The sequence below is a fragment of the Muscardinus avellanarius genome, assembly GCF_963383645.1.
Source record: "Muscardinus avellanarius genome assembly, chromosome: 2".
NCBI classification, from domain to species: Eukaryota; Metazoa; Chordata; class Mammalia; order Rodentia; family Gliridae; genus Muscardinus; species Muscardinus avellanarius.
This window is the reverse complement of record NC_137787.1, coordinates 96,280,055-96,568,412: the sequence shown is the minus strand read 5'-3', so window position 1 is coordinate 96,568,412 and position 288,358 is coordinate 96,280,055. Positions and strand designations below refer to the sequence as shown.

Below are 288,358 nucleotides of genomic sequence, written 5' to 3'. Positions count from 1 at the left end.
CAGAAAAAAGTCTTCCATAAGACTTTGGAAGAGCTCACACATCACTCCTATACTCTGAGCTTGAGATCCAACCTACATTTTTATTTCTGTATAATCTACATTCCTCACGTAGTCTTCCAAATATTTTGTAATGATTTGTCTCTAAAGTCTCCCTGCCCTTTACTCAGCCACCAGGGAAATATCTTCAGAGACCCATGTGGTAGCATTTTGTGTGTAACTTATCTCTGCTTCTAGTATACTCAGTGTACATCTGTACCTGCATTTTATTCTATTTTTACTAGGGATAAAACCCAGGACTTTACATAAGCTAAGCAAGCACTCTGCCACTGATATATACCCCAGCTCTTTTTTGTTGTTATTTAATGAGTATAAGATTTTATTTTTATGGAAGTGAACATATATGTTTATCCATCTTTTTTTCAATGGCTTTTGGACTCTGAGTCATGGATAGAAAGTTCTTAATCAAAGGTCATAAATATATATTTTGCTTAGGTTTTACTTCTAATGCCTTTATATATTTTTTAAAATATTCAATTATAGCCAGGCATGGTGGCACATGCTTGTAATCCCAGCATTTGGGAGGCTGAGACAGGAGAATCGCGGTTCGAGGACAGCCTCGGATACTTAGTGAGCCTTTTGCAACTCAGTGACACTCTGTTTTCAAATAAAGAATAAAAAAGTAGGGTTGAGGGTTTAGCTTGATGTAGAATGCTCCAGGATTCCATGCTCAGTATTGCAAAAAAAAAAAAATCAGTTATTTGACATGTATGAAACTTTTCTTATGATAATGATATAGTTTGGGATGTACTCTGGGTCCTTTTCTCAGCTCAGTATAGAATAAAAAGCCAGAAAACCTGATTGTGCTGCTAAAGTAGGATGTCTTAGAGTGACAGGAGAGCACCTCATACACAGAGAAGAATGAGGTGGATAGTGTGCGCAGAAGCAAGGCACTGCCACCCCTTGGCTCCCAGTCTTATATTTAGTCGGGCTTCCTTATCTTCACAAAAACAGGACAATCTGGTCTGACATCACCAAACAGATTATCATAAATAGGATATAGCTTAGTCAGCTGAGGGGATACATGATGTTTCCAAATTCCCCTTTAAATCCTCATGCCTGTGACTTTCTAGATCTCAGTGTGTCCATCTATCTTATTTTTGTTGCTATGCCAGTAGCCTGCCTATCCTGCAGTAGCAAGCACAGGAATCATCTACCTTCTCAATAGGATGTGAGGTTTGGTTCATCATTGTTTCTTTAGGTGGACATCGGGCTTTTCCTGCATCACTTCCTGAACCTTCAGCTTATCAGCCCGGTCAGGTGCTATTTCAGGTGCCACTTTTATACAGGTCTCTCTTTGTTGTTGTTGTTTTTGTTTTTATATTGGCCATTCTCCCTACTTTTGCACCCATACCACACTGTTTATTATGGAGAACTTATCACCAGTTTTATTTTATTTTTTTTTAGTGGTACTGGGGATGGAACCCTTCTACCTCTGGGCTACACTCCCAGACCTATTTTATATTTTATTTGGAAACAGGGTCTCTTAAGCCAGCACGGCTGGCTTTGAACCTTGCGATTCTCCGTCTCTGCCTCCCAAGCTCGGGGATTACAAGCGTGGGCCACCACGCCTGGCTTCACCTGTTTTATTTATTTATTTATTTATTTGCGGGTTTGGGGATGGGACCCAGGGACATTCGACCTCTGAGCTATACCCCCTGCCCTATTTTTTATTCTTTATTTTGAAACCAGGTCTCACTGAGTTGCAGAGGGCCTCACTAAGTAGCTGAGGCTGTCCGAGAACCGCGATCCTCCAGTCTCAGCCTCCCGTGAATGCTGGGATTACAAGCGTGCGCCACCATGCCCAGCTTCACCTGTTTTAATATCTGGCCCAAGACCTTTTTCTCCTCCACTTCCAAAACAATTTTGCATCTTATTGGTGCACTGTAATTACACCTCATAGTGAGAGTCAAAGTGTTAACATATGTACGTGACCTCACTTGCTGTGTTTCCCTCCCTGCCCCACCACTGCCCTCTGTCCTTCCTCCCTGTACATGCTAGTGAAAGTGTTACTGAAACCTCCATGATACCTTTCTCAATGAATGTTTCTAATTTTTAGTTTGCCAAGCTCCTTCTCATGTTATTTTTTCCATGTATGTGCTCATGTACTGGGGCCCATGACAACTGTCCCCCGCTAGGCCTCATTTCTTAAAGGCTCCATCACCCCAATACTGCCATACTGGGGAACAAGCTTCCAGCAAAGAAAGCTCTGGGGAACAAATAACATCGAAACCATAACATTGATTTTTTAAAAAGAATACCTGGGCCAAGCATGGTGGCGCACGCTTGCAATCCCCACTCTTGGGAGGCAGAGACAGGAGGATCGCACAGGTTCAAAGCCAGCTGTGCTGGCTTAAGAGACCCTGTTTCCAAATAAAAAAAAAAAAATTATAAAATAGGTCTGGGAGTGTAGCCCGGAAGTAGAAGGGTTTCCAGGAACCCCAGTAGAGAGAGCGAACACCTAGTTGGTATTTGGAAGATTATCTTACTAAATTAATTTAAGGAAAACTGATATCTTCGTGACACTGAATTTTCCACTCAAGAATATCTTCTTATTTGCCAGGCGTGTTGACGCATGCTTTTAATCCCCGTGCTTGGGAGGTGGAGACAGGAGGATCCCGCAGGTTCGAAACCAGCCGCACAGGCTTAAGAGACCCTGTTTCCAAATAAAAAATATAAAAAATAGGTCTGGGAGTGTAGCCCGGAGGTAGAAGGGTTTCCAGGAACCCCAGTACCACCAAAAAAAAAAAAAAAAAGAATATCTTATTTGATAGCTTCTCTTGTGTCATAAAATGTTTGTTTCATATAAGAATTACACAATTATTATCCCCGACAATTATACCTTTTTTACTGCAATTATAAGTACCTTTTGCTTTTTCTCATTACGTTTCCTGACTTGTTTCTGGTATACAATAAATTTATTTATTTCTGTACATTAATTTTCTACTCTGTTACCTTTTTGAATTCTTTTACTACTTGTAGTGGATTTCTAGTTGCTTTTTTATTTTTTAAGAATAACATATCTGTAAATAGTGACAATTTTAGCTCCTTTCTGTGTTATATAAGCAATATATGATGTACGATTATTATATAAAAAGGCTATATAATGCAGAATTATTTTGAATCGCAAACAGCAATCTTTCCTAATTTCTCAATCAAATATATTTTCCAAATGTAACTCTATTTATCTAAAGCTTTCTCTGCATATTTCCATAGGGATGTATATAAAACAATACATAGTTTTCTATTTTCATATTTGTGATATACTTTACATACTATTTTTATATAACCATCTTTTCAGATATATTTTGAAATAACCACAAACCTACAGAGAAGCTGCAAGTACAAAACAAAGAACTTACTTTCCTGAACCTTTCAAGATTATATTACTAATCTGACACTAGAAAACCTTGAACACTTTAGTGTAGATTTTCTACAGGCGAAGATATTATTCAATAGAATAATCCAAATTAGGCAATCTCAATCTACATCATTAAAGCCATCTATATTATTGAAGTCAGAGAAACAAGATTAATAGAATAAATGCATATATACAGAGATTTATTATAAAGTACTGGCTACTTTATCATACACCACACCAATGTGGAAGCTGAGACCCATGATCTGTGAAGCCAGTGATGTCCTTAGATGTAGTTTGAGGACCTGAGAGCCAAGAGCTGCTGGTGTGGATTCCAGCCTGAGTCTGAAGGCTTGAGAACCAGGACCACCCAGGGCAAAAGATCAAGGTCCCAGTTCAAGCAGATGCTGCGCAGTGAATTTAACTCCTTTCTGTCTCTGATTCCATATAGGGCCTCAACAGATTGATGAGGCCCACTTACCTGGGAAAGAGCCATCTGCTTTGCTCTATTTGTGAATTCAAATGCATATCTTTCAGGACCATGCTCACAAACACATGTGTATTAGCCAGTTTTTCATTATTATAACAAAACACTGAGGCATGTAGCCACAGCACCCAGACAAGAGGGGTTAATTTAGCTCACAGTTTTGGAGGTTGGAGGGCAGGGCATGGCGCTTCTTTTGGCTAAGTTCTGCAAAGGGCCCTCTGGACTATGTATGTCTCATCATGGCAGATGGCCACAGTTAGAGTACTTATGGGAGCTAGTGATCAGATGACCACATAGAAAACAAGAGTGGGTATGGCCAGGATCAGGCTTATTTGACAATCATCTTATGAGAACTAACCAGGGACCAGGAGACATACCTGAATCCCTTTTGCAGGCATGCCGCCAATTGACCTCAGCACTTCCACTAGGCCATTTTAGTCTTAAAGTTTCCATCCCTTCCCAGTACTGACACTCTGGTACCTAAGCCCCCACCACAAGAAACTCTGTAGGGAAAAACAAAATCCAAACCACACCAAGAAATAGTGTGTAATATATCTGGTCAACCCATGGCCCTGTCAAGTTTATACATAAAATTGACCATGACGTCATCTAACTTGAGACCCTGTTCACATTTCAACAATATCTCAATATTCTTTATGGCAAAAGGGTCCAGTTCAGTATCACCTGTTGCATTTAGTTATAATCTCTTTAGTGTCCCTTGACTTTTTCATGACCTTGGCACTTTAGAAGATTACTGGCAACTGGGTGTGGTGGTACACTTCTGTAACCCCAGTACTTGGAAGGCTGAGTCAGGAGGATCACAGATTTAAAACCACCTCAGCAATTTAGCAAGGCCCTATTTCAAAATAAAAAAATAAAATCAGACTGCGAGTATAGCTCAGAGGTAGAATGGGGGAAAAAAAGGACTACTGGCCAATTATTTTGTAGAATGTTTCTTAATGTGGGTTGTAGTTTTTTTTTTTTTTTTTTTTTTTTGTGTGTGTGTGTGTGTGGTACTGGGGATGGAACCCTTCTACCTCCAGGCTACACTCCCACATCTATTTTATATTTTATTTGGAAAGAGGGTCTCTTAAGTCAGCGTGGCTGGCTTCGAACTTTCACAATCCTCCTGTCTCTGCCTCCCAAGCACGGGATTACAAGCGTGTGCCAGCATGCCTGGTGGGTTGTAGTTTTTTTTACCTCATGACTAAATTCAAGATACACAAAGAACGAGCTCACAGGCAGGAATATCACACACAGGCAGGTCTGTGTTCTTAGTGCATCTTCTCTGGTGGCACATATCTGCCATTTGTCCCATCACTAATATACTTTTGACTGTTTTATTAAGGTTATAGTGTTCTAAGCTGAGTGTAGTGTTCAGTGGACAAACATGTCAAACTGGTCTAGTGCTTAGAAATTTAATATATATATAATGTATATATATTATATGCCTATAATATATATAAATATATATTCTGTCTTATTTTTATGCTTGTACACTTAATTGTTTAATACCTGATATAGTTTATTTGACATACTACCTTTTTCATATCAGTGATTACTTTTGAATTTTGTTATTTCTTGTAAGTCAGTTATATTACGTATTGGGAAACTGTCCCCAGGGATCTTTGTTAGACCCCTGGAAATAATTTACCGAAAACTCCCCAAAGAAACAAAAAAAACCCAGAAAAACAGAAGAACACAGAAAAACAGAAAAAGAGGAAAAGATAAAAATACAGAAAATAGAAATACAGAAAATAGTTACATCCCCATGCCAGAATGGCATGGGGGAGAGGGTGGTCCGGGCCAATTCACCACCCCCAAGATACGGCATGTGAACTGGACTTTTAATACCCATGACCTCCATCTTGTTTATGTAATTCTGACGTAGTGAACTTCCCTGTAAGGTACCTCCCCCAGCAAGGTGTGGAAAGGTGTCTCCTTTCAGGAAGGTCAAGCCCTCCTCCTGTCCTTCCTAGCTAGCTTATCTAATCCTGTAGATCTGTCTTTAGATAGAGAAAGGCCTAGTTCTCCTCTCCTATTGACTTGCTAATTACATGTAGCTAAGTCAATCTAAGTTTCAGTAGCTGTTTGCTTCCGGACCAAAGCCAAGCCTTTCTCTCTCCAGGTCTGCCGGTATTTTAACACAATTATTTTTGAAATATATTAATGATCAGAGCTTTCTCAAATCTTCCTAGGCCATTCCCAATCCTGGTACAGGTTACATAATTACCTAATATAAGAACTGATATAAACAGTCATTCCCAACAATAATTTACTCGAAAGGTATTTTATACTATTATACTTCCTCTTTGTTTCCCTACAATCCTAGTGAGGAGATAGAAAGGAAATAGGCAGATAGGGAAAAGGCCTCCGGTAGAAAAAAAACATTAATTTCCTGAGGGACAACGAATACTAATTAACTTCTTAGGCTCCTAAAAGAGATCAGCTCTTCCAAGGTTCAGAGATAAGAAGGACCAAAGCTTCACAAAACCATCTGTTTACTAATCAACAAACCCAGGAGACATCACTGGAGCAAGTCTGATACTCCTACTGAAAGGAGACTCTTCAAAGGACATGAAAATACCCTATGCATATTCTGAGAGCTGCTTCCCAGAAACCCCAGAATCCCAAACTCCAACCAACAGAGGACATGCTGACATATATAAACCCCTAGTGCAGCCACCAAGACGGTTTTAACCACTCTGGGAACCCCTCCCCTTTGGGGAGCTTTTCTCTCTCTCTCGCAGGGTCGCATTAGCTTTGAGAGAAGGTGGAGTGCAACTGAAAACACGTGGCCTGGGCTACACTTGGGTAGTGACCTGAAGGCCTCTGCTGGACATCAAGACCGACCAGGGCCCCTAGGGGTGACCCGCACTTCCTTTCTGGCAGATCGTGTGGACTCTGGGAGAAAGCAGCTTGCAACTGAAGGCATTTGGCTTGGGCTACCCTCAAGTATTGTCCTGAAGGCAGCTGCTGGACTTTAGAGTTTCGACAGCCCCTTTGGGGTGTTTGGCCACTTTTCCCTATTCCCTGCTGTTTCCAATAAACCTTTTACTCCCCTTCCTGCGGTCTGCGGGTGTCATTCTTTGCTCACTGTAGACAAGAATCCGGTAAGGAAACACTGAGTTTCTTCTCAAGAAACCCCCTGTTTCACTAGCTTATTTAAATGCACACCCACATATGTATATATTCTACTTTATATATATTCTAATTATAAAATGTTTAGAGATGTTGAGGACAATGCTCATATCTTTCCACAGTAACATGACTATGTAATAAATTATTTGGAGATGTGTCAGGAATGGTATATTTTTAGAAAAACCACAATATACTCAATAACTGTTCAACCTACAACAAGTACTTTGAATTGACTTGAACTACTGACATTTTTTCATAACTTCTGAAAATAATACTGTTCTGAGAGCTAAATCTTTCTGTGATGAAACAGTTAATGACATTGCTAATGTGCTTTCTGGGAAGAACTTGCTCTTTTGAACTCAGTACACCCCTTTGAGGTGGCAGTGAGTAGAAAGCTCTGTTCCCATGAGGAGGTGGCATGAGTAGTTGGTATCCATTGTTCAGGAAAGACATGGGCATGTGGTGGTGGCTGAAAAGTACTTTCTCTGGCCTTTAACTCTTTTCCTGAGCCACCTTGGGTAGAATTAGAATGCTTAGATCATCATCTCTCTTAAGATGTTGATTGCACCTTAGTATATACTATTATTCAAAGATAAAATCTCTACTTTGTCTACTAAAACTTCCTCTTGGGGACAGAAACCATCTTTGTTTTTGTAGATGCCAGTGTGCCTGGTCCTCTGAGTTAGCACTTGGGAGGTATCCTGACAAGGCCTTCAGAAGACAGGGAGAGAGAAAATGCTAGAGATGAGGACCCATGTGATTCTCCACTTCTGGAGAAAGGTATGGCTTTTTTTTTTTTTTTTTCTGTTATGGGTATTGAACTCAGGAGTGTTCTACCTCCAAGCTATAACCCTACCATTATTTTATTATTTATTTATTTTTGTAGGTCTGGGGGTGGAACCCAGGGGCATTCTACCTTCCAGCTATACCCCCTGCCCTATTTTTTTTATTCCTTATTTTGAAACCAGATCTCACTGAATTGCAGAGGGCCTCACTAAGTAGCTGAAGCTGTCCGCGAACCACGATCCTCCGGTCTCAGCCTACTGAATGCTGGGATTACAAGCATGCGCCACCATGCCCAGCTTTTAATTTTATAGGACCTCACTAAGTTGCTAAGGCTGGGTGTGAACCCAGGACCTTCCTGTCTCAGCCTCCTGAGTACTGGAATTACTAGCATGTGCCATCACACCCAGCTGTGTGTGGCCTGTTGGATGATGCATTTGGCTCCAGAGAATGCCCAGTCTGAATCTTTTTTTTTTTTTTTTTTTTTGCAGGTCTGGGGATGGAACCCAGAGGCATTTGACCTCCGAGCTACAAGCCCTGCCCTATTTTTTATTCTTTATTTTGAAACAGGGTCTCACTGAGTTGTGGAGGGCCTCATTAAGTAGATGAGGCTTCCTACGAACCGTGATCCTCCGGTCTCAGCCTCCCGAATGCTGGGATTACAAGCATGCACCACCACGCCCGGCTTCTGAATCCTTTTAAACAAACAGTGTGGTTGTCAAAGGAAGTTCTTGTGGGCTGGCAATGGAAGTGCCACGTTCAAAAAGCAGTCGAGAGGCAAGTATTCCAATTCTCTCTGCTCAGGAGCCCCAACCTGGCCAGGGGGTGTCAGGAGTAGCTCTGTGCCACCTGTGAGTCAAATCTGGGGGGAGAAGCTCTCCAAGACTGGCTCCATCTGCTTCACTCCAGATTGCTGCCTGGCTTCCTTTAAATTCAGGCTCCTCAGCTAAATAAATGATGAATTCCAGGTTTATGCATATGGTCTTTCCCCACTAAGCTCTAATCTCCATGAAATGCCTGAAGAAAAATTTAAAGCACTGAATTAGAGGGAGGAAAAAGAATGACGTGTCCCAAATGGATCTTCATAAAAACCAGTTGGATGCCCAGGCAGATTATATATTTTCTCCACCCATCCTACTGAATGAATTTAATTTGTAAATTAGGGGGAATAGGTGAACCAAATAGCAATTTTTTATTTAGCATGCAGGTGGCAGGTGAAATATATGCTCAAAAAAATCTTCAGTTCTAAGAACCAGATGATCAACCCACAAGGCAAGTTTCGTCTGTGAATGAAGTATCCATGTGTGTCCAAAGCTGTGTGCAAACAGCAGAACACACCCATCTGTGGCTGTGATGGTGCTGTATTTTTAGCTATTAAGACTTTTCATGATGGCATTAATAAACACATTTCTGGGTAGGCAACTTAAGCTATTAAGCACTTTGTTTTTCTATTCTACCCAAAGATTCCTTCCTTCCTTCCTTCCTTCCTTCCTTCCTTCCTTCCTTCCTTCCTTCCTTCCTTCCTTCCTTCCTTCTTTCCTCCTTCTTTCTGTCTCCCTCTCCCTCCCTCCCTTCCTCCTTCCCTTTCACCATTTCTTCCTTCTGTATAGCCCAGTGCAGATCTATGGGAAGACTATGAGGAGAAAAACACAAGAGTTCCTACTCCTGAGGACACATTTCAGCCTGGGAAAGTTCAGTTTCTAAGGACATACATAGCCAAATCCAATAAAAATTTATCAGATTCTTTTCATATCTAAACATTCTATGGCTTCATAGAGGAAATGAAATTTATGAAAATTTATAAACTGAATTTTATGAAAAATTAAAAGCATTACACCAGCAACTTTATTATCACCATTCCTAAACCTGAAAGAACTGAAAATCAAGTTGAATTTGGAAATGATTCATGGTCCTGGTCTTTAGAAAGAAAAAGTTACAGTGTGTTACAGTATAGATTTTTAGAGAGGCACTTCTCACTTATGAAAAATTACTTATTGCTCATTATCTATATATACCTGGATTCCTTAAGTAGATTTGTATACATTTTTGGTACCATTTGGATATAGTTAGTGGTGATTTGGCTATGGCCTTCCCAAAATGCTCCCTTGAATAAAACTATGACAGAAAAAGTCATGAATGCCGGACTTGGTGGCACACCCTTGTAATCCTAGTACTTGGGAGGCTGAGGCTGAAGCAGGAAGACTATGTTCAAGGACATCTTCAGGAAGCAGTGAGACTCTCATCAACCTAGCAAGACCCTGTTTTCAAATAAGAAATAAAATCAGTCTGGCCGGGCGTGGTGGTGCACACTTGTAATCCCCGTGCTTGTGAGGCTGAGACAGGAGGATCGCTCAGGTTTGAAGCCAGCTGTGCTGGCTTAAGAGACCCTGTTTCCAAAAATAAAAATGTATAAAATAGATCTGGGAGTGTAATCTGGAGGTAGAAGGGCTTCCAGGAACCCCAATACCACACACAAAAAAATCAGTCTGAATGTGTATCTTGGAGGTAGAATGCTTCTTTTTTAAAAAATTTTTTATTGGCGCATTATATTCATACATCATATTGGGATAAAAAAACTTGTGTGGACATACATGTCCACATCACCCATTTATCTCCTACCCAATTCCCACCCCATTCCCTCCCCATCCCTCCTTCCCTTGCTTGACTTAGTGGTTGACTTCGATATGTTCAAGTACATTGTGTGTTTTAGAGAATTTCCTTCTTCCTCTCTTCCATCCCCTCATTTAAGTTGTCTTGTTTGCTCCTCTATAGGATTTCCTTTTTCATCTAGAGTCCCTCCTATGACCCATTTCTCCTTAGCTTTCAAATATTAGGGAAAGCATCCGATTTCTTATTTTTTGTGATTGACTAATCTCACTTAGCATAATGTCCTCCAGTTCCATTTATTTCCCTAAAAAATGATGTAATTGAGGTTTTTTTTTTTAATAGCTGTGTACATATCCCACAGTTTTGAGATCCATTTATCTGTTGATGGACATCTTGGCTGGTTCCATAGTTTGGCTATGGTGAATTGTACAGCATTAGTTTGGTAGTTTGGCATGAAAAAATGCTCAACATCACTGGCAATCAGAGAGATGCAAATCAAAACTACCCTGAGATTTCACCTAACTCCAACTAGAATGACAATCATTCAAAACAGAAGCAACAACAAATGCTGGCAAGGGTGCGGAGAAGTGGGAACTCTAAAACATTGTTGGTGGAATTGCAAATTAGTACAACCACTTTAGAAAACAGTATGGCGAATCCTCAGAAGAATGGGAAGAAATCTACCATTTGATTCAGCAATACCACTTCTGAGTATCTACCTAAAAGAAGGTAGAATGCTTCTTGGTTCAATTCCCAGTATCACAAAAAAAAAAAAAAAGAAAAGAAAAGAAAAGAAAAAGTCACAAATGATTTTGATATAAATATAAACTAATAAGTCTGGAAGGCAGTTTGGCAATTGCCATTAAGATATTAAAAAGTGATTTTGTTTGTAACCTACCAATTCAAATACTTTTTATCAGTTCTTTATAATCAATGTACACACCAAGATAAATTTATAAGGTTATTTCATCTAGCATTTTATACTAGCAACAAATATAAATGAGCTAAATTCCAGTGAGTAGGGGAATAGATAAAATGCTGGATCCTTGAAAATTCTAAGGCAGATCTAGAATTTTAGATGTAAAAATATCTCAAGACACATTGCTTAGTTTTTTTTTTTTAAAAAAAAAAAAAAAAAAAAAGCAAGGTAAGGCCAGGCATGGTGGCGCATGCTTGTAATACCAGCGCTTGGGAGGTGGAGACAGGAGGATCACGCAGGTTAGAAGCCAGCCTCCCTGGCTTAAGAGACCCTGTTTCCAAATAAAAAATATATTTAAAAAAATAGGTCTGGGAGTGTAGCCTAGAGGTAGAAGGGTTTCCAGGAACCCCAGTACCACACACATACACACACACACACACACACACACACACACACACACACACACAAAAGCAAGTTAAAGAATAATACATAATCTTAACTTAGTTTATAGGAAGGAAAAATACACATTTTTATGTCCATGAAGCTCCATCTAGCACTTCCCTGGGAAAGAAATAAGGTCCTGGTGGAAGGCAAAAAAGATCTTAGCTTTTTGTTTATATAGTTTTGTGTGTCTTGTTTTCTTTTATTACTCTTGTCTCTATTTCTATTTTAAGAACTAAATTATAGGAAATGGAATAATAATTGCTGTTATCTTGCTCCATTAAATTAAATGCCAGGCAACACAATGGTTAAGAACATGAACTTTCCTGTCAGAGCAGTCTGTGATCTGGATCTAATTCTAACATTTGCCAGCGTTGTGATTTTGTATAGAGTAACTTCCCTGAGTCTTCACTTTTGCATCTGTATAATGAGTATAATAGCATCTAAGAGATAACATGAATAAGGTGTGTGGCACAATGTTTAGTGCATGGGATTCTTGAACAAGTAATAGCTGACTTTCTTCCTTTATATTTTTATTTACATTGCCATCATCGATTTTATAAAATGATTTAAATTGAGGTATATGCATAGACTTTTAAAAAAAATCACAGTCTGCTATGTATATTTTTTGTGTATGTACATGCATTGTTTAGAGGTTTTAGTTTATGTGTATCATCAAAATGGTCACTTCTGTCTAGCAAATTCCTACGATGCAGATCCTGTGATCCAGTCAGCTATACTGAAGAGAGTCCCAGGGTGTTTGACTATTTGCAGTATCCTCCTAAGCTGTGGTCAAGATGGACTTTTGCTCTGTGCTCTGTACGATAGAGGGTCCTCATACTAAGTCCCCAAGATGGCAACTTCATACCCTCTATCCTTGTTGTAATAGTTGACTATGAGGATTTGGGGGTTGAATCCATGCCAGCCTTGAAATCAGGCACTAATTTGGAGTTGGAGGAGGATTTGGATAGCAATAGTACTTAGAAAAGAGAAAGAATAAATTAACTAATTTATCCAATCTTTTGTCTCTGATATGAATATACTAGATTATTGCCTAACAAAGTATCTTTTTGTAGTAGCAACTATTTTCTTATTTCTCCTTTGTTCCAAGTTGTGATTCAGGAATGACCTATGAATTAGTGCTACATTCACTACAGTGCACATGGTGACCAAGGAATATTCTGTAATATAAAATAATCCAAATAAATATATATGTGTATTTGTAAACACACACCCACACATATGCACACACACATGCACATATGGGTCATGTCAAAAACTTGACATGGTGACACACACCTGTAATCCCAGTACTTGGGAGGCTGAGACAGGAGAATGGCTGGTTCAAGGATGGCCACAGTAATGTAGCAAGATTCTAGGCAACCCAGTGAGATCTTATTTCAAAGTAAAAAGTAAAAAGAGCTGGGAGTGTAGCTCCAAGGTAGGATGCTCAATCCACATACATATAAACAAAAAGAAATTGATGTCTTCTTTACATTGGCAACCATAAAGACATTGAAAACTAGAATTGTTAAGTTTTAATTCTATGAAACATCTAAAATTAATAAAGTAAAAATTAAAATAGCTTTTTGAAATAAAGATTTTCAGCAATAAACCAATGACAGCAATGTTAAAAAGATATGCAATGAAAAGGGTATGCAAGCCAGAGTTTGTCCCAAATCCATCCTTTTTACCTGCCATGCTTTTGTGAAATTCTTTTGTACCTGATATTAGGAGGCGTGGCCCTCAGCCCTTAGCAATGACATTTTTAGGTACAATACATAGGTTATATATAATATTTTTGGTTTTGTCAAAATATGAAGCATTCGGTGAAATCTCCTAGCCACTCTTAGATACATAAAAGAATATGAGATGCACTAGGAGAATTAAACAAAAGACCTCAAAAAGATCATTGTATTCATCACAGAAAGCCAAACTAATTTATAGTTTGTCAGTTATTTGGTGTAAGCTGATAAATGCTATTAATAATGCCATCAAAAATTAAAAGTTGAGAAAAAAGAAGCAATAATAAATAGAAATAATCCTGAAACCCATTTTCTGGCTAGTTTAGATTAAGATATTTTTCTGATTAAAGAAAAATTTAAAATATTTTACAGCATTGCTATTTTCAGTTTTCTTTATAGTCATCCCAATATTGACATATTTGAAATAAAAACTTAATAATGACTCTAGATGCTACTTTAAAAAATGGGAAAGCCTGGCATGGTGTAACACACCTGTAATCTCAGTACTTGGGAGAGTGAGACAGTAGCATTCCAAGTTCTATACTAGCCTCAGCTATAGTAAGACTCTCAGCAATCTATCAAGACCCTGTTCCAAAATAAAATTAAAAACAGGCTGGTAGTGTAGTTTGTATGTAGAAAGTCCCTGGGTTCAATCCCCAGTATAAAAAAAAAAGAAAAAGAAAGAACTATGATATGTGACAATAATTTTTATGATGAAATAAAATATAACTTTTTCTGTGCCAGTGATAATTGGTATAAACAAATTATAATGTTTGAACATGATATACAATATTAATGGTTTATATCTGAATCTAGGTATTGCTTAATTACCAATTATTCTTCCCACTGCAAAAAAAGTTTTTCAGGATTAAAATTCATAAAAACTACCTACCAACAATAATCACTCAAGAAGTTTGGTCTAATTCAGCAATATTGTTAATAAAACATAAATTATGTAAAGAGCTTGATAACAACATAATTACTACATTTTAAAAAATTAAGTCAAGAAAACTAAGTACTATAGAAAAATATATGATAATTTATGAATTATGTATGTCCCATTTTACTGCTCATCCTAACATCACCACTCCTCCAACAAAACACCCAGGCAGATCACCTTAAATGTTTTTTGCCAACTTTTAGTAAAATCAAAACCATAGCTTTTCAATTTAAAATTTTTTTGTGGTAATGAAGTGAACTTGTCAAAACAGAATAAGAGAGCTGGGTGTGGTGGCATTTGGGAGGCTGAGACAGGAGGATCATGGTCCATGGCCAGCCTCAGCTACTTAGTGAGGCCCTTTGCAACTCAGTGAGACCCTGTTTCAAAATAAAGAATAAAAAAATAGGGCTGGGAGTGTAGCCCAGAGGTAGAATACCCCTGAGTTCCATCCCCAGTATTATAGAGAGGGGGGGAGGAGAAGGGGGAGGGAGAGGGGGAGGGGGAGAGGGAGAGGGAGAGGGAGAAAGAGAGTACACATATTTTACTTAACATCTTGTAGCATTAAATAAAACCTTGGAGCCAGGTGTGGTGGCACATGTTTGTAGTTCTGCGCTTGAGAGGCAGAGACAGGAGGATCGCACAGGTTCGATGCCAGCCTCATATACTTAGCAAGGCTCTTAGCAACTTAGTGAGACCCTGTTTCCAAATAAAACATAAAATAGGTCTGGGAGTACAGCCTGGAGGTAGAAAGCCTCTGGGTTCCACCCACAGTAACACACACACACACACACACACACACACACACACACACACATACACACAATTAAATAAATAAAATGAAAAAAATAAAACCTTGGAATAATTAGGCAAATGCTATGTGCATCTCCATTTGTCTTATCCTGAGCCCTGTAAATACGAGGCTGGTGTGTTGTGATGATGTTGGTGACCTCCTGTGCACGTACACTTACCAGATGACTCCAAGTGTCATAAGTTTTTATGACAGTTGAATTAAGGTACCCTACAGAGGAAGTGAGAAGGTTGAGAATACAGACAGTATTTCAAGTCTTTGGTCTTGACTCATGACAGTCTAAGAATTAAAAAAACAAACAAACACCCTTTTCTTTATATTCACTTGTATGTTTCCTACTTGTTTCTTTCTTTCTTTTTTATTTGGTGGTACTAGGGGTAGAACCCAGAGGCTTTCTACCTCCGGGCTATACTCCCAGACCCATTTTATATTTTATTTGGAAACAGGGTCTCACTAAGTTGCTGAGAGCCTCACTCAGTACCTACTTAGTACCTCCCAGGTAGATGATGTTGCTACTATTCCTGGCCTTGCACTTCGGAAGAATCATGCACAGGATTAGAGCCGCAGCGACACTTCCTGACATGTTCCTGGTACCGCCCTGTCTTAATTAATTAGACTGGAGTGGACATGGTTGACTCCTGGTTCCTTCCAACTCCACCCTTGTGCAAGACAGCAGCGACCTTGGGCAGCAGCTGCTCTTGGTCGCAGAAAGACGGCTACCTTGGCACTCAGTCATCACTGGAGAGAACAGGCTGTTGGCCCAGTGTCTATTTTCACCAGATGCAATGGTTTGGCTTCTCTGTGAACTCCGGAGTCTGAAATCTCGATGGCTATCTACCTGGCATTTATGTTGGGAGCTTCATTTATAAAAGGATTCTGATGTCAGCAGCTGCTCGTGTGAGTAACACTAGGTGTAATCATCCACTTATGCTCTCAGATTAAGAGTTGATTAGGCCAATTGTATCCAGATCATTTTCCTCCTATGAACAATGGCAGCTGCAGAGCATGTTTTTCAAAAATTTAGTCTAAATACTAGAAGAAGCTACTGTTTTCTTTTTCTTGGAAATAGGAATAAAGATTTGGGATCAGCTCCTGAATTATAATTTCTCTCTGAGATGCAAGCCTAATGTAGCAGTGTGCAGAGAAAATATTAACCTGAAGGGAAAGAGTTTGTCCTCATAACAAATTGACATTTGCTCCTTTGTAAAACACTTGAGCTTGGATATGCAAATGTGATCTCCTAGTAGGAATTATCATTAGTCATTCTTTCACAAAGAAATAATTGATGAACATTGTGGTATATGACAGACAGCATTAAGATTCATCAAGTTCCAATTCTTTGGCTTTCTCAGCTTACCCAAAAACAGATGTCTGATTTTGTGGCCCTGCTGGTAAATGTTGGACTCTTTCTCTCAGTGCACAGTTTAGTCACCTCCTATAATTTACTTTGAAATCAACAAAATCTGACATGGTATAGCTTCTTTTTAGAGGGTAATATTGCAAACAAGATGAAAAGAAATGATAAAACGGTGGTTTTTGCAAATTAAACTTGGCAAGATACTACTACAAGCAGCTAATATACTTACTAGATACATTATGGGACTGATTTTAAATTTAGGAATGGCAAAGTTTTCTTTGCAAACCTTAGTAAATGGATGAGAGTTTGTCATTGAAAGAGTTGCAATTACAAAGATTCTAGGACAAATTCCAAGAAGATGGTGCTATTCACTGTTAGATGCACAATGGAACAAGATCATTATTTAGCATAGCTTTTACTGTTAACTGATCTTTGGGATGAAGTTACCAAGAGTTAGGAAATCTACAAATTTAAAAAGTTTTATTGTATATTGTTGTTATAGTCCATCTGGGGTTCTATAACAAAAAACACAATGGATTGGGTGTCTTTAGAAACAAATATTTATTTTTTCACTGTTTTAAAGTCTGGGAAGTCCAAGATCCAGATATCCAAGATCAGAAAGGAGCCATTTCCTGATTCCTAGATGACTGTCCTTTCACTGTGTCCTCAAAATGGTGGGACGGGCAAGCAAACTCTCTGGGCTTCTTTTATTTATTCTCCACCTCCCAAGGGCTGGGATTACAAGCTTGCGCCACCACGCCTGGCTCTGGGCTTCTTTTATAAGAACACTGATTCCATGCACAAGTATTCCACCATCATGACCTAGTCACTTTCAAAAAGGCTCACCTCCAAATACCCTTATGTTGAATATTGAGTTTAAATGTGGGGGTACCAAAAACATTCTGTGTATAGCAACCACTAATATCAACACTAGCAGCTATCATTTATTGAATAGTAACTATATGGCAGTGATTATATTTGGGACTTTCCATTTAATTTTCATTGTGATATAAGGAGATGAATAATTTTATTTTCAGTTTTGAGGAAATAATGTGAGAAGTGTGTGTGTGTGTGTGTGTGTGTGTGTGTGTGTGTGTGTGTGTGATACTGAGGATTGAACCCAGGGGCATTCTACCTTTGAGCTATATTTCCAGCCCCCCTTTTTTATTTTTTATTTTTGTTTAGAAACAGGGTCTCACAGGTTGCTGAGAGTCTTAGTAAGAACTGAGGCTAGTCTTGCACCTGTAATCCTCTTGTTTTAGCCTCCTAAGTACTGGGATTACAGGTGTGCGCCACAACACCTAGCTATGTGAGGGTTCTACATATTAACTGGCCCAAGATCAACAGAAAAGAACAGAGTCTGAATTCAACATCCACGTGACTCTGGAGTTTGCACTTTTAATCACCTACCAAGATATCTTAGTGCCCAAAGAAGCGTTTTGTGTTGGGAACTTCATTTACAAAGCACATAGAGGCCGAGCACATAGGGGCTGGCATGGTGTCAACACTTGTAATCCCAGTGCTTGAGAGGCTGAGGCAGGAGGATCACAGTTCGCAGACAGCCTCAGCTACTTAAGTGAGGCTCTCCTCAACTTAGTGAGACCTTGATTCAGAATAAAAAGCAGGGCTGGGAGAGTAACTCAGAGGTAGAATGCCCCTGGGTTCCATCTTCTGTATGATCCCCCCCCCAAAAAAAAAAAGCACATAGGTGCCACTAGATTCCCTTGGACCAGCAACTTTGATGAAAGAAAGCCACAGCCCCTGGGGAGAGCCACAGAGCACACTTGGCTCTCCTCTCTGGTTTCTGTTTTCTCTAAGCAAATATAAGTTTGGTGCCTCCGGGAGCACTGTGTCTAAAGAAGGTGTATTGTTTCATGTGATTTTAAGCTGAAGCTTTCTATTGGCAGATAAACTCAGTGACACTCCCCAAAATATTCCCAACTTTCCTCTTCTTCCCACCTCCTGACCTTCACATACTGAGACTTTCCAGGCTTCCTTGAGCTTAGTGTGGCCCTGTGATGCACTATGTGAGAAGTACAAGTTTGTAGGAGTGTGATCTGAGAAAGGTTTTGCTATAAATCAGGCATGGTGGTGCAGGCTTGTAATCCCAGTATTTGGGAGGCTGAGACAGGAGGGTCACAGTTCATGGACAGCCTCAGCTACTTAGTGTGGCCCTTTGCAACTCAGTGAGACCCTGTATCAAAATAAGGAATAAAAAGTATGGCTGGGGGTATAGATTGGTGGTAGTATACTCCTGGGTTCCAGCCCCATTATGAAAAAGAAAGAAAGAAAGAAAGAACTATGTTCTGCTTTTATTGAAAAGAAAGGTCTTGATCTCCTCATGAAGGGGAAAGAGAAACTGTTGATTCACTGATCCAAATCCACTTTAAGTGTGCTCTGTGAGGAAAATGAACCCAATTCCTAGTTACTGCAAGTTGATTAGTTGCTTCTATTTCTTTTATTATTTATTTATTTTATGGTACTGGGGATGGAACCCAGGGGCATTCTACTTTTGAGCTACACCCCCAGCCCTATATTTTTAGTCTGTTTTTAATTTTTTTTGAAACAGGATCTCACTGAGTTGCAGAGGGCCTTGCTTAAGTAGCTGAGGTTGTCTGTGAACCGAAATCCTCCCATCTCTGCCTTCCAAATGCGGGGATTACAAGTGTGCACCACCGTGCCCAGACACCCAAGCACATTTCTAACAGCTACAGCTTTGAATACTTAACTATACCTAAACATTATCTTATTTAACTTAATGAGGTCAGCAGTCAAATGCAGGGAGTGGAAGTAATGCATGTAAGAGAGAATTCTTCAAACGTAAAGAGGAATGGAGGAATGTGAATATAATTTTCTATTATGTTATCTAATAAGCTAAGAAATTAGCACAAGGAAAAGGGAACAAGAACTTCCTAAAGGTTACTATATTCTGCTTTTGAGCTGGGCTTGGTGGCGCACACTTGTATTTCCAGCATTTGGGAGGCTGAGACAGGAGGATCTCAGTTCATGGACAGCCTCAGCTACTTAAGCAAGGCCCTTTGCAACTCAGTGAGAGCCTGTTTAAAAAAAAAAAAAAAAGAATAGAATATAAAGCCAGTACTGGGATCCATCCCCAGTACTAAAAAACAAAAACAAAACAAAACAAAAAAAACTTTATTCTGCTTTTATTGAATTTAAGAGTTTTTTTTTGGGGGGGGTTACTGGGGATTGAATCCAGTGAAGTTCTGCTTCTGAGCTATATCTCTAGCATATTTTACTTTTTATTTTGAAGTAGGGTCTTTCTGAGTTGCTCAAGGTCTTGCTAAGTTGCTGAGGGTATCATTCATCCAACCCTAGATTCTCCTGTCTCAGCCTCCCAAGTACTGGAATTACAGGTGTGCATTACCATACTTGGCTGTAAAGAGAGCTTTAATTAAGGAATAAAACCTGGGGAATGCAGAGAGAGAGAGAGAGAGAGAGAGAGAGAGAGAGAGAGAGAGAGAGAAGAAGAAGAAGAAGAAGAAGAAGAAGAAGAAGAAGAAGAAGAAGAAGAGAAGAGAAGAGAAGAGAAGAGAAGAGAAGAGAAGAGAAGAGAAGAGAAGAGAAGAGAAGAGAAAGGAAGGTAAGATAAGAGATAGCTTTAAGCTGGAGCAACTGTGTGAATTCTTTACTTGGAGTGTCCTAGCAGGAGGTCAGAGGAGTTTCTGTCTCTAAGAAGGGGAGAAAGGCCCTCAACTCTAGATGCAAGAATTTAAAGATGCATCGATTAGAGCCACAGACAGATATTTATTTAGGAAAGCAGAGACATTCCAGGGAGAATATAGGCTATGTTGAAAGTGAGAAAATTTGGAGGGGGAGGTCAGGCTCTTCTTCCAAAGGCAACTTGGTGAGAGTGAGCATGGGAAGGTATACAGGGATGAGGCAAGTCTGGTAATCCTAGGATGATTTATAGTGGTCAGGCAGTTCTCAGGAGCCTTAGGCTGACTTGGCCTCCTTTATCTGATCTGAAGTTAACAACAGAAAGTAGACTATATTATAGGTTGTTTATCTCCCTTTGCTCAATCTATTCTAAAAAGACACATATTGCTGTGCCAATTAGTAGTGCATAGAGAAATTCTCGTAAGTGGGTAAGTTTCCAGTAACTTTAAGATTGTAAGTAAAAACTTCCCAGAAATTTGAGAGTGACCTGACAAGGAGAGAATACTGGCTCAGTGAGTGAAGGTCTGAGGAAGCTGAGCACAAAACTTTTAGACTGAAGTTACATTCTCCTTGTCCTTCCATTTGTGCCCATCCTACCTATTTCTTAAATTTATTTTCTCTGTTTCCTCAGAAGGCATCATGAATCAACATTCATCACATAAGTATTCACCTTTTCTTTCTTTTAGTAAAAAACTAAACAGAGCCTTCAGAAGGACTCTGTTTCCAGTCCTCCTGCTGGCCTTTGGAGAAAGGTGAGCGACTGACCTTGGTGATTGCAAGCAGTCACCTGTGTGATGCAAATGGGCTTCCTTTGGTAAGGACATCAATCAACTCTAGATAACCTGATATTCTGGCTGACTCTGGTCCAAGGCATTGAAGGCTCTATTTAAAAAGCAAATGGCAGAGCCTACTCAGTGGTGCACACCTATAATCCCAGTATTTGGGAGGATAAGACTGGAGGATAACAGGTTCATGACCACCCTCAGCTACATCGTGAGGCCCTCTGCAACTGAGGGTATAGATTGTGTTAGGTTGAAAAGAGAGTTAGGGGGATTAGGAGAGAGGCAAAAACACCAACCGGGTTATCAGAGACTGCTGTTTTATTAGGCCCCAGCCCTAGTACCCTCAGAGAGTCAGACGGCCCAGGGGGAAAGGGACCGATGGGCCATGCGTTTGGAGTTGCGCATAGTCCTGATTGGCCAGCCGAGTCACGTGGCAGATTGGAGGCACCGCTGTTTTATAGGCATGCCAATTCTCGAGACATCTGTAGCATCGTGATGTTTGGAACCTCGAGGCACCTGGAGTCTCACGATACCTCCACTTCTAGCTTCTGCTTCCTGTTTTTTTGTGAGATCACGTGGAGGAGGGACCCAACTTATCAGATTGGAGGCAGAATAACCCTGGGTTAAATCCCCAGTAACACACACACACACACACACACACACACACACACACTACCACACACACAAAATAATAATAAAGTAAAATAGGAAATAGGACTGGAGTAGCCAGGTGTGGTAGCGAACGCTTGTAATCCCCAAGCTTGGGAGGCGGAGACAGGAGGATGGTGCAGGTTCGAAGCCAGCAGTGCTGGCTTATGAGACCCTGTTTCCAAATAAAAAATATAAAATACGTCTGGGAGTGTAGCCCGGAGGAGGTAGAAGGGCTTCCAGGAACCCCAGTACAACCAAAAAAAAAAACCCACAAAAAACCCCCACAAAAAACCCCCCAAAAACAACAACAAAAAATACAACAAAACAAAACAAAAAAATAGGACTGGAGGTATAGCTCAGAGTCAGAATGCCCTTGGGTTCAATTTCTTGGCACAAAAAGGAAGGAGGCTGGATCTGTGCATGCTTGTAGTCTTAGTTATTTGGGAGGCCAAAGCCAGAGGATCATGAATTTGAGGCCAACTTGGGCAACATAGCAAGACCCCATTTCAAAACAAAAACAAAAATACAACAAACAAAACAAACCCAAACAATAGGAGGGGATTGGTGGGCATGGTGATCCATGCTTCTGTTTGTATGCAAATTTAGCTAGAAATGAGAGACTCAACAGTCCAAGGGAATGTGCCAATTGAAGCTTTTATTAGGGGCCAGTGGCGATACCCTCAGCCTAGAAATCTGACTGGAAGGGTGAGATGAAACCAGGCAATAGTAACCTTTTATAATAACAGAGAACCAATCAGATTATCCCAATCACCACACAAGCTATTGCAAACAAGCCAAGTACAGAAGCCAATTAGCCGTTAATAGGAGGCTAGGGCAGGAACACACAGCTGTGAGCCATATATGGTGATTACTGAGGCCGACTAGAATGTTGCTGTTAGCTAGATAACAAGAACCATGTGTCCCAATCCTCGCACAATCAACTCCACAGCTACAAAATGGCAGAGAAAACACAATTGAGTTACTCAGGTTTTACACTTCTAATCCCAGTACTTATGAAGCTGAAACTGAAGGAACACAGGTTCAAGGCCAGTCAGTATGCTGTGATTTAGCAAAACCTTGTTTAAAAAAAAAAAAAAATGGGCGTGATGGCACACACTTGTAATCCCAGCATTTGGGAGGCTGAGAGAGGAGGATTGCCGTTCTTGGCCGGCCTCAGCTACTTAGTGAGGCCCTCGGCAACTCTGTGAGACCCTGTTTCAAAATAAAGAATAAAATATAGGGCTGGGGGAGTAGCTCAGAAGTAGAATGCCCATGGGTTCCATACTCAGTACTGAAAAAAAAATTTAAAAAGAAGAGGTCTGGAGTTCTGGGTATAGCTTAGTGGTAGAACTCTCCTGGGTTTAATTCCCAGTACCACAAAAAATGGAGGTTGGGTGGGGGTAAAAAATGAAGGGTTTGAGTGTGAAGGCAGTGATATAAGTTTGAAGCTTGAGAAGGGTAAGATTAACAAGCTTGGTTAGTGCCATGATGAGACAGGGCAGGGGGGAGTAAAGTTATTTAAGTGAGATGCAGATTCTACATGACAGAGGAATGATCAAAGAAAATTTAGTCCAGCCTTAGCTGAGTGAGTGGATGCCTCCAAGCATTCTAAAATGAATGTAATCCCTGAGAGGCATCCTCTGTACCCTGGCTAGAGTGCCATCTCCATGGTAACAATTCACAAATGTCTGGCCCTTCCAGCTATAGTCCTTTGTTTCCGCTGCCTAACAAACAATTCCAAAAGTGCAGTGCTTTACAATACTCAGAGGTCTGTGGATCAGCAAGGTGGTGCTCAGCTAAGCCAGGCTAGACCCAGGCTTGTGTTCATGTCCGCACCACACGCCTTCATTCTCAAGCCTTGGTAGGAGGCCAGTGGCCATCTCACATGCTCTTCTCATGGAAGATCCCGAGAGCGCGAGACAATCACGGAAGTGTGAGCAAAGTCTGATGGCATCTTGTCTACCAAGATTCTAATAAACAAAGCAAGTTGTATGGCTGAGTCCAAGACCAATGGGGTGGATAAGTTATATGGCCAAGTCCAAGACCAATGTTTCTACTCCTAATAAGATGATAAGAAGCATCAAAAAGTTCCATGGTAAGGGATATGAGTATAAAACCCTATCACAGACAAATGACAAATTGGGAATAATAATACAACTTGCCACAGAGCCACAGCCCCATCTTTCTAGGTGCCTACTAGGGAGAAATGTGTTTGGACACCTCCAATTCACTATAAATTCAATATGGGCAAAACCATCCTTATGATTCATCTCCTCCTGCCTGCCACACATGCACACAGACCCATTCCTCCTCCAGTGTTTTCTGTCCTAATGCATGGCACCACCATCCATCCACCCACCTGTGAAAGCCAATCCCAGAAGTCATCTCTGAAACTCCCTTCTTCATCATTTCTCCCAACTAATCAATTGCCAAGTCCTTGATTTATCTCTTGAATCCATCCACTTTTCTCCATTTTTAATGCGGCTATTCTTTGCTCAAATTACACCTCTTTTTGGCTCTGTTATTGCAGTACAACTGAGTAGTCTATTTAAATTCATTCTTTATTACACTCTTTGCACTATGAGTGATCATTTAAAAATGTATGTGTCATTATTACTTTTTTATTTTTAAAAATATCCTCAGTTGCTTTCTGCTATCCTCATGATGGCTACTGTTGTCTTAAACATGGCCTATAGGGCTTGTCTGACCCAGTGTGTTCCAGCTGCCTCAGTCCACAACACAGTCTCTCTTTGCCTCAAACATTCTGGTAACAATACCCTTATTTCAATTTCTTGACAAATCTGAGCTCCTTTGATTTGGGGCCTTTGTCCACATGTTCTTTCTTCTAAAAGCCCCACATCATTTGGGGGAGGATACTGGGGATTGTATCCAGAGGCATTCTACCTCGGAAATACACGCTAAGATCTATTTATTTATTTATTTATTTTTGAAGCAGGATCTTGCTATGTTTCTGAGAGTCTTGCTACTTTGCTGAGGCTATCCTTGTTCCTGCAATCCTCTTGTCTTAGCCTTCCAAGTACTTGGATTATGGACCTGTGCCACCATGCCCAGCTCTAGAAACCTTTGTAAGCACATTCTGTGCCTCTTTAACTTTGATTCATCCTTCCTAGCTGAGCACTAATGTCCTTCCTCAGAGAAGCTGCTATTGACCATAAAGACTATGCCAGAGGCCTCATTATGCTCTCTCAACATAATATACTCTTCTTTCTTTTTGGTCCTTATTACAGTTTTTATGATTATTCAGTTTCCAAAATAAAAAATAAAAAAAACCTGTATCAGAGGGAACTTAGTAATAATAATTGGGCCAGTAGAAGACAACTGTTGAAAGCTTCGCCACCACTGGGATGAAAGGATGAAGAAGTGAGATAGAGTTACCACGGGCCAAGGGCTAGGGAATGCCTGGTGGGCACTGGCAACTTGAGGAAGAGGCCACAAAGTGGGACCTGGGGTCACGGCTGGGGCTGCCCAGAGAGGTAGTGATGGGGAAATGTCTCATGGCTTTTCTTCTCCTCCCATCTTTCAATCTCTTGCCAGCACCTTCTGCTAATGAAAACTGTCAGAAGTCAGAGGGAGATGCAACAGAGTAGAGAAAGCAAGAAAGAGCTTAGTGAACAGCCAGGCAGAGACCCATGACCAGCAAGTTTTACATTTGTTTACGTGTTATTTGTTTACCCTTTTGCTCCCATACTAGACTGAGTCACTTAAACAAGGATCATGTTAGTTTACTGAATGTTGATTCCTAGGTGTTATTTATAGAAAGTAACACTGGCCCTTAATATTTGTTAAGTGAATGAATGAATGAAGGAATGAATGAGAGACAACCAAGAATGCCTAAAAATGGGGAAAATTGATCTTTTAAATTTTTGGCAAATACAATTTCAAGAATTAACATACTTTCTCCCTTCCCCCTTTCCCTTCCCCCAATCTTTTTTTTCCAGAGTTTTCCAAGTGGGGCTCACCTCCCATACTTTTGTCATTGGAGAAATTAATAGACATAAAGATTAGGATGGTAATTGTCCACACTCTCAAACACACACACACACACACACACACACACACACACACACACACATTTCCTTCTCTCTCCTCAGCCATAAAAACAGGGCCCTGAGGAGAGTCTTCTGTGGTTTGCAGAACTTGTTCCTGCCGTACCTGTCACAGCATAATCTATGGACACTGGGCACTGATGCTAAGCTCTTGTTCTTCAAGGTGAATGTTAAGTAATGGCTATCCACTCCTTCTCTGAATCTGAGCAATATGGGAACAAAACAAAAGTCAAAGTGTTCACTGTTATAGCCATGTTACCAAATGATTGAACCAATGATTGGAAAGTGCATTTTTGGTTCTGTTTCCAGAAGTTTCCCTTAAAGGCTTGCCCACTGCTTTGTGGGAACATTCATATTTTGGGGAAACAGTCTGTATCGTTTGGATTCAGAATTTCCCCCAGACCTCATGTGATAGACAAGGCGGCCATGTTGGCGGTGGGACGTGGTTGCTCGGGAAGGGTCCTTGGGGCTGTGGACTTGAGGACTCTATCTATGGCTCCCTTCCCTCCCCCATGGTCTCTTGCCTCTCCACCATCATGTCCCGAGATCATATTAGTCCGGCTCCTGCTTGGCAGCTGGCCTAAGTAGACTAAGGCTAATCTTAACCCTCTCTTCCACTAAACTGTGTGTGTGTGTCAGATACTGGATCACAGCAGTGAGAATTCTGACTGAAACCCAGCCTTTTGGAAACTACAACTTCAAGGGGAAATTATTTTAACCAAATCCAGACAGAATCTGGGGAGAGTGAAAAAGCTTCCAGTGCCCTTTCCAATTAATTCTCCCCACTCTGCACACTTGTAGAAAAACTTATACAACGTTGCATAAGATTCTTCCAGAATCTCCTCCCTTGTTATTGGTAGAATATGGCAAGCCAAGACCCGGCTGTGGGCCCATGCACGGCCTCTTGCTTTCTGTGTTCTTTCCTTGCTGGGTCACACATGGGAGAATGTTGCTCCAGAGGGTTATTTGGACTCATAGCAAACAGTATGAGCAAGAAAGAAGCCTCTATTGTGTGTGGATACTGAGATTTTGAGATACTTATGACTGCAACATAAGCTAACCTATTCTGACCAATAATGTATGGATACAATAAAAAGAGGAAGACATCTAAAACTTATATCTGGTTGTATTGCTTTGCCTTTTCTTCTCTCTTTTTCCTTTGATAATGCAAGGAAAGCATATTGGGTTGAAAAATAACAGAGTTTAAAAATTGAGTTAATTTGGCCGGGCGTGGTGGCGCACGCTTGTAATCCCCACGCTTGGGAGGCAGAGACAGGAGGATCGTGCAGGTTCGAAGCCAGCCGCGCGCGCTGGTTTAGGAGACCCTGTTTCCAAAATGAAAATGTAAAAAATAGGTCTGGGAGTGTAGCCCGGAGGTAGAAGGGCTTCCAGGAACCCCAGTACCACCAAAAAAAAAAAAAAATTGAGTTAATTTGGAATTTAATTGTGATGGGTTTTACTCCAAGTATATTGAATTCAAGTTTAATAATAAAAGAAAGAACTCCAAGCCAGGCACGGCAATATTCCTGTAATCCTAGTACTTGAGAGGCTGAGACAGAAGAATTGCAGGTTGGAGGCCAGCCTCAGCAACTTGGCAAGCTTCTCAACAACCTAGCCAGACCCTACTTCAAAATAAAAAATAAAATAGCTCAGAGGTAGAATGTTCCTGGGTTCTATTCCTTAGTACAACAACAACAATAAAAACAATAGCAACAAAAAAAGAAAAGCAAGCAAGCAAGCAAGCAATCAAACTCTGGTTAAATGCACAAGCTGAATTCCTCTTTCAAAGTCATTGAACTTTTATATAGACCTCCATCTATGGATCTTTCTTGGTTTGAGTTTCCAGCCATCATGTGCTGTGCAAACGGGTGTTGAAAGGAAGCTTCTAATACCTCAAATGACATCCCGTCATTCCTCAAGAAAATATATCTGCTGGACTGAAACTTTGTGTCCTATCAACGTTTAATATTTGAATGAGCACTAAAGAAGACACTGAGAAATCTGAGGTAAGAGAACTCTTCAGTGCTCCTGGGGCACCATTTAAGGCCTGGCGGCCTCACCTTCCTCTGCAGCTTGGGCAAGCGGCACTAAATAGGCCCAGCAGCTACTGCAGCAATTCAGTCTGCATTCATACCTGTGCTAATTGATAGTACTCAGCCTAACCTGAGTTTTCCTGTTGGAAGAGTTGGGACTGGCTTAGACTATTCAGGAAGATAGCATAGAGTATAGGGGATTTAACACAAACCTAAGAGCAAAACTTTACCCAGCGAGAAATGGAAACAGAGAAGTATCTTTTCTTCCTATATTCCCCAGAGAGTGGACCCAACAGAGTGCTGGTCATTCGTCAGGCCTCTGAGAAGAGTGCTTTCTGAGGTCCAGCAAGTGGCGTCCGGCTTGGTGGCTGTGCCTTCCCCGCCTCACTCCTGCTTTCTTGAGACTCTTCTTCAACAAAGATTAGCACATATGTTTGGCCTTGGGCTTTACCTCCCAGGAACCCAGCATAAGACACTATCTAAACATTTTCTCCCAGAAATCATGATAAACATCAAAAGAAAAATATGACTTGAAAGTTAAATATTTATTGTGCACATTTTTATGTTTGCAGTAAATAATATAAAGAAAGGTCAACACCTTTCATGACTCTGTGAAGGTTCAGTCGAAATGAAGTCCAAATTGCTGCCACTGGACGTGTTTGCACCGATTGTAGTAAATAGATGAAGAGACCAGTGTGCTTGGTGAGCAAGTGCTCTCCAGTGTCATTATATTTTCTACTTTTGTAATCATAGAACTTTTACCAAAAAAAAAAAAAAAAAAGGACATTAAAAGTGCAAGGTTTAAGCTGGGCATCATGGCACATGCTTGTAATTTCAGTACTTGGGAGGCTGAGACAGGAGGATCTGGGTTCGTGGCCAGCCTCAGCTACTTAGTGAGGCCTTCTGCAAGTTAGTTAGACCTTGTTTCAAAATAAATAATAAAAAAAATAGGGCTAGGTGCATAGCTTGAAGGTAGAATGCCCCTGGGTTCAATGCCTAGTAACACACACACACACACACACACACACACACACACACACACACAGAGTGAGAGGTTTAACTGCATGTTCAAAATCAAACAATAAGAAGGCATCCCTATGTGATAGAAAGCAGCTCAGGTGTCCAATTTCAGCCAGAGTTTCTTCCATTATGCTTCCTTATTTGCTTCTCCAGATCTAACTCCATCTAAAAAGCACGCAGACAGGTGTGCATGACGACTCGTAAGCACATTGGCTACCATGGGTAAAAAACTTCAAATGATTTTTGATTTAATAATTTTTTTTGGTGGTACTGGGGATGGAACCCTTTTCTGGGCTATACTCCCAGACCTATTTTTTATTTTTTTTTTTAATTTGGAAACAGGGTCTCTTAAGCCAGGGAGGCTGTCTTCGAACCAGCGCGATCCTCCTGTCTCGGCCTCCCAAGCGTGGGGATTACAAGCGTGCACCACCACGCCTGGCATTGATTTAATAATTTTAAGTTAGTTAAACCTCAAATTTCAAATATGATGCTGTTACCTCGAAGATAACTTAAATGTTCCATTTGAGCTGCTTCTCTTCTGGATACTTTGTCCAATGACACTATCTTAACATCCTGGCTGGAAATGTATGCGTATAACAAAATGATCTAGGTACTAAATTAGCATACCTGAAGTATAAGAACCAAGGAAAAGAAAAAAATACGGTGCCAATTTAAATGAAAATACAATACTATAACTAGTAAAGAAAGCCCAAATTATTCATCTAAAATGTTCAAAAGATGACATTTCCAGGTATACCCCGTTCTGTGACTGTTTGGCTGTCTTTCACTCTGAAAGGGAGGGAGTGCTTTTGGAATCACTGGATTAGTAATGGATGGGCTGGGCTGGAGGAGACCTCCTGAGGAACCAAATATATGAGCCTCAAGTCCTTTTGCATCCTAAGATAGAAAGGACAGATTGGGCCAGGTGTGTGTACATGGCTAATATCCCAGTACTTAGGAGGCTGAAACAAGATGACTGTAGGTTTGAAGCCAGTCTCAGAAAATCAGTGAAACCCTGTTTCAGGATAAAAATAAAATGGGGCTGGAGGTGTAGCTTAGTGATAGAATGTCACGGGTAAAATCCCCACCACAAAAACAAACAAAAAAACAAAAAAAAAAGAAAGAAGGACAAGGTGGATGCGGCATAAAGATTTATTTATTGTTTTCCTGATATGAAACAGAAGGGTCACAGTGGCTTTCATGGGGCAAAAATAGGGAAAGACATTTCCTCCAGTAATGGTCCACACTACTGTGAGCCTTTGTTTAAAATTATAAAGAGGTACAATCCTTTCCCATGGGCCTCTGTTGCTCCTACCCTTCTGCAATGGCTTCTCTAAAGGACATAGCTCTTCTAAGTCAAAGACCATTGCTGAAATCCCCCTAGTCTAGGAAAATAGACAATACTCTTGGTACCTGTCCCAGCGTAACTGAGACACACAAGTATCTGACGTCTAAATAGACCTGCTTATAAATATGAGGAGAACAGAAATATAACAGAGACCGAAACTTCCAAATGCTACTTGAAGTTCTACTTGGCTTATAAAAATCTAGTCTAATTGCAGTGTTCTTTGAGAGGGTCCTTATCAGCTAGGTCTTAATTTGCAGCCATGTAGCAGAGACCACTCAAAGTTCCCCCACCGCAAGGCTGTGCCCCAACCACTTTGCTGCTTTGAAAATACAATCTAAGGGAGAGAAAGGACTCCTCTCACCTAGCTCATGCCAAGGAATTAGCAACTGAAAGGATGCATCTTCATGGGTTGGTCTAGTCCTCTTAGCGTAGGTAGAGGTCTCACATGATTCTCAGAATGGAATCTTTCTATTCCTTTTCCAGTTTTGTTAATTCAGCTGTGCAGGGGCACACACGCAGACCAGGAATCTGCCCTAGTATTAGGGTGCGAGTACAGCTCTGTCATCTCCACTGTCTTTCCTTCAGCATCATAGAGCAGGTCCTTCATCCCCCAAGAGAGCAGGTGCTCATCCTGTATGAATAATTGTTAAGCTGAAAATTCACTTTTATCTTTCAATAGCATACCACAGTTTTCAAGCACAGGACATCCTAATCCTCTTTTAGGGTGAAACATTTATAACACTTCAGGGAGACACATTGCTAATACATCCAATATACATTACTATGTAGTTTCCTTGATATATTAGTCTTAAGTATTTATATTAGCTATATTGAAGGCTTTCCTAATAGCAATATTTGGGTCCTTTCTTTATATTTGCCGGACTGAGAAAAAAAAAAAAACAATCTTTTTCAGAGCAAAGAGAAGAGAGATAACAATGACAAGTTAAGGTTTCTGGAGCAGAATGCCAAACACTGCACAAAATTGCAACATAGCACATTTCCAATTTAATAAAAAATGAACCCTTGGTCTTCTTTAGTGCAACTCACATTTGTCTGAATGAGGGTACTGGAGAGAGCCGCCATCAGGGGATTATTGCCTTTCTGTCCTGTCCAGCCCTCATTTTAGCTCTGTATTTGATGATTGTTTTTGGGGTTCACCCGGGTCAATATTTCACACTTTGATGCATTCAAATATTTACTTCCTTGTAGCAGGGCTGATATTCTACACACAATAAATTTCTAATTCTGACACTGAATTCAGTGTATGGGTTAGTTCTTTATGTCTCCCTATTTATTTCTGCTTCTCTGAGCTATAATAAAGATCCATGCAATTATGGAACATAAAGAGGTTAACTTTTCCCTAATATATACTCTGCAAAATGTCTAATTCAGCTGCCTGATACTGAATGATTTTTGACAAGAAGAGAGTAATTTTTACACTGAGCATCATTTGAATGTCCCCACCCACCCAAGACCTGGCACCAGGTGATTCCCTGATTGATACAGCTGGACACCTCCCTCTGGCTGTAGCACTCTAGAATTGGCTCAGTGACCATTTTAAGCTTATCTCTACATGGGATGCAATCTCTGCTACTTCATAACAACCAAAAGGATACAAATCCCTGGTTTTGTATATCTTTATTCCTCTTTCTTTTCCTGAGTTCTAAACTAGTTTTCCAAAATTTATATGGGTGCTTATTTTATTATTTATTTATTAATGTATGTATGTATGTATGTATGTATGTATGTATGTATTTTACAGTACTGGGGATAGAACCCAGGGGCATTCTACTTCTGAGCTACACCCCCAGTCCTGTTTTCTATTTTTTATTTTGAAACAGGGTCTCACTGAGTTGCAAAGGAACTCGCTAAGTAGCTGAGGCTGGTTGTTAACTAAGATCCTCCTGTCTCAGCCTCCTGAATGCTGGGATTACAGGTATGCACCACCATGCCTGGTTTATATGGTGCTTTAAGATATACCAACCCCAAATGTTCAAAGCCATGCTAACCATCTTCTTTCATAAACAGGCAGTCTCTGAATCACTTATGTTAGCTAAAGTTTATTTAAACTAGTCATTCATTTGCCAAGTTCCCTAACTCATAATGGATGCCTCTTTTTCTCTCATTGCTCATACTGACTCTATAATCAAGACCCGGTATTGCTCCTTGCTAACTACCTCTTGACACGCTTTCTCCAGATTCCATCCCTCTGTTCTTCATTATGCTCCTGAAGACGTTTTTGGCTGCTTTAACACAAATTTCAGCTCACGAAGCTTGGGAGTCATAGTGCCTGTGTTCTGATTTGGTCTGCCATGTTCTCTCTGGCCTCGATCAAGTCATTTTATCTTTCTATAAACTAAAGATAATATTAGCATGAAGATTAAATGGGAAAATGCACATCAAGATGTTTATAATTGTGTATATCAAATAATAAGCATTAGCTTAAAAGCTCCATGAAGCCAACACCTAGTCTGTCTCATCCATCTCTCTCTCTCTGGTTCGGGGCATAACAGAATGAATGGACTATAACAAGTGCTCAGGTCCATGGAATGAATGAGACTTCATCATGATTGCGATCTCTCCAGTTTGTTCTCCACAAGACTTTCAGAATGGGGCAAATTGCATTATTATTCAAGAATGTTCCTTCCATCCCTTTGGAGGGATTATTCTTCTGTTCCATGGTGTCAGGCTTGAGTACGTGAGTTACTTTTATCCATGATATGGGAAGGGGAAATATCCTGAGATATATCTACATAAAAGATAAAAGGGCCTGCAGGGGGCTTTCTAACTTTTCTTTTCCCTTTGTTGCAAAAGCAGTGATATTCCTGGTAGAGGTTGCTTTATCAATGGATCCTAGGGTAAAGTCAATTAGAACTAAGCCACTGTCTAATACTATCAGATATATAAAATAATTGAGAAATAAACCTTGGCTGTTGTAAGCCCCTAAGCCTCTGGGTTTGGTCGTCTTCTAGCTTTTGTTGGCTGATTGTTCACACATACGCATATGCTGCTCTCTATTAGCTACAAACTGAGGGAGTGATATTCTTGGCCTTACATGAGATCCTTTATAATTTGCCTACAAATAATCTCTACCTAATTCCCTGCAAGTCACCACCATCACCACTACTATTACTTTTCCTCTCCTCCTCCTCTTCTCCTTCATTTTTTTTTATATTGGTTCACTGTATTCATACATTATAGTGGGATACAAGCTTTTGTAGACATACATGCACACATCGCCCCGTCAGCCCCCACCCGATCCCCACCCCATTCTCTCCCCATCCTTCCCTCCCATGCTTGGCTTAGTGGTTGACATCTAGTATTATAGCAATTTATCCAAAATTAAAAATGATAATCTCACATAACAGTTTCATTTGTCTGATACCAAGCTTTTGATGACTTAAACATAACATTTCAATATTTCTTTTTGCTTTCTTTCTTACCAGAGAATATTTTTTTTTCCTATTTTTTTAGGTGAAACTATCATATATTTATATATTTATTTTTCAGAAAAAAATCTATCCTAATATGGAATATGGATTCTAGATACCCAAAACGATCTTGAAAAAGAACAAAGCTAGAAGATATATATTTTCTGATTTCAAACCATATAAAGCTACAATAATTGAAACAGTGTAGTACTGTTCTAAAGGCAGATATATAAACCATTGGAGTTAAATACAAGCCTAGAGCTAAATTCTTCCCTATATTGTCAAGTTATTTTTGACAAGGTTTCCACGAACATTTGGTGGTGGAAATAATAATCTTTTAACTAAATATTGTTGAAAAATAATAATTACATGGCATTTGTCTGATACCACTTTTGATGACTTAAAGATAACATTTCAGTATTTCTTTTTGCTTTCTTTCTTACCAGAGAATATTTTTTTCTATTTTTTTTAGGTGAAACTATCATATATTTATATATTTATTTTGCAGAAAAAAAAATCTATCCTAATATGGAATCTGGACTCTAGATACCCAAAACGATCTTGAAAAAGAACAAAGCTAGAAGATATATATTTTCTGATTTCAAACCATATAAAGCTACAATAATTGAAACAGTGTAGTACTGTTCTAAAAGCAGATATATAAACCATTGGAGTTAAATAAAAGCCTAGAGCTAAATTCTTCCTTATATTGTCAAGTTATTTTTGACAAGGTTTCCACGAACATTTGGTGGTGGAAATAATAATCTTTAACTAAATATTGTTGAAAAATAATAATTACATGGAAAAGAATAAAATTGGACCCTTACCTAATCCCATATACAAATATTAACTCAAAATAGATAAAAGACCTAAATATAAATCTTAAGACTATAAACTTTTAGAAGAAAATCTGGGTCATAAAACCTCACAACATTGAAATTGGCAGTGATTTCTTGGATATGATTTCAATGGCACAGGCAACAGAAGAGTATACAAACTCCCTAAAAAATTAAAAAAAAATTGTATATCCAAAGACAATGTAAACAGAGTTAAAAGTTACTAATAGAATTGGATAAAATATTTCCAAATGCTATATCTGAAAGTATATTAATATTCCAACTAGACATCCTAAAAATTAACAACAATAAAGGCAAACAATACAATTTAGAGATAGGTAAAAGACTAACATAAATAATGAATCTCCACAGATAACCAATCTTAGTTGTCTGTTGGATGGAAAATCTTGTTTCTCTGGTTCTGGAGTGTGTTACCTATTTCTTCTTTGTAGTTAATCTCTTTGAGTATTTTCTCTAGCGCTGGTTTTGAAGACATAAATTCCTTCAGTTTCTGTTTGTCATGGAAGCTTCTTATTTTTCCATCTAATTTGATAGAAAGTTTTGCTGGGTAGGAAATTTTTGGCTGGAAGTTGTTTTCTTTCAGAGTTTGGAATATGTTACTCCAAGCCCTTCTGGCTCTCATGACTTGGTTTGGGAAGTCTGGAGTGATTCTAATTGGTTTGCCTCTGAATGTCACTTGGTCCTTTGTTTTTGTTGCCTTTAAGATTCTCTGCTTGGCTTCCACATTGGTCATTTTGACAATTATGTGGCGTGGGGATCCTCTTCTCCGATCCTGTCTAAAGGGAGTTCTATAAGTTTCCTGGACCTGTGTATCAACCTCTTGCTCTATGTTTAGAAAATTTTCGGCTATTACTTCCTTGAAGAGATTGTTGATCCCTTTGGTTTCACTTTCTTTTCCCTCCTCTATTCCAATTTGGGGATTGAGCCTAGGGGCATTCTACCTCTGAGCTACACTCCCAACTCTATATTTTATTTTTTTGAAACAGGGTATCACTAAATTGTGGAGGCCTCACTAAGTAGCTGAGGTTGGCTGAAAATTTGTGATCATCCTCTTTCAGCCTCCCAAGTTCTAGGATTACAAATATGTGCTACCACGCCCAGCACCTGCCAGTCAGTTCTGTGACACTGTATTTTATCTACAAAGAATCCTTCTTAAGCATTAGTTCAAAGATCTGTTTCCAACTCTGTCTGAGATGTCTCTCCTTTATGCCTACACTTAAGAAAAATATAGAAATATCTTTCTACTCCAATTAATTGAAAGCAAACTTTATAGTAGAAGATTAGTTTACAGAATAATTTGGAGGACCAAAGGAAAAGTAGAGATTGGGCTTCTAAGAATGGTTTCAGAGCCACTCCAGAAGCAGGCTGACAAGGAAGCTGCTACTTTATCACCGACCCTACCTGCCTTTTGGGTTTCAGGGCTGCCTTCCAGCTGTCAGCTGCCGAATGGGGCCACTTCTGTTATAGTCCATGCCAGAAAAATCAGGACTCTTCACCTAGTACCACGCTATACTCGAATCTTTTATAAATGCATATGGTTGCCAAAGTCCAAATCATACCCACACCACCTGTTGCAAGGCTGTTCAAGAAAAGTTGTTTTTAACTGGGGTGGGAATTGAAGAAAGGCTAAGTGAGTGATGTGTGCGTGTAAGCCCTACCATCTTGTACCCCATTAAATGTTTGACAACAATGCACCAATTAAAAAAAAAAAACAAATGCAAACTCTAGCTCCATGGTACATAAAAGCAGATGCTCTGGTTTGTGTGTGACTTCTCACCTCCAAAACACATGCTAAATTAAAAAAAATTATAGCGAGGCTCATAGTGATAGAATCACACCTGTGCCCAGCACTTGGTGTGTGTTTCTCTCCAAGACCCACCTTGCTCTTTCTCCTTTCCCATACATAAAACTAACACAGTTATAGGTAACTTCAGATATGAACAAAGGATTATTTGAATTGTTTCCATTATAAGACATCCCCTTTCACTGCCCCCCTCTCTCCCCAAATCCTCTTTTGCTATACTACTAGCATCTCTCTTCATTTTTGTGAAGTCCTTTTCCTTTCCCCCTTTCTCTCTGGCTTTCCCATATGAGTGAAAACAATGTTCCTTCAATTCCTGTTGCCTGGCTAATCTCCCTTAGCATAAGATTCTCAAGTTCCATCCATTACACCTGCTGAAATTGAATGGCCATTTTGAGACATTTAGAAGCAGAACCAGAGCTGGTTGTGGTGGCATACCTGTAATCTCAGCACTTGGGAAGCTGAGACAGGAGGATCAAAGTTTAGAGGTCAGCCTTGGCAATTTAGTGAGACTCTCAGAAACTTAGTGAGACCCTGTATTAGAATCAAAAAGTTTTAAAAAGACTGGGTCTCTAGCTTGGCGATGGAATGTCCCAGGATTCAACCCCTAGTATAAATGAATAAATAAAAATAAAGGCACCAGTTGGGACCTTTAAAAGACAATAAGTGTTCTGCCCTCAAACATAGGTTACTCTATTCACTCAATTAATGGATTAGTGAAATACTGGGCTAATGGGTTGTCTCCAGAGTGGTTCTCCTCTAAAAAGCCAGTTTGGGAGGTCTTGCTCATGTCCCGCCTCTTGCCATGTGAAGCCCTGTACCACCTCAGGACTCTGACAGCAAGAAGTCCATCAGCAGAGGCTGCCCCAGCTTAGACCGGAACTGGGAGCCAAATAAACAATTTTCTTGATAGCGTATCCAGCATGTGGTATTATGTTTTTTTTTGCAAAAGGACAAACTAGACAGCATCCAAGAAAGAGGTTGAAATAAATGCTGAGCAGATATTTCTGGACTCTCCAACCCATAATTTACTCATTTTTTATGGTGGTCCATTAAGAACCTTTATGAACAAGGATCCTTCTTCCCATCTCAATATGAAAATCTGAGACTTTGGAAGTTATATACTGAAACCAAGACTGGAACTTGGTGTTCCTAAATCTTAGTGTGGTGACATTTCCATTATGCTTAGGAATCTATATTTTTGAAGCAGTATCTCCTAGACTGATGAGATTCTCTCTACTTACTGAGGCTGTCTTTGAACCCGCAATTCTTCTGTGTCAGCCTCCCCAAGTATTGGGAGTCAAATTAAAAATAAAATAGGGGCTATGGATGTAGCTCAGAGGTAGAATTCCCCTGAGTTGTATCCCCAGTCACACACACACAAAGACACACACACACACACACACACACACACACACACACACACACACACCACAATCTATATGTTTGTTGTTGCTATTGTTTCTGGGCATTGAACTCAGTGGCGTTCTACCCGAGCCGCACCTCTAACTCTTTTTTATTTTGAAACAGGGTCTTACTAAGTTTCCCCTTGCTGACTTCAAACCTGTGATCCTCTTGTCTCAGCCTTCCATATACTAAGATTACAGGTGTGTGCGGGCCATCATGCCTTGTATGAATATAAATTTTATTAGTCCTTGGCTTTGAGTATTTGAAAATTTAGTGATAACCTCTTCTGCTGTTTTAAAGCATAAGAGGACATTATCATCCATGAGGGAGAGCTCCCTGGAGGAAAAGCCTACACTCCAAAAGGGTGGGGAACAGCCACTCCAGGGAAAATAATTAATTCTGCAGTCCTCTGATTCCTATTAGGATAGTGTCTTTCTCATTTGTTATCTTTAAATGAAGTGAAGTGGGCGCTATCAGAAAAGTGGTGCTTCCTCCTCCACTTGTGATGAAGTTGGTGGGAGGGGCAAAACTATTTTCCACATTTTGATTTTCAATAGAAATCTCTGCCAGAAGATATAAGTCTTTGTGGGTCATTCAGATGCTCCTAACTGGTCTTTGCTGTTGTAAAAAATCTGAGTAGAAAAGAGAAGTATTGATTTCCTTGGGAAATAATAAAATCATTAATGCATGTATGCCCACATACATGAATACTCATGGTAGGGTATTATTGTCTAAGTTATACATTTCTAGCAAGTGATTCAGTTCCAGATAAAAGAAGAAATAAATTTTAAAAATCAAGGGTCTAAGCCGGGTGTGGTAGTGCATGCTTGCAGTCCCAGCATTCGGAAGGCTGAGACTGGAGGATCATGGTTCGTGGACAGCCTCAGCTACTACTTAGTGAGGCCCTCTGCAACTTAGTGAGACCCTGTTTCAAAATAAAGAATAAAAAATAGGGCAGGGGTGTAGCTCGGAGGTCGAAGGTCCCTGGGTTCCATCCCCAGACCCACAAACAAAACAAAACAAAACAACAAAAAAACAAAAACAAAAATCAAGGGTCTAAATATTAATCTCATATCTTCTAAATTGAGAAATTAAGCCCTAAATTTTTTGAGCTGGAAGAAATTTCAGAAGTGATCATTCTAATAGACTTGAGCCAAATATAGAGGAAGAAAACCTTTGTTTCAAACACATGTTATTTATATAACATGTGCACTGGGCGTGGTGGCGCATGCTTGTAATCCCAGCACTTAGGAACCCGAGACAGGAGGATTGCACGGGTTCGAAGCCGGCCTCAGCTACTTAGTGAGATTCTCAGCAAATTGGAGACCCTGTTTCCAAATAAAGTATAAAAAAAGCTCTGGGAATATAGCCTGGAGGTAGAAAGCCTCTGGGTTCCACCTCAAGTACCACACACGCACACACACGCGCGCACACACACACACACACACACACACACACACAAAACCCCCACAAAAAACCCATGTTATAAACTGGGTGTGATGGTGTACACTTGTAATCCCTGTACTTGGGAGGCTGAGAAAGGAGGATCACAGGTTCAAAGCCAGCCTCAGCAACTTGGTGAGACTCTCAGATACCTAGTGAGAATCTGTTTCCAAATAAGACATAATAAAATCAGGCTGTGGGTATAGCTTGGAGGTAGAATACCTCTGGGTTCATCCCAAGTGCCACAAACAAGCAAAAGAAACACATGTGATAGAGAAACTGCAACCTGAAGGGATAGGGAACGTTCTGAATGACGATGGACAAGAGGGGCCAGCTGGGTGCATGAGGCCACTCTCTCTCACTGCTCCCAACCTTCCTCACCACACAATCGCACTTTCAAAAGCCACAGTGCAAAAGCCAAATGGTAGTTGAAACAAAGGCCTCTTTTGAAGTTCTCCTTTACCTCATCACATGTGAGCTTCAGGGTCACCGGGGGTTGTTCTGTTCCCGTGGATCTTGTCTCAGGCCCAGCCACCTTGCCAGGCATTTGGGATGCACTGATGACATCCCTGACCTTAAGGGGAGCTGAGTGTCCTGGGTTATCACGTGGGGAAAAATCAAGACAGCCAGAGAAATAGAAATGGAAGAATCAACTTAGCGAGACCTTCAGCAACTATAAAAGGGGTGCGGTTATAGCTTGGAAGCAGAATGCCTCTGGGTTCAATCTAGTATGAGAGAGAGGAGAAAGAGAGGGGGTGGCTATGAGGGAGGATGGAGAGAGAGAGAGAGAGAGAGAGAGAGACAGACAGACGACAGACAGACAGACAGACAGACAGACAGACAGACAGACAGACATGGATTTTAAAGCAAATTCTGAAATTCTAATTAATCTCGAGTAACTTCTGTGCTGTGCCTTCTTGCTGTTTTTCAGGGCTAGACCTTTAAAGGGATGGAGCCAGGATGAGCTGTCCTTTGTCTTCTGTACTCAGGCATTGCTTGCAATCTTTTGAAGGAATGGTTTCAAACTAGGTTTTAGGTTAAATTGTGATAGTGGCATGCATTTGCATAAAATTAATTCAAAGTATTTTGCAAAATCAAACTTGATCTCCTGTAATAGTTTTTAACCTTTGGTATCTATTACTGCTTGTCTATCACTGAGAGCTAACAGATGGAGAGATTAATGAACATAGTAGTAGAGTATTTATTCAGAACTTAGAAGCAATTGATCCTACTCAGTGTATTCGCTTATCTCTTTGTGGATTCATGGACTCACAGCTTCTGCCACACCCAGACAGTATAAAATGCCATGTATTTGGTGTAGCTAATCATTAATAATTCACTTGCTAATGACTTTTATGTTTTTATATGCTTAGACTGTCTCTGCATCATTGACAAGAGACTGGTAATAATGTTAGTGTCTGGAAAGGGGCAATGTCTTGGGGTAAGGGTAGAAGGGAGACTCACTTTTCATTGTAGCGACTTGTTTTTATGTTGAAACTTTACCATGTGGCTGGGCCTGGTAGCACACACCTGTAATCTCAGTACTTGGGGGGACTGAGACAGGAGGATTGCAGGTTTGGGGATAGCCTCCTTGGCAATGTAGCAAGACTCTCAGCAACCTAGGTAGACTCTGTTTCAAGAAAGTCTGGGATAGAGCTTGGATGTAGAATGCCCCTGGTTCAATCCCCAGTAGCACAAAATAAAATTATATGCTTCAAATATACTGATCCTGGGATCTTACCATACAGACTCTGATTTAATTTATCTGGGACTATGAGGTAAATATCAGAGTTCTGAAAGAACTTTTTGGAGAATTATAATGTGTAGCCAAGTTTGAGAAGTGTTGCTCTAAGCTATTATCAGAAACTCTCTCACTAGTGTTGATTGATAATTGTATAGGACTTAATGCAAGAATTCCTAGCTTTTTTGAATGGGGCAGGGCATCTTCAATTTAAAAAACTTTCAGTTCTTCACACCATACATGACATATTTTAGTGTGTGCATATTGAAAAAATATAAAATGTCAGAAATTACTATGAATTGACCTGAAAAACATGCATTTGAAGAAAAGTATGTATAAAATATGCATTGGTAGCAATATCAATGCTTTATACAGAAAATTATACTTTACTTGTATATACCTTTTATATAGGATTTGTAAATCTATAAGTATAAAAGCCTTTTGGGAATCCCTGATTCCATAGGAGCCCACCACCTACAAAGGGAGACATTGTGTATGTGTGTGTGTGTGTGGGGGGGGGATTCTTGGGCTTTCTACCTATGAGCTACACGTCAGCCCTTTTTAATTATATATACTTGTATAAATATTTCAAATATTTAAAACAGGGTCTTGCTAAGTTATCCCACCTGGTCTGAAACCTGGCTCCTTCTGTTTTAGCTTCCCAAGTGCTTGGATTACAGATGTGCAACATTGTATGTACCCTTATGTAGGGAGATTAAAAAACAGCAAGCCCGGTGTGGTGGCCCACGCTCGTAATCGTGGTGGCCCACGCTTGTAATCCCCGCGATCGGGAGGTGGAGACAAGAGGATTGTACAGGTTCGAAGCCAGCCACTCTGGCCTAAGAGACCCTGTTTCCAAGTAAAAAAGTATAAAAATAGATCTGGGAGTGTAGTCCGGAGGTATAAGGGTTTCCAGGAACCCCAGAACCACCAAAACAAAACAAAACAAAAACAAAAAACCCCAGCAAATCTTCACAGTCCCGACTTGAGTTCCAGGTTATGTTGTTGTTGTAATTGCTTTGTTTAAATTTCCACTTATGTCTCAATATTCTCCAGAACACAAGACCTTCCACTTGCCAACCTTATTACAACCATTGCCTAAGTGTGCACCTGCCTTTTCTCTCTGGATGACTTCGCTGGAGTCTTTGGATAGAATGAGAAGATGAGCCCCTTTTTCTGTACTGTGCCTCCTGTATCATGGCGGTGTCCCTGCTCACTATGTTCTCTGTCAGTGAACATCTTCTTTGCGCCTTTTGTTAACACTGTGAGGCAACTCGCCCTTTAGCTATTTGAGTCTAGTCTGATTTTTCTCTTTCAAGATGAAGATCAAGAAGAGTTCTCTTGAATCTCTGTGTTGGAGGCCCAAAAAAGTTGGAGAGAGACTGTGAGCATCTTTCAGGGTTACTGGTCACTGCAGGGAGCCCTTTAATCTCTTCTGTCCACTGGCTGTATGAATATGGGTCTTTGTCAGAAGCTCATTCAATTGCCAATTCTGAATGCTCTGTACTATGCTCCCCCCTTTAATTGTGGTCATATATTGCACTTATTCATCTTCACCTTTAATCAATGAGCAAGTTTTCTTCAACAAAAATTAATATATTCTAGTTTAAGGAGAATTACCCAATATACTGGATTTTCTTAGATATATTACCATAACATGGTACTTGGCATGATTGCTACAAAGCCTTACACATTTTTTTTTTGTCAGTTCTGAAAACTATAGATTTTTTCCCCCTGTGAGTAACCAACTCTAAAGTTAAAAATCATTAAGAAAACAGAAAAGCATTTCACCCTTGGTTGTTAAGAAATACATAGTTCAGGTTTTACACATTTTGCAAGTAAGGAAGATCTCAACCATCAACCAACCTGGAGTAATTTTTATTTAATTGTAATTTTAAAGCCTATGAGGTGAAAGCAGTAGCTGAAAAAATGCCTGTCTCACCTATATAGCCACATCTTAGCTCACTAATAATGTCAAAAGATTTGCCAGAATTTGCTTCTAAGTCTTTAAGAAGAATGACTTCTTGTATGGATTTCCTTTTTGACCATTCCTCAGTCATCCTTGTGAAATTCTCTTTATTTTAACAAGATTTTCATGCTTTATTATTTTTATTTTTATATGATAATAAAAAAGTAATATATGTTTATTATAAACATTTTTGGAAGAAAAATGTATATTTTAAGAATTCTCAACACTGTCTATACTTATACGAATGTTTTATTAGGAATCTATCATATCAAATTAAAATGCACCAATTTAGTAAAAAAAACACTAATTATAGATCACCACTTTTAATACTTGATTGAATATTCTTTTCCCTTCTCTTTGTAAATGGGTATGCTTATACATATATAAACAAATTTATAAGCAAAATGGGAACCTACTGAGGACATATGCATTCTGAGTTCTGTTTATCTTTTTTATGGTACTGGGGATGGAACCCAGGGGCATTCTACCTCCGGGCTATACCCCCAGCCCTATTTTTCATTCTTTATTTTTTATTTTTTTATTTTTTATTTTTTTGCGGGTCTGGAGATGGAACCCAGGGGCATTCAACCTCCGAGCTACACCCCCTGCCCTATTTTTTATTATTTATTTTGAAACAGGGTCTCACTGAGTTGCACAGGGCCTCACTAAGTAGCTGAGGCTGTCTGTGAACCGCGATCCTCCTGTCTCAGCCTCCCAAATGCTGGGATTACAAGTGTGCACCACCACGCCTGGCCTGGTGTTTTCCCCCTAAAGTCTGTTACTAGCATTAGTTTTTTTCCTGCCCACACCCTGTCTTTACTCTCTCACATTCACTGCCCAGTTCCAGCTCTTACTTCCTCTCTTCTGGTTTATTATAGTAGCCACCCTACTGTAGTGCTCACCTCACCTGTCTACTCCCTAATCTAGCCCCCATGCTGCCATCAGTAGCATTTCTTTTATGTTACAGATTGGGAGAATATGGTTTGAGAAAACTGTTCCCCGGGAACCCCTGCTAGGGTCCCGGACACACTTTCCTGAACCCATAACAAAACCAAAAACGACCAAAAACAGAAAAAGACCGTGGATTCTTGTCCTCAGCTAAGAATAAATATGCATAGCTTGGACAGTTGCTGAAGATTTAAAGACATTTATTAAAAGATAGAAATACAGAGATAGTTACAGCCCTGTGCCGGAAAGCGGCCCAGGGGGGCATTTTGAATGAAAATACCATCGAACTCCAGTTTACTAAGTGTTTTTATCCCGCCCAAGTCCACGGCAGGTCCTTTGATCTGTAGCTATGCTAGCCCTATCTCTAGCCCAGTCTCTGCTGTCTCCAGGCGGATTTGCCCCAGAAGTGTGGGGGGGGGGGCGGCTGTCCTGCCTCCAAACACAGCCCTCTACACCTCTTGTTCCATCCCCCAAGATGTGTGAAATTGTTTCTCTGGGATCTGGGATTTCTTCAGATTTCCCTTAGGCCATTTGTTTCTCTTTTAGAAATGTAAAGAAACCTCTTTCCTGGCTCAGGCTTTCCTTCCCTTTAGAAATGTAACTCACAAGTCCCTCCTTTCTGCTAGCCCTGGCTTTCTAGTACAAACGATATATTTTTAAAATTGGAAATCTTTCCCGATACTGATACATTAATAGATTTCAAAACCTCTTTCCAATACTTGCACATTTTATGCCTTGATAATAATTACATCACACATAACTTCGACACATTGCCCCTGCCCACAGAGTAAGTCCAAGTTTCCTCAAGTTTCCATGTGAGCTTCGCCTCCTTGTTTAGGCCTTTCAGTAACATCCATGTGTCCTCTCTCTTTCTCCTTCTCTCTACATATTCTATGCTATTATTGCATTTCCCAAAGTGTGGGCCACAGACTACCTGTTTCAGAATCACAGGGGAATTACTTTTGAACAATGCAAAGCCAAATTGTAGGAATCCTGAATCAAAAATTTTATGTGCGGGCCCTAGGAATGTGTGTGTGTGTATGTGTGTGTGTGTGTGTGTGTGTGTGTGTGTGTGTGTGTGTTTGTGTGGTACTGGGGATTGAACTCAGGGGCATTCTACCTCTGAGCTACATTCCCAGCTCCATTTTTTATTCTTTATTTTTTATTTATTTATTTTTTGTGATTTTGGGGATGGAACCCAGGGGCATTCGACCTCCGAGCTACACCCCCTGCCCTATTTTTTATTCTTTATTTTGAAGCTGGGTCTCAATGCGTTGCAGAGGGCCTCACTAAGTAGCTGAGGCTGTCCGTGAACTGCGATCCTCTGGTCTCAGCCTCCCGAATGCTGGGATTACAAGCGTGTACCACCATGCCCGGCTTATTCTTTATTTTGAAAAAAGGTCTCACTAAGTTGCTGAGGGCCTCCATAAGTTGCTGATGCTAGCTGTGAAGCTGTAATTCTCCCTTCTCTTGTAATCCCAAATACTGGGATTACAAGCAAGCACCACCATGTCCAGAAGGACTCCATATTTTAATAAGCCTTCCAAGTCATTTTTAAATACTCAAAAACTTGCAATAGTAAAAATTAAAATAAACTTGTTTAAGGGCATTCTCTGTCAATTATATACCTCATTAGGACCCTCACTGCAGGGCACTGAAGTCAGTTTTTTTTATTCCACTCTTTATACAAATGAGGAAACATATCTATGGTCAAAAGATATAAAGAGACCCACAAAATTATCTGGAGATAAGATGAAGTTTACTCTTCACAAATTCAAATTCCACGAGCTTACTCTAAAATCCCAGCTTTCCACTTCTCTCAGTAAAGAGAGTATTAGGTACCCTTGATAAATGTCTGATCATTCTTTAAGGTAGAGACGGTAGGTGCTACTACCCGACACTCATTTGTTCAGTGCATATGATCAGTTAGCACCTAACTGTAAATGCCCAAGAGTGCTCTAGAGCTCTTTTATCATTGTAATTGTTAGATACCCTGGAAAGATATGATTAGCTCTCCTTAGGTTCTATTTCTAGCCCTTCAACCAACATCTGTCAAGGACATGAAATACCATGATTTGCTAGTCTATAATTTAGGAAAGATGCCATGATTGACAGTCTTGCTAGAACCCCATGGGGTGCAGATGTAATAGTTTTTTTAAAACTGAAAAAAATTCATATGCCCGCTATATGAAACCTTCCAGGTTACTTTCCTCATCTGTCTTCCCATATAATTTTATACATTTTTAATTTTTATGAACATTACTGTGTATTATATTTAGTTGTTTATTCATTTCCCTGCATTGATAGGCCTTAAGTTCCTCAAGGGTAAGACTTGATAGAATGTGCAAAGTGTACTAAATATGATAAAGCTGGCAAGGTGTTTAGCTGAACACTTGATATGTAATACATTTGGAATAAGATGGCCATCATTATTATTTTTTTCTTCTTCATTTCTTGGGCATTATCTGTTGAATACATACATTATTGTAATACAATATGTTTTTAATCTGTGAAAGTATAAGTCCTAAGCCTAAAATACTTTTTTAAAATAAGAAGGTGCTCCTTGTTCATGTCTGGCTCAACAGAACCAGCCATACTCCTCCAGTGAAAAGATCTCTGTAATGGTTGGATTCTACTTTGAGCTTGGCTACTCTCGAATGTAGTTAGTAGCTCAGTCCTCTGTTGATAGGGCTGCTATATCCTACCTGTAAGATTCTTGCTCTTAAAGTTTCTTCCAGGAGTCTTCAGGCATGCTCAATATAAGTGAATTAGTAAACATGGAGCTAGGATCCTTTGCTATCAGGTTGGGGGTTGAACGTCTTCCTATAGAGCTGGTAATCTCAATAAAACAATTTCAGCCCAAGTGTGCTCCTCCTGAGTTGTAGACTTCTCTATATGAAGGCCAGGATTACTACCTGGTCATGCCACACCTCTAGACTGAACTATCCATTTCCTTCTTTCCTTTTGAATGCTCTGCATTTACCACGGGACTCCTCAGAATACTCAGTCTTAGACAAATTAACAAAGATAATGACTAATACAGTTTCATTAAGTTCATTTTCTTAATAGAATTAGGCTTGACTTTTCCATGGGGTTTCTTCCTACATAAGCAAGGCCACAAGGAAGACACGGCCTTTTGGGGCACAGAGAGTAGACTGAGGCGCTCCAAGCAAGTCTTGCTAAACAAAGAAGATATCTTCTTTCTCAAAGAAGATAATTTCTGGCATTGGTCATTCTAAATAACTATCTTTAGTTGTCTTAGATATTCAGCAAGGTATTTCTGTATATAGCAACCAAAAATCAGGACTTGAATTTAAAAACATGATACAGTAACATGGGAAAATGTAAAATTTTTAGAAATAACTTCAACAGCCAATATGTGAGAGCAGTGTATTGACATCTAAACATGGCTGTGAGAAAATAAAGATGACCTAAATTTATGAAGTGGATGAATTTAGAAATCAGAAGACTCTTGTTGATAGTCTATTCTCCCCAAATTGGTCTATAGATTCACCATGATTTCTTTCAAAGTACCAGCAGAAGAAATTAAAAATTTGTAAAAATCAAAAAGCAGATTCTAGAGTTCACAATGAAATACAAAATGCCTAGAATGGCCAAAGGGATTTTGATGAAAAAGAACAAAATTAAACATCTTAAACTTTGTGACTGTAATTGTTATTATAAAGACACAATATTCATGAAAGTGTATGGTATTGGCATTGCTAATTAATTAGAACAAAATACAGTAATAAAAAAATCCATTCGTATATGGCCAACTGAGTTTCAATAAATGTCAAAGATAATTCAATGACAAAAGGTATCCTATTCAGCAAATGATACTGAACAATTAGATATCTATGTGAAAATAACAAAATATGAGACTATGCATGCCTCAGCTTATATAAAATAAGTAAAACTGATCACTGGACAAAATGTAGAACTTAAAGCTTTGAAATTTCTAGAACAAATATTGTAGGTGATAATCCTTGAGACCTTAAGTAAAAAAAGATTTCTTAGATATATCACTAAAAGAGCAATCCATGAAGTAAAACAAAAGATGGTAAGTTGGACTTAATGGAATAGAAAGCTTAAAAGAAGCCGGGCTTGGTGGTGCATACTTATAATTCCAGCATTCAGGAGGCTGAGACTGGAGGATCACGGTTCGCGGACAGCCTCAGCTACTTTGTGAGGCCCTCTGCCACTCAGTGAGAGCTGGTTTCAAAATAAAGAATAAAAAATAGGGCAGGGGGTGTAGCTTGGAGGGCGAATGCCCCTGGGTTCCATCCCCAGACCTGCAAAAATAAATAAATAAATAAATAAATAAATAAAAAAGAAAAGAAAAAAAAAAGAAAGCTTAAAAGAAAACAACAAATTTTACAGCCAACAATTTATTGCCAGCTTGTCTTTGACAAAGGTGCTAAGAATACACATTGGGGAAAAGACAGTCTCTTTAATAAATGATGCTGGGAAAATTGGATATCCACATGTCACAGAATGAAACACCACACACACACACACACACACACACACACACACACCTAAAAAGCTGCCACATAGCAAACAATCAACAAAATAAAGAGATAACTTGTGCAATGAAAAAAAATTTTTGCAAACTATGTATCTGGAAGGATTAATAACCGCAATATATAAGAAATTCAAGCAATTTAACAACCAAAAACAAACAATGGAATTATAAAATAGACAATAGATCTAATCTGATGTTTCTCAAAAGAAGGCATATTAATGTGACAATACAGTGTACCAATGGGAGTGTATGTGTGTGCGGATGTATATGTACAGATAGATAACTAGATAGATGGATACATAACCAGAAGGATAGATAGAAGCCAACAGGCATATGAAAAAATTCTCAATATCCATAGTCTTCAGGGAAAAGCAAATCAAAACCACAGTAAGATGTCATCTCACCCCAGTTAGAATGGTAAGAATTAAAAAAGACAAAAGATAAGGGCAGAAAAAGCTGGGAAGTAAAGGGAAAACTTATATATCATTGGTGAGAATGTAAATGAATACAGCCGGTATGGAGGTTTCTAAAAAATTGAAAATAGGGCGCGGGGCACGCCAGCCGGGGCCCGGGTCGTGGGACTCTGGGTCCTGGGCCGGACCACGCATAGCACGCCAGACCCCTGGAGAAACCGGGCCCAGTAAGACCCTGGGTCCCGGGCAGGGGTTGGGCAGGACACGCCGGACCCCAGAACAGCCGGGGCCCTGGTCACAGGACTCTGGGCCCCAGGCGGAGTAGTGCGGACCATGCCGACCCATGGGGAAACCGGGCTGGGTCACAGTGCTACTGAGTGCCAGATCCCACTACCTCCTCAAACCACACAAACTGTCTTCTCTTATTGTAAAAAAAAAAAAAAAAAAAAAAGGAAAAGAAAAAAGAAAAATATCGGAGCGGGGTTAAGAAGGCTGTGGTGGATGCCAGGATACTGGAGATGCAGACAAAACTTATCCAAATGAACTGCAACTTATGAAAAAATTCCCCATGAAGGAGGACTTCTGTTTCTCTATATTGTTTAGAGTCTTGGACATCACCTGTAAGGAGAGAGTTTAGCGGAGACCAAGGAGAAAGGCAGTGTTGAAAGCGGTCTCCACGATGGTGGTGGAGAATTGTATTCAGGAGAAACAGAAATCTGATCCTACCAACCTTATTGTTTTGGAGAAATTACACGAAATGTTGGATGCTACTATCACGCATGCTTAGGAACACTGGACAACATTCAGAGTGGAAAAAGAGCTTGGGAAAGATTTGAAATGGTGGAGGCAGTGGCAGTGGCAGTGGCCAGTACTCAGGGGAGGCAGAGATCTGATGCATTACACCTGGAACCTTTGAAATAATAACCCCAGAGGCAGAATGCTACCACCACGCACCCTTGAAAACATGGGACAATTGGTTGGGCGAAGAGAGTGCTCAGATTGGAGCCTGCCAAGGGGTGAGGCCAGCAACAGACACAGCAAAAATGGGACTAAAGCCTGCCGTGAAGCAAGGACAGTGCTGGAGTCTCCGAGGCTGGGATCGGAACATGCCAATGGGTTAGGCTGGTGCTGGGGCTAATGGCCAACATTAGAGCCTGACGTGAGGCAAGGCCACTACTGGGGCCTCCAAGGCCGAGATCGGAGCCTGCCGAGGGGTTAGGCCAGTGCTGGGTCCAGCGAGGCTGAGATCGGAGCCTGCCATGAGGCAAGGCCGGTGCTGGGCCTTCGAGGCCAGGATCAGAGCCTGCGGAGGGGTTAGGCCAGTGCTGGGGCCAGCAAGGCCGGGATCGGAGTCTGTCGTGAGGCAAGGCCGGTGCTGGGGCCTTCGAGGCAGTGAACGGAGCCTGCCGAGGGGTTAGGCCGGTGCCGGGGCCAATGGCTGACATCAGAGCCTGCCGTGAGGCAAGGCCGATGTTGTGGCCTTCAAGGCCGGGATAAGAGCCTGCCAAGGGATTAGGCTGATGCCGGGGCCAGCGGCCAGCATCGAAGCCTGCCGTGAGGCAAGGCCGGTGCTGGGTCCTCTGAGGCCAGGATAAGAGCCTGCCAAGGGGTTAGGCTGGTGCTGGGGCCAGTGGCCAGTATCGGAGCCTGCCATGAGGCAAGGCCGGTGCTGGGGCCTCTGAGGCCAGGATAAGAGCCTGCTGAGGGGTTAGGCCAGGGCCGGGGCCAATGGCTGGCATCAGAGCCTTCTGTGAGGCAAGGCCGCTACTGAGGCCTTTGAGGTCGGGATCATAGCCTGTCGAGGGGTTAAACTGGTGCTGGGGCCAGCAAGGCTGGCATCAGAGTCTGTCTTGAGGCAAGGCCGGTGCTGGGGCCTCCGAGGCCAGGATCGGAGCCTGCCGAGGGGTTAGACCGATGGTAGGGCCAGTGAGGCCAGGATCGGAGACTGCCGTGAGGTAAGGCTGGTGCTGGGGACTTCAAGGCCGGGATTGGAGCCTGCCGAGAGGTTAGGCTGGTGCTGGGGCCAGTGAGGCTGGGATTAGAGCCTGCCATGAGGCAAGGCCAGTGCTGGGGCCTCCGAGGCTGGGATCAGAGCCTGCGAAGGGGTTAGGCCGGTGCCGGGGCCAGCAGCTGGCATCGGAGCCTTTCGTGAGGGAAGGCCGCTACTGAGGCCTCTGAGGCCGGATTGGAGCCTGCCAAGGGGTTAGACTGGTGCTGGGGCCAGCGAGGCCATCATTGGAGCCTGCCATGAGACAAGGCTGGTGCTGGGGCCTCCGAGGCCAGGATCGGAGCCTGCCAAGTGGTTAGGCTGATGCCAGGGCCTGTGTGGCCAGGATCGGTGACTGCTGTGAGGCAAGGCCAGTGCTGGGGCCTCCAAGGCTGGGATCGGAGCCTGCCGTGAGACTAGGCTGGTGCTGAGGCCTCCGAGGCCAGGATCGGAGCCTGCTGAGGTGTTAGGCTGGTGCTGGGGCCAATGGCTGGCATCGGAGCCTGCCCTGAGTCAAGGCCGCTATTGGGGCCTCTGGGGCCGGGATCGGAGCCAGCTGAGGGGTTAGGCTGGTGTCGGGGTCAGCGAGACCAGAATCGGGGCCTCCCATGAGGTAAGGCCGCTGCTTGAGCCAGCGAGGTCTGGATCAGTCCACTGGGTAGCCAGGCCACTACTGGGGCCATCAAGAGTGGAATCGGTACTTGCAATGTGGCATGCACAGAGAAATATCGCAGAAAATAAAAATCAGATGCTTCCCCTAATCAGCAAAAAATAGGAGGAAAGGGGCAACAGGAAGAGGTCGAGCTATAGAAAGGGCCCTATAGTGAAGCAACTAAGGTGACCAATCAGAGGGTATGGAATAGGGGAGGATGGAGCCTCTTTAAAATGCAGGAGGTATATAAACAAATGTATCAAAGTTAATCACCATACAAGCATGGGATCAAGGGAGGGGGATGAAATGGGATGGGGGCTGGATGAGGGCTAATTGGATGATGTGTGCTTGTATATCCTCTCAAGTCTTGTATTCCAAAGTCATATGTGATTACAATGCATCAATAAAAAAATAAAAAATAAGAAATAAAAAATAAAAAAATAAAAAATAAAAAATTGAAAATAGAATTACCATTTGATTTAGTAATCCTACTACAGGGTATACATCTAAAGAAAGTTAAGTCAGTGTGTCAAAGAGACGTCTGCACTTCCATGTTCACTGTGGCACTATTCACAACAGCCATGAAATGGAAACAACATGAATGTCCATCAACTGATGAACGGATAAAGACAGTGCTGTATGCATATAAGCTAGTATACTATTCAGCCAATTTAAAGTCTATAATTTGAGGCATCATAGAGATAAATGGAGATCATTATGTTAAGTGAAGTAAGCCAGGCCCAGAAAGACAAATACCACATAATCTCATTTGCGTGTAGAATATAAAAAGTTGATCTTAGCTGTCATGCTTGTAATCCCAGCTTTTGGGAGGCTGGGACAGGAGGATTGCAGTTCATGGACAGCCTAAGATACTACTTAATTAGGCCCTCTGTAACTCAATGAGACCCTATTTCAAAATTAAGAATAAAAAACAAGGCTGGGGGTGTAGCTCAGAGGTAGAATGCCCCTGGGTTCCATCCCCAGTACCGCAATTAAAAAAAAATTATATATATATATACAGCCAGACGTGGTGATGCATGCTTGTAATCCCAGCATATGGGAGGCTGAGACAGGATGATCTGGTTCATGGGCAGCCTCAGTTACCTAGTGAGGCCCTGTGCAGCTCAGTGAGACCCTGTTTCACAATAAAGAATAAAAAATAGGGCTGGAGGTGTAGCTAGAGGTAGAATGCCCCTGATTTCCATCCCTAGTACTGCAAACAAACAAACAAACAAACAAAAAAGATAAAGGTTTAAAGATGCAGTTACATTTGCCCTGATTTGAACCTTACAGGTTGGATACATGTATCAGAGCATCACATGAGCCAGGGGAGGTGGTGCTCGCTTGTAATCCCTACACTTGGGAGTCAGAGACAGGAAGATCGTACAGGTTCGAAGCCAGAAGTGCTGGCTTAAGAGATCCTGTTCCCAAATTAAAAAGTATAAATAAAATAGGTCTGGGAGTATAGCCTGGAGGTAGAAGGGTTTCCAGGAACTCCAGTATCACCAAAAAATAAATAAATAAAAATAAGAGCCCAAAGAAAACAAAAATCAAAAGCATCACATGATACCCTTATGTTTTTTATGTATCAGTTAAAAAATAATAATAAAAAAAAAGACAAGGACTATCTCACAGCAGGGATGTACCACCTTTGCAACCCTAGTGTCTACACACTGCCTGGTATAAATAAATATGCTTGCAGCTGCCTCCTCAAGGCTCAGTGTGCCTGGCTTTGCTCACCCTCCAGTCGACTTTCAAAGTCCCCACTTCTGAGAGCCCTTCAAGGAACACTCTAGTGAAATAGCCCATGATTCTTCATTGCTTTCTGTTACTGGGTTTATTTTCCTCACATTTCTCATCATCACTACCTTAAATTACCTTTCCCTTTCTTGTTTACTTATTTATGAATTTTTCCTTTCCCACCAGACTAGAAGGATCATGAACTCAGGAAACTTGTCTGTGTTTTTCTTTGCTGTATCATCAAATCAGTGCCCAGAAAAGCACAGGAACTTGTTAGTTTCTCTTCATTTTTAGATTGTATTTTAAGAAAATATTAGCTTGATCTCAGTGCTTGGGCAGTGGAGACAGAGGATTGCAGTTCCAAGGTCAGTGTGTAGTAATTTACAAGATCCTGTTAAAAAAAAATAGGAGGGCTGAAGGTGTAGCTCAGAGGTAGAATCCTCCTGGGCTCAATCCCAATAAAACTATATATATATATATATATATATATATATATATATATATATATATATATAATTACATATATAATTTAAATATACATAAAGTTTTATATATATATATATAATTTTTCACTTTTCACTAATTGTAAGTAAAAAAAGTAAATCACAAAATTAGTCATTCAACACAGAGCGAGAGATGTTCTTTATGGGGCTGCTTTTGTTGTTGTTGTTGTTGTTGATACTGAAGATAGAAACCAGCGTCATTCTACCTCTGAGTTAGATCCTTACCTCTATATTTCATTTTCTATTTTGGAACAGGATCTTGCTTAGTTGCTGAGTGTCTCACCAAGTTGCTGAAGCTGTCCCAGAACCTGCATTTCTCCTGTCTCAGTATTCCAAGTACAGAGATAACCAGCGTGCTCCACCACACCCAATTCTATGGGGCTTCTTTACCATTTCCACAAGAGAATAAACTGAGCAACAGGTAAATTCAGTGACCTGCCTGAAGGCTGACAATTGTTTTTTAATCATATGGTCCATATAGGTCTGTAGATTCCTAGTCCTTTTCCTCCTGCAGCTAAATTTCTTGCTTTTAGCAGGATCATACTTTGTGTTTCTTAGACTGCATAGGTGTGTGAGTGTTAAACTCTGATCTCAGCTGGTCAGCAATGTGCCTCTTATTCTGAATTCTTCTGATACAAGTGTAATAGCTGACATTCCACAAATTTGTGCTGAGACAGTGGCTGTTTTATTCCTGACTCTCTTGAGTAAGGCCAGGATTTTCATTAGTACTGGATTTTGCCTTGCTAAGTAAATGTGCTTATTTGGTTTTAATATATTAGGCTTCGCCATTCTGAAGTAGATTAAATTGTCAATCATTTCCCCCCATATTTCATATTGTTTCCTCTGGGCAGGGGCATGTGTGATGTTACACATGTCTTGCCAATAAAACAGCCCTCTGGATTGAAAGCTGTTCAGGATGTATAGCAAGATGTCAAATTAATTGTACCGAAATAATGAGTTAGCACCAAATGCTAATTAAATATTGATGAAAGTCATACTTTCAATTATCTTCATTATGGTACCATGTTTTATGTTGGCATTAAATGCTTGCAGTACGGGTGCGTCTGGTAATTAGTTGTGCACTATGGAAAAATAAAGTTATTTCCCTCTATATTAAAAGTGCTTAGAAACCCCTTGGAAAATGGAAACTCTGAAAAGAAGCAGCGTTTCAATTTTTTTGGGGGGAGGAGAAATGTTTGAAATTCTAAGAATTTAGTATTTTCTGTTTGTAGCGTCTATTTTTTTTTCTTTTTAAGTAAGTGGATAAGAAGTTAGAAAGCTACTGACGCTCATGGCGAGCTCTGTAATCCACGTCTTTCCCTGCTCAGGTTAACTTTTGACATCTTCTTAAACACTTGCACTGTTTTTTACCCTTTTCCTGCCCATAGGCCCAATGCCTGCCCCTGGCACTTATGCTCTTCACTACTATCATAGAGTTATGACTGAGATGAATCTGAGCACAGCCCCTGTACCACGAGCATTAGGGTCACCTGTGTTACTTAACCTGCAGATTTCGTGGTCCCTCATCAGGTGAGCCAGAGAGAGAGAAGAAGAAGAAGAAGAAGAAGAAGAAGAAGAAGAAGAAGAGGAGGAGGAGGAGGAGGAGGAGGAGGAGGAGGAGGAGGAGGAGGAGGAGGAGGAGGAGGAGGAGGAGGAGGAGGAGAGAGGGGAGGGGAGGGGAGGGGAGGAGAGGAGAGGCGAGGAGAGGAGAGGAGAGGAGAGGAGAGAAGGAATATTTTTAATCCTGGTTGCAAGTTACAATTGACCTGTTTTTTTTTTTTAAAGAAAAATAAGCTGATGTAATTAATCTTAAGTGGAGTCAGAGCACAAATGTGTACAGACATATTGTGTGCACGTATATTATACACTCATAGATGACTTTAACCTGCAGCTGGGGTGGGGAATTACAACATTAATAGGTCTTTTAACAGTATGTGCAGAAATAGTATTCAGTCCTGTTATCGTTTGAATACAGGGTGCTCCCTCCCCTGAGAAAAGCCCACCTGACCATGCTATCTAAAATTACTGCACCCTCTACCCAACTCTGGTGGGTTCTGTCTCTCCTAGGCTTTACATTTATTCATAACAATTATGACCAGCTTAACTCTGTCTAAAATAGTTCATTACATAATAAGGACTCAATTGCCAATATTGTTGGCAATGCAACAATATTCAGAGGTGAAATAATTTAATCAGGTCTCTAATCTCATCAGCATATAGATCCATTAATACTTTAATAATTTGAATAGATTTACTGGGTAGTAACTGTAGGCAAACTGTAGGGTGTGGGTGAAAGAGATAGATCACTGAGGACTTGGGCTGGGGACTCTATCTTTCCCTGGATCCCTCGCAACTCTCTGCTTACGACCACCGTGCATTGAGGAACTTGCCTCCACTATGCCCTGCCCTGTTGTTATGATGTTTCTGCCTTGGAGTCAGCACACCATGGACTCAACTCCTGAAACCATGAACCCAAACAAATATTTCCTCTTCTAAATTGTTCTCATCAGCTGTTTTGGTCACAGTGAAGAAAAAGTAATAGGAGCCTAAAAAAGCATGGGAATTTGACATATCCTGCAACACAGATGAAAATCGAGAACATTATGCTAAGTAAAATATGCCAGTCACAAAAAAGAAATACCGAATGATTCCACTTATATCCCAGTTTTCGAGGCAGAAAGTAGAATGGTGTTTGCCAGGCACTAGTGGGCCTGGGAGGGAGTAAGGAGATAATTGTTTAAAGTTTATAAAATTTTAGTTTTACAAATAAAAGAGTTATGGATATGACAGTGGTGGTGATTGTGCAATATTATGAACATAGTTAATACTAGTACACTTTGCAATTAAGGATGATTAAGATGGTAATTTTTATGTATATTGTACCAAAATAAAGAATTGAGGGAAAACAAAAGCAGTATATGCACTCTGCTATTTTTTTCTGCTTGGCAGGTTCTTTCCTTCAGAGAGCCACATGACCTACCCCCCCGCCCCCAACACTTCAGATCTTGACTTGATTGTCGCCTTCTTAGTCATCTTCCTGTAGGTTGTTCATCAAGTTTGCTTTGTGGCTGAAAGCAGGGAATGAACTAGATATTTCTCAAGAAAGTGTTGAGTCCTCTGAGGAGCCAGGACTCCATCCACTGAGCTTGCATGTAAACTCAAATGAACTTCTGGCTGTGAGTCGATTCCCTTGCACGCTGAAGGAATAACTCTTGCTTTTCTGTTCTAAGTTTCCCTGATTCCTGGAAAGTTGTGTCAAGGTGCACCACAAATGAATTTGGATGCAGAAAACTAGCTTATTAAGGATTTTTCCAAATTAGCCTCCCAGAGAAGGACTGTGACCATTACTTCTGCTGCAGAAAAGGTTGTTTCAGGTCAATTCAAAGTCCAGGGGTAGGGCCAGGCTTTCTTCAGAAAAAGCAGGCCTGTAGCCAAGAAGTTTTTGCAATTCAGGTTTTAGAAATTTTCTTCCACTCACATGATTCAAGGCCAGATATTTTACTGGGTATTTATTCTTTTAGGGTAAGTATTGCTCTCAAAATCTGTTTTTTTTTTTTAAATAAGATTTTCAAAATCTTATTTATTTGTGTTTTTTCACTTTGCAATTTCAACATTTATTTCTGAATACCAAAACTTGACAGCACACAAGGAAAAAAAAGCCATAGACAGAAAACAGCAAATAAATTTATCTTGCATGCCACTTTTAATCAACAGGATATGGCTCTCTAGATAGCTGTGTTTAGAAGGAATCCGAGGCTTCGGCCTCACTCAGGGAAAGACTTGCAGCTGATGAGCAGTATCGGACATCTCACTTGACCCAGAAGAAACCAATGGCACCTAAGTTGGCGGTGAAGTTGGCACTGCCTGTACCACCAGGGCCAATGATGGGGCCAGTGAAGGTCTGAGGAAATCGGGAGCGAGCGTTCTGGTGGTATCTGGCCCAGAAGGTAAACGGGATTCTGGACCATGGATCTCCGAAATCTCCTTCCTCATCCCAGGTCAGCAGCTCAAACTCGATGTCATCCCAACTCCAGGGACCAGATACGGCCTCATCTCCGATCCCCATGCGGTTCTTGCTTCAGCTCGGGCCTCAGCCTCAGCAGCAGCAGCAGCAGCATCCAAAGCATCCAATGTCTCATCTGCAGCCTCCGTGAACTGGGCAGTCCAGTCACGAGGGGCTCTCTTCTGAATCTCGGCAATGAATCTCAACACTTTCATCTTGCTAGTCTCATAGTAGGGATGGAGGCCCCAGAGAAACTCGTACTCAGGAGGGTTGCTGTTGGGCACTCGTCTGTAGTCCAGGTATTTCTGCTTAACAAATTCATAAGAAGTTTTCTCAGATCTCCAAGGAGGGGATGTCTCACCCCAGAACGCAGTCCCATCTTGCATAGTGCCTCCCAGAGGACAGCCTCGCTGGTGCGGTTGCCGTTCATGAAGATGATGCCCAGAATCACCAAGAGGAGACCCAGCTTGGGTGTGTCTTTGGCTGTTCTCAGTATGCCAGCCAGGGACTCGGGAGTGCTGATGAGGATGTACAGATGTTCTTCTTTGTCAATTTCTTTCAGTTGAATCCCAAATTTCTTTTCCAGGACAAAGCAAGCACGTTCAAAGATTTCTGGGTAAACATCAGTGTATTCTTGGATGATATCTCTTAGCATTTCTGAACGCTTGATGGGCACCTTTGTGTAGTCTTTCAGCATCAGGTACTTGACCAACTTATTTGCTCTTTCCTGAAGAAGGGCCACATCTCGGGGCTGAGGGGCACCCTGGTTCTGTGAGGCACGCGAGTTGGAGGAGGATTGCAGATTAGGCGAAGGGTACAGGTTCTGCCAGTTGGGTGGAACTGGCCAGTCGGCTGGGATCCAGTCGGGTAGAATTGGCCAGTCGGTGGGAAAGGACCAGTCAGGTGGCAGTGGCCAGTTGGGTGGTAGAGGCCAATCGGGAGGACCTTGCCAGTCTGGAGGGCCGTGCCAACCAGGTGGGGACTGCCATCCAGGTGAATTCTGCCAGTCCATTGGGTTTGGCCTACAACAGGACCAGGCCAAACAATGGGGTTGGGCCAGATCACTGGGTTCTGCCAGGCGACTGGATTCTGCCAGGCTGGTGGGGTCTGCCTAGCTGGGGGGCTCTGCCGCATTGGTGGAGTCTGCCTGGCTGTCTGGTTCTGCCAGCCAGATGGGTTTTGCCATGCCAATGGGGTTTGCCAGAGCACATTAGGGGGTGCGCCAGGTGGGTTCTGAGTGGTCACTGGAACTGGTGCAGATCTCCAGGTCTCTGTAGCTGGTGAGGCCCGTCTCTGATCCCCACTGCTGTTCTCTTCGACATTCAAGTTATTGATCTTGCAGGTCCTCTTGCCCCGAATTATAGTCCGAGACTCCAGATTCTGAGCCTGGGAACCATCTGCTGGTGTGTGCCCAGCTGCACTGTCAGGTTCAGAGACACCTGAATTAGTCTCTAAGTCAGGCTGGGAGGCGGCCATTTTGGCCTGGTTTATATTCTGGGGCTTTTTACCAGCTGTAGAAGCCTTAGTGGTATTATTCCAGGCCTTGAAGTCTGTTTTAGGCCAGTTGCTGGCCATTTCCTTGACATTTGAAGACAGGGAGAAATTGTAGGGGGTACTTGCGCCCACCTTAGCAGTGGCATTCTGGGCCTTAAAGGCCATTTCAGACTTGTTAGTAGCTAATTTGCCTGTGCTTGCTGCCTAAGAAAAATCATAGGTGGCTCTTGGACCTTTCTGGGTAGCATTATGGGACTTAAAGGCTGCTTTAGGCTTGACACTGGGGATCTCCTTAGCATTATGTGCCTGAGAGAAACCATAGACACCATTTGGGGTCCTTTGTGGTGGCATTCTGGGCTTTAGAGGCTGTCTTAGGCCTAGCTGCAGCTGCTGAGACCTGAATGTCAGCCATCTCATTGGCAGTTGGGGGCTGTGAACTCTGGGGACTCACATTCACTCACTCGCTGGCAGCTGCTGTGGCCTGGCTGGTAGGTGGAGCCTCTGAGATCTGGATTGCCTCCATCAAGGTCTGCATAAGCAAGGTGCTGTCTTCAACAGAGGCATCCGCCTGGAAGCCGGGGAGGCCCGCGCCGCAGTCCGCTTTCTGAGCCATGGCTCCGGTCTCTCTGGCAAGAACAAAGCCTTGCCTCAGGCCCAAACCCCAACTCAGAGGATCAGGATGGCAGTGCTCGGCTCTCCGCAGCCGCACTCTCTCCTTGTCCAGAAGAAAATGCCAGCTTGGCAGCCAAAATTATTTATTATTTGGAAACAGGGTCTCCCTAGGTTGCTGAGAGCCTCAGTAAGTTGCTGAGGCTGGCTTTGAAACTGTGATCCTCCAGTCTCAACCTCTGAAGTACTAAGATTACAAGCATGTGCCACCACATACCTTATAACAGTTTTAGAAGGGTTAAAATAGTCAGTATTCATAGCTTTAAGATTGAGGAGTAGCTGGGCAAGGTGGTACATGCGTGTAATCCCAGTACTTGGTAGGCTAAAACAGGAGGATCACAGCTTCACAGGTTTGGGGCCAGCCTCAGCAAATTACCAAGACCCTGTCTCAAAATAAAGAATAAAATAGGGCCAGGCATGTAGCTCAGAGGTAGACTGCCCCTGAGTTCAATACTCAGTACCAAAAAGAAAAAAGAAAAAAAAGAAAAAGAAAAAAAAAAAAGAAGAGATTGAGAGCCGGGCATGGTGGCCTATGCTTGTAATCCCAGTACTTGGGAGGCTGAGACAGAAGGATCCAGGTTCTCAGCCAGCCTCAGCTACTTAGTGTATGTTTTGGCCCTCTGCAACATAGTAAGACTCTGTTTAAAAATAAAGAATAAAAAAAACCGTGCTGGGCGTGTAGCTTGGAGCTAGAATGCCCCTGGGTTCAGCACTAAACACACACACACACACACACACACACACACACACACACACACACAGAGAGAGAGAGAGAGAGAGAGAGAGAGAGAGAGAGAGAGAGAGAGAGATTGAAGAGTAGGGATTATAAAGGACACTGAGATGGTTTCTAAGGAGAGGAGATCCTAACAGAACAAAGGATGTTACCAGGGAAAGTAGGGTGGGGAAGGGAGCTCAGAGTAAATGGTACAGTCTGTCTATAATGATTTGTCTTACCCCTAACCCCTATGCTAAGCTATAATTGTCAAATAATTAAATGATACAAATTCAGAATTATGTGAGGCTGAGACCTAGACCAACAAAACTATGCAGCTATCTATTTACTGGGAGAAATAATATGGGGCAATGAAAACTTGAGTTAGAATAACTGAGTGACCTTTAGAAAGTTATTTAGATTTTATTTTATTTTTGGAGAGGGATTTGGCTTATTCATTTGCAAAAATAAAGCAAAACATAGTAATATATACCATGTTTTAACTTTGTGAAATTTAAAGATAATATATAAATGTTAAAAAAAGATAATATATAAAAAGTGACTAAAGCATCAGACACATCGTTACACACTGGGCAGTGGCTGTTTCTCTCATTGTTATCCCAAGGGAAGCCAAGAGGACTTGTAATTAGAAAGATCAGACAGAGAATGGTAATGCACACCTGTAATCCCAATCCTTGGGAGACTGAGATAGAAGAATTGCAGGATCAAGACCAGCCTCAACAATTTAGCAAGCCTGTCAGCACCTAGTGAGATCCTATTTTAAAAACAAAACAACAACAAAATCAAGCAAGAACAACAGCAATGAAAGTGCAGCAGGGGCTGCAGTTGGAGGTAGAATGCCCCTGGTTCCAACCCCACTACCACAAAGAGGAAAGGAAAAAGATAAAGTTTCATGCAGGGGAACATACATTTATGGAAATTTAAGCAACATATACAGGTGAACGGCTGCTGCCTGGAACATTTGACCAGTTAGAGGTATTCATGCCATTCTAAAATGCAATGCTCAGCGAGCCTAGCACACAGGCGGTGACCTGTGGCATGTGATAGATTCTGCCAGAAGAGCCTCTGTCCTCCCAGGCCCGCCCTCCATTCATTGTTAATTGTTAATGCTGCACTTTCCTCCCTCTGAGGGATGGTTGACATGCATCCTCTCTGAAGTGTGTGCACGCTAATGTGCTGGTCATATTTGCCTGTTTGCTTTCAGACCCATTTCTTTCAGTGTATAAGAAGCTGAGTGGAAGAAGCAGGTGTGTCTGGGTCATAGTGGCTTGGATACCTGGAAGCGACATGGGCTTGGACAGAGTCTGGAAGCCCTAGTTATAGCTGGTGAATCCTGACTCTCCCACTTCCTGGCTGTGTGGTTTTGGCCCAAGTTAACTTCTCTGAGCCCCTATTTCCTCATCTGTAAGATGGGCATGATGGACTCTCCATTTTGGTTATCTTGAGCACTACACAAAACACAGTACCAACATGCAAATGCGTAGTCAAATCTCTAACAAAGGTTCAATGTAAGGAGGCTGAAATCAGAACCACTTGTAACATTTCGAACCTGCCAGAGACTCAAGAAATCTTCCATATATTGCATTTAAGATTATTTTGATTCTATAGATGTCTCATATCTATTCACTGAGTTGAAGGCTTAAGTAAAAACAAAGAGCATTAGAGAAATTCAGTTCTGTTGATGAAAGCTTGTGGCCTCAAGCATAGTCTAAACCCATTGCCACTTGTCACCCACAATTTCTATTGCCCCTCATCCAATCCCCTGGTGATGTGCATCTCACCCAGATTAAAATCCAAAGTCTACACATTGGCTTACAAGCCTACCATGATCCAGCCCTGGCCATTTCTTATATCCTACCACATTCTCTTCGCGTAGTAGTTGAGCCATAGTGGCCTTTGTGCTGGTCCTAAGCAAACTAAGCAAATACACTGCAGGATCTTTACACTTCCAGTGTCCGTTATCTGACCCACTCCTCATATCCATTCACTTTGCTCAGATCTATACTTAAATACCACCTCCACAGATAGGCCTTCCTTGGCCACATCATAAGACAGCACACCATCTCTGCATTGCTGTCTCTTTCACTACTCTATCTTCCTAGCGTGTAGCTAGACTATATGCATGCTTAACTTGTAATCTATCTACCCATGTTTGAAAGTAAACTCCGTGAAAGCAGGGACTTTGTAGGCTCACTCACATATATAGAAACCCTTGGCACATAGGAGAGAAGTTACAAATATGTGTTGAATGCATTAATGGATGAAGACAGTGGGTGAGTAGGGAAAGGGCATTGACATTGTTGACCACGTGCTCTTTGCTGGGCGATGCACCAGGCTTCATCAGGATACTCATGTTCTTACTGTCACTCACAAGGATTTTGGAATCCTAGGAAACAAGTATGTGCCATGGCCAAATCAAAAGGTCCAAGATCACACTCAGGATCTCTCCTTAAACCTACCTTCCTTCTCGTGCAGATTAGCTCAGTGAACTGCTGCAGGATCTACCCAGTTGCACAGTTTGGAAGCCTGGACATCTTCCTGTGTCTTCTTCAATCTTTGCCTATATTCAATGCCTCATGAAGTTGTACTGATTTTGCCTCCTGAATATCTCTGGTCCATCTGCTTCTCTCCATATTCACTGTCAACACTCTAGTCCAAGGAATAATGATTTTTTTTTTCACTTAGATCTTGTAATGGCTTCCTAATCGACTCTCTTTTTCTGTGATTGCCCCTCTAATAATTCATTCTTTTCACAAAAACCTGAGTAATCACTGGAAAATGCAGAGCTGATTATGCCCTGCCTCCCCTCCTTGCTTAAATACTTCAGTGATTTCCCATTGTTCTTTGCATAGCACGAGGGTCCTAAATTTGCCCACCAGCTTTGCATTTTGCCCTTGTTTTCTTTTGCCCATTTTCTTTATGTTCACCGTGTATTAGCCATGCTGGCTTTTTGCCATGTCTTTATGAGCTCCAGGATCCCCCCAGTTCAGCCTGCACACTGATGGCTCCCTCCTGCCTCATTACCCTCTCCTTAGTTTCTCATCCTTTAGATTTCAGCCCAATTATGTTTTGAAAACGGTTCCTGATCCCACTGACCGAATTGAGGTGAACCACCACGGAGTAAGTGGTGTTTCCTTCGGGGAATTTATCATAATTATGACCAAGGGGTGAAGTTACCCCTGCCCTGTCATCCCCATTAAAATACCAGTTCTTGTCAGGTGTGATAGCACACACCTGTAATTTCAGTACTTGGAAGGCTGAGACAAGATTGCAGATTCAAGGCCAGCCAAGACTCCAGACACCTTAGTGAGACTCCGTTAAAAAAAAAATAAAAGCTGGGAGTGGTAGTTCACACCTATGTTTCTGGTACTTAGGAGGCTGAAACTAAAGCGTCGCAGGTTCAAAGCTAGCCTCAGCAACTTAGTGAGCCTCTATTTCAAAATAAAAGGGCTGGGAGTGTAGCTTGGAGGTAGGATGCCTTTGTATTTAATCCCTAGAACCAGAAAAAACAATTAAACAAATAGGGCTGATGGTATAGTTGGAGGTAGAATGCCTCTGGATTCAATACCATATATATATATATATATATATATATATATATATATATACACACACACACACACACACACACACAAACACACATACATATATATATACATATGTATATATATACACATATATATACTGTATACACACACACACACACATATATATATATATATATTTTTAAGTAGCATCTTCTATCTCTAGCTTATGACTATATTTTTTAATGCTTAGTATAGGATTGCACATAGAAAACACACTCAGCAAATAGTGCTGAAACAATGAATATGACATCATTTGAGTAGTAGATCCATGGAGTTAGACCCTGGGTTTGAACCTGAGGCTGACTAATCCTGACTACACCAAGGTTCTTTCTAAAGGTGCCCAGGCCAGACAAAGGGCCAGAGAGAAGTTGAGAACTGCAAGTTTTGGCAGCTTGCCAGGTCCTGCCTGGATGCAGGGGCTGAAAAAGACCTCCCTGTGGGGCAAGCTGGGTGCTGTCTGTGAAGGTCCTGTGTCCTCCGTACTAGCCAGCTGGCTCTTAGTGGTTATTTTATCATCGTCCAGTCTCACTTTTGATTTTTCTCTTAAAATTTGAAGCCAAAACAGAGCATCGCCTTGCAGGAAGAACTCTGCCTTGTTCTGTTGAAAAGAAGGAAGTGCAAGCTTACTAGGTGGAGAGGGAGGAGACAGGTGCTGGGCATCTGAAAATGAGGCCTGTGTGAGGAGGAAACTATATGGTGGTGACAGGAGCAGCTGAATAGAGCCTGACTGATGAAGAGTCCATCCATCCATCCATCCATCCATCCATCCATCCATCCATCCATCCATCCATGTGTTGATTTGTCTGAGAAACCAGGTAAATGGTCGCGTCATTTATTGAGGTGAGGAAAGCCTATTGAACAGCCCAGTGACGATATCAATGGGGAAGTAGAGATGGAAACTCCTGGTGGGGGAAAGAGGAACTCAGACTGCAGGTATAAGATGTGTACTTATCAGTGTGTTGGTAATATAGAAACTGAGACTACATGAGATCACCCATTGTCAGTCAAGAAGAGAACTTTGGGGACCAATACTGGGAGTATTCTAGTGTTTAAGGCTTCAAATAATTTAAGACTCATGGGTGAAGAAATAAAAAGCCTCTGAAGGTTTTTATGCCCAACCTTTTAAGTTTTCAGTAGAAAAGAGGTAGGATAGAAGAAATAATTAATAATAATAATAATAATAATAATAATAATAATAATAGATAGAAGACATAAAGGAAGAATCAGGAAAAATAGAACTTTGATGGAGAAGCCTGTTTAAAATTCCCCAATTCGGACTCTGGGTCCCGGCCGAACTGCGCGTAGCACGCCAGACCCCTGGAGAAACCAGGCCCAGTAAGACGCTGGGATCTGGGCGGGGGTCGCGGGCTGGGCACGCCAGATGGGGCCCGGGTCGCGGGACTCTGGGCCCCAGGCCGAACTGCGAGTAGCACGCCAGACCCCTGGAGAAACCAGGCCCAGTAAGACGCTGGGTTCTGGGCGGGGGCCCGAGCACAGGGCACGCCAGCAGGGGCCCGGGTCGCGGGACTCTGGGTCCCGGCCGAACTGCGCGTAGCACGCCAGACCCCTGGAGAAACCGGACCCAGTAAGACACTGGGATCTGGGCGGGGGTCGCGGGCTGGGCACGCCAGCAGGGGCCCGGGTCGCGGGACTCTGGGCCCCAGGCCGAACTGCGAGTAGCATGCCAGACCCCTGGAGAAACCAGGCCCAGTAAGACGCTGGGTTCTGGGCGGGGGCCCGAGCACAGGGCACGCCAGCAGGGGCCCGGGTCGCGGGACTCTGGGTCCCGGCCGAATTGCGCGTAGCACGCCAGACCCCTGGAGAAACCAGGCCCAGTAAGACGCTGGGATCTGGGCGGGGGTCGCGGGCTGGGCACCCCAGATGGGGCCCGGGTCGCGGGACTCTGGGCCCCAGGCCGAACTGCGAGTAGCACGCCAGACCCCTGGAGAAACCAGGCCCAGTAAGATGCTGGGTTCTGGGCAGGGGTCGCGCGTGGGGCACGCCAGCTGGGGCCCGGGTCGCGGGACTCTGTGCCCCGGGCCGAACTGCGAGTAGCACGCCAGACCCCTGGAGAAACCGGACCCAGAACAGAAAAAGATAAAGAAAAATGTCGGAGAGGTGGTAAGAAAGCCGTTATGGATGCCAGGACACTGGAGATGCAGACAAAACTTATCTAAATGCACTGGAACTTATGGAAAAATTCGCCGTGAAAGAGGACTGCTATTTCTCTATATTGGTAAGAATCTCAGACATCACATATAAGGAGAGAGTTTAGCGGAGACCAAGGAGAAATGCGGTGTTGAAAGAGTTCTCTGCGATGGTGGTGGAGACTTGTATTCAGGAGAAGCAGAAACCGGATCTTACCAACTTTATTTTTTTGGAGAAATTACACCAAATGTCGAATGCTACTATCACGCATGCTTAGGAACACTGGACAACATTCAGAGTGGAAAAAGAGCCTGGGAAGGATTTGAAACGGTGGAGGCAGTGGCAATGCCAGTGGTCAATATTCGGGGGAGGCAGAGATCTGATACATTACAACTGGAACCTTTGAAATAATAACCACAGAGACAGTGATCGGAACCTGCTGAGGGGTCAGGCGGGCGCCGGGGCCAGTGGCCGACATCGGAGCTTGCTGTGAGGCAAGGCCACTATTGAGGCCTCCGTGGCCAGGATTGGAACCTGCAGAGGGGTTAGACCGATGCTGGGGCCAGCGAGGCCGGCATTGGAGCCTGCCATGATACAAGGCTTGTGCTAGGGCCTCCGAGGTCGGGTCCGGAACTTGCTGAGGGGTTAGGCCGGTGCTGGGGTCAGCGAGGCTGGCATCGGAGCCTGCCATGAGGCAAGGCCAGTGTTGGGGCCCCCGAGGACGGGACTGGAGCCTGCTGAGGGGTTAGGCCGGTGCTGGGGCCAGCGAGGCCGGTATCAGAGCCTGCCATGAGGCAAGGCCGGTACTTGGGCCTCCGAGGCCAGGATAAGAGCCTGCCGAGGGGTTAGGCCGGTGCTGGGGCTGGTGAGGCCGGCATCGGAGCCTGCCTTGAGTCATGACCAGTGCTGGGGCCTCCGAGGCCGGGATCGGAGCCTGCCGAGGGCTTAGGCTAGTGCTGGGGCCAGTGAGGCCGGCATCAGAGCCTGCCGTGAGGCAAGGCCGGTACTGGGGCCTCCGAGGCCAGGATAAGAGCCTGCCGAGGGGTTAGGCCAGTGCTGGGGCCAGCGAGGCCGGCATCGGAGCCTGCCTTGAGGCATGACCAGTGCTGGGGCCTCGGAGGCCGGGATTGGAGCCTGCCGAGGGGTTAGGCCTGTGCTGGGGCGAGTGAGGCCGGCATCGGAGCCTGCCGTGAGGCAAGGCCGGTACTGGGGCCTCCGAGGCCAGAATAAGAGCCTGCCGAGGGGTTAGGCCGGTGCTGGGGCCAACGAGGCCGGCATCGGAGCCTGCCTTGAGGCATCACCAGTGCTGGGGCCTCCGAGTCCGGGATTGGAGCCTGCCGAGGGGTTAGGCCGGTGCTGGGGCCAGCGAGGCCGGCATCGGAGCCTGCCGTGAGGCAAGGCCGGTACTGGGGCCTCCGAGGCCAGGACAAGAGCCTGCCGAGGGGTTAGGCCGGTGCTGGGGCCAGCGAGGCCTGCATCGGAGCCTGCCTTGAGGCAAGGCCGGTACTGGGGCCTCGAGGCCAGGATAAGAGCCTGCCGAGGGGTTAGGCCGGTGCTGGGGCCAGCAAGGCCGGCATCGGAGCCTGCCTTGAGGCATGACCAGTGCTGCGGCCTCCGAGGCCAGGATCGGAGCCTGCCGAGGGGTTAGGCCGGTGCTGGGGCCAGCGAGGCCGGCATCGGAGCCTGCCATGAGGCAAGGCCGGAACTGGGGCCTCCGAGGCCAGGACAAGAGCCTGCCGAGGGGTTAGGCCGGTGCTGGGGCCAGCGAGGCCGGCATCGGAGCCTGCCGTGAGGCAAGGCCGGTACTGGGGCCTCCGAGGCCAGGATAAGAGCCTGCCGAGGGGTTAGGCCGGGGCTGGGGCCAGCGAGGCCGGCATCGGAGCCTGCCATGAGGCAAGGCCGGTACTGGGGCCTCGAGGCCAGGATAAGAGCCTGCCGAGGGGTTAGGCCGGGGCTGGGGCCAGCGAGGCCGGCATCGGAGCCTGCCGTGAGGCAAGGCCGGTACTGGGGCCTCCGAGGCCAGGATAAGAGCCTGCCGAGGGGTTAGGCCGGTGCTGGGGCCAGCGAGGCCGGCATCGGAGCCTGCCGTGAGGCAAGGCCGGTACTGGGGCCTCCGAGGCCAGGATAAGAGCCTGCCGAGGGGTTAGGCCGGTGCTGGGGCCAACGAGGCCGGCATCGGAGCCTGCCTTGAGGCATGACCAGTGCTGGGGCCTCCGAGGTCGGGATCGGAGCATGCCGAGGGGTTAGGCCGGTGCTGGGGCCAGCGAGGCCGGCATCGGAGCCTGCCGTGAGGCAAGGCCGGTACTGGGGCCTCCGAGGCCAGGACAAGAGCCTGCCGAGGGGTTAGGCCGGTGCTGGGGCCAGCGAGGCCGGCATTGGAGCCTGCCGTGAGGCAAGGCCGGTACTGGGGCCTCCGAGGCCAGGATAAGAGCCTGCTGAGGGGTTAGGCCGGTGCTGGGGCCAGCGAGGCCTGCATTGGAGCCTGCCGTGAGGCAAGGCCGGTACTGGGGCCTCGAGGCCAGGATAAGAGCCTGCCGAGGGGTTAGGCCGGTGCTGGGGCCAGCAAGGCTGGCATCGGAGCCTGCCGTGAGACATGACCAGTGCTGCGGCCTCCGAGGCCAGGATCGGAGCCTGCCGAGGGCTTAGGCCGGTGCTGGGGCCAGCGAGGCCGGCATCGGAGCCTGCCATGAGGCAAGGCCGGTACTGGGGCCTCCGAGGCCAGGACAAGAGCCTGCTGAGGGGTTAGGCCGGTGCTGGGGCCAGCGAGGCCGGCATCGGAGCCTGCCTTGATGCATGACCAGTGCTGGGGCCTCCAAATCCGGGATCGGAGCCTATCAAGGGGTTAGGCCGGTGCTGGGGCCAGTGAGGCCGGCATCGGAGCCTGCCTTGAGGCAAGGCTGGTACTGGGGCCTCCGAGGCCAGGATAAGAGCCTGCCGAGGGGTTAGGCCGGTGCTGGGGCCAACGAGGCCGGCATCGGAGCCTGCCTTGAGGCATCACCAGTGCTGGGGCCTCCGAGTCCGGGATTGGAGCCTGCCGAGGGGTTAGGCCGGTGCTGGGGCCAGCGAGGCCGGCATCGGAGCCTGCCGTGAGGCAAGGCCGGTACTGGGGCCTCCGAGGCCAGGACAAGAGCCTGCCGAGGGGTTAGGCCGGTGCTGGGGCCAGCGAGGCCTGCATCGGAGCCTGCCTTGAGGCAAGGCCGGTACTGGGGCCTCGAGGCCAGGATAAGAGCCTGCCGAGGGGTTAGGCCGGTGCTGGGGCCAGCAAGGCCGGCATCGGAGCCTGCCTTGAGGCATGACCAGTGCTGCGGCCTCCGAGGCCAGGATCGGAGCCTGCCGAGGGGTTAGGCCGGTGCTGGGGCCAGCGAGGCCGGCATCGGAGCCTGCCATGAGGCAAGGCCGGAACTGGGGCCTCCGAGGCCAGGACAAGAGCCTGCCGAGGGGTTAGGCCGGTGCTGGGGCCAGCGAGGCCGGCATCGGAGCCTGCCGTGAGGCAAGGCCGGTACTGGGGCCTCCGAGGCCAGGATAAGAGCCTGCCGAGGGGTTAGGCCGGGGCTGGGGCCAGCGAGGCCGGCATCGGAGCCTGCCATGAGGCAAGGCCGGTACTGGGGCCTCGAGGCCAGGATAAGAGCCTGCCGAGGGGTTAGGCCGGGGCTGGGGCCAGCGAGGCCGGCATCGGAGCCTGCCGTGAGGCAAGGCCGGTACTGGGGCCTCCGAGGCCAGGATAAGAGCCTGCCGAGGGGTTAGGCCGGTGCTGGGGCCAGCGAGGCCGGCATCGGAGCCTGCCGTGAGGCAAGGCCGGTACTGGGGCCTCCGAGGCCAGGATAAGAGCCTGCCGAGGGGTTAGGCCGGTGCTGGGGCCAACGAGGCCGGCATCGGAGCCTGCCTTGAGGCATGACCAGTGCTGGGGCCTCCGAGGTCGGGATCGGAGCATGCCGAGGGGTTAGGCCGGTGCTGGGGCCAGCGAGGCCGGCATCGGAGCCTGCCGTGAGGCAAGGCCGGTACTGGGGCCTCCGAGGCCAGGACAAGAGCCTGCCGAGGGGTTAGGCCGGTGCTGGGGCCAGCGAGGCCGGCATTGGAGCCTGCCGTGAGGCAAGGCCGGTACTGGGGCCTCCGAGGCCAGGATAAGAGCCTGCTGAGGGGTTAGGCCGGTGCTGGGGCCAGCGAGGCCTGCATTGGAGCCTGCCGTGAGGCAAGGCCGGTACTGGGGCCTCGAGGCCAGGATAAGAGCCTGCCGAGGGGTTAGGCCGGTGCTGGGGCCAGCAAGGCTGGCATCGGAGCCTGCCGTGAGACATGACCAGTGCTGCGGCCTCCGAGGCCAGGATCGGAGCCTGCCGAGGGCTTAGGCCGGTGCTGGGGCCAGCGAGGCCGGCATCGGAGCCTGCCATGAGGCAAGGCCGGTACTGGGGCCTCCGAGGCCAGGACAAGAGCCTGCTGAGGGGTTAGGCCGGTGCTGGGGCCAGCGAGGCCGGCATCGGAGCCTGCCTTGATGCATGACCAGTGCTGGGGCCTCCAAATCCGGGATCGGAGCCTATCAAGGGGTTAGGCCGGTGCTGGGGCCAGTGAGGCCGGCATCGGAGCCTGCCTTGAGGCAAGGCTGGTACTGGGGCCTCTGAGGCCGGGATCGGAGCCTGCTGAGGGGTTAGGCCGCTGCTGGGGCCAGCGAGGCCTGCATCGGAGCCTGCCTTGAGGCAAGGCCGGTACTGGGGCCTCGAGGCCAGGATAAGAGCCTGCCGAGGGGTTAGGCCGGGGCTGGGGCCAGCGAGGCCGGCATCGGAGCCTGCCATGAGGCAAGGCCTGTACTGGGGCCTCGATGCCAGGATAAGAGCCTGCCGAGGGGTTAGGCCGGTGCTGGGGCCAGCGAGGCCGGCATCGGAGCCTGCCATGAGGCAAGGCCGGTACTGGGGCCTCCGAGGCCAGGATAAGAGCCTGCCGAGGGGTTAGGCCGGTGCTGGGGCCAACGAGGCCGGCATCGGAGCCTGCCTTGAGGCATGACCAGTGCTGGGGCCTCCGAGGCCGGGATCGGAGCATGCCGAGGGGTTAGGCTGGTGCTGGGGCCAGCGAGGCCGGCATCGGAGCCTGCCGTGAGGCAAGGCCGGTACTGGGGCCTCCGAGGCCAGGATAAGAGCCTGCCGAGGGGTTAGGCCGGTGCTGGGGCCAGCGAGGCCAGCATCAGAGCCTGCCTTGAGGCATGACCAGTGCTGGGGCCTCCGTGGCCGGGATCGGAGCCTGCCGAGGAGTTAGGCTGGTGCTGGGGCCAGTGAGGCCAGCATCGGAGCCTGCCTTGAGGCAAGGCCGGTACTGGGGCCTCCAAATCCGTGATCGGAGCCTGCCAAGGAGTTAGGCCGGTGCTGGGGCCAGCGAGGCCGGCATCGGAGCCTGTCATGAGGCAAGGCCGGTACTGGGGCTCCGAGGCCAGGATAAGAGCCTGCCGAGGGGTTAGGCCGGTGCTGGGGCCAGCGAGGCCGGCATCGGAGCCTGCCTTGAGGCATGACCAGTGCTGGGGCCTCCGAGGCCGGGATCGGAGCCTGCCGAGGGGTTAGGCTGGTGCTGGGGCCAACGAGGCCGGCATTGGAGCCTGCCATGAGGCTAGGCCGGTGCTGGGGCCTCCGAGGCCGGGATTGGAATCCTGCCAAGGGGTTAGACCGGTGCAGGGGCCAATGGCCAGCATCGGAGTCTGGCGTGAGGCAAGTTCACTCCTGCGGCCTCCAAGGTCGGGACCAAAGCCAGCTTAGGGGTTAGACCGGTTCAGGGGCCAGCGAGACCAGAACTGGGGCCTCCCATGAGGCAAGGCCGCTGCTTGAGCCAGCGAGATCTGGATCAGTCCACTGAGTAGCCAGGCCACTACTGGGACCATCAAGAGTGGGATTGGTACTTGCAACGCAGCATGCACAGAGAAATATCGCAGAAAATATAAATCAGACTCTTCTCTTAATCAGCAATAACTAGGAGGAAAAGGGCAACAGGAAGAGGTTGAGCTATAGAAAGGGCCCTATAGTGAAGCAACTAATGTGACCAATCAGAGGGTATGTAATACTGGAGGACGGAGCCTCTTTAAAACGCAGGAGGTACATAAACAAATGTATCAAAGTAAATCACCAAAGAAGTGTGGGATGGAGGGAGGGGGAGGGAATGGGATGGGGGCTGGAGGAGGGCTAATTGGATGATGTGTGCTTGTATATCCTCTCAAGTCTTGTACTCCAATGTGATTGATATATGACTACAATGCACCAATTTAAAAAATAAATTAATTAAAAAAAATAAAATTCCCCAATTCAGGTCAGTCATTTCCTAAGCCAGGCCTATTAGTCCCAGATTTCTGGGGAATTTGCAAATTAACTACTCACTTGTATTAATTACACTGAGTACTGTTAGGTCCCACAAAAAAAGATCTGAAAAGATACCATCAAAACAGAAAACCCATTTAGTTATGGTAATTTCCCTCGGCACTGTTAGCCATCCCACCTGTGAATAGTTTAAGCAAAAGGGATGCCTACTGGTTAGACAAGGGGCCTGGGAGAGGATCAAAATAACCTAAACCGGTTTGTGATTAATGGACTGATATCATTCTCATGTACCTTCCCCCTCACGCACCCTTTGCCAAGCTCCCCTTAAAAAACACCCATGAACTCCCAAGGTGTCTCTCACTCTGAAGTTGGTCAGAACTCTCCCTTGAATGCGTATTTTTTGCTTTCCTAAACAAATCTCTGTCTATGCCTCTGACTGGCTCATGCTGAAATTCTTTTTCATTGAGTAAGGCAAGGGTCCCATCAGTCTAGAGTTTAGCTCCCCTCTGTTCCCCAATGGGAACTCCTCCTGACCTGTCACAAAGGGTCTCATTTCACATGACAAAGAAACTAAAGTTCAAGTGACCTTGGACAAGGTCACATAACTTAGGCTGGTAGAATTAGGTAGCAATCCAGATCTTTGGGCTACTTACCTAGAGCTCCTTCATTTATCTTAGAGTCAAAATAATAACTCCTCAGGTAGAGGATATGAGGGAATGAAAGAAAATGAGAGGAAAACAATCCATTCTGGATAGCCCACTTCCCTTCCCATATCAGCCTTTCATCCTCTCGTAGGTGCAGAGCACATGCCATGGGCAGCAGGGCATTAGATGGCGTGGACTGCTTCCACTAGGAGTGGACAGAGGCAGCACTCTTCCAGTATTGTGGGAATATTATCTGGAACACACTTCATATTAAATGGAGGAAATAGATATGCTGAAAGGAAATAAGGTAAAACTACATTCACTGTTCTCATATCCTGGAGCAGCAGGTGGTCTGCTTTTGCTGGGGTCTGAGTGCTCTGAATTTGGGGTGGGCTAGGGTGAGGGAAGGTGAGGCAGGGTGGAGATGTGAGGGCAGGAAGGAGGTTTGTGGAGGAAAGTCGAATAGCCCTGACGTGCAGGTTTCACTTAACCAGGCTGGGAGGACATCAAACACAGGCATTGATAAATGAGCATAGATAGTGATAAAATAGATGGCATGCCAAGAAAATATTCAGAATGATAAATAAAGTGCATGAAGTGAAAAGAAAGATGAACCTTATCAGGGAAGAGAGGGAGAATATTCTCACCTGCTTTCTGTATTTAGCACCATGGTTGGACCAGGTACTGTTAGATTTTTTAACCCCATCATTCCTTCTGGATTTGTTAATTGGTCATCTATTGTGGAGTGGAGCTATCCCTTTCACTCCCCATTTATTTCCTTATATATGTTGACATGTACTTATGGATTACTATAATAATACTCAAGGGGTTATAATATGTTATAATCATGATCTATTTTTATACTCAAATTATCATGGATTTCACCAGTGGGAGCCTCTACTTTGTGCTCTGACAAAGTCCCCATCTTTTGTGTGCATTCATTATTTTCTGGTACAAAAAAGTTTCATGATAAAATTTTTCTTGCCCTATCCCCGAAGAAAACCAATTCTCCAAGGAGTTTGAGTCTTTTTAATAGATTGTTAAGAAACCAAGATCTGACCTCCAGACTGCTGCTGCTTCCAGAGTCTCCTGTAAGAGCAGTAGTAGAAAATCTACATATATAAGCACACATCTGTCTGTCTACTGTCTGTCTCTCTGTCTATCTATCATCTATCTATCTATCTATCTATCTATCATCGATCTCAAGCTAATTCAATTCAGCACTATAAGGTTTATTAGCATTCATTTCCTTAATTTTCTCACAATGAAAAACCTGGTTCCCATTACTTTTAATGTATTTATTCATTTGCTCAGTCTCCTGACCACATCAAAAAGGGTCCTGCACACGCTGACCACTCCTGCCAAACCTATAGGCACACTGAGTGCACTAGACAAAAGCTTGGACCTGATGATGGGGTGTGGGGAAGATCCCTATTATTTTGGGTGGTGTTACTGACAGGGTTTCTGACATGTGCATCTCTACACCATCCTTTCTGGCTTCTCTTTTCTTGAAAGCTCCCACTGCTTGCCAGTCCACTCGCTGAGGCTACAGGGTCAGAACAGCCCCAGGAAGAACACAGCTTTCCCTGAGGAGCTGCTGTAGCTCAGTGGCTGCTCACAGTCTGCATAAAGAGCCTCACTCTCACTTCTCTGCCTCTTCCCATCACTGGTGCCCAAGGCCATCAGCCTGAGCTCAGGCCCACAGGGTCCCATCGGCTTCTGGCTTTCTTTGCACTGACATCTCCCCAGTGCTGTCTTTCCATAGCAAGCACATCAACAAAAACAGTTGCATCTGTTTTTGGAGCTTACATGGCCAGTCATGAAGATTCAAACCTTGTCTACTGGCTGAATGGTGGATGATATCATCTTGTGGATAGTCTTTTACTTCACTCCCTGAAACCCCAGGACTCTTTTAGTTAACCCCCATTCTACTCTAAATAGTGTTCAAACTTTTCTCCTTCTCTGATTAACAAAACACATGCCAGGCATACCGATGGCTGTAAACAGAGTCTGCAAGAAAGAGGGTACAATGACATCTAGTTTTGAACTGAACTTAGCCAACTCCAGGTACCCATCTCCCTGATCTGATGTCTCTTGCTATTTATTTATTTATTTATTTATTTATTTATTTATTTATTTATTTATTTATTTATTTATCTGGGATTGAGCCCTGGAGCTTTCTACTGAGGTAGTTCTTTTCTTTCTTTCTTTTCCTTCCTTCATTCCTTTCTTCTTTTCTTCTCTCTCTCTCTCCCTCTCTCTGTCTCCAATTTTGAAATAAGTTCTCCCTAAATTGCTAAGGCTGGCCTTGAACCTGACATCCTCCTGTCTCAGCCTCCCTACTACTGGGATTACAGGTATGTTCCACTGTGCCTGGCTTCTTGCTGCCTTTAGTAAAACTTAAACTTAAAGATAGATTGGTTCATCTCCCATAACCAGAAAAGCCCCTGTTGCTACCAAGGGTAAAGCTTTGGTTTGTCTCTTCATCAGCCCTGAGACTCACACAGAAGCAAACCGAAGAGAGCCATTGGATTACACTTTAAGAGTGGTCAGCTTCCATGTCTCTTTGAATTTACAACACAGTTCTGAGTATTTCCCGCGTTTCAGACACATAAAGTAGTGAGGTTAAAGGTTTGGATATTAATAAAAAGAGAAATAGACCCACTGGTCACATAATTCATTGCCTAGTTTAAAAGTCAGAAAAATGAACAAATGATTATGATGTATTGCATTTGGTGAGATGCTAGAGGAATGGTGGAGACACAGAACAGTGAGCAGCTGGCAGGGACAGCAAGAAAATGTTTTCAAAACAGTAGAGTAGAGGAAGGGCACCCAGAGGAGGAGGAGAGATGAGAACCAATGTGCTGGCCAAATCACGCTTTGTGCATGTTTGAATATATCACAATCCATCTAACTACATGTATACTTAGAATGCACCAAAAAAATTAAGAAAAAAAAACAAAAACTCCTGAGCACTGGGAGGAAGTAGGAATTTAGCCAGGCTGAGAACAAAGGCAGGAAAGCAACAGTGAGCCTCATACCTAAAGGGAGGCTTTTCTCAACCAGCAAGAATGTCAAGAAACCAGCCCAGTGTAGTCACACACTGACACAAGGGGTGATACAAGGACAGTACAAGCTGGGACAGTCTTCCCGGAGGACAATTTGTGTTTCAGTAGTCTTGGCTTTTGACCTGTAAATTCTACCTTTATAAATTTATGCTAAGGCAATAGTAGAAAATATATATATATATAAAGAATGTTTATGGCAGTATTATTTATATTAGCAAAACATTGGAAATAACTACTTTGTCTAACTAATAAAATTGGAGTGGCATATTCAGAGGGTGGAATACTACACCACAGTGAATGTGAGACTAATCTATTATCACATAATTAAATAGGATGGGGGAATAAGCACATTTTATTATTATAGTACACAGTTGGTTGCATCTCCAACGTCTAAGTCTCTGCTCCTTAGTCAAAGTGGCTTCAACTTCCAGTTTAGAAACTCAGTTCTCCTCTTTCTGAAGCAGCCATGGCCTCTGGAAAGAAGAGCTTCCACCTCCTTATTTCCTAGTCCCTGGCTCGCAATTGCTCTCTGGTGGGCGCATCCCACCTGCTCACCCACGTTCTCCCTCTCAAGGGGCGCCTCACCTAATTGGGACCACAATAATTACTTGAACTGCTTCTATTTAATAATTTAGAGACAAGTCACTGTTTGACCCCCTTCTGGATGGAGTAGCACACAGGTATGAAATCTAAAACTGAAAGGGCTAATTTTGTAGCTACCAATAATGGAGCATGCCTGGGGATAAAGAAAGCCCGTGTGAAGTGCAGAGGGGTCAGAACTGCAGGAAAAGGCAGCTGGGGCCATGAAAAGCCCTGTCTTGGAATTTTTTACTCTAGGAATTAAAAAAAAATTAAGACTTCTCTATTATAAGAATTTGCTAGTTAAAGCCAGTCTGACTGAGAATTTTTGTGCTTACATGTGAAATATCTTACTTGATGCAGGTAGACTTAGCAGCGAGTGAAATTATAAATAGTGCACAGCTAATTTCTTAGCTTTGTAAACAGAAAAATTTGAAATGTTGACATTTTAAACATTGAAGTAAAGTGTTTAAATAAGGCTATGCACACATATGAAGTTATCAATACTATTATTTTCCTTTTTGTGATAATAGGAATTGTACTCATGGACATTTTATCTCTGAGCTACACCCCAGTTCTATTTTATTATTTTTTTGGAAACAAGGTCTTACTCAGTTGCTGAGAGCCTTCCTAAATTGCTGAGGCTGGTCTTCAATCTGTGATCCTATTGTCTCAACCTCCCAAGTACTGGGATTATAGGCATGTGCCACACCGTGCCCTGCGTCAGAATGTAATTTTTACTGCCTTTTTTTTTTTTCAAAAATTTTATTGGTGCATTGTAGTCACACATCTTAATGGAGCACAAGATGGTGGAGGCATACATGTACATATCACCCAATTAGCCCTTACCCAATTCCCTCCCCATTCCCTCCCCCCCTCTTTCTCATGTTTGGCTTACTGATTGACTTTGATATGTTTGTGAATGTACATCATACACATTAAGGAATTCCTCTCTTCCCCTTCCCATCCCCCTCAGTTAGGTCACCTTATTTGCTCCTCTATAGTTTCTCCTTCTTCTTTGAGAGTTCATCCTATGAGTTCATCCTATGACCCATTTTCTCTCTAGCTTCTGCATGTTAGGGAGAGCATCCGATTTCTTATTTTTTGTGATTGACTAATAATCTCTCTTAGCACAATGTTCTCCAGTTCCATCCATTTCCCTGTAAATGACATAATTTGTTCTTCTTTATGGCTGAGTACAATTCCATTGTGTACACATCCCATAATTTGTAATCCACTCATCTGTTGATGGACATCTTGGCTGCTTTCAGAGTTTGGCAATGGTGAATTATGCAGCTATGACAGTTTTTTAAAAGTCTAAGAAAAGGAGGAGGTAGCACTAGGAAGGAAATGGGAAAATTTAATATGAGTTAATGAAGGAAAGTAAAGCTGAAAGGTGATGGGGCACAAAAGAAGACCTCTTCTGAGAAGCAGCTGGGCTAGTTGGAGGAATCTCAGCATAACCAGGGACAGAATGGCCTGAGGGAGGGAGGGGGCCAAGTCCTCTGCAAGAGGTGGGAGGGTCAGACTGGGCAGCCCTAGTCTGTTCGTTTTATGTTCAGGAATCTTTTAAGGAGTCTGCTCTCTAAGAGCCATGGTAAGTCAGTAAAGATTTTGTTTGCAATAGTATACAAATTTTATATTTTATATTTATATTTTATATTAAAGATCATGTCTTAAATCATCATAAAATGAAAAAAAAAACATAAAAGAGCCCAGTGAGATGGCACTCACTTGTAATACCAGCACTTGGGAGGCTGAGACAGGAGGATAGCAAGTTTGAGGCCAGTATCAGCAACTTAGCAAGACCCTGTTTAAAAATTAAAAATTGGCCAGGCGGGGTGGCACACACTTGTAATCCCAGCATTTGGGAGGCTGAGACAGGAGGATCTGGGTTTGCGACAGCCTCAGCTACTACTTAGTGAGGTCCTTTGCAACTCAGTGAGACCCTGTTTCAAAATAAAGAATAAAAAAATACGGCTGGGGGTATAGCTCAGAGGTAGAAAGCTTCTGAGTTCCATCCCCAATACTGCAAAAAAACATTAAAATTAAAAACTGGGGGTGCAGCTCGCAGGTAGACTGCCCCTGAGTTCAATCCAGGTGCAAAAAAAAAAAAAAAAGCATAAAAGGCAAAGTCTCAACATAAAAAATGTAGAAACAGCTGGGTGTGGTGGCGCACGCTTGTAATCCCAGCATTCGGGAGACTGAGACTGGAGGATTGCGATTTGCAGACAGCCTCAGCTACGTAGTGAGGCCCTCTGCAACTCAGTAAGATCCGGTTTCAAAATAAAGAATAAAAAATAGGGCAGGGGGTGTAGCTCAGAGGTAGAATGCCCCTGGGTTCTCCCAAGAAATTAAAAAAAAATATATATATATATATATATATATATATATATATATATATATACAAATTTTTTGGTGGTATTGCGGGTGGAACCCAGGTGCTTTTCTACCTCTGGGCTATCCTCTAAGACCTATTTTCATACTTTATTTGGAAACAGGGTCTCACTAAGTTGCTGAGAACCTCACTAAGTAGCTGAGGCTGGCTTAGAACCTATGCGATCCTCCTGTCTCAGCCTCCCAAGTGCTGGGATTACAAGCGTACACCACCACACCCAGCTAGAAACATATTTTTATCTTATCAAATTTAAAATTTATTGGCCCTTGGCATAATTATTTCTACTTAAATGGTGATTCAAAGAGCTTTTAAATGTCTCAGGAGGCATAAAGGTACATAGGATTTAGAAAACAGGGGAGTTAGCAAAAATTGTAGATGGCCAAAGAGTTTCTTAAATAGGGAGTATGTGACCAAACGCTAATGGAGTATGGAGAGAGGATCTGACTTACCTCTTGGGAGAGAAAGAATGCCCTTACTACAGAGTGAAGGATAAACACAGGGGCAAGCCAGGAGGTACAGGGGCAGGAAATGGCTGGACCACATATGCTTCTTGGAGGGAGATAGGCGTAGATGAAAGGAAAGTCAGTGAGGAGGTGACAAGGGCTCCTCGGCCTGAGGTCCAGAAAACCTACAACTCACTATCAGTTATCAGGGAGAAGAAGTCGTATGCTGTGGTGCCGTGTCATGCGCCTGTGATCCCAGCAGTTGAGAGGATGAGCCAGGAAGATCGCAGGTTCAACATCAACTTTAGCAGCTTAGCAAGAACCTGGTTCAAGATTTTAAAAAATGATAAAATAGAGCTTGGAATTTAGCTAAGAATGCCTCTGGGTTAAATCACCATTACTAAAAAAAAAAAAAAAAAAAAAAAAAAAAAGCGGAGGAGACTATATGATAGAATATGTGGGCAAAAGTCATATGCTCTTTAGGTTACGTTTTCTCTAATATGCCCAAACTAGGGACTATTAGAAATACCAGAGGGACTCCAGATAATGGAGGGGAAACCTCAGCAATGCTAAAATGGAAGAGTAGAAGACGAAGAAAGCTGAGATTGGTGAATAGAGGAGTTACATCACAATATGTGTAAAAGTATGAATGTAGCATGGTTAACCTGGACACTCATTGTTGGGAAGGAAGGAGAAGGAGAAGTGGGGAGTGGGAAAGGGCACCAAGCACAGTCTGAATGTATGTCATTTTCAATATGATTCACATAAAAAATAAAATAAAATAATTGGTTTTATACAGCATTAAAATAAAAGTCGTACGCTCACCACAAACTACCTTAAAGCTGGAGTGAGGTGGGGGTGTGAGGGTCATTGGCTACAATGACTAAAGGATATTTTAGGGGAAGTGAGCCTTTGAGGAAAAAAAAAAAATATATATATATATATATATATATATATATATATATATTTGGTGGTACTGGGGATTGATCAGAGGGCATTCCATTCTACCTTAAAGCTATACCCCCATCCCATTTTATATTTTGTTTTGAAAAAGGGTCTTGCTAGATTGTTGAGAAGCTCACCAAGTTGCTGAGGCTGACCTCAAACCTTTGATCCTCCTGTCTGAACCTTTCAAGTACTGGGATTACAGGTATGAGTCACCATGTCCATTTTGTAGTAGCTTTGTGTTATCTTAAAGTAAGTAGACACAACTTTTTTTTTTTTTTTTAAATCCAAGAGTGACTGGAAAAGAACAAGATTTCAGCTAAGGAAGAACAAAGGAAAAACATGGCTCATAGTTCGTAGGGAAGGATTCAGGAGTGGTGAGAGAAAGAATCAGCTTTCCTCACAGTCAGTCTAACATATTAAGAAAAAATAAATGTATATCTTTTGGTCAGGAATTTTGGGAATTTATACCCCAGGTTTTGCAACAAGCCTTTTGGGATTTCATTTAGAGGACGAGTTGGAAAACCAAAGTTTAAGGGCCCAGTGTAATCCACAGCCTGCTTTTGTAAAAGAACTTTATTGGGTCACAGTCACATGTATTGTCTAGTATTATCTGCAGCTACTCTAGGGCTATGACTGGACAGCTGAGTAGTTATGCTGTAGACCTGGTAGTCTGCAAAGCTACAAATATTGACTATCATGCCTTTTTTTTTAGATATTGGGAATTGAACCCAGGGGCATCCTACCTCTGAGTTACATCCCCATCCCTAACTCTAACTTTTCATTTTGAAACTCAGTCTCACTGTGTTGCTGAGGCTGGTCTGGAACCTTTGATCCTCCAATCTCAGCCTCCCAAGCCCTAGGATTATAGGCATGAAATATCATGCCCAGTTTATTTAGCCTTTAAAGAAAAAAAATACTGATGTTTGATCTAAAGAAACTAAGAGCTGAGAAATTCCAATAGGACACAATTTTAATGAGACATACTAATTTAAATGAAAATTCTAAAAAACTATTTATTAAATAGCATTGAAGAGTGCCAGGCATGGTGGTGCACGCTTGTAATCCCCATGCTTGGGAGGCGGAGACAGGAGGATCACTCAGGTTCAAAGCCAGCCCCTCTGGTTTAAGAGACCCTGTTTCCAAATAAAATATAAAATAGGTCTGGGAGTGTAGCCTGGAGATAGAAGGGTTCCACTCCCAGTTCCACCAAAATAAATAAATAAATAAAATAAAATAGGGCCAAGAACCAGCCTCACTCAATAAGAGAACACCGAGGCCAAGGCAGGAGGGAGGTAGGGGAAAGAGCTGTGGGTCTCTGGGCAGAGAGGATAGGAGGGCAAACTGCACAGGCCGAGGCTGTGGAGCTCCAGGACAAGCCAAGGCACTTGGAGCAATAGTAGAGCTGGAGGACACGAAATCTGAGAAGTAGGAGGGATCCAAAGATGGGGAGCAGGTTGGCTTTTTCCCCAAATTAGAAAGCAAGTCTTGGAAAACTGTGGGCAAAAGAGGCCAGGATCTGAGTTATGGTTTAAAGCACCACTCTGTTGCTACTGGAATGCATATGTTGAGAGGCCTGGAGAGGTGGTGGTGAGCTGGGTAGGAGGCAGCAATCCAGGGCAGAGGTGATGTGCTTTGGAACACGGGATGCAGAGGAAGTGGCAGCTTTAGGACTTGTATTGGGTTTGGATATGAGGTGTGAGGAGAGGAGCAGGTAGCTTGACTCCCAGGTTCCGGGGGCTGAGCGACTGGAGAGATCATGGAAGTCTATCAGTGAATTTTGGATGGAGGATTAGGAGTCTACATTTGGACCTGTTAAGATTGAGATGCCTTTTGAGAATCCACGTGGAGACAGTGAGTAGACAGGATCATATATGATTTTGGAGTTATGGGGAGAGCTTGCCTTTTTTTTAGCCCTGGACATACATGTTGTGGAAATATGGGGAAAACACAAGAGGCCCAAGAAAGTTAAGATAATGAGGAATATGGTGGCCTCAAAGGCTTTCAGACCTAAGGACTTGTCTTAGCATTCTCACTACTATAATCCAGAGACATGACCACATAACTTAGAAGAAGAAAGATTTATCTGCTGAGTTTCCTTGGAGATTTGGGGGTTCAGTCCATGGGAGGCTGGGGACCATGGATCTCAGGGAATGATGCTGGGAAGCAGAGAGGGGAAGAGTGTAAGTTTTCGCTCTCACATCTGGGAGGCTGGAAACAAGACAGAGTTTGAACCAGCAAGGGGAATCAAAGGCACAAGCACAGTCCCTAAGGCTACACCTCCAGGGACCCACCTTCTCTAGTCACACCCCATCCACCTAGGTTTCCACCCAGTAAATCCATTACAATAGAATTATCCTCCGATGATATAATTCATGGCTTAACTTTATTAACCCTGAGCTTAATACTTGAGCTGTTTATGGGGCTTTCTATATCTAACCATGATAGGACTCTTAATATTTCCTTGGGAACGTACAGGAAAAAGCTTATTTTTTCTTAATGGGATAGAATATTGAAAATAAACTGGTTTGACCTTTATAAAAGTGTCTCTACAAATATGGTCTTAATATCATTTTGCTTGATACTCTGAGGAAGACTTTGTAGTTTCCAAGTTAAAACAAAAACAAACTCAACATTAACAAATTATAGTTTACAGAAAGTATTCATAGCAAGTTTTAAAAATTAAAGCATAGTATTAACATCTCTAAAAAAATTTAAGAGTAACACCACATGGATTACTTGAGTTTGGCAGTTCTGTTTGTTTTTAAGTGAGGGAAGAGTAAGACAGTTAGCAGAGACATGGTCATGGTGAGTGATGTTTAAGAATTTTATCCCAGTTGATGTCTAATAGGAACCTTCTTTCTGCATCTACAGGTCTAGGTATTGTCTTCTTTCTCCCTGACTAGAGTCCAGTAATGGCCAGTTCACGCCCTTACACTCTGAATATATTGCCTGAAGGGAGACTATTTTCTCCTTTTGCTGGCTAATCTCTATTTATTGTTATCTCCCCCAAACCAATCCTGTATCCACTCTTCTTTGCCCTGTTTTGGGTTGTTAGGATTTGTTCTTGTGAGTTGCACCTTGTGTTCTTCACACTCTTTGGCTTGTGGTTGAGTTGACCAGACCAAGGCATCACCAGGGATTGGAAAATGGGAGGAAGAAAGCTTGGGCTACTTTCTCTACTTCCTCTATGCTCCATGCTAAGGTTTTGGTGGTGTAGATGCTGGAAAGCTGACTAATGTAAGCTTTTAAAAAACTTAAAAAAATTTTTGACAGGTGAACATTTCTTAATTCTGTAACTATGGCCATGAATACACCCAGAATGTAGTGTCTCTGTTTCTCAACTGAATTAAACATATTATTGAGTGTACTAGGGTCAGGGACTTTGCTAAGTATAGGGAAAGACAATACTAAGAGATAAACAATATAAGAGATATCCCTTAGCTTATAAAATTATATACCCATTACTTATCATTAGGTTACATTATACCTTGGCTAGACATAACTAAGATTGTATGTCAAGGCAACATATATTATGTAGCACAAGGGTTTTAAACCCAAGATATTCTGTGATGCTTTATTCATTAACATAAGAAAAATAAGATAATATTTGATTATTTGCGGATTTATTGACCTGTCCTTGGACTGAGGTGCTAAATACTCAGCATGGAACCCTTAATAGTGATGCTTAGGTAGGATCTGTATGAGAGTCAGTTTGTGAAGGTTGGGGGATGAAACAGTTAAAAGTTTCAGTTGAATAACATCAGGATGTATTTTGAAATGTTTTCTCCTTTGCTTGTTTCTTACATACTTCTCTTATTTGTGAGTGAATTAATTGCATCTCACCTGACCTTCCTCCTCATGCCACTGCTGTGAACAGGAAGATAATCATTCTCTTATGTTCAGCAGATAGGGTTTTATTATATTGAGTTAGAAAAGACCTGAACAAACAACTCCTTCTTGATTCTTGCCAGAAAGGAAAGCTACAGTTTATTTCTTAACTAAAGTTATTTTTGGTAAGTGTCTTCAATGAATAAGAATGACTTACTGTAAAATAACCTTATTTATCTTCCTTGGGGCATGCATTTTGAAAATAGTTTGTTTTGTAAAGTACATCAGAAAATTGTCTTGCTAAAACCTAGGCAATCAATAGATACTTTATTGAGAGTTTCTTTGGGGGAAGATTGTTGTTTGGTTTTCTCTGCTCAGAGTGATTTTTAGATTTAAGCTATTGCAGCTGTGCTTTGTGCAATACAGCACCGAGGACCCAAGATATTAATGAGGCTGAGTCAGGAGGTTCACAAATTAGAGATCAGTCTCTGCAACTTAGAGAGAACCTGTCTCAAGATAAAATTTAGAAAGAGAACAGGCAGGGTGGCTTATATATATAAACCAAGTACCTGGAGGCTAAAACAGGAGGATTAGAAGTTCAAGGCATGCTTGACAACTTATTGAGGTCTTGTTTAAAATAAAATAAAATAAAATAAAGTGGGCTAGGGGTGTATCTCAGTATCTCAGTGGTAGAGCACTTCTGGGTTCAATCCTCATTACACACAAATGAAAGAAAAGAGAGAGGGGGGATAATGAAGACAGAGGTAGAGATAGACAGACAGATAGACAGACAGACACACACACACACACACACACACACACACACACACACACACGAGATGTAGCTTAGTGGTTGAGTCTTGGTTAGCATGTGTGAGGCCCTGGGTTCACCCCCTCATAACACACATACATACAACACACACACACACACACACACACACACACACACACACACACATTAAATATCTGAAAGCTCACTATATTATATTTAGAATGAATTAAAAGTAGCCTTTGCTAGGTGCCACTCACTTGACCTTGATAGACATATCCCAACAGGATTTTCTTTTCCAATGTCATGATTGCACAAGTTTCTGTTGCATAATTCATATTCAATACTGATACTGAAGTCCTAGTGAATGCCTTTGTTGCTTAATTTTTGCATTCATCAATTACCAGCTCTTTCTCTCTTTTTGGTACTGGGTTTGATCCCAGGGACATTCTACCTCCAAGCAGCACCACCAGTACTATTTGTTTGTTTGCTTATACAGAAGATTGCTAAATTTCTGAGGCCAGTCTTGAACTTGCAATCCTCCTGTCTCAGCCTCCCAAGTACTGGTATTACAGGAATGTGCCACCCTGCCCACTTTATTAACAGCTCTTCATAGAGCAACAGATTAAGGCAAGAATAAGCAAAACCCAGAAGGCTTTTGAAAATATTACCAAATGGTCTTTGAGAAAGGCAGGCTGCGAGCAAGTCCTTTCTTGTGCTGCTGTGGTTTAGATATGATTTGAGTTGAATGTGTCTCCAAAGGACTCATGGGACTGAAATTTATCCTCTTTGTGAGGTGTTAAGAAGGTGGAAACTTACTTTGACTATGATGTTTAGAATTAGGGAAGTGATTAGAATTAAACTAGATAAAGTCATTATAGTGGAACCCCAGTGAGTGAATCCTGATGTCTTTATAAGAAAAGAAACAAAGAAGACACACACATGATCCCTGTCCCTCACCATATGACACCAGGCACCACCCTGGAACTAACCACCAGACGTGGTGCCCAATGTTTGGCCTCCAAAACTATGTGCCCACATAGGTCTTTTTCTTGCCCATTCTGTGGTATTACATTATTGGCAACAGAAAATGAACTAACACCTACGTACCTTTCAGTTTGTTTAGATGTTTTAAAATTTTTTAATTTATTAGGTAAAAAACAGTATCTTGATTTGTATGAATTTGATGAATGTAAAAAGTTAAAAATATTTTTCATATTTATTAGTCATTTATCTTCTTAATCACCTTCCTTATTTCCTTCCTTCCTTCCTTCCTTTCCTCCTTCCTTCCTTCCTTTGGCTCATATTTGTGGCAAACACTGTAACTTGCTTCTCCAATATTCACTTTTCTTTCTTCTTTTCCAGTGAAGAAATCTTTGACTTCGTTTAGGACAGTCATCTTCTAAATTAAAAGAGAGTGATATCATTGATATTTTCCAGCTTATTTTGAAGCTGCGGTTAGCTATATGTCAAAATCCTGGCTAATGAGATGTAAGTAAAAGTTGCTAGAAAGAACTTTGGGTTTTTTAAAATTGGGTAAACATGCCAGCTTGTTTCAGTTTTGCTTTTGTTCTGTGTCTCTCTTCTTTTTTCTGCCTGGCATAAAACTCACAGCTACAGGACTTGCTACCATCAGGTGATGTGGGGCGAAAGCCACCTGCTCAGTATGGCACAGCTGGTACAGCCTGCTCCCTACTGACATCATTACCCTTGATGCTTCCAGGACAGTCACAGAGAGTTTACCTATTTATTTGTTTTACATAAAATGAGTAAATATTTATTTGTTAAAGTTGAGTTTGCTATTGACCTAGAAGGGATTTTTAAAAATTATAAACACTTTACTTAGTGAGTATTGCCAAATATTGTCTACTGTCTCATTTTTTTTTTTTGTAGTACTGGGGATGAAAACCAGGGACATTCTACCTCTGAGCTACACCACTAGCTCTATTTTTATTATTTTGAAACAAGGTCTCACTAAGTTGCAGAGGTCCTCACTAAGTAGGTGAGGCTATTCTCGAACCTGATCCTTTTGTCTCAGCCTCCCAAGTACTGGGATTACAAGTGTCCACCATCATGCCTGATTTACTGTCTCATTTTAAAAAAATTTTTATTGGTGCATTATATTCATACGTCATATTGTGGTAAAAAAAAAAAAACTTGTGTGTCCAAACATGTACACATCACCGATTTATCCCCTACCCAATTCCCACCCCATTCCCTCCCCGTCCCTCCTTCCCTTGCTCCACTTAGTGGTTGACTTCGATATGTTTAAGTACATTGTGTGTTTTAGAGATTTTCCTCTTCCCCCCTCCTTTCTCTTCCTTTAGGTTGCCTTGTTTGCTCCTCTATAGGATTTCCTTTTTCATCTAGAGTTCCTCCTATGACCCGTTTCTCCCTAACTCTCACATATTAGGGAAAGCATCTGATTTCTTATTTTTTTTGACTGTCTAATCTCACTTAGCATAATGTCCTCCAGTTCCATCCATTTCCCTGAAAATGATGTAATTGAGTTTTTATTAATGGCTGAGTAAAACTCCATTATCTCTTTGAGTTCTGTTTTGATTTTTTTTTTTTTTTTTTTTTGTGGGTCTAGGGATGGAACCCAGGGGCATTTGACCTCCGAGCTACACCCCCTGCCCTATTTTTTATTCTTTATTTTGAAACTGGTCTCACTGAGTTGCAAAGAGCCTCATAAGTAGCTGAGACTGTCCACAAACTGTGATCCTCTCATCTCAACCTCCTGAATGCTGGGATTAAAAGCGTGTGCCACCACATCCGGCTTGATTTTTTTAAATTTTACTTTTGGTACTAGGGATTAAGCCCAGGGTCATTCCATCTCTAAGCTACCACCATATATATATATATATATATATATATATATATATATATATATATATATATATAATTTGCTTTGATACAAAATCTAGCTAGGATTCTGAGAGTCTCACTAAATTGCTGAGGCTGGTCTTGACTCTGCAGTTCTCTTGTCTCAGCCTCCCAAGCACTGGGATTACTGGCATGGGTCACCATGCCTGGCTGTTTTGATACTTTTAAAATTAAGTTATCAAATTTATCAATCCATTTTGTGGAATCTGTCTTCATGTCCTATTTGGGAAGACCTTTTATAGTACATTATTATTCACTTATATTTTTTAAATACTTTTTTCACTTTTTACATTGACAAAGTAGAATGCATATTCAACATTTTCCCCTTCTATACTCATGGAAGACATTGATAATCAATTGACACAACCATTCTTAGTGAGTGCCCACATGGTCTAAAAGATCCATTTTTACAAAATATCTTAAATATTTTCTTAGACAAAATGAATTACAAATAGAGTAAGATGGATGGATCTATTACCTTTAATAATATTGGTGATGCACCACTGAAAACAACCTGCTATTAATATTTCATAGTTTAGAAAAGAAGCTAACAGGGAACTTAAAACAACAATAACAACAACAACAACAGCAACAACAGTGTAGCTTCTGGTCTAAAGAGAAAGTAAGTCCAAATATGATACTATTCCTTAAATGACAACATCAGTGATCAATATAAATGAACTGACAATTATTTACAGACACATATACTTTTATTTGGTCTCTGAGAACCACAATACAAGCTGGTATGTGGGTACTCCAGGATTTCATGGAGTATAGGTGTCTGGGTGTTCAGAACCATGGAAACTTAATGGGAAAAGGCTTAATGATGAGATGAGTTTCTCTGTACAATCACTCAGAAATCAGAAGTAGTAATTTATGAATTAGAAACAATACATACATATCTTTGGGGGAGTAAAAGTCCTTTAGTAGTATTTGGGAAGCTGAACATAAATAATGGACCTTAGAACTAAATTATCAAGAGCAGGGCATATGGGAGCGATGTAGCTTTTTCTTTGATTTTTGACTTGGTCCATTTCTTCACCCTCTCTCTTGCAAGCTGCTGACCTCCTGTAGAACATACAACAGGCTGATACCTAACAGGACTTTCCTTCTGGTTCTCTGCTTATCATGGCAAACTAAGGTGCATGATGGTATAGCTGCACATCAAATTTAAGGAAAATGATTTTTAAAAGTGCACCTTGCAGAGATGCTCTCAAGGTTTAATTTATATTACTGGGTCCTGAAAGGAAATGCCTCGACAACTTCTAAAAGCTTCCCCCTTGCCAGTGTCTGCCACTCCGCTCTGACTGAAGACGAGTGGCTGGCTGCTTTGAAGTTATCGATGGTGATACCGCAGCATAAAGTACGAAGAAATAAATGGGCCTGAGCCTCATTGGTTTAACCTCTAGAAGAATCATGGAGCTATGAAGAGAGGCTGTGGGAGGGGATCAATAGTTGACAAATGAAAAGAGTCTCAGTCAGTTGGAAGGGGCATTTATTTTCCTGTGACGTAGCAGAATAAATCACTTGTAGAACCCAACAACTCAGGGTTGTCCTTTGCAAAAGAACACTCTGTCTTTCTTTACTCAAGATTTTTAGGAAGTACAGTACAAAGTTTTTTCTACATTATATAATTGGTAAAGTAGAAATGCAACTATCTAAATTGATGCAGAAAGAAGCAAATTTATCATCACCATCATTATTCCAATCAAATACTTAATGTAACATATAAAATATGTGAGAGAATGAGAGATAACACCACTTTCTTTAGTAGTGATTTCTATTTTCCCCTAGCAAAGCAGCTTTTGGTCCACTAGTAATAATTGGTCTCTATGTTGTTTTTTTATTGAGATATTTTTTTTCAAATCATTATATCTTCTCTAATAATTCTTTATGTAAGTCAAATTTACCCTTCAGTTTAAGGACTTACGGTTGGTTCCTATACTAATTTGAACCATTTTGGGGTTTTTTCAACATTTGCCCTTCTCCTACTCTCTGTCTATTCTCTGGTATTTGGGCTAGTGGCCAGCAGCATAAAATAACAGCTATTTTGTCATGAACTATGGGAGTTATGGGTTTGTTGTGGCTCAACCTCTAAATATCCTCTCATTCTACATCCCATACTAAAGGATATGATGTTATCATGAACAGGGGAGCCACTCAAGAGATAAAGCAACCCAAACTCCATAATTACACAAAAAGCCTCTATGGATAAGGCAAATGTCCTGTCTGCTCACATCCAAGTAGCCATAACAAACAACGTAGCCAAACCTAACATCAAACATGTGAGAACATACACTTCTCCCAGTAGGATTCTCAGACCCTCTTGGGAGACCTTTGTTTCCTATGGGGATTCTGACTAACAGTTATCTATAGGAAAAATATTTCAAGAAAAGGAAGTTTTATTACAATGATACATGCAGCTTCCTTGCTGAACCCCAAGGCAAGATAGCAGCAGGCAGCCCTTCTAAACTATCTAGAACAAGACGCCCGCGTCCTTTCAGGACCTGACTTTTCTCACCTGTTCTTTCAGAGTGTTTGCTTCCTTCTTTCTTGTTTCACTTATTTCTCTTATCTATATGTTGGAAAACATCATGACCAACAATCCCTAATTGTAATGTTCTCAGATGAATAGTCTGTTTGTTCTAACATAATATCCCTCGAGAAGATTTTTGGCTGGCCAGCTGTGGGTGAGATGCTCATCCTTAATGGGCAAGCTCACACTGTTTGAAGAAACTGCTGGGATCCAGCAACGTAACAGTATTGATCATGTTGAGGTAAAATTAACAAGAAAGGGCAAGACTATCCACTAAGTGCCCACCACACCAATATGTTGTTTTTGGCTATTGGTTTTTCTTTAGTGATAATTATTTTATCAAGTAGCATTTATTAGCAAAGTAAAATCAGTTTACTTAAGTTTTACTTTTTATTTAGTGCAATATTTATTTTCTAAGTAAAATAAATCTGGGCTTTATATTATGAAGGTTTTTTTAATCTTTGGCTTTCTCTTTGCAAACTGCTATGTTTAATTTTTTTCTCCCAAATACAGATAGAAATAAAAACATCTTAAGTAGATATGATTATGAAGATATCTGGGAAATGTAACTACTTGCCTACCTGTATAAATGGCTTTGAGCCTAGTCAGAAATATATTTTCACTGACTGATAATGTCAGATAATTTTGGAGAGAGAATTTTTCTTTTTTTTTTTTTGCAGTACTGGGGATGGAACCCAGGGGCATTCTACCTCCTGGTGACATCCCCCTAGCCCTATTTTTTTTTTTTTTGGTATTCTTTATTTTGAGACAAGGTGTCACTGAGTCACTGAGTTGCAAAGTGCTTAAGTAGCTGGAGAGAGAAATTTTTAATAAAAATAAAATTCATTCATACTAGCCTTGGTATATCTACACTGTTAAAAATAATGATAATAAGAAATTAATAAAAAGAACATTATACTTTATTTATTTATTTATTTATTTTTCACCAAATAATACTAGGGTTCCTGGAAGCCCTTCTACCTCCGGGCTACACTCCCAGACCTATTTTTATATTTTTTTAATTTGGAAACAGGGTCTCTTAAGCCAGCAAGACTGGCCTTGAACCTGCGCGATCCTCCTGTCTCTGCCTCCCAAGCGTGGGGATTACAAGCGTGCGCCACCACGCCCGGCTGAACATTATACTTTAAAGTTCTTGCCATTGTTTACCTCTCATAGCCTCTGTGACAGCTACTTTCACTTCAACAACACTCTTGAGGTAGGAATTATAACTTCATTTGGCAGATGGGAACTGAAGCTCAGAGACGTTGGGTAGCAGGCTTCAGATCACATTGCTATGGGGTGGCAGATTCAAGACATAAATCAAAGGTTGGACTAACTCTGAAGTCTGAGATTATTTGTAGACTATCCAGAGTATTGGTAGAACAAAGAAGGCATCCATAAACATTAGCTTTCACATCTGTAACGCTATGTTGGCATGGTTCTTTCATAAAGTGGAGTGGGATTATGATTCCTGCAGGCTGTCTTTGCTGCAGTGGATGCCATGGGGGTGCCAAGGATGATTTGGCTCTCCAGATTCGGTTGGGACTGGGATTTGAACCTAATCCTCTTATACAGGATTTGCAACATCTGCTTTGATCGACCAAGTTCTGTGAAATTATTTTAAGTTTCAGGGACTAGGATAATTCTGTTGGACCTATATTCTTTCACAGAGTGCAGGACAAGAAAGAGGACTGGTAAAGGGCATTCCATTGCACACATAAAGATGAGAGTGTTCCATTCACAACCTCACATGAATCCACGCACTAGTTCCTACATTGTTTGCTTAGGAAATATCTTTAATGTCTTTCCATTTTGTCAAAATTATATATATTAGATATAATGGTGTATTTATTACATTATCACACTATAAATTATTGTAACTTCATAAAACTAACATACATACATACATACATACAAGACTTGCACATTTCCATATGAAATGAGCAGGAGAAGGAAAACCTAGAATATACTTAATTTATTAGCAATGAAATTATGGGTAGTAACTTTAAATTAAACATTTCTTCTTACAACATATATAAGGATTCATTACATTAAAAAAGGAAACAAAAATCGGTGTTTCACAATGTTTTAGCCAACCTACATATACACAAAATGAAAAATCCTGGAAAATTAAAAAAGTTTTATTAATCTTTAAAAATACTTCAAAAACATACTAATTGATACCTTCCAGGATATACAAGAAATTGTACTTGATTTTCCTCTGGAGAAGTCAATGGTAACCTTACAAAGAAGTAGAAGGGAAGTATCCAGACATATCCCATATTGATACATTTTAAAATGTTTTGGTTTTAATTGACACACAATTATTCACATTGAATTTGTTCATCTCTCATACAGTAGTCCAGGGTGGGTTTGGAGATAGTTGAATAGCTCTGTCCACAATCAGTAAAGCATTCACACAGCACTTGCTTTGCCTCTTTCAGGGGGTCCCTCAGGATATCCATCCAAGGGTAAGATGGGAAAGGAGCAGAGTGTGTGAGCATACTCGCTTGCGGTTCACTCCTGAAAGCATGCACATCCTTCCTTGCATGCTCCATTTGCTGCCACTCAGCAAGAGAGCCACACTTTGCTTTGTGAGAGGCAGGGCATTTAATCTAGTTGGTCAGCCACATACTCGACCTTTCCATTGCAATGGGAGAAGTAGAACATATTTTGGTGGGCAGCTGGGAGTCCATCACAACTAGAAAACATCCATGGTTTAGAAGAAGAGAAAGAACCCAGGCAGGAAGAACAGCGTCATTAATCTTCACCAAGTTTCTGTTTCTACAGCTAATTAGCAAAAATTATTCTGCATGAATTCTAGAATTGTTGTTACTTTTAGAATTTCTGATTCTGGGAGCTATTACTCAGTGGGTTTATTTATTTTTTTAAAAAACAAAATTTTTATTGAACATAAATGGTATACATTTAAACTATATTTGGTGCCCTCTCCCTCCCGCCTCCGTTTTCCCTTCCCCCCTCCCACCAATGGTTGTCCAGTATAACCATGTAATATTCATAATTTTACACATATTCGGATGTAGACCCTCATTAATCAAGATCAGCCTTCCTCCTCTCCTATCTTTCCATTCAAACTTTGCTGATATTTCCTCTCCATTATCTGGAGTCCCACTTGTATCCTCTGTGTTCCCTAGTTTGGGCATATTAGAGGAAACATATGTACTTTCCCCTTCTGTGCTTGGCTGATCTCACTTAACATAATGTTCTCCAGGACTTTCCATCTTCTTGCAAATGATATAATTTTGTTCTTTTTTATGGCTGAATAGAATTCCATTGTGTGTATTTCCCACAGTTTTGCTATCCATTCATCTGTTGATGGAGATCTGGGTTGGTTCCATATTTTGGCTATTACGAATTGTGCTGCTATGAACATAGGTATGCATATGTTGCTGTAGTTCTCTGAATTCAACCCCTTTGGAAAGATACCCAGGAGTGGTATAGCTGGATCATATGGTGGATCTATTCCTAACTTTCTTAGGAATCTCCATACAGATCTCCATAGTGGCTGAACTAGTTTGCACTCCCACCAACAGTGTAAAAGAGTTCTTCTTTCCCAACATTCTCGCCAGCATTTGTTGTTGTTTGATTTCTTAATGCTTGCCACTCTGACTGGGGTTAGATGGAATCTCAGTGTGGTTTTCATTTGCATCTTCCTGATGGCCAGTGATGTAGAACATCTTTTCATGTATCTTTAGTGGGTTTAATGTGTATACTTTGCTTTATGAGAGGCAGGGCACTTAATCTAGTTGGTCAGCCACATACTCGACCTTTCCATTGCAATGGGAGAAGTAGAACATATTTTGGTGGGCAGCTGGGAGTCCATCACAACTAGAAAACATCCATGGTTTAGAAGAAGAGAAAGAACCCAGGCAGGAAGAAGAGCGTCATTAATCTTCACCAAGTTTCTGTTTCTACAGCTAATTAACAAAATTTATTCTGCATGAATTCTAGAATTGTTGTTACTTTTAGAATTTCTGATTCTGGGAACTATTACTCAGTGGGTTTATTTATTTTTTTAAAACAAAAATTTTATTGAACATAAATGGTATACATTTAAACTATATTTGGTGCCCTCTCCCCCCCACCCCTGTTTTCCCTTGCCCCTCTCACCAATGGTTGTCCAGTATAACCATGTAATATTCATAATTTTACACATATTCGGATGTAGACCCTCATTAATCAAGATCAGCCTTCCTCCTCTCCTATCTTTCCATTCAAACTTTGCTGATATTTCCTCTCCATTATCTGGAGTCCCACTGGTATCCTCTGTGTTCCCTAGTTTGGGCATATTAGAGGAAACATATGTACTTTCCCCTTCTGTGCTTGGCTGATCTCACTTAACATAATGTTCTCCAGGACTTTCCATCTTCTTGCAAATGATATAATTTTGTTCTTTTTTATGGCTGAATAGAATTCCATTGTGTGTATTTCCCACAGTTTTGCTATCCATTCATCTGTTGATGGAGATCTGGGTTGGTTCCATATTTTGGCTATTACGAATTGTGCTGCTATGAACATAGGTATGCATATGTTGTTGTAGTTCTCTGAATTCAACCCCTTTGGAAAGATACCCAGGAGTGGTAGGGCTGGATCATATGGTGGATCTATTCCCACCTTTCTTAGGAATCTCCACACAGATCTCCATAGTGGCTGAACTAGTTTGCATTCCCACCAACAGTGTAAAAGAGTTCTTCTTTCCCAACATCCTCACCAGCATTTGTTGTTGTTTGATTTCTTTATGCTTGCCACTCTGACTGGGGTTAGATGGAATCTCAGTGTAGTTTTCATTTGCATCTCCCTGATGGCCAGTGATGTAGAACATCTTTTCATGTATCTTCAGTGGGTTTAATGTGTACACTTCGCTTTGTGAGAGGCAGGGCACTTAATCTAGTTGATCAGCCACATACTCGACCTTTCCATTGCAATGGCAGAAGTAGAACATATTTTGGTGGGCAGCTGGGAGTCCATCACAACTAGAAAACATCCATGGTTTAGAAGAAGAGAAAGAACCCAGGCAGGAAGAACAGCGTCATTAATCTTCACCAAGTTTCTGTTTCTACAGCTAATTAGCAAAAATTATTCTGCATGAATTCTAGAATTGTTTCTACTTTTAGAATTTCTGATTCTGGGCGCTATTCCTCAGTGGGTTTAACGTGTAGCTAGATAAGTGTGTTTATATGGGAAACTGTGCAAGAGAATGCTCACTTTACCTAAGAAGAATGGGTCTTGAATAATCATTGTGTTGCAATGGAGACTGAAGAAAAGTCAAGTGACCGACAGTGATCAGTTGCTATTTGTGATGGTTAGTCTTATCTGCAAGTTGACTATGTCAGAGGATACTCAGATAGCTGGCGAAACATTTCTGAGCACACCTATGAGGGTATTTCAGAAAAAGATTAGCCTTGGGATCAGCAGACTGGGAAACTATCCACCCTCACCAATGTGGGTGGGCACTATCCAACCCATGACCTGGATAGGACACAAAAGGAGAGAAAAGGTAAATTCACTCTCTTGCTCTCTTTTTGAGCTGAGACATCCAGCCCATGGGTAGCAGTGGCTTTGGGCTGAAATTTTACTGCCTGCTCTTCTGCTTCTCCAGCTTGCAGATGGTATATCATGTGACTTCTTGGCTTCTATAATTGGGTAAGGCATTCACATAATAAGCTTCATATATCCATATCCATATCTTATTGGTTCAGTTTCTCTAGAGAATCGTGACATCATTACAGACCAAATACTTTTCCAGGTGCTGTGGAAGACACAAGAAGTTAATTGACTATTTTAGAGAAGAGATTACATACTATTTGTGAGAAAGCTGAGTTGAATTTGAAAATTGAAAAGGGGAAGATTAAAATGAAGCAGAATGGGACATGTTCCCAGAGTTCCAGGCCTCAATATGAAGTAGGAGACTGGGGCGAATATGAAATAATCCTTGAATATCTTGCACAAGACTTTTCTGAAGAAAACAATGCTCTACTAGAATATTTTTCCTCTGCAGTTTGTCCCTTGCAATGGTCATACTAAATTGTCTTTAATTGAAATTTCTGATCACTTAACTTTGAGTTAACTATACTTTTATTGCAAGTAAAAACACATGACTATATTTTAAAGGCTTTGTAACTTATTAATATTCTTTTGGAGGTAAAAGTAAAAACTTTAGGCAATCAATGTGTTCCACAAAATTTACCAATTTACATGAAATTATATTCTCAGGTGCTATTTCCACCTGAAAATTCTGCCAAATGTAGTATTCTATAGCTATTAATCTTTAGGCAGGTCTATCTCTAATGTATCCTAGGACTCTTATTTTGGATATAATGGCTATATCTTGAATTTCTTTTCTATGGATTTTTTTCCTTTTTAATATTTTATTCATAGGGAAATTACAATCTTGAAGATTTTAGAAGAACAATTCAAAACTTTTGTGTGTGTGTGTGTGTATGCTACTTGGAACCATGTAACCAAGATTTCCCCATGGAACCAAGAGGAATTCTACCTTCAACCTATACTACAAGCCCTAGTTTATTTTTAGTTTCTGAAACAGGGTCTTGCTAAGTTTCTGAGGCTGTCCTTGTACCTGAAGTCCTCCTGTCTCAGCCCCCACAAGCGCTGGGATTACAGGCATGTACTACGATGCCTCGCCATTTCAAATCATTTTCATGTTTAGTTTTCCTTTCTAGTTCCCATCTTGTTATCATTAAGTCATTGTATTTATTTTTGTGGTCTTGAATACCTGCCTCAACTTACCTTTCTTATGCAGCACAAGACCTAGGACTAGGAGTCAGGAGAAAGGATGCTCCCAGCTGGTGTTTCCATTCACTAGGGGGCACATCCTTTATACTCCTGGGGAGTTGGGTATAACTTACTTCCAAATGAGCAGATTGAGGTACAGTGTAGATTACATTCTTTGAAATAATACTTTTTTAAAAATTAATATGGAGCTAGCTATGTTTCTGTAGTTATCAATCTATCTTTAATTTAAATTGTTTTGTGTCTTAATTTTTGAATAATTTGTGATTAGGTACAAAACAAGCTTACACAAATGTCCTGTTTCTCATCTGCAGTACTAAAAGGCAAAAAATGGCTTTGTGAAAATGTATGCCTTTGCAGGTTTAAATAGGGTCTGATTTATATTGTGCCAAATACCATCACTGACAATTATGTAGGCTTTGAAATAAAATTATGACTTAGGAATACATGTGGCATATGTTCTACTCCAATTTAAAAATGTGCCTGTGGGAAACTTAAAAAAATTCTATGAGCTCTTCTAAATCTAAGAATTGTATAAATCAATTTACAGTTTTTATTTGCATGGAAATAAATGGTTATATCCCTCAAATTTTGAGTAGCAGATAGTTTTAAATTTCATTTCATATTGCAGTAATAATAATCATAATGGCAGCTTAAATTTATAGTTTCTTACTAGGTGTCAAACTCTGTACCACCTGTTTTATGTGAATTATTCTTTTACTCTATAATGGTCACAGCCAAGATGCTCTATTTAAGGAAAACTTTAATGCTCAATTAATATTATACATACACACATACTCTCATACACATAGACACATGAGAGAGAGAGAGAGAGAGAGAGAGAGAGAGAGAGAGAGAGAGAGAGTAAATTTTAGTGAAATATAGAAACCAAATAAAGAATGTTTAAAAAATACCCACTCTGAGGTCATGTGACAGATCTAGCAAATTCTTTTTATTTACACCCATAGTATGTGTACACATACCTTCTCTGTACACAGAAAAGGCTAAGTATATATACATATATGGTTCCCACATATTTTACAATAAATGGTACTTTACTCTTGTTTCTAGATGAAAATAAAAAGATGCCTCAAAATTTTACTCACCAACCACAAAATTACAAAAGCATCCGATGAACTCAGAGCAAAAGCTTCAAGCCTGTACTACCACACACTAAGCCTAGTACAATTTGTACAAGAGACAAAATCGAACACAGTGCAGTTATCACCAGTAGAAGGAAAAGAACAGAGACGTAAAACTGAGAACAGAGCTGTTGACTCTCAACAATATGGTAAAAGCATTTTTTTTTGTCAGGGCTAGGGCTGGCTTTCTTTTGTCCTTAATTGAATGCTTTAGTTGATATTTTATAGATAAGAAAGGGGAAAGAAGTTAACATCTACTGAAAAAACACAACTATTCCACAAGTTCTAGAAGTTTTTTTCCTGGCCAACCAGACCCTCTTCCTGTGCTAACCCAGTGATCACCCAGTTCTTGCAAGACTCACCTCAGAGATGGGAAGGGTATGGATCGTGAAGTGACATTAATTTGGAAGTAATTTCAAAAGCCTAATGAATTTGGTATCTTGGTTTTCAACACTTCATGCTTAGAAATGTTCAGATTTAACAATTGAACCCATTTCTTTTCTAGATAGAGTTCATTCCTTCAGTGTGATAACTAATTACATACAAGAAGAACTTAATCTGGGAGGCTAGAAGTTACAAATCCATAATCCTAGAATATCTTCTGTCTACTTTCAAGTTTTCTTTTTGTTTCACCTTCTAGCCTGGAAATCAATCGCTTGCTCTCAATTTCAGAGATACATTACATATGGATCTAATAATTGTACTATTGAATGACTAGGATGAGGTCCTAAGCTCTAGGGTGAATACACATTCTTTGTCACTTTTTATAATCTCACAGCATTGAACATGATAAAAGACTCTAAAAATATCCTGGTCTTCGTTTGGGTTGAACTGACTTTCAGATTTGCTCTCTGAATTCACCAGTGTTCCTACCCAGATGAGAATCATGGGGGGGGGTACTCAAGGTGAAGGCTTAACTCACACCCCACTTAAATGCAGCTCAGCTGAAAATGGATTTGGTTCCACTGTGGCATTGTAACTTCATACATGAGTTTTGCAAAAATTTTACCTTTTTATCTCTTTCATCAATACTGGCACAGACGTGGGAAAAGAGATAGCAATTATAGAAAAGGATTCGATGGCAGAAAACAATTCATCTACCAAATACAATCTTTTCCGTTACTTTACTGGATTTTGACTGAATTTCAGGTAACCTTCCAAGACATATTCCGAAGGCAGACTCCTTCAAAGAGCAGTGTTTATCTCATGCATAATTCGATTCCTGCTCGTCACATGTAGCTACCACTGAAGCTTCCGTTAGAGAAACAACATTTCTAGAACTTAGCCATCTTACATGGAAGTGATAGTTTCATAAACAGTTTGACTCTTTAGATAAAGGTACTTATGATTGAAACATATATATTTCACATTTGAGTATGTTTCTTTTTCTATTAATTTGAAAACCTGATGAGGAATAATGGTTTACTGCCAGAAACAAAAGGGATCCTTTATCACAGAAGCTGGGCTTATTTCTTGATCATTCTAATTTGATATACACGTGCCCTCATTTCCATCACTCTGACAAGATTCAGCCAGAAGATAAGTATGGAGTCTCGCTATGGTAATTGTAGTCAGGACAGACCTTCTGCACAAGTTTGTAGTCAACACTGTAAAAGGCAATGTAAATGCAAATGACCTTGAAGGGCTTGGAGCATAGCCAGGACACATGGCTCTGAGTCTGCTCCTGGTAGCAGATCTTGGATGGGTCAAAGTTGCACAGGGCCGTCTTCTTTGCCCGATCTGTTTTTTCATACTCAATACGACAATTGAAAGATTTGGATTCCTTGGTCTCCAAGGTAGACTGGGGAGAAACTTCAAATTCCACCACCTTGGAAGGAGGTACCAAGCTCACCGAAACATTGCCCAGGCCTGTTGAATTATGTCGGAAATAAACACTGAAGGTTCCATTTCCGTGGTCGACAATTTTCCCCGTGATGAGGAGGTTGAGTTTGACAGTTTTAATGTTGGAATGAAAGTCACCCCAGCCAAACATTTTTTTAAACTTTCCTGTTTTTACTATTGGCCGCCGTTTAGTTCTTGCCAATGGCTCTTGAACCTCTGTGATGTTGGCCAGCCAGTCCCAGAAGTTTTCCATGCTGTCTGCATAGGCCATGGGACCCGGCTTTGGAACTGGAGACTGTTTAACAAACAGTCGCAGAGGACTGATGATCCTTGAGTGCACCATGTTTCCAACCAGTGTCCCCGGAGCATCCTTGTCTTCCCAATCCAGACCCTCTGTGGCATGCACCGCCTCCTTACTGTCACAAAATAGCTGTGGGAGAAGAAGAAAGAGAAGTAAACTCCAGGGTAGGCTTTGAGCATGCAAATTGACAGATTGACGCCAAAGCACAGGGAAAACTTTCAATAGTATTTAGATTCTTGCTAAAAAAGAGTTACACACAGCTGGGCTCGACAGTGACTAGATGTGGGCATTTATTAAGCAACGTAAAACTCTTAGTACAGAAATTGAAATGGAGAGGAGCTGAGAATGTAGCTTAGTGGTAGATTACTTGCCTAGGGTGTGCCAAGTCCTGGGTTCAAGCTCTGATAATGCAAAAATGAATGAATAAAGATGATGAGAATATGAAGGTGATGTTTCATTTTAATGGGTTGATGTTTTCTTTCTTTCTTTCTTTCTTTCTTTCTTTCTTTCTTTCTTTCTTTCTTCTTTCTAGCTTTTTGTTGCTTTGCTTTTGGTACTGGGGATTGAATCTTGGGACATTCTATCTGCAAGCCACACCCCCAGCCCTATTTTATTTTTTATTTTGAAACAGGATCTCTCTAAATTGCTGAGAATCTCCCTAAGTTGCAGAAACTGGCCTCCAATCTGTGATCCTCCTGTCTCAGCCTCCCAAGTACTAGGATTTTAGGCATGAGGAACAACACCTGGCTGGGTTGATGTGGTTTTACTCTTTGTTTCTTAATTTTCAAAATTTATTTTTTCTGATTGACCAAAGTATCATATTTTGGGGCCTCCTTTGATAAGATTGTTTATTTGCAAGGTCTTTTCTTTCAGGTGGAAGACAATTCTGGCTGCCTAAAGCTTCTACTAAGGAGCTATAGACCATCTGAATATAAGATATTGATAAATCTCTTAAATATATTTGTAAATACTAGGGCTATGTTATTATATTCAAAGGCTATTTTAAAGTTTTGGATATAATTCCATCTCAATCTTTATAACAACATAAAAGATCTGTGATTAGTATTAGAAAATTCCATAGAAATTTTAGCTGAAAAACAAAATTATACATTAGTTGCCTTCATGGGAAGAGAAATTAATGTTAAGAATAAGCTAATTAATAAACTGTATATCATTAGACACTTTTTATTATAGCAATATTCTACCCAAAGGATAGAATTGCTAAGAAAGTATATGCCTGTGTCTTACAGGTTCCACAATATTTTGGTTCCAATCAAAGCTACTGAAATATAAGCACTCTTTATTTATTTATTCTTTTTTGTACAAAGGTACTTACTGTTTTAAAAAGTCATTTAGTTAAGCCAATATGGCTTTTGGGGAGCAGAATAATTATATATGAAATTGTTGTCTGGAGTGAATATTTATGGATGAGTTATAAAGTCTGGAAAATGGAGGTTTCTAATAGAAACACAGATAATCTTATCTCTAATGGCACAAACCCGTCTTGTAATGATTCTACAGAAAACTGTCAGCGTGATGGAAGGAAGAGGGAAGAAGTAGGGCTGTTTGTGTCCTCTCTCTCCAATCGCTGCAAAGTCTGCAAAGCATTTGGTGAAAATGGTCTCAGATCATACCAGAAATTATTGTTCTCTATCTAATTCTGAAAAAAAAAAAAAGGAATAGACACAGCCTGGATTATAATTCTTGTAATCAACTACGTGTTATAGTTGGATATGTGTGGTTTTCTTTTGTATGTCCATACTGTTTTATTGTTGTTGTTGTTGTTGTTGTTTTTTTTTTGGTGGTACTGGGGTTCCTAGAAGCCCTTCTACCTCCAGGCTACACTCCCAGACCTATTTTATATTTTTGAAACAGGGTCTCTTACGCCAGCACAGCTGGCTTCGAACCTGTGCGATCCTCCTGTCTCCGCCTCCCAAGCGCGGGGATTACAAGCGTGAGCCACCATGCCCGGCTGCATGTTCTTACTTTTGGAGAACCCAAACTCACAGGGCCTCTTCTTAGGACCTGACCCATACTAAATTGATATCTGCCCCCCACTTCCGGCATTGTGTTGTAAAGATGGCAAATTCACCAGAGAAAGAGGGATCATTTCTCTGATTTTGTGGCTCAAAATAGATCTAATTCTATTAACTGTACCTCTATGACTTTGAACCCTCTTAATGATAATGCACACCTATCAATTGATAACAGTCCAAGGACTTCAGTGCTGTGTCTCCTATCCTGACCTGAGTTTCTTGAGAAGTGCTAAGGCTGGTCCAAACTATACATCCTGCCCTGGCTCAAGAGAGCTCCGAGGTCTCCTGTGTGGGTATGTAGCCCCTGCAAATTAAGGTCCAATTTCTCTTCCCTCTGATCATGATCCTTTTTGCCCAGAGTCTGTTTCCTATTTTTTTCACTCATTTCAACATTTCACTAAAATGTCCCTTGTTTGGGAAGTGCTGACGGATCCACCCGGTGCCGAGCATCTCTGCAGGGCAAGGAATGCTCCTCTGCTTCCTCGTCTCTACTCCTTGACTCGGTGCCACTTCCAAATTTTCCCCTGCACTCCTGCATTCCTTCCTTTCTTTCATAGGGTACAGCCCTGTGATATTTTCCTTTTTTAACATATTTGGGGAAAACCCTTTTTATCTTTATACACAATTGCACTGGTTAATACTTTATTAGCAGAGCTTAAACACATTTTTGCATTGAAAAATATTTTTTCAACCACAAGTATGAAAACATTTTTTTTGCACCAGAAGCAGTATGCTCCTCTTTTTTTTTTTTTCACTAGAAATGTTTGTTGTATGTTATATATTTCCCCCAAACTTTTCTGCTTGGATGATTTCTCTTAATTCAGTGCTTTGCTCGATTTTCTCCTCACTTTTCAGTTATTGAAAAACCTATAAATATTGAGCCTATTGTCCAAGGACAAGTATGTTCTGCAACTGTGTAGAATCTTAGCTGATTGTGACACATTTTAGAACACTGGATATACCCAACATCTAATGAGATCCTTCTTTTACATCTGAGATTTCCATTGTGATGGTTCTGAGGTTATTCAATAAGAGTTGTAAAAAGCCATTTACTGAAACTTTTTTTTTTTTTTGTATTGGGAATAAACCACAGGCATTCTATCTATATGTTACACCTCTAGCCCTTTCTATATTTTTTATTTTGAAACAAGGTTTGCTAAATTGCTCAGGGTCTTATAAATTGCTGAGGCTGGCCTTGTATCTGTGGTCCTTCTGTTTTAGCCTCCTAAGCACTGCGATTATAGGCATTTGTCACCACCATGCCCAGTCCATTTACTGAAAGTTTTTTAAAGATCTGAAGATTTTCTTGGGAGTAATTTATGTTGTAACCAAACTTCACACAAACATGTGTGACTCACTTAAGAAATATGAGCACGACAACACACAAAACGAAAACCAATTAAGCCTATCAAACAGAAAAATCTGAGGTGATTATTTTCACAAAGGCTTTTTAACTCCCCAGAAAAGATTTTCCATATGAAAGCTTGAAGTGGAGCTTGATTTCTAAAAAAATCATTCTAGTATACAACTCTGCAAGCCTGAACCTGCTCAAGAAATACTGATGTAAATGTTAGGCTTTATAACAAATAATAATATTTCACTAATAGCACAGATTAACGTTTTTCTCTTTTAGTAAAAATACTCACTGGCAGTCTCTTAGATAAAAAATAACATTACATATATATGCACATAAGCTTATGCATATACATATACATACACAAACACACACATAATTGTTTTAATTGTTTTGCTTTCCCTTAGACTGTCCTATTTCTTAGTTGCTTTGACAACATTCATTAGCCAAAATTGAAAAAAGCTGTGTACAACTTTATTAATTTCAAATAGTCAGTTCTCACTACTGCTGACTTCCAAGCCTCAAAAAGCTATCACGTAATGATATCTCCATAGAAGAATATAACTAGAAGAGTAAATATAGGTCAGAGTGTCTTTCAAAAGCTACCTCCTAGCTGGGCGTGGTGGCGCACGCTTGTAATCCCAGCATTTGGGAGGCTGAGACTGGAGGATCATGGTTTGCGGACAGCCTCGGGTACTTAGTGAGGCCCTCCGCAACTTAGAGAGACCCTGTTTCAAAATAAAGAATTAAAAACAGGGCAGGGGGTGTAGCTCAGAGGTCAAATGCCCCTGGGTTCCATCCCCCAGACCCACAAAAAAAAAAAAGCTACCTTTTTCTTCCAACTTCCTCCTCTCTTTGGTGTATCTTGTTATAAAGTATCCCTTTCTAGCATCAAAGTGGAGAAGACCTTCTCCTATGCCAGGCCTTCACAAGTGGTTGCATGACCTAAATCCTCAAAGCTTAGGCTTAACCTCAGAAGACCTAATCAGGGGAGATGGGGTCTGATGAGCCACAACCCTGCCCTTCTTTATCCATGCACTCCCAACTAGGAAGCAGCACAGTATGGTAGAAATAACATGCAATTTGACGTTTGATGACATCATCATCCCTTCCCTAAATGCATTATTCAAATTCCAGTTTTCTCACTATATCTCTATTGTTAGTATTTTGTAAGGACTAAATAAAGACCAGATGGGTGTGTGTTGGAAGTGGTGGTGCACACTTGTAAACATAGTACTTGGGAGGCTGAGACAGGAGGATCACAGGTTCTCGGCCAACCTCAGCAACTTAGTGAGGCCCTCTGAAACATAGTGAGATCCTTTTTTTAAAAAAAAAAAAATAGGGCTGTGGGTGTAGTTCAAAGGCAGAATGCCTCTGGGTTTAATTCCCAGGACCATAGAAAGAAAGAAGAAAGAAAGGAAGGAAAGAAGGAAGGAAGCAAAGAAGGAAGAAAGGGAGCCTAATTCTTAGCAAAAGGCATTCAATAACTGATGGCTCTCCCATGGTCCAAAAGATGGTCCTGTGCCTCCTTTGTAAGATTTATCCCTGAAAGGTTATGTGAATTCTCAAGCCTTTAGCATACTGATTAATACTTAACTGAGCAACTTGTTCTTTGCCATCTGCTAAATTAGTGAGTAAGTAGAAATCAACTTTCTCAACTCCAGAACATCAGCAGAATGTCTTCTCCTGTTTCCTATCTTGATGGCCTTAGAGTCACACTCAGAGCACCAGCTCAGGTGAGCTCTCTTTGCCAACAAATCACGATTTTGGATCTTTGATTCCAACCTATCAAATGAGTCAGCAAAGCAGATGAAGCTACATAGCATCTGGAAGGTGTCCTCATTCCTGAACAGACAATTTCTGTGATACAACGTGCTGGGGGAGAATGGAATTTTCTTAAAATAACGGGACAAAATTATTTATTATTATTATTTTGTGGTATTGAGGATTGAACCCAAGGGTGTTCCTCCAAGGTAACCCTCCCCCACCAAGGCCTATTTTAATTAATTAATTTTTTTTTACTTAGAAACAAGTTCTCACTAGGTGTGGAGGGCCTCCCTAAGTTGCTAAGGCTGGCCAGGAACCTGCAATCTTCCCTTCTCTACCTCTCAAGTACTAGGGTTACATTGTGTAGGCTATCATGCCTGGATCTAGGTGGTTTTGAACATGCTCCCAAAGGCAATATAGTTAGATGTTATCTGCAAACATGTTTGGTGGCCCTGGTTACTTTTGTACTTCCCAGGGCTCTACACGCTAATTTAAATATCATTGCTGTCTTTTGTCCCATCATATTACAATAATAATGCAAAAGCATTTAACTGCAAGCACAAAATGGAGTTTGAAAAAGGGGAAGAAAGAGGAATTGGTGTGCTTTATCTATTTGAGCATGCCCTGATTTGAACACATTTGTCAAAGCTTAAGTAATTTATGTCTTGGCAGGGTGTATCAATTTCACAAAGCACACACATTAGCGAGATACAATGATATCATATTAGCTTTTTCTGCATCTTACAGAAGAGCTCAAAAAGATTAATAAAAGCTCAAGCCTTCATCAATTAAATGAAGCAGGTGGAAGGAAGGGGTAGAGGAATAAGATTGTATTTCATTTCAGTTCTTTTGTTTTTAGGGGGGAAAGCTGACAGGTTCAAATCATTCATCATAACAAGCTGAAGTTGAATTTCACTGATAATTAAATGCATTTTTCCCCAAGAGGCAGAGAGGCTGCAATGAATTTTATAGTAGCAGATGTGAGAACTGTCACGAATTATGGAAATAATTTATAAACTAAAAGGCATCTTTCTCTGCAAACATTATATCAGAAGAGTCTTTTTCTAACTCTATCTGCTGTGTATTTTTTAGTGGGCATTTTGTTTTGAAATAAATTTAGTTTACAAGAAAGTTGCATAGATCTCCTATATAACCTGCTTCCAGCTTCCTTCAGTGTAAACATCTAATCCTACAGTATACCTGACACCACGAGTAGACTGATGTTGTTATATTATTATTTACTAACTCCTATACTGTTTTTTTGTTGTCATTAGTTGTCCCCTAGTGTTCCTTATTTGTTCCAGGATCCCAGGTTACACAGATCACTGTGAATCCCTGTGCTTGTCTTGGCCACGACAGTTTCTCAGGCTTTCCTTGTTTTGACTTGAGTGTGTTGAGGTTACTGGTCAGATATTTTGTAGCATGCCCATGCTTGTGGATTTGTCTGATTCTTTTCTCATGACTGTATGGGCTTTGGATTTGGAAGAGGAAGACCCTAGTGCTGTTGATGTTAATCTTGATATCCCGGCTCAGGTACAGATGATTCTTTGGAAAAAAAGCTTTGTTTTTAGAATATTCAAAAGGCTTGGAGACTTTTGTTATCATATACTTAGTTTAATTACATTTAATTCAATACTATTTGGTTTAGTATAAATATATGTGTGTGTGTGTATGTATAAGTATGTGTGTGTGTGTATAACATTTACATCTATCATCTATCTATCTATCTATCTATCATCTATGTCATTCAAATCAATTGATTAAGCCCCGTGGCATTCTACCTCCAAGCTACACCCTCAACCCTTTTTATTTTTTGTTTTGAAACAGGGTCTCTCTCTAGGTTGCTGAGAGTCTTACTACTTTGCTGTAGCTGTCCTTGAACCTGTGATCCTCTGGTCTCAGTCTTCCAAGCACTGGGATTACAGGTGTTCATCACCATGGCATGCTAGAATTTTTTTTTTTTTTTTTTACTGTAAGAAACTCTCAAATATTTCAATGTAGAATTATAACATTACTGAATTATCTAAAATAACCTCAGAGGTGTTTAGGGACTCCTAGACTATTTCTAAATTTTTCTGGCAATTTTACATGCTATAAATGCGTCTTTCAATATCATTAGTATTGTTATTTTATTTTTATATAATATCATTTACTTAAAATTTTGTCCATTTTGATAATCAATACCTCCATATAAAAGAGCGTATTCTTCCAGGCGTGGTGGCACATGCTTGTAATCCCCGTGCTTGGGAGGCTGAGACAGGAGGATCCTGCAGGTTTGAAGCCAGCCTCAGCTGGTTTAAGAGACCCTGTCTCCAAATAAAATATAAAATAGGTCTGGGATTATAGCCCGGAGGTAGAAGGCCCCTGGGTTCCATTCTCAGTACCACAAAAATAAATAAATAAATAAATAAATAAATAAATAAAATAAAAGAGTGTATTCTACAAACATCTTTTCTAAACTTGGAATGACTTGCTGGCTAGATTGGAATTAAATGTCTCTTCCCTGTTTAGGAATCAGCACATTTGCACTATTCAGTAATGCCTTCTACACATTAGATGTGAAAATACAAAGCTTTCAACAGGGCTTACCAGTTCTCCTAAAAGGATGATGCTGATCAAAGAAATCCCCCTTACAATGGACTCTTCTGCATTCACAGTGCCCTGAGTGGTACAGCACTATGATGTTACTCAATTTCTTTTGGGTTTTACATCAGTCAAATCTTTGCCACAATAACAGCGTAACCCTTTTTGACATGGCTATTATTGTGACAGGATACCTTTGCTTCTTCTCTGTAGCTACATGTTGGGCTTGGTCTTAATGAGCAGGGGCAAAGCCGGGTATGTTAGCACATCCTGTAATCCCAGTACTTGGGAGGCTGAGACAGGAGGACTGAGAGGCTATCAGAATCAAGGCCTGTCTCAGCAATTCAGCCATGTGGTCCTCCGCAACATAGTGAGACTTTGTTGTTTCAAACTAAAAAATAAAATAGGGTTGGGGGTGTATCTCAGACGTAGATTGCCCTTGGTTTCAATCCCCAGCACCAAAAAAAAGGGGGGTAAGCTTTTTTTATCACCTAGTAAATAATGACAGGGAAATTTACATCTTTGAGTTTCTGGGGCTCAGAATTATAAATGCAATACCTGACATGCCATCCTCAGTACAGGTAGGTCTATCCTTCAGCATTCTAGCAGATGGTGGTTTTCTTACTTGAAGAAGCCCCAAGGGAAAGGAGATTGGCACTAGCTTCGCTATTGTAGGCCAGGGTTTAACAATTGCAGTGGACACATTTATTTAGCACTCATTGACTCTTCACTTACATTGCAACAGGGAAAGGAGGGGCCTGGATTTCCTACATAATTCCAGCTGAGCCCTTTAAGCCCACAGTTTCTATATATGCTCCTCCTGACTTAGCAGGAAAAGGCAGTAGATGATATTAACATACGCTGTTTAAGAAAATGGGTAATCTATAGCAGTTTAGAAATAGTTCCGCAAAAAATATAATTTTATTTTTGCAGAATCAAGTTTAACTGTCTAACTCCCTTTGGTCTCTACCTAAAATCACTGGCACGCTTCTGTACTCCCACATGACACCTTCAAGTCACCGAACTGGGAGGAAAAATGCCCTGTCCTGGTTCAGCCTGTCTACTATAGGAGAGAGTCTCTTACCCCATTCTCCCATTCGTTACACCCTTTACACCCTAATTTAACTCAGAAAGAGACACTCTGCACCAAGAATGAGGAGATGAATACAGAAACAGAGTGGGGAGCCCGGTCAGGACAGCCGAAACCATCGCAGAAGCAGCCAGTGAAATGGAGCTTTGATTTTTTTTCTTTTTTGTTTTTGCGGTAGGGTACTGGAGGTTGAACCCAGAGGCATTCTACCACTGAGTTACATCCCTAGTTCTATTTTTTTTTGGTGGTACTGGGGGTGGAACCCAGAGGCTTTCTACCTCTGGGCTATACTCCCAGACCTTTTGTTTATTTAATTTGGAAACAGGGTCTCACTAAGTTGCTGAGAGCCTCACTAAGTAGTTGAGGCTGGCTTCGAACCTGTGCAATCCTCCTGTCTCAGCCTCCCAAGCGTGGGGATTACAAGTGTGCCCCACCACACCCCCATCCCTAGTCCTATTCTTATTCTTTATTTTGAAACAGCGTCTCACTAGTTGTGGAGAGTCTCACCAAGTAGCTGAGAGCCTCACTAAGTAGCTGAGGCTGTCTTCGAACCTGTGAGATCCTCCTGTCTCAGCCTCCCAAGCGTGGGGATTACAAATGTGCACCACCACGCCCCGCATCCCTAGTCCTATTCTTATTCTTTATTTTGAAACAGCGTCTCACTAGTTGTGGAGTGTCTCACCAAGTAGCTGGAGCTGGCTGCAAACCTGCGATCCTCCTGTCTCAGTCTCCCAAGTATAGGGATTACAAGTGTGCACCACCATGCATGGCTTAGAGCTGTGATTTTTGTATTTTACTGTGCTTACATTTATTAGCAGGTCTTGGAATCACGGATGTAGACATGGACACTTGGTACGGTCACTTAGCCTTCCAGAACCCCAGGTAGGCCATGTCCCTTCTCTGAGCCTGGTGTTCTTAACTATGAAATGTTAAAAAACAAAACAAAAAAACAGCACACAAAAGGGTTGCACCTTAAAAGGAGGAAGGAGCCTGCAAGAAAGCAACTTTGATAAATTCAGAGCAGGAACCGTGTCATGAGAGGAGGGCTGCTGTGCGGAGGAAAAGAGCGACCCTCAGGCATGCTCACAAATGCAAGCATTCGTTTTTCACCACTATGTAGCACGAGGTTTTCAAGTGGAGTGTGGGCTCTTGCACTTGTGCTCTTGGCGCTGGGATTGCACTGCTGAGTAGGACAGAGCTCCTGCCTTTGTGCAGATTGCACAAGAGCGGTGAGAAGAAACACTAAAGAAATAATTACAGGAAAATAATTTGCAGTTGTCAGGAGTGATGACTCCGGAAAAAAATTTTTTTTTTTTTTTTTTGTAGTACTGGGGATTGAATCAAGGGTTGCCTTACCACTGAGTTTTATTCCCAGCCCTTTTTATTTTAGGAAGGTTCTTGCTAAGTTGCCCAAGCTGGCCTAGAACTTGTGATCCCCCTGCCAGAGTCTCCTGAGTTGCTGGGATTCTGGTATCACTGAACCCAGAGGGAATGTTAATTCTAATCAAGGGAACAAGCTAAGCATCAGGCTAGAACAGAATCAAGCAATTGATATCTTTATTCAGATGAGAGAGATTTACCAATTGATAGCTGATAAAGAATGAATTAATGTCAAGAAAATAAATCAATCTTGGTATTTATATTCCTTTATCACTTGCTCTAAATTGTATATTGATTTGTTTATAATTACTAATGAGAGTGTGATAACATTGTAAGACTATAGCTACATTTTTCTAGTGAAAGTATAACTTGGTGGCTTTTTTCACAACCAGGAGCAGGCTCTAATATTCAGTCTGCTAAACTCCTGACTTTGAGATACAGTGCTGACCTGAGAATCTCAGCCTCAGCAGGCTGCAGCTGTCTTTCACTCTTAAACCTCAAAAGAGGTATGCAAAGGTCAAACACATGTTCTGGGGTCCTGGAACAGTCAGACCTTTGCCATAATTATGGTATAATTCTCTTCTACAATTCTATGTAATTAATAAGAAATATATATATATTTCTTATTAATTACATATTATATATATATATTAATTACATATTATTATATATATATGTATATATATATAATGCTACTTGATAATGTACTAAGTATGTGCTGGATAAATAAATAAGAATAGTCTGAAATAATAGAAGTTTGTATTTATGCTGATAGGTGTCTTAGAACTCTGCTAATAGAAAAAAAAACCTAGCTAATGTCCATGGTTATCACAAGGATGGATGAATGTTCTAAATGAAAGAGAAAACAAAATAATCAAATTTTCCTGTGTATTACCAAAGCCATATATGCTTCAAGAGGGTTTGTGGTTTTCTGTTTGCAATGAATATAAAATATTATAGTTTCTACTGGCTTACTGTGAACATTTGCTGTAACATATAATACACAATAAATAGCTTGCATAGATCATCTACTATTAAAAGGAAGGCTATAACTTAAAAAATATGCACTCTTCTACCCATCACAGTAGGGAATTCTTCAACAATGAGCTGTATGTTCAACCTGTGGATTTGTAACAATCTGGGAAAGTTGGCTTTTCCTTGCTAAGAGGACTGGCATATGCTACAAGAGATAAAATGATACAAATCTGCACAAATATTGTAAAGGCACCTGGTTTGCCCCTCTTGGGTGCCCTAGAAGCATTTACAAACGTTCTTTTAGAGTAACAACCATTGCTAAGTGCCATTTGGAAAGAATAACTGGTTTGCTTGATGAATTTGTTTATTGTGTTGTTAATGATAAAATCTATATAGCTGACCATTAATGATTTCACTGGGAATATTAGTTTAAGCCAAGATCCCTAAAGTGACTACCGTTATACAACCTAAAGAGGCCTAGCTGATCTCATTAAAGCTGAAGAACTATAAAACAATAATGAAAGGCGGTCTAAAGCCTTGTTTTGTTGCTTACATTTAGCCTTCATAATTAGGTCACTTTAACAATTTTGTCCAATATCTTGCAGTTAAAACTAAATAGTTTGCTCAGCAGAAAAAGGCAAAAAAAACCCCACAATAATCATATAAAAAAAACCCTTGTCATAATTTAACTCAGAATCCCATTAAATATTTTGCTTGTAACTAAATCTTGGAAAGTATTTTCTCTGGTGGAAATTTTATGGTATACCATCCCTGCTAACAAAACATGAGCGTGTATCTGCTGGACAGCATACAATGAGATATTGATGATTAGGAGCACGGCTCGCTCGAAAGCCATATTTCTGTTGCTCCATTACAGAACTGTCACAGCAGATTAAAAGAAGAACAACAAAAAAAAAGAAATGAAGAATGACAGAATCAAACATCTTTCAATGTATTAATTGTACCTATTAATATTTCATGGCATTATGTGGCAGTTTTTCACAATTTATTTCACAAGTTGGAAAACAAATTATTGCTTAAGAGAAGAAAGCCAAACAATGGGCATCTTTTCTCCTGAGAGGGGCAACTTCATTGTACCTTCCAGATATCTTTTAATAGCTACCCTTTACATTTTTCTAAATTGATACAGGAACTCACAGGAAACAAAAATGTGAAGACAGAACTCTTAGCAGTAAGAGCCAAAAGCTGGATTGCAATGCTTGGCAGTAGTTTTATTGCTAAGGTTAAATATGGCAATTCTTATTTTATCTTCATGACAGTAATCCGGAAAATAAGTGACATAGTGTCTGCAAGAAAGGTAGGCACACACACCAGTGAGCACTCACACAGACACACTATGACACGGAAATATCACGCACATACACCTGTGTGTGCATGCACACACCGCAGCTCCCTACAAGCATTTTAGGGGATTGTGTGGAAGAAAACAGAGAATTCATATTGTATTAGAAAGCTGCATAAAAATGACTCTTTAACAAATTATTAGCAGGTTGGAAGCAAATGTTAAAGATGCCTTGTGGTAAGAAGCTGCTAAATATGATGTGGTGATATTTCCCAAGTAAAACAGGGTGAGGAGTCAGACTCATTTAACACAGGTTATGCATAGTCAAACAAGGTATTTTTCTATAATCTAACAGATGGAAGAGTCCCTTTGTTAGGTAGTAAGTGCTTCCGCTTGTTAAGTGGTCCTGTCTGCTTTCACCCATGTGTCCTTTAATCCCCATCCAAGTCCACTGGGAGACAGCTTCACATGATAGGAACACACAAACACTACTGAAATATCCTGGGGCTGCCAGAGACAACATGAATCTGTGTCCTGACCGCTACGAGTTGGTATTTAAAAAGGAAAGTTGTAACTGAGAGATGAGCAGTCAAATGAGGCGTGGAAATGCCAGATTATTCTATTTCTATGTCAGTTTAGGCAGAATGTCAATGAGGAATGAGAAAATACGGGGAAGGAAGAGGAGGCAGGAGGCCAGGGTGAAAAGTGTGTGTGTTTATGGTTTGTATTTTGCCACCAAATCCACTTGATATTTCAATCTTTAGGTAATTCAGCATTTAGCCCACATTAGATGGAATGGTTAGCTTCATGAATAGGCTACAGTACCCAGTTATTCAAACTCCGATCTAGGCTTTGCTGTGGAAGCATTTTGTAGATGTAATTAACATTTATAATTAGTTGGCTTTTTTGATGCCGTTTATAATGTTGGTTACATTCTTTCAACAACTGTAAAATTTCTTAATTTAAATAATTTTTTAAACTGAAGTGGATACATACTTCATTTAAATGCAACCTTCAGCCAGATGCTGGAATCCCAGTACTTGGGAGGCTGAGACAAGAGGACTGCAGTTTCTAGGATCAGCCCCAGCAACTTAGCAAGACCCTCAGGGCTGGGGTATAATTTGGAGGTAGAATGCCCTGAGATTAATCCTTAGACCCCCCCAACCCTAACCTGACCTACCACCACCAAAGTAACTTCATAATCTATTGGGGATTTGCCAAGGATCAAACTTGTATAAATTTGTGACAATTTACAAACTATAAATACCTACTTAAAAATATAAATACATACTATTTAGGTGTAGGAAACTGATGTTATTAACATTGCTTTTATAATAATTGTTCCTGATATTTATAGTGAGAGTTACAGAGTCTTCATAAATAATCTCATTTGAGTCTTGCATCTACTTTAACGAGGTATACAGGACAAGAAGTTGCTTTGGAGAGCAAATGACTTGTCATGTTTTAAAGATCAAGATGTGGCGGCACATCTAGAAACTGGGTCTTTGTATAAGGTTGAGCCATTTCCACAGTAATGGTTCAATGAACCTGACACCAAAGACCCAAACAAAACATCTTGATTAATGTACCGCAATAGAATATAATGTATTTATCTAATAAACTTAAAACCTTTTCTCCTAAACTGAAGAGGCTTATTCTAAAACAATAAACTTGAGAAACATTAAAGTCTGATAACACTATTAATGTTTAAATATATAATTCATATTTTCTCTATATATAATATAAATAGTACATATCTATTTTTAAAAAGACAATATTGCATTTTGGTTGTATAGTAGCTTAAGCACTCTGGAAAAAAATCATGCTGTTATCAAAAATAAAATCTAAATCCAAATCTGTGTCCGTTTTCTTTAGATATCCTTTCTAAATTTTGAATGGTCCTTTGTCACCCAAATACAAACTAAAGAATTGAAGTATCGCCAAAATGTAATGGTTCTGGTAGACTTTGGCTAATAAATTGGCAAAGAAGTCAACAACGATTATTTTCTTCCAAGAACACCATCAACTGCATAAATAAAACTTGAGTTTGGAGTGTGCATAAATCTTACTTTAATACATATATTATGATTAAATATTTCAGTCTGAGCTGGCAACATTGATAAGAGTTTAAGATTTTCAAAATCTTGCCAATCTTCTGTGCCATTCACAGGGGCTCAAGCCATCAAGGAGAGGGAAGGTGTTCCACACCTCAAGTCCTGGGTCCTACAGACCTAGTGTGTTAGACGGATGTGTCGTGTACTTAGTGTCTTTACAACAGCCACCCAGATGTACCTTAACTGTTTTCTCCAGTACTGTTAGATATAGAGAAGTTCATTCTTGATAATATAGATTATCAAGAATAAGATTTCCCTGAAGAAGAGGAAATTCTGCCTCAAGAATGCTGCATCGCCTGCTGCTCAAGATTGTCCAGCTTGCTGGCCTGGCTTGGTGTTTGGGGACTTGTCCATTCAAAGAATCCCATGGACCAACTCCTTGAAATACAGATCTTAAGGTGTCCATCTTTGGACAACTTTTCTGATTTTCATGATTGTGTCCCTGTGTGAATATCTCATTTTCATGACTTATTTATGCTTCTTGATTTCTATGTTCCCCCATAGAACCTAGTATAGTATTAAGTATACCTGATGGCAATTTAGTCACAGGTTTAGAGTTATATGTTTCTTTATGTTGCTCCCAAAGTAAAAGTGTAGGTCATGGTATGCCCTTTGTCTTTCCCTCCCCTCTTCTCCTTTCACCTTCTCCCTCCCTCCCTCCCTCCCTCCCTCCCTCCCTCCCTTCCTCCCTCCCTTCCTTCCTTCCCCCCAACCCCAGGGACATTTTACCTCTGGGAGCTCAACCCTAGCTCTTTTTATTTATTTTTATTATGAAACAGAATCTCCTTAAGTTGATGAGGGTCTTGCTAAGTCTCTGCAGCTGGCCTAAAACCTGTGATCCTCTAGTCTCAGCTTCCCAAGCACTGGGATTTCAGGTGTGTGTCACCAGGACTGGCTCACATTCATTTATTATTATAATTTTGTCTTTTATACTTCCAATTTTAAATTTCTTGATCATAACTACTTATTTTACAAAAAGTTATTTTGTGTTGTTAGGGATTATAACCAGGGCCTTACAGATGCTAGGTAAGCACTGTATCCTTGAGCCCCCAAATTTTCTGTTTCCCTGTTGTCTCCAGGTCCTTTCGCAGTGCCTGATTCACAATGTTCCAAGTAAAAAATAAAAAAAATAAATAAATCTGGCTGGCAGTGTGCAACTTTCAAGACCTTTCACAATTTTTTACTTTCTTAGATTTTGCTCTTAGGCCATTTTGGGAAATGTTTTAAATCCTAATTAAAATTTAGTCAATAAAGCAGTCAAGCAGGAAAAATAATGGAGATGGGAGGTGAGAATTTAAACCTTAGGTGAATGGACTGGAATAATAAGTAATGATAGTTTGATAGAAGAATAATGAAACCTAAATCAAAACATTTAAAATAACATGAGAAAAGGTTGGTAGTAATTATTAAAAGGATTAGTTTACAGACTGCTGTAAATAATGAATTTTATTACTTTTCAGGGATAATTATCCAGCACCTATAATCTGGGGTTAGCATACAGATTTCTACCTTAAGCTAAGATCTATACATCTTTCTTTCTTTCTTTCTTTCTTTCTTTCTTTCTTTCTTTCTTTCTTTCTTTCCTTCTTTCTTTTCCTACTCTCCTCTCTTACCATCCTTCCTTCTTTTTTGAAACAGAGCCTCCCTACGTTGCTGAAGGTCTCACTAAGTTGCTAAGGCCTTGAACCTGTGATCCTCTTTTGTCAGCCCCCCAGTAAAAGGATATTTCAGCAATCATAAACCTAAAATCAGAGGTTACAGATGACCATTAAAGTCATATCAGCCTCAAATAGCTCATGGCAGCATCTCTTTCATAGTGTTTCTTGTCAGCTGATGGATTTGGTCCCTCCCCACCTCTTGGGTACCCACCATTGTACTCCTATATTATTTACATGGTTTGTAACCCATCACTAGACTAAACTATTTGAAAATAGGGACATTTTCTTATTCTTTGCTGTATTTACAAGACTTAGTACAATGCCTAAAATAAAGTACACATGGTAAGTCAACATATGTTACTGAAAAATATAACCCCCCACCGTGAAGCTGCAATAATATTTTAGTATTGATTGATGTGATTAAATCTTCCCCTGAGATTTCCCTTGAGATTCTATGTATTGCCCAATTAGTCTTGCCTTGTACCCAAATGACTGCATAATATTTTAAAATTACTGGGGATCAAATCTATGAGGTTTAATAAATGTGTCTTTTGTAGGAAACCTGGACAAAAAAGCATGCTTGAGAAAAAACAAAATGAGATACTACGAGCAAATTATTTTATTTTATTTTATTTTATTTTTGTGGTACTGGAGATTGAACTCTGGAACCTCTGAGCTACGCCCCCAGCCTTATTTTATTTCATTATTTTGAAACTGGGTCTTGCTAGGTTACCATGCACTGGCCTTGAACCTCTTGGCAGTTGTGGTCTTGGCAGTTGTCACCCTTGGAGACTCAAAAATTGCTCAGCTTTTGGGTTCCAAAAAAGTTGTTGAGTTTGGTTGAGAGTCATGGTCAAATTCAGTAAGGATCCTCTGGTCTCGGCCTCCGGAATGCTGGGATTACAAGTATGCTCCACCACACCAGGCGACAATGTATTTTCTACGCATGTTTTGGGCTTGTTGTTGTGTTCTAAGCATTGGGGTTCAATTGTGTAGTTCTTAGTTTACAAAGGCAATTTCTGGCAGAGGAGACCAACAGATAATTTTTAAACAAATGCAGTCATAAAATAAATAGAAACTGTGGGGATACAGAGAATAAATCCAATAAGAAAGCACCAAAGAATAGGGTTACTTTAGTGTGGGTGGACAGGGAGACTGTCCTGAGGAGGTGACACTTAACTTCCCACAAGGAGAATTAGCTGAGCTTGTCACTGAAATGGTGAAGAAGGAGTGTTGTGGGCAGAGGATCAGCATACAAAAGATCCCATAGCCAGACAAATCTTGGCAAACTTCAAGAGTTGGATGAAGATGTTCTGAAGGATAGGATATTTTCTTGCATTTTCATCAGGTGAATGTACTTCATTGGCAAAAGTATACAGATAATGATACGCAGGCTCTTAAAACTAAGAGAAGAGTCTAGAACTGAGGTCTCCATATTCACTGTTAAGTGCCATTTCTGGCATCAGCATGAACTGTTAGGTACAAATGGAGACATGGAAGCTGGAAGCCAGTTTGAGATTTAATGACACTGCATTTGAAGGTGACCATTGCAGATGCTGTCATGCATAGAGAGTGTACCCGATGCATATGACCTGACAGTCTTTTCTCTGAATGGGTTTTCTGGAGTCTGTCTTCATCCGGAAAGAAAATACTGGTTTGTGTCCAAGTGCTCCTTTGGTCAAATCACCCTTTATGTTTTTATACATCAGAAAAGTGATCCTTCAGTATTAGGACCAAGTTACAGATCTCTAGTAATATGCTTCTGAAACCCAAGCAGCCAGACACAAAGTCTAGTTACTCTGAAGGAAAGACCATCTATAGAGGTTGTGAGATTAGGTGGAAACAGAAAGGTTCCCAGCTGAATTCAAACTTTATCCATCCCTTACCAGGCCCCGGGTAAGTGAGAAAAGCCATCCTGAGCCTTGAAGACCAATCAGTTCAACTGCCAGCTGGGTGGCACTGATGAATCCAAACAGAGCAGAAGACTCACTCACTGACGCCCTGTCCTAGACCATCATAAAATGAAATAAAATGGCTATTGTTTAAGTTTGGGGGGTAGTTTTTTATGCAGACAGCTGAAATATAAGCACCATAAGTATGAAGTTTTAGGTAGTAGCTGCAACACACAGGCATAAAGAGGTGACCACAACTTTACTCTTATCAGTGATGTTGTCAGAATGTGGAGTGACCTACAGAAAATTTCCTAGAGAGCTCAGCTCTCCATCATGTTGAATTACACAGCTCACACAAACCTGTGGTATCTGTCTAAATTTTGTGTCCAAGATGTTATAGTTCTCATTGAGGCAGGTTCTTGAAAAGTCCAGATCTAATTTTTTTTATTTTCCTGAACACTATCAACTTAGTCAAGATTGCTGATATGACTTCTGCAAGAGACCAACATTGTGTTTATACCAAAGAGACACGAGAGCAGAGTCCTCAGAAGCCACTGGAGAGCTTTGGCCAATGTCCTTCTATTATTTCAGTGATAGTCAATATATGTCTAAGAGAAATTTGGGTCAGTATCCTTACATAAGTAACTATCTCTGACTTATTTTGCTTAAGAAAACCTATTTGTTTTTGGGTCTTCATCAGGCACCTTATTGCTATAAAGAAAATTCTTAAGGATTAATTTTGAACAGACACCTAAGGAGAGAAAATGGTAGAGCAAACACTACTAATTAGGCCAATTGAAAGCAGATGAAATTTAATTTTTAATTTTTATTTATTTAGTAGGCTCACAACAGACACCATTTTTATACATAGCATTGTTGACCATTAGGCATATTCTACTTCTCATCTGGCTATAGCCTCATTTTAAACAGTGTGTACCTCATAGTGCTCAGAGATTTTTAATATTCATAAAGGAATCACACAAATGGCAGAAGCCAGAAGAAGAGAAGGCTGTTAAAGGAGGCCTGGTTTCTTAAGTCAGTGGTTAGAACTTCAAGAAAGCCACTTCTCAAATATAATATTTTTTCATTCTTTTACATTGCGTGCATGCCGCATTTCCATTTTACACACATCCTCTTTTAAAAAAATATTCCAAATGAGGCATAAATGAGTTCCTAACATGTAGCACCATGCTTGCCTCTTTCCCAGATTTTCTCTTTATTGTCTTTGCTTGACTCATTTTCATGGTTTGCCCAGGAATGTGCCAGTTCCTCACGCTTTGTCATTCAACATAACTGAAACACGTTGGAGCGGCCATCTGTTCTGGCCACTGTGGTCAATTACCAAAGGGCAGAAAAATGTAAATGCTGATCACTCATTTCCTCGTCAGCTGCTCACCTGTAGGACAGAACTTGCTGTTAGAAAAAGTGTGGAGTCACTCTGTACCCAGCCCTTGGCCAAGCTAAGAACAAAGATTGGCCGTGTCTGGGAGGAGGTTGGATCTGTATGACAAAGAACACTCAGAGTCATCAGCATTGGGGATAACTTCTGAGACAATGGCTAGGAACTAGGAACAGCATCTTCAGGACTCACAAGCCCTACAGCCTAGCTTTAATGTGTATGTTTCCAAGTATTCATCATCAAATAGTGTGTGAAGTTGCCATATGACTGATGCATTCCTGATTATGGCTGTTTCTTATGATTTTCATCAAAAATGAGTGCTGACTTATTACATCTCCAGGGATGTCCAAGTAGCCACATGAGGTTAGTTGTTGTTTGTCCTAGACCTATGTATGGAGATCTTAGGTGGGCAGACTGTGGCATCATAGGACAAAGAGAATTCTCATCATGTGGATTGTCGGTCAATAGATCAGCCTGCCTCTGTGATGGTGTCATGACTTGAACTGTGTTTCCACAAAAACACGTCGAAGTCTGTTAAAGCAAAATACAGATAGAGACCAGGCCTGAAAAATTCCTGAGCAAACAAAACCAACTAGACCTTAAAAATAGCCTTAACCTTGCTTAAACTGCAAACATAAGGGAAACTTAACTTGGGTCGTTTCTGGTAAATGCTTGTGTTAAAGAAAAGAAAAACTTAAACTTAGCCATCAAAAACAGTCAACTAGCATATAATTATATGACTGGAGACTTCCAAATAAGGTAAACTGAAAATAGCATTTTATAACTGTAACAAATCAAATAATTGCCTTGTTTTTGCTTCTGCTCTCACCCAATAAATATCTGCCTCTTCTAACACTTTATCAGCAGGAAACTAACCCCCTTTTGATTTGATGCTCCTCAATTCATGAATTGTTGACTCGAACTCTTAACACTTTTATTTTCCCTCAGAATTTTTGTTTAGCCAGTCTTGTATACCTATGAAAGTGACCTTATGTGCTAACAGTGACTTTGCAGATGTAACCAAGTCAGATGAAGTCATTAGGGTGGCCCTAATCCAATACAACTGCTGTCTTCATGGGAAGGGCTAAGCACACAGCTAGAAGGCCATGTGCAGGCAGAGACACACAGTTTTAGAAGATGGGCAGAATGAAGTTGGCTGCCACATCCAAGGTATGCCTGAAGCTATCAGAAGCTAGAAGAGGCAAGAAAGTGTTGCCCCCTAGAGGCTACAGAGGGTACCAACATCTGGATTTCTACCAATAACACCTGGCCTTATGGCCAGAAAACTGCGAGAATAAATTCCTGTTGTTTTAAGCACCGGTTTGCAGTGTTATAGCCCCCACTTTTCTGCAGTTTTACTTTCTATGGTTTGGGTACCTAAGACCAATCATGGTCTGAAAATATACTTGTCTTGACCCTTTCAAGAGAGACCACAGTTACATAGCTTTTGTACTAGCACATTGTAATAATTGTTCTCTTATTAAATTCTTGTTGTTAATCTCTTACTGTGCCTAATTTATAAACTTTATCATGAGTATGTATGTCTAGGACAAAATATAGTATATGGAGGGCTTAGCACTGCCCGTTGTATCAGGCATACACTGAAGTCTTAAAATGTACACCCTTTGGATAAGTGGGGATGGTATTATTCTTTTAAATGTACACCTTGTGGATAAGAGGGGAGGATAGTACTTTGGGACAACCCTAGGAAACTGATATAGGGAGTGAACTTTCCTTCCTCATTTCTCAAGATGTTAAAGCACAGTATCTGAACTTAAAAGAGAAATTCAGAAACCCATTAAGAGTTAATATAGACAACCTCTATATTTCTTCTAGTCTCAAGTAACTTTAATTAAAAATATGGTTTTGTATGGTCTATAAATTATATTTTAAAGGCCATGTGTCTACTATTACTTTAACTTTTTGAAACTGCAGCAGAATTTCTGGCCAATTTAATAAAGCATTAATATGCTATTCATGGTCACAACATATATATATATATATATATATATATATATATATATATATATATATATATATATATATATATCTTCTACCTCCGGCCTACACTCCAGACTTATATTTTTATATTTTTATTTGGAAACAGGGTCTCTTAAGCCAGCGTGGCTGGCTTCGAACCTGCACGATCCTCCTGTCTCAGCCTCCCAAGCACCGGGATTACGAGCGTTCTCCACCACGCCCTGCACAGCATAAAGATTTTATTTATTTATTTATTTATTTATTTATTTATTTATTTATTTATTTATTTGGTGGTACTGGGGTTTCTGGAAGCCCTCTACCTCCGGGCTACACTCCCAGACCTATATTTTATATTTTTATTTGGAAATACGGTGTATTAAGCCAGCGCGGCTGGCTTTGAACCTGTGCGATCCTCCTGTCTCTGCCTCCCAAGCGCAGGGATTACAAGCATGCGCCACCACGCCCGGCTTAGCATAAAGATTTTAACATACATAGGAATACTTTTAACATGAAGTATTTACTTCTCTAAGTAAATTTATAGAACTCTACTAATAGAAAAAAGAGTCCATGTTAAATGGAGACATATACCATGTTGTGCTTGACTTAAAAAAATGGGTAGTGTGAACATATCATTTCCACCTTAAAAATGTAAATAAACAAATATACATATATGTCATCATGTAACTAGATTAAAAATTTGAACAAAATTTTTGGAGATGATTAAAATAATATTAAAGTTCATTCTGAAATAAAAGAATACATTTTAATGGCTCTTGATATCAGGAATATGATATCAAAGTATAAATAACAAACTGAAACTGTTATAGATATGTATACACATGGTAGAAAGTAGCTTCATATCTTTATTATAAAATTTTTATATACTAAGAAAAAAAGTTCAAAGTTGAAACACATAAACATGATTAAAAACACACAGTTCACCAGAAAAGACATACAAATAGCCAACAAATATTGTAATATGTAGATAAATATCTTTTTTAAAACAATGAAATATTTTCTAAAAATTAAGTTGACAAGTTTTTTTTTTTTGGTGATACAATCAATGTCGAAGATCGGGAAAGTGCCTGAGGCTATCAAAAGTATCGACAACTGTGATCTTTAATAGAAATATAAATCAATAACCTTTAAAAATGTGATACTCTTTGAACTAAATATTTCATGTGTAGGAAATTCCCATAGGCAAAATTAATAGCTCAATATATGGGCCTGTGTAAAAACAGATCAATGGAACTGAATAGACCTTATAGATATAAACCCACATATTATACAGATCTTTACCAAATCGCCAAAGTCATTGAAAGAGGAAATAGTAGTGTTTCAAAAAGTGGCATTGAAACCAAGTGGATATCCACATGGGGAAACAAACCTATTATACCATACACAGTAATGAACTTTAAGTGAAGCACAGACCTAAGCATAAAAATTAAAAGCAGAAGACTACTAAAAGAAACAAATAGGAAATAATTATTAGGACCTGGGAATAAGCAAAGGCTGATTAGAATATAAAACAGAAATCAATAGTAAAAATAAACAATACAATTGTGTGTAATCAGAATTAACAGTATATGCTCTTTGAAAAACACTTTTAAGAAAAAGAAAGACAAACCTCTGCGGTAACATACAGGGAAAATGTTCCCAATATATTCATCTGATAAAGGATTTGCATTTAGAAAATAGTAAAGAACTCCTCCAATTCAAATAATAAGATAACAAACATCCAATATTTAAAATTGAAAAAGACAGTTGGGCAAAAGAAAATACATTTCACTAAAGACACAATGTCCAATATGCTCATCACAAAATGTTATGCCTCCTTAATTGGCAGAAAAATGCATTTTAAAACTTCACAAATATTACTATAAACCCACTAGAATAGCTAATGTTAACAAAACTGACAGAATCAAATAGTGATGAAACTCCCCTATGTTGATGGTGGAAAAGAAAAATATAAAAAGTACCTTTGGAAAAAATTCCAAAAAATTCTGGAAGTTCTGAATAAAGTTGAAGATGTATCTTCACTGAGACCTACCAACTGTATTATAAGCTACCTTTCCAAGAGAAAGAGATATTTATAGCAGCCTTATTTGTAAAAGTCCTAAAATATAAATAACCCAAATATCCAAATAAAGGACCACCAGATATGGAAAATTAAGTAATGAATATTCAAATAGAAAAGAATAAATAATTAAGTTGAAAATAAACTCAATAAAACAGATAACAGAGTAATCATTGAGAGAATAAAAATAGATGATCATACAATAGGATTGTGTTCAGCATTAAAATAACAAAAACTCCTCTAACTATGCACCGACATGAATGAATCTCATGAAGATTTCAGAAAGTGGAAGCGTATAGCTGTATGATTCCACTTCCATAAAATTCTAGCATAGGCAAGAGTTTCTAGGTTAGTGAGTGCCTTTGATCATAGGGTTGCAGGAATTGATAACAAAAAGGCTTGAGAGAACTATTTGAGGGCACAGAAGCTTTCCCATCTTGACTCAGGTAGTATTTACATGAGTGTGTACATTTGTCTAAGTTCTGGGAACTATAGTTTATGTATAAATTATAATAAAATACAGTTGATTGATATAAAATATAAAATATAAAATAAATGATGCTTACAATTTATGTATAATGATGCTAATTATAGCATTATTCATAATGGCAAAGACATACTGTGCATACAGTTAATGAAACATTAAAACAATGTATATAAAAATAAAATACTGCTAGTGGAAAAATGACAAGCTTTTGTAAAAAATAGTTTATATGTGCATTAAAAATTATTATTAAGCCAGATGTGGTGCTACATGCCTGTAATCTCAGGATTTGGAGATTGAGATAGGAGTATTGCAGGTTCAAGACCAGCCTCAGCAATTAGTGAGACCCTGTTTCAAAAGGAAACAATAAAACAAGACTTGGAGTATATATAGATCAGAGGTAGAATGTCGCTGGGTTCAATTCCCAATCCTAGTACCACAAAAAAAGGAGGAGGAAGGGAATGAGGAGGGGGAGGAAAGGAAAAAATATCGACAGGATATATACCAATTTTTCTCATCTTTTACAGACTTCTGTTATTCACTTTATTATAGTGAAAATAACACCATAGTGAATATCACTGTGCATACATCAGTCACAGTTGGTGTAGAAAAAAAATCTTAAAGATAAAAGCTTAGAAGTGGAATCTTCAGATCACAAGAAATGTAGAATTTTAGGACTTTTTGTGCAAAACATAACTTGCTTTCCAGAAATGTTCTATTAATTTATGTTGCTATAACAAATCATGGAAAATATCTAGTAGATCTTCTTTCATTCAAAAAAACATTTGTTGTTTTCATACATTTCATATATGCTAATTTGTTAGTCATAAAAGCATCTGTTGTTTAATTTGTACTTATCTGATTAGTAGTGAGGTTGGATTTTTATTGGATGTCAATATTATCCATTTATATTTCCTCTACATGGTTGATGTTCATGCCGGGTGTGTTGTCACATGCTTGTAATCCTAGTATTTGGGAGGCTGAGACAGGAAGATTGCATGTTCACAGCCAGCCTCAACTATTTAGTGAGGCCCTCTGCAACTTAGTGAGACCGTCTTTCAAAATAAAGAATATAAAATAGAGCTGGGGGTGTAGCTCAGAGGTAGAATGTCCCTGTGCTCAATCTCCACTAACACACACACACACACACACACACACACACACACACACACAATAAAAGTTCACTAAAATGAACAGAAATAAACCAGGTGTGGTGGTGCCTGCTGGTAATCCTAGTACTTGGAAGACTGAGACAGGAGGATTGCAGGTTTAAGGTCAACCTCTCCAACTTAGTGAGACCCTGTTTACAAATGATAAAATGGTATGGGAGTGTAGCTCAGAGGTGGAATGCTCCTGGGTTCATTTACAGAAGCGTGTGTGTGTGTGCGCGCGCGCGCGCACACACACACACACACACACACAGATCAGAAATAAAAAATATCAAAATCATATATATAAGGCAGTCTTCCAAGTTAATCAACAATCATATAACAAAGTTTTAACTATAAGTAAATTAGAAGAAATGCAGACCTGTTCTACAGTTGTCATTAAGATACAGGTCTTTATCTTTTGTGGGCAGAAGTAAAAAAAATATATATATATTAAAAATGCTGTTACAGCCTTAGGAGAAAAGAAGAATGGAGATTTTTTTTTCTCTTCCTTTCCCCCAACCCCATCATGTTCACTCTGGGCTGACCCAGGATGGAGCTCTAAAACTAGAGAAAGTAAAAAAGTAGTACAACCGGGATTAACAGTTGATACCTCGAGAATAATTTATTAAAAAGAATCACCCTTAATGGTGCCCAAGAGAAGAGAGGAAGACATTTCCCTTTATGCATTATCTAGCTATTACTCTCCTTAGAGCCACATCTGGCAGCCCTGCCATGGCAGCAATGCCTAAGGCCACAGGAGAACACACAGAGGATTAAAGAGGGTCACCCAAGGTAAGTGTGGAGCCAGGGCAGGTCTGGCCTGCAGCCCCCAAGGAGGGAAGAAGCAGGCACACAGGACATTTCCTGCAGATTAGACTGCATTAGAGATTAGAGCTAGCAACTCTCCTACCTGATCCCAATCAGTCTCCTGCAGGAGGGCAAAGAATCATGGTCATCTGCATTTTCTGGTCCATACCTACTTTTAATGAAAAGTTCTGCAGGAAACCAAAAATCTGCTAAGGTAGAAACTGAGGCTGGTGAGCTTATATATGGCAGGCCTTCTTCAGTGTGCTTTCTAGGCAGCAGTAGTCCCGCCTTCTCCCCTTCCTGTTCAGTGTGTCTTGCGCTGACTATGCGCTTTGAGGGCATAGTTTCCCCTTCTGTCAGTAAGCTGTGTGAGGTAAGTGGTAACAGCCTCATTTTGCAGATGAGAGATCAGGGCGCAGAGTTTAAGCAACTAACCCAAGTTCCCTAAACAACTGAGGCCCGAAAAATGAGCAGAGCCAAACTCCCTTTGTTTCCGCTAGGGGATGTGCCCAACACTCCATTTTCACCCATCATTCAAACCATGTATAGCACTAGGTGTGGTTTTTCCTTTAATTGAATAGGCTGTATAACGACCAGACCCTTAGTAAAACGCACATTTAGCTCTATAAACATTTTAAAAATAATCTTTAACAATTCAACAATCTTCTCACCTACCAATACCTGATTTATAAAATTTCTATTTTGCTGAAACGATTTATGATATTGCTAACGATTACTGCTGGGTATCAGCCACATACATATTTAATAACGCTATTAATTTCTGAAACAGAAAAAGAGAACCTTGACATTAGGTTTAAATGGATAAAGAATTTATTTCCCCATATTTTGCACTGATATTTAATTTGAGCTTCTTGGATTGAAGGCTCGTGTTTATGATTGATTAGAATTTGACAAGGCTCTTTCGGCATTTCTGTTCACCTTTAAATATGGGCTTCCTTCCCCTTTTGTGCAGCACATGAAAATTAGAAATGTTCAAGTCTATCAGGCCAGCACCTGCTGACCATCCGTCTGTTGGTCTTCTTACTTAATGTCCTCCCTCCTGCTTGTTTCTTGAATGCCTGGGAGATTTCACTTTACATTTGCTAAGACTGGTTCATTAAAATACTAATTTTAAACTGTAATTATCTGTTGGTTCATATCAGTGGTTGAACCACAGTGGCGCTGATATCTTCTAACTGCAGGAGAATTTCACATCTGTTCTCATCCCCTGGCGCCTCAAGCAAGAGTTACTGTGGTGCAGTTTGAAAGAGATGTAGAGAACTGTGTTTCAAGAAAAGCAACAAAGGCAGGCAGGAAGAATTGTAAATATGGTAAATAGACTCAATTGTAAAACTATTCATGTTAATACCTTCTGGGGAAAATAAGCAAAAGCAATCAAAAAGGAGGCATACCAGGTAATAGTCCTGTTGGCAGCTTGGGAAGATTTTTAACTTGTGCAATAGTTAATCTACTTCCAGAAGAATTTGCAATCTGCTGGCCCAAGTGGGTGGGAGGTGGGCTGGGTGTTTCCTTGTTTTATGATAAAGGTCAATGATATCTTTAGGCTAGGCTAGGGTGGCACCAACCAGCAGAGGGAATGCCCATTAGCTGGCAGAACTGAGCAGAGTTCTCAGATTTAAGACATAAGAATGCGAGAAAGGGAAAAAAAAATCATGAAGGGAAAAAAAAAAAGGGTCATAAAAAGGGACCAGGAATAAAAACAATTTGGGGGCAGCGCTCTCTCTCTGTCTGTCTGTCTGTCTGTCTGTCTGTCTGTCTGTCTGTCTATATGTGTTTGTGTGTGTTTTACACACCAAACCTTATGGAGGGATATTAAAAAGAAGGGACATTTACACTCTCATGACCTGAGATAAGGTCTACCTCCCTTTTGAGGAAGTCCTCGAGGCACCATCCCAGTGACACATCTACTCTAAGGAACAAACCACAGAAGATTCAGAAGTTTTTGCGAAGCCAGGTGTGTTGGTGCACGCTTGTAATTCCAGTACTTAAGAGGTGGAGACAGGAGGATCCGGGTTCGCAGCCAGCCTCAGCTACTTAGTGAGGACCTGCTCAACTTAGTGAGACCTTGTTTCAAAATAAAGAATAAAAATTAGGGCTGGGGGTGTAGCTTGGAGGTAGAATGCCCCTGGGTTCCATCTCCAGTACTGCAACAAACAAACAAACAAACAAACAAACACCCAGAAGTTTCATGAGTTATCTTCTTACCCTTTCTTCACACCCACAGTAACCTAAATAAGTTAACCTGACAGAAAAAAAAATAGCTATGAAGCACAGCAATAGGTGAGACCAGAGGGCAAACTATTTTTTAGCATAATTTTCAGTGCTTAGTATATAGTATAATATGCTATTGCCTTTGTCTATACCTAAGTAAATTATGAGATACTAACAAAAAAAAAGGTGAAAAATCTTTCAACTCTGAGCAAACAAGTAGGAGAGTTGAAAAAATGATAATGGAAAAGTAAAAGGAAGATAGAAAGCTTTAGGGAAGGGCAAAGGACAGAACATCGCCTCTATCATGAGTGTGGAAAGAGGTAAAAACAAATGAGGGCAAAACCAAGCTTAACAAGAGAGAAATCGGGGGATTCATTATTGGCAGATTAATTTGGAAATCATTTAGGAGAAATTGTGCTTCAGCTCTTATTTGTATCTGCTGGACAGAATGAGTCAAGTTCTCTCCCCTGTGTTAAGTAACAAGAATTTAACCCAAGAAGTTAAAGTCCATTTTTCTTTTGTATCTCCAGGACTGTGGGACTGAATTGTTAATAACTTAGATAATTGAGTAAAACCTAATGCTTGGAGTCTTAAAGCAGGAGAATAAAAATTCAAGATTTTCTGTAGATATGGGATGCATAATATTTAATGCTTCAGAGATCATTAGTAAAAGAAAATATTACAGCCATACACACCCTCTGAGAGCCTAACTAATGAACGCCTCCCAGCTGCTGTTGAAAAACCAGCAGCAGCATCAGTACCAGTTTCAAGACAAAGTACAGCTGACAGATGTTTGAAGGGATAAATCAGGCCATACAAGGATTAAAATAATAAGTCCCTGGTGCCTTTTAAAGGTAGAGGTGCCACAGGTGCCTGGAGTACAACTGAGAGATAGATCTTGGGGGTCATTATCCGGAAACCCAGTAGGCATCTGAGTGCTGTATAACTAAGGTCTAGCACCAGTTCTAGCCACACCAACTTTTAAGTAATAGCAGAGCTTATTGATATCTTTCTGTTTTAAAGAGAGTCTCAGGATTTCTACTTTGATTATGATGTTTGGGATGTGATATGAATAAATGTGAACTGGGCCAATATAATGAAAAACAATGACAGTGAATCTTTTATGTCTATTTTAAAGGATAGTTAGTGTGGCTATATCGCTTTTATTTAAAAATCATGGCAAACAACCTCCAATTGAGAAACATGCATTTATTGAGAGCATATCATATGTCTACTTTTATTTGTTCTTTAACAAGGTGGGTTAGGTGGATGTTTTCTAAAAATACAAATGGCATCCTGGTGCAGTGGTACATGCGGTGCAGTGGTACATGCCTGTAAACCCATAGGAGGCCAAGTAAAGGAAGATTGCAGGCTCAAGGATAGCCTCAGCAACTTAGTGAGGCCCTTAGTGATACAGTGAGACTTTGTTTCAAAGAAAAAAATAAAATAGGGCAGGAGTTTAACTTGGAAGTAGAATGCTCCTGAGTTCAATTCCAAGTAACACACACACACACACACACACACACACACACACACAATTGGCAAGGCCTCATTCCAAACTTATGGAGTCCTTGGGTATTACAGGTTTTCCTACCCACCTCTCTGGATGTGATATGCTTGCATTATATACTAAGTCGTAATGCTTGGAATGCATGCTGGTTATATCCTCTTTCCCCATATCTGAATGTGAGCTTATTGAAGACAAAATCTGGATTGGATTCATGTTAGCATCTCAAGAGTCTGAGATGATGCCCAGATGCAGCGTATTTAATAAAGCTCTGGCATTTTCTTATATGTACTAAGTACACACCTAGTGTGAGCCAGTGGTCCTGACTACAATGTATACTGGAATTAAAGCATAAAATATGAGAATATGGGAGAAGCCTCTTGGAAGGCAATTATCAATAGAAAGTCTAGGCTCTCTAAGCCCATGGTGTCCCTCCAGCTTCATGTAGAATAAGTGCTCCTTAAAGCAGGAGCCACAAACAGCAACCAGTAAAAGAAAAATATTTCTGTATTTATAAATTTTCATAGAAGTTTGACATTACAGTGGCATCCAATGATATGATTTTTGCTATTTACAAAACAATAAGATCGGAACTTAAAATAAGTAACAGCAACCAGGTGTGGAGGAGCATGCCTGTAATTATTTATATTTAATATTTATGTCAATATTTAGGAGGCTGAGACAGACAAGAAGACCTCAGTTTCAAAATCTGCCTCAGCAACTTAGTAAAACTATTAGCAACCTAGTGAGATCCTGTTTCAAAATAAAAAAGAATAAAAGGGCTGGGGTGTATAGCTCAGGGTTAGACTGCCCCCGGCTTCGTTGCCCAGCACCACGCTAAAAAAGAAAAGAAAAGGAACAACAACAGTTCATTTACACAAATGGTTTAGGAGATGTTCATCCTATAAAGTTTCTGCTACCGCAAACCAATGAAATAAGAAGGCAGAAGATGCCTGCACATCTCCAGAGTAGTTAGCTCCTCAGGAGATCCTAACTTGGTATTAAATCTATTGAAGCACTTGTTCATGTCCTAGCTAATTGGATGGAAGCTGGAGAGCAGCCACCAATCAAAATGGAGCAAGACAGTCAGTACAGATCACCTGTACCAGCTCCAGGCCAGCCTTTTAGGTCAATGTTCAAATGGTATAAACCACTAAAGAAATCTGAGCTGATCACATGGGAAAGAAAGGTGTTTTCCCTTTTTACGCAGATGTACTTGAAAGGAATTCTAAATTGGAAATAGATGGTATTCAATGATCATGAAGTACAGTAAAACTCCATCATGGAATGGATTAGAGAAATACTGGGTGGTACTGGGAAGTGAGCCTGGCCATTCTACCTCTGAGCTACACTCACAGCCCTATTTTATTCTTTGAAACAGGATCTTGCTAGGTTGATGAACATCTCACTTGCTGAAGCTGTCCTCAAACCTGGGATCCTCTTTTCTCAGCCTCCCAAGTATTAGGATTACAAGTGTGGGCCACTATGCCCTCAAAATATGATAGCTATTTAGAGTGGAACTACCCTGACATAACTTTTGTGTCTTGTTTCTTAAAACAAAAATAAAGGGATGTCAAAACTATTTAATTTCTATACTCTGAGAGCTGCAACTATAGCAAGTGAATTCTATTCAACAAGCCAAAACCTGTCTACATATTTTCAGTATTTTTCAGAGTAAATGCTACAAAACATTATCAATCTTACATACTTATTTTCAGATTTTTAAGTCTCTGAAATTCATGTAACAAATCCTTACGTAGTAGAGATCTTAAATGTCCTATTTCAGAAAACAATATTATTAATAATAGTATTAATAAGATCTTTGTTTCTTTACCCTTGATTTGAAATATGGATTTTTCATAAGTACTTATGTATATCTAAGTCATCTTAAGACAATAAATAATAATTCTTTTAAAGAAAAAATATGTTTTTTAAAGTTAAAATGAAGTAATGACATTAGGACTGTCTTTACTTTGCCAGTCAAAAGCTCAGTTCCTGTCTTCAGTCTGTGCACTCCCACACTATCTTGAATTTGTTCTATATCACTACTGCAAGTTGGTCATCTTGGCCTGTCTGAACACATCTAGTGACAAACCTAACTACCTCCTAAGGGATTCATTTTTAAATACTCTGATAAAATTCACAGTTTTACTGAGCTGAAATTTGTCTGCCTAAAACCTTATTTGGTAGTCCTTGTCTTCTCCTTATATTTCTATAGTCTGACAAAGGAAGTACAATTATTCTTCCATATAATAAACCTTTATATATCTGTGGATGTTCAGAGCACCAAATCAGCCCTTCTTCTGACCAAATGCCTCCACTTTCAACAAAAATCATTCTTTAATTCCAGTAACTATCCTGGTGACTTCACTCTTATTGTTGATCCTATTTCTTCATATTCTCTACTAAAGTAATGCAATTAGTTAATTCCAGAAACATGCTTAAAATTTGGGAGGAATGCAGACTTGAAAAAAAAATAGAATTCCTGCTTTAAAGGGGTTTATAAACTTATATATCAGAGTGAGGGAAATATTTAAAGGGAAAACAGTCTATTTCTTGTTTAACCGTTATAAAAGAGATTGTGTCTACTAGTAAAATGATAACGAGCATTTACTAAGAGTTATCTGTGCTGTGGACCTTGTTATCTGATTTGGACCTCATAATAACCTAATGAAGAAGGTATTATTATTCTATTATTATTTTACAGATTAGGACATGGATGCCTAAGAGGCTAAGTTGGCAGCTTTAGCAAGGAAGTACAGAGCTTCTATAGTCTCTTTAAGATGATACACTGTGGTAAAGTTACCCACCTGAACAGATAAACAATGCTCTCCACTGGTTTGGCTGATGCCACAGCACACGACCTTTCACAGCTGATGGGCTCTTCTCCAGTATCTATCCTCTTTTTCTGAGCTTTATTTGAGCTAGTCCCTATCCTGTTTATGCTAGTTATATTTGTCACTTCAATTATATAATAACTTATTATATAAGCTGATAAAACCTGAGTGAGGAAAAGTTATCATTTGAATGAAAATTATACTGAATGCTAAGAGAAAAAATGTTGTGGGCCAGTCTCTTTAAAAACTACTACTGAAGCAGGGCATGGTGGCACATGCTTGTAATCCCAGCATTTGAGAGGCTGAGACCAGAGGATCGTAGTTCACGGACAGCCTCAGCTACTTAGTGAGGCCCTCTGCAACTTAGTGAGATCCAGTTTCAAAAATAAAGAATAAAAAATAGGGTGGGAAGTGAGGCTTGGAGGTTGAATGCCCCTGGGTTCCATCCCCAGACCCCCCCTACACACACAAAAAAAAATTACTACTGAAATAAGTGAGAGGAAGAAAACTATAAAAGGAAAAAATGTAAAAATTTTAGATAGATCTATACTGATGAAAACTGTCTTCAGGTACTAGTTCCAACAAAGGAAGAGGAAAAAAGGAGGAAGAGGAAGGGGAGGAGGAAGAAGAAGAAGAAAGAAGGAGAAGAAGAAGAAGAAGAAGAAGAAGAAGAAGAAGAAGAAGAAGAAGAAGAAGAAGAAGAAGAAGAGGAGGAGGAGGAGGAGGAGGAGGAGGAGGAGGAGGAGGAGGAGGAGGAGGAGAAGGAGGAGGAGGAAGAGGAGGAGGAGGAGGAGGAGAAGGAGGAGAAGGAGGAGAAGTAGAAGAAGGAGAAGGAGGAGAAGAAGGAGGAGAAGCCGCTGCCCCATCTTAGATGATTCCTTAAGGATGATGGTTTTTCATATAATAAAGTTAAAAACTCCAGGTAGGCGACCCATCCATAGTCAGAAAGAAGGTATTCCAAAAATGAAATAACCCATCAGAAAATACACCAAATGAGAAAGAGGCCAGCCACAAATCACAGATACTGAGTCAAGGGAAAGGACCTTGGGACGAAAAGGGTTAAAAGAACCTTTTTGTATAAAGAACAAAAACATGGTTAACAATGACCCGGCAAGGACTATGGAAATCAGAACAAAACTTCATCCCCTTCTGTGAGATGCATTCTGACAGCACTTGTGTAAACAAGAATGGGGGGAGGTGAGCAGATGAGGGGTAGGAGACTAGAGCCTACCAGCCCATGTAACAATGATTCAAATTAAGGATTAAAACTGGTCAAAAGACATTGACACCCCCCCAAGACTCAATTCTGATCAATCACAAAAAAAGAGATGGGGACTACAAGAAGGTATAAAAGCTCATCTCCCAAGAACTTTAGTGGTAATTCCCTTTTGGGAACCCCTCTCTCCTGGGTGTGGGGAGCTGTTTTTGTCTTCTATCTTTCCTTAAATGTTCATATTTCTATATACCCTTCATTAGACCTTGGACTTTATGCATCATAGTCTACTGGACAAGAACCCAGTAAGAGAAGACAACGGTATCACTTTGGCATGCCAAGTGGGACTATGAGGGAGGGGAACCAGATAGGAAAGAATTTGGTTACAATAGGACCATGGTGATGTGCACTGCTGCAGGCTCTACTATCCAAGGAAAAGGCTTGATCCTGCATCAAACAATCTGTGAAAAAATAAGAGTTGGTCTAAGGTTAAAAAGTTCAATGTACATTGGTTATTTTTCTGAATTGCTTGTGATTCTACTCTAATGGGAGGAAAGTCTCCACTCTACTCCCAGTTGGAATTAGGAGGGTCTGAAGCATGGTTGACCTCAGAGAGCATTTACTTGACATCTCTGTACACGGCCCCCACACACTTTATGCTGTCACTTTCCTCTTACTAAATACCATAGTCTATTAATACAGCTTGGGGTTGCATAAGCATTCTGGAAGGCTTATGCACATTTGGAAAGCTTTCGCCATATTGATGATTCACAACTTTATTTTCAACTAAAACTTCTCCCTCCTTGCTAACCATATCTCCTTTATCCTCTGATGGGAGTGTTCTTTCTGTATCCAAGTGCCAGACCTTGGAATTACCCCTTTTAACTTCCTTCTTTCTGGATTTGGCCCGTCATTCCAGCCTACTGAGATCCTTTTGAATCATGTCAGCCTTCTCTCTCTGAGCCTCATGTCATCAGCTAATTTAATAAGTAAGACTTGTGTCTGCCCTTTTAAAATGTGACCTTGTCAAAAGGCTCCCTGGGCATCAAGCTGATTACTATAGATACTTCTTCCCTCTCTTTCTTTCTGGAATAATTTATGATGGCAGTCACAAATCTGACTGTCCCAAGATGCCAGGGCTGTCGTCTCTTGCAAAGCCTCATGTGTAGTTTCTGTGTCTATCTTCTCTGAAAATGTGTTTAACCTAACCCACATGGCATTTAATACATTCATTTAAATCAGGGAGATTCATTCTTTTCCTGGCATGGGGTAACAAGGAAGGCCAATCTGGAAAATAACTACAACAAAAACTGCCCCTACTTTCTCCAGCTGCCATACAGACTAACCACTTTAGGATTAACATCAAGACCAGGAGCCCAAACTTGAGAGTAGAATAAGCACAGAAGAATTAAGAAATTTTAACTTGCCACACAGTTGCACCAGCATTATCTCTTACATCAAGATCTGGATATTGTAAAAGACTGTACTGATTGCTTAAATCTAAAATTAATTTCAAAATGGAAGCAGATGTAATGTGATTAAATATGCACATCAATGCTGTATTCAATGAAAAAGAAAAACACATTAAACCAGCCCATTGAGCAATTTGACTAAAAGTTGCTAATAAATTTTTGAGCAATTTCTTTTTTTATTCACAATCTTACTGAAAGCCACTGAGATACAATAAATATCTTTCAGTTCTGAATATTCGACATAGAAGTCTAGAAATAGGCCCACATTACTGTGAGGTATAGTGCTTATTATTCTTTGAATGTTGTTCTAAATTAGGGAGACAAGTTGCCGAAAAGTTAACCACTGTGAACTGGAAAGCCTCCAATTAAGTAGTTGGATTCCAGCCTCTTCTTGACGCAAAGGCTCCAGGACACTTATCAAAGCTTAGGGAAATGAAGACTGAACACAGGGCTGCTGTAGACAACAAAGTAGTCTGATTCATTCTCTCCCTGTTGACAAAACATACTCCGTGCCCACAAACCTAGGCTGTGTCCACGCATACACAGACCAGTTTGAAGTAAAAACAAGGGAGCATTTAAATTTAGACCAATTTTGTCAGCAAAAGCTGTGTTGTCTGGCATGCTACCAAAAGAGGAGCTCCAGAAAGTGGCACTTCAAATATACCCCTGGTCCACATGTGTATTCTAGCAGCCGAGACCGGCAGTGGAGTTAATTCCAATCAGCCAGCAAGTTATTTAGGTCCTGCAGGACTGATTCTGAGCACCTCCCAGGGGATGCTGGGTGCAGTTCCAGCTGTGGTGAGCAGCCCCTTCCTCTTTCTCAGGGCAATAGGGCAGCTGCCCTGAACAAAAGAGGAGAGCCCTTCCCTTGGCCATCCATAGGCCCAGCCTGCATTCCCTCTCTCCCTCTTAGAATCCTACAGCAGCTTTTGTGACTAGCTTCTCTTTCTAAATATTCTTTTGCTTGTAGTAAAATATATATGAAAAAATCTGTCATTTTAACAATTTTTTTTAACATTGTGCTATTTTGGAGTAGTTTTAAGTTCACAGCAAAATCGAGAGAAAAGTACAGAATTCCCATATGCTGCCCGTTCTCCAACATGCATAACCTGCCCCATTATCAACACCCCCCAACAGCATGGAACACCTGCAGTGTGTTCCCAATCCCAAGCCTGTAGTTTACATTAAAGCTCACTCCTAATGCTGTACATTCCATGGGGTTGGGACAATGAACCACATTATGATATGCGACTAAAATGCACCAATAAAAGTATAAAACTACCAATATCATTCTTTACAGATCTACATAAATCAGTCCTAAACAATTGTATAATGACATATATTCACCCTTATAGTATTCTATAGCACAGTTTCACTGCCCTAAAACTCTTATGCTCCACCTATTCAACCCTCCTCCCCCTAGCTCCTGGCAATCACCGATCCTTTCAGTCCTGTAGTTTTGCTTCTTCCAGGATGTTACAGTTGGAATATTATAGCAGGTATCCTTTTCAGATGAACTTCTTTCTCTTTGTATGCACAGAAGATTCCTCCATGTCTCTCCATAACTTGTTAGGGCATTTATTTTTGGTCCTGAATTAGATTTTCTGGATGTGCAACAGTTTATCTCCCCCAGTACTTACTGAAGGACATCCTGGTTGCTTCCAAATTGTTACCACTTTTATGTGTGTAATTAAGGAATATTCACTGAATTCACAAAGTTGGGCAACCATCGCCACTTATCTCTTTTCCAAACTTTTTTTTTTCATTGCTCCAAGTAGAAAATTTAAACCATTAAAAATAACTCACTATTACCCCAGTGGCTACTAACCTGTCTCTATGAATTTGTTTTTTACTTATATTTCATATAAGTGGAATCACACAATATATGTCCTTTTGTGTCTGGCTTATATAACTTAGCATAATTCTCTCAAGGCTTAGGCACATTATGGATGTATCAGGACTTCATTCCTTTTTATAGCTGAATAAGATTCATTTGTATGCATTTGTCATGTTTTGTTTATCCATTAATCTGTTGATGGACGCAGTTGGGTTGATTACACTTTTGATGATTGCGAATAATGCCGCAGTGAAGATCGGTGCCCAGGTATCCGCCTGTGTCCCTGTTTTCAGTTCTCTCTGGTATCTATCCAGGAGAGGAACTGTTGAGTCATATGGTAATTCTATGTTTAGCTCTTTAGGGAACTGCCAAACTTTTCTACAGAAACTGCGCCATTTACATCCCCATCAACAATACACAAGGACTCTAATTTGCAGCTTTTCTTGAGACCCAAGCTGAGTGATTAGTTCAATTGAGGGTCAACTTGAACTTACCCTGCTGATTAACTAGCATCCTTGTTCTGCCGTACACTGCATAAGGAAAATTTTTCTGTGAGCTACTATTGTTTACTTACAGTTCTCCACTGGAGTTTCACAAAGACTTCTGTTTCTATGCGTGTGGCCTTGTGACTCTCCTAATGTAACCCCAGGTCACTCGTCCTCTGGTTCTCATCCTACAGTAGTTGAAGCCACCTCTAAGTTCCTAACTCACCAGAACCACACAGGCTTGACACTAGTCCAAGGGGGCATCATCCCTACCCATTTGCCTAGCCTTTGCCTGACCTTCCTTGGGTCATTCAGCATTTCTTTTTTTTTAACGTCTTTATTGGTGCATTGCAGTTATACATCTTAATGGAGTACAAGATGGTAGAGACATACATGCACACATCCCTCCTTTAGCCCTTCTCCAACTCCCACCCCATCCCCTCTCCCTTTGCTTTTTAAACCTCCTTCTTCTGTACTGTGATTAAATCCAGAGGTATCCTACCTCTGAGCTACACCCTCAGCCCTATTTTGTAATTATTATTATTAGTAGTAATAATAATAATAATAATTATTATTATATTTTGAAATAGTTTCTCACTAAGTTGTGGAAGGCCTTACCAAGTTGCTGAGGCTGGCCTTGAACCTACCATTCTTCTGGCTCAGCCTCCTGAATACTGGGGTTACAGGCGTGGGCCACCATGCTCAGTTCTATTTAACATTCTCCCTAGTGCCTTCTTCCAAGGACTAGCTTTTCCCTTATGAAAACAAGGAGAGATGCTCCTTTTGACTCTATTTTTCACTGCTATATGGCACTGGTATAATTCTTCTTAAAAAATCACAAAGAAGGATTGCCTAACTAATGTTCACTTTAAAAGAAATGTCCTCCTTTTTCTTCATTTCTAATTTCCATTCATTCATGTACTTGCTTAGTCCCACTGGAGGCCCCAGCTTTCTGGTGACAATGGTTCCAAACTTCTGTCTTTGTTGCTACCTTTTACTTTAGTTGAATCCATCTTGCCACCTGCATAGTATGTCTTTACAGTGCACATACCTTTACTCAAATTTCTTAGTTTTTATCAGTTCTTTAAATTTTTACTTTGAAATACGGTTTTGCTAAGTTGCTAAGGGTCTCACTAAGTTGCTGAGGCTGGCCTTGAACCTGCCATTCTCACCGTCTCAGCCTCCCAAGTACTGGGATTACAGGTGTGCACCACCACACCCACCTCTTAGTTGTTCTTAAATCCTCATTCAATATGATTCAGAAGTGTGATTCTAGCAGTTCTGGACAGTGGTCTATTAACCGTTCCTGTAACATCTCCCACTACTTCCTTGAGCTCACAAGACTGATGTGCGTTGGTGTTCACTGCAGGATGCCATTAATAGCTAGTTAATTTACGATGGTAGCTGCAATCTTATATAAACAGAAGCCTATATATCACAAGAGTAGAAGAGCTTATCCTCAGTGGATAGCCTTACACTAGGAGCCAACCTATGATCAGAATGTCTAGTGAGTGTGGAATTCAGAGAAACTGCTGGCTTGATGAGCGGGGATTGAAAGCGGAATTCCCCTGTCTTCTGTCATACAGGCAGTCTGACTCCTACCCTTAGGCTGATGGTCAGGTCCCATTTCTAGACTCTGGAGTTCCCCTTATCTCAGCTTGACCATATTCTATCAACATAGAGCTTTATGGATTTATTATCTCTCCTCCTCCTCCCCCTCCCTTTTTTTTCTATGAACTACCCTTGCCCTTTTATTAAGTAGCTAAGGCTACCCGCAAACCGCGATCCTCCTGTCTCAGCCTTCCAAAAACAGCCACCATGTCCAGCACCCTTTTCCTTTTTTTCTTCTGAAACAGTCTCACTAAGTTGCTGAGTATCTCCCTAAATTGCTGAGGCTGCCTTCCAACCTGCAATCTTCCTTTCTTAGCCTTCCCCCCAGGTACTGGTATTACAAATGTGCACCACCACGCCCTGGTACAATTTTACTTTCAGCAGTGAGCAGTACGGTTTATCATGCTATCCTCCTCTTTAAGACATGAAGGTGACTGTGGTGCAGTCTTGCTTTTCTTGAATTTTGCAGTAGCACACTATTTTGGTTTATACCCAGAGCAAGTTCAACCATCATAAACATGCCTAAGCGTGCCTTCTAAGTTTAATTCTCCAGAGAAAAAAAAGCCTCTCCCCCCCCACCAACTTTTTCTGTGTTCTTGGGAGTTAATTGCTCCATCATGTAACCACAAAAAGAGAGGCTGTACTAATAAATATTCCGTGATAAACTCTCTCTAGACTTTTCTTTTCTCAGCTATGTCTACCATCAGTGATTGTTTTGAGACAATCTTAAATGTTGGTTGTTCATGAAAATGTTCTATGAATGTATATAAAATTGCCAGTTCCAATCTCAAAGATTTGCTGAGTACGGTGAGGAAGTGGGGAGGACCAAGTAGGGAGGACTCTAAAATTGTGTGCATATAGTTTTCTGACACTCTGTACCTCAATATGACGTGAAAATACAATGCATTCAAGAAAAAAATAAATTAATAATACAATGCTTACAGGGCTCAAATAGTTCTAAAGTGGCAGTCCCTGCTAAGTCCAGTGGGGCCACTTGCTGGGAGGAAACTTGACCTGGAGGACTCTGGGGATCTGTTCCACCTGCCAGGTGGCTCTGCTTACTTGGAGCTAAGGCTGGGCTCTTGATTTCTGCCGTCTGACTTGGGTCTTACCTCCCTGGACTCAAACAGCAAGCCTCAAAACTGACAGGTCAGCACGCTGAATTTCCTTAGATGTGTTGTTGATCCAAGTGGTCTAAAAACAGACCCTTATTCATGGGTGGGACAACAGATTATTTATTCCCCAGGCTGTTTTTAGAAACTTCTAAAGGAAAGAAAACAAAATAAAATCCAAGTGAGTGAGCAGGGCTCACAGCTTTGCTACGTAGTGCTGGGTCGTCCAGTGTGCTCAGTACTCATCTCTTGACTTTTAGTGCGGGGAGTGGACTGAGTCAAAGAAAAGAAATATAAAATCCTTTGTCAGGACTGGCTTGAATAGCACCTAGAGTTGAGTGTAGAAGTCTTTTAAAAAGTTACACAATTGGCTGGGTGTGGTGGCGCACACTTGTTATCTCAGCATTCAGGAGGCTGAGAATGGAAGATCGCGGTTCACAGACAGCCTCTACTTAGTAAGGCCTTTTGCAACTCAGTGAAATCCTGTTTCAAAATAAAGAATAAAATATAGGGGTGGGGGTGTAGCTCGGAGGTATTGTATTATTCCCTGGGTTCCATCCCCAGACCACAGGGGAAAAAAAAAAGATACACAGTTGGAACAAAGATCCAACAATCTCCACTGGCCAGGATCCCAAGAGCTTTTCATCTCTAGGCGTGCTCTGTGAGGAGGCCCTGGGTCCAGACAGCAGGACGAGACTTACAGCTTTTTGTTTTGCACTGAGTCATGAGGTACCTGTCAGGGGAATCCAATGTGTTTCTGATCAAATCTTTCTGTTTTCAGTGTGAATTACTGAGCAATTCTCTAGATACTGATATATTTAATCTTCTCACAAGATAAATTTTAGCTTCTATCAGCACATTCCTATTCAGGCTCTTCTCTCTCTCTCTCTCTCTCTCTCTCTCTCTCTCTCTCTCTCTCTCTCCCTCTCTCTCTCGCTCCCTCTCTCTCTCTCTGTCTCTCTCTCTCTGTATGTCTCTGTCTCTGTCTCTCTCCACTTAAAGAAGCAGCTACAGCATATCGTTTTCTAGAACAAAACAAGCCAGAAAAGTCAGGCAGAATTGGTAAGGGCTAATTGGGTGATGTGTGCATGTATGCCTCCACCATCTTGTACCCCATTAAGATGTATGCACCAATATACAATGCACCAATAAAAATTAAAATAAGTAAACAATAAAGTCAGACTGAACTAAAAAAAGAAGAGCTTTTTTCTTTTCATTATAAAAGTATATATATATATAAGAGCACTCATTTGGCCTTAAGATTTATTCTGGAATAAATTAAATTACTTTTCTACAACACTCCCCTTCCCATGTGTGTGCCAGGGCAGAAGGCATGCTTAAGTAAGAAAGCTAATAAAATCTCAGCTTCAGCTCACTTCCAGTATGGTATTTTTATATTACTGGCTTCCTATTTTAAAGTAATTCATTTGCTTATTTTTAATTTATCCAACAAATATTTATTATATGCCTGTCATGTATCCCATCTAATGCTGGAAATATCCTCCTTTATCAGACCTTCAAATCCTGATTATCTTTGAATTCCTAGAAATGGAGTAAGTCTTTTCCTACAGATATAAGACTTCTCTATTTCCAGCCCCTTAGAAGATTCTTGAAGTCTTTTTGAAGAAGATATATAAGAGGAGGCTGTTGGATTATTTTAATGAAGAAAGGGAGGATGCAGGCTGAATTCACCTCCCCCCCCCCCAAACTGGAAATAACACACTTTTCTGTTGCTGTTCTGATTAAAAAAAAAAAAAAAAAAAAAGAAGAAGGGTGAGATACTGAAATACCAAGTTCACGTTCTAGAATAATAGTGTTGATTTAATTAAATTGCTTGCTTCAGTTGTGCCATTCTACCAAGTTTTCTATTTGCTTTTAACAGATTTGCACATATAATAGAAGAACAAAAGTCCAGTATCTAAAAGCAATTAGGCAAGCTGGGTGTGGTCGTGCATCCTAGTAATCCCAGTACTTGGGAAGCAAAGACAGGAAGATTGCAGGTTCATGGCCAGCCGCAGCAACTTCACAAGTCCCTCTACAACTTAGTGAGACCTTTTTTCAAAATAAAGAACAAAATAGGGCTGGGAGTATATGTAGCTAGGAGTTATAATGCCCCTGGGTTCAATCTCCAGTACCACAAAAATAAAATAAAATAAAAGATGAAAGTAATTACACAACATACTAAAACAAACTAACTTCATGACAAATATTATAACATCTAAAGGCAAGGCATATATATATGTTTATATATATACTTCATATTGTTTTCATTAGCATCAGTTCTTTGATTTCTTTATCTAGAGAAACAGAAATTTGGAGAAAACATTGCATGTATGCAACAGAACCAGTACACTTACTTGTAAAGTTAGTTAAAAGGCTCATTAGCACATTTTCCTCACACTTTTTAATGAAAATCTGTAAAACATCACAGCCAAATTAACTGAGAACTTAATCTCAGATGTCAGAAAAGGGATGGAGTAATACCAAAGAGACCCGAAAGGGTTATTTTCACTGTATTAAAATGATAGCTGGATGCTTTCAGTTTATCCGAATTTATCAAATAAATTATTTCATTCTATGCTCATTTCCTTTTGATATAATCACTCATGACTTCCCAGCACATTGCTAAAAATGTTTCATAAAGATAGCTGCTTCCAGCAATATGCCGGACCAGGTGTTGTTCTGTGGGACTCATCTGCTGTGGAAAAGATCCTAGTTAAAGTATGCTTCTTGATAATCATAAAAACCCAAACCATGTGCTGTCCAGAACTAGAACTAGCTGGCAAATGACAGAGGAAAGGGGCAGTGTTGTTCTGAGGTCCTGTGCCTAGAGTGGCATAGAAAATTAGATGTTGAGGCATGATCCAAACACAAGATAGACAACTGATCTTGAGATTCCCAAAGGGGCAAAATGATCCCAGGTTGATGAAGACCCTGGGTTCACAGCAGAAATAGATGTAAATACTTCCTTGAGGAAAGCATCCATTCAGATCTCCAAAAAAGAACAAACATGTAGTACGCAAAGGTCACCAAGTGCCAGAGGAGGTGATATTCAAAAGTTAGAGTGAGAGGAAATAGGGAAGAGCTTATTTGTCTTTCAAGGACTGCAGGGACTAGAACCACCAGATGCAGAATATCCTAGTTATGGGTAAACAGCATAAATAAATAAGAATGAAAAGGACAAGCAATAAACAAGAAATTATTAGGAATGACCATGTAGACTCATAAAAAAACCAAACAGAAACTGTAAAACTGAAAAAACATATTTGGAATGAAAAAGGCAAGGGTGCCAGTTGGGTATAGATAGAATTAGTAACAAAAGAGATCCGAAGAAAATACCATCAGCATGGAAGGACAAGAAGATGGAATTTAGGAAAGAAAAGTTTAAAAATATGAAGAGAATGTAAGGTTCTAGCATATGTCTGGTGAGAATCTCAGAAATAGAGAAGCTAGAGGGTGGAACAAAAATATTTGAAGGAGTAATGCTGGAGAATAGCCCGGAACTGATGAAGATGATATGAATGTACAATTAATGACCCAACAAAAATGAGTAAAATAATTCCATGTGCTGTCACACTGTCATGAAATTCTTGAACATCAATGGCAGAGGGATGTTGAATCTGGAAGGGAAACTGAAAGCACAACAGGAGTTATTTATTCATCAGTGATGGTGATACTGATGTTCTGTCAACTGTAGGGAAGCTCTGCCAAACCTGTGGAGAAGGTTTGTGGTGCATCCACTACAGGTACTTTGTGTTTTCAGCGGAAGGCCTGTGTATTGACTATAATTGACTCCAAGGTAACAGCAATGTTGGCACATAAGCTATTTTCTGTTAAGAGGACTTAGAATTTGATTTTTTACTTGACTCAATTTTAAGAAGAGAAGAGAATATTTTACATTAGAAATATAAAATTATTTAGCACCGTTGTTTAGAGCTGGTTCTCTGAACCCTGGCTCCAACCTAAGATTACTTCGGTAGGGAAGTTTTATAAAATAGTGGTCCTTACATTCTTCCTCTAGAGAGTAAACTGGTCATTAGGTGAGCCCCGACATCATTACTTAAAAAACATTTTAAATAAAATATAAAAAACATGATATAGCAATAGAATGGTGAATTATAATCAAGAGCGCACACCTGTAGCATGGTTATGCACTAGCCCCTTTCTCCCCTGACCTGGAGGGCAGAATGCACCTGTCAGGGTCAGGTGTGCTGACAGGTAGATTCTCAGTGGTACAGAGAGGAGACTAGGACTCTCCACTACATTCAAAGAGGTCAAAGGTTTCCTATCAGCATCACTGAATGCTTTTTTCTCTTGGGTCCAGTTCACTTACTAGAACTTCTCCCTGGTCTCATCAGCCACTGGTGCAGGAGAGAATGCGTTGTGAATATACAGCAAAGGCAGAAACTGTCCAGTCATCTCTGTCCATGGGGGTGGGTGAGGGCCAGAGAGTAGCTGGACATTTTTTTTTTTTTTTGCAGGTCTGGGGATGGAACCCAGGGGCATTCGACCTCCGAACCCCCCGCCCCCAGCCCTATATTTTATTCTTAATTTGAACACGGGTCTCACTGAGTTGCAGAGGGCCTCACTAAGTAGCTGAGGCTGTCCGTGAACCACGATCCTCCGGTCTCAGCATCCCGAATGCTGGGATTACAAGCATGCGCCACCACACCCGGCAAATAGCTGGGCATTCTAAAGTCACTTCTTAACTTAAATGTCCTGGTGTTGGCCTGTTGTCCTCTTTGTTGGCTTCTGTTCTCTCTAATTTGTGTGTGGAGTGTCTCTGGAAGCCTATCTTGAGAACTGCTTTTTTCTCTGGTGTTTCTGGCTTTAGTTTTTCCTATACTGCTTTCTCTCTCCAGATTTCTTTACACTTTTTGGCCAACTGCTAGCTCCACTTTTTTAAAATAACACTATTACTTTGCACTGTCTTTATATGGCTATATATTTTTTATTATCTCACCAAGGAATGGGCGTAGAAATATACATATATGTCTTTGTAAAATCCATTATGTTCAAACTCTGACCCCTAATCGGATGGTACTAGAAGATGAGGCCTTTGGGAGAGAATTAAGTTTAGATGAGATGAATCAGGAGTGCAGAGTCCCTGTGATGAAATTGGTGTCCTTGTAAGCTCTCTCTTTCATCTCAGGATTCGTGAAGAAGGCGTCTGTATGCACAGCAGGAAGAACACTTTCACCAGACACTGGGTCTGCCTGAGCCTCAGCTCTGGTCTTCCAAGCCCCCTGAACTGTGAGCTAAGCATCTGTCCCTTAGGCCACTCTGTATGTGGTATGAGCACAGCAGCCCAAGATGACTAAGACAGCAGGTATTCATTCTTTCTCCAGACAGGATTCAAGTTTTCTTCAATAGGCCCCAGGATTCTGTGGAAACGCAGCGATTTGCTAAGTTGCACCACGGTGACCAAGGTATCTGTAGTCACTGCCTGAGAGCCAGGGGAAAGCAGAACGATGCATTGGAAGAAACTCCGGACCAATGTGACTTGATGGTTCTGGTCCATACTCTGGAATAAATGTTTTCTGTAACTACGATCAAGTCAGCTTGTCTTTCCAGGGATGTTTCCTCTTGTTTGAAGGGCAAAGGACTGACATTTGCTCAAATTAAAAATACACTTAGCTTTTGAGACTGCATTCCTTCCTTAAAAATATATTATGTCAAAAGCACACTGATGGTGCACACTTGTAATCCCAGTATCTGGGAGGCTGAGACAGAAGGATTGCAGGTTTGTGGCCAGCTTCAACTACTTAGAGAGGCCCTATTTTAAAATAAAGAATAAAAAGAGGCTGGGAGTGTAGCTCAGAGGCAGAATTGCCCCTGGGTTCAATCCCCAGCACCACACAAAACATTTATCTTGAATATACAAGTGTCCACATATGTAATGGGATATGAATGTAAGTATTCATTGCAGCAAAAATTTCCTTGCCTTAGTATTTGAAACTACTCAAGTGTACAGATACACAGGGACATAGTTAAAAATACGGCATATCTATGAAATGAGATAATATGAAGTTGTAAAAATTAGAGTCTTAATATTACTGATAAGGAGGAATCTATAGGAGCGATTATTAGATAGCAAAAGACAAAGTAAAAGATAATACCTGTAACCACACACCTTCCCAACACCAGAGTGGTGGCACTCCCAGGTCTTTTCCTCACATGAGAATAATCACCTGAAGAGAGAGAGAGAGAGAGAGAGAGAGAGAGAGAGAGAGAGAGAGAGTGTGTGTGTGTGTGTGTGCGTGATATTTGTTGGGAACTGAACCCATGGGGATTCTACCTCCAAGCTACACCTCAGCCCTTTCTATTTTTTATTTTGAAACAGTGTCTTGCTAAGTTGCTGAATGTCTGGCTCAACTGCTGAAGGGCTTGCTAAGTTGCTGAGGCTGGCCTTGAACCTGCAATCCTCCTGTTACAGCATCCCAAGGATAGAGATTGCAGGCATGGGCCATCAAGTCTGGCTTACCTGAAGAGATTTTAACTATACTTAGGTTATCTTAAAGCAACCCCTATGATTCTCAAATATAAACATAAGAAAATTTATACAAATGTGAGGGAACAAATGGGTCAAGAACAATTCTAGAAGTTCTAAACATCATTCTTAGGAAAATTGGAGGCTATCGTAACTATGAAATGAGTCAGAAAGTTTTTTGGGGGAAAATAAAATACAACTGCTGAGCCGGGCGTGGTGGCGCACGCTTGTAATCCCCGCGCTTGGGAGGCAGAGACAGGAGGATGGCGCAGGTTCGAAGCCAGCCATGCTGGCTTAAGAGACCCTGTTTCCAAATATATATAGTCTGGGAGTGTAGCCCAGAGGTAGAAGGGCTTCCAGGAACCCCAGTACCACCACCACCAAAAAAAAAAAAAAAAAAAATACATCTGCTGAAATAGAAATTCAAAGAAATTTTCAGACATCCAAAGGAAAAACAAACAAAAAAGACATCAAAACTAAAAAAAAAGTTTAGAAATATCCAGAATGGGCCCAGGACAGGCCCAAGAGACTCAATATTTGACTCAAATGAAATTCTAAGAGACGAGAACAAATATGAAAGAAAGAGTAGCTTGGCATGATGGCATATGCTTGTAATTTCAGTATTTGGGAGGTTGAGACAGGATGATGATAGGTTCAAGGCCAGCCTCAGCAACTTAGCAAGACTTTCTAAATAAAAAGAAAACCCTGAAGGCTGGAAGTGTAGCTCTGAGGTAGAACGCCGTTGGGTTCCATTTTTAATAAAAGGAGGAGAGGAAGAAGGAGAAGGAAGAGGAGGAGAAGGAGGAGGAGAAGAGAAAAAATTTGGGGAAAAGTAAGATAACAAAAAAGATAAAATATTCTACATTGAAGAAAAATAAGATCATTCATACTGATGTTCTCATCAGGAATAAGCGAGGTAGATGAAAAATAGACTTATACTTAAGCATGTTCTGTTGAAATTTCTGAGAAGACAATATTTAAAAATTTTAAAGAAAGGGATAAAAAATGAGGTTGTCTAAAAAGGGAAACAAACCTAACAGAGGATTTCCTATCAGCATCACCGAACACCAAAAACCAAAGGGGCAATGACAAGAAACTCACTGAAGTAGTAACTAGAGGTTTAAAATGTCTTAACTATTATTTCATGTAACACATTCAGTCACAAAAGTTTTCGGAAATTTTGTCACCTTCATATGTTCTTCAAAAATACTACTCAGAAAGGCTCTCCAAGCCAGAAGTGGTGGAGCACATTTGTAATCCCAGTACTTGGGAGGCTGAGATAGGAGGAGCTCAGATTTGAGGACAGCTTCAGCAAAGTAGTGAGACTGTTTCAAAATAAAAAAAATAAAATAGGGCTGAGATGTATCTCAGGGGTAGAACACCCCTTAATTCATTCTCCAGTACCAAAAGAAAAGAAAGCCCACAAACCCCCCCAAAAAACCTCACTACCACCAACAACAAAAAACAAAGGCTCTCCAACAGAACAAAAAGAATATAAACCATATGTGGTAGTGCACACCTGTACTCCCAGTACTTGGGAGGCTGAGATGAGAGGAACACAGGTTTGAGGCTAAGCATATGATAACTTAGTGAAGCCAGGTAAGGTGGCTGGTGTGTACTTGTAATCCCAGTATTTGGGAGGCTGAGACAGGAGGATCAGGGTTCGAGGACAGCCTCAGCTACTTAGTGAGGCCCTTTGCAATTCAGTGAGACCCTGTTTCAAAATAAAGAATAAAATATAGGGCTGGGGGTGTAGCTTGAGTTCCATCCCCAGTACTGCAAAAAAAAAAAAAAAAAAAAAGTGAGACCTCATTTTAGATAGGACTGGGGATATTGTAGGTAGAATGCCTCTAAATTCAATTACCAGTACCGTGGACAAAAACCATACATGTTTGTGTGTGTGTGTGTGTGTGTGTGTGTGTGTGTGTGTGTGTGTGTGTATGTATATATACAGTATTATATAATATGTATTACATATATATTAAATATTATATAATATGTATTACATATGTGAATGATATATATCATTGTAACCATCAGAGTAGGAATTAAATATGATTTAAGAGAAGAATACTCAAAAGAAATTAAAAGAGAAACCATGTAGACCTTTGTGCTTATGGAATTGTCATTTGAGTGGCTAGAAATTAGTATCTTAACATTATATTTCTTTCTCTATAAATTCAACAGCATAACTTGGTTCTCTAGTAAATATCAATAAGAGCATAATTCTATTAATGCCCCACGTTTTTAGTACTGGGGATTGAACCCAGGGGCATTCTGCCTCTGGGCTACACTTCCAGTCCTTTTTATTTATTTTATTTTGAAACAGGACTTTGTTAAGTTGCTAAGTTGGCCTTGAACCAGCAATTCTCCTGTCTCTCTCATTTACTGGGATTGCAGGCATGTGCCACCTGGATATTAATGCCTTTTAAGTTTGGTTTAAAAGCTTTGAACTAACCTATGGACTAAGCATAGAATACATAATCACAGCTATAGAACAAAACAACAGATGGAGGGAAGTAGAAGAGACGCAGTCTACACTTGTTAGATTGCATAGTTCCTAAATCAGCAAGTCAATAGCTATTTTCTAAAGTTGAGAAAAAAAAGAGAGGGAAATGTGATTTAAGCTATTAATGGTAATTCCAAAAGAACTTCAACACAGAAACTTTTAGGTTTTTCTTTCCAGTGGAGAGAATTGGAGATAGAGAAGATAGCTTGACTTTTGATTTTTTTGGGGGGTGATGGGGGTGGAACATCGGATCATTCTACCTCTAAGGTACACCCCCATCCCTATTTTTTTCATTCTTTATTTTGAAACAGGGTCTCACTGAGTTCCAAAGGGCCTCACTAAGTAGCTGAGGTTGGCCGATCCCGGATCCTCCTCCCAAATGCTGGGATTACAAGCATGCACCACCACTTGGCTCTTGACTTTTGAAATTTGACCCTTCTATATGATCTGACTTTAAAAATATAAAGAATTTCACTACAAATAAAGGATCCCTCAAATAAGTTGAAGAAAAATTACATAATGAAATACTGCGGCTCTTTTGGAAAGGAGATATGCCTATATATGTACATCTGTATCTTTGTGAAATAAAGATGTGTAATTATGTATCTTGGTGAAAGATTGTCCACAATTATATGTTAAATGTAAACAATAAAATTTGCAGGATAGAATACTATCATTATCCTCAAGGTGAAAAAATTCTTTCTATGTCTGTGTGGATGTATATATGTTAATGTACGTTAAAATAGCAGGAAAGAGAAAATGAGAATATTGGGGAGAATGGAGTCTTTCAATATTTATTTTTAAAACGTCTGAATTATTTTAATTTTTGATCTGTAATATGCAAATACTACTTTACAAATAAGCTCCATACTTTTAAAATTATAATGGTAAGATGTGTTAGAACAAGTCAGAAAAATCCCCTAAGTATATAGATGTATAATTGTACTTTCTTATTTTCTTAATTTAAAACTTCTAGTGACTAAGCACATTATTAAAATTTGAGCTTTCTGTTTGGGTAGCCAAATAGTACCAATATTACTTATTAAGTGAACTCTTTCCCATGGAGTAGAAATGTTCTCATTATCATATAGTAACATCCCACATGTACTTCTATATGTTTCTTGAGTTGATTCTATTCCACTCTTCTGTTTGCTTTATCTTGCACAAATACCTTTTTTTTTTATTACCTTAGCTTTAAAGTAAATTCCAATATCTGGTAACACCTCATTATTCTCTCTCCCTCATATTTTCTTGGGAGTTCTTATATTTATTTTTCTATATGAACTTTCAAATCATTCAGTCCAGCACAAAGAATAAATCTTTTGAAATTTTCTTGGAGAACATGAAGTGTGCATTATATTGTAATAAAAATTACGAACAATTTCAAGGTCTGCATGGTTAGATCAACAGAGGTTAATTGCCTCCACTGGAAGGACAACTCAAAATTGGTCTCCTATTGATGGTACAAAAAATAGAAGCCATGAGGCTTAGAATCCCATCCCGGTGCATGAAATAAGATCCTCAGTGATAGAAAATAAGCATGTTCATAAACCGGCTCATAAATTGTAGACACGGGTGTTCATGGATGGCGGTGTGCACTGACAGGGGATCATAGTAAACTGACCCAACAAACTCCAGTGAGGTTCAGGCATTGCTTAGACAGTGCTGAAGGGCACAGCCAAGTGGTCAAGAGTAAAGGCTGCCCCAAGCTGGTTAGTATGAAAACATAATTTCTAGCCCTGCTATTTTACAAAGGCAATAAACCACTCAATAAGCAGTTCAGTGATGGCCCAGGTCACGAAGGCAGGCAGCTACAAAGAAAGAGACCAGGCTCTGCCCGTGAGGAGCCCGTGGGTCTCAGGAGGAGGTGGATCCATAATGGCAGACTACGTGCCACGAAAATGCAGCTCAGGCCTCTGCTCTCCCAATTTCAAGTTATGGAATCTTGCCCTCTCTGAGCTTCAATTCCTTTATCTGTGAAAAATAGACAAAAATGCCTGCGAGCAGGGCTGTGTGCGAGCACTAAATAATGTATAAAACACCATGCACCATGCTTGACGGATCATAGGCTCTGCAGCGGTGCTAGGTATTAATGATGATCAAAAATGTACAACTGACAGAAACAGGGCAGAGAAAGTAGTATTTAGAGTATCCGGATTCCTTTGTTTTTTAATGTTTAAATGTTTAACTGAAAGTTTCCAGAGGGAGAAAGGCTGAGTGGAGGTGGAGTTAGACAAGAATTCAATTAGAAAGGATGTTTGTATACTAGTTCAAGGAATCATGATTTTTATACTATACTGGTATTTTTTAAAGGGGTAAATAAAATAAGATTCATGTTTTTTAAGACCCTCCTGAGAACAGAAGAGAAGATATACCAGAGGTGTTTGGAGGTTGGGCTATGTATTTAATACTGCAGATAGAAAGACTATTTTATTTCAAAAGAAGCATTAGACCATTTTTTTAAAGTCACACTGGGAGAGAGATGATGTGTTCAGAAAAAAAAAACTAATAAAAAAGAGAATGTTTAATACCTCCAGAGGTGACACAAACTATAGGCACCGAGAGTTGAGGAATCCCTTGCTAGTCTTAATCTGGCTTGCTTTCCTTCCTTCTCTCTCCTGGACAACCTGAGACATAAAGGCTTAAACTTCCGCAGGCTGAGTAACCTTGTCAGCAGGTGGATAATGCTTGTAAGTTTGCAGGATTTAGATGCAGCAAGTAGATATATATGAAAGCACAGTGTGCTCTGAGTATTTTGCCTTTATTGAATTTGCAGACCTATGATAGCAATGGCTGAAGCACGGCTATTTTTGCTTCAAAGTCAGCTGCTTGATTCAGCAGAAAGAGCAGAGGCTGCAGAGACAGCCAGACTGAGGGATGAATTTTAGCTGCTTCATTTAGACTATAGGTAAGTAAATTAATTTCTTCTGGAAAGCCAGTCTTGTTACTGTCCTTCTCCTGAAATCCAAGTACTAGTGGAAGAAGACTAAACCAATAAATGTGAAAGAACAATGTATGTAGGGAAGAAGAACAAAGTGAGGAAGGGGTGCAGGGGCACCGAGAATGGTGTGAGGTGGTCGAGAAAGCCATCCTCGATTAGGTCATGTTTGAGCACACACTTGCAGAAAGTGAGAAAATGCATTTTTGTCAATTTTTTTGATATTTTATTTTATTTTTTTTCTTTTAACAAGTTTTTATTGAACATAAATAGTATACATTTAAACTATATTTGGTGCCCTTCCCCCCCCGTCCCCCCCCTACCAATGGTTGTCCAGGTTAACCATGTCTTATTCATGCATTTTTTAATAAACTTGGAGAAAAGAGAATTCTAGGCCTAGAAAGTAGCAATTGCAAAGGTCTGGAGGCAGAAGAAAGCTGGGCTTGGGAAAGGAAGGAACATCAAGGAGTCGTGTGTGGTTGGAGTCACAGCAGTGAGGGAGAAGTGGGAGAGAAGAGCCCATTGAAAGCCCCGTGCCAGACCATGGTGAGCTGTGTAGCTATCCTGCAGACTCACCCAGCACGTGTGCTCGCCATTCAGGAAAGAATAACCTTGAACTAACCAGGCAGAGAGGCAGCTGTCCTGAGCACAGTCACCATTTGACTTGTGTAGGGATCACTAGGACTTCAGTGTTGACTGCAGACTTGAGGGTCTCCAAGAGAAGAGATCACCTTCCAACCCTTAGAAGACACTCCAATGGCCCAGTAGAATAGAGTGAAGGACTAGCCTGGTGTGTTGGCATACATCTGTAATCCTAGTGATTGGAAGGCATTTCCAGCCTCAACAGCTTAGCAAGACACTCAGTAACTTAGCAAGATCCTGTTTCAAAATAAAAGATAAAAAGGACTGAGGGTATAACTTGGAGGTACAATACTCCTGGGTTCAATGCCGAATACTGAAAACCAAAGAAAACAACAAAGACAGTGAAGACTTAGTGTAGGCTGGCAGGTAGATGGGGTTTTTTTCCTTTCTTTCTTTTTTTTTTTTTTTTTTTTTTTTTGGTGGTACTTGGGATGGAACCCAGGGGCATTCTATCTCCAAGCTACACCCCTAATCCAATTTTTTTTTGTTCTTTATTTTGAAATAAATATTTTGTTCTTTATTTTGTTCTTTACTTTGGGGGTCTCACTAAGTTGTGGAGGGTCTCACTAAGTAGCTGAGGCTGGCAACAAACTGCGATCCTCCTGTCTCAGCCTCCTAAGTACTGGGATTACAAGCATGCACCACCACACCCTGATTAGATTGAAGTATTTTGATGAGGTATCTTCTGGGTATATTTACAAGGTAATACTAACAGGATCTAATGAGGGGTGGCCAAGGTGTGATCTTTGGCTTAAGGAATTTTGGGCTACTTTTACAAGAATCAAATCAAGATAAAGTGCCTATAATTGCTCATCAACACTGGTTCCTCTTCACCCTCCCTGGAGGTCGTTTAGCTTGGGCAGTGCCAGGTCCCCTCAGCTGCTCCACCTCTGCAGAGCACAGTCGAGGGAGGCACCAGGTGCTCCTCTTCCATTTGTATCTGCCACTACTAGTTTTGCAGGTGATCCAAAGCCAGGAGGTTGAGCACCACATCATTTTGTATCTATCACCAATGCAGGTACAGGCAAGAACTTCCCAAGACATTTTCTCTTCCAAAGTACGACTCGGGAGATTCATTGTAGGGTTTCACATGCGAGCAGAACAAGCCACATGAGCAAGCAAGCAAGCAAACTGTGTTTCTCAAAGCTCAAAGCTTTATCCAAGGAGCTTTAATGAAGCCTTAAAAAGCAACAGCCAACAGCGGCAAAGGATTTCATTCCAGAAGGGAGCAATAAAAAAAGAAATCCATTGAAGATGATAAATACTGGAAAATGAGTGGAAAAATCATGGTTAAGTGTACTTAGCAGATGACTTGGCATTTGATGGGGGAAAAAAATCAACCCATTTGGCTCAAACCTGTCCCTGAAATCTAGTTTTCACTGGGGAGGCTTACACATTGAGCCAATCTTTAGGGGGAACAAATGGCCTTGGATTTTGTCAGAATCCTGCTTTTTCAAACTGTATTTCCAGGCAAAATATTTGACCTTGGTCTTTCCTAGGGTCAGGCATCCAAAAGGCCCTCAGGCTTTCCATCATAATGGGAAATTAACACTTATCAAGGCTTCACCTCCAGTCATCCTGGGTACTCTGTTTATTTCTCACAGTACCACTCTAGGTTAAGTACTATTATTTCTACTGGACACCAAGAGAAGCTGGGTCCCTTGCCTAAACCCCACGGCTCTTGAATCATGAGCTGGGCTAGGGCTCAGCTGAGGCAGAAGGTGCGGCTTCACCTCCGGCCTCAGCTGCACTCCCTGTCAGTACCTCCTCTATCATTGGCTGGGCTTTGCACTCTCTGAGCCACTGCTATTTCACCACTACACCGAAACCATTTCGTGGTTCATTAACACCTTTATTAGGAACACTTTTAGGCAACCATTGTATTTTATCACTTCAGGGAGCATTGCATCCACTCAGCCTATTTTCCACCAACCATTGCCATGTCTTCGGTTTGCTTTATGTGACAAGAATACAGCAAGTAATGAACTCAGTTCACATCTACGCACCACCCTGCTGCCGTTGAACCGAGTGATTCTGGAGTGATTGTGAACATGCTTATAAACACCACGTATGGCCCAGATCCCTCTGCGGGACAAGGCTCAGCAGATCACGGTTCACTGTTGGTTACCTGTCCCTTTCATTCTAATCATTTCCCCCCTTGAATTATTCATCGCTGTTTCTATCTTTAAGGAAGTTAGAGGCTCGTGGGGTGGTGGGGACGTTGAATAACTCCAGATACATTTAGCACGGCTCCAGCATTAAAATGATTCAGTGAAATGGCTAAATGCTACTACTCATAATTGTGTGTGTGTTTCTGTGTGTGTTTTCTTGCTCAAATTAGTCTTTTAGTTTCTCAAGAAGAGGAATGTTATAAATTAATTAGTTAATTAAACAAGTAGCAATGGAGTGCTTATTATGCAGCCAGCATTATGTTGCATGTTCTTTAAAAAAGCAGGCACTTACACACTAAAAAGCATTATACATAGCTGGAAATCAGTCTGGGAATCTGAGAATCATTGGCCGACGAGAGCAGTTGCTGTGTGCCGTGACTGTTTTCCATTGCAGGGTGGGCTCTATCTTCTTCTGGTTCTCTGTGTTTACGGAATGACATTTTCTGATTAACAAATGGGAACAGTGAGAAAGACGAGCTACATCCTGGTATAGTCGAAATACAATCATTATTTGCTTGAAAAGGTAGTCTGAAATATAAGTATGGATTATATCTACTCCATGTCAAATTAGTGAAGAGGCCAGTGCTTTGGTAGGGCATTTTCTCCTATGATTTTCAACCTCTGCAAGTTTCTAATGTGCAGTTACTGAGGTGATGCACTACAAGTATTTACTAAGTGGTTGATGTTTAAGTTTTTTATCTGACACTTTGTGTTGTATGGACACTGAGCCAGGATCCACAAATCAGTAAGACAACGTCATATATGTACTAGTCCTCTGAATCCAGAGACTACTTTATTTGATGTTTTCCTCACCTTTACCCCAATCTAAGTGTGATGGAAGCCCCTTAGGGTAGGATGGAAAAAGTCAGAAAATTCACAAAATTATGATTTCTTATGTGATATGGGTTTCCAATTCTGGAATGATTATTGAGATGAAGGCAAATAATTTGTTAATAGGTACTAAACTCTTGACTGTTTTAGGTAAAGTTCATGAACAGAAACTTTTTCACAGATAGCTTTAATTCAAGACTGGGCAAAAGGATGCCGTAGGGTTGTGTTATATAATACTCAGCATTGTAGATACCTTGTTTTTACTCTTCAGTTTACCTCATACTTGTCCCACCATGGATGTGTATGTTTGTGTCTATAGATGTTTTTCATATTCCAAAATAATTTTCTAAAAATGAATTGTATTTTCCAGCTTGCTCTGGCAACTGCTGTATGCTTTTATGTACCTCTGCATAAAACACCTATTCAATGTATGTAAAAAGTTTTCGAATGTGCATTGATTGTTATTCACATTATCTTTATATTCCTGATTTATGTTATATGTAAATATGTCTCATCTCTGCTGCAATTTCCTGACAATATCTTGATATTCTAGGCATTTGCATGTTGACTTTTATCTCTTCAGCAGCATTCATAACACTAAAATATGGCTGACTTAAAGTTTAATTAACATAATGTTGAATTATTTCTCCTGAGATTATTAGCCAGGATGTAAAAATTTTATTATTAAATTGGCCTGTTATAATACTGATCTAATTTCTTTCTTTTAGAGATTAAAAATATTTAAACTATACTGAGGTAGATTGATTAATTTGTATCTTTAAGAAAACAAACAAAAAGAAAACACACATATATTCCTCTAATATAGCACCAAAGACCAAATTTTATTGGTTGAGTCACAAGTATGTGTATTTTAGTAGACCTTTTAGAGCGCAGTTTTAATTTCACAGCAAAAATTAAGCAGCAAGCACAGAGGTTTCTTGTATATGCTCTGCCTCTATGCATAACTTCTCCTATTAGCAACATTCTCCATCAGGGTGGTGCGTTTCTTACAGTTAATAAATATGCACTGACATATCACCACCCCAAGCCCATAGTTTACACTGGGATTTGTTCTTGGAATTGTACATTCTATAGGCTTTGACAAATGTCTAGCAGCATAGATTCACTATTACAGTCTCATATAGACTAGTTTCACTGCCCTAAAACCTCTGTGCTCTGCCTGCTCATCCCTTGCTCCTTTTCAACTCCTGCCAAAACTGGACCTTTCACTTGCCTCTTCCAGAACATCATAGAGTTATTCTCACAAAGCAGCCAGCCTTTTCACATGAGCTTTCCCTTAGTAATGTGCATTTCGGGCTCCTCTACTTCTTTTCATAGCTTGATAGATCATTCATTTTTTAGCACTGAATAATACTCCATTGTCTGGATGTACCATAGTTTATCTCTCAATTCATCGACTGAAGGAAATCTTTGTTTCTTCTAAGTTTTGGTGGTTATGGATGAAGTTCTGTATGCACGCATGTACAGGCTTTTGTGTGCACATAAATTTTGAACTCTTTTGGAGAAATACCAAGAAATGCATTACCCAGACTGTCTTCCCAGCAGTCATGCCATTTGTATCCCCACCAGTGATGAGTTGAGCTCCTGCTGCTCTTTATCCCACTGGCTCCAGTGCTGTAGGTGCTGGATTCTGGACATTCTGAAGGATGTGTAGAAGTGCCTCATTGCTGCAATAATTTGCACCTTAATGACATGATGTGAAGCATCTTTTTATGTGACTATTTGACATATGTAAAAATTATTTGGTGAAGTGTCTGTTCAAGACTTTTCCCCATTTTTAAAATCAGGCTGTTTGTTTACTTATTGTTAGATTTTATAAAATTTTGCATAATTTTAGGGGTACTTGGGATTGAACTCAGGAGCATTCTACCTCTTAGTTATACCCCGAGGCCTTTTAATTTTTTTTTTTTTATTTTGAAACAGGGTCTTTCTAGGTTCCTAAAAGTCTTGCAAAATTTGCTGAGGATGTTTTCAAACTGGTGATCCTTATGTCTCAATCTCCCAAGTACTGGGATTAAAGGTGTGTGCCACCACTCCTGGCTCATGACTTTTTTGTAATAATACTTTATCACATGTGTCTTTTGTAAATATTTTCTGCTAATTTGTCACTGGTCTTCTCATCATCTTTGCAAAACATAAATTTTAATTTTTAGCAAAATATCTTAATGAATGGTGTTTTCATATTCTTTAACACAGATAAATATCTTCTTGCCTTTATTTTTTCAGTACCTTGCTACAGTTTCTGGAAAGAAGAGGCAGCTATTTTTATTTTTAATTTTGAAACAGTGTCTGGCTAAGTTGCTGAGGCTGGCCTCAAACCTGTGATCCTGTTGTCTCAGCCTCCCTGGTACAGAGATTATGACCAGTGTACCGAGCTCCACATTTCCTATCAATATCTTGGCTATGGACTGTATTGTGTTCCTCCAAAGTTTGTACATTGAAGTCTTTATCTCTAATATGACTATGCTTGGAGATATGGCCTTTGAGAAGTGAGTAAGGTAAAATGAGCTCATAAGGTTTGAGGATGTGGCACAATAGGACTGGGGTTCTTAAAAGCAGAGGAAGCTGGTGAGCCCTTCTGGAGTTCAAAAACCAAAGACTGTGTGAAGATGAAGGAGAAGACAATAATTTGCAAGCCAGGGAGAGGGCCCTCACCAGAAACCAATGCTGTTTCACCTTGATCTTGGTCTCCAGTACTCAGAACTGTGGGGAAATAAGCTGGTGCTGTCCAAGCCATTGAGTCTGTGGCATTTTATTACAGAAGCCCTAGAGACTAAGACAATCTCTAAGACTGACTAGTCTTATCTTGTGGGTATAAACATCACAGTTATTTCATAAGGACAACTGGGATTGAAAATAATGGCATCTAAATGATTTAGCATAGTATCTGAATTAGAAATCTCAACAAATATTAACTACTTTTTTTTAAAGAAAAGAGTGATTAATGGCAGTCAAAACAAGAGCTTTTAATAGAAATATAACTGTCTTTAGTATATGAGTAATGCTTATAAAAACTATAAATACATTTTCTATATGAAAATACTGCCAGAAAAACAATATAGATGCACTTATTTTCTGATAAAATTGTCTATCATTATCTAGACATCAAGCTATAAAAAACCAGAAATTAAGCCGGGCGTGGTGGCGCACGCTTGTAATCCCCGCGCTTGGGAGGCGGAGACAGGAGGATCGCGCAGGTTCGAAGCCAGCCGTGCTGGCGTAAGAGACCCTGTTTCAAAAATATAAAATAGGTCTGGGAGTGTAGCCCGGAGGAAGGAGGGCTTCCAGGAACCCCAGTACCACCAAAAAAAAAAAAAAAAGCAGAAATTATAAATTAAAATAGGAAAAATCAGTTTTAAAAAATCCAAATGCAGTTTTATAAAACATCTTAATTATTGTTGTTTTCATATTTTTAGTCTAAAGGTTGGGAATCATGAAGGAAGATTCCAAGTTTTGCTAGGGCTTATTACTATCTTCCTGATATCCTACTTCCTTGTGTCTTGATGAAGAAGCTTATATACATCTAATTAATTTTGGGGTTAAGTAAATACAGACATTGCTTCTATTTCTTTTCATACGTACTAGTCCAATTGTTAGACAAGATTATCTGATGGAGAAAGCTAGTATCCATGTCTCCATTCTTCTTCCAAGATAGTCATTTCTCTCCTATGTTTTGATAGTTGTTTCATCAGAAAACAAATTTCACTTGTTATTCTTAAAAGCAAAGTGTATTTTAAAGAAATTATTGATATTGAATTTTGATTATTTTTCATCTCTGAGAACTTTACCTTTGGATTATAATTTAGTGGATATTTGCTATTTTTGCTAGATATGAGTGAGTTATAACATATTTCCAATTATTTTCTCAAACAAATTAGATTTACTTTTTTTTAAAAGAGATTTTTTACAAAATAAAATTGATAGTTGAACAGGTTTATTCTTTTTCCTTTTAATTGAAAGAACAGTTTTTTTTAAACTATAAACTTGCATAATATATTCCACCTTCAAATGAGGAGAGTAAGTAGAGGGGTAAGAAGAGTTAGATGTAGCCAGAAATGATGGCACAGTGCTGTAATTTCAGTGTTTGGGAGGTTGAGACAAGAGGACTGCAAGTTCAAGTCCAGCTTCAGCAAATTAGATCCTCAGAAACATAGAAAGATTCTGTTTCAATATCAAATATAAAATAGCTCAGAGGTAGAGTGCCCCTGGCTGCAATCCTTAGTAACACACACACACACACACACACACACACACACACACACACACACACACACACCAGTTGGGTGTCTTTGATAGTTGCAGGCAATTTATTACTATTCTTGTGTTAATTGGGCAAAATGTGAATGATAGGGCACTTTACCTCTGAATTATTGTTTTAGTGGATATTTGCTAAATTCCATTTGAGAAAAGTTGAAAGGATATTTTATGTATACAAAATAAAGCTTTTTTGCCATCCTCGTCCGGTCCCAATGAATTTTTCCTCAAAGTTTTCCACCCCAGTAAATAACACCACAAGTTTTCAAACTAGAAACCTGGAAGTGATCTTTCAAACTTCAGTTCCCTCCATACCTACTTTCAGTTCTTCATTAAGTCTTGTGAATTTCACCTTATAACCCTGTGCCTTATCACCCCCACCCCTAACCCTCATGGCCCCCTGCCTCCACTGCCATTAACCTCATCCCAGCCAACAGTATTTTCCCCCTAAACTGCTCAGTTGGTCTCATAATCAGTTACCTCACTTCCTGCTGTTTCATTCTCCACAACAGTTTTAGAGTCCTTTGAAAACATCAACAAAAATGTCCCTCTTCCCCTTTCACTATCTACAAGCTTCGGCTATACTCAGAATAAAATCCAATTCTTTTATTATTTATTTATTTATTTATTTATTATTTGATAATGCCTAAAATGTTCTCAAAGGGTTGAGCCTGCCTACTTTTTACATCATATACATTATTACATCATTTACATGATTTCTGTCCATGTGATCCCTTGCATACCATGCCACACTAGTCTAGTCATTTTGTTCCTCAAACTGCCAAGCTCTTTCCAAAATGCTGTAGTTCTAGAACATGCCTGTCCTCTGCCACTCCTCTCATAAAGAGACCCATGGATCTCCCCTTTGAATCTGGGTGGGGTTGTTATTATTTTGAACAATAGAATATACCAGAAGCAATAGCATGTGATATATCAGCCTGCTTGGGCCGCTGTAACAAATGCCACAGTCACGGTGGCATAAACTACAGTAATTTTATAATTGTATTAGAGTTCTGGAGGCTAAACATCACATATCAAGGTGTTGGCAGGGTTGGTTCCTGGAGAGTCTTCTCTCCTTGACTTGTAAGTGGTTGTCCTCACACGGCTGTGCCTTGGTCTATTTGTCTGTGTCCTAATTCCCTCTTCTTACAAAGACTCCAGTCATAGTGTATTGGACCCTCCCATATGATTTCTTCTTACCTAAATTACCCCTTTTAAGGCTTCTCCAGAGTAACATTGTGAGGCACTCAAAATTAAGACTTCAACACCCAAATTGGGGACATAGTTCAGCCCAGAATGCTTCTCACACAGGGTATAAAAGGCTAGGCATCTTGTATTGTTCACTCTTGAAACCTTGAGCTGCCTTAAAAAAATTTGATTCCCCAGAGGCACCATCTTGCAAGGAAGCACAAGCCATTGGAGAGACTATATAAAGATGCTGGGATTAACGTTCCCAGTTGAGCCGTGCTTTCCAGCCACACATGTACAAGAGCCAGACAAGTGAATGAAGTCATAATAACTCCAGATGACTCCATTCTCTGCCTTGTTAAGGGACCTTGCTTGCTAAGGGACCCAGATGTCATGAGTCTTAGCTGCTGTTCTGTATAATTTGGAGCATAGAAACGCCATTCTTGCTGCATCCTGTCAATTCTGACCCACAGAGCCTATGAGCACAAGTAGGTTGCTGTCTTATGCCATTAGGTTCGGGGTTGGGAGCTGCTGTGCAGCAAGAGACAGTTCTAACACCCTCTCCCACATCTACCTTCAGAGCTCCCACAAGCATTTATAAGCATTTATTTATTTTTATTTAGATTCTGTCCCCTTCATAGTACTACTGGCTTTTATTTTTATTTTTATTTTTATTTTTATTTTTTTGGTGGTACTGGGGTTCCTGGAAGCCCTTCTATCTCCGGGCTACACTCCCAGACCTATTTTTACATTTTTTATTTGGAAACAGGGTCTCCTAAGCCAGCGCGCGCGGCTAGCTTCGAACCTGCCCGATCCTCCTGTCTCCGCCTCCCAAGCGCGGGGATTACAAGCGTGCGCCACCATGCCCGGCTACTACTGGCTTTTAAAGAGTAGGAACTACTTTTCTTTTTTCTTGTTGATTGTTAATGCTTTTTAATTATTTTTAAAATATACTTTTATTGGTGCATTGCAATTGTACATCACAGTGTTTCAATGCAGTACAAATATATGTGCGCAAAACATTTGGTGTGATTCCCTATGGATTCCCCCCTTCCTCCATCCTGTCCCCTCACCCCATATATATTAGTGGGATTGATAGTGATGTCTTCATATACGAATGCAGCATTGTCTGAACTGTTTCCTTCATCAAGGCTCCTTTTTCCCCACCCAACTCTCTGCCTCAATCCTTTTCCACTATCTACTGCTCTCTACTCATTTATCTGAAATCCTTTTTGTTTCCTACTTTTTCTCTAGCTTCCACATATGAGAGAAAACAAATGATTCTTGACCTTCTGAAACTAGCTGATCTCACATACCACACTATTCTCTAGTTCCATTTATTTTCCTGCAAATGACATACTTTTGTTCTTCATGGTTGAGTACAATTTTGATGTGTGTGTCTACTACCTTTTCTTTGTCCATTCATCTGTTGATGGACTCCTAGGCTGATGAGTCAAACTACTTGTCTTGTTCACCCTTTGTAGGTCCTACTTTAGGTGCTCATAATAGGAGACTGTGGAATACTCGTTGAACAAAGTCAATGACTGTGGTTTCAGTATAGCTTTGTTTTAGTTGAAAAATAAATCAAGTAAATTGATCAGACTGGGGAAGAGGCTCAGTCAAATGTAAGCGGTGCCCTTGCACTGAGCACCTGTTCTTGCCAGCTCTACTCTAGGAGCTGACAGTGCAGTGGCAGACAATGAAACCTGGATATGTAACTAGGTCTTCTAGAGAAGGCCATGTGGCATCTCACAACAAATCTACTGTTGGGCACATAGTGTCCCCAAGGCTTCTACAACTCAAATAAGAGTCACAACTGATAAAAGTACTGGGTAACTGGGTAATGATGCTCATCACTGTCTTCACTTGGTGAGTGGTGTTAGGTTTTCAAGTTCTTTGTTAAAATACCAGACCCAGCCTTAAAGCTACAGGCACTGAACATTGTAGGTTGTATTACATTTGTAGATAGACCTGTGCCAAAGACAAGTCTTCCCACAGAAAGGACAGGAGAACCCCAAGTCAAGACTGGAGATCCAGGACTCAACATTAGGATCTTTGTATATAACAAATAATGCCTTTAGGCAAACAAAAGGAGATATGACTGCATGAAGTAGCATGGCCATAATTCAGTCCCACTTTACAATTCCTGATAGTCACTTCCTTTTTAAATTATATTCTTTTATTTGCTCCAAATTATATTCTTTTATTTGCTCCAAATTTTTATCAGCATTACTAATTTCCTCATTATCACAAGTTATATATTTCTTCAACCTGTGGTCCACATGTATGCACTTCTGCCCAAATCTGAAAATGATCTTCTATGAATGGGCAGGTGAGAGAGGATAGAATAATTAAGAAGAAACAGCAAAAAGAAAACTGTGATCAATGTAGGAATGGAGGTTACAGAACTGGATGACTGCTCCAGAACCTCTCAGTTTAAATCAGAGCATATCCAATGGAAACAAGAAACTTTGGACAGCACTGCTCTACAAGTTTGCCATTCTGCTATATACTGTGTCAGAAGGAGAGTATGTGATTAGGGAGGTAATCAGCACAGGCAATCAAACATGCTTTTAGAATCCTGTAGAGAAATCAGCCCGTAAGAAGTCATAGAGAGGAGCAGGACACTGGGAAGCTCCTCTGGTGACCTGTCAAACATCCAACACTGGAAGGAGCACTGTAGAATACCTCTACTTTTAAAAGGTATCTGTCTGCCAGGCGTGGTGGCGCACACTTGTAATCCCCGTGCTTGGTAGGCTGAGACAGGAGGATCACACAGGTTCGAAGCCAGCCTCAGCTACTTAGTGAGGCTCTCAGCAACTTAGTGACACCCTGTTGCCGAATAAAATAGAAAAAAGGTCTTGGAGTGTATCCCGAAGGTAGAAAGCCCCTGGGTTCCACCCCCAGTACCACCAAAAAAATAAAAATTAAAAAATAAATAAAAGGTGCCTGTCTGGTTAGGTAAGGAGGAAAAGTAGGATATGTTAACTCATGAAAGGGAGGATTTTTCTTAGGAGCTGAACTCTGAAATTCTGCCAGTGTCAGATTGGAAGCTATGAACTTCTCTAAATGGGGTGAGCTCCCAGGCCCTCAGGTTTGTTGTTCCAGTCTTCTCATGAGTGTGCTTCAAAGCTTCTCTATTCTGGCCCTCTTCTTTCAATTTTCCGCCTTGGCTTTATGAACCCATACTGCATCCCTTAGATGTTTCTTTGTGAACCCAGAGTCTTTATAAATGAATGCTTCACTCACTTGTACTCTGATTATAGTCTGTTTTTAGGTATTAGGAGAGGAGAGTTGACTTTAAACAGGGGTTGAATGAAAATCTAGGTATTTTATTTAAATATAAAGTTAGATGAAAATTGAATCTTCATATGACTTAAAAGTAGGAGTGATAGTTACTATGTCCAGTTCTACAACCAAGAATCAAAAAGCTCAGCCGGGCATGGTGGCACACGCTTGTAATCCCAGCATTCAGGAGGCTGAGACAGGAGGATCGTGGTTTGTGGACAGTGTCAGCTACTTAGTGAGGCCCTCTGAAGCTCAGTGAGATCCTGTTGCAAAATAAAGAATAAAAATAGGGCAAGGGGTATAGCTTGGAGGTCAAATGCCCCTGGATTCCATCCCCAGACCCGCATAAAAGAAGTCAAAAAGCTATTGAAAAGCAAGAAGAAAAATTGAAACCAATAGAGAAATGTAAAGTCCTGAACTTAAGCTTTGAAAAAAATTTCAGCAGAACTTGTTGCTTTATTTAAAAACAAAAATCTGGATGATTAATTGCCCTCTAGTTATTATTGGCAATAGAATATGAAGAAAGCTCTTACATCATTTGGCTACATTATGAATACAGATCGTACAAGGCCATCAAAAGAGCTTCCTGAATCCTTTCAGCTTCGATCACATCTCCATATTTCACACTTGATTCTTGAGGAATAAGTTGCCTATGGAGGACAATGGCCAGAATCCCGAGGTGTTCTGAAAACAAGGTCAAGAACAGTGCAGGGATGTGCAGGTATATGTCAAGAAAAGAGAGCCAGGCATGGTGGCACATGCTTGAGATCCTAGCATATGGGAGATTGAGACAGGAGGATCACAAGGACAGCCTCAGCTCCTACATAGTGAGGCCCTCTGCAACTCAGTGAGACCCTGTTTCAAAATAAAAAAATACAAAAGAAGGGCTGGGGGGGTAGCTTGGAGGTAGAATACCCCTGGGTTCCATCCCAAGTACTTGGGGAAATGTGAATGTGTTATGTGCTTGCAAATATTTAAAGAAATATTAAGTGAAAGAAGAATGAGACATTTCAGGTGGATGTAAATGGCAAGTATAGAAGTTACTTGAGCAGCAAAATTCATTTTGGTATTAAATTCAATAAAAGTCTGACTACCAACCATATTTGGAAATACAAAGCAAAATAGGGCTGAATCGCTATTGCCCAGTTTATAATGTAGAGAAAGAAAATGAGATGGAGTTAACTATTCAAGATGATAAATGGTAGAAAGAAATGGCCAAACCACAGAACACTTCAAATAGGAACAGCTGCTTGAGTAGAATCTTTAAAACATGAATACTTAGCTAGGCATGGTGGCACACATCTGTAATCTCAGTACTTGGGGAACTGAGACAGGAGGATCACAGGTTCAAGGATAGCCTCAACAACCTAGCAAGACTCGCAGCAACCTAGCAAGACCCTATTTTGAAACCAAAAAAAAAAGGCTGGGAGGTATAGCTCAGAGGTAGAATCCCTTGGGTACAATTCTCATTAACACACACACACACACACACACACACACACACATGCACACGCACACGCACACACACACACACACACACGCACACACACACAAATATCTATTTATAGAAGGATGACATCTAGAGTAGGGTAGGTGAGTCTAGAGATGGAAATGTGAGTTACAAAGGTAACAGCAACAAGCCAGAAGATGACAGTAATGGTGAGAGAGTTGAGAGGTAGAATAAATAAGACTTGGTGGCTGATGGGATGTGTGATAAGTTAGATGAAAGAGAAATTAACCTAGGATGAACCCTAAGACTCATGCTTGAGTACTTGAGTAACAAAATGAGGCGTTATGGTGCTCAGAGATGTGTTAGTCAGCTTTTCATTGCTGTGACAAAATACCTAAGAAAAACAACTTAGAGGAGGAAAGGTTTATTTTGGCTCACAGTTGCAGAGGTTTCAGTCTGTGGTCAGCTGGCTTCGTTGTTCTGAGTCTGAGGTGAGGCAGCACATCATGGTGGGAGGGCACAGTGGAGGAGAGCTGCTCCAGACAGAAAGGGCAAGGAAGGGGCCATGGGAAGGCAGCCCTTCCAGGCGTACCCCAGTGAGCCACTTCCTTTTAGTAGGCTCCACCTCCAGGGGTTTTCATCACCTCCAGTAATGACATCAATTTATGAAACCATCAGTGTATTAGGCCATTGATGAGGTCAAAGCTGTCACGGTCCAATCAGCTTCCCCCAAACTCCCCATCTCTGAACACTGAGGCATCGTGGCCCAAGTCCTCAACACATGAGTGTTCGGAGGACATTTCATATTCAAACCATAATAAGGAGAAGAAGAGACGATGGGGAATCCAGAGACGATGGAGAATCCAGCGGTGGGTAAACAGCTTGTAGTAGCTCAATGGCAACTTGACAACGATGTAGAATGAGGAGGTGGAAATTGGGAAAATGGTCAAGGCCAGAGATGTAGATTTAGGGGTCATTAATGCATAAGTGGCAAAGTCTTAATATGGGTTGTAGTAGAGAAGATATTATCAGATGAGAAGACGGAAGGGATGGAATAAAATTATAATAAAGTCAATAGTTTGAGGTCAGGCAGAAAGTGAGTTATGTCAGGTCCTAAGCATAGACATGGTGCTATTCTGGAAAATCAATGATAATAAATGTCTGAACTTGGCAGTGTTAGTTTTTATGACCTCTGAGGTCATTAATGTCCTATGTTTCTGTGACTTTGAAGGAGCTGAAGGTTGAGATCGATTCTCGTAGAGTTTTATTGTCTGGATTGTTCTGCAGTCTTCTTGCTTCTCACTTTCTTGTATCTACAATCTCCACATATTTAGCTTTGTGTGGAAGGTCTACGCCTCTGTGGGATATCCTCCCCCGGTCAAGAGCAGTGTGTCTGGATTAGTTTGAACTGGATGAACCCTCTTACTCTTTAAATTGCTGGTATTCTCATCAGTGGTATTTATAAAATACATGATTTTCAGGCAACTAAAAAGTAGCAAGCTTCTCTGAATGGTTATGCAGTGTAGCATCATCTGAAAGACAATGCAAGTCCAATTTGTGCTAATAATTCAGTAATTAACATAGAAGACTGGTACTATTCCAGTAGTAGAAAGAAAGCAGAGTTTAAATTAGGATTTGGACTCCAAATATCACTTTATTACATTCTAAAACTCAATTTGTAAAGTGATAATGTTATGCAGCTCATGGGCTATCCTGATAGTTAAATAAAATGATAAGGAAAAAATACTTGGAATCACATATTACACTTAAAGACTCACCTCCAAATGGTAATTAATATTTTTTGAAAACATATTTTCATCTCTACTCATTGTCTACAAAAATCTTTATCTAGGCTTTAGAGATATACCTATTACATCAGTCCACAAGGATAAAAGACTTTAAAGCAAAAAGAAAACATTGTGGTTTTTCAAAGGATTTTCATGGCACTGATAAATGGGTCTTTTGTCCAATATAGATTTCCTTGATCACTTCAATGCTCATTATAGAAGCACCTCTGTTCTATTCCCTTTTGCAGTTTTGTTCCTACAACAAAGAAAATCAAAGCACCTAAGTTCAATGCAATGCAGTACAACTCTGATCTAACTACACTGAAACAAAGAGCCGGAATCAAGGAGACTGTCTGCACTCGCTCCCCTCACTCTGCCCTGCCCGGTGAGTGCTGTTATCGCTCAGGCCACGTGTGTTGCAGCATCAAAGGGTGCAGAATCCAGTGATTTGGGAACTTTGCCTCTCATCAGCTTCTTTGCAACTTACAGACCCATGGCGCCACCCTCAGAGACCTTGTCTTGTTTTTACCCAGACTCAATAAACAGTACAATGGAAATCAGAAAGCCTTGAAAGATATGTCAGCTCCAATAACTCATAAACTCCTGGGAAAATAGGATCTATTTTTATTATTGTCTTAAGAGGGGAAACTTTGTGAAACAACGAGTTAAATTCTGCACTGGATATAGGATAGTAATTAAGTTTGTATGTTATTGTTTCCATGGGCAAAGTTGTATTTCCTGGAGGGCGGAGACTAAAAAGCACTGTATTGATAATAAAAATAAAATAATAGCCACCACCACTACCACAATAATAATACTAGTGTGCTTTTATCCAACCAACAGGCAATCACCAAACTGCACATGAGATTACTGTATGAGGCAGGGCTGGGAAAGAAAGAATGAAATTTAAAAAGTGTAAATACATATATACAAGGAAGCACACCAAAATTATACACACATGCATACACAAACAGAAGAGGGGGAAATAATTACTGGCCGGGATGACCAGGGAAGCTGCAGTGGGAAGCAGCAGTGGAATACAGTGAGAAGCTGTTTTGGAAATAGAGTATGGGATGAGCTAGGATATAGAGGGCACCAAGAAAAGAAAGGGAAGGGCTGAGGGAGAAAATGATAAGCAGCCAAGCTTCATGTGTCCACCACCCTGGCTTCCCACACTGAGATGGCAGGATACAAGGCCAAAAGAACATGGTGGGAGCTTCCAGAGGGACGCACGAGAATGCCAGGTTCAGGACTTGTGGCTTTTCTCTATGATACAGATGTAGAATCAATGGGAATCTATGTGCTCTCAAATAGGAATTAACATAGGATTAAAAGGATGGTGCAAGATGAACACAGAGATAGAAAGCTTTCTTTTTTTTTTGGAAAGAGGATCTGTGTGTATGTATAAAGAAACACAAAACAGTCATGAGAAACAGAAAAATCATGGCATTGTACAGAATGGATTAGAATGAAATGAGGGAAGAAACTGAAGCAGGGACAACAGATGGGAAGCAGGTGGGAAGATGGAGTTTTGGGTGCAGAATTATTTGGATATATAGACTTTTGAGTTGTTTCTATGATATTCGTGGCTGTGTTGCCCTGATCCATCTATCTCTCCTCAGTGTAATCCAATGGCACACATTTTCACAGTGGCACTCTGTAATCTCAGGAAAAAGCAAGCTGAGTGGCTATCTGGGGTAGAGTTCAGGCTGAGGTCTTCACATCAGATTCCAAGTGCTCTAGTGATCCAGCCCGCAGGAGATCAGGTCTAAAAGGATGGAGTAAGCCGGGTGTGGTGGCGCATGCTTGTAATACCCGCGCTTGGGAGGCGGAGACAGGAGGATTATGCAGGTTTGAAGCCAGCTGTGCTGGCTTAAGAGACCCTGTTTCCAAAATTAAAAAGTATAACATAGGTCTGGGAGTGTAGCCCGGAGATATAAGGGCTTCCAGGAACCTCAGTACCATCAAAAATAAATAAATAAATGAATAAATAAATAAATGGAGTAAAAAAGAGTGAGGCTGAAGACTTTAGTAATGGGTCTTAGTTAATTTAGGAAGAAAAGATTCTAGGGCTTCATCTGTCTTTTAAAATATCTCCCCTTTAAACTGGGCATAGTGGTGGTTGCACACCTGTTATTTCAGTACTTGGGAGGCTGAGTACTTAAGAGGACTGCAGGTCTGAAACAGCCTCTGCAATTTAGGGAGGCCCTCAGTAACTTAGGAAGACTGTGTTTCAAAAAATAAAGAAATAAAAAGGGTTAGTGGTGTAACCTGGAGGTAGAATGACCCTGGGTCCAATCCCTAGTACCAAAACAATGATAACAACAAATTCATAAATCTGCCCTTTACAAAAAGAGTTAATGACATGAGATATAAGTATGTTCTGGAATGGTGCTGTTTTCTGTCTCATCTCTTAATTGATATGCACACAGGTGTTCAACGGTTCCTGAACTTTGCTTGTTGACTTGCACACCTTCTCAGAAGATTATCAAAGCACGGTGAGGGGTTCTAGGCACCTGGAAATGAATCAGCTAATTAAATTAACTTTATCTTGGTATGTTGCTTAGTCCAATTAAGTTACTAAGGCAATCACATCAGAATAAATCAAGCATATTGTTACATAATTCTTTTTAATAAACAGAGTTATAATTATGTGAAGGCAATTCTGAGGATACCATATGCCACAAAGCAGGGAACCTAATTTATTTCATTGATTTGGAGAGACAAACTCACTCATGTGTAATAACTTTTATCATCCAAAATTTTAATTCTTATTGCATTATAAAGTTTACAGTCTCTTGCTTGCTTTATAGATCACAGAACGAATTAGTTTGCAATGGGGCTTGAGGGAGAAAGGGAGAGTATGTTTTAATCTGAAACAATATGCATGAAGCCATGCTGTAAATTTTACTAAAGCAATATTGGATTGCTCTGTGCTTTCTAGAGCCAATATAGCTAGAGATGTGAGTGGGGGTTGGATGGGGAAAAAAACTGTGCCTTGAAATAAATCGTTAAAGGAAGAGCCATGTTGGGACGATCCCCATACTTCCCACCTCCTCCTCCACATTTTCCTGGCATATAATAGGTGTTATGCCAACATTTGGTGGAAATGATACATTTTAAAATAGAGTTGGGCAGAAATTCCACTTAACAAATCTGACAATGGGAATAAATATACCTTTGTTTTAGGATTTGACTTGATTCTCTATGGATACTGTTGACTTTTCAGTACTGCTGTGCATGGACTGAATAAGGCCAGCTGGATGTACCAGTCTATGGTAGAATTATGCTCAGAGGCAGTTATCATCTCTGGCCAAAACTGTGCTGCAGTGCCATGGACATTGCTGGACCAATGGATGGAAAGCTTGTGCAACCTCACAAGCTTTCCATTCCTTCAGCGACTCCGTCAAGGAGGGATGAATTTGGAAATGATGGTGGAGGAATGTTAGGCCAAAGTCCTTGAGAGATGTGTTGGCTTACTTTCTCTTTGAAGTGATTTTAGAGGATGCTAGAAAAACAAGAATTCACTCGTCACGGTTTTTCCCTTCATATTTCTCACTAAGAAAGCACTGAAGCTTTTTGATCCAAAAATCTCAGCGTGAAGAAATACACAAACAAACTGATTTTTAAATTAGGGATAGCACCTTCCTGTTTTACTAATTTCCCCGTCTGCAGAAGTCATGCCACTCATAGCCCTAATGTAAAATAATCTATAGACAAATGTTCAAATTTAACTAGGAAAATAACTAAAGCAGAAAAAGTAGGAAAGACTTCCGGGAAGATGGCGACCGAGAAAAGCGAGGCTTAAGAGCCCCGCTAACAACAAATCTCCATTACCACAAAATCAGCGCCTTTCATAGCCAGAAAACACCATCACCAGAGGAAAAAAAAAATCACCAGGCTCCAGAAGGAAAGTGGACTGAGAACAGAGCCACAGAGGAGATCCTCAAGCCCGAGGACGCGGCCTCACGACCGAGGACGCGGCAGCAGCGCTATACTGCCGGCGGCACCGGCAAATTCACGGGACGGCTACAGCAAGCCGAGGTGAGCCACTGCGGAACAGCCAGGCGGGATTTCTCGGCGCAGAGATCACCTAAAGCTCCCAGTGGCCGAGCTCAGTACACGCTGCAGGGATTCGGAGTGGAAATCAAAACCAAGAAGAAAAACTCCAGCCCCACAGCTGAGGGCGTAGCAGCGGCACCATATTGCCACTGGCGGCAGCAGCACCGAATTCACTGAATTCAGTACAGCTACATCTGTGTACTCAAGAACAGTGAGTCAAATTGTGGGCCACAGAGGAGAAATCCCAGTACTGTACTCCCTGGGACTTGACCCAGTGGGAGAGGGGCGGGAGCAGAGATATCACACCATAGGAGAATGTGCAACCTGGCACCCCCCACAGTCTAAAGCAGCCTCTATCGACTCTCTGGGTCGGAGACTCTGTGATAAAACCCAGTAAAGGATAGTGGGGTCTGAGATACTACTGACTCGAGATCCAGAATACCTTAAGTGAAGTCATAGTGACCCAAAGGAAGAACCCAGAGAAGGCACAAACTTCCGAAATCATGGGAAAGAGGAATAATACTGGAGCAATGAATGCACACAACCCCACAACATCAGAACCCGATAAAACAGAAAATCAAAGATTTCTAGAAGATCAAATCAGGAAAATAACTGTAGAAATAATAGAGGTGCTTCGAAAAGAACTCAGAGAGAGCCAAAAAGAGATAAAGGATGCAATTAATGAAGTAAAGGCCTCAATTCAAAGCACAAACAACCGATTAGAACACATGGAGAACAGAATCTCGCTCTTAGAAGATGAGCAATCCAAAAATGAACACATAGTTTCTAATCTAGAAAAAAATATCCGACAGCAGGAATCTGATATTGAAGAAATATGGGCCCATTTTAAGAGAGCTAACCTAAGAATAATTGGAATAGAGGAGGGAAAAGAAAGTGAAACCAAAGGGATCAACAATCTCTTCAAGGAAGTAATAGCAGAAAATTTTCCAGACATAGAGCAAGAGGTCGATACGCAGGTCCAGGAAACTTATAGAACTCCCTTTAGACAGGATCGGAGAAGAGGATCCCCACGCCACATAATTGTCAAAATGACCAATGTGGAAGCCAAGCAGAGAATCTTAAAGGCAACAAAAGCAAAGGGCCAAGTGACATTCAGAGGCAAACCAATTAGAATCACTCCAGACTTCCCAAACCAAGTTATGAGAGCCAGAAGGGCTTGGAGTAACATATTCCCAATTCTGAAAGAAAACAACTTCCAGCCAAAAATTTCCTACCCAGCAAAACTTTCTATCAAATTAGATGGAGAAATAAGAAGCTTCCATGACAAACACAAACTGAAGGAATTTATGTCTTCAAAACCAGCACTAGAGAAAATACTCAAAGAGATTAACTACAAAGAAGAAATAGGTAACACACATCAGAACTAGAGAAACAAGATTTTCCATCCAACAGACAACCAAGATTGGTTATCTGTGGAGATTCATTATTTATGTTAGTCTGTTACCTATCTCTAAATGGTATTGTTTGCCTTTATTGTTGTTAATTTTTAGGATTTCTAGTTGGAATATTAATATACCTTCAGATATAGCATTTGGAAATATTTTATCCCATTCTATTAGCAACTGTTAACTCTGTTTACATTGTCTTTGGATATACAATATTTTTTTTTATTTTTTAGGGAGTTTGTATACTCTTCTGTTGCCTGTGCCATTGAAATCATAAACAAGAAATCACTACCAATTTCAATGTTGTGAGGTTTTATGACCCAGATTTTCTCCTAAAAGTTTATAGTCTTAAGATTTATATTTAGGTCTTTTATCTATTTTGAGTTAATATTTGTATATGGGATTAGGTAAGGGTCCAATTTTATTCTTTTCCATGTAATTATTATTTTTCAACAACATTTAGTTAAAAGATTATTATTTCCACCACCAAATGTTCGTGGAAACCTTGTCAAAAATTACTTGACAATATAGGGAAGAATTTAGCTCTATTTAACTCCAATGATTTATATATCTACCTTTAGAACAGTACTACACTGTTTCAATTATTGTAGCTTTATATGGTTTGAAATCAGAAAATATATATCTTCTAGCTTTGTTCTTTTTCAAGATCGTTTTGGGTACCTAGAGTCCATATTCCATATTAGGATAGATTTTTTTCTGAAAAATAAATATATAAATATATGATAGTTTCACCTAAAAAAATAGAAAAAAATATTCTCTGGTAAGAAAGAAAGCAAAAAGAAATATTGAAATGTTATCTTTAAGTCATCAAAAGCTTGGTATCAGACAAATGAAACTGTTATGTGAGAATATCATTTTTAATTTTGGATAAATTGCTATAATACTAGATGTGAACCACTAAGCCAAGCATGGGAGGGAGGGATAGGGAGAGAATGGGGTGGGTATTGGGTGGGGGCTGACTGGGCATTGTGTGCATGTATGTCTACAAAAGTATGTATCCCATTATGATGTATGAATACAGTGCACCAATAAAAAAAAATTAAAAAAATAATAAAATAAAATATAAAATAGGTCTGGGATTATAGCCCGGAGGTAGAAGGCCCCTGGGTTCCATTCCCAGTACCACCAAAAAATAAAATAAAATAAAATAAATAAAAAAAGTTTAAATTCTAGAAAAGATATAAAACAAAATAAAAATTAAGGTTGAACCTTGAAAAAAAAAAAAGAAAATGTAGGAAAAATTAGTAGGTTGGGTACTTTCCATAGTGGTTACATCTAATCCTATCCTGGATTGTTGCTAGAAATAACTGGTATCACCTACATTTTCTTACAAATTGTTCTTGTCCTTACATAATTAAGTAAAGTCAGAACAGAGAGAAATAGAGAATACCCAAAGCAAAGAAAGAGCCACATTGCATTTGGTTTGAGTATTAATGGGGAGACTGTTACCATGATAAAGTGAACTCTTGCTAATTCATGGTAACAGCTTCCACAAGATCAAGTACACTGTCCCTTATTGCAAAGTCCATCCCGTGCTGTCATCAGCACACAACTGCAGCCGACTGTAAGCATTCCGAATGACAGAGCTCAGCACAAAATTGGTCTCAAACAGAATGAATTCATTACCAAGATATAAATCCTAGGAATAATGAGTCTTGGGTTGAGGATCCAGATAGTCTTATTGGTCATTAATAGCTCCAGATCTGGGTGTCCGACAATCTCACAGGTATGAGATGCCTCTGAATGAGCACTTGATTCTCTCTCCAAAGCACTTGGCTGGAACCACGAAGGGGGTGAGGGATTTGGAATCTATGTGAATTCATGTGGAACCTACAAGAATTCAAATATGAGGAGTCCCGGAATGAAGTGAGGGATTTGCAATAGAGCATACTGGAAAACAAAAACAAAAACAGAGTGCTTTCAAATAAAGAAGACATGCATTTGGTGTCTTACGGGAAGATGAGCAGAATTATATTTCTTTTATTTCTTTTTTTTTTTTTTTGCAGGTCTGGGATGGAACCCAGGGATATTCAACCTCCAAGCTACACCCCCCTGCCCTATTTTTTATTATTTATTTTGAAACTGGGTCTCACTGAGTTGCAAAGGGCCTCCCTAAGTAGCTGAAGCTGTCCGCGAACTGCGATCCTCCAGTCTCAGCCTCCCAAATGCTGGGATTACAAGCGTGCGCCACCATGCCCGGTTTCAGAATTGTATTTCTGATAGAAATTTTCTCACTAACATTTCTGTTGAATATTCATTTAAAAAACCCTGCTATGACTATAGTGTCAGAGAAGATGAGATTAAGGCTTTCTTTCTAAGGTTCATAGATATACCATCAGTGTTCAGTGATACAAGTGGATTCCATGAGTATGACTGTGATATCATCAAGACAAACAGATCAGCAATGGCTAAATCTGCACCCGCTCCTAGGGAGCAGACATCTGCCTGTGCTGTTGGGTCCAGCACATGTTGACTTTACTTGATGAACTCAATACACACAATGCAGGTCTACTCAGCCTTAAAGAACAAAATTATATCATTTGAAAATGGATGGAACTGGAGAACATTATGCTACATGAGATCAGCCACACTCAGAATGAATACATCACTTTGTTTTACGTGTGTGTGTGTGTGTGTAGTCTCACATATAGTATAGTTCAGAGTGATAGTGAAACACATGCCACAGCGTGCTGAGCTTCCCATTCCCTGCCCTTCCTCATACAGGATATTGAGATAAGCTGCTATTCTCAGGTATGGACATCAGTGGACGTGCCTCCTTCATTCATTTTCTTTTCTTTCACTATCACCCATCCGGGGACCACCTCCCTCACTCTACTGAGGTTTCTCCTCCTTTATCTAAAACCCTTCTCTTATTCTGATGACTCCTTAGCTTCTGCATATGAAAGAAAACATATGACCCTTCATTTTCTGTGATATAAAGTTCTTCAGGTCCATCCATTTTCCTGCAAATGACATAATTTGGTTTTTCTTTATAGCTGAGTAGAATTACATTGAGTGTATATATCTCATAATTTTGTAATCCGTGCATCTATTAATTGATACACCTATCGGTTGTTTCCATAATTTGGCTATTGCAAATTGTGTCGCTATAAACATGAATATGTATGTATCACTATAAATTCTGTGAATGTATCACATTTAATTTCACTGTGATGAATAATTACCAATAAAATTCTCACTAATAAAAAAATCCCCAAAGGAATAGTCAATTGGAATCCCGCCTCAAGTGTAGAAAGCCCAACAAAATGTTTCTTTTTTGTTGTTGCTGTTTTTAGTTTTTTGTTTTGTTTGTGGTTTTGAGGATTGAATCCAAGGGCATTACCTCTAAGATACACCCCCAGCCTAATTTTTTATTATTTATTTTGAAACAGGGTCTCATTAAGTTGAGGAGGGCCTCACTAAGTACCTGAGCCTGGCCTCAAACCTGGATCCTCCTGTCTCAGCCTCCTGAGTACTAAGATTACAAGCGTGTACCACCATGCCTGGCTTTAACAAAATGTTTTTGAAGTTTCAGGTTCAGCAGTATCCCAGAGACCCAAAGACTGACGTTGAAAACAATGAATTACACCACAATAGAAATATGGTTGTGATTAAAAATAACAAATTTTGTTGATCATGGATATGGCAACCACAAATGGTAATATGTTTTTATCATGCCTTTTCACTTCTCTACCCATGTGTACCGGCATAATTTAATGAGAAAATTTCTTATGTGTGGGCACGTTCTCTCTGGTAAGCATCTGCAACTCACATTTAAAAAAAAAATATCTCAAGCAGGGCGTGGTGGCGCATGCTTGTAATCCCTGTGCTTGGGAGGCGGAGACAGGAGGATCACATTGGTTCAAAACCAGCTTCGCTGCTTTAAGAGACCTTGTTTCCAAATAAAAATATAAAATAGGTCTGGGAGTGTAGCCCGGAGGTAGAAGGGTTTCCAGGAACCCCAGTACCACCAAAATATAAATTAATGAATTAAAATAAAACCCCAAAGGAAGAAATCTGAAATGTTTCTATTTTTTATTTACTTTTTTGGTATTGAGAATTGAACTCAGGGGAATTCTACTTCTGAGCTGCACTCCCAGTTTTTTTAATTTTTAATTTTGAAACAGATTATCATTAAGTTGCTGAGGGCCTGGGGCTGGCCTTGAACTTGTAATTCTCTTGTTTCAGCTTCCCAAGTACTGGTATTAAAGGTTTCTGCTACCACCAAAATATATTTCTATGAGCTGGGTGTGGTGGTGCACTTGTAATGCCAGTATTTGGGAGGCTGAGACAGGAAGATTATGGTTCAAGGACAACCTCAGCTACTTAGTGAGGTCCTTTGCAACTCAGTGAGACCCTGTTTCAAAATAAAGAATAAAAATATAGAGCTGGGAGTGTAGCTCAAAGATAGAATGCCTCCGGGTTCCATCCCCAGTACCGCAAAAAAAAAAAAATATATATATATATATTATGATAAGTCTAAGTAGTTATAGAGTTGTTTTGATTGGTTTGGGAAAAAGACAGATAATATAAGAAATGAACTTACATATGTAACAAGGTATCTCCTTAAAGTCACAGTCATCTGGGGAGTCAAAAAGGCTGAAGCTAATGTCCATGAACTGGTGAATGAATAAACACAATGTGGTATATCCATGCAACAAAATGCTACACAATGATAAAAAGGAATGGAGTAGGGACGTACATTACAACATGGATGAACCTTGGAAATATGGTATTTAAAAGAAACAAGTCAATAACAACCCATATTGCATGATTCTATTTATTTCTTTAGTACTACTGGGGACTGAACTCAGAGGTATTCCTTCACTGAACTATACCTCCAGCCTTTATTATTTTTTCATTTGGAAACAGGATCTCACTAAGTTTCTAAGACTGGCTTTGAACTTGTGATCCTCCCGTCTTGGCCTTCCAAGTGTTGGGAGTACATGCTTGTGCCACATGGGAGGCCACATTCAAAATAGGCAAATCAGTAGCGATATAGTTTAGGGGTTGTCTAGGGCTGAAGAGAAGATGAGAAGGAGACATAGAGTGATTATAATTCTACTCAGTAGGAATGGCATTTTGGGGGCGGGGGTTGATGAAAACATTTTAAATCCTGGTACTTGGGGGGCTGAGATAAGAGGACTGCAATTTTAAGGAGAGCCTCTGCAATGCATCCACACCTTGTTTCAAAATAAAATTAGAAAAAAAAAAAAAGGTCTGGGGTTATAGCTTAGAGATAGAATGCCGCTGTGTTAAGTCATTAGTAAAACACCTCCCCCCCCACACACACACAGTTAAATAGCAATGGCTGCACAGTTCTTTAAATATCTGTGAATTATGTATCAATGAAACTGTTATAAAACTCACTGAGGCTATCCTGTTATTTATTTATTTTTTACCATGTCTTTAAATGTCCTATACTCTTTAGAAAGATTACTAGTAGAGAAGCGAATTGATCATAGTAAATATATATATATGTTTTAGTTAGTGTAAGGTTATAAGTTTATTTCTACTACAATATGCTTTTCTAAGAATTTTGGCTCCATAAATAAACTGAGTGACAGGACTTTTCTTCTAACCAGTACAGACAAATAGTCTGTAAATTGATGATTGATTTCATAATGGATCTCTTTTCTGTCAAAAAAAATAAAAACAAGAAAGAAAAGGACCAGAAAAGTCCTTCTCAGAGAAAAGGAAGTAGAGAGAAGAGTAATTTATTATTCCCTCAGGTATTGGTTCTACTATTCCACATTATCTGTTAGCAGTTAGTACAAACTGGCTGTCCCACCAGCACCCAAAGCCACCTCTCAGACTAATATTTTCTTTGATTCCCCAGTGGATTGGCACTGTGGTGCTATCCCTTTGGTCCTTAATGTGCTGCTGCTTGTTTTATCTTCCACAGGCCTCCCTCCTTCGGGTGCCCCAGCCCATCTTCCTCCTCTTGAGCCTCCGTTGCTTTACACACCTTCTTAAATGTGCTTCCCACTCACTCTGTGGGGCTCTGGTCCTGTATGGTCTGGTTTCCGCTACCATATGAGGGATTTTGCTTTTCTGGGCTCCAACCATGGAAAGACGAATGAGACGGACTCACTTCTTCCCTGGTTGGGTGCTGGGTTTCAGAGTGCAACCTGCTGCTTCCGGAGGACACTTCCCATGTCCACGTCCATGCACAGTGCAACGGTTGTGTGTACATGGAGAACCAGGTCTCGTAGCAATGAAGCTTTGAAGTGCGAGTGCAGAAAAGTGTGTCCCATGTCAGCTTTGCATGTGTGGACGGCACAGCTAAGGAAGCAGTCATGGCTGCTGCAGTAAGGAAACCACAAGCCCGGTTCCCACCACACCTCTACTTCTGCTGCCCCAAAGATGCACAGAACCCTCTCAGAAACCCCTAATCTTGCTTTGGCTGAAGCTGTAGCTGGACATGCCAGGCACTCAGTTAACTCGGAAAAATGAATGAATAATGATTCTAGTTTTATGCTAGAATGGAAAAAGGGAAAAACTATTTCCTGGAGCAGAACCAAGTAGGTCATAGGGTTTGCACTGGATACTGACAAATTGCTTTACAATGCTGTTGTGCCAATTTACAATCTTACCAGCCGGAAATAACAATGTCCACTTGTCTAACTTCTCTCCAGCACATACACAGGTAAGAATAGGGTAGTTTTGCTAGGAACTCAGTGAAGCCAAGCATGCCTTCAGGTATGTACTGGCCCCAAAGTGTCCACTTCTCTGCCTTGTCTGTAAATGTCTTTGGCATTTTTTTAAAAATAGGGTCATTTGACTTTGTCCTCATGGATTAGAAACCTCATACAAAAAGTTAATTGTATAATCTATTCTAATAATACAAAATATATAAAAAAACTCAAATGTACAAGAAGAAAATGAATAATTGTGGTACATATATACCACAATCATATATATATATATATATATATATATATATATATATATATATATATATATATGTGTGTGTGTGTGTGTGTGTTTTCAGTACTGAGGATGAAACACAGGGCATTCTACCTTTGAGCTATACTCCTAGCCCTTTATAAGTTCTCACTAAGTTGCAGAGGACCTCACTAGTGAGGCTGTCCAAGAACCTCAATCCTCCTGTCTCAGCCTCCTAAGTACTGGGATTACAAGCATGTGTCACCATGCCTGAAAATTTGTGATGTATTTTATTTTATTTGGTACTGGAGGTTGAACCCAGAAACATTCTACCGCTGAAATACACTTCATCCTTATTTCATTTTTTCTTTGAAGTAAGGTCTCCCTAGGTTGCTAAGGGTCTCACTAAACTGCTGAGGCTGGCTTCCAACTTGTGATCCTCGTGTCTTTTCCTCCCAAGTATTGGGATTACAGGCCTGAACCACCATACCCAGATAATTGTGGCAATAAATATGAAAGACATTTTATGTTTCAAAATGGAAAAGCCTTGGAAGCATAATGTCGGGTTAAACAGTAGCAAATATTTGTTCATAGCCTGATGTGAAATTAAATATCACTTGAAACAATTCTAAAAGTTGTAACAATTTTTCTATGTATTAAGATATGTGAAATGCCAACTACTCAACAATTTCAAGACAACTATTAATTTAGGGGCAAGAAAGGGAGAGACTGAATTATAGGGGGGGGATGAGAGACAACAGCAAGTAAACACTTTCATTACAACCATAATTTGTTATTTATTGAATTTTATATGTTTCATAATTACAAAATGATTAAAGGGTCATAAACCCATTTGGTGACAGATGGGCCTTCTAGTCCCATGGAGCATGGCTGACTAGTCCACCAGGAGTCAGTCAAACTCACCATCGACAGATCCCAACATTCTGTAGTAATTTTTACAGTCCTGGAATGGACTCAAGAAAGATTCTCAAAAAAGAACAACTTTTAGGCAGAAAATCCCAAGGGGCTTCAAGAAAGAACAACATTTAGTCAGAAGAGCCGCTTGTGCACTGTGAAGGGGTATTTTGCTGACTGCAGGTACCTGGGCACACAACTTTTGCAACTGAGGCCCTCGCTTGGGGAGAAACTGACCAAGAATTTAGGTAATCCCTCACTATATTTAATTCCAGCCATACAGCAAACTAAAACACTGTGTCTGATTTTTTTTTTTTTTTTTTTTTTTTGCAGTACTGGGGATTGAACCCAGGTTTGACCTACCACTGAGCTATATCCCCAGCCCTTTGCATTTTTATTTTGAGATAGACTTACTAAGTTGCTGAGGCTGGCCTCAAACTGTGGCCTTTCTACCTTAGCCTTCTGAGCAGCCAGAATTGCAGCCTGAGGCCTAAGGCCCTCCTTGCTCTCATCTCAGCTTCACTCTGGGTTTATTTCTCTAGAATAATTTTAATTTCACCACTTTGACATAAGTTATGAGTTGAGGTGAGTGGGTTTGCAGAAAGATACTTCTTTTTTTTTTTTTTTGTGGTACTAGGGGTGGAACCCAGAGGTTTTCTACCTCCTGGCTATACTCCCAGACCTTTTTTTAATATTTTATTTGGAAACAGGGTCTCACCAAGTTGCTGAGAGCCTCACTAAACAGCTGAGGCTGGCTTTGAACCCATGCGATCCTCCTGTTTCAGCCTCCCAAGCGCGGGGATTACAAGCGTGTGCCACCACACCGGCTCAGAAAGATACTTTGGATTGTTTTCTATTGGCTTTGTCATTTACCAGGGTAAACCATTTTTGTCATGTGTTCACTGATCCAACTTTTAACAGATGGTTCTACATGTTAGCATAGTGCTAGGTGCTAGTGACACCATCGGGTGTCAGGAAGGAAAAGGGATGGTGAGGCCTAACCTCTCTGGACTCAGTATCCTCGTTTGTAACACAGGAATAAAATGGCTATGTTTCTCTCAGAGAACTCGTGGGGACTGCTGTGAAGCTCTTATTGCCGTGTTTGAGAGCGAGAGCTCATTAAAGCTAACCGGGTACCATCATCTGTGTCCTCCATGGGTCAGCCCTGTAATGAGGCGTCCTGGTGCCCAGTGAGGCCACTTTCTGGACTGAGTCCCCATCATGGTCCACTCTTTGAATAAGAATGACAGTACAAACAACAAAAGGGCACAGAGAAAGATGGTACCAACTGGACAGATTTATCACCAAAATGAATAGAAATGGGCTAGAAATAGAAAATGCCTGTGTCTGAGACTTACACAGAGACAGAATAATATACTATAGAAAATGCATTTATCATCATTAGAAAAAATTGTAGTACATCAAAAACAGAAGTAGAAACTTCTACCGACTGATTATTGGACTTTTAGAAATCAATGATGGCATGTTACTGCAAACCTAAGAGAAAGAGAACTTAACATACAAAGCAAAGCACTTGAAATTAGATTAAGAATGGCATTTTTAAAAAGAGAAAATTACGTACTATGATCAGCATGATTAAGGACTACTCTGTGATTATATAATAAAACAATTAAAAAGTCATCTTGAATTTTTGCTTCTTTACTATTTCTCTTAACAAAAGGCTGCAATTTCTTACAAAGTAATTCATCTAGTCCCAAATCATTATGTTTCATTAATAAATTTACTAAGAGTGATAATAAATTGTATATTCCCTTGTGTTTCTCAAATTACCTTAATGTACCTTCTCTTATATTAGCAATATGTTTGTAAATTTTCCAATAATGGATCCTGAATATTCAGAGGATAAATTATTTATTTTAAATAAAAAAATTAATACAAGCTCAAGAATTAGAGATTTCCCTAAACTTTAATTTTTATTGTCTCTGCATCCTTAGTAGAATTATTAGTTTAAAAACAGAAAGGCAGGGCTAGAGATGAAGTTCAGAGGGTTGTACAGCATGCATGAGGACCTGGATGGCAAAAATATTCAAGGTTTCAGGATAATTGCTTCAAAAAGTGATCATTTTAAATCATAAATAATAAAGAGTATAATTTCAAATGTCAGAATAATATAATAAATTTCACTGACATTAAATACTTGGCGTTATAGAAACACCAGTTTAAGTTTTATCCTATATAAGGGAAAAATATAAATGAACAAACTTTCCTGTATATATTTAAGACTGCTGCAAGTTTTCCCTAGTACCTAAGTCAAACCCGTATCAGGGAATGTGTTGCTTATAGAAAGGGCTTGTCTTTACTTTTCTTTCTTTTTCATTTCACAGGATGTTTAGAAGTCAGGTTGAAGTCAGGAACATAGGGCCCCAGGTGTCCATTACCCGTGAACTCAGAGAAGACAGGGAATCTCATTCCGTTGGGTAGAAAACATTTGAATCTGAACACTTTTCTCTATATCTTAGTCTCAGACAGAAAATACACGGTGATGCACATGCACTGACATGCAGGGTGATGTGAGGCTCCTGCAGGATAAAATAACAATGCAAACTTCTGTTGCTTTCAAAATGCAGATCTTCTCATTTCATTCTCTTCCACTGTAAAGACTAAAGTGAAGGGTTTTTATTTTTATTTTTTTAACAGTCAACAACTTCGATGTTCAAAGACAGCATCCTGTAAAAGTGAAAGTTGTATTCTACTTTAGTATCTCTCTTAGAGTTACAAAATAACTTGGAAAATATGCAAGTAATTTAATTCAGAATATGAACATATAGTCCAAATACACTTGGTGCCATAAGCAAAGGCAGATATAACAATAAGCCGTTTTACAATATCGAAATAAAGAAGCTTCTGAAATAAAAATGGAATCCAATCTAGTAAATAGTCAATTTGTTAGAAATGTTATGGATCTAGACCAGCAAATGGAGCTATCAATGTGGACCAGCAGAGTGAAATCTCCGTCTTCTCTCTGTTCACGCACACATTTACTTAATTATTCAGCACTTACCAAGTGCAAGTACAGGCCAGGATCTATGCTTACGTTTGAGAGACACAAAGGTGAATGAGACACCTTTGTGTCCTTACCTAAGGGACCCTCATAGATAAATGCATGATGGCAAATCAATTGGACAATAATATTACTTTACAAATTAAACTCAAAGGCAAAAGGAGGCGTGTGCACAGCCCTGGAAACTTCAAGGCAATGACAAGAGTAAAGCTGTCAATATTCCAGGCTGTAGAACAAGCAGAAATATTGAGTCCCTCATTGAAAATTATAATAGCGGTGGGTTCTATTGCCGTAGATTAGTTTGCGTCTTCCCACGTAGGACATAAGACATAAGCACAGAACAGATCTTTTCGGCTAAAGGAGGTGGCAAACTTGATTGAGAACATTTTTGTGTCCAGGCAAATACACTTCGTTTAGCACAACAAAATTAATTAAAAGAAAAAAAATTCAGATTGTTTAAAAAGCATGCAAAAAAATCTAACCAAGGCTTAACTGTGCTAAGTTAATTTTGTTAAATATTTCCTAACATACTTTGTTACTTTAAAAGTATAAAATAAGTTCCTGTGGTAGACATTAGGCTTAGCTTTTATAACTGTGACAAGTTTGGAAACACATTTGCTTGGGGAGTGGTGTGAAATATGATAGAGTAATGACATAAAGCTTTCTAGTTCTAGAAAATGTGCTGAAATGCTAGTGGCTCTTGCTAGGTAAAGGAAAATGACCTCCTTAAACACTTCTTTTTTGTTCATATAAAACACTATTACTGGTCATTCACAAATAAGTTTTCTCATTTCAACTCTTTGTTCCAGATGTGGTTAGTTAAAAAGGTAAATTGAAATAATAATTAAGGTTATCATATATTTTACTTTTTTAAATGGTAGGACAAATCATTTTTCAAGTTGTACCACATTTCATTTCAGCATCATTCCTAGCTGTTCAAATTTTTATTTTTAATAAAAACAGAAAGTTTGTCTCTCAATCCAGGTTTTTTTTTCTTTAGAAACAAATCTATTCTTGTTATGCTCTTTCCCATTTTATGAAAAAAATATTCCAAGAAAAATATGCCTGTTTACATCTTTCAGGGATATGGTCTCCTGTTTTAATAAGCTTTTTCAAAAGATACATTATAAAAATACTAATAATATCAGATGAGGCCAAGAAGGCTTGTTGCTAAACCAGATAATAGTAAATGGTGGAATACCCAGATGATCCTTAGCCTCCTTCCTTTAAAATTATACATTACTGCCGGGCGTGGTGGCGCACGCTGGTTCGGAGCCAGCCTCGCTGGCTTAAGAGACCCTGTTTCCAAATAAAAAAAATATAAAATAGGTATGGGAGTGTAACCCGGATTTAGAAGGGCTTCCAGAACCCCAGTACCACCAAAACAACAACAACAACAACAACAACAACAACAACCCAAAAATACAACAAACAAACAAAACAAAACAAAAAATAATAAAATTACACATTACTAGGTGGGCATGGTGGCTCACGCTTGTAATTCCAGTACTTGGGAGGCTGAGACAGGAGAATCACAGGTTTAGACAGCCTCAGCAACTTAGGGAGCTCCCCAGACTTAGTGAGACTCTGCTTCAAAAGTTAAAAAAAAATATATACATGGCTAGGGGTATAGCTCAGAGGTAGAATGCCCCTGGGTTCAATCACCCAGTGCCCCCCCCACAAATTATATATTACTATTTCAACATTACTCTTATTCAACCTATTAACATTCTAACTAGGAAATAAATGGGCATCACTTCATTTTCTGTTCCCTTTCCCTGGGGACAGATTCTCTTTCCTCAGATACTCCCATGTCAGGCTTCTTTCTCTTACCTGGTCTTAGTTCAAGTGTCACATTACATAGAACTTGTTTTCCACTTATATAAGTCTGGACCTACCCTCCCCACCCAACCTCTGTTCTCTCTTCTTAATTGCCCTTGACATTTTTCCTAAAAACATCTTTTACTGCCCATGTCTCCTAATGATCTATTAGCATGCTATTTTCTGTCTCTCCCCACTACATTATATGTTCATGAGAGCACGCATCTTGTTGTCAGATGAACTAGGAATCAATGGCTCTTGGGACATAGATGGAACTCAGAAAAAAATATTTGTGCAAAGAATTAATGAGAAAGTCAGATTACATATGAGAATACACCATAATCTTTCTGCCTATGAGCTCCCCTCAGAAACCCCGATAAAAAATAGTATTTAGAGGAGATAACTTTAGGAACAAGTTATTTTATTTTTTACAGCTATCCTAAAGTTATCTATATTCTTTTCTTGGTTATCATTGTCTAAAATTTCTTCAAAATAACTTAAAATTTGAAGCGAGCATACTTTAATATATATATATGAACTACATTACAATATAATTCAAATAACATGGATTGAATTGCCTTTTATTATTATGGCTTCAGTCTGTTAGTCAGATTTTAAAGAAACAATCATATAAATTTTATTTCAGATTGGTTATGAAACTAATTTTTTTCTTATCTTCTTAAATCCCATAAATAATAAATTATTTTTTAATACGGAGCAAGGGTAAGTTTTGTCTCCCTGAGAAATTGGACTGTTCTTTCTTCAAAGGAGATGCCTGATTTAATTATATTTCTTTTTTTTTTCTTTTTCTTAGCTACTAGATAAAAATAGTGATAGCTTTCATGATAAACTATAACAACTACATTAACTTTTTGTGTTTAAAGTACTTGTTTACTCCCTCATAATTCCATTTTGATTTTTAAAAATTAATTATACTCTAGCTTTAGTTCCAGGATATCTTTAGTTCTTATTCAAAAGTTTGTAAGGAATACTGAATTTAAATTGTAATGCCAAGTCTTAAATTTAATGCTCAATTCTTTTTATTCTTTTCTTTTTTATGGTGGTACTGGGGTTCCTGGAAGCCCTTCTACCTCCGGGCTACACTCCCAGACCTATTTTTTACATTTTTATTTGGAAACAGGGTCTCCTAAGCCAGCGCGAGAGGCTGGCTTCGAACCTGTGCGATCCTCCTGTCTCTGCCTCCCAAGCGCGGGGATTACAAGCGCGCCACCACGCCCGGTTTAATGCTCAATTCTAAATCAGCTACCAAATATTACTGAGATTATGGGGAGATAACTCAAATAATATTTGAGATACCTAAATTACTTTGGTCTCAAAGATAGAACAATGAAATGGAGATTAAAGGGGTCAAAATAAAGGGATAAAATTAATTTAAGATAAATTTTGAGCCGGGCATGGTGGCACACGCTTGTAATTCCAGCATTCGGGAGGGCGGAGGGCAGAGACCAGAGGATCGTTGTTCCAGGACAGCTTCAGCTACTTAGAGAGGCCCTCTGCAACTCACTGAGACCCTATTTCAAAAAGAAAAAGACTAAAAATAGGGCTGGGGGTGTAGCTCCTAGGTACAATATCCCTGGGTACCATCCCCAGTACAGCAAAAAAAAAAATTTTTTTTAATAATAATAATAAAGCTGGGCGTGGTGGCGCGCTTGTAATCCCCGGGCTTGGGAGGCAGAGACAGGAGGATCACGCAGGTTTGAAGCCAGCAGCGCGCTGGCTTAGGAGACCCTGTTTCCAAATAAAAATGTAAAAATACGTCTGGGAGTGTAGCCCGGAGGTAGAAGGGCTTCCAGGAACCCCGGTACCACCAAATAAATAAATAAATAAATAAATAAATAAATAAATAAATACTCTCTTAAGCCAGGCGTGGTGGCACACGCTTGTAATCCCTGCGCTTGGGAGGCAGAGACAGGAGGATCGCGCAGGTTCGAAGCCAGCCGCGTGCGCTGGCTTAGGAGACCCTGTTTCCAAATAAAAATATAAAATAGGTCTGGGAGTGTAGCCCAGAGGTTGAAGGGCTTCCAGGAACCTCAGTACCACACACAAAAAATAATAATTAATAATAATAATAATAATAAAGAATACTACAGCATGATTTTGTTTTATAAAACACATGGTTTCAAGGGCCTACTATATCTAATACTGTTATAAGGAAATGTAATTTTATTTTTCACTCAAATCTTATTTATTAGAGAAAGAATTCTCACAAATTGCCTAGAGTTCCTGCCATCAAACATTTTAAAATAAACTTTTAATTTTAGACAGTTATAAATTTACAGAAAATCCCAAAGATAGTACAGAGTCCCCATATACCCCAGACTTATTTCCATATTATTAGCATTTTATATCAGCATGGTATATTTATTATCACTGGTGATCCAATACTGATACATTATTATCAACTAAAGCTAATCCACTTTTCATAGTTCCTCATTTCCCCCTAACATCCTTTTTCTGTGCCAGGATCCCCTCCAGGATGCATGTCACACTTATTTGCCAGGTCTGATAAGCAACTTTTGGCTGTTTCTCATTATTTGTTTCTTAGTATTTGAGGGCATTATCAGGGTGAATACAGGTCAGGTATTTAAAAAAAATGTTCAAGTGAGATTTGTATGAGGTTTTCTTCATAATAGCCTGGAGTTATGTGTTTTGGGGAGGAACGCTACAGAAATGGACTGTCATTTTCATCCCATTATATCAAAGATAGACGCCATCAGCAAGACCTCATGTGAAATTTAACCTTGACCACCCAGCTGACCCATGTCTGTCAGGCGTCTCTTCTATAAATTTAGTTTTTCCCCTTTCCATGTAGTACTCTGGGGCAAAGGCATTCTGGCATCCTCCATCTAAGAAATGAGGTGTTATGCTTCCCTCTTGATGGGGGAGTGTCTATAAAATCAGTGAAGGACATCTTGTGTGCTTTTAGTTTTAGGTGATTTTGTTGCTGTGAGCATTTATATGCAGGTCATGATGTAGAAATAAGTTTTCAAATCTGTTGAATAAGTAACTAGGAGTTCCATCACTGGATTATACAAAACTATCTTCAGCTTTGTAAAGAGCTGCTAAACTGAATTCCAAGGTGGCTGTACCAGTTTGCATTCCCATCAACAATGAATGGGAGTCTTTATTGATTGGTATCCTCTACAACAGTTTGTACTGTCAGTGTTTGGGATTTTCACCATTCTAATCAGTGTATAATAGTATCTCATAATTGTTTTATTTGCAGTTCTCTAAAGACAAATGTAATGAAGCATCTTTTCATATTCTTATTTCCCATATGTATATTTTCTGTGAATAGGGTTTTGTTCAGAAATTTTTACCATTTTGATTCTTTTTATTGTTGAGTTTTGACAAGTTTTTGTTCAGGCCAGGCATTGTGGCACTGGTCTGTAGTCCCAGCACTTTGGAAGGTCCAGAGGGAGGATCACTTATGGCCAAGAGTTCAAGATTAGCCTGGGCAACAGACGGAGTCCTTTGCTCAAAACAAAACAAACAGACAAAACGCCCCCACACAAGTGCTTTTTTTTTTAACATACAAGTACTTTATCAGAAATTTCATCAAAACATGTTTTCACCCAGTCCATGTTTTTTCATTCTTTTATGCTTTTACTCAGCTTTTTACTTTCATTAAAATCCAAGCTACTAATTTTCTCTTTGGTGAATTTTGCTTTTAGTTTTGTATCTAAAATTTCATCAATAGATCTAAGGTCACTCCAGTTTTCTCTTATTTTCTTTTAGAAGTTTTATAGCTTTGTATTATACATCTATGCCCATAATTCATTTAGAAAGATTTATGTGAAAGCATAAGGTCAGTATTTAGGTACATGTGTTGCATATGGATATTCAACTCTGCCAGCATTATTTGTTCAAAATTTTTTTCTTTGCCCATTGGGTTGTCTTTGCTCATCTGTCAAAGATTAGCTGACTATCTCTGTCAAGTCTATTTCTGGGATTCATATTTTGCTGCACTGCTTTATACATCTATTCTTTGCCAAAACCATGATATTTTGAATACTGAAACATACTAGTAAATCTTAAAATCAGGTCGTCTGAGTCCTCCAATTTTATTCTTCTTCAGTATTTTGTTGGTTATTCTATGTCTCTGCCTTTTCATGTAAACTTTTGAACCAATTTATCTATCTACAAAGGAGCTTGCAGGAATTTTATTTGGTATTATATTGAAAGGCAGATCTAGATAAGAAGTGACATTTTAACAATATTGAGTCTTCCAACCCATGTGCATATATGACTTTCGACTCATTTAGATCTTTTTTTGTTTTCTTTCATTGATTTTTCACATACAAGTCCTTGCATATCTTGTTAGTGTTAAATTTAAGTACTTCCTTATTTTTTATGCAACTGTAAATTATATATTTTTTTAAATTTCAAATTCCAATGTTTCTTTTGTATTCAGGAAAGAAGCTTTTGTATATTAGTTCTGTATTCCTAGACTATTTATTTATTTATTTATCTATCTATCTTGTGTGTGTTCTGAGGACAAGCCACTGGAGATTGAGCCCAGAGGCATTCTGCCTTCTAGTTACACCTCTAGCCCTTTTCATTTGTTATTTTGAAACAGGGTCTCACTAGGTTGTGGAGGATACAAGAATTGAGGATACAAGGATGCCCCACCACACCTGCATCTTAAACCTTTCTATAATTACTCATTTAGTTCTCAGAATTTTCACAGCTACTGTTGATTCTTGGGATTTTTCAGTTATATAATAATGCAATCTATGAATTCAGTCATTTTAATTTTTCCTTTCTGAGTATCATTCCTTTTCTTGTTTTGCTATATTAGGTAGAATAGAAATGTTTCTTATTGTGAACAAAACATAAACATATCAACCCTTCCCTGTCAGATGAGACCTTCTCTCTGAGAATAGGCCCACTGACGGAAGTTATATGTAATTTTCCTTAAAAAAAAAAAACTTTCAGATTTTTAGTGCCAGTTCCTTTAAGTACCCCCTAAATGAACATATTTGCAAAGCAATCTGGAGGCAGAACTTGCCTAAAATTTTTGGAAATCTTCTTGCCTTTTTTTTCAGTCACTCTGCCTATACTTAAATTTTCAGCTACTTAGCTAGGCTGGCAAACCAGTTAGGCAGATTAAGAGGCAAATGATTGTACTAAGTTAGACTCTTAGTTTTGGACCAATAAACAAATGAAATGATATCAGCAGCTATGGGACTCGCTCATTTTAATAACCAACTCTCACACTAAACGAAGTGATTGATATAAAACAGTATTCTTTATTATTTTGTAGAAGCGTGACATTATATACAATCTGAAGCAGTATGATTTTCATAGAAATAACTCAATGTTGTATTAAGTCTACCATAATACAAAGCTTCTTGGGAAAGGCTATAGCAGTCCACAAGAATTACGCTGAGCACTTTACAGGGATTTTAATAAGTAAGGTATAAAGTCATACGGGGGCAAGAGATATACCTTATTACTTCATATTCCACACTGTGATGGCTTTGTAATGGGACATGTTGGCTAGGCTGAACTACATTTATCAGATTTTCTTTTTCACATGTTAGGATAGGAGTGCCATAAGGGAGACTTTTGTGATCTTTGGAAGGCAGAAGAAGGAAACTGCTATGTATGACGGGCTGCTACATGTCTCTGATATGCTGCACTGACATGAAACAGCATCTGGGTGGGTGAGCATCCACTTCCCCCCAGGTCTTCCTCCACTTGCACTGACTTCTGGGCCAGAGTCCAGCATTCAACTCTTTAGCAGAAGTTCTCAGATGAAGAAAAGAGTAAAAATAATGCTATGTACACTTGTGAAATTCCCAATACCAATCTCAAGAAAATGTACAGGGAAAGGGTGGTTAGTGGGGTGCGATCTAAGTGCTATGTGCAGGCATGTTTCCACCACTCTGGGCCTCATTATGAGATATAATTAAAATGCACCAATAAAAGTATTATTCATAAAGGTCTTAGCCTCTTTATTCTGTTACCAAGGTGTTAGTTAATGAGAGCTGACATAGAGTTCAGTCCATCCTTGTAGGGTTCCAGCTCATTTTAGTCAGTTCTAGTCTATTAGTGGTCTCCTCTTTCTCATATCCTTCCCTGGATTTCAAACTCCAGCAGCAGAAACAGAGAAAATTGCCTTACGGAGTGATTAACCAGTCCCCCTAGCCAAATGCCTATAATATATACTATAATGTACACACACACACAAATCTTTCTCTCATATAACTGCATGTATAAATGTGTATGTATATATAATCATTCTTCGGTATCTGGTGAGTGATGGGCTCCTGGATGCCTCTGATACCAAAATTTGTGGCTTCCCAAATCCGTAATATAACATCATCGAGGTTTTGCACATAACCAACCCATGCACCTATTCATATATACTTGAAATCATCTCTAGACTACATATAATGCCTAATACAATGTAAATGCTATATAAATAAACTGTATTGTTTAGGGGATAATGACCAAAAAGCCTGACATGTTGAGTACACACGCAACTCATACAGTAATGCTTTGCAGGTGAACAGTACTCACACGGTGCTGCAGAGGGACCGCAGCTCTGTGAAATGCAGGAGGCTACAAGCAGGGTGTGCCTATTCATCACTCTGTTCACATGATTTAACATGATCCTCAGTGCATAGCAAATTCAAATTTCGCTCTTTGGAACTTTTTGAAACTTTAAAATGTTTCCTTCTATAGTTGCTTAATTTTGTAGATGAAAAAACCAGCAGATATCTAAGCCCAAGCATATTATGTAAGTTGGTGGGTGTATGTGCATCTATACCTACATATCTATGGTCTCCCACTGGTTCTGCTTGTCTGGCTGATCCCTGACTGATACACACACCAATGAACTCTCTCTCAGAGCCATATTAGTGACAGTATTTGTGACCCAAGGATACCATTGTCAATATGTGTCTTTCAGCAGCTGTCTGAATTAAAAGCAGAAAGGCACAAAAATGAGTCAGAGACAAATCTGGTAAGATTCTCAAGTTTTGAGGAGATTTCTATTTTCTCCTAAATACACAAATTTGTAAAATAGGCTCAAATCCTTTTAATATGGAGAACTCCAGAAAAATGAAAAACCATCACTCTATGAGACTGAACCTCTTTGAAAAGTGCTGGTCACTCATTTTAAATATTATTTCCAGAGCTCTATTTGTAATAGTATTAAATAGTATTATCAAGGAACTATCCAGGGTCCTAGGAGGCCTCTGCTTGAATTTTCCTCTGGTGGCAAGGGTCGTATTTCTTTATCCTTGTAAATTAATATAAAATAACAGAACTTTAGGTCTGAGCACACCTGAAACTGAGGATTTTTGATACTATGACCTGCTTAGCTAATCAACAGGAAGATTCAAGACTGAACCCAGAGTCTCTACACAAAACTCTTTGTCTCTTATCTCTATTTGATTGAGTTGTGAGTGCCTGAGATAAGCCTTTTGGTTGAAACAAGTTCTGTCTCACTGTAATATGTTCTGAATTTGTCAAGTCATATGTTACAGATGCAAATTTCCAGCTCTGGAAACATAAGGGCTCAGAGAGAACTTTACGTTTCCAGAACTGCTCCCCTGCCCAATTTGCCAAGTCTGGAGAGCTCTGAAGGCATCTGATGTGCTGGCACCAACCGTGCAGCACCAGCATCAAAGTTCCCTCTGGTTCCTAGCGGTCCATTCTCAGACTCCTAAGGAAACAAGAGCTGGTCCAATCTCTATATCATAGCTACCTATATCATGAAAGTGATTCCTCTAAACTCACCATCACAACCTCAGGTCCATGACATTTGTAACCATCTACCTCAAGTGATAAAGCAACTTATGGCTATGTGTGCTGGGCTGGGGGATATATTGATATTTGAGTACTCCTTCCAAATCATTTTGAACCCCAGGAGACCACAGTGTATGCTTTGTAAGGACGTTTCCTTTGGTTTTCCTTTCTTCCTCTTTTCAAACCTACATGTCCCTTTCACAAGGATTCACAACTGCATTGACTGTGGGTGTTTTTTTTTAAGGCGACACATTCCACAAAATGTTTAGTATTTCACCTGTATCAGGACAATATGTGGTTCCAAATAATGAAACCTTACCAACGTGTTTTAAATTGATTCAAGAAACAAGAAGTCTTGGGGCAGGCAGGCTTGGAATGGTATGCAGGTCTGACAATACCATAAGAGACTCAGGCTTTACCCATCATTCCTCTCTCCATTCATAGGATGTAGCTCTCTCTCCACAATTGCGGCCTCACATTCATAGCATGGCTGCTGCATCCCCTAGCCACAAGGTGGAACGGTGGGAAAGGGATAAAATGTCAAAAGATAAAAGATATATAGCCAGATATTTATTCTTATTTTATTTGATACTTTTATTGGTACAGTGTAATTATACATCATAGTGAGATTCAAAGTGATACATATACACATCACTTGGTGTATTTTGCAGAAGGTTTCCTGGAAGTAGCACTTAATAAAGTTGTACTTGAATGTCACTGAGCATATCTGTATCTCACATCCTCCCTGGGAATTTTACAAAGATCTAAGAGGTTATGGAATGGAGATTGAGACAAGCAGCCAATAGTATCTGCTGAGTACTCCTCTGCCAATATTCTTCTGTAAAGTATTTAAATTAATAATAGTTCAAAATAAGGTTTCAAATTCAAACCTTACTTCCAGAACCATTTTGCCAAATCAAAAAGTTAAAGCTCATTAAATTTGTTCAATCCCAAAGAAGTGGGAAATTAACAATCTTGACTACATTCAACAAATACCCATACATCTACGGTGGCACAGCAACAAGATATATTGGCTTCCCAATCGCTAATGAGCAATAGTAAACCCATCCATAAATCATTCTCCTTTGTTCCTGCTGCATATTCCATCTGAGTCTGTCTCTGTCCTCAATGGCTGCTCAAGTTTTAAGAACACTCACTCTGATCTTTTAAAATAAAACAAAATATATGTTAGAAAAATGCTCACTAATGGCGAAATCCTGGAAGTTACATATGGAATCTGTCCAGGAATCCATGCCTTATCCTTTGTTTAGGAGGGGAAATATTGAACGATCCTTAGATACAAACCATAATATATCTAGAGCCTTCCTCCCTTCCTTCCTTCCTTTGTACTGGGAATGGAATCCAGGGGTGTTCTAATTTTATGCTACACCTCTAGCCCTATTTTACATTTTATTTTGAAACAGGATCACACTAAGTTGCTTGGGAGTCTTGCTAAATTGCTGAGGCTGAACTCAAATTTGTGATCCTGCTTTCTCAGCCTCCCAAGTACTGGGATTATAGGCATGTGCCACTGCTCCTGGTAAGAGGAATACTTTAGTAGCTGAGGCTAGTTTCAAACCTGTGTGATCCTCCTGTCTCAGCCTCCCAAATGCTGGGATTACAAATTTGTGCCACCACGCCCAGCTTAAGAAGAATACTTTAAAGCACTAAAGGGGAACCAGGTTCCTTTAGGCTAAGTGCTTCTCAGAGTATCATTTCTAAAACCTACTCCAGAAATCCTTTACACCCTACTGAAGATTCAGATTCCTGGTCCCTACCTTAAACTCATAGAAAAATCTAACAACCTTAAGCACCTTGATTTTAAGCAATTCTTCCGGGCCATTTCATACTAAAACTTGAAAACTACTTTCTTAGATTAATATACCAGCTCTATGGACCAGGTGGACAGGCTGGCAGAGCTTCCAGGCAGACCAGATATGAACCTTCTTTCTGAAGCCAAATACTAGTGGAAGGACAATAAATTCAATTTTTCTTAAGACTGAAACTCAGGACAAAGTCTTGAGCTCCATTAGTCAATCAAGAATCCAGGACAAAAAGAGCACATGACTAAACCCAAGCTCCACACACAAAATATCACTGCCAGGTAAAATGCCTATCCTAAATGGGTTTACACAATGGAGGAGCCAGATACCTGAAGCTCAGCATACATAAAGGTCCACATTTTTGTTCACACCTATTCCCACCACCTGGCCCAAACTCCATCTCAACATGAGCATACCCAGCCTCCTCCAGGCTTCCCTACCCGGGCTCTGCCTGTCTTCAACTAATTCTTTCAATTACATAGTCTCTAAAATGTTCTCTGGCTGCCTTTGCTAAATCCCTCTGCCAAACGTTTTCTCTGATCTGTGTTGCCTGATTTTACCAATCACCTGTGGCTGTCAATTGCTGTGGCAAGACAGGAGACTTGACACCCAGTTCCCCGTCCAGGTCCCCACTAATCAGGGGCCACAGTACACTTCCAGTTATATTTCTGCATCAGAGCTTTTCCATGTTATCTGGCTGCATTTCCCTATGGTGTAAAGTTTCTTTGATTTACTAATACATCTGCTGTGCCTCCTGTTGGATTTAAGCATGCTCTGTGGCACAGAAATGAGTGCTATTCTGAGAGTATGTTGGAAATCTGAAGGGGGTTTCCTGTGCCATTTGAAGCTGAGAAAGGAGGATCCTGTCTTGGGTTTTAGTACCAAAGTACATCTTCTTCCACTCCCAAAGTTCACTAAAATAAAGTTGGGAAAGTGATCTTCCGGCCTTTTGCAGATAGAAGAATATTTAACTTTCAAAAAGATTCTGATTGAAATATATTTAAAGCAAAATACCTTTCATCTTATGCATTCAAATGTATGTATTATATCAAGATAAAAAGGAAGGTTGGCAGATTCAGCTAAAGAGAAACCTAGAGGTTCTGAGATTTAGAAAATGAAAAGGTACGGGTAGGAAGTTAGCCATAAAAAGTACAGGATTCAGAGAGGATTCTAAAGGTGGCAGAGGTTCAGAGAGGATGTCGTAAGAGTAATGCTATAAAAATGTCATCACAGTTCAGAGCAGAGGGTGACAAAGGCAAGAACCCTAGATTATTAGGCTGGTTAAAATCCCCTTATGGTTCCAGCTCAAGTGTGACTTAGGGGATTTGGGTTACACATTAGAGAATTACAGGAGAGTAAATGACAAAACCAGAACCGGGAAGCAGCAAGGGCACTTTGGGTCCTCAAAGGACAAGCTTAGCAGGGCTTCTGTTTGAAGCCATATTAAGAAGATTCAGAACTGAGTGTACGTGAGTAGGGAGGAAAAAGCAGATGTGAGAATAAGTCATACCTTTTGCTTCTCTTATGATACACCTTCTATCTTATCCCAGACATATCTGAAGATGAGAGCCTGGAACTGCACTCTATTATATAATAATCAATAGCCAACTTGACATCACAGGAAACCACAGCTATTACATTAGTTGCATCACTAAAGAAAGCAGATTCCACACTGATAACGACACTACGATTCACATTACCCAGGAGCCTTAGGCATCCCCAAATTCTTAATAAGAATCTCTCATTAATAACATTCAAAGAGTGTAGCCTTTGCCCACTGCATACACTAATAAAATACTGTTTTTCCACTGTGGGCATTTCATTTAATAACTCAGAGTTGCTTGGGTTTCGCATCGCCTCAGTATAAATCCAAAGACAAACAAGTCAAAGCCAAATAGTACGGAGGGAATTTGTTTAATTACTTGGTTACATGCCTTCGCCATTTCAATTCTGGTCTACTAATACAAATGTGATATGATATCTAGAAAGGCTTTATTATACCCTAGTATTTTTCTTAATTAGAAACCAGAGATAAAGTGGTTCCTGGATGAAATTTTAAGTCCCTTTTCTGACAGCCTAAGGTAGGATGCTGTGGAGAAAGAGAGAATGTCTCCATCAGGAGGAGCTGTGCACGGTGTTGCATTCGAAGTGTAACAGGTGATACTCCTGAGTGGAAAGTGGGTCTGCCCACTGGAAGCATGCCTGTCCAGCACAATGAGAAGAGGCAGAATTACCTATACATGGTTTCTCATCTCAAGGCAAGTCACAGCAACTTACAAGTGTCATTAAATTACACTGAATTTACTTGATAAATAGTGGGAGAGTTTGAGATATCCCATTGTTATAAGACAATTAAAATATATAGGTAGATAAAGAGGTGACTGTCAACATCCTCTGGCTTTCAAAATTTTTCAGTTTCATTAATGAAATTATCTTCTTTGTTAACAGTGAATAAAAATGTGATACGTGGTAACTGGAATTTGAAATGGCAGTATATTTCAAAGTAAGTGAAAGTGTCCTTAATACACAAATATCAGCAAATTAAACCTACTCCTTACCAAGAAATATGGAAATAAACAAAGAAATTAATGCATACAAATACTAAAATATCAAGCACCAGATCAAAACTTTCTCTTGTAATAGGGATTGAATTAACTAATTTCAAAACAGGGTTTGAGAAGTTTCTGAGGCTGGCCTTGAAACTGTGATCTTTCTCTCCCAGCCTCCCAAATAATAGGACCAGATCAAAAATCTTGATTACAAATTTAAAATTGTTGAATGCCTCAGCTCTTATTTTCATGGTATTTTTCTATCAATTGAATCTAAACTTCAAAAATATTATCTTTTTCCAGCCAGGCATGATGGCACATGCTTGTAATACCAGTACTTGGGAGGCTGAGACAGGAGAATCACAGGTTTGAATCCAGCTTCAGCTATTTAGTGAGGCCCTCTGAAACTCAGTGAGAACTTGTTTCAAAATAAAGAATAAAAAATAGGGCTGGGGGAGTAGCTTGGAGGTAGAATGTTCCTGGGTTCCATTCCCAGTACCACAAAAATAAATCTATTTCTTATATTATTTATTTATATTATTATTTTCTCTACTAATCAATATATTAAATAAGGTAACTGAATGCCATATTGTACTAACAATGTGACTCAACAATTATAAAGTGGATACTGGTGAATGGACACCAAATTTTACTTTGTTTCTACCTGTATTTACTTCCAAAAGAGAATAAACCCGTTCTCTGTCTATTCAGAATCCTTTCTGAGTCCCAGTAAAATCAGTTATCCTTGAGAAAATCTGGAGAAGAAACAACAATAAACTTTAATACAATATTTTAACCTAGGTGTAGAAGTCTTCTTACCTAAAATCCTAATGGTTATATTTTTAAAAACAAGATATGTTTTCTATAAGATTAGAGCTCCAACACAGGGGATTTAGGCACATTTTGAAGATGAATGTCACTGAGCCAGGAAAATACAAGACTAACTTTAACATGCTGCCCCAACTTTTTCTGTCATCTGTCACAGGGGACAGGAGAGTTATAGAGTGATTTCGTTCAACAGTTCATTCACTCATTCAATAATTTACCTGATGCCCAAGTTCTGTTGGCACAGGACATTTCTGCTTGTCCTTCCAACCCTGCGCCCACCTTCCTCCCCCATCAGCTGCCATTTTATGACTCTGCTGAGATACAGGCACTATTTTCTGACCAACGACCGAACACCATTACTCCAGTTATCACAAACCACCACACTCCAGTTTGGATTGTCCTATGTGACCTCACTATTTTCCCACCCATTCTCAGTTCCCTATTTCCCTCCAACACCAGTGCAGACTTAAACCAATTATCTCTAGCCTCCCAGCCCTGGGCCTGCTTGTCTCTACTAATTCCCCATATACCCCCATTCTCCTCTCTAAGGAAGTTAAGGAATTGGAAGGACCACAATTGAATCTACCTGCCCTATCTTATTTTTAACTCTTCCCATTAATGACACCTACTTACAGTTTGGCTGAACAAGAACACCTGACCAAACTCGGGGCATCCTACATAGAGGATGGATGGCTTATGATCTGCCCGAGGCTCAGGCCAAAGTGGTCTTTAACCTAATATACCTGACCAAACTCGGAGCATCCTACATAATTCCCTACACATTGGGCCTCCTATTCTCCCCTCCTGAAAAAGCTGTTTTTCCTACACAGCAAATGACACCTCTTTGGCCAGGCTCTAGCACAACCACTAATTTCTCTGTTATTGATCTTAAGGATCCCTCAGTTTGGATTCCCTAATTCATTAGTATGATACTGACTTTCATTTCTAAGGTTACCCAACAGGTAACATAGGCCCTTGGGATTTCTTGGAAACCTTTTCCTGGAGCTGCAGGTATAGTGGCCTGAGCTCCTACCACGGTTCTGGCCCATATAGGGGCCAGCTTTCGAAGCTCCACCTTCATGAGCCCCTTTGAATTGCTGTATGGATTGCTGTATGGTCACCCTTTTTTGCTTAATCACTCTCTCCCTTCATATCCTCTTCCCTTGGCTTCTTATCTCCCTTACTTGTCTTTTCTCAAGCATCTCCTTCGGGAAGCTGACTGATATCTTCCCCAGCCTGGGACTGAAGAAGCGGCTTCACATCCTGCAGCCAAGGCCCTTAAGCCAGGTGACTAAGTCCTTCTCAAGTCGCTTCAACCAAAACATCTCCAACCACAGTGGACTGGGCCCTTCACAGTGATCCTCGCCGCACCTACTGCAGCCAAACTTCTGGGTGACCCCAACTGGGATCACCTTACTCGGCTCTGTTACAACAGTCTCATGAAAAATTCTCCTGTATAGTGTTGGGGCCCACTAAGCTCCATTTTTCCTGGCATAACTAACCTTCAGTTAACTCCCACTGCAGTCATATTCCCACCTGCCCAATTCCAAATGACCCAACCTCTCCTGACTGAGGGGCCCCTATGATGTCCCTTTTGCCTGTAGAAAGTAGTCATTGACTCAGTCATTAGCCAATATTACCAAAAGGCTGGGATGATAGGTAGGGTCCCTTCCCCTCCCCTCATGGGACCCTGCAGCTAGGATAGGAAGTGGAGCCCCAGAAGCCAGAAGTGGAGGTGGGACAGACTCCAGATATCCCAAGAGAACCAGCTTTCTTCCACCTCGCTAGCCTCACCCCAAGACCCCAGCTACATAAATACCTTCCCTTCCTCTCTCAGGTGCAATTCTGCTGATGATCGGCCCCTTGTCAGATGATATCAGTCAGCAGACCTTGCCCAGGGGCACAATTTAATTAAAAAGTGCCTTGGTCTCACACTCCTTTGCTGGATTTTGCCTCCCTTGAGACCCCCCTCCCCCAACTTGATTTCAACATTACATTTGGGTTAGGTGAAGATCCTGTAGCTGAGCTATTAACTAATGCTGTTCTTAATAGGATATTTTTTTTTTTTTTTGGTGGTACTGGGGTTCCTGGAAGCCCTTCTACCTCCGAGCTACACTCCCAGACCTATTTTTACATTTTTATTTGGAAACAGGGTCTCCTAAGCCAGCGCGCGCGGCTGGCTTCGAACCTGCGCGATCCTACTGTCTCTGCCTTCCAGGCGCGGGGATTACAAGCGTGCGCCACCACGCCCGGCCTTAATAGGATAATTTTAAGAAAGAAATACAGAAGAGGCAGTGGTTGCAGAGCTGGAGAGACCACAGAGGATCGGCGCTGGCTGCCCCTGGAGGCCAAGCATGAGGTCACCAACCAGTTTCTTAAACAATTAGGTCTGCATCCTAATTGGCAATTTGTTGATGTATATGGAATGAATCCTGAATTCTTTAGCATGGTACTAAGACCAGTCTGTGCAGTATTACTTCTATTTCAGAAAAGTATGAAGTATTTAAAACCAAAAGAGAGAAAAATAAAATCTCAGAGTCAGGAAGTTACAACATCAGTATGTTTCATGAAGCAAACCATCAGCAATGAATGCAGAACAACTGGCCTGATCCAAATAATAAATTGGCTGATTTAAAATAATTAGTCAGCCAGGCATGGTGGCACATGCTTGTAATCCCTGTGCTTGGGAGGTGGAGACAGGAGGATCACGCAGATTCAAAGCCAGCCTGGCTAGTTTAAGAGACCCTGTTTCCACCTGGGCGTGGTGTCGCACACTTGTAATCCCCGTGCTTGGGAGGCAGAGACAGGAGGATCACGCAGGTTCGAAGCCAGCTGCATGTGCTGGTTTAGGAGACCCTGTTTCCAAATAAAAATGTAAAAATAGGTCTGGTAGTATAGCCCGGAGGTAGAAGGGCTTCCAGGAACCCCAGTACCACCACACACACAAAAAAAGACCCTGTTTCCAAATAAATATATAAAATAGGTCTGGGATTGTAGCCTGGAGGTAGAAGGGTTTCCAGGAACCCCAGTACTACCAATAAATAAATGAATAAATAAATAAATAAAATAATTAGCCAATTATTTTAAATATAAAGATCAGATAGACTTTAAATTTGAATTAACATTGAAAAAGTTCCTCTATGAGCCCCAAAGAACAAACCAGATATGTGAAGAACTATGATGCTATTCAAGTTGCTCATGAGACCAGTACCCACGAAGGTCAAACTGAGAGATAAAGTACAGGTGGAAACTACTTTGGTAAACAGAATGGAGAATCCTCAGAAGAATGGGAATGAACTTATATAATTCCAGAAATACCACTTCTAGGTATCTACCCAAAAGAATGAAAATTAAAAAAAAAAGTAATGCATGCATATCTATGTTCATAGCTGCACAATTCACCATTACCAAACTATGGAACCAGCCAAGAAGTCCAATAACAGATGAATGGATTACAAAACTATGGGATATGTACACAATGGAATTTTACTCAGCTATAAAGAAAAACACAGTTACATCATTTACAGGGAAATGGATGGAACTGGAGAACATTATGCTAAGTGAGATTAGTCACAAAAAATAAGAAATCATATTCTCTCCTTAATATGCAGAAGCTAGGGAGAAAATGGGTCAGAGGAGGAACTCTAGATGAAGAAGTAGATACTATGGATTAGCAAATAAGGTGACCTAACTGAGGGATGGGAAAGGGAAGAAGGAAATTCTCTAATGCACATGATGTACATTAACAAACTTATCAAAGTCAATCACTAAGCCAAACATGAGAAGGACGAAGGAGGAGGGAATAGGGCGGAATTGGGTAAGGGCTAATTGGGTGATGAGTGCGTGTATGCCTCCACCATCTTGTACTACATTAGGATTTATGACTATAATGCACCAATGAAAAATTTAAAAAATAAATGAAAATGCAAGAAAAGAAAAAGTAGATTTTTTTCATTAGTACACATAGACTGACATCTTTATGTGTTAGATGGGCAGTAACTCTTTCCAATTATTCATGGGAAGACCAGTGATGAAACTTCATTACAGGATGCCATAGAAGTCTGAAAGAAGTTTGTGGAACATGACCTGGATGGATTAATATTTAACATAATTGCTCTTTCTGAAGCATAGCTCGTCAATAATGAAAAAACCAAATAGTGTATTATTTGCAAAAAAGTTAAACTTTGTCTGCCATACACTAACTCACAAATTTTGATATTTTCATTAACTTGACTGATTAAACTTCATGTGAATTAAAAGAAAAAAGAAACACAGAAAGCCATGCATGGTGGTAGTGCACACTTGTAATCCCAGCATTCCAGAGGCAGAGACTAGAGGATCACGGTTCGAGGACAGACTCATCTACTTAATGAGGCCCTTCGCAACTCAGTGAGACCCTGTTTGAAAACTAAGAAAACTAAAAGAATATGACTATGGGTGTAGCTCGTAGATAGAATGCCCCTGGGTACCATCCCCAGTACCACCAAAAAACAAAAACAAAAACAAAAAAGAGTGGAAACTCTCAGTCTTTATATAAGGATACTTAATTGACAAAACATGTTTTTGTCCTTTGGAATCTATTCTAAAGAAAAGCTCACCATAGTGTTATGCCTATGACAGCCATTTAAACTACTAAATGAACATGAAAATATGCACATATATCACCAAAAATGCTTTTCAATGGCTAATCCCTAAATAAATCTTTGGTAGAAGCTAAGAGTACTTAAGTAACTTAGTAGGAGGGTATCATCTGTGTGTATGCAGGGATGTGTGTTTATATAAAGGCAGGTGGAGGGATATGTTGGTCCCCCACACTCCCTCAGGGATAGAGGAGTCTGTGTAAAGGGTTGAGTTGCAGCCCACTGCAGTTCTTAGACTTTATGCCAATAAATAAGGTCATTATGTATGCATAGCTTAATTTCATAAAAATATATTTCAAATTTAACACCAGCAGCGATTATGCTTACATTTCCATTACCATGTTTCCTCCAGGGGATAAGATGTAACTCTCATAGGACACATTCAGAGAAACATTTTCTTAAAAAGTGAGAATTGCCTTAAAGGAAAAATTAATTAAAATGCATCCAATGTAGAAAAAAGTGTTTCATGCCATTTATAAAAGTAAAGTAACTTATACTTTATATTTCAGTAAACTTGAAAATATTCAATTTTTCAATGGAATAGAAGTGTCATCTAGCTCCTAAGAGGTGAGTTTAATAATATTAATCAGTTTTTAAAAATTTCAACAACACTGAATCAAATTTTATAGTCAAAACTATTACAATTTTGTTATTCAAAATATAACCTGAGTTGGTGATAAACTTTTCAAAGAATGTAAGATTACTATATTTTTATCATAACAAATCTGCATACCAGGTGTAATTTATTTCATCTTTATATTATCCAACTAATATTTATGATTGCTATATTCAGTTTTATTTGCTGTCTTCTACAAAGTAATTTTCTCTCATTACTAGATTTTACAATGTGGACATTAAAAGGTTTTACTAAGACTTTCTGAGCCAGTCCTATCAACTGGTAAGATCTGTACCTGAAACAAAATGAAATGTGTGACAGTTTCTAGTAGGGAAAGGAAGCTTGTCCAGGCAAGGATTATCAGGGGAATCATTCATCATGTATTTCCCTTTAAAAGGAAAATCTGTCAAATAGAGCTGTGTGCATTGGGCACGGAGCCGGACAGCACTGGCACTCAAAATTTTTGGTTGACTTGAACCAACTGAAGGAAATTTTCCTGAACTAGAGAAACAAGTGTTTTCTGTAAACAAAAGGTCTATGCAAAGTGGTGACTTTATTCCAGAAAAGGTCACTTGGCTCAGCTTCTCACAGAGCTGGGAAGCATCTACAGAAGAGAATCTAATCTGGGGCACTTCTACACCCTAGGGGACATGTGGACCTCATGGTCATCCCGATGGGAATGGGTACCACTGGCATCCATAGGGTAGAGACTTGGGATGTTATTAAACATCCTAAAAGCCATAGGAAAGTTCCACACAAAGGATTATCCAGCCCTAAGTGACAACAATGCTGGGATATGGTAAACTCTGCTCCATAGCATGGGCCCACAGATGTCCTCTGCCTTCGTGACCTCATGAAAAGGTCTTACTTCTGCTGGACAATTTCCCCAATACAAACACTGACTTTATTTTGAAACCTATGGAGTAATAAATATTTATCAAAAGCACTACGGAAAAAGAAGCATATTTTAAGGACAAATATAAAACAAGGTCAAATATAAAACATGAAATCATATTTTAGGACCCAAATGCCTTTCTCTAGATGTTAGTTTCAAATATATTTTCTAACCTATTTAAGCTGCTGGAAGAAATGAACACGCATGTTAAATAAATTTTCATACTGAGATTTTGTGGGTTATGTTATTTTTAATTATTCTAGTATTTGGTAACTTTTAAGTATTATGCCTGTTCTTAATATATTAACAGCAAAGAACTTCTAGTAACTTCTTCCTATATAAGGTAAGGAACACTGCATACTCATTTAATTTTACCTCATATTACGTTTACCTCAACATGAAAAAAAAGTTTATTAGTAATTGTAATTGTACATGATAGTGAGATTCATGGTGATAATTCATACATACACCTAAGATTATTTGATCTGTTTGCTTCCCTTCTCCTTCCTCTCTTCCTAATCTCTTTTCACTAATATACAGGTCTCTCCCCTGATTTTCATGAGGTCTCTTTTCTTTTCCTTTTTTCTCTCTAGCTTTCACATGAGAGAAAAGATGTGACTTTTGATTTTCTGAGTCTGTCTGATTTCACCTGGCAGAAGTTTTCCAGTTCCATCCATCTTTCCGCTCATGACATACACTTGTTCTTCTTTATGGCTGAATAAAACTCCACTGTGTGTATATATACCACATTTGATTTATCTATCTGTTGACAGACACCTAAGTTGGTATAATTTGGCTATTGTGAATTGTGACACTAAAAACATACTGCATCACCATTACATTCTCACTTAGATTCTTTTGGAATGATACTGAGATGTGGCATAGCTGAGTCCTGGTCCCATGACTAGTTTTTCAATTACCTCCATTTTTATAATTTATAAGTATTTATTATATCAACTCTGTTCTAAAATATATATGTATATAAATCAGAATTTGTATAAGTTTCCAGTATGAACACAGGAAACTAACAAATAGCACTAAAAATGGAGAGTGATTAATTCCAATGGAATACCCCGTGGAGCCACAGTGTGACTTCAAGACAGAAGCAAAGAGGCCCCATGCCTTCCAGGGTTAGAGGCTGAAACACTCAAAAGAGTTGGCTGCGTCGGTGTCCCATGGCACCCCTTTGCTCTCTCCTTTCTTGCTTCAAACATCTTTTGAAGATCATTCTACATGGAGAGAGCAGACTCCTCTGAGATCCTTGCCAGCCCCACATGTCATCTCTGCCTTCTCTGATTTCCCATTCTTTGTCCTCTTCTTTTCTCCCTTCATATTTGAGTGATAATTTAATTGTCAGTTCCATATCCCTCCACTCTCAAAACTTTGATGGCTTTATTTCGTTGCTTCTAACACTAGTGTGGTTAATGAGACATGTTTATTTTGTTAGTAATCTATATTGCTTTTCTGAAAGCTCTCAGGATTTTCAATATCCCTGGAGTACAGAAATTTCACCACAATTTTTTTTTTAAGTCAGCCACTCAACACATTTTATGTGACTAGGTCCTTCCCCTCATTGCCCCTGTCATCTTTGTGTGGGCACTATATTGGACTTTCTGGATTTATCCTCTATATCTCTTTTCTCTCATATTTTCCATGTTTGTCTTTTTTCCCCATGTCATGTGAAATTTCCAGTACTTTGCAGCATGCCACTTTGCTTTCTCCCTATTCTCTTCAGTCTTCTTTACTTTTTATATTAGATAATTACAAATTTCATTTTTAGGAATTATTTCTTATTCCCCAGTTGATCTTCCTTCATAGAACCTGCTTATATTCAATACATAATACCTTCTAGACTCTGAGAATACTACTTGAGAATTTTTTAAATTATAATCCATTTCTTGTGTTACTAGTTTTCTCCAGGGCAAGCCCCCCCCTCCCTCCTCTCTCTCTCTCTCTCTCTCTCTCTCTCTCTCTCTCTCTCCTCTCCTCTCCTCTCCTCTCCTCTCCTCTCCTCTCCTCTCCTCTCCTCTCCTCTCCTCTTCTCTTCTCTTCTCTTCTCTCTCTCTCTCTCTCTCTCTCTCTCTCTCTCTCTCTCTCTCTCTGAAGTGGTGGTTATCTCTGGGTTGGGGTTGTTTAGAAGCCCATGTTGACGCATATGAAAAGCTGACATGGACCTTCTCTGTAGTTTCTTGAGTCTCTTTCTCTAACTGAGGTCCTTCTGTAGTGGGAGGTCTGATCAAAGTTCTCTAGTAGAAACACACAATGTTATTCCTTAGGAAGTATGCAGATGTTCAGCAGAGTTCCCAGCCAAAGTAATGACCAGTGACCAAATCCTCTCATCCAGGACATGGCCTCTTAAATAAAACAAAACAAAGAGTGGAGGAAAAATGGCCGGCATTTATTCATCGTATTGGCCAGGTGATAACTTCTGGATACTCAGAAGTTACCCTAGATTCTGTTCAAGACATCCCTGATTCTCCAACCTTTCCAGTGAGCTGGAAACATATTCCATGAGAGTTAGTCAGTTTTTGTTGCTTGCTCACAAAGAACTTAGCTGATACAGGTGGAAGGGAAGACAGACATTTATTAAATTAATGCTATAGCAGGCATTTTATACTTTTGTAGGTAACCATACTTTGCAGACTATAATCAGCATTGTTTTGTGAGGAATAAAACTGAGATTAATAGATTTATTAGCTTGACCAAGAAGTCAGAGAAAGTGCCAAAATTCTAGCAAGCCCGACACCAAAGCCTATGCCTTCCCTTCTGCTCTGAAGTATCCATGGAGCACTAAGGGTACAGGCCTAGCTGAACTTAGTGTGTGGTGAATATTGGATAAAAGATTCATGGCTAGGGAAGTCTGGAAGAAGAATGTAGAGTGAGTGTGTGTGTGTGTGTGTGTGTGTGTGTGTGTGTGTGTGTAAGAGAGGGAGAGAGACAGAGAGAAAATGAAGATCTCATTGTAAGCCGGAGTGGTGGCGCACGCTTGTAATCCCCACACTTGGGAGGCTGACACAGGAAGATCACACAGGTTCGAAGCCAGTCTCAGCTACTTAGTGAGGCTCTCAGCAATTTAGTGAAACCCTGTTTCCAAATAAAATATATTAAAAAAAATAGGTCTGGGAGTATAGCCCGGAGATAGAAAGCCTCTGGGTTCCACTCTCAGTACCACAAAAAATAATAATAATAAATAAAAAATAAAAAAAGATCTCGTTGTAGAGTGGAGTGTGGCATGGTAAATCAAAAGAGAACTTAAGACAGATGGCGCTATGGTATGTGGAATGAATGAGTTTAGAAGGCTCATACTGGAATAAGGTAGACAGCTAAGCAGTGGTGGGAGAAGTGAACTGGTAAAGGATGGAGGGAGACAGTTTACAGAAGCATTTGGAAGTTTCACAGGATTTTGTGACTGAATGGATATTATAGAGAATAAGGAAAGATGAGGCAAAAATGACGCCAAGGCTCCCAGTTGCAAAGAGGAAAGCTGAACAAATGCTTTCCCTTTGCTTCTCTCAACAAATCCCAAAGAAATGAACTAGGACTATAAAAGCAAGAATAAATGCTAAGAGGAAAAGAGGATACTAAAAGTAAGTCCACAAAATGTGAGTCTCTCTGGGAAACAGAAAGAAAAGTGAATCTGGATGGGGGGAAAGCCAAACATGCTGAGCAGCCTGTTACCCAACAGAGGCAAAGAGGGCAGCACTTCAGCAGGAAATTGAGTAAATCCTCACAGCATGTCCCCTCCCACCACCAGGTTTATTGCAGAAAGTTGGGAGTGAAGCAGGGATCCAGGTAGATCTCTGAGACTGCAAAGTCCTCCACTAAGCAGAAAGCAGGTGAGGTTCAAGATGATGCACAGCCCTTATCCAAAGCTTGATTCAGCCTGGACCACTTAGTAACTTATCTATGAGATTTGCCACAAAGGTCTTTTATTTAAGGTGCTAGAGCTAGAGGCAGAATGAAGGCAGTCCTTTAGCTACTATTGTTCCAAAACAATTAATACAAACTTGGAGAAAATATTGTGCATAATTTCACAATTATAAAATGTTTTCAAAAATTAAGGTAATAGTTTATGTAATTTTATGCTAAATGAATTTGAAGATATATAAAGTTAACAAAAGGGGACTCAATAAAGTTGAAGAAAAAATGAATGGATAAATAGCTATAAAAGAAATAAAAGGTTATAAAAAAATCTTCTCCCTCCAAATATAAAGGCTCAATGAATTAAAATGATTCCCAAAGAAACTTCCAAGGAGAAAACAATTCTCAAATATTTTAACTTCTCCCAAAACTGAGTAGGGGAAAAAACTGAAATCTTTCTATTTATGATCCTAGAATAATCTTAATACAATAACTTAGCATGTTTCACTTTTGCTATATTTTACTTATGAATATAATCAACATTCCTAAGTGAAATACTAATAATGTAAAAACAGTTATTGGTATATTAAAATACAGGCAATTCCAAGTTTATGAAAACAGCTAAAGATTAGGAAATCTATTCATAAGTAAAATACATAAACAGGTTTACATTTAAAAACTGTATAATCATGAGAATAATATAAGGGTATCTGAAATCACCCTCTGTTCTTGACATAAATTTATTTTAATACAGATGTGATTAAGTTGATAGTTATCAGAAACAAAAAGCAAATTTCATATTTAGTAAAATTTTTATTAAAGTCGGAAACATGAAAAACATGCCTAATTTCACTTTATTCAACAACATTTTGAAGGTTCTATTAGGAGGATAAACATAATATGAGATATAATATTCAGTAGAAAAGGCCAAATATTTGGTTGTTTGCAGATGATATAATTGTCTGGACAGAAAATTTAGGAGAATCAAGTAATATTATTAGAATTAATAGTCCAGTTTAGAAATGGAACAGATATCAATATAAATATGTGAAAATAAAAGTGTTTATTTCAGGAAAAACCAACTTTAAAGTATTAAGCATAAAAAATCCATAAAAACACTACAATGTATAAAACATCTAGGAATAATAAAATAAACAGCAACAACAATACTAAAAAGAAACTGTAAACATTAAAAACTGTTTTAAAAGGCAATTGAAAAATGTGGGATTATTTAAAAAGTCAATTCACAAAATAAACACAAAAGACTATTCAATATAAAAACACACTTTACAATGCCAATAAATATACAACACATTTTAAAATAATGAAGTGTTTTCCTGTAATAAATTGGCCTACTTAGAAAATATAGCAATTTTCAGGTAAACACAAAGGCTTTCACATACATTGTAAGTTGTACTGTATCTTGCTATAATCATTTAGGTAAAATGTATATTTATGAAAATTCATATTGCACATACTCAGTGCCAAGCCAGCAACTTCAATTCTAGGAATCTGTTGTTTTGATATACTTACAAATGTATTATAGAATTAAAAGCAATCAAAAATTAAATGACAGACTGATTAAATATATTATGACTAATTCATGCCATGAAAGACTATGAGTGTGGAAAAACACAAATTGCTCTATATAATATAAAAGGCCAATAAATATTTCTGCATTAAAACTATGTTAGCGAACATTATGCTTTATGATATCATTATGATAAAAGCAAACATGTCTATAATATTTTGAAAGATATGTATTATACCATTAATCATGGTTATCCCTGAGTGTGAAGTGGAAGAAAAAGAATCGAGGTAACAATGGCTACTTTAAAATGTTTAAATACTGAAAGGAATGTAAACAGAAACCCCAAGTTGGGTTCCCCAGAAGCAGAAGCTGAGCCAAGTATCTGAGTGCAAGTGAGTTATAACCAAAGCGCTTCCAGAAAGATCTGAAAAGGGAGCAGGGGAGCTGGTAAGAGAATGGGAGAAAGCCATGGAAGTGTGCAAACTGAGACAAAGTCCTGCAGATGGCAGCTTTGGCTGCTCCAATTAGGTTCACTCCACGGTATCTGTTAGACCTGAGAGCTGTCCAGATCCTGGGCAAAGAGTGTAGCTTTCTACATTGCCACCCAGCACCGGCTATTTATTTATTTGTTTGTTTGTTTGTTTATTGGTGGTACTGGGGTTCCTGGAAGCCCTTCTACCTCCAGGCTACACTCCCAGACCTATTTTTACATTTTTATTTGGAAACAGAGTCTCCTAAGTCAGCGCGCGCGCGGCTGGCTTCGAACCTGTGCGATCCTCCTGTCTCTGCCTTCCAGGCGCGGAGATTACAAGCGTGCGCCACCATGTCCGGCGCACCTGCTATTTATTAGTGGAGAGCTTTCCAGGGAAAACAAAAGGCACCTGTGGTTTTGAGTACATTTTGGTATATTATTTGATAACAATAATATGCATCTCGGTAAAAGCCAACAACATTTACTTTAACATATTACTTTTAGAAGAACATGCATACTTCCATTAAATGTAAGAAAGAGAAAAGGACCAATAGTAGTATGCTATTAGCAAAGCAAAATTATGTGTTACTGTTCTCTAATTCTGTACACGTGTGGGCAGCCAACTGATAGCCCCCACAGCCCACGAGCTGCTTCTTATTTTGCCACTTGTTCATTAGAAAATCAGGCTTAAAGCTGGGCATGGCAGCATGGGCTTGTAATCATTTCAGCGCTTGGGAGGCTAAGACAGAAGAACACAGGTTCGTGGCTAGCCTCAGCTACTTAGTGAGGCCCTCTACAACTTAGGGATACCTTATTTCAAAATAAAGAATAAAAAATAGAAATCTGGGTGTGGTGGCACACACTTGTCATCCCAGTGCTCAGGAGGCTGAGACAGGAGGATTGTAATTGTTTGAAGCCAATCTGAGCTATTTAGTGAGGCTCTCAGCAACTTAGTGAGACCGTGTTTCCAAATAAAGTATGAAATAGGTCTGGGAGCATAGTCCAGAGGTAGAAAAGCCCCCTGGATTCCACCCCCAGTACCACCAAATAAAAATAAAATAAATAAATAAACAAATAAATACAAAATAGAACTAGGGTGTAGGTAGAAAGTAGAATTCCCTTGGGTTAATCCTCAGTAACACACACACACACACACACACACACACACACGTAAGAAAAAATCAGGACCAAGTGACCTTTGGGTCTCCATGTTCCCTGGTTACCGTTCATCTTTTTTTCTTTTTCTTTTTTTTTTTTTTTTAATCTGGAGTGGTATAGAAGAGATGGAAAGTAGTTTGAAGAACTCTGAAATCCTTGGCTGAATCTGTGTGGAGCCATCAACTAACGTGAAAGCTGGGGCAGGTGGCAAGCAGACTCTGTGAGGTTAGATGCAAAACAGATTAAGGAAGATGCTCCAAGAATCTGTTTATTCTGTTTCACTTATTGGACCTTACATGTCCCTTAGATGAATGAGTTGAGGTTTCTACCTCAGTGTGGTTGCTGAGCAGAACAGGGCATTTCAGAAAAATGTCCCATTATTCTGAGCATCAATGATGCAAATCTAAAAAGATGACACCTATCATGGATCCTATCTTCTTCTCCAGATGGAGGCTGCCATAAACCAGGGGCTGAAATGTGTGGACAACTCAGTGTTGACCATTTGCCCAACTATAGTTTTATCTCTGAAATTTGGTGATGCTTTTGTTTCTTCACCTGTAAAATGGACAAAGCAACTATTGCTGTTTCCCTTTCAGGGCTGGCTCACACGAAGATGTCCATGGAATCAAAAACATGGGAAGATTTTATACAATATGTAGTGCTTCACACCAACTCACTTCTCCATGCACAAAGACTCCAGCTATAAAGAGCGGGGAAGGGTTGACTTAAAGATCTGAATCCATGAATGTTGGAAAAGACGTTTCTTTGGACATGTTGAAGATGAAGATTAGCAGTAAAATATCCAAGTCAAAATGAATAATAAATTAAGAAAATATGGGCTTGGAACCTGACCACTGGGGAAGAAACTGAGGTATAATTTGAGAGTCCTAAATACAGGAGCAACAGGTGAATTTGTGAGTAGGGAAGCCATGCCTTTGAGAACTTCACCTCTCTTTCCATATGATAGCCATAATCCTTCAATTGCTCCTTATCATCTTGATTATTGATGATTCAAATGCAAAACATCAATAAGAAATGCATATTGTTGTTATCATTATGAGAACATGTCCAATGATTCTTTTCAGTCCTTACTCACTTATTGTATACAGTAACCACTCAAAATATGCAGACTCTTAGACTCATGAACCACTTTTACCAGTTCAGTCTGTACACACAAATGAGGAATAGGATTCTGGAATGGAAGCCACATGCATTATTATTATCTGTACAAATTACACTTGGGGTCATTTCCTTTAAAAAATCTGTACTTTTTTATATTTTTTTTGAGCAAATAAATAGATGCTATCTAACTTGAATCGATGAGATTTACAAATTGTTATATGTTATAATGTTAAACGTCATAATCTATCATAAGAAGATTTTTCTTTTTTTTTTCTTTTAACAGTACTGGGGATGGAACCTAGGGGCATTCTCCGAGTTACAACCCCAGCGCTATTTTTTATTCTTTATTTTTGAAACAGGGTCTCACTGAGTTGCAAAGGGACTTTTACTTTTTAAGTACCTGAAACTTATTTCAGGTACTTAGTAAGTATTAAGTTCCTGAGGCTGCCCATGAAACTTGGCTCCTTCATAAGGAGATTTCTGAAAGTGTTTTCATGGCCTTTGAATATTTCTGTTTGACCCCCTCAAACAGCAATATTACAAGATCAAGTTATCATTTTGAAAGATATTTATGGTAAACCCAGGACTAGTCTTTTTGTTTTACTTGTGATTTTCTTCACACCATAGGCCTGACATGTTAGTTTTTCTTGTTGTTGCTGTTTTTATTAGTAAAAGTTGTACCATTTTACATTTTAACCCCTAAAACTTTTGGCATTGAAAGAATTTCTTATTTCAGTAGGGTATATTCTATTGAGCCATACAAAAGCCACTTGCTAGTTTTCTGGTTGAAAAAAACTGTAATATTACTTATTAGTCAGAATCTAACAGTAAGTCAATTTACTTTTTATTCAAATTGAAGCAATGACTAGATGTTAGTTTACAATTTTAAAAAGGCAAAGGGGGGGAAGCTTGAATGCACCATTTTAATTTAGATTTTATTGATTTTGCTGATTATATGTGTCAAGTAAATGCTCATCAATTCCCTTTGCTTAGTTACACTAAATTTTTCTTTTCCATAAGCACAGATAACAGTAATCAGTCTCACTGTGTTTTATATCTACTTCTAAGTATATGTATAATTTGTGATGTGGTTAATAGCATAAATCCCATATAAAGTCTTTATTTTCATCGATTATGTTTGTGTATAAGAAATATTGCAAGTTGTACATAATTAAAGATATAATTCATAAAAGGAAAACTGTAGAATCACTATGATACTTTTAAAAAGGGATGTTAGAAATGATTTTTCATCTACTTTATCCTTAATGAAGTCGTTTCATAGATGAGGGATCTGAGGCTGTTACATGACTTGCCTGAGCCATATACATACCCATGGATATCTCTCTCTCTCTCTCTCTCTCTCTCTCTCTCTCTCTCTCTCTCTCTCTCTCTCTCTCTCTCTCTCTCTCTCACACACACACACACACACACACACACACACACACACACCACATTCACACAATTGGGTCCGTTCTGTTTTATTTACTGCTGTGTACACTCTGCTCGCTACTCTCTTGGTGCAAATATTAGGTCAACACAGCTAGAAAATAGAAAATATTTGTTGAATGTTCAAATTATTGAGAAATAGAACTCCTGTATTTTAATACCATAGGTATTATTCTTTACAATATAAGAATGGAAACATTTAAAGTGCCCTTCTCTATCGTTTAGTCTTACTAAGAGAAGTGGATGTGGTAAATTGTATGAAAGAAACCTGAAAGTAAGATATACACATTTATTTATTTTGTATAGGAGAGGAGGAAGGTTGAACCCAGGGGCATTCTACCTAGGAGCTATATCCCCTGTCCTTTTTTAAAAAAAACTTGAAACAGGTCCTCTCTAAATTGCTGAGGGTCTCACTAAAAATATATATATTTAATGCAGCATCATTATCATTGTGATTTTAGTTTACCAAATATCTTTATTTGGTATATACAATACAATGAATAGGTTAATTGGAAAAAGATTACCTAAAATAATTGTAAAATTTTACAAAGTAAATTATAATCGTGTATAAGTCAAAACTATAGGATTTTGCCCATTATTTTACTCATCAAGTCAATAATATAGAAATTAGTTTGCTAAATCACCGTCCTGCATACTATAATGATACCTAGAGAGTAACCTCACATGGGTGACTGCTCAGAATCATTTGGATCAAGCTTTTTTTTTTTTAAGCAGCTTTAAAATAATTGACTCTCAAATCAAGATATTAAATGCCAGCTTCTAACCACCAATGATGCTTGTGGCTAAGTTAGAAATGAGATTCTTTACAGAAATGCTGACACAGCCTTAACAGCAGCCACTTGAGTGGGTGGCTATAATTCTTTTTTCAAATCTTACCCAGCAAAGCTTCAGGTAAAGCAGTCTGCTGAATATGTAAACAGAGAATCATGGAACTTTCATAAAATCACAACTCTGTGACACATTTATATTCACCTTTTATTGCTACCGCTAAATGGCTAAATCATGTAAGACGTGTATTGATTAGCTCTTTAATAGATAAAAGGCAGGCAACACATTTTAAAAGTATACTTGAAAACATCATGTTGTACATGAAGAAAATCAACATCTAATTCATTCTATCTGTAAGAACCACACATTTTAAGCTGACAATGTAAACTTCTAAAAGGTTTCTTAAGAAAGCCTTCGGTCTCAGCATTTTGACCACTAATCAAAAACAACAACAACAAAAGAAAATTTAGAAAAAATATAGAACAAAGATTAGGAAGGCTTTTCTTGTTCATTCAGAAATCTATAAGCAATAAAATAAATTCTAAAAGGGAGTCAGATGTTGAAGGCATTTATATGTTAAAGGTATTTAAACTGAATCAGGTAGCATAATCTCAGAATAGGCCAATAGTAATTCAAGTTTTACTGAGAGGTGGTAGCTGGAACCAAGGGTTTCATTGTCAATTTATAATTTTCATTTCTTAAAATCCTAAGACAATGAGGGCCACAACGAGGAGCTAACTCTAAGTCATAACCATGATGTGGCAGTGATTTTCCTTCTTCACACTGTCATCTAGCTAAGAGTCCACTATTGATCCTACACTGGGAAATGCTGTTTTGATGTTTATTGATCAAGATTCTCTATGAGGTAAATCATGATATTTGAATGGAAGATTATTATGAGTTATCACTTCTGGCAAATATAGAATAGGGGATAAATATAAATATCACACTAAATAAGTATTGAAAATTTTATTTTAAGATAAGCAAAGATACCCTTAATAAGTTATTGTAAAATAATACTATATAACAAGGATAAACTTAAAATTGTACCATCTTCCATCACAGATTCTCACTTTATAGGATTCTAAAAATGTGCATATTTATATCACTTTAACTTTTATGAAGTCATCATTGTACCTCAAAAAAACAAGTTAAAATATATGAAAATTTGTTTTTAAGTCACCATGAAATTTTACCTTAAATTAAAGCAAATTCTCCATTTAAATCAAATTTAATCTTTATACAGTACACATTTTACTTAAAAGTAAAATCACCCTTATTACGAGTTACACATTATCAAGCAATTTTATAAGAAATGGATGGACATCTGGTGAAGTCTATACCTTGTACCATGTCATAAAACAATACTCATTTTGCTATATTATTAACTCCCTTTTCTTCATTAGGTGGCAGAAAAGAAATAATGTACTATTAATATTCTTATAAAGAATGTTGCTGAATAAGGATGTCAAGAAAATAATACATCCAAGATGAGCATTTAAATTTTGCAAGTGCCTAGCAATCCTCTTAAATAGGTGTAGCAACCTATTTGTCAGAAAGACTGGGCACCAGCCAGAAAAACTGAGCAGGGACAGGTAGCATATACACTGCATGCACTGGCTACCTGCTACATTCATCAGTTCAGCTTATTGTTTTCTCAAATGTTTCAACTATCACAAAAACAAGTAAAAATCACTCTAGTTATTCACTCTACCTGCTTTTAAATGAACCAGTCAATTTCCGTATAATTAAATTTCCAACATGCCCAAATGAATCTGCTATTCATTTAAAATATTTATCCTTTTTTAAGAATATATTCTTTAGGCTTTCAATGCAGATGGAAAATCTAATTTCAACAATAATGCAGGCTCATCCCTCCACCTCCAACAAATATATATATATATATATATATATATATCATACATATATATTATATTCTCGAAGTATCAGCAGATGGTTGGAATACGTATATTTCCTGAAAAATTAAAAGACTAGGTTTCAAATCTAAGAAAAAATATTTTATCCACTTGCTGTTAGGATTTAACAAAGAAGTTCAGTGTCAGCTAAAAAAGGTAGAAAAAAACTATGAAGCGTCCTAAGGAACAAATTATGATCTTTTTTTGATGCCTGCTGGTGGTGGTGGCATGGTGGGCTAGTGAGATTGGGGAATGTTTCAATTTGATCTATCCTGCTTAGCCACTCTGTTTTCCTTTCACATCCTATCCCCCTTGTGTTACAAGGCTGGAAACAGCTCTAAGAATGTGGAGAATGTAAACAGCCTTTTATTGTCCAAGAGGATGGCAGTGTAAGGCCTGTGTGCTTATCACTGGGCTGCAGCTCCCCACCTCACTTACCATGATAAAGTGCTCCAGGGCGGTGGAAAAATCAACATTACAACCCCAGAACAATCCAAAAGTGGATTGGAATTTGACATAAGCTTCCTTAAAAACCCAATCAATCCATCCATGCTGTAATATTAGAGTCTGGCTCTTAAGGAGAGGCGTAATCCTTTCAAGATGCATTTCCTATTCCTTGTTGGGTGTTGGGGGGAAAATCTAAGGTTTCCAATATAGTTACTGATAGGAGACCTTTTCCCCAATGAATTTTCTCATCTTTAAGAATCTAACACAGTGCTTATGGATGAGATACACAGTTCATGATCACTGGATGCAAAATTAATGCCCTAAGATTCACAAAGACATTGCAAAGACCCTACAAAAATATCTGATTTTCCCTAGGCTTTTCCTTACACTTTACCTTACACTTGCCATAAAAACGCTGCTTTGTTGGCTCACCATTTATTGAGGTTTAGAGTAAGAAATTTATAAAGCAAGTAATACTAAAGACCAAGGTGGCATATATTCTAGAAGCACTGAGAATTGAACGTAAACTTTATTTTAACATGCTGTATTATATATAACCTCTATGTGCTGGCTCATTCGAAGACAGTAGGGAATATCACTGCATTTTCTTATTGAAGAATTTCTGAGTTAACACTGTGAAGGTAAAGTTAATCTCAGCTATAACAAGGAAAGACAAAGGGGTGGCATCTTCGCCCTTTTGTGCCGTCCATGCCTGAGAAGAGTTTCTCCCTCTCCAATAGAGTACATTTCATTGAGAAACTTTTCAAAGTTATTTGATTTTCCCTCTAAAAGGAAAAAAAGGCGAGACTGTCGCTCTGTATGCGCTTGGGTCCTTTAACCTGGTTTTAGCAGCCCAGAAGGAATTGGGCAAGAATCTTAAGGACCAGGACCAAAGACACCTTGGCATCTGGAGAAGCCCGTGCGGAAGCACCTTGTCAAGACAGGTGCCAGATGACCAGAAGGCAAGGCAGCCCCTTCCACAGCGTTATTCGAAAGTTTCTTCTTGACGGTCTTACCCTGGATCTGCCCTAAATCGGCTAGGAAAACAGACGCATACAGTCAAATACTGATAACATTTGAAGGAGTTCCTCTCGGGTGGGGGAGAATGGAAGCGTCATAACGCGATGAGCGACCGGAGCGTCGCCGGTGATCCCCGACCACCTTTTAATGACCTTCATATTACCCCGCACCCCCTAACCCGTTGTCCAGATCGGGTGAAAGAGGTCTCTCCAAGAAAAGACTGCCTAGACAGGGGGCTCCTGAGCAGAGCTGGGCGTGAAAGTTACACCCCGCCTTCCCAGGTGGCAGAAAACCCTATCTCAGTCCTCAGCACCAGATGGAAAATTAAGAGAAATTCAAGCTGCCCCTACACACGGTCTTTTTCCTCAGTTTCCCAACCCCATCGAGCCGCTACTGACCCAGCCCTGCGCACTGGGGCGCGCGGCGCTCTGCTTAGACGTGTCTGTAGGCATTAGGGTAAAACATCACGTAAAAACGATAACCGCCCTCAGCTCCCGGCGGGAGAAAGGTCTTCCAGCTCACCCTCACCTGACCCATCGCTCACACCCCTTCGCCAACCGCTTCCCAATAAGTCATTTTCTTCTGGGCACCTCCTTCCTAGCCACTTTCTGATTACTTTATCCCAGCCCTAAGTCCCCATCCTTGCTGAGCCCTCACTTGCTTTAAGGTCCCCTCTAATCCAGTCCCCACTTCGTCCTCTCCCACCCTTAAGGCAATCCAAAACTCCCTTGGCTCCGTGCGCCCCCAGCCCCTTTTCTCAAGCCACCCCAGGCTCCCCGTCCGCGTCGGTCACCGGCGCGATTTTCCCGCCGAAACGCGTCCCGGGCGCGGATCGGGGCTGCGCGGCGGGCTGGGCACTCACCAGCTGCAGGAGGCCGGGGACCACGACGAGGGGCAGCGGCCGCAGGCGCATGGTGCCGGTGGCGCGGCGACTCAGGAGCTGCGCGCCCTCGCCTGCCTCTCGCGCATCTCCACTTCTGCGGGCGGGACTGAGGGCGCGGGGCACCGAGCGCGGCGCTCCGCTCCCGGAATCCGAGCGCGGCGCGGGCCCGGTGGGCGGGCGAGTAAAGGGGAGGGCCGGCGGGCGGGAGGCGCCCCTCCTCGCCGAGAGATGGAGGAGAGGGTGCCCGGCCGCGGGAGCTGGTGCGCGCTGCGCGGGGTGTCAGCCGCGTCCGCCACTCGCGCAGGGCTGGGGTCTGGGCGAGCGAGCGCAGGGGGCGCCCGCGGGCTGGAGGCAGGTGCGCCGGAGCTCCAGTGTGGGGTTCACGTGCAAGTCTCGGGCTCAAGCTGGGCAAGGCGACTGCGGGTCGACCTGATGCGCAGGGCGAGTCCTAGCTCCTGAGCCCCGCGAGGCTGGTGCCTCCTTTCGCCCCCGCCCAGCAGAGGACGGGTCTCCGCGGCTCCGCTGGACCAGGCGCCCTGCCCACTGGTCCTCGCTTCGGCTGCGGAGGCTTGCAGGGCGGGTCGTGTTCTCCCTGAGTAGATGCAGGAAGGAGAGCTCCAGGAAAGCACCCAGGGAGTTTGTGGGAGAAGGCGAGGGCAGGGTCCTGGGGCGTGGCGTGGGGCTGCCACTGGAAAGGCTGGGACGGATGGGGAGGTGGGGCTGAGCCCCGTGCGCGGCAGGATGTACTCGAGCCGGCTGCAACGCCCAGCTCGCCCCTCTGAGGGGCAAGGGGTACAAGGCGTTGCTGGTGCGACTGAAAGGATTTCTGGGGCTGGAAAGTAGTGGGGACCCCGAGGAATGGTAGTGAGAAAGAGGTGTAGAGGTACCTCCTTACTTTGTTTTGGGAATAATATAAGGCTACCCGATGTCCAGAAGACTGAAGGAACTGCGCTGGGTACCTTCTCCCTGGCCGCAAGAGGAGGAGGAGGAGGAGGAGGAGGAGGAGGAGGAGGAGGAGGAGGAGGAGGAGGAGGAGGAGGAGGAGGAGGAGGAGAATAGAAAAAGGAGAAGTCCACAGCAGCCTCCCACCGGAAAAATCACAGGGAAGGGTATATTCGAAGCCAGCAAGGCTGCAAACCTTGACCCGGAGCCTTGACCTCTGTGTTAACAATGCTCTATCGGAGAGATCCTTGACCTTTAACTATCTTTGTGCTGGACCCTCAAGTGGAAAAGTCAAAGGCAAGGGGCTCAGCGACTGCTGCAACGTCTACGATGGATGAGAAGTCAGATCCCATCCATCAACTCCGTTATTGAACAGATGGAAAACCCAAGATCCCGGAGGTAAATTTGCTTCTCCAGGGATGAGAGTCTAGGCAGCTGCTTCAACAGAAGAAGCAAAGCAAGTCCGTGCAGCTAGAGAGGCAAGGCTCTTACAGAAGGAAAACATGTTGAGGCAGAGGCAGGGAAATAGAGCTGCAATTGATTTCCAAGCTTTAAAAATCCAACACAACAAAAAAGAGGAGTTTGGGTTGTACTCTGACGATTCAAAAATAAAAATAAAAATAAACCTTCTCTACCTCTTACCACCCCTAACTCCAAGACAGAAAAGATCATACTTGAAGCAGAGTACCATTGGTGGCTAGTAGGTCCCAAAGACAGGAGGATCAATTGAAGCAGGGCAAAGCCTCACAAATCCTCTCATGGAGTGCAGCAACATTGTGCAAAGAGGGAGGCTATTCCGGATGTGATTTTTGAAAAATGTGTTGTCCTTGGGGCTGTAGATGGGGTGTCTTTCCAAAACAACTTTATTCTCTGAATGGGAGAGGGGGCAAACTACGGCCATGTATTCTTCCTAACCCCATTCAAAGTCTGGCTTGACTGTTATAGGGCCCTATGGCAAAGAATGCACACGCTTTATTGCAGTTCTCCTTGGCTTTACACTCTTCCTTGACACAGATCCCAAACTAAATAAAATCACTATTTACATATCTGAATCTATACCTCACTTCCTTCCCCCCTCACCCCCTCATGAATTCTCTTTATGAAGGCTTAGAACCCAGTTCTATCTATTCTAGAAAACCATTTGTCCTAGAAGAATATCCAAGATGATTTCAAAAACTGGAAGTGGTCTCTGTTGGTTGATCTTCTTGCTCAACTCTGGATAGGGCTTCATTTTATTTACAGACATGTTTAGAAAACAAAAAGGACTTTAAAAAAAAAGGTTTGACAAAAAATAAAAGAATAGAGGAGCCCCCTTTCGAAGAGGTATAGCTAAAAAGAGGAGGAGGACAAACAGCGCTGTAAGATGCAGCTCCTCATGGAGACTTAGTACCCCTGCCTGAGCATCAGCTGATTAATCTGCAAATCCAGAAGAAGATTTGCAGATTAATCCCTGTGCAATTTAGTAGCCAGTAATTTTGTTATCACTAGCTCTCTACATGAGGATTCCGTACCTTAAAACACATCAAAATAAGCAATTAAGTGGTTTGATAACAGTAGAATACTTCACTCTTTTCTTTCAATATTATCACATTTCTTGGCTCATTTCTGTACTTTTAGGAAAACGTATGCATAAAATATAAAAGTGAAACCTAAACTTGGATATGTGTTTTTGTAACACTAAGTGTTCTCACAAAGGAACATACTGAGGGGGGATGAATTGCAAACTAAATTCTAAGGGACTTAGATTGTGTGTCCCAGTGGTCAGGCTGTGTAGAAGAGAAGCACCGAATATCTCACTGGCTTAAGTCTGTATTGTTGAACTTATTTGTAAAGTGGCTGCTGATTAGCCCATAATTTTACTGTACAAATTAGAGGAAACGGAAAGAAAGGTAAAGGGAAGGAGAAAGGATGAAGAAAAGAGGAAAGAAGGGAGGGGCAGAAAGTCAGGTAGAAGCATTTAATACATCATCTCTGTCCTCCAGAAGCAAGCAGTCTAACCAAGAAACTTGCAATAAACAAGACACAATAGACAATACAGGAAGCTCAAGTGCTGCTTAGTACAGCTGGCAGAAGGAAAGATCATCACAGGCCAGCCTGAGTGCTTCATGGTAGGGATGAAATGCTCAGTGGCTTCACTTCCAGAAATTGCCAGGATAGTCATTGTTATAACTAAGGGGGAAGAAATTCCATACAGGAGAGCAGCGTGAACAGAAACAAGAGTGGAGGTACTTCAGAAGGCCTGGTTAAGGGAAGGACAAGAGGCAGACTGGAGTGGGTAGAGGAGATGTGTAGAGGAAAAGTGATAGGCAAGGTAGGTTATGGGCGAGACCGTGAAGATGGAGGAATGGCAATCCAATAGTTTAGACTCAGTGTGCAGGAAATCAGGAATCTTAGAACATTTTTTTATTAGACAAGCCATACCTCAAGAGGCATGGAGATATATGCAGTGGTAAAACGCAGGATGTCTTGAGGAGAAGGTGGTAGGAGGAGAAGGTCATGGTGGTTGGAAGGAACCGAGTGGAGAAGCGTGGGTGCAAGAGATTTTTGAAGAAACAGTGAGCTGAACTTGGAGTGTGAATATTTTAAAACTCTCCTGGAGGATTAGAGAAATTTACAAAACCACTTTCTCTTTATTAGAGTCAATTTAACAACTAGAGAATCAGAACATTGTTTTCTCATCTTGCAAGGGTGATGTTCACATTGTGAATGGAATAAGAATGGTCTTTTCATTAAAACCAGTAGCAAATAGTTGAATCTACCAAATGTTACTGCCACAAAATCCCACAGTAGTGTGTGAGTGTGTGTGTGTGTGTGTGTGTGTGTGTGTATGTGTGTGTCACTGACTGAACACAGAACAGTCTATTTCTGAGCTAGACCCCAGCCCTATTTTGCTTTTTATTTTAAAACAGGGTATCACTAAGTAGCTGAAGCTGGCCTGGAACCTATTATCCTCCGATCTTAGCCTCCCAAGTACTGGGATTACAAGTATACACCACTGTATCTGCCCCACAGTCACTTTTTGGGGGGGAAAGTATTAGGGACTGAACCCAGGGGCATTCTACCTCCCAGCTATACCACTCACCCTATTTTTTATTCTTTATTTTGAAATAGGGTCTCACTAAATTGCAGAGGGCCTCACTTAGTAGCTGAGGCTGTCCTTGAACCTGCCATCCTCCTGTCTCAGCCTCCTAAGTGCTGGGATTACAAGCATGCACCACCATGCCTGGCCCACAGTCTTCTTTTGAAAGCACAACTTGAGGCCGGGCGTGGTGGTACACACTTGTAATCCCCACACTTGGGAGGCGGAGACAAGAGGATCGCACAGGTTCGAAGCCCGCCGCGCTGGCTTAAGAGACCCTGTTTCCAAAAATAAAATAGGTCTGGGAGTGTAGCCCGGAGGTAGAAGGGCTCCTAGGAACCCCAGTACCACCAAAAAAATAAAAAATAAAAGCACAACTTGTCAGGATATGTCCAATGCTTTGAAAGCAGAATTGTCAACTTGGGTCTTATCTGAACCACTAGCTTTTTTCTTCATATTTATCCCTTTCTTTCTCACCATTTACCTTTCATTAACATCATCTCTAGAATGTGGACAGGAAAAGAGTATGCAGTGTGGTATTTCACAATTGCAGTGGATACAAAATATTACCCAACTTTCTCATTCTACACGTAAGGAAACAGAGGCTGGGGAGGTTATGCGAATTGCTCCGGGTCACCAAAGGCATGGTAAATCCTCACCTCTCTTCAAGGCCTTGAGACTCTCTGTGTACCACTATTTTCAGTTCATCACTGCACCTCTGGTATTTTTCAACTCACCAGCCATTATTAAAGTTTTGATGTAGTGAATGAATGAATCACTAGCTAGTAAGAAATGTGAGACTGATCTATGAATGCTAAAAGGCACAGAATCTATATTATTACCAGGAAAGGACATTCAGCTATATTGAGCCTAAAACATTGATCTGACAATAATTTTAGAAAGGTGAGCAAAAAGGGGAATGGCATGTGATAGGGCTGCTGTGCAGCCTCAGAGAAGTGGGATTTGGGATTTGAGAACAGGCTAGTACTTACCCCAAGAACAGAGGGAATTTTCAGGGAATCTTCCAAGACTTATGCGACGTGAAGCTGGTGGGTTTTGGTAGTAATTCTTAACAACTAAAAACCCTTTTGAGTCCCACTCTTCCTGAGGAATTGGATATTCTTGAGTCACCACTTGATAAAATGTGATGTTCCATTGCACTGCAACCCTGATTGCGCAACAGAGTCACTGGGGATGTGAGCACCTCTGCGGGTGAGCTTGACTACTGATGTTTGTCACCCAGGAGATTTCAAAATACGGATATGGTTGAACACTACCGCACTACCTAGGATTTTTTTCTATTACTTTCCATCTTTCCTCCTCCTCCTTCTTTCCTTTCTATACATAATTGGGAAGAACAGTTGGAATATATGGAGGCTTTAATGGAATATGAACAGGACCCATTTACATTTTTTGGTTATATAGAACCTTCTTAGGAGAAAACTGGACATTTTCTCAGGACCCATTTACATTTTTTGGTTATATAGAACCTTCTTAGGAGAAAACTGGACATTTTCTCTGTGGATATTCAGGCATACTAGAAGATTTTTAAAATTTCATGAACCAGACTCATCATTTATTCCGGGTTCAAACACAAATTGAAGTATTCATCTGTAGTGGAAAGTAGTTCTCTCTCTACTTTGGTGGCTAGCATCACCTCTTCTCTCTGCTCCTGGATATTTTTTGAAGAAGGGCATTGGTGGCTGACACCATGTCAGTGCTGAGGAGAGGCTGCAGGATCCCGCCGGCCCTGTGGAGGGAGGTCAGCTGGGTCAAGAGAACTTCACTCAGGACTGACAGGGCAGTGGAGCGCTTCTTCCTGAGTGCTAATATTACATCTCTACCAAATCAAAGAGATTTTTATAAACTTCTCATTATTTCCCATGTATGTTCTTGTGCATTGTCCATGTATACATGATTATTTAACTGAAAGTCACCTTTTTTTTTTTTTTACCTGTACATCAAATATGATGGATGCTATTACTTGGAAAATTGCTTAACCTGGTTTGGATATTGCTTCATATACACACAGAGAAGAGGGATACAGATAAAATTGGAATGCCTTGTTTAGTTTATACAGGAAGAAATTAAGGTTGAGAGAAAGAAAGGGATGTTCCAAAGGTCACATGACCAGGTCACAGCAGATCAAAAGTAAACCCCAGAATCAGTGGCTCTTTTCTACTATGGCTGGCTTAATCTAGGATGGCATAGGGCTGTGGAATGCCTACTCTCTGTGCCACATGATTAGAAAAGGGGAAAGCCATTTTTAAACTTGATTATAGCTAATCAAATGGAAATTTCCAAATCTGAGCTATATAGGATTTCTAGGAGAGAAAAGACTGTAATCTGACTTTCTACCATGTAAGAAGAAGATACTTCTGGTTATAAGTACCCAAACACAACTCAAACAGCTATATCAGAAAGAAATTTAATAGCTCATGTGAATAGAAGTTCAAAAGCTCAAGGTAGTTTTAGGCAATTTGAAGGGAAATTAAAAAGTTCCTGGGCAAGCCGGGCGTGGTGGCGCACGCTTGTAATCCCCGCGCTTGGGAGGCAGAGACAGGAGGATCGCACAGGTTTGAAGCCAGCTGCGCTGGCGTAAGAGACCCTGTTTCAAAAATATAAAATAGGTCTGGGAGTGTAGCCCAGAGGTAGAAGGGCTTTCAGGAATCCCAGTACCACCAAAAAAAAAAAAAAAAAAAAGTTCCTGGGCAGGACTCTGGGTCAGCCATCCAGAGTGTGTATAATTCCACTACAGCAGGCCTGGGAGGAAGCTACAGAAAGCTGAACATTGGGCCTGCAGAGGGGGATTGAAAATCTACCTCCTAATTTTTATTAGAGCCTGTTTCTCCATTAGCATGACACTGATTTTCTACAGGAGGAATTTGAATCTATTTCTTTAGTTATATCATGAATTTCAAAGCTGTTTTCCCTTTACAGGGTCTTTCCTTACTCAGGTACCTTTCTTCAGTTCTTCTTTGATATGTCTTCAAATGACTCTTACCCTCTGACTTTTCACACCTAAGTTTCTTTCTCTGCATGGACAGCATCTTAATACCCATCACCTTTGAAACACAGACCCATATTGAATGAACCAAATAACTGATTTTTCAGTACATGATGTTGGTTCAAAATCATATGATCAGATCTCCTTACTCCTTCTTATCTTGAAAGGAAAATACAGATGTTTTTCATGCACAAAGGAAGCTATCATTGTCAAAATTTAGTGTGAGCTGTACCTAACCATACCGAGCACTCTCTTCCTGGTTTAGGTAATTATTACCTTTTTTTTTTCTTCCAGCCAATCTTTTAACTAGTGAAACATCACATTCTGGTATTCATGTGACCTTTTATATTTTTTTCAGTATTGGGAATGGAACCCAGGGGCATTCTACCTCCAAGCTACACCACCAGCCCTATTCTTTATTACTTTGAAACAGGGTCTCACTGAGCTGCAAAGAACCTCACTAAGTAGCCAAGGTTGTTCCACCTGTCTCAGCCCCCCCAAATGCTGGGATTACAAGTATGTGCCACGATGCCTGGCATTGCCTGTGACTTTTAAGATATGCCTTTTAGAAGCACTAGTGAGTACCGTGGTTGCATTTTGAATCTTCTTTTTGCTTTTTGAGATGCAGCTTCCCGGTTTCCACCCTTTGGTCTCTCTGGACCTCAGCATTACCATTCAAGTGCTGCTTTTATGTTATTTCAATCTGAGTAAAATGTGTGGTGTCTTCATACCTTTATACAAGAATTATGTTAGGAAATAAGTGGGCTAGTCTTTCTAACATTATAAAGTACAGTTTTATGTTAAGAGACCATTGGGATTTTTAAAAATAATCCCATTTTCTAGGTAACTGGGGCTTCAATTTTCCTTCTCTGCCAATCTAAGAAAAATTTTTCTGTTTCCCAGTCAGAGTAATAATCACACCCAATGCCTTCTCTCCACTCTTTGGAATATCTTTAGTGCTATCTACTGGCCAAATGAGGAACTGCCTCACAAAGGGAGAATTTCTAGCAAATCCTCAAAAGACTCCTAAGGATAACGTTAAGCAGAGATGAATCGATGTTATGTGTTTTAGTACATCCAGAACTTTCCTTCGTGGATGATATAACTTCTAGAGATTGCTTATTGTCTTCTAGTTGTGACAATACTTGTTACATAAATCAAACAAGTTGTAATATAAGTGAAATGTGACAGGTGAACAGGTGCTCATTTGTCCTTCCTTGAAATGGTTTGCTGTGAATAGCTTAAATCTGATTTGTACTTTGCTAAGTAATGTGAACAGATAAATTAATATAAAACAAGCCTAGCTATATTAAGTCTATCAACAATCCTACCCCTTCATGTGTAAAGCAAGGAAGAACAGAAAAGCTAGAAAGTTCATTTTCAATTAATTTGTACTCAGTGCTAGGTAGAAAGTACCTATACTACTATGGGGCCTATGTCCAAGGCCATGAGTATTGATTAGAATACTTACACAAATAATTTTAAATTGCAAGTTAAAATTCACCCAATCCTTATTTGTTCCTTAAGAACTTTCTTTTCAAAGCATCTTGTAAATTATCAAGAGAACCATATTATGCTTTAGTCAAATTTTCAGGAAATAGCACATCAGGAAGGAGTTCAGAGAGTGAGCACTTGAGAGTCAGTGTCAAGAGACGTGAGTGACAAGCAGCAGCAGGATCTCATGGCAGCAAAATGAATGGGTGTTGCATTTAGGACACAGTCAGGAAGGAAAAGCCAAGGGCAGAAGGTGCCATTGATCACTGGGAAACAATAAAGGGAAGGTGCCAATGTGTTGAAATTAATTTAGGCAAAAACTCAGATTTTGAAGCTGTAGGTAGAAGGAGCTTCATGCAGACATATACATTTATCAATATACAGGGAGAAATCTGGGCATAGTGGCGCATCCTTGTAATTCCAGCATTTGGGAGGCTGAGAGGAGGATCCCGGCTTAAGGACAGCCTTTGCTACTTAGCGAGGCCCTTTGCAACTCAGCGAGAACCAATTTCAAAACAAAGAATAAATTATAGGGTTGGGGGAGTACCTTGGAGGTAGAATGCCCCTGGGTTTTGTCCCCAGTACCACAAATACACACACACACACACACACACACACACACACACACACAACACACACACACAAACAGAAATACACACACACACACACATGGAGAGAGGACCTCATATCTACATTTTTATATTCTTAAAGTGCAATTTATCCCTTTAAACTCAGTGATTTAAAATACTTTCTTCAGTCATTTGGAGTCATTTATGCCAGTTCATACTTCAAATTATCCTCTATTTCACATTATGGTGTTGAAAATTGAATATCGTGGTTTGGGAGTTCTATGATATGTCTGATTTTTTCAGTTATCTGTATGTTATTAAGTAAAGGTAGATATAAACATTTTGATAAATATGAAAGAAATGGAACAAAATTGAAAAACATAACTATAACTTTATAGCATTCTGTCTTGAAAATGGGATATATTTTAAAATTATTCTTGTAAGTACATGTAAAAATCTCTAATACCTATTTCCCATTGTTTCTATATTAGGCTTTTTTTTGTGGTACTGGGGATTGAACCCAGGGGCATCTTACCACTAAGCTACACCCCCAGTTCTATTTTTAAAAACTGGGGCTCACTAAGTTGCAGAAGTCCTGGCTTAAGTTGCTGAGGCAGGCTGCAAACCCACAAACCCCTGTCCTAGCCTCCCAAGTTCCAGGTCAAAGATCAAAAGCAGCCACCACCACTTCTGGCTTCGTGAACTATTTTTTAAACCTCGGGTGTTGTGCATGTCCTTTTACATATAATTATTACAACCATTTTATATGGAAGATATTATCTGAAATTTGCCATGATGAAGCTTAGGAATAGAAAACTTGAGTATTGCACCCAAGGCCACTTAGTTCCCATGTGATAGGACCCGACCCAGCATTTGGTTGGGTCTATTTACTTTTGTCTCATGACATTCGTCCAAATTCACAATCATCACTTTGGCTGTAACCAGTAGAAATGGGAACAAGTAATGCCTGGTGTGATGCTGATAAAGGATGTGATAGGAATCCCTCCAAAGCATGTTAAATGTGAATCATCTGAATGCTACTTTCAACCAGGAAGCAGGTATGTTTATTCCAGTTAATACCCGTGGTGGTAATCTATCAAGCTCAGGGTAACCTCTTTTCCCACTTACAGTTGCGCGTTAGAGCCAGGCAAAGAGGAACTTGCACGAGGCCCTTGAGGGGGCTGGGGCAGTAGCGACACAAATGCACCATTTGCTACTGATCACGCCTTGGCCCTCTTCCTGACCCCACCCAGTTTCCTCCAGTACCCTGGCAGTCCCAAGTTTTCATCTGCCCAGTGCTTCAGCAAGACCAGTTGGTGACTTCTCTGATGTTTCAACTCCCGCTTCTGAATCCTCACTTCTTCAGTCATTCTGACAGTTGTACAAAGTCTAATTTCTACTAGAAAATACCCAGTAGTTCCACTTCCCCAAATGAACCTTGACTGACATCATCTTCAAATGTTATCCTCTCTTTTATTTAAAGTTTAACATTGGTCATAATGATCATAATTGATCAGTAATACTGAGCCCTTCAGTATACTTAATGTAAACTTCCTGATAATTTGTGGCAAAGATCTTTTCCTCTAGGAGGAACATGCCCCTTTCAAGTTTGTTATTGAATAAATATATGATTGTTTTCAGATGTTCTCTATCTGATAAAGAAGATTTTGCCTGGACCTGTTTTTCCCTTTCCCCCTTTTTCTCCCAAGGAAAGTCCTACCTTGTCAGAAGTCTTGGATTTTAGTGGTTATGCTCAAGGGGAAATGGAACCCAAAAGATGTGAGGTAGCCAGGTGCAGTGGTACATACCTGTAATCCCAGTACTTAGTAGGCTGAGACAGGAAGATTCCAAGTTCCAGGCCAGTATCAGCAATTTGTTTCATAATGAAAAAAATTTAAAAATAACAAAATATGACTATGAGAGTAGCTCAGAGGTAGAATAATTCTGGGTTCAATCCCCAGTACAAAAAAAAAAAAGAATTCATTGTGGTGTATTCATAAATGTCCCCATTACTCTGAACTTTCTTATGCGTGTGATTACAATGCACCAATAAAAGTGTACAAAAAACAAAGAAGAGGAAGAGAAGAAAGAGGAGGAGGAGGAGGAGGAGGAGGAGGAGGAGGAGGAGGAGGAGGAGGAGGAGGAGGAGGAGGAGGATAGAAAGATAGAAGAGATGGAGATAGTTTCAGAATAAACACAGTGGAAAGGAAAAAAAGTATTCTAACAACATATTATAGAGACAATAATGCCTCTTCTGGTGTTCCAATATTTAAAGGCTTTAGTTATTTTTAAGTTTTGGGTTCTTCAAATTCTGGTGCATCTCTGAGACTGAACCATGTAGACAGTACATTTATAATGGTTCCATATGTATAAACAGGCTTCATGGATAGCACAAAGTCTCTGAGTATTCAGTAAAAATAACTAAAACCTCTCCAAGTCCGTAAGATATCAACACTTTTTCTGACTCCAATTCAGTTTTCTAAGTGTTATCTGAAGTGCAAAAGTGTATTCTAACATCCTTGCTTCTCAAAATGTATATTTTATGAAGTAAGCCCTAAAGAAAATGAAAATATTTACATAAAGAAAAATTCTGAGTTCAACACAAGTTTGGGAAACACTAGACAATACAAAGTTAAAGAGATTGATTTATTCACTATTTAAATTCCTTAATTATTTTTTCTTGGAAGTTTTTGAAAGCCTCTTGCGCTACTAGTGTGCTAGGTAAAAGTATACTTTGTGGGAGTGCAAAGAAAACCATGCATAAGCCATGTCTTCCTGCACAGAAGAGAAATTAAGTGGAGTCATATATAAAATAAAAAGCATCTATTTTTTTTGTCTCTCAATGATAGAGGTAGAGATAAAAAGAAGCAACATTTGTATGTTGACTTGGATTTATATATTTTATCTGGTAAGAAATACACTAGAATTTGCAAGGATCTACTTTATACCTTAATTATAGTTAGCATAATTCTGTTTTGAAGAAATTAAAGTCATTATGGAGTAAAATTTTTTATACAGTAAAATTTACTCTTTGTTATGTAATGCCACAGATTTTTGGCAAATGCAAACAGTCATGTATCATACAGAACAGTTTTAATTCCCTCAGTTTTATACTGTCCCTTTGTAGTCAGCTCATCTCTACAACCCCCAAAACCCTGGTAATCACTAATTTATTTTCCATCCCAATAGTGTTCTTCTTTCCTGAATTAAAAAAAAAAAACAACAATTGCCTTTGGGATCTGGCTTCTTTCACTTAGTCAGATGCTAGCCCCATGCACATTGTTGCATGAATTAATAGACAGTTCCAGTATTATATTTTGTAGATGTCTGGTGTTTGTTCATCCAGTGTCCTGCCCTTGGAGACCTGGAAGTGCTTTCTAGTTTTTGACAGTTACCAAAAGAATGACACGAGCATGTGTTTGTCATTTCAGCTGCTCATGTGGGGTTGCATGGTCATATACTAAATGCATGCCCATCTTCCAAGAAAGCCAAAGAACAATTCTTCTAAATGTCTGTACTGTTTTAAATTCTTTTCAACAGTGTATGGGAGTTGTAGCTGCTCTACATCCCTATCCATGCTTGCTAGTTTAGATTTCAAAACTTTTCAGTTGGGCTGGGGTACAGTGCGGTAGATCTCAGAAGTAGAGTGCTTACTTAGCACTTGTGAAACCCTGGGTTCAATCCCCAACACCACACACACACACACACACACACAAATAATAATAAGTTATTGCTCTGAGAATGGATTTTAAATGTTCTTATAACAAAATGGTAAATATGTAGAATAATACATATATTAGTTAGAACATCATGTTGTATACAATAAATGTGCATACTTTTTATATTGCAACTTAAAAAATAAAGGAATAGTGTGTGTGTGTGTGTGTGTGTGTGTGTGTGTGTGTGTGTGTGTGTTCTGGGAACTAAACTGAGGGGTGCTCTACCTGTGATCTACATCCCCAGCCTTATTTTATTTATTCTGAAACAGTGTCTTACTAAGGTACCACACACTGGCCTCGAACCTGCAGTCTTCCTCTTTTAGCCTCCCAAATTCTGAGATTTCAGATGTCTGTGACTGTACTAGGTTCTAAAAATACAATAGAATTTTAAACCACTTTAATGTGTGTGTAAGTGGCATCTCATTGTGTTTTCAATTTGCATTTCTTCCAAGACTAATGATGTAGAGCAAATTTATTTGCCATCCACCTGTCTTCTTTGATAGTGTCTGTTTAAATGATTTGATTATTTTTTATTGTGGGTTTTTTTTTTGGTACTGGGGTTCCTGGAAGCCCTTCTACCTCCGGGCTACACTCCCAGACCTATTTTTTTTAATATTTTTTATTTGGAAACAGGGTCTTTTAAGCCAGCGAGGCTGGCTCTGAACCAGTGCGATCCTCCTGTCTCTGCCTCCCAAGAGCTGGGATTACAAGCGTGCACCACCACACCCAGCTGTGGTGTTTGTTTCTTAATAATTAGTTTTCATAAAAATCATACACTTTGGTACAACTCTTTTATCAGCTATGTGATTTAAAAATATAGTTTGCAGCCGGGCGTGGTGGTGCACACTTGTAATCTCTGTGCTTGGGAGGCTGAGACAGGAGGATCGTGCAGGTTCAAAGCCAGACTCAGCTACTTAGTGAGGCTCTCAGCAACTTAGTGAGACCCTGTTTCCAAATAAAGTATAAAATAGGTCTGGGACTATAGCCTGGAGGTAGAAAAGCCCCTGGTTCCATCCCCAGTACCACACACACACAAAAAAAAAATTGAGGGTCCAATTAACTAACATTTTTTTTAATAGATGTGGTTTAGGTGTAATATCTAAAAACTCCTTGAAAAACCTAGTGCAACACACAAGTGATCTTTTTCAGGTTGGTAATCTCTTTAGATTTTAATTTTATTTCTAAAAACATGGTGTGAGGCCAAGCATTATCATGCACACCTGTAATCCTTGTATTTCGGAGGCCAAGATAGGAAGATCACAGGTTCAAGGCTGGCCTTAGCAACTTAGTGAGACCCTGTTTCAAAAAAAAAAAAAAAATAGGGCTGGGAGTATAGCTCAGAGGTAAAATGCCCCTGGGTTCAATCACCAGAACCATGCAACACGCACACACACACACACACACACACACACACACACACGATATAATACAGATCAAAGTCCATTTTTCCCTATATGGATGTACAATTATTCTAGCTCCAGAGCCATTTGTTAGATATTTTATTGGGTTCAGGTACTAGGGATTGAGTCCAGAGTTTTTTTTACCTCTGAGCTATACCCTGGCTATTATTGTTGTTGTTATTATTTGTTATAATTATTGAAATAGAGCCTTGCTAAGTTGCTGAGGCTGGCCTTGAACTGGGATCTTCCTGTTTCAGGTTCCCAAGTATGGAGATTATAGGCATGTACCATTGTGCTGGCTTTTAGCACCATTTGTTTAAAAGGTGATCTCCATTGACTTTAATTTTCATGCAGATCGAATTCTGGGTTCTCTCTTCTGCATGACTGATCTGTGTGTCTCTCTCCTTTTGACAACACACATTGATGATAGCACCTTTGGAGTAAGCCTAATAATTGGGTAATGTGAGGCATCTGTATTTCTTTTTATCTTTTTCTGGAGTTTCAGAACTGTTTTTCTAGTTTATGTTTCCATGTGAAATTTAGGATCTGCATGCCAGTATCTACTAAAAATCTTTCTGGGATTTATATTTGGATTGCACTTTGAACCTATAAATCAAACTGGACTTTAATCATGGGGAATAAAACTTGAATCATTATTTCTTGGTTAGAACAAGAAATAAGCAGGTAAAACTCAAGCCTAGTGGCCCTTCCCTATAGAAGGTTAAGTTCAAACTTGCTACCTTGGCATTCAAAGTTTTCTATTATCAGCAACAAGCTGTTTTGTCAGCTTTATCTATAGAATGTCTCAATCCTGATGCTCATCCTTAGCTAAAGCAAAACAGTTTTTCTCTGACACACCTTGGCATTCTCATGGGTTTGAATTCACTCCTTCACCTCCTCCAAAATCCTGCCGCTATCTTTATTTTTATTAAAATCCATTTTGTTTCTTTTTATATTATATATTTATTTTGTTGGACTAGAGATTGAATCCAGGGACAGTCTCCTTCTGAACTACATCCTCAATCCTTTTTATTTTTTTTTCAAAATTTGAAACTGAGTCTTACAAGTTTGGGGTTTTTTTTTGTTGTTGTTTTTGTTTTTTAATGTGTCTGTGTGTGGTACTGGGAAAAACACACCCAGGGGCTTTCTACCTCTGAGCTACACTTCCAGACCTAGTTTTATATTTTATTTGGGAACAGGGTCTCACTAAGTTGCTGAGAGTCTCACTAAGTAGCTGAGGCTGGCTTCGAACTTGTGCGATCCTCCTGTCTCAGCCTCCCAAGTACTGGGATTATAATAAGTGTGCACCACCACACCTGGCTACAAGTTGTTGAGTGTCTCACTAATTTTCTGAAGCTGGCCGCAAACCTAAAATCTTCTTGTCTCAGCCGCCCAATTACTGGGATTATAGCTACACATCATCACATCCACTGTTTCTATTTATTTAAAAATATTTAGTTGAGTAATGAAAATTGTATATGTTTGGAGTATTCAACATGAAGATGTGAGATATATATATATATATATATGAGATATATATATATATATATTTATATATATATATATATATATATATATATAGTAATGATCACCACAGTAAACTTAATAAAAATATCCATTATCATCCATGCTATACATTAGATCCCCAGAACTTGTTCATATATAAATGAAAAATCTCACTCTTTGAACACGTTTTCCCATTTTTCAAAATTCCACCTCCAGCCCTTGCCAACCATTATTCTACTCTTGATTTCTATGAGTTTGAATCAAATTCATTTCCACATTTTCAAATTTAACGCAAATGAAACTTTCTTTGACTTATGGAACTGACAGTTGTATTCTGTTTTTGCAGTTTCTTCCTTAAATATGTGAGCACCCATTAAACATTGTAGAATACTGTTAGTGTCTTCCTTGTCTGTGAATGTCCTATTGTTGAAGCATCACCCGCTGAACTCCTTGAAGGAAGAGGCTATATTTATTCTCTTTTCTCTCTATAGGATGTGAGTATTCAATGTAAATGACTGATAGTTAAGCATTAGTTCAAATGAACTTTCTATGTTTGAAACACTAATTATAAAATATTAAGTCTTTGGAAAGGTTGGTGGCATATACCTTTAATCCAAGTTCTTGAGTGGCTAAGGCAGGGGGATTTCAGGTTTGAGGCCAGTGTTGGGAATGTATCAAGACCCACAGGAACTTACTGAGACCCTGTTTAAAAAATAGGGCTGGGGAGGTGGTTTGGAGGTAAAATGGCCTTGGGTTCAGTTTCTAGTACCATGAAACAGAAAAACAAACAAACAAATAAATATAAAAATTAAGAATTGTAATATGACTACAAACGTAAATATTTAGCCTGAGAAGTATTTGTATTTGATAGGACCCTTTATTTTAGTTAATTTTATGGTTCTAAATGGTCTTTTATTTTCTTCTATTTGCCCTTCATCCCTACTCTTTTACTATATGGGTGGGTGCACCTCATTCTTGGGGGCCCCCTGTGTTAGATCCTCTTTGTAGGGCAAAATTACAAAGACCCTCTTTGTGGGGCGTTGCTTGCTTCATTCTTCTGACTGAACATTTCCTCTGTACCATGTCCTGAAAGTACTTTTCCCTTCTAAGTGATGTATGGAGGTCAGAAAGAAAGGATTTTGATCTGACGTGTTAATCTTTGATGATTAACAGAGTTTAGGTTAGGACTTTTTAGTAAAACTCACACTATTTGAAGTCAGATAGGTCTATATTCAAATCCAAACTCTACTAGTTATCATATCTGTGACCTTGGGTAAGGTGTAAAGTTTTAATAAGAACACAAGTGGCATTTCTAGACCATGCTAGCCTGGGAAGGTACAGCGGGTGCCATAGTACACATTGGTGCCTTTGACCTGCTTTTCCTATAATATCTTTCTAAGAATACAGTAGTAGCCGTTCTTTATTTGATTTTATTTGGCCGACATAATGTTAAATCATTTACACACATTTACTCACAATTCCTAAATCTACATTTTTGGTATTTTTATATCATTTTCCCCAAGAACAAGCAAAGATTGAGTTTAAGAACATTTTTAGGGACTTCCGGGAAGATGGCGACTGAGAAAAGCGGGGCTTAAGAGCCCTGCTAACAACCAATCTCCATTACCACAAAATCAGTGCCTTTCATAGCCAGAAAACACCATCACCAGTGAAACAAAAAAATCACCAGGCTCCAGAGAGAAAGCAGACTGAGAACAGAGCCACAGAGGAGATAACCGGCCTCACGCCCGAGGACACGGCAGACGCGGCAGCAGCGCCATACTGCTGGCGGCACCGGCGAATTCACGGGACGGCTACAGCAAGCCGAGGTGAGCCACTGCGGAACATCCAGGAGGGATTTCTCCGCGCAGAGAGCATCTAAAGCTCCCAGTGGCCGAGCTCAGCACACGCTGCAGGGATTCAGCATGGAAATCAAAACCAAGAAGAAAAACACCAGCCCCACGGCCGAGGACATAGCAGCGGCGCCATATTGCCACCGGCGGCAGCAGCACCGAATTCAGCGAGGCCAGTACAGCTACATCTGTGTACTTAAGAACATTGAGTCAAATTGCGGGCCACAGAGGAGAAATCCCAGTACTGTACTCTCTGGGACTTGACCCAGTGGGGGAGGGGAGGTGGCAGAGATATTACACCATAGGAGAACGTGCAACCTGGCACCCCCCCACAGTCTAAAGCAGCCTCTATCGACTCTCTGGGTCAGAGACTCTGTGATAAAACCCAGTAAAGAAGTAGTGGGGTCTGAGATACTACTGACTCGAGATCCAGAACACCTTAAGTGAAGTCATAGTGACCCAAGGGAAGAACCCAGAGAAGGCACAAACATCCGAAATCATGGGAAAGAGGAATAATACTGGAGCAATAAATGCCCACAACCCCACAACATCAGAACCCGATAAAACTTAAAATCAGAGATTTCTAGAAGATCAAATCAGGAAAATAACTGTAGAAATAATAGAGGTGCTTCGAAAAGAACTCAGAGAGAGCCAAAAAGAGATAAAGGATGCAATTAATGAAGTAAAGGCCTCAATTCAAAGCACAAACAACCGATTAGAACACATGGAGAACAGAATCTCGCTCTTAGAAGATGAGCAATCCAAAAATGAACACATAGTTTCTAATCTAGAAAAAAATATCCGACAGCAGGAATCTGATATTGAAGAAATATGGGCCCATTTTAAGAGAGCTAACCTAAGAATAATTGGAATAGAGGAGGGAAAAGAAAGTGAAACCAAAGGGATCAACAATCTCTTCAAGGAAGTAATAGCAGAAAATTTTCCAAACATAGAGCAAGAGGTCGATACGCAGGTCCAGGAAACTTATAGAACTCCCTTTAGACAGGATCGGAGAAGAGGATCCCCACGCCACATAATTGTCAAAATGACCAATGTGGAAGCCAAGCAGAGAATCTTAAAGGCAACAAAAGCAAAGGGCCAAGTGACATTCAGAGGCAAACCAATTAGAATCACTCCAGACTTCCCAAACCAAGTTATGAGAGCCAGAAGGGCTTGGAGTAACATATTCCAAACTCTGAAAGAAAACAACTTCCAGCCCAAAATTTCCTACCCAGCAAAACTTTCTATCAAATTAGATGGAGAAATAAGAAGCTTCCATGACAAACAGAAACTGAAGGAATTTATGTCTTCAAAACCAGCACTAGAGAAAATACTCAAAGAGATTAACTACAAAGAAGAAATAGGTAACACACTCCAGAACTAGAGAAATAAGATTTTCCATCCAACAGACAACTAAGATTGGTTATCTGTGGAGATTCATTATTTATATTAGTCTTTTACCTATCTCTAAAGGGTATTGTTTGCCTTTATTGTTGTTAATTTTTAGGATTTCTAGTTGGAATATTAATATACCTTCAGATATAGCAATTGGAAATATTTTATCCCATTCTATTAGTAACTGTTAACTCTGTTTACATTGTCTTTGGATATACAATTTTTTTTTTATTTTTTAGGGAGTTTGTATACTCTTCTGTTGCCTGTGCCATTGAAATCATAACCAAGAAATCACTGCCAATTTCAATGTTGTAAGGTTTAATGACCCAGATTTTCTCCTAAAAGTTTATAGTCCTAAGATTTATATTTAGGTCTATTATCTATTTTGAGTTAATATTTGTATATGGGATTAGGTAAGGGTCCAATTTTATTCTTTTCCATGTAATTATTATTTTTCAACAATATTTAGTTAAAAGATTAATATTTCCACCACCAAATGTTCGTGGAAACCTTGTCAAAAATAACTTGACAATATAGGGAAGAATTTAGCTCTAGGCTTTTATTTAACTCCAATGGTTTATATATCTGCCTTTAGAATAGTACTACACTGTTTCAATTATTGTAGCTTTATACGGTTTGAAATCAGAAAATATATATCTTCTAGCTTTGTTCTTTTTCAAGATCGTTTTGGGTACCTAGAGTCCATATTTCATATTAGGATAGATTTTTTTCTGAAAAATAAATATATAAATATATGATAGTTTCACCTAAAAAATAGAAAAAAATATTCTCTGGTAAGAAAGAAAGCAAAAAGAAATATTGAAATGTTATCTTTAAGTCATCAAAAGCTTGGTATCAGACAAATGAAACTGTTGTTATGTGAGATTATCATTTTTAATTTTAGATAAATTGCCATAATACTAGATGTCAACTACTAAGCCAAGCATGGGAGGGAGGGACAGGGAGAGAATGGGGTGGAGTTTGGGTGGGGGCTGACTGGGATAAGTGTGCATGTATGTCTACAAAAGTATGTATCCTACTATGATGTATGAATACAGTGCACCAATAAAAAAAAAGAACATTTTTAAGCTTATAAAATATGAAAGTGGTGAAGCTGGCATTTGAACCATAGTCTTATTATTTCTGAGACCTTGGATCTTTGCTATTCCACCATATATGTCTTGCTAGGGATAAGCATGTTCTCCTTAGAAATTTCATGGTGTGAAGTCAAGAATGGGGGAAATTCAACATTGGAAAACTTATGGGAAAGATTTCGTAAGTTTCATGGAATCTTTTTGGCATGGTCCTTGGTTCATACTATAAGAAGCAGATCCTTCTGTAAATATATCTGCAATTTATTAAATATGTTTTAGGCATGACAAATATGTTTGTATATTCATTATTATCATTAGACTCTCTCTGCCCTGACTCTTTATAACAAATCAGTCAAGAATCTCTGTGAATGTGATATCATTTGTAACACTGTCAGTAGTGTTATTTCCATGGACACTTTAAATCTGGCCAGCTAGATTAACTGGAAACCCACCCTTCTTCTTAGGTCCTCAGTCTTTCTCTGCGGAACTCTCTGGTTGGGGTGGAGTCGGAGGTTGAGAGAAAAGGCTGGGCTGCTCTCTCTGAGCTCTTACCTGCTTCTAGTTGCCTTTTTAGGTGTCTTGTTGCTTTCGGTGACAATTGCCAGTCTGTGTTCCCCCCAGCTGCAGGTGACCAGGCTCGGGTGCAGGAATCACCTGTGGGGCTGCTTCCCCTGGACAGCAAGGAAATGAGGTTGCTTCCCATGACCAACTTTCACTAGAGACTTTCAGACAAAGTTCAAGTCCCTACGACACGACTTTCTCCTTCTCCTATTCCTTCTTTTCAATTTAGTTCTAATTTCTTCAGTAATGTAAAGAAAAGTCAAATAAAGTTAATTATGTAAAACAGTAGTTCTGTGCTTACATCTGAATCCCCATGATTGAGCACTACAATCTACATGGTCTGACTTCCTTGATATAAGTTCTTTTATTTAAAAATTCTATTTTTAATATTTTTCTTTTCTGTTTTCTATTAATCTTTTTCTATTTCCAGTTTTGCTATTTTTGTGCATATAATGATTATCCTGCTATTCTTAAAGTTTTCCGTTGACTTCTTACCATGGAAAACAAAGCAGTAACTTTCAATATTTTCCATATTTTTTTGAAACTTTTACTATGGATATATCCAAGCCTTGGTTAAGTATTCAACTTTAGCATTGCCATGAACATTTGAAATAATTTTTAGGGTTGTGTAAATAACTGATTACTTTTTCTTTCATGTGCTTTTTGTTTTTCCCTGGATCAATACTTTTCTCACACTTTTATTTAATTTTCTATGTACTATCTGACACAAAGCTTTCCCCAACTGTTTAAGTCTTCTCTCTGTACAAAGACAGTCAATCAACTCTATCTTTCCGGGGTCTCTCTTGCGGTCTCTGACCTGCTCCCACGTGCTCCAGTTCTATTCATTCCACCTGTGGCAGAGTGGCTCCTGTAGCCTGCCCCACCTCTCTCTTGTTTAGTTCCCTTCCTGAATGCAGTGGCTTCTTTCTTCCTTGGTTTCTTCTCTTTGCACAAAAGAAGCTGTGTGTGTGTGTGTGTGTGTGTGTGTGTGTGTGTGTGTGTGTGTGTGTGTGTGTGTGTGTGTGTTACTGAGGATTGAACCCAGGGCGTTCCAGCTCTTTTTGAATTTTGAAACAGGGCTCAGTAGCTTTCTAAATAATGTGCATGAGAGGTAAAATATTAGCAATATGGTGCATTTGTATTTTGAGTGGAGGCATCTCAAGCTGTACACCATTTCCCATCAGCTTCTGGAAGGCATTGCTTTACTGTCTTGTTCCGTGGTTGGGAATTTTCAAGTCAATATGGGCTTTTTTTTTTTTTTTTGTAAGTTCTTATTTTGGTTTGCATTCTCTGGATGCTTCATGTATTTCTATTTGTCTCCAGCATTTCATGATTCTGTGCCTTAAATGTGGGTTTATTTTTATTCACCATGCTGGGTACCAAATAGACTCTTTTAGGCTAGAAACAAGCCATTCAGGATTTTCTTTTTCTTGAATTCTCTTCTTTCCCTTCCCTTTCCTTTCTTCTCTTCCTTTGTTTTCTTTTCTTTCTGAAAGTCATTTTAGACTGATCTTATTATTTTATCTTTCCAATTCTACATTCCACCTCACTGTAGTTCTGTTCTTTTCTTTTCTCTTCTTTTCTTTTTGTGGAAACCCTTCTACCTCCAGGCTACACTCCCAGACCTATTTTTTATATTTTTATTTGGAAACAGGGTCTCTTAAGCCAGAGAGGCTGGCGTCAAACCTGCGCGATCCTCCTGTCTCCGCCTCCCAAGTGCGGGGATTACAAGCGTGCGCCACCACACCGGCTTTTCTTTATCCTTTCTGAGGGTCTCTCAATCTTGTCTTCCAAAACTTTTATTGAAGTTTTACTTCTTATACCACTTTGTTACAAGGGCGTACATCCTGTTTTAGTTTGTGGATGAAATATCTTCCATTGTCTTTCTGAGAATAAGGTTTTATTTTTTAAATGTTTTTCTCCCTGTAAAATCGCTGCTAAGTAATTTGCCTATAGCTATCCACTTAATTAATGTCCAAACCAATATTCTCAATTATATTTATCCTATTAACGACTGTTCTATACTAGCTTATTAACTTACACAGTCTTTTACAACAAAAAGTCATATAAATGGTATTTATAAATTATTATAAAAATCCATCTAAATATTTTAATTTTGCTTATATCCAAGTTTCAAGTTTATTATAGTATCATCCAGCATTTTCTCAGAAATAGTCAACTTAATTAGGAAGCAATGCTATATTCTACAGATAATCTCTAAGCACCTACTATGTGTCAGACTATGTGAGAAGTATTAGGCAATCATTAAAAAAATGAATTTTAGGGTAAGAAAGTCTTGATGTGTCCTTTTTGGGGTTTACCTGTTGTTCCATCTCTACCATCTTTATTTTCTTAAATGCAAAGAGCTTAGCATGATTCTTACTACTTTAGTTTCTTTGACTGTGACATTGGAGGGAAATTAGTTTCTCTCTCTCCCCAGTCTTGAAGCCCGAGATAGGCACTGTACTATCAGTCACAGTTCTAAATTACTACCTAGGTATGGCTTAGAAAATTAAACAGATATCTTAAATGAACAAGTTTCTGGCTAATTCCCAGCTGTAAGGGGACTTGTTCCAAACCATTCTCTGTAGGTACCAGTGAAAAGTCAATAATCAGTTCACCAGGATAGGTAATGGGGGCAAATGGAAAAGAAACAATATAAAATAACACCCATATTTACTACAAGAAGACCAAACTCTTGCAATACTATTTGCATTCTTCAATTTATTTATTGTCTTGATAGCTAATGTATTACATTTCCCTAAAAAACTGGAATAGTAATATACTTCTGCATTCAGTAAGTTCTGGCGAAAGACAGTAGGAAGCAGGCATGGCTGTGTGGCTGCCTTTATTGTTTCACCACCCCAGGGCACAGATCCTCCTCCAAGAGAAATGTGCTCTCTCCCCTACTCCTGGTGAGAAAGCAACATAGAAATGGATAGTCTTTAATACGTTTTGTTCTACCGAACAATGGTGTCACAGTTCTATTTTGCTCAAACATTCACATCTGGGGAAGTTGGCTATGAAACTGTAACTTGTAAACCTGGCTGCATTTCAGAATCTTCTAAGGAGTTTGAAAACTTCAGGTGCCTGGGTGCTGAGACTGGACATTCTGAAAAACATGATATGTACATGATTCAGCTGGACAGGAAGAACCTGAGGAGGCCTGGGCAGAACCTGACTGAAGGGAGCCAGCTGGGTTGCTTTTAGGTCCCTGAAAGTTTGGTGGAGGGTGAACTGTATACAATGCCCAAGCTCAGAGAACAAAAAGTGGGGGTATTGGCCCATGGTGAGAAAGTAGAGAAAGGATGCAAATGCCTTTGCATGTGGGGCGTGGTGGCACACACTTGTAATCCCCGAGCTTGGGAGGTGGAGACAGGAGGATCTCACAGGTTTGAAGTCACCCTTGCTGGCTTAAGAGACCCTGTTTCCAAATGAAAATATAAAAAATAGGTGTCTGGGAGTGTAGCCCAGAGGTAGAAGGGTTTTGGGGAACCCCAGTCCCACCAAAAAAAAAATGCCTTTGCAAGGACTCAAAGTATTTACCTATTTGTTTTTATTAGTGCAGTATAATTATATGAAATAGTGTGATTCATTGTGATATATTCATACATACACATAATATTAATTTGATCAATTTTATTGCTTCATACCTACTCTTTTATTATATCATAGGAAAGAAGGAAGGAAGAAAGAAAGAAAAGAAAGAAGGAAAGGAAGAGGAAGAAAGAAAGAAAGAAAGAAAGAAAGAAAGAAAGAAAGAAAGAAAGAAAGAAAGAAAGAATTTGAGGCCAGGGATGTCTAGTAAAATACAAGTCATATAAGCAATTTAAAATTTTCTTTATTGCTGAGTAAAATTACATTGTGTGTATATTCCATAATTTTGTAATTCATTCATCCATTGATGGGCATCTAGATTGGTTCTATAATTTGGCTATTGTGAATTGTGCTACAATAAACATGGATATGCATATATTACTATAATATTCTAATTTTAGTCCTTTTGGAAAGATATCTAGGAGTGGTATAGCTGCATTATATGGTAGATCCAATCCCAATTTCCTGAGAGATCTCCACACTGACATCTATAGTGGCTGTACTAATTTGCAATCCTACTTACTGTAGTTGTAGAAGAGTTTTTATTTCCCTACATTCTTGCCAGCATTTATTGTTGTTTGATTTCTTGATGATTACCATTCTGATTGGGGTTAGATGGAATTGCAGTGTAGTTTCAATTTGCATCTCCTGGATTGTTAATATTGTTGAACATTTTTTTCATGTACCTTTTGACAATTTGTATCTCTTCTTTTATGATGTGTCTATTTAGTTCAAGTAATTGGGCTTTTTAAATGTTATATCTTCTAAGTTCTTTGTATATTCTAGATATTATTTTTCTATTAGATAGAGGAATAGCTGACAAAGATCTCCTCCCATTTGTGGACTCTATTTAGACTCTTAATGATTTCTTTTGATGAACAGAAACTTTTTAGTTTGATGTCATCCTATTTATTAATGGGTAGACCTGGAGAATATTATGTTAAGTGAGATCAACCAATCACACAAAGTGAAGGGTCATATGTTTTGTCTTATATGCAGAAGCTAGAGAATAATCAGGATTTCAGAGGGACTCTAGATAATAAAGGAGAAACTCCAGTGGAGCCAAAGAGATGGTCTAGGGGAAAAAGGGAGAGGAGAGGGAGGATCAATGAAGGAATCACTTCCATTGACATTATGTATATATGTGAAATTACCAATGTCAGTCTTAGTATCCTGTATGGAAAACCGGGAAATTGAGCAGGTAGCCGGGGGAAAGCTTACAAAATACTGTGTGCATGCATGTATGCCACTACCCCTAGGAACTGCATTATGATGTGAGACTATAATGCATCAACAAACATGTTTAAACTTTTAAACCTTTATTTTATGTAGAACACTTTTAAATATTAAAAGTGTTCTACATAAAATAAAATTTAAATTTAAAATTTAAACATGTTCTCCATAAAATAAAATAAAAATTTTATTAGATATATTGAAAAACTGAGGCACAAGCTGGGTGTGGCATTGCACAACTATAACCCCAGTACTTGGGAGGCTTAAACAGGAGTATTCTAGATTTGAGAGCAGCCTCAGCATCTTAGTGAGGTCTTTCAGCAACTTAGTGAAACCCTGTTTCAAAAATTTTAAAAGTGTATATATATTAGGGCTGGAAGTGTAGCCTGGAGATAGGTGACAGAAAGGGCTTCATTAGCCAGGCGTGGTGACGCACGCTTGTAATCCCAGCATTCAGGAGGCTGAGACTGGAGGACCACGGTTTGTGGACAGCCTTAGCTACTTAGTAAGGCTCTCTGCAACTCAGTGGGACTCTGTTTCAAAATAAGGAAAAAAAAATAAGGTAGGGGATATAGCTCAGAGGTCAAATGTCTCTGGGTTCCATCCCCAGACCCACAAAAAAAAAAAAAAAAAAGGAAAGGCTTTATTATCCTCATTTGTGAAATAGGGATAGTAGTAGTACTAAACTCAATACCACCACATTGCAAGATGCTAGAGGATGCTCATTATTCACACCATGACTGACCACACCCTGTGGACTCAACCCTTCGCAATACTTGGGGGTCCTGCAAGTATTAAATACGAAAATATATTAAGTAAGATTGCTTTGGGTTTAACTTCCAGAACCAAAACAAACAAATTAAAAAAAAAACTGAGGCATGGGTAGAACTAATTTTGATAATATATTTAATTTAGCATAATATATCACAGGTATCACTTTAGGATTTAATATGTCAAAATATTTTTACTTAAAATATTTACTGGTGCACTGTAATTGTACCTGAGAGAGATTGATAATGTTACATCCATAGGCAGCATATATACGCTGTGAGCATACATAGCATTACTGGCTTGTTCCCTTCCTCCCTCCCACTCCCTCTCCAATCTCCTTTCACTACTCTGCTGGTCTCTCCTAGTTTTCATGAGATCCCTTATTGTCTCCAGCTTTTACACTTGAGAGAAAACATGTGATCCTTGATTGTTTGAGTCAGAAAATCATCATCATCATCATTGTTATTATTGTTGTAGTACTAGGCATTGAACCCAGAGGTATTGCACCTCTGAGCTATACCCCCCGCCCTATTTTATTTTGAAACAGCGTCTCATTAAGTTGTGCAGGGCCTAAGTTGCTGAGGCTAGACATGAAGCTGCAATCCTTCTGTCTCTGTCTCCCAAATACTGGGATTAAATTATGCACCACTGTACCTGGATGAGTTAAAAATGTTAGACATTTTACATCCTTTTACACCTCTCTGTTTGGACTTGCCTCATTTGCAGTGCTCCATGGTTGAATGTGATGAGTGGCTTCCACATTGGGCTGTTTTGGTCTAGGTGGATACGTTTTCTAAATGAACTGATAAATTATTGGCAGGACCCCACAAGAGAAAATAGACAGCAAGAGCTAGGAATTAGAGGTTTCTGTGGAAAGATTTTTGTGATCTAGATCTTAAAGACAGTGTTTTTGGAGAAGAGATCTAGGTCTTTGGAAGATGGAATTGCTGAAAACAAACAAACAAACAAACAAACAGACAAACAAAAGAAAACTGGTGGGTGAAATAGGAAACCAGTCATGAAAGCAGTTAGCGGAGAACAATTGGAGAAAATTTACAACCTTAAAAATTTAGAGAAGAAAACAATAAAAAGTTGTTGAGATTTTATTATATTCCAGGAACTTTTCTACACCTCCTGCGTTTGCTTATTTAATACTTTCAGGACCCCCAGAGGAAAGGACCCCCAGAGGGAAGTCCACAGGGTGTGGCCAGTCATGATGTGAATGAGGTGCATCCTCTAGTGTGTTGCAGTGTGGGGGGACTGAGTTTGTACTGCTACTTCCCCCATCTTACAGTGAGATAAAGAAGGCCTTTCCTGTGGCTTTCCTCACTTTGGTCTTTGCTGCTTTTCTCAGTTATAAGGCTACCTCCCTTTCTCATAACTTCTCTCTGATTTAATTTTTCCCCCCAGTTATAAGAAAGAGGAGAGAGTAGAATACCAGTTTCACACTATTCACACTTCCTACAGACTTATATCTGGTATCTTGCTGTCCCCAAGATGGGACTCATTACTAAAAACACTGAGTTGCTGGCACATTTCAATCCCTAACCTCAAACAAGCAAACAAGAAAAAATTCAAACGAAACCAAGTATCTTTCTTTTGAAAGAAGGGTGATTAGATTATCTTCTCAATTTGTTAAGCCTGAAGCATTACAGGGTCTTCTGGATCCGCTCTCCCCCTTTAGCCTTGCAGGTGGTTAATACCAGATGAAACTACAACATAAAGGAAAAGAGAAATGTCTTACTTTGAGATAGGATTGGGGGATGTGTTAATAGAAAGTTATTTTGATGCCAGTACACTCTGTTCTGCTAATTCCTAAGCAGTCTTTAGACGCTATGAAAGATAAAAGTATAGAATCTCTTGACACAAACTTGTACCAGCAGGTGACATGCCCTGCGGGTTTGAAGGGAATGTCACGGCCATCTCCACCAAACGATCTAGCGGATCAAAGGGCTCTCTTCAAATGCACTGTATGTTCCTCAGTTACCCCATGCAGTCAGGGGACTTTAGAACCATCTTCGAAAATACACTGAGAAGGAATTAAAATATGCATTTGTAGGTTAAAGAATGGAGAACTTGAATAAATGCAAAACTTCAGCTTCTAAGAATGGGGAAAAGAGAAACAAGAATTTTCTCTGTGCATTGTTTATAGCTATTAATAAAGATTTTTAAATGATATATAGCTTTTATTTTCGCTGGTCTGATAGTACACTTATGAGTTGCCAAACCACTCTTTGTGGTTTCAGCCACCTCCGGTCAATTGTTCATTGACGTAAAAGTGCTTAGGGAGGGCATGATCCTGAGCTAGCTCCATTAACAACGTAAGACCCTTGGCCAGCCATTGATTCTCGTTGGATTCAGATTCCCAAAATGCAAAGGATGTCAATAATATGTCAGAATTACAAGATTGTAGCAAGGATTAGAAATAACATGTGCTCTATATCACATATGTGGAGTGGTACCTCACTGTAGCTGGAACACAGCAGGAGTCAACGAGAGGCCATTATTTCTTTTTACACAAAACTTTAAAATCTAGTTAGAGAGAGTAGAAACTTTACACAAAAATAAAAACGCAACCCAAACTAAGTAAAAATAAAAAAGAGGTATAATAAGAACTAGGACCTCAGAGGGGAGAGAAAAATGACAATTTGATTTGGTTGAGGCATCACTCACCCCTTCACTGTGATCCTGCTCTCTCTTTGCTCACTAGTGCCTTCCAAGCTCCCAGCACAGAGCTTGGATCATGGTGGATGTTCAGGAATACATTTAAACAAGCTAGGAACAGCAACACACACCTATAATCCCAATATTTGGGAGGCTGAGACAGGAGGATTGCAGGTTCAAGGCCAGCGCTTGGTAACTTAGAGCCTGTTTCAAAATAAAAAATATATAATAGGGCTGTAGGTGTAGCTAAGAAGGGTTCAACCACCAGTATCACACATACAAAAAGAAATACACTTAAACAGCTAGGGGCCAACTGGGTGGTGTGTACATGTATGTCTACACAAAGTAAACCATTATGATGTATGAATACAATACACCAATTGTATGAATTATATGAATTCAAATTCATAGAGGGAGCAACCCTTGATGAATGGATGGAATTTAAAGAGCCAGGGTATGGAGCTGAAGGACATTTCATGCATGAACAGAATCCACCTGTGTGGAAGTGAAACTCAATAAGCCAATTTGACCAGAAGGGGTTTGTGTTAATATTTATGAAGAGAGAAGATAGATGGGCATTTGGGTTACATTTCAGGGAGCCACGAGTGGCAGGCCAAGTGCAGTGGCTAACCAAAAACCTCCTTGAAGCTGCTCTCATCAACAGGCCACTCAAGCTCCGGGGACCACTAGACACACATACTAGAAACCTCCCCCACAGATCCCCCTGTCCTCGTTTATATTGTGAAACAATTGCTGAGGTTTGTAAGCAGAGATGAGGCCTGCTTTGCATGGCCTGAGGCCAGGAAATCTCTGCCCAGCTGGGGAGCCCTAGTCAGAACAGATCGCTTTTAAATGCACAATCAAAGCCAGGTCAAATGTGTTCCAGAGTAGACTGAGAAATATGAAGCCAGAGATGATAAATCGCGGCGAGTAGTTGGCTGTGGAAGAAATTGGCTCTCCGTGTTTCCTCACACATTGTTCTGGGAGTCATTTGCTTGTTGATCGTTGGGTGCATTTTAGAAGCAAAACGGTGGCTCATCTGACAAATAGGGCCAATAACTCCTCCCTGTGTGCCGGTTATTTCTATGCTGTAACGAGATGCCAATTAACGAAAGCATTTGGTACTATCTGGATTGGTCACAATTAGGTGCAATCCAATTTCTGTGATATTAGCTGGAAATAACTCAATTACCCCCTCACCTCCTCTAATTCACTTTTTCAATTTCCTTTTTATTTCTATGCTGTGATTTGAAGTCCTAAGTTTTCCCCCAGACACTACATGGTTCCAAATTCTCTCCAGTTTATATCGTTTCTTTTTGTTGTTGTTGTTGTTATTTTTAAAATCCTAAGTTTATTCATAGGCATAAGTGCCTAGAGTGGCTATTGATGTGAGAGCTGTGGAATGGGATTTTAATGTAGAATATTCTGACTTTGTCTATATAAGAGAAAGTAAATCTAAAGATAAGAAACATACTGTATTCAAAATGTAAAATGCTCTAACTCCAGTGACACATTTCAGAGTACATCCTAGAGAAGGGTGGTTTATCAAGTAAAAATTTGATACTAAGAATAAGTTAATTTGGGGTAGATGAATTAATAAACCTGGCATCTCTCTTTCATAACAGCTGGACGGCTCTGGCAGGTCTACTCTTGGATCATTAGAAGTATTTAAATGCACGACGATGCCAGATCTTGGTTGTGCTTCCCTTTCCCAGGCTAATACATTGGTATTTTGTACAGCTGCTACTATTTTGAGAGTAGGATTGAGAAATTATACAACATTTTAAACGCGGAGAGAAAAAACTGATTATATAATGTCAATACTAAAAGGAAAGAAAGCTTAAAACACACAGAAACAAATATTGAAGATGAGAAAAGAGAGTGCATAGATCTCAAGAAATATTTTGGAAAGTTTAGTGGTTCTGAAAATATGAATATAATATTATTTATAATGTTACTTTATATATGTGGTTGTTTTCAGGAGTAACTTTTATTCTTGCTTAACATATATTTTTAGATTTTTTTTCACTTTTTCTACAGGGGCTTATATTTAAAATCAAATGAATACAACATCAGGTAAGTCATTTGGTCTATGAAAATTGTTATGTTCAGCAGTGTTACATTAGCACTGTTGCTATCATGATGTTGGAAGCTGTGTATCAACCTATGACTAGTCATGTTCTGATGGCCTGAGGAGAATCATTTAAACTCCTTGAACGAGAGTCATCAACGAGAACCATTCAGAGCTGTGCTTCCAATATGGTGGAGGATGGTCTCATGTGGCCACCAAATATATCCACCGAGGCCTGCCTGAACTGAGAAGTGTTGTAGGTGTAAAATGTACATTGGATTTTAAAGATACTGATAAAAACATGGAAAGTATTTTATTAATACTTATTTTTATATCGCTTATATGTTGAAATGATAATATTTTGGATATAATGGGTTAAGTAAATATATTTAAAATTACTTTTATCAGTTTCTTTTATACTCTATTACAACTACAAGATGATTCTAATGTACCTGTGTGATTTACATTTTATTTCTATTAGACAACACTAATGTAAAGGATGCAGGTTTTTAACTAAAGATCTTTAATTTTTTTCATTTGATTTTCTATACATCGAGAAAAGCATATATGCAACATGTCAGGACAGCTGTCCTACAAGATAGGATGAAGATAGAGCAAATCATCCCGGGGCAAGTGTGTTGGAAATTCTAGAGTTAAGTTTTGTTGAACAGCAATAGCGCAACTTGGCATCAGCGTGTAAAATCATTTGACGAGGATTAAAAAAACAACCTAGGAAAATGAGGGGAAAAAGGCATGAAAATATAAATAGTCTTGGAGGACATTATGTTAAGTAAAACAAAGCAGGGACAGAAAAATAAATGTTACGTTATCTCACTTATATGTGGATTCTCGAAAAATTGAACTCAGAGACAGAGAGTAGGGGGACAGAGGCAAGGAGGGAGGAAGGAAGAGAGGCTGGCTAAAGGGTACAGCTTATCAGATGAGAGGAATAAGTTTGGAGATTTGTACAGCATGGTGACTTATAATTAGTTATAATGTATTGTGTCCCTGAAAATTGCTTGAAGGGTAGAAAGGGTAGATCTTGAATGTTTTCATCACAAAAAATGACACAGATGTGAGATGATGAATACATTAATTAGGATGATTTAATTATTACATGATGTATAAGTATGTAAAAACAGCATTCTGTGCTCTATATACATCCATCAGTTAGACCTTAATAAAAACAAAATTTTAAAATTAAAACAATTAAAAATGAATATTGGCATATATAATATAGCAGATACACTCTTATCTAACTTAACTAATTTGCTTGAATAATTGAAAAATTTCCACTTTTTTCACAAGACATTACATTGGTTGAGGCCCACAAATACACTATTTTGTATAAGGCTAATCGGGTGCCCAACCAACTATGCACCCACCAAAGGAGACATATACTTATTAGGATTATTTGTGTTAATTCCCAAACCTGTTAATGCCAGCTGTACTTGATGTGATTGTACCACCTAACAAAATACCAAGTGATTAATGAAATATGTGTAAAAGGTAGTTATTATTCCTATGAAAAACTAATTTAATGCTTTTGGAATCACTGAAGCCAAGATATTGTCAAATTATATCATATAGCCAGGCATAGTGTCACACATCTGTAATCCTAGTACTTAAGAGGCCAAGACAGAAGGATTTCAGGTTGAAAGCCAGCCTCAGTAACTTAGTGAGATCCTGTTTCAGAATTAAAAAAATAAAATAGAGCTGGAGTGTAACTCGGAGGTAGAATATTCTTGGTTTCAATCCCTAGTGCCAGCCGCCCCAAAATTACATCATGTTTTTGGGTCCTGCAAAAATTTATTAGTACAAAAATTTATTTATACTCTGTTTACTTCCCAGTGATATTTAGATCTGTATAAAAAAACTGTAGAAACAGATGATCCAATATGAAATTATTTATGCAAGGAAGACAATAAATTATAGTCACTTTGTCCCTACTTCAAAAGATAGTTTGCAAATGTTTAATGAATATATGTATCCCTTGCTATAACTACTTAAAAAATGTAGCTAAGTATTGTGTGTAACAAATGTCAAAAGAGCATATGAAATTGGATAACATTATTCTAATGAGATTAGTCAGTCACAAAACGTAAAAAAATCAGATGCTTTCCCTAATATGTGATAGCTAGGGACAAAAAGGGTCATAGGAGGAACTCTGGACAAAGAAGGAGAAACCATAGATGAATAAATAAGGTGATGTAACTGAGGGGGATGGCAGGAGGGAAGAGGGAAGTTCCTTAATGTACATTCACAAACGTCAAAGTCAATCACTAAGCCAAACATGAGAAGGAAGGAGGGGGGAGAGAATGGGGTGGAAATGAGAAAGGTCTAAGTGATGTGTGTATGTATGCCTCTACCAGCTTGTACTCCATTAAAATGTGCGACTACCATGCACCAATAAAAAATAAAACGAACATATGTGTCACATTTTATAATTCCCTGGTGCTACCTCTTTTAAAATGCAACTAAGGCTGGGCGAGTGGCACACCCTTGTAATCCCCTCCCTTGGGAGGCAGAGACAGGAGGATTGCACAGGACACGTTCGAAGCCAGCTGCGGTGGCTAAGGAGACCCTGTTTCCAAAAATAAAACAGTATAAAATAGATCTGGGAGTGTAGCCCAGAGGTAGAAGGGCTTCCAGGAACCCCAGTACCACCAAAATATAAATAAATAAATAAAATGCAACTAAGTATTATTTCTAACCATGTTGAATAAGATATCTTCTAAATTAACACTGAATGCACCCATTCCCCTCAACTTTCTGTTAATTAATTAATTAATTTATTTATTTATTTTTGTTAGGAGAAATTTTTTATTTTTATTTTTATTTTTTTAATTTTTTATTGAATGCAAATGGTATACATTTAAACTATACTTGATGCTCTCGCTCTCCTGTTTTCCCTTCCTCCTTCCCACCAATGATTGTCCAGGGTAACCATGCCATATTCATAATTTTACACATATTCGATGTAGACCCTCATTAATCAAGTTCAGTCTTCCTCCTCCCCTATCTTTCCATTCAAGCTTTGCTGGTATTTCCCCTCCATTACCTGGAGTACCACTGGTATCCTCTACACTCCCTAGTTTGGGCATATTAGAGGGAACATATGTACCTTCTCCTTCTGTGCTTGGCTGATCTCACTTAACATAATGCTCTCCAGGACTTTCCATCTTCTTGCAAATGATATTATTTTGTTCTTCTTTATGGCTGAGTAGAATTCCATTGTGTGTATTTCCCAGAGTTTTGCATTCCATTCATCTGTTGATGGAGACCTGGGTTGGTTCCATATTTTGACTATTACAAATTGTGCTGCTATGAACATAGGTATGCATATGTTGCTGTAGTTCTCTGAATTCAACCCCTTTGGAAAGATACCCAGGAGTGGTATAGATGGATCATATGGTGGATCTATTCCTAACTTTCTTAGGAATCTCCATACAGATCTCCATAGTGGCTGAACTAGTTTGCACTCCCACCAACAGTGTAAAAGAATTCCTCTTTCCCCACATCCTCACCAGCACTTGTTGTTATTTGATTTCTTTATGCTTGCCACTCCGACTGGGGTTAGATGGAATCTCAGGGTAGTTTTGATTTGCATCTCCCTGATGGCCAGTGATGTAGAACATCTTTTCATGTATCCATTGGCCCTTTGTGTCTCTTCTTTTGTGAAGTGTCTATTTAGTTCATTTGCCCATTTCTTGATTGGGTTGTTTGTTTTGCTAGTGTAGAGTCTTTTGAGCTCTTTATATATTCTGGATATTAGCTCCCTATCAGAGTGGTGGCTTGGTAAAGATCTTTTCCCATTCTGTAGGCTTTCTCTTTAGGTTATTGATAGTATCCTTTGATGAGAAGAAACTTTTTAGTTTGGTGTTATCCCACTTGTTTATTCTTGCTTTAATTTCCTGAGATTTGGAGGTTTTGTTGAGAAAGTTACTGCCTGTGCCAATATGTTGTAGTGTTGAACCTATGCTCTCCTCTACTAACTTCACAGTCTCGGGTCTAATTTCTAAGTCTTTGATCTATCTTGAGTTGATTCCTGTGCTTGGTGAGATATAGGAGTTTAGATTCATCTTTTTACAAATGGTTAGCCAGTTCTCCCAGCACCATTTGTTGAAAAGACTGTCTTTTCTCCAGCATATGAGTTTGGCCCCTTTGTCAAAGATTAATTGACTATAAAGATGTGTGGGTTTGTTTCTGTATCTTCTATTCTAATCCACTGGTCAGTATATCTGTTGTTGTGCCAGTACCATGCTGCTTTTACTACTATTGCTCTATCGTATAATTTGAAGTCTGGGATTGTGATGCCTCCTGCATGTTTCTTATTGTTGAGAATTGCTTTGGCTATTCTGGGTCTTTTCTTTCTCCATATAAAGTTCATAATTGATTTTTCTAAGTCTCTGGAGAATGTCGCTGGTATATTAATGGGAATTCCATTGAATCTATAGATCAGTTTTGGCAGAATGGCCATTTTGATGATATTTATTCTGCCTATCCATGAGCACGGGAGATCTTTCCTTCTTCCAAGGCCTTCTTCAATTTCTTTCTTTAATGTTTTATAGTTTTTGTTGTAGAGGTCTTTTACATCTTGGGTTAGGTTTATTCCTAGGTATTTTATTGGTTTTGAAGTTATAGTGAATGTAATTGTTTTCTTTGTTTCTTTCATTGTGGATTCATTGTTGGTGTAAAGAAAAGCCACTAATTTCTTTAGGTTGATTTTGTATCCTGCGACTTTGCTGAATTTGTCAATCAGCTCCAGAAGTCTTTTGGTTGAGTTCTTTGGGTCTTCCAGATAAAGGATCATGTCATCTGCGAATAAGGATAATTTTAATTCCACTTTTCCTATGTGAATTCCTTTGATTTTCTTCTCTTGTCTTATTGCTGCGGCAAGAGTCTCAAGGACCATATTGAAAAGGAGTGGTGATAGTGGGCATCCTTGTCTTGTTCCTGACTTTAGAGGACATTCTTGCAGTTTTTACCCATTCAATGTAATGTTGGCTTTGGGTTTACAGTATATTGCCTTAATGATGTTGAAGTACTTTCCTTCTATCCCAATTTTCTGCAGTGTTTTTGACATAAATGGGTGTTGGATTTTGTCGAATGCTTTTTCAGCATCTATTGCTATGATGATGTGGTTTTTGTTCTTGGTTCTATTTATGTGCTGAATAACATGTATTGATTTATGTATGTTTAACCAGCTTTGTTTTTCTGGGATGAAACCTACTTGGCCATGATTTATTATTCTCTTGATATAGTTTTGAATGTGTTTTTATATATTACAACTATTCAATCCAAGTCTCTTTACTCTAAACTTGTGATGTTTTCCATGATACAGAAATGTTATAAATGAAATTAGTAATTCTTGGGACTGGCCTGTGTCCCACCCACCATCCAGATTTAGGCTGACTGCACAGGATTTTTGTTACTTTCCTTTTCAGCTTCTCTGTACACCAGGGAGGTTAAATTAATCACTATTGACATATGTAGTCTTTAGTTTCTTTTTTTGTGATTTTATTTTATTTTATTTTTATTTTTATTTTTGGTGGTACTGGAGTTCCTGGAAACCCTACCTCTGGGCTACACTCCCAGGCCTATTTTTATATTTTTATTTGGAAGCAGGGTCTCTTAAGTCAGCGAGGCTAGCTTTGAACCTGAGATCCTCCTGTCTCCACCTCCCAAGCTAGGGGATTACAAGCATATGCCACCACGCCAGGCATACTTTGTGATTTTAAAAAACATATCTAAAGTTGGGTGTGGTGGTGTAGGCTTGTAATCCCAGCATTTGGGAGGCTGAGACCAGAGAATCGCGGTTTGCGGACAGCCTCAGCTACTTATTGAGGCCCTCCGCAACTTAGAGAAACCCTGTTTCAAAATAAAGAATAAAAAACAGGGCAGGGGGTGTAGCTCAGAGGTCAAATGCCCCTGGGTTCCATCTCTAGACCTTATTTAGCCGGGCATGGTGGGGCAGGCTTGTAATCCCCGTGCTTGGGAGGCAGAGACAGGAGGATTGTGCAGGTTCGAAGCCAGCCTCGCTGGTGGCTTAAGAGCCCCTGTTTCCAAATAAAAAATATAAAACAGGTGTCCGGGAGTATAGCCCGGAGGTAGAAGGGTTTCTAGAAACCCCAGTACCACAAAAACAAAACCACAAACAAAAACCAAAAACAACAACAACAACAACCAAACCCCAAAAAACATATCTATCTTGCCTGGTAGGACTGTTATGGAAGAGAATGAGTTAATTTGTCTGAGATGCCCAGCACAGTAACAGGTACATAGCTGTGCCCAACAGTTAGCTCCTCCCTCTCCCTCTTCCATGGAGGTTTCCCATTGGAGTACATTCTAATCCTCTTATTCCTTAAAAATTTATCTGTGTTTATTTCATGGATTTTATATTGTGGATTAATTTTGTTAATTTGCTACCTGTATCTTAACATGGCAGAGATTGCTAGTTTCTTACCCCACCTTTTATTCTCCCTTCTTCTTTTATAGAAACAGAACCCCACAGTGGTCAGGAAGTAGTGCTTCTGGCTAGGAGAGATAGCTCAAAGTTCCTCTTTGGTCATTTGTCTAAGATCTAGGATACAGAAGCAGAAGCACTTTGTGATGCATTTGGGGGTCTCCATCAAGGCTCAGAGACAAGTGGCTCTTTGTTGGTCATTTTTGCTATCTGGAATGTAGGTAACAGCTGAAATATACCATTCTTTTTTGGGCCAGGACACAGACTTGAGGTTTATTTTGGTGAAAACACAATTGTTTTGATTGTGTGCATATGCAAACTAACTTTGTTTTAATTGAAAGATTTATAAGACTTTAAGAAAAATTATTGGCCCAACTCACTTTTCTATATTTAAGAGAATAAATTTTGTAATTGTCTATGGTAAAATACTAGTTTTTGCCTTTATTTATTACAGGTGGGCCCTTATGTAAAATAAACTAGCAAATAAGTCATGTAAAATAGAAGTATTAGGTGCCAGGTGTGGTTGTGCATGCTTGTAACCCCCAATCTTGGGAGGTGGAGACAGGAGGATCGCAGGTCTGAAGCCAGCCTCACTGGGATAAGAGACCCTGTTTCCAAATACAAATATAAAAATAGGTCTTGGAGTGTAACCCAGAGATAGAAGGGTTTCCAGGAACCCCAGTACCACTAATATATATTAGTATTAGTATAATTAGAAAAAAGAGAAAAACTAAAACTATACACATCATTATTAGAAGTGCATGTATAAGATGGTTAATATAGAAAATTACTATATACTATCATTTTGTGATTTTTAATATACTTAAAAGATCACAAGTAAGACAATGATTCCATATGTTAAGCTTCTATTAACTCTAAATAAGCACTGTATATATAAGTATCTCAAGCTTTTAATATGATTAGTAATCTTATTTTTTACTTTCCTTAATCTAGGTTGGAGTGACCACATTGTTGCTTTCAGGGGACAATGTGCAAAAGAGTATTGATGGGAACAAAGAAGGGATTTTAAAGTATTTAATCTCTTTCCACCACCCCCCCCCCTTTCTACTTTACTAATAGGGAAGAGAATCTTTGCCGATGCCTGCTCCTTGCTGTAGCTAAGAACCTGGGCTCTGGAATCAGTGTTTCTGAGTTCTCATCTTTCAACATTTACCAAATATCATACACTGGACAAATTATTTGAATGATGTCTTTTTTTCTTTGTGAGTAATATGGGTTTGATAACTGAGGTTGCAAGCATTAATACATAGAATGATTTTTATAAGCACTCTCAAATTGTTAGTGTACCCATCAGCATTCTTACAGCCATAGTCTGAATATCTGACGACATTATTGAGAGGAAAGATTTATTTTCTTATGGTTTCAAGCTCAGTTCAGGTGACACTGGGGACCAGGGATGGATCTCAAAGCATGGCGGAGGTGGAGGGAGAGCACATGGACTGTACTCACATCAGAGAGGCCAGAAGCAAGGCAGAGCGAGCAGGGGGAGGTGGAGCCATATATAATCGCCAAGGCGGCGCCTCCAGGGACCACCTCCCTTAGCCACACAGGGCACCAGGCAGGTAAATTCATTAGGATGGATTTATCCACTTCTGGGATTACAACCCTCATGACTCAATTACACCAGCCCCAAACATTAATAAGTGAGCTCTTTGGGGAACACTTTATATCTAACTATAAAAGTTAGCAAAGGTGCAGCAGCATTTACCAAGTGTCAGAGCAAATGGTGGGCAGGAGCAAGGAGCTGTCTAGTAAACAAGCCCCCCAGTGTGAGGTCTCCACTGCATACAAATGGAGCTCGCTTCTTTCACCATACTGGGCCCACATCGACCTGTGGAAGGACCCTGCTGAAGTTTAGTGTCCCCCAGAAAAGGGCAGTGCTGGAGCCAGGAGTGTCCGCAGATCTCAGGCCACCTTCAAAAACCATTCCAGCTTCCATCACAACACATGTCAAAAAGCCTCTGGATTCACCGTCTTCCATCTCAGACTTCTTAAAATATTATTTACTCTTGGCTGAGCCTTTATCAGGACTTTTTAGTCTTCTGTTTAGAGCATCACTGCATTCTCAGACAGTTGGTACTGAGAGACTAATTTTGGGGCCCTGATCTCTCATTTTCTTCTCATTTTAAATGGTTTTTCAACTTAAATATATAATATACATTTATAGTTCAAATTCAAATTTTTATTTTAGCAATGAGGAGGCGAGGAAGCTGAGATTTGGAGATGTTATGTGACCTACCTGAGTTTATACTGACAGTTACTGGAAAGTCTGGGGCAAAATCTATTTTATTTATTTTGTTTTTTCTTTTTTTTTTGCTTTTTGTTGGTGGTACTAGGGATTTAATTTAGGATAGTTCTACATCTGAGCTATACCCTCCAGCCATATTTATTATTATTATTAATTATTATTATATTTTGAAAAAGGGTCTCACTAAGTTGTTGAGACTGGCCAGGAACCTAGAAACCTACTATTCTCCTGCCTCAGCATCCCAAATACTGAGATTACAGGCACATGCCATCATATTCAGGTGCATTTCTTCATAACAGAAGCTAAATATGATGGCCAGGGGAAACAGACTAAAGGTATCTTCATCTTGTAAGATAGTTCTTATCATTAGAACTAGTGGACACAATCCAAGCTCTGAGAACTTGAGTAAATTTTCCCAAGACGATTGGTTACTGGTGTGCAGTGGGATCCAAACCCTCATTGGCAGCTGCAGAACTAATTTTCCTGTCATCAGACTTTTCTGTCTCAGTCTGATACCAGGTGTGGGCTCTCGTCTTCTTCCCTACCCCACCACAGTCCTATCAAGGAAGCAGAGAAGTGTTATTATTGCTATTTATTATTATTATTATTATTATTTATTTTTATTGAAAGTAAATGTTATACATTTAATCTGTATTTGGTGCCCTCTCCCCCTCCTCGTTTCTCTTCCCCCATCCCGATACTTAATACCCAGGCTAACCTTGCTATATTCATACTTTTACACCCATTTCCATTTCCATAGCCTCCCATCAATCAAGTTCAGCCTCCTTCCTCTCTTAGTTTTCCATTCAAACTTAGCTGAGATTTCCCTTCCATTATCTGGAGTCCCTCTGGTATCCCCAATGCTCACTCATTTGGGCATATTAGAGGAAACATTTGTCCCTTCTCTTTCTGTGTTTGGCTGATCTCACTTAACATAATGCTTTCCAGCACTTTCCATCTTCTTACGAATGACGTGATTTTGTTCTTCTTTATAGCTGAATAGAATTCTATTTTGTGTATTTCCCATAACTTTGCAAACCATTCATCTGTTGATGGGGGCCTAGGTTGAGAATGGGAGAATATCTTTACCAGTCACCACTCCGATCGGGGGCTAATATCCAGAATATTATTGCTATTTTACAAGTGAGGAAATTGAGCTCAAGAAGAGTCAGAGCAGGGCGTGGGTGTTATTCCCAGATCTCCTGGCAATGGGGCTCCAGGGCTCTGGCTATTCCAGAGAAGAGGGATGAGGTTCAGCTTCCAAGTGTGGTGGAGATGAAGCTCTGTATCTCGTGCTTGCTGATCAGAAAACTTTCTGATGGTAGGGGGTCCTATGTTCTACCCACAGTTAACTTTAATATCACTCCTGATAAAAAAAATAACAGTCTGTGGGAAACACTTAGACTATTAGTTTCTTTTCCCTAACTGGCCAATGAGGAGCATTCAGTTCATAAATGTTTCTTTTACTGCTTTCCAAATGATGCCAGTGTACCAGCTAGTGTATAAGAAGTATGTGTTTTCCTCTTATTTGCTATTTGCAATATTAGAATGCTCACTCTGAACACCCAGTGGCTGCTGCACAGGAACATTTGGAGATGTTATATTTGTCATTTAGGGTGAACTTGGCTCGCAGACTCGACTCAGATTCAGTGTCAGGGACTGGCTACTGTTAGGAGCACTAAGTGTTCAGCAGAGCCAGAGGGGCATCCCTCCATCCCTGCCAGAACAGTGGCTCTATGCTGCCATCTACTGGAATTCTGAAGATGATGCTTCACCTGTACATTTATCAGAAAATGTAAAATGGAATTTAACAGTCTTAGAAAAGCAGAAAAATCTTCAAACATAATAGATGTCTCTGCATTAGAGGAAGAAGGCAGAGAAGATTATTTCAAAACCACAATGACTATAAATAAAAGTAATGAAGTTGTGCTATGCTTTCATTTTCTTTTCAAAATTTACCACACTTGCTGTTAGAAATTCTGGAATGAAATCAAATACCTGCTAGAGCATCAAATCACACAGAAGTCGGGCATAATTTCCTAGAGATGTGCAATTTTTTTTTCGTGACTAAAACCAATTTAGGACTGAGAAAAGTAATAGGGAAAAGGTCTCCCAAGATTCAACAGATAAAAATCACAGTAAAAGGGAATTCCTGTGATAAAACGGAGTTTGTAATCCCTTGGAATGGCTTTGGAAGAATTGTGCCTGCTAAAAATAATGATTTCACTTGACTTCCTTCTTCTGAATCTATAGGTACTCAGAACAAGGGACTTTAATATTTTTGAAGTCCAAGACATGAACAATGTCAAATATTTGGGAGGTTCCTGTGTTTTGAAGTTCAAATCTCAAATTATTAAAAACCAAGATACTCAGAATTTTAGTTTTTACTGTCTTTATTTAAAACAGAATAAAATTAGAAACATTTAAAAATTCAAAGTTATGTGCCATAAAAATAATTTTAAGTGTATTTCTTCTGCTTAATTTCAGACTGTCACCCGCCTAAGTAAACCTTCTCCATGGCCAGCACAGGATGGGCCCTTGTTGTACTTGGCTTGTTGCTTTCTGCTTTTATAACATTGAGCTAGCTGTTTGTGATTAAACATTCACTTATACACCATTTTATGAAACCCGCCCCTCCCCACCCCTCAGGCATGTTTGTTTTTCATGCCTGGCAGGGAACTGCTACTTGATAATTATTTGTTTGATGAATGAATGGCCCTTGGCACATGTACTGGGGTCAGTATTACTAATCCCTCATATCATCATTGTCCCCAACTACTGGTAATTGGTGTCTGTGCCAAATCCCAGTCCTCTAATTTGTTCAGTATGTCATAAAATAATTGATAAGATAGGAAGTAGCCTCTTTTGAGATCAAAGAATTCCGATAATAAGAGCTTTCAGAGAATCCAAAGTTTAATGAAACAAAATATCCCATTCTCTAGGTATGTTGGTTTTCAAGGTTATTAAATGGATACTATCTCTTAGGATATATTATATATACAAACATACATACATGAATATATACATAAATATGTACGTATTTATTCAGCCTCACTTGACAAATCAGTGTTAGGTTGTCATCAGCTTCTAGCAAGAACTTTTTGTGTATGTACTTGTTCATGATGCCAAGTGAACCCTGAGCCATCCATCTGTCCTAAAGAATCTTTACTATTGCAGGAAGAGATGCCATTTGACATAGCCAAGGCCCTCTGAAAAAATCCACAGTGCACTGAAGAGACATAGTTCCATATGTTAAAACCAGTGCAATTCGCCATCTTCATTAGAGTCATTGTCATAAGCTACCAAGGCTTCTTTCCTCTACTGGAAGGCTTATGTCTTGTTAGAGCAACAAGCCACCCTGCTGGGAACATGAACCGGCCAATGTTAAAGGTTAATGACCAGGCCAAGTCTGTGGCCACCTCCATTGGAGAGCTGCAGACACATCAGCTGTTGCAGAACATTGTTTACTTCTACTTCTTAATAGCATGGTATGAGAGCTTGAAACCATTTCTATGATAGGACCAGTAACCCTCCCACTTTATTCAAAAGCCCATTTTAAATCCTTACCTCTCACCATGTACAGGAACTAACTCTAAATGGATCAAAGACTTGGAAATCAGACTGAAGACTCTGAAGCTATTAGAGGCGGGCACAGGCTCAACACTCCAACATCTAGGCACAGGTAGTAACTTCCTCAACAAGACCTCCAAAGTGCAGAAAATTAAAACAAGAATTAACAAGTAGGATAGCATCAAACTAAAACCATTCTGTTCATCAAAGGAAACCATCAAGAACCTAAAGAGGAAGCCTATAGAATGGGAGAAGATCTTTACCAGCCACCACTCTGATAGGGGGCTAATATCCAGAATACACAAAGAGCTCAAAAGACTCGACACTAGCAAAACAAATAGCCCAATCAAGAAATGGGTAACTGAACTGAATAGACACTTCACAAAAGAAGAGATACAGATGGCCAATAGATCCATGAAAAGATGTTCTACATCATTAGCCATCAGGGAGATGCAAATCAAAACTACATTGAGATTCCATCTAGCCCCAATCAGAGTGGCAAACATAAAGAAATCAAATAACAACAAATGCTGGCGAGGATGTGGGGAAAGAGGAACTCTTTTACATTGTTGGTGGGAGTGCAAACTAATTCAGCCACTATGGAGAGAGGTGTGGAGATTCCTTAGAAAACTGGGAATGGGTCCACCATATATGATCCAGCTCTACCACTCCTCGGTATTTTTCCAAAAGGGTTGAAATCAAAGAACTGTGGGGAGCCATTAAGGTCTTCCTCTTATCTTTACTAAAAAAGTACTTCTGACTGTCCTTCGCCCAGAGTCAAAAGGTTTGGGGTCATGGAGGTTTCAAAGTAATTAAGACTCTCTCAGAACTAATGATGCTATTGTTCTGCCTGAGCTAAGATTAGGTTTGTGTTGTTTGTGTTGTACCAGGGTATTGTTTGAGCCCCCACCCCCGTGATGTATGTACTTTGGACTTGTTTTTCCTGCATTCCTGTACAACCCAAAGCTAGAAACTGTATAAATAAGCACAGGAGAATAAACTTGTTGTCTGCCCAGTAGAGACTGGCGACCCTTCCATGCTTGAATTCTTTAATCCTTACTCCTCTCTTCAGAACTTTTGCCGGCTGGCTCTGGCAAAGAACTACAGTAACATATGCATACCTATGTTCATAGCAGCACAATTCGTAATAGCCAACATATGGAACCAACCCAAGTCTCCAACAGATGAATGGATTGCAAAATTATGGGAAATACACACAATGGAATTCTATTCAGCTATAGAAGACAAAATCCTGGCATCCACAAGAATATGGAAAGCTCTGGAGAACATTATGTTAAGTGAGATCAGCCAGGCACAGAAAGAGAAGGGACATATGTTTTCTCTAATATGCCCAAACTAAGGCAGGATACCAGAGGAACTCCAGATAATGGAGGAGAAATCTCAGCTAATGGAGGAGGTACATTTGAATATGTGTAAAAGTATGAATATAGCATATGCTCAAGCTAGGTAGTATTAGGGATACCAGAGGGACTCCAGATAATGGAGAGAAAACCGCAGCAAAGCCTGAAAGAAGGGGTAGGGGAGTCAGAAGGCTGAGGTTAACTAATAGAAAAGCTACATTCTAATATGTATATACATGTGACTATAACATTGTTAAGCTGGACACTCAGTATTGGGAGGGAGGGAAAAATGGGAAGTAGAGGAAGAGGGAAGGGCACCAGGTACTGTGTGAATATATACCATTGTCAACATGATTCATATTATGATGTAAGACTATAATGCACTAATGAAATAAACAAAAAAGCCTGAGCTACTAGCTACTAAAAAATAAATAAAATAAAAATTTTAAAAGCCCATTCTAATATCTGTCTGAGTTTCCGTTTTTGGATCTGGGGATGGAACCCAGGGGCATTCGACCTTCGAGCTATACTCCCTACCCTATTTTTTATTCTTTATTTTAAAACAGGGTCTCACTATGTTGCAGAGGGCCTCACTAAGTAGTAGCTGAGGCTGTCCACAAACCACAATCCTCCGGTCTCAGCCTCCCGACTGCTGGGATTACAAGCATGCGCCTCCACGCCCGGCTTAGGTTTCCTTTTGATTTGAAGGTATTTATTGAAGGGAGATGATTTAATTGTCATCTCGAGAAATTTAAAGTAGAGTTATTCCCTGAAAAGGCTTTACCACCATTTGACCACTCTTTGACCCTTGAAAGAACACACTTGATCCTATTGATGGGGTGCTAGTCTCTGAGTTCCCGGAGTTTAAAGTCCAAAGTCAAGAGGAAATTAGGCTATGACTGTATGACTTTGTGCTGAAAACATTGTCTCGGAGAAGAAGAGTCTGTAGAATTGAGGTAGGCAAAAATCATGTTTCATATTTGTATATTTTTTATATATTTATTCACTTTGGTTTTGTTTTGTTCTGCTTTTTTTTTTGTTGTTGTTGTTCATACTGGAGTTCCTGGAAACCCTTCTACCTCCGGGCTACACTCCCAGACCTATTTTATATTTTTATTTGGAAACAAGGTCTCTTAAGCCAGCGCGGCTGGCTTTGAACCTGCATGATCCTCCTGTCTCTGCCTCCCAAGCGTGGGGATTACAAGCGTGTGCCACCACGCTCGGCTTGCGCTGGCTTAAGAAACCCTGTTTCCAAATAAAAATATAAAATAGGTCTGGGAGTATAGCCCAGAGGTAGAAGGGTTTCCAGGAACCGCAGTACAACCAAAAAAAAAAAAAAAAAAAAGGTTATAAGGTTGTTCTTTACCAAGTCCCAGATCATTAGCTAGCTGCTTCTCCAATGCAGTTTAGAGGTTTAGTCTCTTATTGCTGTCTTCTCTTTCAATATCTTAGCAAAAGCTAGCACTGCCTTCTCAGGAGCCCTATTCTTTTTGTACCCCCATGCTGTTTCTAGTTTCTAGTCATGTGCTCTTTGGCTAGTAGATAACCAAAGGCGAACTACCAAGTAGAACCATAACACTCACCCCAGTACTGAACAACTGAAGTGTTATCAACATTATATGAAGTCTTTGATCTTGGAAATCTTGATATCTTGGTACTGGTAAATCCTGCTGTCACCAGGGGTTGATCTGCCCAAGATAAAAGTTTCCTGACAAAGAATACAGAGAGACTGACCTAGAACAAGAGAAATTAGATGAGAATCACTTAGGTCTAGAAGGAACAACTGGCTTTTTATGATAAAATTATAACACATGCTAGATAATGAAAGACCTAAGTTGGGCTGTAGTCAGAAATAGTGTAAGAGATCACTGGCAGGAAGCATCTTAATCACAATGCAAACCCAGTTCAGGTGAGTCAGGGTATTTATAACAATGTTCAAGGAAGAGGACACTCTGAATCTCAATCCCAGATTAAGTTAGACAGAGCTAGCCTTAGAACATTGTGGAATAGATAGAAGATTTTCCCTGAATTTCTTTTCAAGTAATGCTAGCTGATCTTATGCCATCTGAAACACAAAACACACTTTTAGCATTTCTTATAGTTAGTTGTGCTATGTGAACAAGTGTTGGTCAATGGAACAGGAGAAATGTGGAAAATGTCTGGGCCAACTATTAAAAAGTAAGGTGCCCACCCACCTGATACTTGCCTTTCTCCCCTCTCACCACCAACAGAAAAGGCAGTGTGGTCATGGGAATGAGAGAAAGACACAGGTGGGGGAGCATATCAAGGAGAGGACCTGCATTCCTGATGAGGGAGACCCTGTCAACCTAGACTACCAATTTTTAAGTGAAAAGATGAATGTCCTAATATTTAAATCAATCACTTGTTAATTTTTGATAGCATGAGGCAATTAGGCTTTAGAATTTTCTGCAAAGATGAGATTCAGGTCACAAAATAGGTGGTTTTTGAATGTTAGCTAATGATTTTGTGATTAACAATGAAACAAAAAATAGGGAAAGTAAGTAAAATCAATAACTTGTATGTGCCTTGCTTTGCACTGTCTTTTTTTTTTTTTTTTTTTTTTTTGGTGGTACTCAGGTTCCTGGAAACCCTTCTACCTCCGGGTTACACTCCCACCTATTTTTATACTTTTTTATTTGGAAACAGGGTCTCTTAAGCCAGTGTGGCTGGCTTCAAACCTGCGCCATCCTCCTGTGTCTGCCTCCCAAGCACGGGGATTACAAGCGTGCACCACCACTCCTGGCTGCATTGTCTTTTAAATGTGTTTTCTTCTACAATTTTGATTACAATTATGCAATGTCATCACTATCATGGACCTTTTATATTTTTTGCCCAATAACAAAATTATTAAAGATTAAGTGTTATAGTATTGACTTCCGGGAAGATGGCGACCGAGAAAAGCGGGGCTTAAGAGCCCCGCCAACAACCAATCTCCATTACCACAAAATCAGCGCCTTTTATAGCCAGAAAACACCATCACCAGAGAAACAAAAAAATCACCAGGCTCCCGAGAGAAAGTGGACTGAGAACAGAGCTCAGAGCCACAGAGGAGATACACCGGCCTCACGCCCAAGGATGCGGCAGCAGCGCCATACTGCCGGCGGCAGCGGCAAATTCACCGGACAGCTACAGCAAGCCGAGGTGAGCCGCTGCGGAACAGCCAGGTGGGATCTTTCGGCGCAGGGAGCACCTAAAGCTCCCAGTGGCTGAGCTCAGCACACGCTGCAGGGACTCAGAGTGGAACTCAAAACCAGAGAAGAAAAAATACACCAGTCTCACGGCCGAGGGCGTGGCTGCGGCGCCATACTGCCACCGGCGGCAGCAGCAGTGAATTCATCGAGTCCAGTACAGCTACATCTGCGTACTCAAGAACAGTGAGTCAAATTGCGGGCCACAGAGGAGAAATCCCAGTACTGTACTCCCTGGGACTTGACCCAGTGGGGGAGTGGCGGGAGCAGAGATATCGAACCATAGGAGAACGTGCAACCTGGCACCCCCCATAGTTTAAAGCAGCCTCTATCGACTCCCTGGGTCGGAGACTCTGTGATACAACCCAGTAAAGGAGTAGTGGGGTCAGAGATACTACAGACTCGAGATCCAGAGCACCTTAAGCGAAGTCATAGTGACCCAAGGGAAGAACCCAGAGAAGGCACAAACATCTGAAATCATGGGAAAGAGGAATAACACTGGAGCAATGAATGCCCACAACCCCACAACATCAAAACCCGATAAAACAGAAAATCAGAGATTTCTAGAAGATCAAATCAGGAAAATAACTGTAGAAATAATAGAGATGCTTCGAAAAGAACTCAGAGAGAGCCAAAAAGAGATAAAGGATGCAATTAATGAAGTAAAGGCCTCAATTCAAAGCACAAACAACCGATTAGAACACATGGAGAACAGAATCTCGCTCTTAGAAGATGATCATTCCAAAAATGAACGCATAGTTTCTAATCTAGAAAAAAATATCCAACAGCAGGAATCTGATATTGAAGAAATATGGGCCCATTTTAAGAGAGCTAACTTAAGAATAATTGGAATAGAGGAGGGAAAAGAAAGTGAAACCAAAGGGATCAACAATCTCTTCAAGGAAGTAATAGCAGAAAATTTTCCAAACATAGAGCAAGAGGTTGATACGCAGGTCCAGGAAACTTATAGAACTCCCTTTAGACAGGATCGGAGAAGAGGATCCCCACGCCACATAATTGTCAAAATGACCAATGTGGAAGCCAAGCAGAATATCTTAAAGGCAACAAAAGCAAAGGGCCAAGTGACATTCAGAGGCAAACCAATTAGAATCATTCCAGACTTCCCAAATCAAGTCATGAGAGCCAGAAGGGCTTGGAGTAACATATTCCAAACTCTGAAAGAAAACAACTTCCAGCCAAAAATTTCCTACCCAGCAAAACTTTCTATCAAATTAAATGGAAAAATAAGAAGTTTCCATGACAAACAGAAACTGAAGGAATTTATGTCTTTAAAACCAGCGCTAGAGAAAATGCTCAAAGAGATTAACCACAAAGAAGAAATAGGTAACACACACCAGAACCAGAGAAACAAGATTTTCCATCCAACAGACAACTAAGATTGGTAATCTGTGAAGATTCGTTATTTATGTTAGTCTTTTACCTATCTCTAAATTGTATTGTTTGCTTTGATTGTTGTTAATTTTTAGGATTTCTAGTTGGAATATTAATATACCTTCAGATATAGCATTTGGAAATATTTTATCCCATTCTATTAGTAACTTTTAACTCTGTTTACATTGTCTTTGGATACACAATTTTTTTTTTATTTTTTAGGGAGTTTGTATACTCTTCTGTTGCCTGTGCCATTGAAATCATATCCAAGAAATCACTGCCAATTTCAGTGTTGTGAGGTTTAATGACCCAGATTTTCTCCTAAAAGTTTATAGTCCTAAGATTTATATTTAGGTCTTTTATCTATTTTGAGTTAATATTTGTATATGGGATTAGGTAAGGGTCCAATTTTATTCTTTTCCATGTAAGTATTATTTTTCAACAATATTTAATTAAAAGATTATTATTTCCACCACCAAATGTTCGTGGAAACCTTGTCAAAAATAACTTGACAATATAGGAAAGAATTTAGCTCTAGGCTTTTATTTAACTCCAATGGTTTATATATCTGCCTTTAGAACAGTACTACACTGTTTTAATTATTGTAGCTTTATATGGTTTGAAATCAGAAAATATATATCTTCTAGCTTTGTTCTTTTTCAAGATCTTTTTGGGTATCTAGAGTCCATATTCCATATTAGGATAGATTTTTTTTTTCTGAAAAATAAATATATAAATATATGATAGTTTCACCTAAAAAAATAGAAAAAAATATTCTCTGGTAAGAAAGAAAGCAAAAAGAAATATTGAAATGTTTTCATGTAATTTTAATTTTTCAACATTATTTAGTTAAAGATTATTATTTCCTCCACCAAATGTTCGTGGAAACCTTGTCAAATATAACTTGACAATATATGGAAGAATTTAGCTCTAGGCTTTTATTTAGCTCCAATAGTTTATATATCTACCTTTAGAACAGTAATACAGTTTCAATGATTGTAGCTTTATATGGTTTGAAATCAGAAAATATACATCTCCTAACTTTGTTCTTTTTCGAGATCGTTTTGGGTATCTACAATCCATATTACATATTAGGATAGATTTTTTTCTGAAAAATAAATATATAAATATATGATAGTTTCACCAAAAAAAAAAAAAAAAGAAAGAAAAAATATTCTCTGGTAAGAAAGAAAGCAAAAAGAAATATTGAAATGTTATCTTTATGTTATCAAAAGCTTGGTATCAGAAAAATGAAACTGTTATGTGAGATTATCATTTTTAATTTTGGATAAATTGCTATAATACTAGATGTCAACCACTAAGCCAAGCATGGGAAGGAGGGATGGGGAGGGAATGGGGTGGGGATCGGGTGGGGGTTGACTGGCGATGTGTGCATGTATGTCTACAAAAGTTTTCTTTGTATCCCACTATGATGTATGAATACAGTGCACCAATAAAAAATTAAAAAAAAAAAAAGATTAAGTGTTAGCTGGGAGTAGTGGTGCATGCTTGTAATCCCAGCATTTGGGAGGCTGAGACAGAAGGGTTGAGATTTACAGCCAACCTCAGCTACCTAGTGAGGCCATTTGCAACTCAGTGAGACCCTGTTTCAAAATAAAGAATTAGATAAATCAGGACTGGGGGAGTCATTTGGAGGAAGAATGTCCTTGGCTTCCACCCCCTGTACCACAAACAGAACAAAACAAAACAAAAAGATTAGATGTGAAACTCAAATGCAGCTATTATTATTATATAACTCCAAAATCCATTTGTTTTCCTTATTTTACTCTGCCTCCTCGAACTCCAGTTTTGGAAAACAATCACTCAATATCCATGATTTCTGTTCAGCATATTTGGGTTAAATACTAATTTCCCAAATTTCTTAGAGATCTAGAAATTGATTTTAGGTGCATTATTTTATTTTTATTATAAAATATATACAGCATTTATTTAAAGAGTGAAAGTACTTTAACTTGGGATTCTAGCAAGATAAAGAAAATCTATTCTTTCTTCAAAACTAGTAGATGAGCTGGGTATGGTGGCGCATGCTTGTAATCCCAGCATTTGGCTGACTGAGATAGGAGGATCGTGGTTTCGTGGACAGCCTCAGCTACTTAGTGAGGTCCTTTGCAACTCAGAGAGACCCTGTTTCAAAATAAAGAATAAAAAATAGGGCTGGGGTGTAGCTCAGAGGTAAAATGCATATGGGTTCCATCCCCAGTAATACACACACACACACACACACACACACGTAGATAACAAATTAACTCTTTTTATGGATATCATAGTATATAGTTAATGAATCAGGTAGTGTTTTAAGTGTAAATCAAAACAAAAAGTGCTGGGCGTTGTGGCGCATGCTTGTAATCCCAGCATTTAGGAGGCTGAGACAGGAGGATTCGAGTTCCCAGACATCCTCAGCTACCACTTAGTGAGGCCCTTTGCAACTCAGTGAGACCCTGTTTCAAATAAATAAATAAATAAATAAATAAACAAACAAACAAACAAACAAACAAATAAATAAATAAATAATAAAAATAGGGCTGGGGGTGTAGCTTGGAGGTAGAATGCCTCTGAGTTCCATCACCAGTACTGCAAAAAACAAAAACAAAAACAAAACAAAACAAACAAACAAAAAGAAATTGACTGTTTCTAAAAAAGTTACTTCTAAACTTTGGGATAGATTTCTCCTCACTTGAAAAAGTGAATCTTTTTGAGACCCAGTATCACCAGATCTTCTAACTATAAATATTACTATTTAAATAGAATCCTTTCTATCTGTCTCTCTTCTTACTCTCAGTTTACACCTTCCCTCACCCCTTCCTTACTTTTTCCTTCAAATTAGTCATATTAAAGTACTTTACTTCACTTTAAGCATCTTGATTGGGACATTTGCTTCCATATTTCATCAAAAAGCAGAATTTGATCATGGTTTCTATAGAAGAATACTTATATTATTTATATTAGAAGCAAATAAGTCTGACATTTATACCACTGTGGCCTAAATTCTCCTAAATCTTGTCTTATATGTGAAGTGTGTATGATGTGTAGAGTTTTAGAAAGCTGTTAAGAAGGTTTTCACAGCTGAATGAGTCTCTTTGATCTTCTCAGGACTTCAAAGCTGCAAGTGAGGGATACATGAATATCTCTGAAGTTCTAAACATGATCACAGGTAATTCAAATTTAGTCTCAGGATTTTAGTATGTTTAATGAGTGATGTCTCTATCAAGTGGACACCATTTCAACATTAATGCAAAATGCCAAATCTATGTTAATCCTAAAAATATTTACTTAATGTACATAATTAAGACTTTCCGCCTAGTGTCAACATTGGAGAATACGATAATTGTAAATCTATGTTTAAACTACTCAGTGTCATATAAAATGCCTATTTTATTTTTCATGTAGTCATTTCAGTATATTTACATAATTTTATAAGATAGGTTTAATTCTATTTGATATATTTTATCCCTTTTGTTTAGAGAGTAAGAATTTACTCAGCACCAATTTGAGCAGAATCTTTTACAAGATGATATATATATATATATATATATATATATATATATATATATATATATATTTTTTTTTTTTTTGGGGGGGTATATATATTACATACATACACATTTTGGAGCATATACACTGGATAGGAAAGACTAAAAAGATTGAAAAATTAAACAAACAAAAGAGAATAATTTTCCACCTTGTCCTCTAAGTCTTTAGAAGAGGTGGAGAGAAAAGTCAAATAGAATGCAAAATGGTAGAGAAATGTTTCAAAGAATTATACAAGTGCACAAAATAAACTTAACTATTTCATAAAAATCAATGAATTCATATCCATATATAACTCAATTTTTCAAAAGTTAAATGAAGAGAGAAAGAGCAAAAGAGAGTGAAAAAGAAAAGAAGAGGGGAAGGAAGTAGGTAAGTAGACAGGTTAGGAGGGAGGAAGGAAAGAAAAACCATTCATATATTCCTTCATAACAAAGTCATAATAGTCTAGGGTTGATTGTGCTCCCCAAGAAAATATTTCAGAATGAGCTCCTTACCTAAATGTTAACCAAAGATGTGGGAAGCAGACAGCATTTGCCTTTAAATGTGCTTTCTTCTTTTTTTCTTCCTTCTTCTTCCATTTCTTTATCCCAAGAAAAGGATGAAGAATATTTATGCAGAAGTTTAAATCTATTAATTGTAAACATCTTTGTATCTTATATAACTACAGACTAAAAACATTCTTGATGTGCTGAATGATATTTGGGGAATCAGGTTAGTGCAGAATTTGAGCACAATTAAAACTAATTTAACAGGTTGGGTGTGGTGTTTCATGCCTGTGATTCCAGTACTTGGGAGGCCGAGACTGGAGGATTGCAAGCTCAAGACTGGACTTAAAAATTTAGAAAGATCTGATTTCAGAATAATTTTTTTTTTTTTTTTTTGGTGGCACTGGGGTTCCTGGAAGCCCTTCTACCTCCGGGCTACATTCCCAAACCTATTTTTACATTTTTTATTTGGAAACAGGGTCTCCTAAGGCAGAGCATGCGGCTGGCTTCGAACCTGCATGATCCTCCTGTCTCTGCCTCCCAAGCGCGGAGATTACAAGCGTGCGCCACCATGCCCGGCCTCAGAATAACTTTTTATTCTGAAGAAAGGGCTAGGGTCTAGCTCAAAGGTAGAATGTCTCTGGGTTTAATCCTCAATACCAAAAAAAAAAAAAAGTTAAACAAATGAACATACTTGTGATTCATTATTTGGGTAAATTTTATGTAGGAATTTATGTGATGACAGACACAGAATTCTCAAAGGACTTCTCAAGACTGATGTTTTTGTTCTTAAGTTTATTGAGAGAAGCAGGGCAAGAGCATTGTCTGTTTTCTGTATGTATGTTTGGGGACCAACACTGTGAGACGGCTGATGATCTTGGTCAGAAAGGAGAGGGCAGGGAAGTCCTAAGTTGATCACCAAGTGGCAGCTATCCCACTCACCTTTGAAAGCCTCGTTGTATTTTCCACCACATATAATTCCTCCTCTTTTGGAGCCACCATTTTAGATCTTTCTTGGTTCACAGGTCTCCTCTTATTTTGTGACTCTTAGCCAATCCAGTAACAGTATTTTTTTTAACACACTAGCAAGTGACAAGGGAGTGAAAGCTGGTGGAAAAGAGAATAAAAAGTGATTTTCTAGACTAAACTGACTCTTGAAACTAGCAAGACAAAGGAACTAGTGTTTATAAGTTATTTTTTCATATTCGCTATTCCTTCCATTTAAACAAATCAAAGGCAAAGCCTTAACTTCCAGACACTGGGAACCCCAACAGTGTTCTTTAGATCCTGCCCCATTAAATATCTCTACTGACTTTCACAACACTGGCATCTTGACATTCACATCTGGGCCTCAAGGGCTGGACATTGGGAAAAATAGCAGAAGAATTTGCTCAGCCTTTTTCAAAAAATCTTTTCTTAAATAAGTTCAAGTAAGTTTCAATTGTATATTAGACAGTCACTCTGAGCTCCCGTCCCCGCTGCATCAAAAACTTGAGAAAATACTAAGGGCAAGACTTGGTATGTAAGTCACAAACAGAGGAGAGGGTGATGGGGAGAGTTTTCAGGTGTTTTGTTTGTTTGTTTGTTTGTTTTGTTTTGTTGACCTGTACTCCTGAGAAGCACAAGTACTCTTCAGAGACATAAAGAGAGAATCATATAATAGAGCTGAAATTAGCTCAAAAGTCTATTGATCTGTTCAACCTAACCACTGCCTTCGCCAGCCATGGTCAGTCTAGCCAGTCATTTTATAGGTTTATCTAGAGAGTTTATGAAATAGGACAACTCTGAAAGAAATGAGGTAGTCGATTAAAAAATTTAAACATCTATCAACTGATTATTTCTACCTTTCATTTTTTGGTTGACTTATATATGATATATATATATATATATATATATATATATATATATATATATATATATATATATATATTGCCTTTGGAGAAACTTGGAGAATGTATTTCTGTAATTGAGTGTATAGAAAACATTAAGACTATTTTCCATAGCCAATGTTTCCAAAAGTTTATGGAAAAGCATTCTTTTCCTCATTAAAGCTTTATAATAAGTAATCTGCAGGTCTGTTTCTGGATTCTCACTTATAGCCCATAGATGTGTTAGTTCTTACATCAAGATGATACTTTCTTGATTACTACAGTTTTAAAGTTGAACTCCAAAGAAGGGAAGAAGGAAGAAGAGAGAAGAAAAGAGGGTTGAGAAGGGAGGTGGCAGCACCCTGATGGAAAAGAAGGAGCAGGAAGGAGATGGAGAGGGAAAAGCTCCTGAGTGGCATGGTGTTCCTGCCCCTCCAGGTGCTGCCCAGCCCCCGGTCAGCCAGGACTGTACCCTTGCAGGATAAGAAAGCTGCGTGGGTACCAACAATCAAAGCTACATCTATTACTCAGGACACTGTCTTGGACAGTTTCCATGCTGCAATTGCTACATGAACTCTGGTGATTCTGGCTGATGTGGACCATCATCATCGTCGCCATCATCATCATCATCATCATCATCATCATCATCATCATCATCATCATCATCATCATCATCATCATCATCATCATCATCCTGAGCTGCTGCTGCTTCTGCCACCACCTCTCTAGCCAAGCGCCACCTGTAGGCCCAGCAGCAGCAAAACAAGATCAACCTGGTCCTCTACCTGGAAGCCCAAGCACTCCCATTTTACTTCAGTATTTTTTATTTTTTATTTATTTTTTTGTTACTAGGAATGGAACCCAGGGGCATTCTACCTCCAAGTTACACCTCTGGCCCTATTTTTTATTCTTTATTTTGAAACAGGGTCTCACTGAATTGCAAAGGGCCTCACTAAGTAGCTGATGCTGTCTGAGAATCGCAATCCTCCTGTCTCAGCCTTCCAAATGCTGGGATTACAATCATGAGCCAATATGTCCAGTTTACTTCAGAGTTTTACCAAACTACTTACTACCTCCTTCTGAGAAAATGGTGAACTGACCTCCAACTCCTTCCCCACCATACAGTGTCTTCCAGCTAAAGCAGCAGCTGCTGCCTCTTCAGGGTGGCCTTGCAGGTGGCAGCCCCTTGGGTGCTGATGCCACCAGGGGTCCTCAGGGGGTACGGAACTGTCCCTTGTCTGGGTCCAGTAGAAGCAGTACAAGACCTCTGAGCATTGCTGACCCTGAGCCGAGCCCTCTGACCTGCCAGCCAACAGAACCTCCACCAAAGCTCTTGTAATGGAGTCCAGTGGCTCAGTGGCCAGCCTGAGGGAGCTGGACCTGGGGCCTTCCTGGGTAAGGATTCAGAATGTAAGGAGGAGCTGCTGAAAGTTTCCAGCTCCAAACATGGCAGCGCACTCCCCGACAGCAAGACAAGACCCCAAGCCATCATCACCACTTCACAGGGTACTCGGGCATCAAGGCGTGTGTGCTATCAGGACCACCACAATGATGAGGTCAAAGAGTTCAGCGCAATCATCGATGATGCTCTTGACGGGCTCCTGGAATTCTTTCTGTGACAGCTGCCATGTGCGGCCTCTGGTGACAAGGAGGAATGGCTCTGCCAGCCCACCTGGCTTGGCCACCCACACCTGCTCTCAACACCGTCAACAAGCAGGACTCACCAAACCCTCAGAGCAGTAGCTCCCCTGGCTAGAGCTGACCCTGCCTGCACCCGCAGACTCGGGGAAGCAGGAAGGATGGAGAGACCCCCAGAGAAGTGTTAAGTGACTTTCTGAGGAAGTGGTCCTGCCACTTTGGGTTGTTTTTTCTTTTTCTTTCTTTCTTTTTTTTTTTTATTCTCCTCTCCTGTGTTTTTCTACATCTCTAGACACAGTTTAGGGTGTAAGTGCCTCTCCCCCATAAAAGCACAGTGTTGTCCAGGGCTGAGAAATCAGTTCCATGACTCATTCCTCATACCCCCCACTGTGCCCCCTTTAAAGTCATATCCCACTTACCTGTTTTGTTTAGCCAAAGGGGTTTTATTTTTTTCTCCTGATATTTTATTTTATTTTTTTCTTTTAACAATTTTTTATTGAACATAAATAGTATACATTTAAACTATATTTGGTGCCCTCTCCCCCCGCCCTCGTTTTCCCTTCCCCCCTCCCACCAATGGTTGTCCAGGTTAACCATGTCTTATTCATAATTTTACACATGTTCAGATGTAGACCCTCATTAATCAAGATCAGCCTTCCTCCTCTCCTATCTTTCCATTCAAACTTTGCTGGTATTTCCCCTCCATTATCTGGAGTCCCACTGGTATCCTCTGTGTTTCCTAGTTTGGGCATATTAGAGGCAACACATGTACCTTCTCCTTCTGTGCTTGGCTGATCTCATTTAACATAATGTTCTCCAGGGCTTTCCATCTTCTTGCATATGATATAATTTTGTTCTTCTTTATGGCTGAATAGAATTCCATTGTGTGTATTTCCCACAGTTTTGCTATCCATTCATCTTTGATGGTGATCTGGGTTGGTTCCATATTTTGGCTATTACAAATTGTGCTGCTATGAACATAGGTATGCATATGTTGCTGTAGTTCTCTGAATTCAACCCCTTTTAGCCAAAAAGGGTTTTAAAAGCTCTAGGGGGCTGGGACTGCCCCAAGATGATTCTTGGTGATGAAGTGGATCTAAGCTCTGTGTCTAAGAGAACGCTGCGGGGTCTCAGCCCAGGAGAGGCAGCCCGTCTTGGCCCTGGGTGAAGAAAGAAATGCACAGAGACCTAGGGATTGTTCCCTGTGGCCGCCAGTGTCTGCAGAGCGGGGCTTGGGCTAATCCTGAAAGAGAAAGACTGATGGACAGGCCAGTAGAGGACTTGAGCTCTCCACTCCCAGGGAACAGATCAGGGCTCCCGTCCAGCCATATGGGGCTCCTTCCCCACAGCCTGGTTCAGGTGTAGAAGATGCTGCCGCCTTCTCTTTGGGATTTTTGTTTATTATTTGTTTTAAAACAACAAAAGCCAGCTGGAAACAATAACTTTACCAGCAGACTTACAAGAATTTTCTTCTGGACAAGGGAAGTTCATGGTTCTTTCCCAATTTAGCCTTCTGAGAGCCTGGTACAGTTAAGCCAGAAGAGGGTTTCTGGATGTATGCTTAGGGGAGTAGTTCTAAGCAGGAGGCCGTAAGCCTGGGGTAGGGGAGACGTGCCTCTGCTCTTTTTTCTGTGCCTATAGGTGACCAGTGTCCCCGTCCATTTCAAGCACACTGTCTACAGGACTTGGTATCTCCCTGTCGTCTATGAACAGATGACTGAGGAAGCTATGGGTTCTGAGTTCCATAGGTTGGTCCTCACACAGTATTTTCTCTTTGATTCTTTTGTTGTTGTTGTTGTCATCTGTTTTAAACTGATCACTTGGAAGAAAATCCTTGGTTATCTGTGGTTCTTGTGCCCTGTCCTGTCCCTAGTCCCCTGGGGTGGTGGGACTCACTTTTCTATATCCTATGTAAAGAGTCTCTGTCGCTTCCGTGGAAGGGTGAAGGCGGCCTCCAGAAGGGCCACAGGATCCTTATTACTGTCATTTTGTTTTGGATAACCAATTGTGCTTCCATAGGAAAACTCTGAACAGAGAAAGTAATCAGTAGAAACCAACATTCCCCATCCAGCTCTGTTCACATGAGGAGTTTGATTCTTCCCCTACTCTTTAATGATGATATTTAAACTAGACATTAACATTATGTTAAGAAAGAAAAAAACAATATAAACTATATATACTTATATATGCAAAAAGACAATTCCACAAAACCAAAATCTGCATCAAAGTGAATTGTGTACACAATGACTATATAGACAGTGTGTGTGTGTGTGTGCGTGCGTGTGTGCGTGTGTGTGTGTGCATGTGTGTGTGCATGTGTGTGTGAGCCCCGACATCTATGTTCCTGTGAATATACGTTGAATGGCAGCCATCCTGCTCACATTATCCACTCACTGGGAGCAAATATGGCCCTCTCAAGGTAATTTATTTTATATATTACCTGTTTACCGAACAAACATCTGACTGTACTTGGGTATATTCAGCAGTATTGCTGTGGGCAGTTGCCTGTGTTTGCCAGACAGGCTGCACTTGAGGGACAGGTTTCTTTCTGCTCATCGCTGCAATTTGCACATGGTGTTGTGCCCAGGCCGATGTCGCAGGAACAGAGAAAGAGAGCACCAACTGAACTTGGAAGATCAGTTTATTTAACCATGGAAAAAAAAAGACTAGCCAGGCTACGGACGCAGTCCAGCACTCAGTCCAGAACTGTGGCCAAGAGCTGAACTTACAAGGGGTTTTAAAAGGCAAAAGCCACACACAAGTGGCTGAAGGTAGGGGAAGGAACAGCTAATAAAGTCTGATAAAATTGTAACTTTGAGAGCTGAGCGTGATGGCACATGCCTGTAATCCCAGCATTCCGCTGGCTGAGACAGGAGGATCGGGGTTCATGGACAGCCTCAGCTACTTAGTGAGGCACTTCATAACTTAGTGAGACCCTGTTTCAAAATAATTTCAAAATAGGGCAGGGAGTGTAGCTCTGAGGTTGAATGCCTCCTGGGTTACATTCCCACAGTCATACACACACACACACCAAAATTGTAACTTTGATAATTTCTGGAGTGGGACTTGGTGTTCTCAGATGTAAGCAGGATATTGGTCTATGCTTGTTCCATCTAATACCCTCTATTGATGTTAGTGGGCTCAGTGTTCCAGGATGCTAACTATAGGGTAAGCAGGATGTTGGTCTTTGCTTGCTATGTTTACTATGGGGTGGGCAGGATGTTACTTTAACTTCCTGAAAAACTCAGGAGGAGCATTAAACAATTTTGGCTTGGCTCATGTTAGGGCCTATGTTCTGTTTCCTGTGAATGGAAATGTAACCTGAATCCATCTCCCTTCCACAGTTGCTTCTAGGCTGGCCTCTGAATCAGCTCCAGGTAGGTATCCACAACCACTCGGGACAGGAAGCCATAGTGGAATATCAGACCAAAGCTTGGTTAGCTCTTGAGTGACAAGCATGGATTCATGTGGCCCAGAGTCATCAGAGGCATTGGGAAGACACCACCATGCCCAACACTCTTCTGCCCCTGCGGAGGTCTGGCTGACAAAGGCGGGCTGGGGTGTGGCGGGGGTGGGGGGACAACACAGCAGCCATTGGTGACCTTTCCTTCCACCACCTTATATAAAATTAAAGCACATGATGTACTTAAACAAATATATCAAAGTCAATCACTAAATCAAGCATGGGGACGAGGGGGGGAGGAAATAGGATGGGAATTGGATAAGGGCTAACTGGGTGATGTGTGCTTGTATATCCTCACAAGTCTTGTATTCCATTGAGATACATTGCACCAATAAAGATATATTAAAAAAATAAAATCACAACCAATTCACTCAAGTGTCTCCAAGAACAAGTTTAACCAAAATGAATCCTTCTTGAGTTCACAGATGAGCTGAATAGATCCTGACTCTCTCGAGTTTCTTTCCCTAGTCAGTGTGGGGAGCTGGACTGAGCAGTAACTGTTGGCTTCACTGCAGCATCCTATCCTGAGGCCTGGGGAGAAGATGTGACAGCTGAGTCACCTCAGCCCCTGCTGCTGGGGCTGCCCGTTCCAGAGGCGGAAACGGGGAACTGAAGGAATGGCTGGGAGACTCCACTGCGTCTGGGTTAACAGAGAACAAGAAGGAAGTGGTCCATGGATGGTTTGGTGCTACAGTCAGAATGCTACCACATTCCTGTGTGAGCCAAATCACCATTTGTCAGTTATTGTGAATATGTGTATTTTAAGCAATAAGATTCAGTGTTGGACTTTTCTCAGTGACACATTTCCTGTGCTGTGATTGTTTAGAAGACAGAGTGGCTCTAACAACTATGATAAGCCCAAATAAAAGTCAATCCCCCAAACCTTACTGCACTTTTTCCTCGAAAAAATAAAGTAGGACTCAAAATTAAGAGTGTTAAGTTCAAATTTGTACTTTAAAAAATATTTGGCTGCCGGACTTAGTGGCGCACGCTTGTGTTCCCCGTGCTTGGGAGGTGGAGACAAGAGGATAGTACAGGTTCAAAACCAGCCACACTGGCTTAAGAGACCCTGTTTCCAAATTAAAAAGTATAAAAATAGGTCTGGGAGTGTAGCCCGGAGGTAGAAGGGTTTCCAGGAACCCCGGTACCACAAAAAAAAAAAAGTTTTGCCTATTATTTTATTCAGGATTTCTGAGAAAGACAGAACCAATAGGATATGTATAAAAACAGACAAGAAGGGGAGATGGCTCACACAAATATGGCACCTGAGGAGTCTCCCAACAACCACCCGCAAGCTGGAGAACTGGGATGCCAGTAGTATGGCTCAGTTCACATCTGACAGCCTCCTGGGCCTCCTGGCTGGGTAACTGATGTCTCTCACTCAGTCTGAGGCTGAAAGCCTGAGACACTGGGTAACTATTGGTGTACGTACTAGAATCCAAAGGTCTAGAGTACTGATGTCCATGGAATTAGGAAGAAAATCTTCCTCCAGAGACATTTTACCTCTGAGCTACACTCCCAGCCCTACTTTATATTCTTTATTTCGAAACAGGGTCTCTGAGTTGCAAAGGGCCTCACTAAATAGCTGAGGCTGTCTGCAAACCATGATCCTCCAGTCTCAGCCTCCCAAATGCATGGGATTATAAGTGTGTGCCACCACACCCAGTTTATCTTTTTCTTTTGAAACAAGATCTTGCCTAGTTTTTGAGGCTGGCCTCCCATCTCTGACCCTCTTGTCTTAGCCTACTGATACTGGAATTACAGCAACACATTACCATACCTGGATTGTATTTGTTCTTTGCAGGCCCCTAATCAATTAAATGGTGCCTACTCACATTAAGGATCTTCTTTCTCTGTCCATTTGGGATCTTCTCTGAAAGCATATACATAGACCCTCCCAAATAATGCTTTACCAGGTCTATGTGAATTCTTTAATCCAGTCAAATTGACAAAATTAACAATTCCAGCTATTTGAGGTCTTCTGTATTTCTAGTAAAATTTTGGAATTCGGTTATTGACATGTGCAAAAATATCTGTTGGGATTTTGATTGGGATTGCATTGACATCTTAGTAATAGTGACTCATCTAATATATGAAACAAACCCCTTTTCATTTTTTTAGTTCTTCTTTAGTATTTTTTTTTAACCATGGTTTGTGGTTTCAGTATTTTTCACTAGTATTTGTTAAATTAATTCTTTGGTTTATATTTTTGGATGCTAATTTAAATTGAATTATTAATTAGTTTTAATTTGAGGTTTCATTGCTAGTATATACACATACTATGGATTTTTTTTATTGAATTTATTTCCTGCAAGCTTGTTAAACTCACTCATTAGTTTGAATATAGTTTAATAGATTTTTTAGGATATTCAGTCATTATATACTACCATATCATTTGAGGACAATAGTTTAAACTTTCATTTCCAGTCTTTATACCTAACATTTTTTTATTACATTGACCAGAACCTCCAGTATAATACTGAATAGAAGAGAAATCCTTCTGTTTGTTTTGTTATTCTTGTTCTGGGGAGAAAATATTCAAGCTTTTAACACCAAATATGATATTTGATACAAGTTTTTCTCAGTTATCCTTGGAGAAATTTTTCTTCTATTTCTTTTGAGAGTTACTTATAATATTTGATTTTGCATGCCAATAAATTGCAGGGATATTTTTCGATAAAAATTTATACATATGTTATAAAAACTCAGTATTTTTAAAATGCAGGAAAAATAAATATATCAAGTAAATGAGGTATAGTACCAATTTAAGTGATTTAGTATTTCTGCATATTCAAAATGAGAGACAAAACAAATGGTTCTAAAACTGAACTCAGAAAAAAGGCCTTTTTAGTGGGCCAGGGGTCTCTGAAGCATCACACTAGATTTCCTTGTTTTAGCATTATCTTACTTTAATAATACCATTATCTTTGTTTCAGTCAGTATTATCACTACTGTGACACAATAAACCCAACAATACAACTCAGAGGAAGGAAGATTTATTTGCTCACAATTCTGTAGATTTCAGGGTCTCAGTCCATGCTGGTCCAGGTTACATCAACAGAGCTCAGTGCATGGCAGTGGGAAATAGAGACAATATAAAGTCTCTGCTCTCACATCATGGAGACTAGAAGCGAGAGGAAGTAAGGGAAGAGGGACCATATATAATCCCCAAGGCTATATCCCCAAGAACCTCTCCTCAGCAACCAAACCCTGCCTCCATTATGGCTGCCTTATTTCCATAGTCTAGGGGGACATTTTAAATCAAAACCATAATGACTATCATTATCACTCTTGCCATAACCTGGACCATGTTTCTATGCTGCTGGGCTGGGATCCATGATATGGTGCTTTGCCCTTGAAACTCTTAAAGTAAAGCACCCTTGACTTTGATTTTCCTTTGCAAAGTTGAGCACAGATGGGAATTTTAGGAAAACTTGAGAAATACTAAGAACTGTATCATCATTTTCCCATTATCAACACAATTCTGCCTCCAAGAAATCTTGATCTTTTAATCAGAAAGGGAAAAGTTCCTTCTCTGGTTTTCTCCTTTCCCAGGGCCAAAGTCAAACTGAAGGATGAGTCTCTTTGTCAGGAAGTGATGTTGTGAGTGACCTTCCTCTATGGTAGGATGTCCACAAAGAGTCTCATAGTAAGATTTGACTCAGATAGGTCCAAAACTTTTGCAATTTCCAGTATCTAGAGTTCTCAAATAATAGTTCGTATACACTGCAAACAAGAGAATTTGTTTAACTCGGTGTGTTATGAGTAACTCTAGAATGGACTATTTTTGAAAATCCTTTCTCTTGCACATAGGAAAATTAAAATTTGATTATTGACTTGCTGGCAGGTAGGATACATGATCTGGATAAGAATGACAATTTAGCAAGTGAAATTTTTCACTTAGTGAAGAATAAAGATAGGAAACAGAGGAGTGTCCTGGGAATCCAACAACGCAGACTTTTCTTCCCACTGGATCTTTGGTCTCATGGAGTGCAGCTTTATGGGAATCTAGATAACTCAGTTTTTTTAGAAATGGCAGAAATCAAGTCCACTTTCTGCTTATGCTATTTCTGTTTTTTGTTATGTAATTAGCACGTGGGTGCACAATAATTGGCAAATAGGCAGTCTAAATTTGAGGGAAAGAATTGGTGCCAACCAAAATATTAATACATTTATAAATTATTTTATTATATTTTCTATGTGTGTACAAATTCAACAAAAAAGCTATGAGGAATTGGGAACCCTGGTGCATGCCTATAATCCTAGTACTTGGGAGGATGAGGTAGAAGGATCATAAGTTCCATGGTAGCCTTGGCAACTTAGCAAGGCCCTCTTTCAAAATAAAACAAATTAAAAAATACAAAAGCTTGGAGTATAGCTTAGTAGTAGAAAGCCCCTGGCTTCAATCCCGAGTATCACAAGGAGCACAAACAAACAAACAAACAAACAAACAAACAAAAAAAAGAATTTACAAGAAAATGACTTGGGCTGACTTGGGCTTTGTAGGATCAATTTAAGGATGGCTACCACTTACTATTGGCTTCTGTTTGGTTAGGAATTGGATTTTTTTTGACTTAGCTTATCCTAATAGGCCCTCATAGAAATAGCTTGAATAATGTGCAAGTAAATACTTGAATACTCTGTGACCCAGTGAAGCTGATACATAGAATTTGACATCTCTAAAGGCAGAAGAATATGCTTATCCTTTGATAGTACCTAGAACACCAGGCAACATGCACAATGATCAAAACACCTGCGTTCATGCATTTTCTCAGAAGGAAAGCCTTCAGCCAGTGCTAACTGCTCTCTTCTTCCTGGACTCACAGGGTGGTGATTCTGCCTTCCCCCTTCTATGCTGGACAATAAATCAGACTCTGACTAGATGGTGCTCTGGTGTGGCACCATCTGTATTGCCCTGATTTGACACTGATCTCCTTTGTTCTTCTGGGTGTCTCTGTAGATGTAAGCAGAAACTTACTTTCAAATTCCCCTGACCAAGGCAGGGGTAGAGAATAGGAAGGGGGATGCATGGACTGCTGTTAGTACAGAGGGATTTACAGATGACTTAGCAAATAACTTTCCAGGGCCAAAATTTATCATGAGGAGATAAGTTGTAAGAGGCTGGATCTAGCTTCCTGAGACTCCTACTTTTAATTACATCTTTTTTTTCCCTTGCCCCTACTCAGGTAGCTTTGTACATTTTGCTGGAGGACAATTATATATACTCCCGTTACAAATGAAAGCAGAAGCAGTTGTTCTCCTGCCTCTTTGTTTCCAGTTCTAAATATTCTATGGATGTCATTCCATCCTGCACTCAATCCCATTCCTCTTGTGCAGTACATGGCTAAGTTTGAACACTGTAGTACAGTAGCAGGTCAGGTGATGGCCAGGCTACAGACATACCCCTTGTTCCTTACTCTTCAGTAACATATGTTATTCCTTTAAGGTACTGTCTCCAGATATGAAACTGGCAAATTGATTTTAAACAGTGTCAATTGGCCGGGCGTGGTGGCGCATGCTTGTAATCCCCGCGCTTGGGAGGCGGAGACAGGAGGATCGCGCAGGTTCGAAGCCAGACGCGTGCGCTGGCTTAAGAGACCCTGTTTCCAAATAAAAATGTAAAAATAGGTCTGGGAGTGTAGCCCGGAGGTAGAAGGGCTTCCAGGAACCCCAGTACCACCAAAAAAAAAAAAAAAAAAAAAAAAAACAGTGTCAATTTCATAGAACAGCTCTGCTGCCTTCTTACATGGTGTTCACATTTAACATCTGTCCTCAACCTGGCTTTGCCTCTTAGCACATATATATTTCTCTTATTTCAAATGTAGAAAGTATGTTTCATTTGTGCAGTGCATATGGATGTGTCTCTTCCTCCCCCTCCCCCTTCTCCTAAGCTTTTCAGCCATGGTTCTTAGCTTAGATCCCAGGAATGGAGAGGATTAGGGTTAGCTGTGATCTTTGATGCACTTGATATGCCCTAGTGAGTTCACCCAGAGTTCAGGCAACTGTTTCCAGAAAACAAAGATTGACTGAGGCATCTCTCTGAGTTCACATTTATGGAGCGACCAGGCCTGGGAGCCATTTTTTTTTTTTAGCCAGGGATACAGAGAGGCTGCAGGTGGGACCTCTTCTCTGGAGGCTGCAGTTCCTTGTTTTGGTGCTGTATTTAGTTTTCTCTTTATTGACATTGCATTACTCTGTGCTTTAAGATGCTATAATTGCTATTCTCAACACCATTCCTGGTCTGTTGTTTTAATATTATTAGTTTTATATATTGAAGTGGAGATTTTCTCATGTTTTGGTTATTTTCTCTAATTAAATCTTCTTATACTTTTGACTGTGTGAGAACATCTTTATATTTATCTGTGGATCAAAACCCATTCAGCAGAACAATTTAGTTTTGGATAAAATCTCTACCAGTTTCCCTTTTACATCCTTTGAGTGTTGACAACATTTCAGTGGGCTGTTAGAACTCAAAAGTAAAAACACAGAACCATGCATCAGAAGCTTTCTAAAAAAGCACAAAGGCAGCTATGTATGTACACATCTATAATCCAAATAAGCTTTTGTGCCAACAAAGAACAAAGGGAAAAAAATTAGCCTGAAGATTCTGTGACCATAAGTTACACTGGTAGTTTTGTCGAGGAGTCCAAACACTTGGAGTGGTAGTCCAAAACACTTGGGCTCCATGGGGAATACAGAAACATGCACAGCATCCCATGGGTATGGGGGCATAGTCAATCCCGGTTGCCAAGAACCTTGACAAATACTCGTTCAAGAATATAGTCAGCAAATTATCAAAGATAACCATGGACTCAAGAAAAAAAGGTGGCATAAATAAGAACCAGTGGAAAGGACAGACAGTCCAATAACCTGGTATACTATTCAAACATTGGAATTATCATATGCAGACTATTAATAACCCAGTTCACTATGTTAAAAAGAAAAGTGATGCTCTTTAGCATATTTTCAAGGTGAATCAATTGTTTTTTTTGGTGGTACTGGGGATCCTGGAAACCCTTCTACCTCCGGGTTACACTCCCAGACCTATTTTTATATTTTTATTTGGAAACAGGGTCTCTTAAGCCTGCACCATCCTCCTGTCTCCACCTCCCAAGCGCGGGGATTACAAGCGTGCGCCACCATGCCCGGCAAGGTGAATCAATTTTTTTTAAATGTAAAATACAACTTCTATAAACTAAAAATTATAATAACCAAAATTAAAAGCTGTCAGACAGGAGCTGGACGTGGTGCCACATGCTTGTAATTTTAGCATTTGGGAGGCTGAGACAGGAGGATCTGTTCCCAAATAGCCTCAGCTACTTAATGAGGTCCTTTGCAACTCAGTGAGACTCTGTTTTAAAATAAAGAATAAAAAATAGGACTGGGGGTGTAGCTCAGAAATAGAATTCCTTTGATATCAATTCAGCACCAGAGAAACAAAACAAAACAAACACAAAATGCTGTCAAACAGTACACTGGCCTTAGCAGAAAAGATTAGTAAAACTGAAACCAGATAAGGAGATATTTACATTTAGCATAAAACTCACGTATATCCTCATTTATTAAAAATGTACCTCCCA

At 40.0% G+C, this 288,358-nt stretch overlaps 1 protein-coding gene and 2 pseudogenes across 3 annotated transcripts; 1 reads left to right on the top strand and 2 right to left on the bottom strand.

Moving 5' to 3' along the window:
• Positions 1–57,447: 57,447 nt before the first annotated feature.
• Positions 57,448–59,764, bottom strand: LOC308258757 (melanoma-associated antigen D1-like; annotated as a pseudogene). The gene has a single exon. The product of its transcript is annotated as a melanoma-associated antigen D1-like (transcript).
• Positions 59,765–100,097: 40,333 nt separating this feature from the next.
• On the bottom strand, positions 100,098–220,580 carry NXPH2 (neurexophilin 2; the record flags this gene model as incomplete). The annotated part of the gene is made up of 2 exons (XM_080689913.1): positions 100,098–100,841; positions 220,530–220,580. 2 exons carry the CDS (start codon positions 220,578–220,580, stop codon positions 100,098–100,100), a joined length of 795 nt encoding a protein of 264 aa, XP_080546039.1.
• A 43,029-nt stretch (positions 220,581–263,609) lies between these two features.
• LOC308258755 (WW domain binding protein 1-like) lies at positions 263,610–277,503 on the top strand (annotated as a pseudogene). The gene is made up of 4 exons: positions 263,610–263,728; positions 274,537–274,621; positions 275,983–276,145; positions 276,718–277,503. The product of its transcript is annotated as a WW domain binding protein 1-like (transcript).
• The last annotated feature ends 10,855 nt before the right edge of the window (positions 277,504–288,358 follow it).